Raw genomic sequence first — 288,358 nt, 5'->3', positions numbered from 1 at the left:
AAGTCCAAGATCAAGGTGTCAGCAGGGTTGGTCTCTTCTGATGCCTCTCTCCTTGGCGTGTAGAAAGTATCTTTTTCCTGTGTCCTCACATGGTCGTCCCTCTGTGCATGTCTGTATCCTACTCTTCTTTTCGTATAAGGACACCAGTCCTAGTGGATCAGGGCCACTCTAATGACCTCATTTGGCCTCAGTTAGCTCTTTAAAGACTCTATCTTGAAATGCAGTCACATTCTGGGGTCCTGGGGGTTAGAGCTTTAACATATGGATTTGGGGAGGGCACGGTTCAGCCCATAGCAGTGCTCACAGATTTGACTTGTCTCCAGGGTCTTGGGTAGTCCTTTCTGAGAAGCTGCACCCACCAGATGCTCTAAAGACACATTTCCCAGGAAAGGGAAAGAGGACCCAGATTTGTTGAGCACCCACCACATGTCAGACACTGTGCTGCGTGCTTCATGTACATATCTTTGAGTGGAACCCAGTGTGTTAAGGGATTGTGTGTGTGTGTGTGTGTGTGTGTGTATTTTGTTTCCTTCTGGGAGTGGGGAGCAGAAATTCCACCATGGAGTAGTGGTTTATATGAGCTCTAAGGCCCCTAGAGTTCTGGAAAACTGGGGTTTGTTTACATTTATCCATTCATCCAATAAATTTAAACTGAGTTCCTAAATGGCCAGGCATTGTTTTAGGCAAACAACAAAAAAAAATCTGTCCCCATGGAGATTGCATTCTAGGGGAGGGAGACAGATCATCAGTAGACACAGTGAGTTGTCTAATAAGTTAGGGGAGCAGGTGCCAAGGGGGAAACAGAGGGGCCTCCAAGGGGGCTGGTGGGGGGTGCCTATACTTTCAATATAGGGTAGTCCTGACAGAGGCTGAGCAAGGATTTGAAGGAGGGAAGGGAGTTAGTCATGCAGATGTTCAAAGAGACATATTCCTGGCACAGGGAACAGCCAGTACAAAGGTCCTGTGGCTGGTGTGATACAAACAGCAGCAAGGAGGCCAGTGGAGCTGGACAAAGTCAGCAAAGGGGGGTCAAGGGAGGAGAGGTCAGGTGGCAATGAGGCCCACATCAGGTCAGGCTCGGAAGGCCTTTGCCTTTTTCCTCAGGGAAATGGAAATTATCGGAGGGTGAGAGTTAATGAGAGGAAGAATCAGAGTCAGCGAATTCAGAAAAACAAATGGGATGAAAAAACATGTCAAGAGATTCCCCGTGACCCAGACCAGGTGCTGGCAGATCGCCGAGAGGTAACTGCAGTCAATGTCAGGTCTCTGACCCACTCCTGGGGAAGCCAGGGGCCAATTTCACAGCTTGAACACCAGCATTTCAGATCTCTCCCAATATCAAATAGTATCAACCCTTAAGAGTGGTGGTATTGGTGTGGTTAACACAGAGAATCCTGATAAATAGTTTACTGGGGGGGAAAAAAAGCCACAAAACCGCAGGTGGGAAGCAGTATAATAAGTGGTTTAATGTTGGGGTTCTGGAAGCAGGTTGCAGGGTTTGAATCCCAATGCTGCTGCTTGTTGTGTGTAACCTCAGGCAGACTTCATGCTGTGAAGCTTCATAGGTACGATCTCATTCTTGCTTTAGAAAGGTGGACGTATGTACATCCCTGTGCATAGAACAAAAGGTAAGGAATGATGCTCGCCAGACCACAGAGGCAGGCATCTGGGGTGGAGGATAACAAGGAATATATTGCCCTCGGGCCTCCTCTCTGCTTATGGATTCCAGAGCCTTGGAAGCCCAGATACACCCCACCCCCAACTCCACAGCTGATCCTCTGCAAACAGATAAGCAGACTCCATTCTGCCGATGCTTCCAGGGAGGAGTGGTCAGTAAACTGCTACTTTACAGCAACTTTTCCAGCTACAAGGTCCCTAAGATCCCCAGCAGAACTTTTTCAGATGACCTGAGGCTGTAGAATAATACTGGTGATTAGGTTCCCAGGCCCTGACATGAAGCAGCCCAGTGCAGGAGGCAAGAGGTGGCCTCAATCAAGGCCCCACAAGCATCAGATAAGGACCTGGTGAGAGGGAAGGCAGCCCTCCCGACAGCCCTCCTCACTGACCACACCCAGAGCAGGAACCAGCAAACAGCACCCTCAGCCCACCAGAATTTGACTTTTAGGAGAAAGTGGGAAATTGACAGGAGGATAAGCTCATAAGAACTGATTTTCTGTGTCTGGACCTCAGGACCCAGACAAACATGTTCCCTGGAAGACGTCTCAGACAGGAGCCATAGATCCTGGTGTGTGGCTCGGGCAGGGTTTCCAAAACATGCAAGTTATGGGCTGAATTGTCTCCCCAAAATTCTTATGTGGATGTCCTCACCCTCAATACCTCAATATGTGACAATATTAGAAGATAGGGTGTTTAAAGAAGCATTCAAGGTTAAATGAGGTCACTAGGGTGGGCCCTGATCCAATATGACTTGTGTCTGTATAATAGACCGTTATGACACAGACACGCACAGAGGGCAGACCACGTGAGGACACAGGGAGAAGAAGCTGTCTATACAAGGGGGCCTCAGAAGACGTCAACCCTGCTGACACCTTGATCTTGGACTTCCAGCCCCTGGAACTGTGAGAGAATAAATTTCTGTTGTTTAAGCCACTCATATAGTGGTTAATTTTTTAAAATTGGGAGATTTCAAGCAGAAATCCAAATTTCTATTTTCTCTTTAAAAACTGTGGGCTTCCCTGGTGGCACAGTGGTTGAGAGTCCGCCTGCCGATGCAGGGGACACGGGTTCATGCCCCGGTCCGGGAGGATCCCACATGCGCGGAGCGGCTGGGCCTGTTAGCCATGGTCGCTGAGCCTGCGCATCCGGAGCCTATGCTGCGCAACAGGAGAGGCCACAACAGTGAGAAGCCCGCGTACCGAAAAAAAAAAAAAACAACAACTGTGAGTCGTGGCCTCCGTGGGCTCATTCCCTCCTGGCTGAAGCTGGCAGTAACTGTTCACTTCGGATAGGCATCAGCCCCACCTGGCCTCACTCCCGGACCCTTGTTTTCTGGCCCCAGTTGGCATTTGTGTCTTCAGTTCCTGAATTCAAATCTGCTAATCCCAGACACAGCCTTGGGACAGAGATGTTATTAAACATAGAGGCCCACGGCAGTTTGGCTAGAAAGACATGGGATGTAAAGCCACTGTTTCCTACAGATCCAAGGGAATTGTTATCCTTGACGATAATAATTTCTCTTATTGTTGCTATTAACTGACCATTTGTTATATCCCCACCTGTGTTGTCTTATTTAATGCTCACAACAACCCAACGAAAGCTGAATATTATCCCCATTTTACAGATGAGGAAACTGAGGCCCAGACCCAATAAGTGACATGCCCAGAGTCACACAGCTATGAAGTGGGAGGACAGTCATTCAAGGTCATTTCTGCTTAACTTTTCCACCATGTTCTCATTTGTAAAGAAGAGGTGCCTTCTATCTAAGGAAGTGGTCTGGGTGGGAGAAAGAGACCAGAGGCAGGAGTCAGGAACCCTCATTTCAGGGAAGCCCCAGCTTGGAGTTAACACAGGTGCTCACAAGGTACTCGCTGCCCTGCACCCCATCTCCCCATCCCCCCCGATAAGTGCACACTACTATGACCTTGGGCTTCCCCTTACGTGTCGATTAGGAGGATCAGATACAATCAGATATTTCCAAAAGGAAATGCCTTTCCAAAGGGAAAAGCTTACTAGGGGAGGAGACGTAATTCTACAGCCCCCAAACAGGCAAACCAAAATCAAAAGGAAAAACAAGCTTTTAATGTTAGTTTTTAATACAAAAAATCTGGGAATGCTCAGACTCTTTACGTTGGGGTTTCTGTCTCCACATCACAAGCCAGGCTCCCACCTTCCTCAGGATGTCATCAACTAGCCTCTGCAAATATATGCAAACTCTAGCCTAAGTGGTGGGGGAGGGGCAGAATACCGGAGCCCCAGTGTGACCCAGGTGTGCGCCTCTCTGAGCCTCAGCTTCCTCATCTGTAAAATGGAGCTAGGGGCTTGTGTCTCGCCTGCTGGGAGAAGATTCCTTCTAATTCTGCAAGCTCTGAGGCCCATTCTGAGCCAAGATGCTGTGCTTTTCCTGAGGATTCAAAGGGCCACAAGGGGCGGGGGGTCATTGGAAGCTCGTGAGTGACCAGGTACTGGATACAGCATCCACTCCTGGTCAATGAGCAGGGTTTCCACAGGGAATAGAGAGTACCTTCCTCACCTTTCTAAGAGGGAGGGTCACTCCATGGTCTGGAGGATACCTGTCTCCTGTTCATTCAGACCCAGCATGAGCTCTACCCCGACTGCCTTCCTAAAGTTCCCAGAACCTGCCACTGCTGGCTGATAATAAAGATGGAGACCACTAACATTTAATGAGCACTTACCAGACTGAACCCCCATTTTACAAATCAGGACACGGAAGCACAGCAAGCTTAAGCGATGTGCCCAAGGTCACACAGCTGGTCAGAGACAGGGCCAGGACTTGAACCCAGACACTCTGGCTCCAGTGTCTGCACTGGGGCTCTGACTATAGCACTGCCTTCTGCCTCATCTGCCTGGGGACTCCGTAAGCTCAAGTCCAAGCCCCATCTCCTCTCAGAAGCCTCTCCTGGCCACCTGCTAACCATGGCAAAATGGGACTCCACCCTCTTTGTGCCACTTCTGTAGTCCCCATGCATCCATGCCCACACACCAGGCACTTAATCCCTGATGGCTGTTCACCCCCAACAAGCGTGCAAGGTGGCCATTGTTAACTGCCATTTAACGATGGGGTCCTGAGGCTCAAGTCGTTTAAGTAACTTGACAAGGCTGCATGGCCGATCAGTGCTAAGGCAGGATTTGAACTCAGGTCCTCCTGACTCCAGAACTCCTGAGTGTCCACTGTTATATGCTGCCTGCCTTTCAAATTCAGCAGCCGTCACTTGTCACACTGACGTGCAGTTCTGCCTCTGGGGTGGGGCTCATGCCTGACACATCCCTGATGTCAGGAGCCAAACCCAGGCCTGGACGGAGCCAGCGCTGAGGACCTGGGTACCAGATGCCTATGGCAAGGGCGACGACTGGGAAGATGCCGAGCACCAGTCACATGGCTAGTCCAGCTTCCTTTCTTCCTTCTGTCATTCATTCCATCGGCAAATGTTTATGAATGCCCACTAGGCCAGGCACTGTTCTAGTCACTGGGAAAACAGTAGAGAACAAAACAGAAATGTTCCTGCCCTCATGAAGCTTGTATTCTACTGGGCAGTCAGACACCAAAAAAAAAAAAAAAAAAAAAAAAAAAACTCAGCAGTGTCAGCTGGATGGTCTTGAGTTCTGTGAAGAGAAAGAAAGCAGTGGGGGTGATAGCTACAGGGGTGGGGCTCACTGTTTCATATCAGGTGGTCAGGAAAGGCCTCTGGTCAGATTGTGTCTGAGCAGAGACTTGAAAGAAGTGAGGGGTCGGGGAAATGGGGAATTCCAGGCAGAGAACAGCAATCCTAAAGGCTGAGTGAAAGAAGCATTTAAAGATGGAGCAGGGCTTCCCTGGTGGTGCAGTGGATGGGAGTCCGCCTGCCGATGCAGGGGACACGGGTTCGTGCTCCGGTCCGGGAAGATCCCACATGCCGTGGAGTGGCTGGGCCCATGAGCCATGGCCGCTGAGCCTGCACATCCGGAGCCTGTGCTCCGCAACGGGAGAGGCCGCAGCGGTGAGAGGCCCGCGTACCACAAAAAAAAAAACCAAAAAACGATGGAGCAAATGCTGGCTGCTGAATAATGGAGAAGAGGCCAGAGCCAATTCCCAGTGATGCCCAGTGGTGCAGGGGAAAGAGAAGGCCACAGGAACGAGGTCTAGAAAATGCTGCACCCTGACAAAGTGAGGAGGTTTCTTCACCCAGGGGCCTTTGGGGGTTTTGACTGGCCGCTGCACCTTCTGAAGGCCCAGGTGTGGGAGAGCACACACGGTGCCCCCAAGTGTATCTGACCCCAAAAAGCATCTGCAGGATAAACATTCCTCAGAAAACATGTTGGAACTATGGAGAGTGATTTTCTGCAGGGGCTGTTTTCTGAGCTGGAAGGGAATATGTGGCCTCAACCCCTCAAGATGTGATCCTGGGAAAACAGACCCCATCCTCAGGTAGGTGCATCCCCCTGCCTTCCCCAGCTGCTGCCCTGAGAGGCAGTGAGGTGGGAAAAAATGCCTCTGGGAACGAGGGCAAGTACCTCAACCTCCCCAAACCTCAACTTGATAGCACTTCCTGCACTGGAGTTGTGGGAGAATTAAATGACTCAACTTGTGGGGAAACTATCAGGTCAACCGTAAAGCGCTGAATAATTATAAGTCATCGTCACTCTGAGTCATCATCATGTATCTTAAGAACAGTTTAAGATATTAACTTTCCCAAAGAACACTTGAATGTCGACGGGGAACTTCTTGAAAGGCAAAACCTGAGTCAAAAGAGTGACAGTAAGGACGAAAAGATTGCTCCGTCCCCAAAGGCAAAAATAGTAATAAATAATAAAAATGGCAAAAAACAACAAAAGTGACCCTTCATTTACCACTCATCTTTGCCTGGTGCTTTACCGCTATTAGCACTGACCCTATGGGGCAGACATTAGCATCTTTATTTTACAGATGGGGAAAATAAGCCTCAGAGAGGTTAAGTAACCTGTCCAAGGACACACAGCAGGAGAGGATGCCACTGGGAAGTAATTTATTCACTCATTCATTTACGAAATACCTGTTCCTGCTTCCTCTGTCCTGTTCTCTGGTGTTTCTCTGGTGTTTCCGACACTGAGCTTTGAAAATGAGGACTTCAGAAGGAGAGGAAGAAGGGTGTTTCAGAGCAAGGGATTGCCTTGCTGCCCAGGGGAGAAACTGCAGCCCAGGTGCTTCGAAGCTGTCCTCTGTTCTCAAGCAGGTTCATTGCCAGTGCCTTGGCAGTGAGGGGTCCCCTTGGTAGGATGGGCTTCTTTTTTTCTTGGATAAAAGAACGAGCACTGGACCGGGGTACGGGCTCCAGGTCTGCCACCTTGGGCAACATGACCTTGGGAAAATCGTTCTGAGTCTCAGTTTCCCCAGAGAGGGCATTTTTTGGACAGTGATTTACAAAGTGTGGTCCCTAACCTGGAAGCATCAGCCTCACCTGGGAGCTTATCAGAAACAAACTCTCACCCCCGACCTGTGGAATCAGTAACCCTGAGGGTGGGGTCAGCCAACTGTGTCTTAAACCCTCCAGGGATGCTGATGCCTGGAAGAGGTCTGCTACCCCAAGCGTGGCCCTGGGACCGGCCACACTGGCATCACTGGGGAGCGTGGTAGAAATGCAGAGTCTCAGGCCCCAGCTCAGGCCTACAGAATCAGAATCTTCCTTTCCACAAGATCCGCAAGGGGTTGCCTGCATATTGACTCTTGCAAAGCGAAGTCTGATAACTGGGTGACACCCGGATTCTGAGTGACACCTCCTGGCAGCTGTAAAGCCCTATCAGGCGTTCTTGGGAAAATCACCCAACCTTTTATTTCTCCTTCTGTGAAGACTCCCAGGCAGGAGGGAGGCCCTTTGGGTTCAATCAGGGCTCTGAGTCCCTTTGATCCGTTCCAATCTCTGATAAGAACTGGCGCGAGGAGCACTGAGAGGAGCCCTCTGGCCATAAGGAGAAGGTGCTTTCCTGCAGGAGTCAGGAAACTGAACAGCAGTCTTCTGCCAGCTCGGCCAAGGAATGTCCCCTTACAGATCCTCTGGAATTGGGAAGAAACTCCGTGCAAATTCCTCGGCCATCCCAAGCCAGTGTGAAATCGCAAGAGCTACCCAATGTGGTGTGGCCGGCTCGAAATTGAGTTCAAAACAATTACCAGCCCACATGTGTTTCCTATGAACGGTGCAAGTGTTAAAACGGATTTAATTTTCTTTTGTAAATAAAGAGGCCCATCCAGACCAGCCAGTTTATCTCCCTGGGAGAGATGAAAGTGTTTCATCTGCCAGTAGCCTCTGCCTGCTGAAGAGGTGGGGGGCAGCTATCTGGACCCCATGTGTTCTCTATCTTGTAATACAAAGTCATCTTTCCCATGTAGGACTGTTTGGGCACCATGGGGTCTTGGCTGGAAGTCTTATTTTTAGTTATCTAAAATGGTACTCCCTTTCTTTTCTTTTTTCTTTCTTTTTTTTTTTTTGGTTCTTAAACATATTAGTGATTCATAAACAGTAAAATTAGTCTGCTAGGGGCTAGTGGAGGTATTCATCCTGGTGGCGCCTGCTTTCCTGAGTTAGTAGTTAAAATAAATCATTGCTGTCACAATGGAATTCAGGCCTAAAAATCACCTGTAGGAATCCCCACCCCCTTCCCGTTCCACCTCCCCAGGCCCCCAGAGCATCAAGGATCAAAGTTATCTCCCCCACTCCAGCTGAGGGGGTGAAGGAGGGAGGAGGATGAGGCACAGGAGGAAAACCCCAGAAGTTATACTAAACCAGGAAATTAATGTCTCAGCTCTATTGTCGAAGCTGGAAGCACGAAAGTATGAGGCCAATTTATGATATTAGTGTTTCTAAAGTGGAATATGATTAACCACTTTATTATGTAAAGTTATGTTTCCACTTAACCTCCTTGCGCTGGCATCCAGAACTTGGGGGCGGGGTTTTTTTAATTGCAAATTTAATAAATTCCAACATGCCCAAACTTCCTGACTTCCACTGTCCACCGCTGGTATCTCTAGAAACTTCAATAGTGGGAGATAACTCATACAGTCTGCTGCCTACCTTCTCTGCCGATGCCCTAATCCGGGATCAGGCAAATAAGCTTTCATCTTCGGAGCACTTAAGTTAATTACATGGAGGCCGGCAGAGGCCCCGGAGCCGGTTCTGCGCACAGCCCTCCCGAAGCCAAACATCATAGGATCCAGATGCAAACCCTTGGCAGCTTAAGCCCAACAAATTTCCTTTGTCAAGAAATGCAAACAGCCAAACATTGCCGCATAGGCTACTTCAGTGAGTGGGCCTCCTTCTGGGACGCTGGGCCTGCAGGGTGGAGGCCAGAAGTACAGACCAGAAACCATTAAAAAAGCGCGCGTGGTCAAGGGCCTAGCTGTTTCCCAGGCGTCTGATGGGTTTGTTTTATTTTGGATGGGTTACCAATCAAAATGACTGGCTGCCTCCTTTAATCCAGCCCAAGGCGTTCTGATGATTTAGGAATCCATCCTAGGAGTGGGAATGCAGGGTTGGGGGAGGGGATGCATGGGGGCTGCTCCCACCCCACTGACCCCCTGCAGACTTCCTTCTAAGTTCACTTCTGCACTCCACTCTCTGGTTCCTTTCAATCTGTCCCAGTGTGCATAGTCCCTTTGCTTGGACCCTCTCCGTGGATATCCTGTCTCTGCTCTCTGTCCCCCTGGGACCTGCACTGTTGGGCAATCTTCCTCCCTGACTTTGTGCTCCACGTGCCATCAGAGCAACATGTGTGGCCCTCTCCAGCCCCCTTCTCTGCAGGGTGGCTTGGACTGGGTGGTGAAGCTGCCAGATTCCGGGGGTGGCCAGAGGAAGCTCACTGGAGCAGCATAACTAACACAACGTTCATCAAGCCACAAAGCTGGAATTCTGACTCTGTCCACATGACTTTGGTGACTCAGAGCTCAGGTGGAGAGCCGAGGAGCGTGCTTGATTAGCTTCCTGTTGCAGGTGAAATTGTGTCCCCCCCCACCCCGCCCAAATATAAGTGCAAGTCCTAACCCCCAGTGGCTGTGGATGCAACAGTACCTGTTATTACTTATTATTACTGGGAAATCGGGTCTTTGCGGATGTAATCCAGGTAAAACGAGAGCATACTGGTTCGGGTGGACCAGAATCTGATGGCTGGTATGCCTAGAGGGAGACAAAAATTTGGACACAGAGACACAGAGAGGAGAGAGACAGTCATGCAAAGACAGAGGCAGAAACTAGAGTGATGCCTGTAAGCAAGGAGCCAGGGAGAGGCAGAACGAGCCTTCTCCTGAGCCTTCAGAGGGAAGATTTCAGACTTCCAGCCTCCAGAGCTGTAGAGAATAAATGTCTGTTGTTTTAAACCAGTTCATGGTACTTTGCTTCGAAGCCCCAGGAAACGGATACACCTCCTAAAACCTCAGCACTAACCACCTGTGTTTTCCCACCTGGACCCAAGCATCTGAACCGGATGATGGGGCAGCGACTTCCACGGCTGTGCCTGTCCTCTTGGCTGGCACACAGCACTGAAGTCTGCAAATGCTCAGCTGACTTGTGGGCTACGGCCAAGCCCGGGGCCACCCTGCCAGCCTCTAGGATTCCATCCCTGGCTGCCCAGGCCTCCTCCTCTGTGCCTCAGCTACCCTGGGGCTTTGCAGCTCCCTGACTGGAAGTAGGACTGCCCAGCCGGCCCCCACCCCTTCCCCCAGGCTGTCCTCCCTCCCGGAGCCCACCTTTCCTTTACGCCTGGCCAATTCACCCAGTTCTCAGGACCCAACTCCAGAGTGCCTCATCCAGGCTCCAAGAGCACTTCCCTGACTCCCATCCAGCCTGACTCGGGGCCTCCCTCTGTGACCCCAGAGCCCCTCACACAGCACCTGTCACCTTCTACTGTCATTGTCACTTGCCGGATTCACTACCTTGAGGGAGGCGTCACAGATGGCCCACCTAGAGCGCACACGCAGGCCCGCCATGCTCCGACGTGTGTGGAATGAAAAAGCGACTAATAAATAAGTGGGTGGATCCCAATGCCCTCCCAAGATGGGTCCTCCACACGAAACTCTACATCCCCTCAAGGGTCTTGGCCCCCCATAGGAACAGAAATAGGAAGGGACACCCCAGCAGGACCTGCTGTCCCCTAGAAGGGCAAAGAGAAATAAAGAGAAAAATCCTCTGAATTCCCTAAGTTGGCCCATTTAAGTCAGACCTGAAACACACTGTCTGAACCCTTGTTTTTGGTGTGTTTGTGTAAGAGAATTGTATTTTGTCTGGCTGGAGAACATTTCCTCCCTTGATGGGTTTCCAAACCCACCTTATCAGCCTGTGTCTTTGCCCGTTTGCTTTCTCCTGAGGGAATAGTGTTGCTGGCAAGGATGGAGATCCAATTAATTCCCTGAAGGCAATTAGCTTGGAAGGACCCAGAGGGAACCCACCAGAGAACGTCCTCACATTGATTCTGGGAAGAAAGTTCCAGAGGCAGGTCGGTGTTTCATTTATGGAAAAATATCTTTGAGCCCTGAATCAAGGAAGACTCTTCCTAAAAGTTCAACAGCCAATAACTTAATGTTTCCCCAATGGCCACAACCCACCAGAAGGAGAGTTGGGACAGGCCGTGTTCTCCTGTATAAAAGTCTCATTTTTACACCGCACTTCTTGCTGAGGCTCAAATATGCTGCTTTCTGTTGTCCCCTCCGCCAGAAACTCCATTCCCCACGTGCCTTAGCCCTAACAGCTATTCCTCCTGCCGGGATCAGCCTAAACGTCAGGTGTCCTCAGGGAAGCCTTCAATCCGGTCCAGCTCAGCCCCTCCTGCAGGCCCCATGTGTTTGGGGGTCCCTGGTGAGGTAACTGTCTCTGCCCCGGCCACACTGTACCCCAGCACCCAGCACCTGGCACAGAAGGGACTCTCAATATCCGGAAAGATGAACTGTAGCCGCTTCCCTGCAGCCCTGTTTTGGTGAAAGATACAAATCAGTGTAACCAGCCATTCAGGTTTGGCAGCTCTAACAGAGACCCAGAAAAACAGCAGTTTAACAAGATAGAGACCCATTTCTTTCTTATCAGGGATCCAAACTCCCTCTATCTTCTCCCTTTGCCTTAATAGGAAACTTCTACCTCATGACCAAAATGACACCTTAAGCTCCTGCCCTCTCATCCACACTCCAGCCAGTGAAATGAAAGGGGACCAAGGAAGGTAGGCTCCTGCATTTAAGGATGTGCCCTGGAGGTTGTGTGCCTCACTTCTGCTTGCATCCCACTAGCCAGAGCTTGATCACATGGCCACACCTGGCTGCAAGGGAGTCTGGGCAAGTAGGCATTGGCTGGGCAGTCACATGCCCGGCTAAGAACTCAATTACTGTAGAAAAAGGACAGGATGGATATTAGGGGACAGTGGGCCTACTCTGCCTCCCCCTGGAATCATTCTGAGGCACTCTCACTCTCCGCTCTTCCCAAACATTTCTCTAACCAATCACCACTTCCTTGTCCTTTGATTTTTACCTCAAAAATGTATTTTCGTTCTGCCCCTGCCTCCCCTCACTACTGTGGCCTCAGATCAGCCACCTTCATCCCTTAGCTGGAACCTGCAGTGGTCTCCTGCCATCTCTGGTCCTGCCACCCTGCTCCCCCATCTATCTGCCATATCTGAGTCCATCGGGTCCAACCCTATGGTGGCACTTTACAAATAGCTATCAAAGGGGCAAATTCATAGAGCCTTTGACTGGCAATTCTATATCTGGGAATTTACCCCACCACTGTCTTAGTCCGTTGGGGATGCTATAATAAATTACCATTGACTGGGTGACAGATAAGCAACAGATATTTTTCACAGTCCAAAATCAGGGTGCCAGCAGCTGAAACAGACAGACAGTCAGTGCAAGAAAGTTCAAGGGGGTTCTGGATGTTAGGTGTGCTCAGTTAGTGAAAATGCAGCACACTACACACATGTGCACCTTTCAGTGTTTATTGTAATTAGTTTTCTAAAAATAAAATAAAACCTGCACATATAACATGCTTACAAGTGCTTGAAACCTAAGTATGGACCAGGAGAAGAGGAGGAAAAGGAAATGGATATTACAGGGTAATGATGTCATGGATGCACTGTTTTCCTTTAACATCCTTTTATATCATTCATTTCCTCTTCCCTTCTTCAGTATTTAAGAAATAGCTAAGCTAGAAGGATGAGGAGCAGGGAGGAACTGGCCACCTCCTCTCCCACAGGGTAATGAGGGCAAAGATTCAGAGAAAGAAAATAATTTACCCAAGTTACATAGCAGGTAAGTGAAGCTGTCAGCATTCAAACCCAGGTCTGGGGGCAGTCCTGGGTAGGTGTGTGCTCCTCTAATCCACATCTAGCCCATTCCATCCAGCTCAGCCCATCACAGGCTCCCCTATTCTGTGCAAGGCATACAGAGAAGGGGATGCAACTTCTGGAGGTCACACAAGTCTGCTCGTTAAAGGATGCATCACCCACTCAGAGGGTACAGAGCCAGGAGCCTTCATGTGCTCTTCACCCAATGACAAGTGTTTTTCATTCAGCAAATACTTTTTTAGCATCTGTTCTAGGTGCTGTTGTAGGTGCTGGGGATGCAACATTGCCCTGCCCTAGGGAGGCTGTCATTCTAGTGGAGCGGGATGAACAGTGCACAGGGGAGCAAGGAAAACATGGAGCAAGGGAGACGGGCTCTAATGGGAAATGGAGCAAGGTCAGGAGGGATGAGTGGGGCTACGTCTATGTCTGATGGCCAGGGAAAGCTCCTCTGTAGCCGTGACCTGGAGCAGAGGCCACCATGGCGGGGAGCAGCGTGGGTCTCTGGGAATGATCATTCCAGGCAGCTAGATGAGCATGTGCAAAGGCCCTGAGGCAAGAATGGGTTTGGTGTATTTGATGAAGAGCAAAGAAGCCAAAGCAGCCAGAGCAGAGCTGGAAAAGAGAGGGAGCTGGGGTCTAAACCCATCACCCTGAGGTCATGGTCGGGATCCTGGATTTTATCCACATGAGATGTGAGCCATTGGGTTTTGAGCACAAAAGTGACAAGCACTGAACATTGGCTGAAGGGGAATGTATTAGTCTCCTCGGGCTGCCATAACAAATCACTCCAAACTGGGTGGCTTTAGACAACAGATATTCATCCTCTCCAGTTCTGAAGGCCAGGAGTCCAAAATCAAGATGTCAGCAAGGTTGGTTCCCTCTGGAGGCTCCATGGAGGATCCATTCCAGGCCTCTTTCCTGGTTTCTGGTGGTATCCTTTAATCCTTGGCACCCCTTGGTTTATAGACACATCACTCCAATCTCAGCCACCATCTTCACGTGGCCTTTCTGTGTATCTTCTCCCTTCCCTTCTTTTCTATGGATACTTGTCATTGGCTTTGGAGCCCATCTGGGTCATCCAGGATGATTTCATTTCAAGATCCTTCACTTGCTGCCCTTTTTTGCAAATAAGTTCACATTTGCAGGTTCTGGATAAACATATCTTTTGAGGGCCAGCGTTCAACCCACCGTGGGGTCCAGGGTGGACACAGGGAGACCAGTTAAGAGGCTACTGCTATCACTCAGTGAGTGATGATGGTGGCCTGGACCAGACGGGGGAAAGCTGAGACTCGGCAGGTTTAAGAGGTTATCGGGAGATGGAATCCAAAGGATGTCATGCATGACCAGGTACAGAGAATTGAGGAAGAGGGCACAGTTAAGGATGACTGTCAGGTTTTGGCTTAAACAACTAGGTGGATCATGATTAAAACAAAATAAACAAAACAAAACAAAACAAAACTTTATTTCATCCAATTCTATACCACACAACTTACCCTTCTCACACAACATTGTAAATCAACTATACTCCAGTGTAAAATAAAAATTAAATAAAAAATTAAAAAGAAATAAACTTACCCTTCTCCTCAGAACCAATTTCCCCAGTTCCCAAAAAGAGCACACCCAATCTCTTAAAGTCTGTCTGCTTCCCTGCAGACATTTTTTAAGACTGCAGAGCCCCAGGAAACACAAGACCTTCATGTGATTGCTAAGTAATTGCTTTTCAACTATAAAAGTAATTAAGAAATGGCACCAATTTCCCTAAGTGTAATGTAATTAAATCCACTGGCTTGGAAAATCATTTGCGATAAACTGAAACAGCGAAAGATCAGGGGAATTAGGGAAGTGTCTGACACGAGGGACAGAGTGTTCTCAGGGGCTTTTCCCCTGGAGGGGTGGCCTTGGCAGGTGCAGGAGGTGGCTGGCAAAGGAGGGGAGGGTGGAGGGTGGAGGGTGGAAGGTGGGGAGGGCCAGATCACAGGCTGGAGAGGCCCAGCTGGGGCAGGGTTACCTGCGGGGAGAGGGTGGAGCCCAGGGACCGGGTGGAGTGGAGTAGAACCCTTATCCCAGGAGGTCAAAGGCAGCTTTGACTTTGGTCAAGAAGGTGGCCAAGGAAGCAAGGTGAATGATCAGCACTGAGGAATGAAGCTGGACCACGAACAGAAGCAGGTGAAATCAGGGTCCAGTTGGGCCAAGAAATGCAGACAGGTCAAGACCAAGACTCTGGCCAAAAGGCAGGCCATCAAAGGTCTCTTCTTCAATGGTTCCAGCTGCAGGTACAGAGTCTCATGGCTGAAGGGAGCCAGGAAGGCCAAATAGACAGATTTCCAGTATAGACTGCAACTAGCCCCTTTTGGGGCAGAGTGTGGTAGAGAAATAAGAAAGAAATTTTGCATCAGGCGGAGAGCTCTGGGTTCAGATCCTGACTCACACACCTTGTTATCTTGAGCACTTTGCTAAGCTCTCTGAGAACTGTTTCCTTTTCCATAAGAGCATAACCATCGTTCCTAACAAGCACATTGTTAGGGAAATATGCACACAATGTGCTTTAGAAACTATCAAGGCCCATACAGATGTCCGCTGAGATTACTGAGAAAGAGCCATGCATCCTCTGACCCCTTTGTCCCATCTCTTCTCCCTCCCTGGGAACTCCCTCCAGCTGGGACTTCCTAACACTCCCTTCTCTGCATCAGCACCCCCCTCTCCTCTTGTTCCCTCCCCTTGACCAAGGCCCCTACTCTCTGCCCCTCAGTTTCCTCAAATATAATAAGAAGAAAATTAAAGTCTCTCCCTCACAGGGTATTGTAAGGATTGAAAGAGCTAATGCATGAAAAAATGTGAGGATTAAGCTGGGCCCAGACCTCTGTGAGCCTGCAGGAGAGTGCAGCTATTATTATTATCACTAACAATCTAGAAAACAGTGAGCAAAAAGAAGAAACAAAAATAACCCCCAGATTCCCCCACCTAGCAGGAACTATCGTTAACATTTGGAGAATAACGTCGTTGGCTTTAAAAAAACATGCATAGGGCTTCCCTGGTGGCGCAGTGGTTGAGAGTCCATCTGCCAATGCAGGGGACGCGGGTTCGTGCCCCGGTCCGGGAAGATCCCACATGCCGCGGAGCGGCTGGGCCCGTGAGCCATGGCCGCTGAGCCTGTGCGTCCGGAGCCTGTGCTCCGCAACGGGAGAGGCCACAACAGTGAGAGGCCTGCGTACCGAAGGGAAAAAAAAATGCATAGAGTTAATTTTTTTTTTAATTTTCAGGAACTGATCAGATTCTTACACAGTTTGGGGGACCTATTTTTGTCATATAACAACCTATCATAAGCAACTTTATGTTATCTCACTTTCTTGTACATTGTTATTCTAATGGATGTCAAACTATCTGTAGTATTATCACACCATTGTTTAATCAACTAGCTGTTCCATGGACTGTTGCAAAAGCCGTCTCCATACCTCCTTTCCAACCAATTCCTATGCCCCATTTCTGGTGCAGGCTCACCTCTCTCCACGTCTTCCTACAGATCTCTATGAAGAAAGATACAGTTCCAAACACCTCACTCTTCTACTCAGACACCTTCAGTGGTGCCCCAGTGCTTAACAACTGAAATTGTGTCTCCTCCCCCTGGCGCTGTCTCCAAAATGTTGCTCCAACCCTGTTAGCTCCTAAATCCCCCTGTCATACTCCAGACACTGCCCCAAGGACACTCATCACTCTTGCTGTTCCCAGCACCCTTAAGGAACTTCTTCCCCCATCTCCACATCTTGGTCCTACCCATCTTTCAAAACCCAACCCAGTTCATTTTCTTCCTCAAAATATTTTGTGCTGCCCATTGTATCACTCAGGATCAGATTCAGCTGGGAAGAAACAAGACTCAATATAACAGTGACCTAAACAAGGTAAAATCTCATTCTCTCTTGCATGAGAATGACCTGAGGTAGATGATCCAGGGACTAGTATGGTAGCTCTTCAATCATCTGGCATCCAGACTTCTTCTGGCACTCCTCTGCCATTCCTGGGATGAATACTCAACCTCATGGTCTAATATGGTTGCTAGAGCTCCAGACATTGCATCCACATTCCTGAGAGAAGAGTTTTAAAGAAGATGGGAAGAAGAATGTATGCTCTCTCTTTCAGGAGGCTTTCCAGAAATACCACACAGGACTTCCGTTTGCATCTTATTAGCCAGAACTTGTCCACTTGGTCACCCAGGTGCAAAAGAGGCTGGGAAATGTAGTAATGTGCCCATTACTAAGAAAGAAGGGAGAATGGGTACTGAGAGAGAGCCCAGCATCCCATAACTAGCAATAACAGCCCCTTCCTCTGAGCTCACAATGCATCTCCCATAACACTGGGCTCCTACTCCAGGAGGCAGCAGGGGCTAAGGAAAGACAGAGGCTTTGGAACCCAACAGACCTGGTTTTATTTAGATCCTGGCCAGCTGCTTTCTAGCTAGACAATTTAGGAAAGTTACTTAAACTTTCTCAATCTCTGTGTCTTAAAAAAAAAAAAAAAAAGGAGAAGCAGTCGTGGGGTCATAACATAGTCTTATGTATATAAAGCACCCAGGAAAGTGTCACGGAAGAGCCCAATAAATAATCATTGGCTGCCACACCCTTTCGCATCCTGTCATCTACACCCATGTATTCCATCTTCTACAAGACTGTGAGGGTGGTTGAGCCCAGGCACCTGGCACATGGTAAGGGTTATCAGTAATATTTGCTGCATTCAATTGACCCCGGTTGGCCTATCCCTTCTCCTGGGCTCGTTCTGAGCCTGCCTTAGCCATTGAACTTGTGGCCACTGGGATGCTGGGCATGAAGCTGACTCGGCAGGTTTGGGATGGAGCCTGGAAACCTAAATTTTTCATCTCCCCAGGGTTGAGAATCACGGGTCCAGACATAAAGCCCCTTCCACCTCTGACCCTATAAGCTCTTAGAGAATACAGAGCAGGCAGCGAGTGCTCAGTAAATGTCAGCTCCTATCACCATGGTGGTTGCATTTGCTCTACTACTGCTGCTGAGTTATAAACAAACCCTAAACCGTAGCAGCATCAAACAACCATTTTGTTATACTCATGGTTCTGTGGGTCAGGAACTTGGGCAGGCTTTGTCTCTGTTCCCCAAACTCTGGCCCTCAGCCAGGAGACTCAAATGGATGGCGGCTCGAAGGCTGGAATCATCTTGAGGCATCTTCACTCCCACGTTTGGCGGTTCATGCCACCTGTCAGCTGGGCTGTTGGTTGGGACACATGTGGCCTCTCTCTGTGGGCTAGGTTGGGCTTCCTGACAGCATGGCGGCTGGGTTTCAAGAGACAGTGACCCAAGAGAGCAAGGCAGGCACACGTGGCATTTTTATGATCTAATGAACTAGCCTTGGTAGTCACACAGTGTCACTTCCGCCATAATCAGAAGTCTACCCAGGTTCAAAGGGAGAGAACATAGACCCCACCATTCAGTAGGAGCAGTGTCAATGTCACATTATCAGAAGGACATGTGGAATGGGAGATATTGTGGCAGCCATCTTTAGAAAGTACTGTCTGCCACAATATAATAATAATAATAGAGGAGGAGGAGGAGGAGGAGGAGAAGGGGTCATTGTCATCACGGTCATCATCTATAACTACCCAGGCCAATACCACTCAGTGTGATGGAACCAGCTTTGGAAATGGACAATCTGAGATCTACCACTTACCAGCCTTGTGACCTTGAATAAGACCCTTCTCTGTGCCTTATGTTCTGAATTTATAACATGGGTATCAGAATTCTTCCCTCCCAGGACTGTGGTAAATCTTAAACACATACAGAAAATTCCTAGGGCCTGGTGCTGGCTCCCTCCACGGTGAGATGCAAGTTTTCTGTTCAGGGCTGAATTAGAGCCAGCCTTCTCCACAAATACTTCTACAGCCCTGCAGGGCATTCGGTCAGGGTCAGGGACCATGGGGGCCAGGCCAGCGATGTGTCCAGATCATCTTTTCTAATGGACTCATCATAGGCCTTTTAAACTTCAGCTTCCTGGATGACTATCCTTTGAAGTTACCCTCGGTGGTTTGAGCCTCTTTGGGATCCCCTTGACTTTCCCCCAGTGAGATATTTGGTTGGTGATATGGCTGGAAAGATCCACAGGAGAGACACGCAATATCTTTCTTCCCAAACTTCCCAGTCCTCCAAGGAAAGGACGTGTTTGGTTTGAAAACAGAATGGCTTTATCACCAACCAGAGCCCTGGATGAAATCTCTCCCCCGAAAGCTGAATAAACAGCCCGGGCTCCACTCACACCCTGTTCTTAGCTCTTGAAACCCATTTGGGCTTATCTAGGCCCTGCCTTTCACCCCGGGGCTGCCCAGGCGCCCTCTTCTTGGAGGTGTGCCCTGAGCCCCATAACACCCCACGGGATGGGAGACCCGCCTTGTAGGAGAAAGAGGCGGCTGTATTCAAGCCTCTTCCTACTCTAAGCCTCAGTGTCCTCATCTACAAAGTGGGATGATGTTGCCTCACCAGACTGTGCCAGATTATTTTAACAGGAAACACTGGCATAGTAGGTGTTCAGGGAGCCCTAGTTTGGTCTGAAGAGAATATGGCCGGGTGGGATCCAGGGTCCAGCTTGGCTCAAAACATGCTGTTTATGCACTGGGTGACTTTGGGCAAATTCATTAACCTTCTCAGGTTCAGCTTGTAAATAATCTTGGGATAGTAACATTGCTACAAAAGTTAATACAGTGCTTGAGCATTGCACCTAATTCATAGGCAGTTCATTAATGGTAGTTTATTATTATTATCATTATTATTAATTCATTACATTCCTTTAGGCAAGAACTTATAATTTATTTAATCCCAACACTTTGCATACACAAAATGGAGCTCCTCAACGTGATTGTTGGTAGAATCTTACAATTTTAGTTCATTTCTATTTTTTTTTTTTTTTTTTTTTGCGGTATGCGGGCCTCTCACTGTTGTGGCCTCCCCCGTTGCGGAGCACAGGCTCCGGACGCGCAGGCTCCGGACGCGCAGGCTCAGCGGCCATGGCTCACGGGCCCAGCCGCCCCGCGGCATATGGGATCCTCCCAGACCGGGGCACGAACCCGTATCCCCTGCATCGGCAGGCGGACTCTCAACCACTTGCGCCACCAGGGAGGCCCCATTTCTATTTTTTAATACAATTTTTTATTAAGATCACTGTAGATTCATGTGCAGTTTTTTTTTTTTTTTTTCTTTTTTTCTTTTTCGTCGCACCGCGCAGCTTGTAGGATCTTAGTTCCCCAACCAGGGATTGAACCTGGGCCCTTGGCAATGAAAGCACAGAGTCTTAACCACCGGACCACCAGGGATTTCCTGATTCATGTGCAGTTGTAAGAAATTACACAGAGAGACCCCTTGTACACTTCGCCATGTTAACATTTTACAAAACAATAGTGTTTAACATTTTACAAAATGTTTTTTATATTCACGACCAGGATACTGACTGATACAATCCACCAAGCTTATTCAGATTTTCCAGTTTTATTTGTTCTCATTTGTGTGTGTGTGTGAAGTTGTGAACAATTTTATCACCTGTGCAGATTTGCGTATCCACCACAGTCAAGATAACACCACGAAAGCCCTTTGTGTCGGGATGCTATCATTTTAAAACTAGAAAGGCACCCTAGTTTGATTTTACGCATCAACATAGCATATAGATTAAGAGGGGCTCAGTGACCTGCCCACCTGGGTTCAGATCCCTGCTCTGCAATTACAGCTGTGTGACCCTGGGCAGTGCCTCTTTAGTCTCTTGTTTCCTCATCTGTAAAATGAGAAAATAACAGCTCCCAGCACTCCATAAAGAATCCCATAAATGCAAGCTGTTAGTACAGCTTCCAGAAGTTAGTGATGAAGAAACTGAGGCCCCAGAAGAAAAGATACTTGATCAAAATCACACAGCAAGCTGGAGGCACAGCTGAGGTGGGAGCTCAAGCAGATGGACTGCAGTAATATTCTACTTGACAGGCCAGCATGCATTGGCCATTGATAAACCAGACCTCTTTCCGTGGTTGACCACACAGGCTCTGGAGGCTGCCAGCCTGGGCAAGTATCCCCACTACTGGCATCTGACTGAAACAAGTGGCCTAAGTTTCCCCATGCCTCAACTGCCGCATCTGCAAAATGGGAATGGCAGTTGGGCTGCAGTAAAGATTTGATGATGTCCATTGTAAAGCAATTAACAAACTAAGAGCAGTATGTGTGTAGTTATTATTAATGTTAAGCCAGTTGCTATTACTAGTTAGTGGCATGGTCTTAACTGATTTCTTTAAACTAAAATTATCATGAGGAACCCTGTGGGCTTGGAAAGGTAAGGTGAGCAAACATGTCAAATCACAAAATTGTACAGGCGGTCCTCCGTACCTGTGGATTCGGAACCCGTGGATACCAAGGGCCTACTGTACTACATCATTTTATTCAAGGGCCTTGAACATCCGCGGATTTTGATATCTGAGGGGGTTCTGGAACCACTCCCCGATGGATACCGAGGGAAGGTCGAATAAGGGAATCATGGAACGTTATCACAGAATCCAAGTGTGTTCTGTTAGAACCTTAAATAACTGAGCCAGCAGATCCTCTCCAGTTTACAGGGAAAGCACAGTTTCTCATTCCTCCCAACAGAATTTCCTTCTTTTCTGTGAGCGGATTAACTCTTGAATACAGAAAACTTCTGATACTGTACTTGGAGCCTGCTGTTAAAATGTCATTTCCAAAAAACACAGGTTACAATCTCCTCTCTCTCTCTCTTCTTTTCCCCAAGATCAAAGGAGGCATTTGGGCCTTTAAGATAACATTCATTTGGAGGGAGATGGTAATATATAAGATTAATGAAAATTAACATAATCCCTCTGAATAGAAGAGAGCTTTTGTTCAATCGTTTGTCCTGCTGTTAATTATGCGTTAGGTGGTGATAAATGCTTTAAATCAAGCGATGCCTTGAAAACCATTTAAATGATTTTCACCTAATTAGGTTCCCTGCCTTGTTCTGAGTGTGGGGTATCCCTCCCTGCTGCCCCCCTCCTTCTGAAATGTAACGTGCCGGGGGGGGGGGCGGGGGCGGGGGGTGGAGGGGCGGATCAACAGACCCTGAGCTCCAGAGGGAATATTTCTTGGCTTCCACCGGCTCTGACCCACCCCAGTGGGCACACGGTTGTGATTTATTTTTTCGGAGTGGCTTTGCAGATCAGAGATCAAAAGGAAGTTTATCAGTTTCTGTCTCCCTTCAGCCTATTCCAGCCAGACTTTATGACAAGACCCTATCGGCCTTAAAGTTGAGAAGGCCCGGCACCAAGGGGAACAGAGAGGGGGAAAGGCCCGCGAACTGTCACTGTCAGATCAGGGGCGGAAATTGCTGCGTGGCACCCAGCGGTCCTCAGGAGGGGGTGGAGCAGGGCAGGACAGGGAGGGGTGCTGGTTCGCGCAGCCCCGAGGGGTCACAGTTTCATAAAGGCCCCCCCGCTCGGCCACCCCTTCTAAAGTTGAAACCTCATCTGTGCCTCTTAAAGAAACTGGCTAAAGGTGGATGGAAGCTCTGAAGAGGAAGGGCTTGGTGGGGGTGGGGAGGAATAGCTCCCAATAGCTCATTGGGAATCAAATGAGCTCCTCCTCCTGGGGGGCCTCCAGGATTGCAATCCAGGCCATTCTAGCTCAAGGGGGACCCCATGTACCTTCAGTCGCCACCCTTCTTTCTTGCCAGGAAATGAGGACATTAAAGCCAGTTTATTTGGAGGAAAATCGCCACTATCCTAAGCTGTCAAGTGCGGACCATGGCGTCCTGACACGCCTGACATGACTCTCTGATCCGAATTTGACTTCCAGTCGAGACCTGCTTCCTCCACCTCCATAGATTCCTGGTACCCTTCTGTCTGCAACAGCTGAAACATCACAAGGGCAGCAGCTCCCGTTGGGTTTTAACTTCTTGCCAGCCCCTCTGAAGCCAGAAGATCCAAAAAGAAAAATGAAACAAAAATTAATTCCTTCAATAGACACCTCTCCTAGCTGAAAAAAGAAAAGAAAAGAAAAAAGAGCCAGTTCACATTTGAAGTTGGAATCTTTGTCGGAGCTTTTCCCCTCCTTTCATCCTGAACAATTCTCCCATTTACGATGCAGAGGGTTTCAGAACCCCCTGAAGTTGCAATTATTTGGACATTTTTGGAACATGTCTGTTAATGATTTGTGATCCTAAGGACTTATTTTGAATTAATGCCTCTTTTAAAGGGCAGTTTGGTCTCCCAACAAGGGGCAGACCCTGAATGCCACAGCCTCTGCCTTTGTGCTAAATGAACTTTTTAGAGATTCCAGATGACTCCTGGCACCGGACAGAAGGAAACCAGCCAGAGAGGTCAACGCTCTGGGCCAGCTTCCCGGGAGGATCCCCCCCCCCATCCTCCCATCCCTCTCCCTCCCCCTCCCCAATAACTGGGCAGGAATGGTGCCCCCCAGTCAGGTATTTCAGAAATGCCTTTGAGACAAGAGGCCAGGCCAGCAAGGCCTTGGTGAGTTCTCAGCAGCGGCAAAATGGGAGATGGAGTCCCAAAGCTCCCCAGACACCACCCAGAAGGCCCTTAATCATTCCTCCCCCACTACTGTTTTTTATTGTGGTAAAATATACATAACATAAAATTTATCATTTTAACATAATTAAGTGGCGTTAAGTACATTCACATTGTTGTACAGCTGTCACCAACATCCATCTCCAGGATTAAGTCTTTACCTGTTCCCTCCACCTGGAATGCTCTTCTTTCACCTCATAGCTGGGTTAACTCCTAGTAACTGTCAAGTGTCAATTGAAATGCCACCTCCTCCAGGAAGTCTTCTCTGATAGCCCCCTTAAACACTTAACACCCCATTCTCCCCTCCCCAGTCCCTGGCACCCACCATTCTACTTTCTGTCTCTATGAATTTGACTACTCTAGGCACCTCGTATAACAGTGGAATCAGACACTATTTGTCTTTTTTTGGACTGGTTTATTTCACTCTGCATAATGTCCTCAAGGTCCATCCGTATCGTAGCCTGTATCAGAGTTTCGCTCCTTTTAAAGCCTGAATCATATTCCATTGTGTGCATAGACCACATTTTGTTTATCTGTTCGTCTATCATTGGATATGTGTGCTGCTTCCACCTTTTGCTAATTGTGAACAATGCTGCTGTGAGCTGGGTGTGCAAATATCTGTTCGAGTCCCTGCTTTCAATTCTTGGGGGGTATATACCCAGAAGTAGAATTGCTGGATCATATAGTAATTCTGTTTTTAGTTTTTTGAGGAACTGCCAGACTGTTTTCCATAGCAGCTGAACCATTTTACAACCCCGCCAAAAGCGCACAAGGGTTCCAATTCCTCCACATCCTCCCACCACTTGTTATATCCAGTTTGTTTGATAATGGATGTGAAGCGGTATCTCATTTTGGTTTTGATTTGCATTCTTCTGATGAGTAGTGATATTGAACATCTTTTCCTGTGCTTATTGACAATTTGTATCTTTTCTGGAGAAACGTCTACTCACGTCCTTTGCCCATTTTTTATTGGGTTGTTTGGGTTTTTTTGTTGTTGAGTCATAGTTTTTTATATATTCTGGATATTAACCCATTACCAGATATATGACTTGCAAATACTTTCTTGTATGCATAGGTTGCCTTTTCACTCTGGTGATAATGTCCTTTGACACACAAAAGGTTTTCATTTTGATGTAGTTCAATGTATCTATTTTTTCCTTGGTTGCCTGTTGTCCTTAATCATTCTTGCCTCTAATTCTTCACCAGTTCTCTCCACCTGGAATGCGCTTCCTTCATGTCTTAGCTGGGCTAACTCCTAGTAACTGTCAAGTCTCAATTGAAATGCCACCTCCTCCAGGAAGTCTTCTCTGATAGCCCCAGCATGGAATAGGTGCCCTTCCTCTTGTGTTCCCAGGGATGAGGGGCTTCCTTCAATCAGAATACTTATCCTATTATTTTATAATTGGCCTTCCCACCAATATACACACATGCCCCTGAACTTTGAGTTCCTTCAGGACGGGGTTCTATTTTCTAGTTCAGTAACCAAGTGCAGTGCTTGGCATAGGGAAGGTTCTCAATCAAATTCGTTGACAGAAATAAGCTATTCTGTGGCTCCAGATATTTTTCATTATAAAACCTCTTACATAAGAAAGTATTTCATAAATCCTCCCCTGATAGAAATTATATTTCCATGTTTATGTTAATTGAGAATATCCGTGACAGAAACAGTGAGGTTTTCAAATAAATGTTTCTTCTTAGTTCCAGTAGCATCAAAAGTCATTCCGTCTGCCACCATGCTAGGTTTGCTTGAAGATTCCAAGACTCAGAGTAACTACTCAGTCTCCCCTTCCTAGGATCCACAGTCCACAGATTGGGAACAACCATCTATTTTATTGATGGGAAAATTAAGTCTCAAAAGGTGAAAGAGAATTGCCCCAGTGCTTCCAGCAGTGATTTGTCCTAAAATACCAACTGCAAAATCCTGCCCTGTTCTTGCCAAAAGATGCCTACGTTTGTTGGGCTCTTGTCCAGATATAGGATTTGGGAAAATCTGGTGGCTGTGGCATAAACAAGGCTGTGGGTCCACCACCTCACTTCTTTTTCCCAGACACATCCTGGTCTACATTTCCCAGCCTTCCCTGCAGTTCAGCTAAAGACCATAGGACTGAGTTATGCCCAGTGGAATATGGGCAGGGAGGATGGAAGCCACTCTCAGCTCTGATCCTAAATGCACCCTTTCCCTTCTCCTTCCAAGGTGGCCTTGGCAGCCACGTGTTTAAGATAATGATGTGCTGAGATGGAAGAAGCCAGGATCCCCCAATCACCACTTGCAGGAGAGCACTGGAGTGTGACCCAACTACAGTATACCTTCACTGTGTCAGGCCCCTGAGATTCCTGGTTACCTTGGCACCTGGCACTGCCCACCCTCTCCCAACTAACGTGTCTGCTCTGCAGATGAGTAAACCCACGAATACTGATTACGAAGGTGCCTCACGTGCTGGTGGGGTTTTCCCAGCCTAGTGCCCTTGTGACAAGTGACCTCTCTCAGTTTTATCTCATTGATTTGATGGGACTCAGAGACCAGTGACGTCTCCCCTGGTCCCCAAGCACATCCTAGTCCAACGGGGGAGGCTGACAAGCAAAGCCAAGGTTCAGGCAGGGGACACCGGGGATCCAGAAGTCAGAGTCACAGCTACATGTGTTACAAGGCCAGGGGATTAGCGGGACCCACTGTCTCTACAGGAAAAGTAAGTTACAAGTGACAAACCATGAGAGAAAAAAAATCGCGAAAAATCTTGGGTTCTGGAGTCTGACAAATCTGGGTTCAGTTCTTCCTTTGGCTACCTGAGAAATCATTTCAACTCACTGGGCCTCAGCTTCCTCATTTGTAAAACAATAATTACCAATACAAAATGAATGAATGAATGAATGAATGAATGGATGGATGGATGAATAAACAAACAGATTATTTGCTGGAAGAATTGAATGAACACAAATCTCCCACACAGTGGGCACAGAGCAAACTGCTACTATTATGATCACTATTATAAAAAAAGCTTTGTAAATTTTCAAGTTCTGTATATAATCATCTTAGTCTGTTTGGGTTGCTATAACAGAAAACCATAGACTGGTGGCTTATAAACAACAAATATTTATTTCTCATTGTTCCGGAGGCTGGGAAGTCCAAGATCAAGGCGTTGGTAGATTCAGTGTCTGGTGAGGCCTGCTTCCTGGCTCATAGATGGCCGTCCTCTCCCTGGTCCTCATGTGGAGAAGGGGGCTCTCTACCCCTCACCTGCTTTATTTATCTCTGTAGCACTTATCACCACCTTGTACATTATATGTTGGTTTGGGTTTACTGTCTGTTTCCTTTTCCTCCATTTTGATACAAGCGCCTTCGGAATAGAGATTTTTGGTCTGTTATATTCCCTGCTATTTCCATCATAATGCCTGACATGTGTGGTAGACATGCAGTAAATATTTTTTGGATGAATAAATGAATAAAATAAAGAATGAATGGGCCACTGGAGAAAAACACTTGTCACCTGGCAGGTTCTGAGTTGCCTTCCCGGGTGAGTAATGAGACAGAATTAAAACTAGCCTGTGTCTGAAAGAAAACCGGAAATTCCTCCTCTCTGTGTTGCAAGTGTGTTGGACCTCCTGACTACCTCTGGCTGGTGAGCTTGGTCCTAGGTTCATCTGATGGCTCATGTCCAACTGAGCTGCTTAATGCACATCTCTTACAGCAGGAAAATAACTCCTCCAAAGTGTCCTGAAATCCCATGTCCAAGGACCTTGGTGGCCATTGTGTTTGGACTTTTGAATATGCTAAGGGCATTATGTTATGTTATCTGCAGCACAGAAGGAGAAGAACTAGATGCAGGGATCCCATATTTTCAGAGATCTTATACCAGAGATGCAGCAAGTGATTGGAGGCTGGTGAGTCTACTTACAATGTAAGTGAACAAGTTCTATATCCTACCATAAAGTAGTATTTAATGTGCAAATAAAATATTTAATAACAATGTGCAATGATGCACATGCTTCAAGATGGATGGGTGACATATTCTGAAGATGTTTAGCAGGAATTCTGTATTTAACAGTGATGAAAATCCAGAGTGGAGTTGTAGTTACTGTTTTTCCAAGAAGTTTTTGCTTCATCTCAAAAAACATGGACAAAAGGGCTTCTATAAAATTAAATTTAAACTGACTTTTCCCTTCCTGTCTGGTGAAACTTCCTTTATTTTTAGGGTTCCCTTGGTCATGGAATGTAAACAGCCTCACCTTGCCAGCAAGACACTCTGAAATTACAAAGTGCTCATCAAAATCAAATTCTTCTTTGCAGCAACATGGACAGACCTAGAAATTGTCATACTGAGTGAAGTAAGTCAGACAGAGAAAAACAAATATATGATATCGCTTATATGTGGAATCTGAAATAAATGGTACAAGTGAACTTATTTATAAAGCAGAAATAGAGTCACAGATGTAGAAAACAAATTTATGGTTACCAGGGAGGAAAGGGAAGGGAGGGATAAATTGGGAGATTGGGATTGATATGTACACACTACTGTACATAAAATAGATAACTAGTAAGGACCTACTGTATACCACAGGGAACTCTACTCAATACTCTCTAATGACCTATATGGGAAAAGAATCTTAAAAAGAGTGGATATATATATATATATGTATAACTGATTCTTTATTGTACACCTGAAACTAACACAACATCGTAAATCAACTGTACTCCAATAAAATTTTTTTAAAAAATCAAATTCTTCCGTCCCAGGTTTGTCCAATTAAATTGTGACATCATTTTTTTGTTTGTTTGTTTTTGTTTTTTTCATTTTAACCAAAGCTGAATCAAAATGTTGGTTCTTAATTTCTATTTCTGCCTTTGGGAAGATCATTTTCATGAGTGTTAGACAGTACAAAAAAGTTGGTGCTTAAATAAGCTCAATAAGCCTTTAAATAAAGGTTCTGTTAGCAATGGTGTATTGATATAAACACTCTCTAATGATCTAATTGTAAAATCACCTCCATTTTTGAGGGACTTGACCAATGGCACAGAGCTCTCTGCTGCGGAGCTGCATTTAATCTAAACATGCTGAGAGGTAAACCAGGTAGGAGGGAGCTCTGCCCATTCTGCAATTAATTCAATTCCACTCATACTTACTGGGCACCTACTGTATGTCAGGTCGCTCAAGGAGTTCACCCAGGGTCTAGTCCGGAGGAGATGCATGGACCGTGTTGGCAACATAGTGCCATAGAGAAGAGCCAGTAGCTCAGTTCTTGCTCGAGTAGGCACTTCTCCAATTCTGTACACGTGTCATCTCATTTAGCCCTCAGGACAGATTCGCAAGCTGGATCCTGCCAGGACCATCCCCATTTGGCAGCTGAAAACAAGACACAATGAAGTCACTTGGAGTCACTATTCAAATTCTGGAGGTCAGAGCCGGAGCCCACACTCTTATAGACTGTAGCCACATCTCTGACGCCGGAAGCTTGGGTGATACGGTCTCTGAGAAAGCAGCTACCCCATCCCAGGTGGGGAGGAGGCATCCAGAAAGGCTTCCTGGAAGTGGGAGGGCTGTGCAGAATGGTATGGACAGAGTAGGAGTTAGCTAAGGGTAAGAAGATATTCTGGGCTGAGGGAACAGCCTATACTATAACAGAGAGGAAGGCATCTGTATTAGGGTTCTCCAGAGAAATAGAACAAATATGAATTTTCCTATTTATTTATTTATTTATTTATTTATTTATCGTGGGGGCGGGGGAGAGAGAGAGAGAGAATGAGAAATTGGCTTCGGAGGCCGAGAAGTCCCACTGTTTCCCATCTACAAGCTGGCGCCCCAGGAAAGCCAGTGGTGTAATTCAGTCCGAGTCTGAAGGCTTGAGAACAAGGGACACGATGATGTAAATCCCAGCTCAAGGACGGAAGAGGACCTGAGACGTCCCAGCTCAGTGAGGCCAAATAAAGGGGCAAATTCCTCCTTCCTCCACCTTTTGTTCTGTTCAGGCCCTCAGTGGATTGGATGATGCCCCTGCCTCCTGTGGGGTGGGTGGGTGGGGGGGTCTGCTTTACTGAATCCACCCATTCGAATGTTAATCTCACCTGGAAACAGCCTCACAGACACAGCCGGAAACAACGTTTAAGCTAGGCATCTGGGGGCCCCCTCAAGTCGTCACCCCTTCTGGTGCAACCCCTGATGCTCAGAGGCAGAGAGAGCTGGTAGGATGAGAGTAGGGCCTGTGTCTGTCCATTCGAGTCCTGTCTCAGCTCTCCTAGTGATAGAACTTTGGGTTCATTACTTTGTATTCCTGGACCTCAGTTTCCTCATTAGTCAAATGAGGTAGCTGGTGTACCTATCTCACAGGGATATGACGGGGATCAAGTGATAAAACATGGGTAAAAGCAATTTTTAAACTCCACCAAAAAGTTTTTTTTTTAAATTTATTTATTTATTTATTTTGGCTGCGTTGGGTCTTCGTTGCTGCGCACTGGCTTCTCATTGCGGTGGCTTCTCTTGTTGCGGAGCACAGGCTCTAGGCACGCGGGCTTCAGTAGTTGTGGCTCACGGGCTTAGTTGCTCCGCGGCATGTGGGATCTTCCCAGACCAGGGCTTAAAACCCATGTCCCCTGCATTGAGCAGGAGGATTCTTAACCACTGCGCCACCAGGGAAGTCCCACCAAAAACGTTTTTACAAATGAAAGGGCTCTTGTTATTATCTCCAATTTTCTACTTTTTTTTTTTTTTTTTTTTTTCCTTTTTTTTGCGGTACGCAGGCCTCTCACTGTTGTGGCCTCTCCCGTTGCGGAGCACAGGCTCCGGATGCGCAGGCCCAGCGGCCATGGCTCATGGGCCCAGCCGCTCCGCGGCATATGGGATCCTCCCAGACCGGGGCACGAACCCGTATCCCCTGCATCGGCAGGCGGACTCTCAACCACTGCGCCACCAGGGAGGCCCTCCAATTTTCTACTTTTTGATGCTTTCCCCAAATATTATTTTGTTGTACTCCAGGCAAAGTTGGAATGAATTCATTCACTCAACAGATATTTGCTAGGAGCAAAGGGAAAAGATGAAAATCCAAGACATCTTGGAAGGGGACTTCCCTGGCAGTCCAGTGGTTAAGACTCCAAGCTTCCACTGCCGGGGGCATGGGTTTGATCCCTGGTCAGGAACAAAGATCCTGCATGCCGTGTGGCACAGCCGAAAAAAAAAAAAAAAAGACACCTTGGAAGTGTCAAGCTAGGGAGGCTTAAAATTGACTCATTCTAAAAAATTTATGGAGCAGCTATTATCTATGATACATTTTCAGAAATAACAGCGACCATATAGGTGGGCATAATATTAGCTCCTGTAACAAACATACTCCCCGATTGCAGTGACTTCGTGAAATGTTTCTCACTCCCATAGGAGTCCCACGCAGAGGTACCTGTCTGCTGGGGGCAGGATCCATTCTTTTCTGCAGGATTATTCAGGGGGAAACTGCCATCTCCCACAGTGGCTACCATAGTCATCCTGGGCTTTGACCTCTGGCCGAGAGATGGGAAAAGATGGTGTGAGGACCATGCCAGGAGGTTTGCAGGCCAGGTGTGGAGGTGGCCACATCAGTCCCATTCACATTCCAGTGATGCAGGCGCAGGGCCCCACCCCAGTGCCTGGGGAAAAGGATACCAGGTTTGGTGCACAGCTGGCTGTCTATGCCAACTGACTCTGCCCTCCAGTGGCTCATAATATTACCTGAAAATTCAATTAAGGAAACAATTCCATTTTCAATACCACCAAAAAGAATAGAATACTTAGGAACAAATTTAAGCAAAGAAGTATAGCACTTGTATGCTGAAACTACAAAACATAGTTGAAAGAAATGAAAGAAAACCTAAATAAATAAAAAGAGGTCCTGTATTGGTGGATTAGAAGAATTTATATTGTTTAAAATGGTAATACTCCCCAAATTAATCTACAGATTCAATGCCATCACTATCAATAGCCCAACAGCCATTTTCGCAGAAAAGACAAGTTATTACAAAAATTCATATGGAAATGCAAGGGACCCAGAAGAGCCAGAACAAACTTTAAAAGCACGAAGTTGGAGGATTCACACTTCTTAATTTTTAAAATGACTATAAAACTAGAATAATCAAAACACTATTGTACTGGCATAAGGATAGGCATATAGATCAAAGGAATAGAATTGAGAGTCCAGAAATAAACTGTCACATTTATGATCAATTTACTTTTCAACAAAGGTGTCAAAACCATTCAGTGAGGGAAAGAAAAGAGTCTTGTAAACAAATGGCACTGGAATAACTGGATATCCACAGGCAAACGAATAAAGTTGGATCCCTACCTCATACCAGATACGAAAACTAACTCAAAGTAAATCAAATCAAGGACCTAAATGTAAGAGCTAAAGATAAAACTCTTAGAAGGTAACATAGGTGTAAATCATCATGACCTTGGATTAGGCAATGGTTTCCTAATATGACACCCAAAGCACAAAAAGCCAAAGAAAAGAAGTAGATAAACTGACTTCACCATACTTAAAAACTTTTGTGCATCAAAGGACACTGACAAGAAAGCAAAAAGAGCAAATGGGAAAATATTTGCAAATCATATATCTGGTAAGGGTCTAGTGTCTGGAATACATAAAGAACTCTTACAACTTAACAACAACAAAAAGCCTCAGTTTAAAAATGGGCCAAGGATCTGAATAAACAGTTCTTCAACAGAGAATGGCCAATATACAAATGGCCAATAAGCACAAGAAAAGGTGCTCAACATCACTAATCACTAGGGAAATGCAAATCAAAACCACAATGAGATACCACCTTATACCCACTAGAATGGGTATAAATAACCAAAAAGACAGATAATAACAAATGTTGGTGAGGATGTGGAGAAATCAGAACCCTGTACACAGCTGCTGGGAATGTCAACAGTGCCGCTTTGGCAAACAATTCGGCACTCCTTCAAAGAGTAACCATGTGACCCAGCAATTCCACTCCTAGGCCCATACCCAAGGGAACTGAAAACATACGTCCACACAAAAACTTGTACGTGAATGTTCATTGTACCATTACTCATAGTAGCCAACAAGTGGAAACAACCCAAATGTGCATCAATGGATAAATGGATAAACAAAATGTGATAGATCCATACAATGGAATATTTTTCAGCCAAAAAAGGGACACAATTCTGATTCTACAGCCTGGATGAACCTTGAAAACATATGCTGAGTGAAAGAAACCAGTCACAAGAGGTGACATATTGTATGACTCCATTTATATGAAATGTCCAGAATAAGCAAAACTATAGAGATAGAAAGCAGATTAGTGGTTGCTAGAGGCTGAGGGAGGGGCAACTTTGGGAGGGTCTACTAATAGGTATGGAAGATCTTTGGTGGGTGATGGAAATGTTCTGAATTAGACAGTGGTGATGGTTATACAACAGGTTGACTCTACTAAAAACTACTGATGGTACACTTTCAAATAGTGAAGTTTATGTTATGTGAATTATATCGCAATGAAACTTACTCTAAACTAATATGAGAGACATTGGGTAAACACATGAAATACAATAGAGTGTGATAAGAGCATGGCAGGTCACACAGAGGAAGGGACAATAAACTATAGGAGCATCAAGAAGGCAGGGAACACTTCCTGATAGGGGCTGCCTGGGGTGAATTTTGAAAGATGAGTAGGAGTTTATCACACAGTAGGAACAGCCCAAGCAAAGACATGGCCAGCTGCTCAGCATGGCCGGAGTGGGGAGGGGCATTGGGAGAGCCAGGAGTGAGGCTGGAGAGGGCCCCGGGGCAATACTTCTATTGAATTCTTTGTGTAACTGCAATCAGGGGTCTCCCTACTTGACTGTTGGCTCCAGGAGGACAGCCTATGTGTATGTCTTGTTCTCAACCACTGGCCCAGCGGCCAGCCCAGTGCATACTGAGAGGAAACTTCTGGAACTTATTCTCGTTGTCCACCTAGCTAGCCACCTTTGGGCTCTGCTAGCTGGTCTGCCTCCCTTGGCACCCTGCTCCACAGGTCCAGATACGTCAGACTGTGCATCTCTGAAGCCATTGGCTCCATCAAGGCAGACTCTCATTCCTAAGACCTGCCGGCACGGGGACTCTAATGCAGGAACCCAGCCTCAGATGCCCAGTGCTTCCAAAAGTCGAGGCAGGAAGTAAAATTCAACTGAGATGCAATCACAAGGCAGATGCAGAATTCTCTAATTCAGGCCAACCGCTCCTCCAAGGTCAAAATCCCACTGTACCCAGACTCTGCAGCCATCTCCTATTGAGCCAGTCAGGGAACGAAATACCCCCGACTTGTTCATGCAGAACAAATTTGTCTCCTAAACAAACACCAGTCAGCAAAACAGCCCAGAGTTAAATACACTGACCTCGGGGCTTCCCTGGTGGCGCAGTGGTTGAGAGTCCGCCTGCCGATGCAGGGGACACGGGTTCGTGCCCCGGTCCGGGAAGATCCCACATGCCGCATAGCGGCTGGGCCCGTGAGCCATGGCCGCTGAGCCTGCGCGTCCGGAGCCTGTGCTCTGCAACGGGAGAGGCCACAGCAGTGAGAGGCCCGCGTACCGCAAAAAAAAAAAAAAAAAATACACGGACCTCTCGATAAACTTAAATAAGCTGTTGAGTTTGGACGTGTGGATGGGGGGCTCTCCCCGCGCTGTTCTGGAGGGAGGAGGAGAGAAGCCCAGGAAGATCCCGCCTTGCCTATGCTTTGCCAAGGTCGCTGCCCACCCCCTGAACTTCTGACTGAGGGGTCTGGTGGGCTCCCAGCTCAGGAAGCCCCCGGGAGCTGGGCTTAGCTCAGCAGATCAGAGCATGTTGACCTGCTCCAGCCCTTCCCCTCCTGCACAGGTATCTTTGGGAAAGTGCCCGTGGAGGAGCTGGGATCACGCTGGGCTTGGGTGCGGCAGGCTCAGGACTGATGAGTTAGGGAGTGGGGACAGCTCCTCCGGCCCCATTGCACTCCATGCAGACCTCTCCATCGAATACCAATAACGGTGACAGCTACCAGTTTTGTATGTGTCACCGTTACACACATTTTCTTATTCAATCCTCACATCAACCCTCAAAGTTAGCTGTTATTTTTTTTTTTTTTAAGAAGATGTTGCGGGTAGGAGTTGATTAATTAATTTATTTTTGCTGTGTTGGGTCTTCGTTTCTGTGTGAGGGCTTTCTCTAGTTGCAGCAAGCGGGGGCCGCTCTTCATCGCGGTGCGCGGGCCTCTCACTATCACGGCCTCTCTTGTTGCGGAGCACAGGCTCCAGACGCGCAGGCTCAGTAGTTGTGGCTCACGGGCCTAGTTGCTCCGCGGCATGTGGGATCCTCCCAGAGCAGGGCTCGAACCCGTGTCCCTTGCATCGGCAGGCGGACTCTCAACCACTGCGCCACCAGGGAAGCCCAAAGTTAGCTGTTATTATTCCCACTTTTCAGATGAAGAAACGGAGGCAACTTGTGTACTACACCTAGTAAGTGGCTGAAAGGAGATTCTAATCCAGGTCTGTCTAATTCTATAGTGCACGTATTAACCATTAATATCATGCTGCCTGTCAGTAAACCTGCAGTCCCAGTTTGCATGTGACTAAGGAAATTTCCAGAGCACCAGACTTTCAGGGCTAAAACTGATTGCCCCAGGCAAACTGGGATGGTAGTTTACTTTGATAGACTGAATCACAGCATCTCCCAGCCAAATATGTTCTCATTCTAAGCCCCGGAAACTCTGAATGGCAAAGAGGACTTTGCAGGTGTGATTAAACTGAGGATCTTGAGATGGGGAATTATCCTGGATTACCAGGGTGGGTCTAGTGTCATCACAAGAGTCCTTATAAGTGGGAGGCAAGAGCATGAATTTTTTTAAAAAGGCGATGTAACAACAGAAGCAGAGGTTGGAGTGATGCAATTGCTTGCTTTGAAGGCAAGGATGGGGCTACGAGGCAAGGAAGTCAGGTGACCTCTAGAAGCTGGAAAAAGCAAGGGACTGATTCTCCCCTGGAGCCTCCAGAAGGAACCAGCCCTGCCCAAATCTTGACTTTAGCCCAGTGAGACCCACATGGGACTTCTGACTTCCAGAACTGTAAAACAATAAATTTATGTTGGTATAGCAGCAATGGGAAACCAACACAGACACTCCAGCTGCCTCCAGGCAATGGCCTTGCCACTCTGTCTTACTTTCTTTTTCCAGGAAAAGGAACATACCCTGGGTGAACAACTATGGTGTCAGGCCCTGGAAGAGTCTCACTCATTCTTTCATGCATCATCTCGTGAACTCCTGTGGACAATGGGTATGAATGTGTTTTTATTCCAATTCTCTGTTTACAGATGGAAAGACTAGGCAGGAACTAATGAAGCAGGTTTCGGAGTAGTACGTCCCTGAATCTGACAGCCTGCCCGGGCTCCAGAATTTCACCCCTGAGTCCTGTCCTAGAGCTCAGAGCCCTGCTACTCATAGACCGATCCTGTTCATTCATTCATTCATTCATTCAGTAAACACTGAGCTAGCAACTTCTTGGTGCCAGAACAGCCCCAGACACTGGGGATTCAGTGACGTGCAAGACATAAGTTTTGCCCACAAGAAGCTCACATCCTAAGCGGCTGATGTTCTCCAAAGTGGGGAAAATGCACACCTGGGGCTGTGCACAATGGCACTGGGATGTAAGAAAATGGGTAAGAATTGTTACTTCTGGGCTTCCCTGGTGGCGCAGTGGTTGAGAGTCTGCCTGCCGATGCAGGGGACACGGGTTTGTGCCCCGGTCCAGGAAGATCCCACATGCTGTGGAGCGGCTGGTCCCATGAGCCATGGCCGCTGAGCCTGCACATCCGGAGCCTGTGCTCCGCAACGGGAGAGGCCACATCAGTGAGAGGCCCGCATACCAAAAAAAAAAAAAAAAAAAAAGAATTGTTACTTCTATTTCTTCTTATCTTATAGTTAGCAGGACTTAGGAGATTAAGCTCTGCTGCGTTTAATATGTGGATTGATGCTGGTGCCCAGGAGCCCACCTGTGTCTGGTGGCTCCACGTGAGCATCCCGCAGAAAGAGGGAGAACTAGTCATCACATGGTGGAATATGCCGGGAGTGGAGGGTGCGGATGGGCAGGATTCGTGGTGATCCCAGATCTTCCACTGGCCTGTCCAGTACAGTGTAGTTACCTGCACCAGGTAAAGTAGGTTTGCAACTTCATATTATCTTGCTAATGACATGAAATTTAACAAGCACACCTAGCTGAACAAAATTCCTGCAGAGAATCCACAGATTGCAGACAACACTCAACAGGTAAGCCTGAGTGGGTCAGAAAACAGCAGATCTGACACTGCTCCTCTTCCAAGTACGAGCTCTCTGTCATCCCTTAGGTAGAAACCCTGACATCTCATCAGAGGCAAAGGAAATGGGAGAGAGAGAGATTGAGAGAAATTCATCAGGAAAACAAGCTAAATATGGATCCACAACTGCTATCATTAGCAACAAACTTCTCCGAATGATTATATATTGTGCCTGGAGACATTAACTACAGATTTCACAGAGTAAGGGATGTTTTTTAAAAAGCATCCAAAACATTATTAATAATTTTTGTTTTAGCACTGGGAATGAAGAGAATAAAAATATACTTTTAAGAAATCTTGTTTAGTATTTTTTAAAAATCCATGGTGAAATTTTACTGTAAGATTTATAACATTCATTATACATTTACAGTTATTATACATATATAATTTAGAAATATATATGGAGTGCCTGCTCTTTGCATGTGGAGTGCATGATTTATGGGGTAAACAAATTTTTTAAGTGGAGACAAGAGTGATAGAGATGACAGGCATGTCAACCATGAAGTTGATAAAACATTACAGATGCCAGTTTAGCAACGCCAACTGCCTACTCTCTGTCTGTTTTCTTCTTTACTAAGAGAACCCTGATTTTTCTCTCTAGGTGTCAACGTGCCTGCACATTTCCCAGACTCTTTTGCAGTTAGAGCCTTCTGGCCCCACATGACAGCCTTCTGGCCAATGGCACATGTTCTGATTATCCATTGCAGTGCAGAAAAACCAACCCCAAACCTGGTGACTTAACACAGCAACCGTTATCTATTTCCTTTATGATCTGAATGTGGGCAGGGCTCATCTTTGCTCCAGTGGTATCAGCAGGGGCAGCTCAGCTGGGGCTGGAGGATCCATTTCCAAGATGGTTCGCTCACATGGCTGGCAAGTTGGTGCTGGTTGTGGACTGGGGGCTTCAGTTCCTCTTCACATGGCCTTCCCCATGGGGTGACTTGGGCTTCCTCACAGCATGGTGGCTTGGTACCGAGAGAGAGGATTCCAAGAGCTAGGGAACAGAAGCTGCCACTTCCTTAAACGCTCGACCTGGAAACTAGCTCAACACCACTTCTGCTGTACTCTTGCTCAAGCAGCCCCTGAGCCTGCTCATATTCAAGGCGAGGACACAGAGACCCAATCCCTCACCGAGGGGAGTAGCAAAAAATTCATGGATATCTTTAATCTACCAGTACATGTAAGCAGAGCTTGCTAAGGATTCCTAGGAAAGCTTGTACATCCTTGTCTACTGTCACTTCTTTCTTCCTTTTCCTGGAACTCCAGTGGGAGACTTGGGGTGGAATGCCCATCCTGTAACCAGGAAGTAACCACATTAATGGTTGCCACACACTGGAGATGGTGTGGAGGGAGGAGCCGGGGTCCCTGGGAACAGCAGTCCCTGGGAGCTGCTGCCCCCGCCAGGACGGCCCATATCGAGACTCCTTGTGAAATGAGAGGACACGAAATGCTCCTTGGTTCAGCCCCTCTAGTGACAGGTGGACAAACACCATCCCTAAGCCAGAGCTCAGAGCTGGAGGAGCACAGAGGAGAGAAGGATGAGAAGACTTCGTAGGGAAGTGATGTTGGAGTCAAGGCTTGAGGGCTGAGTAGATGGCAAAAGCTCTCCTGTAGCAAAGGTGCAGAGGGGCACCATCTACTCTCCAGCCACGGGTCCTCCACCTGAGTTGCAGCCCCTGGGTGACAAACACCATCTCCTAGGATCCCTCGCTTCTTCTAGGCCCCCTGAGACCTCCATCTCCCCAACTGCCACCAGGCCCACGCCCCCTGAATCTCCTCACCCCCAAGACCGTTTCAGCAGGATAAAGCACTAGACAAGGAGCCATTTAGAAAAGGGAAAGAACAGGGAACCAGGCACCTTCTGTGAACCAGGTCTTGGGCTCTGTTTCATGCTTGTTATCATCTTGTTTAATTCTTGCAACCACCCTGATAAGGACACATATCCCCACTTCACAGGGGCAGAGGGAACCGAGGCTCAGAGAGGTTAGCGACATAACCAAGGTCACACAGCTACTAAGAGAGGTAGCTCAGTGCAGAGTTCAGGCTGCCTATGTCCCTTCAATGTATGTGTTCATTCTATTTCAGAATGCACCCGATCTGTATCCAGGAGTCTTGGATTCAACTTTTAGCCCAGACTCCCACATTCTATGTGGCTTAAATAACTTATTTCACCTCCTTGAGCTTCAATTTCCTCAACCCTAAAATGAGCGAGTTCTGAGGGCTGAATAGGAGCTCTCAAAGGGGGTTTCTACCTTCAATATCCTTTGATCTTATGCAACTTTGGATAACATCAAGGTTTATAAAAACAAAGTATCATCAAATGAGCTTGTAATAAAATTCCAAAGCAATATGTAGAGGGGAAAAGGGCTATAAATCCACAGGATGTCAATTCCAAGTTGAATACAATTTACAGGAAAATGGTTCAAATATCACAAGGTCAAAACAATTTTGAGCTTTCCAATATTTACAAACATACCTCACTTCATAAACCTTTCCAATCCACGCTGCACAATATATACAGGACCATTTTAAAACGACTCTAGTTAATTTGATGTGGCTTGAAGTGAGGTCTGTTAGAAATGTGCTACTAATTTTGGACTTTTGTGTTTAGGGGAAAATGCGATTGAAGCTTAATCCAATTTTCTAACACCCAAAAACAGCTACAAGGAAATAGACAGGCATGAAGGAGCAATGGCCTCAGAAAAGGCTCAACTCACCACTAACTAGCCCTGCTGGAATGTTCCATACCAATAAAATGTTAGCCTTTCCAGCATGAGGGAAAGTCAAGCCATGAAGGTAGCTCATAATGGGGTAGGGAGCTTAGGGAGGAAAGTCAGCTCAGCTTGTACAGCTGCCCTCAAGAAACTCTTTCTGGAGGACATTTCTGCTCTGACTAGCTGCACAGAGGATTCTCAATATATATCCACCTAGTCTTAGAACTAGATGACCGATGATTGGAACATTTATCATTTGTTGAGCTGCCGCCAATGCAATACTTTGAGTTGCCTAGCTAACTGCAGTTTCCTGTTTTTTCCATATTGGCCAATGCCCTGCCCCATCACCACTCTCACAAATCCAGATAGGTCTGAGCCAAACATGGCGGTCTCATCCTCCTTGTTATTGATTAGTTAATAGGTAAGCATGTGTATTTCGGCAAATTGTACTTTCTGAAAATGGCTGCACCCATATATAATCCATCCCATGGGCTCTTCTGAATATACGACTTTGACACTCCTCCCGTTGACAGGCAGGGGTCTAGGTACCCTCCCTCTGAATTTGGGTGGGATTGCGTCTGGCAGAAAAATGCTATGTGACATCTAAGGCTAAGTCGTAGGTAATATAGTTTCCACCCGGTTCTCTTAGGAGGCTTGTTCTTGGAACACAGCTACCATACTGTGAGGACACCCAAGCAGCCCATGGAGAGGTCCACAATGGAGAGGAATCAAGGTCCCAGGCCCACAGCCCCAGCTGAGCTCCCAGGCAAGAGCCAGCATCAACTTGCCAGCTGTGTGAAGGAGCCACCTTGAAACTGGATTCTCTAGCTTCCAGTGGAGCCACCCTAGCTTAGGCACGGAGCAAAGTCAAGTTGCCCTTCCCAAAATGCAGATTTGTAAGCCAAATAAATGATCGTCATAGTTATGTCACTAAATTTTGGTATGATTTCTTATGCAGCTGTAGGTACCAAGAATAATATGCGATCTGTTCTGACAAATAAAATGTAAGTGGAAGACTGATGGGGGTCATCTGGGAAAGATTTCTTTACCCTTCAGAAGACATGCACAAGGGAAGAAAAAATGTCCTACTTCTGCCTTTGGACATGGGTATGTGAGAATCTGATGTCTGGAGCTGTAGCAGCTATCTTGCAACTATGAGGGGACCTAGTGAAAACGCTGAGGATAGAAAGTGAAGAGGCAAGATGGAGAGAACCCAGTCTTTGTTGACATTGTTTAGCCAACCCTGGAACAACCCTATCCTCAGACTCCCTTTTATGTGAGATAATAAGTTAATTATTGATTAAGCCAGTTGAGGAGGGGTGTTCTTTTACTTGTAGCCAAATGCATCCTAACTCAACATGTAGCCTATCCTTTACATCATTCTATTTATTTGTGACAACAAAACTGAAAGTTAAGTATTAATACCATCAATTTGGGGCTGAAGAAACAGACTTAGTGAAGTTAAGTAGCTTCCCCAAGGTCATTTACCAGAATTGGGGGACCAGAATTCACACCTAGGTCTGTCTGACCCCAAAGTCTGTGCCCTCCATGACACCCTGTAACTCTTTGTCACTGTCTAGTGGAACAAGCATTGACCCGGGAGTCAGGGTCCCCGGGTCGATTTCAGACTCTTCACTAATTCTCCGTAGGGCTTTGAGAAATCACCTCACCTCTAAGAGCCCGTTCCCTTATCCTTAAGCCTTACGGGGGGAATTCTCTGGTGGTTCAGTGGTTAGGACTCTGCAATTTTACTGCTGAGGGCCCGGGTTCCATCCCTGGTAGGGGAACTAAGATCCCCCAAGCCACATGGCACGGCACCGCCCCCACCCCCCAAATAAAAGCCTTACAGGGCTACTGAGAAGCCCAAGTGTTCATTTCATTTACTGTGACATGAATAATATTTGGATATATTATACAAATATATATTTTCATCTCTTCTACCTTACTATAAATCTCATTTTCTGTTAGCCATTCTACTTTAGGGTCCCAGGAAATAGGAGAACAAGAATGCCACCTTGGAATGAAGAGGGATGGACAAAGGGAAGTCCCTACCAGACAGGAAGGAGAGTGAAATAAATCCATCTGGCTCTCGAAGAGGAGAGAGAAGGAGGTGGGACAGAGAAGAGATATGCCCATCACCTTGAGGTAGAAATGTCCACATAATTTGGAGGAACCAGAGAGCCTCAGCTTCACGACCTGCTCGCCCAGGCAGAGCCAGAGGAGGCTGGAAGGCTCTAGGAGAAGCTGCACATTGCATGTGGTCCAACAACCAACATGGTGGTCCAGGGCAATAGGGAAGCATCGACAGAGGACATGTCTGGATACATGACCCTAAGGAGGCACTGCTCATTCTCCATGATCAACAGAGCACCCAGAGGTTCCCAAATGCCTTGGCAAGAGGCGGAAAGGATGAGGGGACCAGGAGAGGCTCAAGTCGGAAGGAAGGAGCCACAGAATGCAGAGATTTTGAGAGCAGAAATAAGTACATAGCCAAGACCGTCAGCAATGAGTGCTCAGAGGCTGCCCCAGAGGCCAGCTGGGCCCAGTTGACCCTCATTAGATCCCACACAGGGGCCCAAGGACCAGATCAGCCCAAACTGGATATGCCACCACAGAGCCAAGAAGACCCAGGGACACCCCAACCAACCTGCCTCCATAGGGTCATGGAAGCTTCACCCTCAACCCTTGCAGATGCCAAGAAAGGAGGAGACACGGAAAGTCTGAGCGTGTACCTGAAAGAGATCTTTTACTAAGGAAACTTGTAACTGTGGAAGAGACTGAGATCCCAGGACTATCAAATTGTGGGTCCCTCTCCCCTTTCTGCTGCTACCCAACAGCACAGGTTAGGTCATTTCTAGAAAATACAGAAGCTGCATTTCCTTTACCTGTGTGAGGGGTGGTGTATAAATCTGCGATTCCACTCTACCTGTTATTGTTATTGGTCCACCATACTGTCTCTGTCCTGTCATAAGTCCTCTCTCGCAAAGGACGACTCCTATGAAAACTCATTTTAAAAAGTGTTTCAAGTGGAGCTGATGCATTGAATTTTCTCCCGAGGCCAGTCGGGACTCGGTGGTGTTTTAAGCAGGGAAACAGCTGAAGAAGTTAGTGGTTTAGGAAAAGCTGGAGGCAGTGAGGAGAAGGGGCAAGATTCGAGGCCCAGAGCCTCGGATGTGAACTGGTCCAGAAGAAAGATGGCAAGGATCCTGGACTCAGGCAGGGGCCACAGAGAAAACAGCTAAGGAGGGCAAGAGTCAAGATATATTCAAACAGCAAGTCTTGCCGCTGTCACTCGTTTAGCCCCTGCCCTTGGGCAGGAACGACCTCCTCTCTGAACCTCAGTCTTTTCTTCCATTAAAAGGAGATAATAATACTGATCCAGCAGAGATGTCAGGAGTGCTCAACGAGATCGCAGCAAAAACACACAGCACGGTGTTTCTCCCGCTACAACTGCTATCCTTACCCCAACCCCACTATGGAAGGATTCGTTTTCAAACAGCGATGAAGATGTCTAAGAGAGGTACACCTGTCTCTACTGCTGTTAGGAAAGCAAACAAAAAGCCTCTGTCTTCCACTTGGAGAAGGAATTATCTTTACAGCGGCAAGCCGGGACCCACAAAGCACAAGAGAATTTCATTACAAGTCTATAAAGAGGCACTCGGAAAGGAAACCCTCCGCACAAGGGGCCTTTGCCAACCACATCCAGATGTGTCGTGAGAACCACGTGCCTCTGAGGGATTAGGTGAGACCAGCATCCTGAACTAGAGTACTCTCTGCTTCTGTTTACTGTGACAGGTCAGGCAGGCTCCTCACTTCTCAGGCCCTCAGTTTCCCCACCTCGAAGGGGAATAAATACCCCTGCTGTTACAGGGTAGCTGTGAGGCCTATGAGGAAGCATGCATAGGTGGAGGGGAGAAATCCCGGGTGTGGAGTCACCTGGATGACCCTGGGGGATAATCAGCCCAAACCTCAGTTTCCTCATCTGTTACGTGGGCATAGCACCCCCTGCCTGTCTCCCAAAGTTCATTTGTTCTCCCAAGTCTGAAGAATGGAACCAGTCTCTGCCAGGTATCAGGCTCAGACTGCATACTAGGAGTGCCACCAAAACACAGCAGATGTAGCCTCTACCGCTGTGGGGCTTAAAAACGCTGGTCAAGGTCATCCCTGAGAATAGCAGACTCCTCGGTACAGAGGCAGTCAGGCAAAGAGCCTCTGGAACACAGCTGCCTGGCTTGGAATTCTCATCCTACAGCTAACTAGCTGAGCCACTTTTGGGAAGTCACTTAACCTTTGCATACCTCAGTTTCCTCATCTGCACAATGGCAATAGTACCAGTTCACTCAATTGTAAGAGCTCACTGAGGTAAAATGGGGAAGGCTGTTAGAAGGGTTATCTGCATATCCTCTCTCCGAGTCTTATTTTTTTATGAAAGGTTCTATGCTACTTGGCCCCAATCCCCTAACAGTCTCATTCCCTAGTATTTTCCTGCCAGGTAATCACCCAGAATCTAGAGACACCAAGCCACTCCCAGCCTCCAATCTTGCCAACACCTTGATCTTGGACATCCAGCCCCCAGAACTATGAGAAAATAAATGTCTCTTGTTTAAGCCCCCAGTCCATGGTGCTTTGTTAAGCAAACTCAGGCAGACTCATACAGATACACACATAGGACTTTTAAATTAACTTTTTATGCCATTGCCCAAGTCACATTACTGGTCAAATTGGAGCTTTTGTTTGGTTTTTACTTAACAATATATCAAGGACGGCACCCCAGATCACTACATAGAAATCTAATTTTTAAAAGGTTGATATTCCAAAAAGATGTATATCATTAACTTCTTCAACCTTTCTAGTCCCGATGGACTTTCCAATTGCTTCCAGGCTTTTGCCACCACAAACAAGCGACAATAAACATCCTGTTCCTATGGCCTTACATTCTAGGGCTCTCGTTTCTGCAGGGGTGATTCCCAGTGTGGGATGGCAGGACCAAAGGAAACGTGTGTTTCTAAACGTTAATAGATTCTTACAGATGACAGTCCTAAGAGGCCTTGCCAGTTCCCAAGGACCCAAACAGCAACTCCTGTTCCCGCCAACAAAATACGGTATGAGAAAAGACTCTCTTTCCCCTGGGAATTCAGCCCCCTGTCTGCAGAGTCTGCCTCCTTAGAGGTCAGCTGGCCACGTTTCCATGTGGCAGGGAAGCAAGCTGACAGCCAGGCCTGGGTCTTGGCTGAAAGTAAAGAGGGAGGTGGCTCAACCTTGGACCAGAAGAGGACCCAAACCTGGCCCAACTCACCTTGCAAGCACTTGGCTGGAGAGAGCAGACACAGAGGGCCACGTGGTACATTGGGGACGATTCTCCCATCCCCTGAGCTGACTTCCCGACCACACTACCCTGGAGGGCAGTGCGGCCCAAGCCCCTTGTGTCCTTCCTCCCTGCTCACTCGGTATATACTGCCCTTCCCCAGGACAGGCCTTTCTAGACCCCCACTTGTTCTTTCTTCCTCCTTTTCCTTCCCATACACACCTCACCGCATCCTTCTGAGGCCTGGTCTGCCATGCTGGGTGTGGGTCTTCATTGACAAATAACAATTGCTCTCCTCCTGGTCACAAGTTTGGCGATTCAACCCCATCAGTTCAGCAAAATAATAATAATAATGGTTAACATTTGCTGAATGCTTGGCACTAAGCGCTTGAACTTGAGGCGTATTAGTTCATTTACTCTTCACAGCAACCACTGTTATCCCATCTTAGAGGTGAGGAAATACAGGCTTAGCAGCAGCACATGGGACCTTGACTTCCTGCTGCCTTGTAATCTTCTGTGAATTCCACAGGACCAGGACCCACCTAGTCCAGGCATCCGTGTGCCTTGGGGAGGAACCTGGACTCACCTTGGTCCTCATGGGGAGGCCCAATATTCCAGGCAACCAAGGGCCCTACCGTGTCTGTCCCAAGGGGTTCCTCTCTGGCACCCAAGTTCCAAGTAAAACGTCTGCAGCAGGTTCAGCCACATCAGATGCCTTCATCAACCCACCCCCGCCATGCTCACTCATTAATTCCGCCCTCACCTGGAGCATCGACTATGTGCCAGGTGCTGGGGAAGCAGAGATGGATTTAAGCCAGTGCCTGCCCCCAAGAGGACCACAATGTGGTGAGAGTTTCATGAGCCCAGAGGGGCCCCCACCCTGCCTGGAAGCAGTCAGGGAAGACTTCCAAGGGAAGTAAAGTTCCAGCGAAGAGGTATCAGGACCACCATTCCTGGAAGAAGGCACAGAAAGAGCAAGGTCTCGGAGGTCATCAGGAGAAGGCCACTTCCAAGTGGCCACCCAGCACTGGATGCACTGCTAATGCCCAAAGTTCTGAGAAGGGTGCCCAGATTCCTTGGTCCTGGACACTTTCCATTCCCAGAGCCCGGAATTAGAATTACAGTCACGGCTGCATCTGACATCTGCTCGAACCAATTCGTTATCATTAGGAAATGAATCCCTAATGAATTTCTGCCACCATTAAGTCTGATTTACAGTAAGGGTAATCACCCTTGGAAGCACACGCTTTATCCTTTTAATTAATAATCCTCGCTTATCAGCAGACCTAATGATCATGGAACAAAAAATGGAAGAAAGCCTCCCAAGTCCAGCACCAGCTTCCGCATCGCACCCTTGGGGACAGGGGAGAAGGGTCAGGTCTCTGGAGAGGGTCCAGGGACCACGTTGTCTGCCTGTGAGGTTAAACAACCCTGATCCTCTAGCTGAAACTTCTGAGCCAGCCAGATGGTTTGGCTCAGACCCCGAGGCCCAAAGGTCACGGCCAACCCCTGCCCTGCCAGGCTCCCCATTTCTCTGCAGGCTCACTCATGCTGGGGCATCTCCACGCTGCAGTCAGGGGTCCCATCTAGACTTTAGCAAATCTGAACAAGCCACTCCCTGCTTAAAACCCTGAAGGGGTGCACTTGTGTCCCAGCTTTCTACACCCCAAAACCACCTGCCTGAACCTTCCTCCTACACAACCAGCAACCCTGCTCATTCTTCTCCTCTTCTCCCAGACACCTGAGGTGCCCTTGTGTGACCTTCCGCCTCATTCTGACAGGACCTTCCTTCTGTCGCCTGACACTCATCCACAGCCCTTCTCCCATCCCTCTGCTGCTACCCTAAGCAGTTTGTACCAAAAGGATCTTCTGTGTATCCGAGAGGCAGGTGGACAAAGTCAGTGAGTAACACGAACGTAACATAAGGAGCCACCATCTGCACGTGTGAGGCACAGAGGGGACCGAGAGGGGAGAGCTTTCAAGATAAGGGGATGCCTGAGCTAGGTACTGAAGAGCCAATTCTATATTAATGTTCCACCCACCGTTACTAACCACTCAGCAGGTGCCGGGCACTTTACCACGGTATCTCACGTAAATGTCATATCAATGCTGAGAGGTAACGTAAATGTCATATCAATGCTGAGAGGTAAGTATTATTACCCCCATTTTACAGGTGAGAAGATTGAGGTCCAGAGACATCAAATATGCCTGGGGTTTTGCAGAGCCTGTGAGTGGCAGAGCTGGATCCCAGTCTCTGAGTGTCTGTCCCAAGATGAACACTTCCAAGGGTACCAGTTTTCATGGGCTTTTAAGAGCACTCTTCATGACAAAGCAGGACTCAATATAGCACTGCCATTATCTTGCCATGGCTCACACACACAGAGCGTATCGGCTGACTTGTTGGGGTCCACCATTGACCCAGAAGCAACACAGCAGGTGTACGTTTCCACCCCCTCTGAGGACAATTAAATTCAATATCTTGGCACACTTGGTCGCAGTCAGCTCAGGCTGCCATAACAGATACCAGAGATTTGGGGGCTTAAACAACAGACCTTTACTTCTCCCAGTTCTGGAGGCTGGAAACCTGATCAGGATGCCAAGGTGATCAGGTTCTTGGTGAGGGTCTTCTTCCTGGCTTGTAGATGGCTTCCTACTCTTTGTGTCCCCACATGGCACAGAGAGAAAGGAAACAAGCTCTCTCGTGTTCTACTTAGAAGGGCATTTACCCCATCATGGGGCCCCACCCTCATGACCTCATTAACCCCAAGCACATTCCAAAGGCCCCATCACATTGGGGGATTAGGGCTTAACACATGAATTTGGGGAGGCACAATTCATCCATAGCACACTTGAAGCCCACTGATGGTGTGGGCTATGCTATGCTAAGGGGAAATCCCATTCATGTCAGAATGATGGAGCCGGAGCCATTTGCTGGATTCAAATCCTGGCTCAACCCCTTACAAGCTCATGATACTGAGGAAACTCCCTGTGCTTCAGATTTCCTCATCTAAGAATGAGAATACCAATAGGACCTACCTCCTAGACTCCTGGTAAGGCTTAAATGAACTGAAACGTAAAACATTTGCAACTGTGCTTGGTGCATAAGAAGCATTCAGAAGTGTTTGTTGATATTACTGTGTCACCAGGAATATCTTGTTCTCAGCAAAAAACTGGTAAGATTCAGACCCTTGGGGCTGAAAGATGAAATGTATACAAATATATCTGAGACAGAAGGATAACAGGTTAGATGGAATTTTGAGATGGTAGCCTGTATTCCCGCCCCCCCCCCCATATACCTTTGTTCTTCCCAATTCTGAAATGAACAGCCAGGTGACATGTCCTGAAACACTCCAGTTATAACAAAGAAACATAATAGGCAGATTTGCGTGCCATTCTCCCTAAAACCCTGGTCCAGGCCTTTCTTCCTCCACATGCAGGAGAACCTCCATGTTCCTCAGGGCAGTGTCCATGCTATTCCTCAAGCTGATCCCTGCTCCACATCTCTGGATTCATCGCTTGATGCTCTGTCTCCTGTGATGCGGCTCCAGCAACACCTGACACACGTGTGTACACACCAGGCTGTTTCCAAGCTCAGGGACTGTGCCTGCTCGTCCCCTCTCTCCTTTGTCAGCCCTAGCTACAAGTCTCTGCAAGTACGCCCCTCCAAGAAGCATTCTCTGGCCCTCCCAGACTGTGCCCTCCCTCCTATGGGCTTCCATAACCCCTGGGCACTGAACTTACCCCACTGAATGGAACCTGTTGGTGGAGGTTGCCCAGGACAGTGGTTAAGAGCATGAATTCTGGACCCCACTGAATGGAACCTGTTGGTGGAGGTTGCCCAGGACAGTGGTTAAGAGCATGAACTCTGGACCCCAACTGCCTGGATGTGAACCCTGACTTTGCACCTGCCGTCTGCATGATGATGGGCAAATCACTTGGGCCTCCCTGTACCCCTAGTGTGCCCTTTGTCAATGGGGTTACAGACATGTGTCTCCCTCACGGGGCCCTGTTAGGATATAAGGGTACATAAGGCCTTTAGAACGGTGTTCAACATGTACCCGGTCAAGAGGCCATTGCTACTTACACAACCGTACCCCTCACTAATGCTGTCTGTACATCCTCACCGCCCAGCCCAGCGCCGGAGACTCAGTAGTTGCTCCATAAATATTTGTTGAGCTGAATTACCCGACAGAATGGAAACAGAGCTTGGCTCACAAAGAGGGCGATCACTCATATTACACATTAGGCGATTTTTCCAGAGTATATCATGCCAAACATTGTACATTCTTTATTACAGTCAGGGCAGTGAGATTCATTAAAGGGTAGCGCCATTTCATTAGAAACCCTTATTTTCGGAATTCTGTAACTCGGCCACAAAAATTCACTCCAGGCAAAAACGCTAAGTTTCGTCTAGAAGTAAATGGGTTTATTTTATAAATTTTTATGCATTTTCCACACATAAACAAATGGCTAGATAAACCATTCTTGAATGGAAGGATTGCAAGCGGAAAACTTGATATTTTGGCATAGGAGACAGAAAGACTCAAAAAGAGGGGCGGGGGCAAGGGGAGGGTGCTTGCTTGGCTGGGAAGTGTGCTTCACTGGGCATTTATACATAATCTTTCCTCAGAGCCTTTTCAAAGGTCTCTTGCATCATAATGACCGCCATTGTGAAGGCTTCATCAGGCCAGCTGCTGTTCTAAGTGATATACATGTATTAACAAATTCCTCAAATTACAAACTACATGTCCTCCTAAAGTATGGGTATAGTGGGTTGAATCATGTCCCCCCAAAATTTATGTCCACCTGGAACCTCAGAATGTGAGCTTAGTTGGAAATAGAGTCTTGGTAGATGTAATCAAGGTAACATAAGGCTTACTAGATAAGGGTGGGCCCTCAATCCAATGCCTGGTGGCTGATAAGAGAAAAAGGAAGGAGATCTGGACGCAGACACACAGAGGTGAGAAGGCCCTGTGATTACAGAGGCAGAAATTAGAGTGACACAGAGACTGCCAAGGAAAGGCAGGGACTGCTTATTGCCACCGGAAGCTGGAGAAAGCAGGAAAGGATTCTGCCTTGGAGACTTCAGAGGGAGCCCATCCTGCTGACACCTTGATTTGGACTTCTGGCCTCCAGAACTATGAGAATACATTTCTGTTGTTTTAAGCCACCCATGTGGTCATATGTCACAGCAGCCCGAGGAAACTAAAGCAAAGCAAGGCCAGGTAACTTACCTGTTTACCTGTTTACTCAGTGAGTAGGCAGAGCTGAGGTTGGAAACACAGGCGGTAGGTTCCAGGGTCCAGAGATGTGCCCACTCGTACCTGCTCATCAGCAGATACATAAACAAACCTTTTGAGCCAGCTCAACAGTAAACAACACACCTGTAGATGACTGCAACTCTTAATCCTTCCCCAGGGTCCCACAGGAAAAAAGGAACAGGCACCCCCAAAATCTTGTTTTCATTTCAGGATTTTAATTCATAATTCAGGGCTCTACCTAATAGCCTAAAAGCTACCTCTCATTGATTTCTACACCGTGGTGAGATCTGATTAGGGCAACAACATAGATCTTTACACACATTCAACGTCTAGAAAAACAAAGTCACAAGGAAAAGCAATTTAATAGTGTCTGGGTCGGGGCAGGAACCCCACCCTCATCCTCAGCCAGGGAAGCCTCTGTCCTTCCCACCTGCCCACTCTAACCTGCATGACCACAGCAGGGGCACGTCCAGGGGAGGGGGTGCCAGCAACGATGCAGCCAATTAAAATGTCCATAGCATAACTGAGTCACTTTGCTGTACACCAGAAATGAACACAACATTGTAAATCAACTATATTTCAATGAAAACAAATAATAAAATGTCCATATCAGCTCATAATGATAGGTGTGGAAAGATGTACACAGTGTTATGAAGTGAAGAAGTAGCTTATAAAATGGTATGTACAGTGCACATCATTCTTAAAAAATGTAAATACAGGGAGTTCCCTGGTGGCCTAGTGGTTAGGATTCTGTGCTTTCACTGCCATGACCTGTGTTCAATTCCTGGTCAGAGAACTGAGATCCCTCAAGCCGAGTGGCGAGTGGTGCAGCCAAACAAATAAATAAATAAAATAAAATGTAAATCAAACATATAAACAAAGAAAAAGGGTGTGTGTGTAACTGTCCATAAACACATAAGTAAGAATGGAGAAGAGTTGACACAATGTTAATAATGGTTCAGTAGGAAGATATTAAGGGTCATTTTTGCCATGTTATACTTTTACTTATTGTCTGAATTGTTTTCAATGAATATGCATTTATTTTATAATTAAAAAAAGATAACAAAACTCTTTACACTCAGGGAGGGCCAGGAAGCCTGCAAACTGCGGTGAATTGTCTGCGACCTCTCCTGCAGGACGGGCACCAGAAAGCCCCCAGGTCACAGGGTCTCACCCAGCAGTGCCCCAGTGGAAGAAAGGCTTCGTTGAGTCAGCAGCCCAGAAGGATTGGATTTCAGCTCCCCTGTCAGCTCCCCCTGCAGCCATCCCACGTAAGCCGGCCTTTCTTATCTAAAATGCAAATGAATTCCTCAGAGTTAATCTGAACCTCCTGGCCCAGTAAGCAACAGGGAAATGAAAAAATAAGAGGGCCTACCAAAGCCCAACGGGGCCTGAGCATTTACAGTTAAGGGGACAGGTACATCAGAGGGGATTCGAGTGTTCCAGAAAGAGGAGCAGTGCCAGGCAATCAGCCTTGAGAGGCAGAAAGACCCAGTGGCTGCTTATTCAAGACAGACTGTGTTAGTTTCCTGGGGCTGCCAAAACAAATTACCATAAACCAGGTGGATTAAAACAACAGACATTTATTATCTCACAGTTTAGATGGCCAGAAGTACAAAATCAAAGTGTCTCAAAGCCATGCTCCCTTCAAAGGCTCAAGGGGAGAATCCTTCCCTGCCTCTTCCAACTTCTGGTGGCTCCTGGCATTCCAGTGGCTGCATCGCTCCAGCCTCTGTCTCCGGATTCACATGGGCTTCTTCTTTCTGCATATCTGTGCATCTTCTTCTTACAAGGACTGTTGTTGGATTTAGACCCACCCTAACCCAGTATGATCTTAATTTAATTAACTCTGCCAAGATCCTATTTCCAAATAAGGCCACATCCTTAGGTCTGGGAGGACATGAATTTTTAGGGCACACTATTCAAATCAGTACAGAGACAGACCAGCTCCTGGGACCAGGTCTACCCCCAGCCTACCCTGAGGTTGTCTGTCCCCAAACCCACATCCTAACTGTATCTGGTGACTGATACAACTGCCCCTTGGAGCAACTGGTCATGCATCCAACAGTCAACAGCTATTTACTCAGCAACAGAAGAAGGACCCAGACACATTAGGGTTAGACATTTGCATGCACATTTGCTCACTGTGATGGTTGATTTTTCGTGTCAACTTGACTGGGTCACAGGTGCCCAGTTAAACATTATTTCTGGGTGTATCGGGTCAGGGGGGTGGTGTTCCTGGATGAGCTTAAACTCAAATGTAGACCGAGTAAAGCACATTCCCTCCCCAATGTGGGTGGGCCTCGTCCGATCAGTTGAAGGCCTAACTAGACTAAAAAGCTGAGAAACAAAAAATTCTTTCTCTCTGTCTGTCTTCAGGCTGGGACATCAGTTTTCTCTTGCCTTCAGACTTGAACTGGAACCAATGGCTCTCCTGCCTCTCAGACATTCACACTTGGACTGGAATGACACCATCGGCTCTTTTGGGTCTGGACTTAGCCTCCATAATCATGTGAGCCAATTCCTTATAACCAATCAACCATATTGGTTTTATTCCTCTGGAGAACCCAGGCTAATACACTCCAACATGAGGCAGATAGCCACAGACCACCATCAAGGAACAACAGTGTAAGGAGGATTTAAAATAGAAGAGAAGGGGAAAAAAAAAACAACTATGAAACTCTGAGAATGGGCAGTCTTGTTTATACACTTTTAGCATAAACTAATAGGCTGGTTCCTAACCAAGAAGTCAGTCCTGGCAACCTGGGCCTAAGCAGACAGACTAGGGGTACACAGAAAACCAGTTCAGCTGTTTTGTGGATCCTCCAGAAAACCCTGGCAACTGGGCTGTGAAGCACAGGAGACGGACTGTCCTGCGTGAGGCTTCCTGCTCCTTCCTTCCACTTCCCATGGGCGGAGTCACCTTATGCATGTGTCCCAGCCTCACTCCACGACAGGCCATGAGCTCAGATACCGGGACAAGCAACACAGCACAGCCCCGGCCTCAGTGTGTTTTAATTTTCTCATGTCGTAATGACTCTCACCTTTACCACTTAAAGAATTGAGTCTTGTCCCAAGTTAGCAATAAGGAGTGAAGGAGACTCAGCCCTCATCCCTGACATTCTCCTTCCACACTTTCTTTGATGCAAAGCAGCCTGGGCCCCCGCACCAGCCTGAGCTGGCTTTGAACCCCCGTCTTAGGAGGGTTCCCTAGATGCAGCCTCAGGTGGGATCTAGCACACAAAGGTCACCAGCTCATCCCAGCTAGACATCCTCGGTTTCAACACTGAAGGTCCTGTGTCCCCAGGAAAGCTGTCAGTCCAGGCTTATGACAGAGGGAAGGGAGGGAGTCAGGATCAGATTGCGGGGGGAGGGGAGTGAGAAGTTATAGGCAATACAACCCCGACCCCCAAGGGCTGCTTCTGGAGCTGGGCTGGCCCTTCAGCACGGACACCCTGATCAGTCAGAGGCAGGCTGCCCTCAGAAGGGCTGTCACCATAGACGAGGTGGCCCCCTTCTCTGGAGGGGCTGACAGAGGGCTGACAGCAGGTGGGACCCCAGGCCTCTGCTGAGTTGGAGGAGGGTCTGGGTGGCACATTCCATCCTGCTTTAAGAGCTGTGGATCTCGGGCAGGTTACCGCACCGCTCTGAGCCCAGTCTCCTCAAACAACATCGTTTTTCCTACCTGAAAAGGGTGTGGGGAGGAGAAATCTAAAAAATATAAGGAAAGTGACTAGAACATAATAGGACCTCACCAATGGGGTTGTTTCCCTCACTTCCACCTGGCTTTAGGACCTGAAATGAAGGTGATAATGAACACAGTTGTACTAGTTTATCATAGTAATGATAATAATAGCAATAGCCAGTCTTTATGGGGCCCTTACCTTGCATGCTTGGTATTATTCTAAGCACTTTGCATGTATGAGCTCATTTGATCTTCAAAACGACCCTGGGAAGCAGGTACTATTATTATCCCCATTTCATAGATAAGGAAACTGAGGCTCAGAGGCACTCAGTAAGTCGTTGACGTTTGCAAGAGTAAGAGGGAAAGGGATAGTATTTACGTTGAGTATTCCTTTTTCTTTCAAGTGACGGAACTTAGGCTAAAGCACATTTGACTTAGAAGAATAAAAGTTAGGCAGCATCCAGGATATATAAAGAATTCTTACAACTCAATAACAAAAAGACACACAACCCAATTTATAAATAAGCAAATGACTTGAGTAGATATTTCTCCAAAGAAGATATAGAAATGGCCAAGAAGCACATGAAAATATGTCATCAGGGAAATGCAAATCAAAACCACAGTGAGAGTTGGTGGGAATGTAAATTGGTGCAGCCACTATGGAAAACAGTATAGAGGTTCCGCAAAAAACTAAAAATAGAGTTGCCATATGATCCAGCAATCCCACTCCTGGGCATATACCCAGCCAAAACTGTAATTCTAAAAGATACATGCACCCTATGTTCATAGCACCACTATTCAGAATAGCCAAGACATGGAAACAACCTAAATGTCCATCGACAGAGGAACAGATAAAGAAGATGTGGTACGAGCTTCCCTGGTGGCGCAGTGGTTGAGAGTCTGCCTGCTAATGCAGGGGACATGGGTTCGTGCCCCCCCGGTCCAGGAAGATCCCACATGCCGCGGAGCAGCTAGGCCTGTGAGCCATGACCTCTGAGCCTGCGCGTCTGGAGCCTGTGCTCTGCAACGGGAGAGGCCACAACAGTGAGAGGCCCGCGTACCGCAAAAAAAGAAGATGTGGTACACATATGCAATGGAATATGACTCAGCCATAAAAAAGAATGAAATAATGTCATTTGTAGCAACATGGATGGACCTACGGATTATCATACTAAGTGAAGCAAGTCAGACAGAGAAAGACAAATATCATATGATATCACTTATATGTGGAATCTAAAATATGACACAAATTAGCTTACCTACAAAACAAAAACAGACTCACAGACATAGAGAACAGATTTATAGTTGCCAAGGGGGCAGGTGGCAGAGGGATGGATTGGAAGTTTGGGATTAGCAGATGTAAACTATTATATATAGAATAGATAACAATGTCCCACTGTATAGCACAGGGAAATATATTAAATATCCTGTGATAAACCATAATGAAAAAGAGTGTGTATATATATGTATAACTGAATCACTCTGTTGTAGAAATTAACACAACATTGTAAATCAACTATACTTCAGTAAAATTTAAAAAAATAAAGTGTACAATCCAATGGTTTTTAGTATTTTCACCACAATCCATTTTAGAACATTCCTATCCTCCCTGCAAAGAAACCCAGTACCTTTTGCCTATTACCCCTGATTCCCCACCTTTCCCAACCCAAGGCAACCACTAATCTACTTTTTGTATCTATAGATTTCCCATAGATAGAATCATACAATACGTGGCCCTTTGTGATTGGCTTCTTTCACTCAGCATGTTTTCACGGTTCATCCATGTTGTAGAATAAATCAGTGCTTCACTCTTTTTATAGCTGAATAATATTCCATTGTATGGATGGACCACATTTTGTTTATCCTTTCATCAGCCATGGATGTTTGGGTTGTTTCCACTTTTTGCTATTATGAAAAATGCTGCTATGAGCATTCGTGTGTAAGTTTTTGTGTAGACATCTTTTCTCCACCCTTTTGGGTAGATAGGAGTGGAATTGTTGGGTCCTGTGATAATTCTATGTTTCACTTTCTGAGGAGCTTTTGGACTGTTTTCCAAAGTGGCCACACCATTTTGCATTGCCAGCAGCCGTGTAGGAGGGTCCCAACTTCTCTACATCTTCACCAACGCTTGTCATTATCTGTCTTTTTCTTTTCTTTTTTTTTTTTTTTTTTTTTGCGGTACGCGGGCCTCTCACTGTTGTGGCCTCTCCCGTTGCAGAGCACAGGCTCCTGATGCACAGGCCCAGCGGCCATAGCTCACGGGCCTTGCCACTCTGCGGCATGTGGGATCTTCCCGGACCGGGGCACGAACCCGCGTCCCCTGCATTAGCAGGCAGACTCTCAACCACTGCGCCACCAGGGAAGCCCTATCTGTCTTTTTGATTCTACTCATCCTAGTGGATGGGAAATTGCACCATTTTTTAAAATACCCTTTACTGAACACTTAGAAAACACCAGCGACTCTGCCAGGAATTTTCCATGCACCATGTCATTTGTCCCTTTCAACAGTTCTATGAAGCAATTACTTTTATTCTCCCTCTTTTACAACAAATACTAAGACTGAGAGAGTGAACAGGTGTGTCCATGATCACTCATCTTAAGCACACAGGTCAATTGCTACAGCTGTCTGCCTCCCAGTTACCAGCTGTAAAATGGGTGTAATAAAGAACAATAGCCACTCAGTGTGATGTGAAAATGGGATAAAATAATATGCGTAAGTGCCTGGTGTTCCCTCACTCACTCATGCATTATGCATCCAACAAGCATTTCTTGAACATCTGCTATGAGGCAGGTGGTGTATTGGGCACTGTATAAACTAGAAATGTATTCCTCAAAGTGTGGTCTGCAGACCAGCAGTATCAGCAGCATCAGGACACTTGTTAGAAACACAGCATCCTCCCTCCTGAATCAGAGCCTGCATTTTGCCAAGGTCTCAAGGTAATTCGTCTGTTCACTTAAGTTTGAAAAGCACTTCATGACAGCAGTGGGTCTCAACCCAGGCTGCTGCCCATCCACATCACTTGTACAATTTTTATTTTTTATTTAATTTAATTTTTATTTTATATTGGAGTATAGTAGATTTACAATGTTGTGTTCGTCTCGGGTGTACAGCAAGGAGATTCAGTTATACATATACATATATCCATTATTTTTCAGATTCTTTTCCCATATAAGTTATTATAGAATATTGAGTAGAGTTCCATGTGCTATACAGTAGGTCCTTGTTGATTATCTATTTTAAATATATTGAAAGTAGTGTGTATATGTTAATCCCAACCTCCTAATTTATCCCTCCCCGACCTTTCCCCTTTGGTAACCATAAGTTTGTGCAACTTTTAAAACTAGAAATGCCAGTCTCTCTTCCCCTCACACTCCGCTCTCAGATTCTGATTCAGCTGATCCAACCTTCCTCTCCTGGTGCAGGGATCCAGCTGTGTGTCAGAGTCGGGAACCTGCGCTGGAGACTAGGTCATGCATGGCTCCTCCTCTCAGAGCCTTCTGTACGTGAGCAACCTGGCTTTGTACCTGGAAAAGTGGGGGTCAGGAGACTGGTGAAATAATCTGAGCAAGAGTAATGGGGTCTGGATGGAAAAGAAACAACGGACCCCAGAAATGTCTAGGAGACGACCCCGGCAGAACCTCACCAAGGGGCAGTGACGACAATGATGGTGACCGGGTGACTGAGGAGGAGCTGGTGGTACCGTTCCAGGAAGGGGGCAGTGGTCACGAAGATAAAGAATATGGCATATGGACAAGCAGAGTTGGAGCGGCCTTTGGAATAGCCAAGGGGTGATGTGTTACAGGTAACAGGATAGGCAGGTCTGATGCTCAGCAAAGAGCTGAGGGATAGAGATATGAACTTGGCGTGTGAGGACAAGACCTTTCAGACCAGGCAATGATAGCCCTTTTTTTTTTAGGATGTTGGGATGCCACATTAGGCTATGTTCTGCAGATGGACCTGTAAGGGTGTACTCTTACCCTTGTGTGGGCCACAACTCATCTGGTTTCCTGGAGAAGCAATACATTTCTCAATCAAAACCTTGGACCTAGGCAGGAATGCCTGAAGAAGGGAGATAAGAAGACATCCTTTCTCTCTGGTCTAGAGTCTGGGAGAGTAAAGGGTGCCCTGGAGAGCTACCTGCTCACATGTAGTCACATTAAATATATATATGCACACACACACACACACACACACACACACACACACACACACACACACATATATATATATATATATATAAACCAGGGACCTTCACCTGGGTAGAGACCCCAGGGAAATTCTCACTCAGGACTGAAAGGAAAAGGGTTTCTTTGAAGCATCTTTTGTGGTGGAGGGGTTGGAGGTGATCTGGGTGTCCATCCCTCACCAGCAGGATGGATAAATGAAATGTGGCAGAAACCCACCTCTGAGGACATAGGTTCTAAGTGAACCAAATGACTTACAGAGCAAATTCTTCCATCTAATAACATCCATGGAGATTAAAAATCCATGACCAGACAAAACACTGCCTATTTTCCAAGTATGCATAAAAATACAAGGATACCCATTGTTATAGACTAAATATTTATGTGCTCCCCAAATTCATATGTTGAAATCCTAACTCCCAGTGTGATGGTATTTGGAGGTGGGTCCTTTGGGAAGTAACTAGGTTTAGATGAGGTCCTGAGGGTGAGGTCCCATGATGGGATTAGCATCCTTACAAGATGAGGAAGAGAAACCAGCCTCTCTCACTCTCCACCATGTACGGACACAGTGAAAAAGTAGCCATTTTTAAGCCAGGAAGAAGGCCCTCACCAAGGTCTAAAACTTGGTCTTGGACTTCCCAACCTCCAGAACTGTAAGAAAGAAATGTCTATTGTTTAAGCCACTAGTCCATGGCATTTTGTGATAGCAGCCCAACCAGACTAAGACATTCATCAAACATTTTAAAGTGATTGCCTGTGGTGGTCATGAGGAAGGGGCATAGAGGAGAGAGTGCAAGTGTGAAATGGAGATAAAAAGAGAATAAATAAATAAAGCAAAAAAGCAGCCTCCCATAGAACAATGATGAAAGTATACCATGAATTGTGGAGTAGGATTAATTAAATTCTCCACTTTTGATGTCTAAAGATAAAACTGGAAGAGGGGTGGCCTTGCATGTTCTTGCCCAATTGGTGCTTGATCTGTGAAAATGGGTGAAGCCAAAAAGTGAAGGCACCTAAAACCCTCTCTTCATAGGGATCCTCATGGCATGGGACGGTCCCACAGATGCTGGAGAACAAGTTGGTTCTTGTGGTAGCCAGCTTCCAAGATGGTCCCCAGTGATCCATGGCTCCTGGCATTCATGTCCCTGTGTACTCATCCCCCATACTGAATCAGGGCTGGCCCTTTGTGACCAATAGAATATTAAGGAATTGGACGTGTGTGACTTCTGAGGTTAGATAAGAGGCATTAAAGTTCCTGCAATGACCACTTGCTCTAGGGAAAGCCAGCAACCATGCCATGAGGACACTCAGGCAGCCCTATGGAGACACTCACCAGCAGAGAAGCAAGAGGTCCCCCAAACAATAGTCAGAAAAAGCTTGCCAGCCATGTGAGTGATCCACTTTGGAAGTGGATCCTCCAGCCCCAGCCAAGCCTTCAGATGATGCAGCTCCAGCTGATATGTGAGTGCAACCACAGGAGAGCTCTCAAGTGAGACTGTCCATGAGATGTCTTTCTCTATTCCCACCCAACGGAAACCAGGAATATAATAAATGATGGTGTCACGTCACTACATCTTGAGTTGATTTGTTACCTAGCATTAGATAACTCACACAGCTCTGTTGGTTCAGACCTTGTAAGCCAAGCTGTTTAACTTCTTTGGTCTTGCTTTGCTTATTCCCCTTGAGTTTTTCCTTTGTATGTAGCCACATATTAAGAAAGCTTCTCTTGTCAACTGTGCTGTAGGAAAGCCAAGGGGAAGGGATTGTTCACTCTTAGGTCAGAGATTTGCAGGAAAGCAGGCCCTTCCTGACATGCCCCAGAGGAGGGGTGAGCAAGAATTCCAAAGAAAAGAAAACTCAGACAGGGACCAGGTGGCTAGATACCCCTTTCCGTCAGAAAATTTTCCTCTCGACAAAAGACTTGTATGCAGAAAACTATAAGACACTGATGAAAGAAATTAAAGATGATACAAACAGATGGAGAGATATACCATGTTCTTGTACTAGAAGAATCAACATTGTGAAAATGACTATACTACCCGAAGCAATCTACAGATTCAGTGCAATCCCTATCAAACTACCAATGGCATTTTTCATAGAACTAGAACAAAAAATTCCACAATTTGTATGGAAACACAAAAGACCCCCAATAGCCAAAGCAATCTTGAGAAAGAAAAACGGACCTGGAGGAATCAGGCTCCCTGACTTCAGAGTATACTACAAAGCTACAGTAATCAAGACAGTATGGTACTGACACAAAAACAGAAATATATATCAATAGAACAGGATAGAAAGCCCAGAGATAAACCCACGCACGTATGGTCACCTTATCTTTGATAAAGGAGGCAAGAATATACAATAGAGAAAAGACAGCCTCTTCAATAAGTGGTGCTGGGAAAACTGGACAGCTACATGTAAAAGAATGAAATTAGAACACACCCTAACACCATACACAAAAATAAACTCAAAATGGATTAAAGACCTAAATGTAAGGCCACACACTATAAAACTCTTAGAGGAAAACATAGGCACAACATTCTATGTGACATAAATCACAGCAAGATCCTTTTTGACCCATCTCCTAGAGAAATGGAAATAAAAACAAAAATAAACAAATGGGACCTAATGAAACTTAAAAGCTTTTGCACAGCAAAGGAAACCATAAACAAGATGAAAAGACAACCCTCAGAATGGGAGAAAATATTTTCAAAGAAAGCAAATGACAAAGGATTAATCTCCAAAATATACAAACAGCTCATGAAGCTCAATATCAAAAAACAAACAACCCAATCCCAAAATGGGCAGAAGATCTAAATAGACATTTCTCCAAAGAAGATATACAGATTGCCAACAAACACATGAAAGGATGCTCAACATCATTAATCATCAGAGAAATGCAAATCAAAACGACAATGAAGTATCACCTCACACCAGTCACAATGGCCATCATCAAAAAAATCTACAAACAGTAAATGCTGGAGAGGGTGTGGAGAAAAGGGAACCCTCTTGCACTGTCGGTGGGAATGTAAATTAATACAGCCACTATGGAGAAAAGAATGGAGGTTCCCTTAAAAAACTAAAAATAGAACTACCATATGACCCAGCAATCCCACTACTGGGCATATAGTCTGAGAAAACCATCATTCAAAAAGAGTCAGGTACCACAATGTTCACTGCAGCACTCTTTACAATAGCCACAACATGGAAGCAACCTAAGTGTCCATCAACAGATGAATGGGTAAAGAAGATGTGGCACATAGATACAATGCAATATTAGTCAGCCATAAAAAGAAACAAAATTGAGTTACTTGTAATGAGGTGGATGGACCTAGAGTCTGTAATACAGAGTGAAATAAGTCAGAAAAAAAAAACAAATACCATATGCTAACACATATATATGGAATCTAAAAAAAAAAATGATTCTGAAGAACCTAGGGGCAGGACAGGAATAAAGATGCAGATGTAGAGAATGGACTTGAGGACATGGGGAGAGGGAAGGAGAAGCTGGGATGAAGCGAGAGAGTGGCATTGACATATATACACTACCAAATGTAAAATAGATAGCTAGTGGGAAGCAGCTGCATAGCACAGGAAGGTCAGCTCTGTGCTTCGTGATCACCTAGCGGGTGGGATAGGGAGGGTGGGAGGGAGACGCAAGAGGAAGGAGATATGGGGATATATGTATACGTATAGCTGATTCACTTTGTTATACAGCAGAAACTAACACAACATTGTAAAGCAATTATACTCCAATAAAGACGTTAAAAAAAAAAGAGAGAGAATTCTCCTCTCAGGGCTAATCTGGGAGATTCTGGGTTTTACCTTATTAAGGCAGGTAACATTGCCTTTCTGGTAACTCTAGGCTTAAAGTAACCATTTAAAACACGGGGCTGGATGAACTAACTCTGGGAAGGGAATGTTTCCAGTGAGTAGAAGCAGAGACCTGAGCCCTGGGGAAAAGCAACATTCAAGGAATTACCTTTGGAAGAGGAGGCAGGGAAGGGAATAGGAGAGGATGAAAGGTAGGATCAGAGCTAGGGCTCCAGAGGGTCTTGGAAGCAAAGGGAAAAGATCTTTAAAAAGGGACATTTCTGTAACAAACAGACAAACAAGAGGAATGGATCTTATTTGCTTAAAAAAGAAAGGAAAAAGGCTTGAGATGAAGACAGCTCTGCAGTCGTCCGGAAGGAAGGTTAGAGGCTTCAAGGATCCAATAAATGTGATCCTTGCCAGTCATGCTTCTCAGAGTTCCTCCTCTGGACCCAAATGACCCGGACAGTCACCACGACCCATCATCACACAAGCATCTACTACCTTTCAAGAAGGTGACGTCATTTCCCCATGTCTGTTTCTCGTCTTCAGACAAGGCACAACTCTAGAAATTGCTGAATGCACAGTTTTAGCAGAAAGATGGGCTCTGTCTTCAGCCCCTATTTTCCCAGTTGCTGTTCTCTTTTGTTTCTGTGCACCCTGTCTCTGTGTGAACACTGAGATCTCACTGAGCATCCCCAAAAGAGGGATTGCACTCGACGTGCTGATCCGTCCCTGGAGGAATACACAATCATCTTCAGTGAGCGGAGGACAATAAGGAGGTGTCCTGTTACATAATTGAGGAGACAATGTCTTTTAGACTCAGTCTGGTTCACTTTTCACACTAAATTAATCTTAATAAGCATCTGCTTTGAGTAAAGGAAGTTTTGTGATAATTCAACCGTGACCTCTGTAAAAGTCCAAATGATTTCACTTTAGTCTCCCAGCCCCGAGTATCCTATTGAAATGGTCGTCTTTATTTCATGATCATCAGCATGTTAACATGAGCTGATTAATCCCATCAACCTAACTACACAGATCGGATGCAGCCCAGGGCTATGACATCATTAGCTTTGGGATGCGAGCACAGAGAATGGCAGACGGGGCCAGTCAGCTGGTCCCACAGGTCATTTGATCCAGGCTCCTTGTTTCTAAGAATTAAAAGCAGATTCTCCCTCCAGCTTGTTCTCTGGCTCCAAGATCCAGGTAAAATTGTCCCTACAAGGGCATCACTGGGACATATGTAACAGGGGTCCACTGAGCCTTCATTCTCTCATGGGACCATTTGTGACCAAGCAACTGAACACTCAGCCAGGACTTAGGACCCAGCACCCCGTGGGTCTCAGTGGCCAGCATGATCTCTGCCAGCCTCTCTTTATCCTCCTCCATCATTTCTGAGCACGCCTTCCTCATGACTGCATCACATACTCTCTCCAAAGCAGGAGCCCCTAACAACCTAGACATTCGTGTCCCTGCCACCTGGAGGCCATTGCTCCCAGCTTCTGCATCCTAATGATCTTTCAGGAAGTTTCCCTTCCCACCATATATAGACTGGGTGAGAACGTCTGTCAAGGAGTTCTGCCTCCTCTCAGCTTGAAGCGTGATTCTGGGACGAGCAGCATCAGCATCACCTGGGAATTTGTAACACGTGCACATTCTCAGGGCCCTCCCCAAACCTGCTGAGTCAGAAAGTCTGGGACTGGGGCCCAGCAAGCTGTAAGCCCCGGCAGTGGCTCCATCGTATGCCGTTGCCAGAGGTAGGCACGTGAGCCAAATTACTCTGTTGGCCATAAGTCCATAGTTTACATTAGGGTCCCTCTCCGTGTTGCACATTCTATGGGTTTTGACAAGTGTATAATGACACGTATCCACCACTACAGTATCATACAGAAGAGTTTCTCTGCCCTAAAATCCTCTGTGCTCCACCTATTCATCCCTCCATGTGCTCTGATTTAAGCCACTTGTTTGTGATAATTTGTTACAGCAGCTACTTTCTCCCTCCCCTGGACTTTGGTCTGGAACAGAGTGAGGTAACTTGGAAGAGGGCTGGGGCCAGTTGCCCAGCATTGGCTTGGCCTCACCTTCTGTTGCTCACATGCCCTGCACCCTCACAGGTGCCCTGATTCCTGTCCTTCCAGAGCCTGCCTTGGCCTTTTTGTGGATTCCAAGAGCTATGATGATCGATCATCCCAGAGGCGGCCTTTCTGCTTAAGTGAACCAGAGTTGGTGCTCGTTGCTTATAACCATAGGGCTTGTCTCCAAAGCGCAGATTTGAACGACAGTAGAAGTAGTGCCCATAGCTTACACTGAATTCAGTGCTTAGAATGTTAAGAAAAACCTATTTCTGTTTCTAGGATAGAGTTTAAAACAACACTGCCACAAAGCTAACAACTTTCCGTGGAAGGGAGCAGATCTCTAAATGGTGGTTCAAGTTGCTGAGCAAGTTTCCTGAGACTTCTGGGTCGGGCTGAGAACACACCAAGCACCGTCAGAGCTTCATTTACTCACTCCTCATGGCAATCCTCTAGAGTGGACACTATTATGGTTCCCTTTACAAAGAGGAAACAGGTACAGAGAGGTTGGCTGACTTGCTCAAGGTCACACAGCCCTGCTTACTCAAAGAATGCAAAGAGCACCATGCAGTCTAAAGTGCTGGTATTGTTTTCCAGCTTTGTCACTCACAGCTGAGTGCCTTTCTGTATCTGCTTCCTTTCCTATTAAATGGGGGTCACAATACTCACATGACAGGTGGGCACAGAGATGATGTGCTGGATTGAAAAGAGGGGCTTCCCAACAAATGGTAATCTTTCCACATGAACAAACCAGTGCAGATGAGAAAACCACAGCCCAGACAGGACAAGTGACATGCCAAATGCCAGCAAGTCAGTGGGTAGCAAGATCAGAAAAGGCATTCTTAGCCGGCCCCGGAAGGTTCCGGAAGCTTTCTCAGCAACTTTCACCAGCAGTTTTCCACGGAAAGTTCTTAGCTCCGTGGCAGTATTGTTTTAAACTCTACCCTGGAAACTGAAATCATTTTTTCTTAACATTTTAAGGAACATTTCACTTTCATTTACTATTTTAAATTATAACTTGGAATGAAGACATGACCTAGTTTGGCCTGCTTTTCAATTGGGATTTGGGGCTGGAACACTTTAGTGTTAGATATACGGACCCAGTCCAACTCTTTCAAGATTTCTGCACACACACAGACACACACACAGATGCACACACCAGTATCACAAAATGAAGTCAGGGCTGGAGGTAGGAAAATCAGGAAGCCAAGCAAACCAGGCCTCCCCCGTGTGACCTGTCTCGAGGCCTCAGCCCACTACCTACCCAGCCCTTTCAGAGCCCGTGCACACACATGGCTTAGATTTCTCTTCCTTGGCCTGGCATAGAGATTTAAACACAAATATCCTGTGAGAGGAAAGAGTCGGTGCCAACTCCCTGACTCACAGATCTGCTCCCTTTTCTCCGATTTTAGCAAGGACTGCAGGAGTGGAAGAGGCCTACCCTGGGTAGGCACTGAGTTGGAGGCAGGACACCTGGGCGCTAGCCCATCCTCTGCTACTAACTCACTGTGTGGTTGTGGGTCAACCATCTACTCTCTCTGGGCTAGTTTTTACATTAGGAAAGGGAAAAATGATATCTTGTACCAAGAAGAGTTCCCACTTAGAACCCCTAGGTTCACTCAGTTCCATAAAATACTCGCTGAGCAGCTATTATGTGAGGCACAGAAGCCATAAATATGAGAAGACACATCCTTCTGATGAGAAGAAGCTCATCGCTGGGGATCAGGGAGGTACCAGGGGATGTCCGATCTTCAGCCTCTGTTCTACCACTAACCATAATTTGGATAGCCCTGATCTTACAGACTGAAGTATCCGTCCCCCGCAAATTCACATGTTGAAGTCCTAATACCCAGAACCTCAGAACGTGACTGTATGTGGAGATAGGGTCTTTAAGGAGATAATTAAGGTTAAATGAGGTTCTAAGGGTGAGGCCCTAATCTGATAGAAATCATGTCCTTAGAAGAAGAAGAAGAGATACCAAAGAGTTTGCTCTCTCTCTCCAAGCCCTTAGAGGGAAGGCCACATGAGGACACAGTGAGAAGGCAGCCATCTGCAAGCTGGGAAGAGAGGCCTCGCCAGAAATCAACCTTAATCGCACTTTGATCTTGGATTTCCAGCTTCCAGAACTTTGAGAAAATATATTTCTGTCCCGTAAGCCACCCAGTCCATAATATTTTGTTATGGTAGCCGGAGCAGACTAATACACCTCTTCTCAGGCTGCCTCGGTCCTCCAATTAGGTTACTGGATCTTTGCCTTTTTTATCCCCAGGACCCTTTAGGAACCTGATGAAAGCACATATGCTCGAAAACACCATTTCAGAGGTCTCTCCCGCCCACTAAAGAACATCCACGAGAGGGTCTTGAACCCCAGCTGGTCTCTGTAGTTCCTGCCAGTCTCAAGCTTCCCCACCTGGTCTTATGCACTGGTACAGGACAGAGAGACTGTCCCTTCTTCACGCTCAAATGTGGACCTCCTTTCAGTGCAATTAGAACAACCGCATGTCCTGAATAAGCAAAGAACACTGGGGTTTCTCCCTCACTGTCCAGACAAACCACTAACCTTTTTTTCATTAGGGAAGAGAACCCACACTGAGTTAGCAACTTTCTTTATGCAAATCCTACACAAAACTTAATTCAAACTTCCTCTGCTTCTGGCTATACACAAGTAGCTACACAAAAGTATTCGGAGTAAACTTCTCACTGAGAACAATTATAAAGGCTGAATTTTTTTTTAAAGAAAGAGTTGTTTGAAGTCATCCAAAAATATCCCAGTCAGGTCAGACTAGAGGGATCAAGACCCCACAAAAACACACTGAAATAAGTGTTACATCCTCTGCTGGTTAGCTCTTGGGGTATTTTTCACAATGTGGGTCATAGAGGCTGAATCAAAAGCAGTGATCCAGAACATAAGGCAGCATCTTACTGAGATTAGAAGGATAAAGAAAAAATTAGATACCAGGGGTAACAAGCACCTGGTGAAGGGGACAAGATACCAGAGGATGGAGAGCCATGAAGAACTGAGTGCTGTAATCTACACTCCATTTCTCTGCAAGAAATGTACCAAATCCTAAACTATGCTGTCACAGGAAGAGAGACACAGAGAACCCAACTAGAAAGTATCTGCTAGGAGGCTAAGCACAGAATTTGGCAGTCTCATGGGCTTGGGGAAACAAAATTTGGAGTTCAGGGTAAATCAAGAGTAAGCGTTCCTAATAAACACCTGAGGCTTTCAGTTGAAACCCTAAAGGGCTACACTCTAAGAATATGATAAATGGGACATAGGCCAGATGTGACTGGATGAGGATGACATAGCCATACTTTATGCATCAATAAGAAGAAAATTAAACCTTTTCTGAAAGAATATGATATCATCCAAAAGCTCTACAATTTTTCATACACAATTTCCAGCATGCAGGTGGGATAGAAACAGGGTTGAATACCAACAGTAAAGAGAAAAACAGAGTGAAAACAGGTTACAGAGGAACCAGATATTGGAGTTTTCAGATATAAACTTTAAAATAAGTATGGTTAATATGCCTAAGAAAATAGAAGAAATGATGGAGAAAATCACCAGAAACTGGCATCTATTAAAAAAGAATCAAAGTCTGCTAGTTTGCCCTACAAATTTTGGACTTGCCAACCCTCACAATCACATGAGTTAATTCCTTTAAAACATCCCTCTAAATAAATCTGTATCTATAGATATCCATAGATATATATCTATATATAGAGAATGTATATATATAGTGTACATATCTTATTGGTTCTGTTTCTCTGTAGAACCCTAGTGCAGGCAAGGTCAGTCATTGAAGAGAAAATGGCTCAGCGTTTTTCCAAGTTTTATTAGAGATATCAACCCACAGATTCAAGAAACTTTACAAATGCCAAGCAGGATAAACACAAAGAAAAGAGATTAAGAGAGCCCAGAAAAAAAGACTGGCTTCAGTTTTTATGGTGATTAGAGGACAGAGCTGGGATTTGGCTTCCCATGCAAGGTTCAGACTTGTGTGGTTCAAATTTCCCACTGGCACAAAGGGAAGATGCACCCAGGCTTTCTGAGCTTGCCCAGATGTGGGACAAAGGGGGAAGAGGGAGAGGTGGGCTTGAAGGCTGTCACTGTCAAACATCAAATGAAAGAGTCAGGCTTTCTGACAGCAAATTATAGTCAAACTACTGAAAACTAACAGCAAAGAGAATAATCTTTAAAAGATACTTTATCTTAAAAAGAGCAACAATAAGACTGACAATAGACTTCTCAACAGAAATGATGGAAGACAGCCAATGGAATGGCATCTTTTGAGCAGCCAAGTAGAATTCCATACCCAGTGAAAATATCACTTTGTAAATGGAGGTAAAATAAAGATATTTTAGACAAATAAAAACTTAGAAAGTTCACTGTCAGAAAAGCAGCACTAAAAGAATATATTAAAGGAAAATAATCTGAAATAGAAGCACAAATAAGGTAGAAAGAAATGAGAAGCAATGGGAATGGTAAATATATTGGTAAATATAAGTAAATACTGACTACTTAAAACAAAAATAACAATGTATTTGGGGAATTAATATATATGTAGAACTAAATACATGACAGTATAGCACAAAAGGCAGAAAGGATAAATAATCTGAAAGTATTGTCAGGCCCTTGCCTTATGTAGGAAATACAAATACAAAAGTATTATCTAGGAAATGGTAACATCCAAAAGTAGATGCAATAGGTCAAGGGTGGGTGTTTTATTCTGAGGTAACCAGTACAGGAATAATAACAGAATGTATAACTAACAAGTTAGCAGAGCAGAGAAAACGGATAAATTTAAAAATTTTTATATTAATGCAAAAATTGTCAGATAGCTACAAAAGCACAACTCGATTGTATTGTGACTATAAGAAAAAGGTACCTTAAATATAAGGAGTCTGAAAAGTTAAAATTAGAAGGATAGGAAAAGCTGATTATGTTAACAGTATAGTTATTGCTATTAACCATAGTAACATATAGACATAGAGATAGCTACATGTCTTTAACAACATATAGTTAAAAAGATAATGTATTCTTTAAAGCAAGATTTATTTATTATTATTATTATTATTATTTTTTTGCAGTATGCAGGCCTCTCACTGCTGTGGCCTCTCCCATTGCGGAGCATAGGCTCCGGACGCGCACGGGCCCAGCCGCTCTGTGGCATGTGGGATCTTCCCTGACCGGGGCACGAGCCCGTGTCCCCTGCATCGGCAGGCGGACTCTCAACCACTGCGCCACCAGGGAAGCCCCAAAGCAAGATTTATTACTAGAGATATTTCATAATATTAAAGAGCCAATTTAGCAAAACAATATAAAAATTTTATATCTGTACACAGCTAATAACATAGCCTCAAGATAATAAAACATAAACTGAGAAAAAAAAAGAGAAATAATCAAATCCATACTCATAGTGGAAAATATAACATACCTCTTTCAGTTACTGAAAGAAAAAACAGGCAAAAATTCAGTAGATATAAAAGACCTGAACAACATAATTAATGAACTTGAGCCAACAAAAATATATAGAGCACTGTAACCAACAACTTCCGGGTACATATTCTTTTCAAGAGCACAAGGAATGATTACAGAAATAAACCACGTGCTGTGCAATAAAGCAAGTCTCAACAAATTTGAAAGGACTATCATTGTACAGATATATTCTTTGACCATGATGAAATAAGCTAGAAATCGATAACAACATAACTAAGAAATCAGCTAAATGTTTAGAAATCAAGATATAGCTTTCTAAAACTATGCTTGGTTACTAATCATTGCTCCTGGGAGATCATGTGGGGCCTCCTTTGGTTCCCTCTTGTGATACCAGAAATGTTAATAGATAAACTGAGACATATTAAACATTTTAAGAGGTTATTTGAGCAGAAATCGATTTGAATCAGGTAGCACCAAACGAGGAGTGTTTAGGAGTGCTCCTGGTATCAGGTGTTATGTTTAAGTCTTTAATCCACTTCGAGTTAATTTTTGTGAGCTGTGTAAGATAGGACCTAATTAAAAAAAAAAAAAAAGATATAGCTTTCTAAATAATTCATGGGACAAAAAAAGGAAATTTAAAAATATTTTTAGCTGAATGATAATTTTAAAATGACATATTAAAAATGTGTAGGATGCAATGAACTGCAATGAACACAGTTTATAGGAAAATATAAACTTAAATATAAATATTAAAAAGAAAAAAATATCACTTATGTAAACCAGGAGTTAGCAAACTACAGTCCATCAGCCAAATCTAACCCACCATCTGTTTTTATAAATAAAGTTTTATTGGCACAGAGCCACTACAACTTGTTACTATATTAACCATGGCTGCTTTTTACTATAACACAAGAACTGAATAATTGTAACAGAGATTGTAGAGCCTGTAAAGCCTAAAAGATTTACTGTCTGGTAAATATTTCATTGACCTCTGATCGAAGTTTTCAGTCTCAAAACCTGGAAAAGGAACAGAAAACTAAACCCAAAGAAAGTAAAAGAAAGAAAACAATAAAGATAGGAGTAGAAACCAGTGAAATAAAAAATAAACTTTCAGAAGAAATCAACAAAGTCCAAAGGCAATTTTTTTAAGATTAATAATACTGATAGGGACTTCCCTGGTGGCACAGTGGTTAAGAATCCGCCTGCCAATGCAGGGGACACGGGTTCGATCCCTGGTCTGGGAAGATCGCACATGCCGTGGAGCAACTAAGCCCGTTCACCACAACTACTGAGCTTGCGCTCCACAGCCCGCGAGCCACAACTACTGAAGCCCGCCTGCCTAGAGCCTGTGCTCCACAACAAGAGAAGCCATCACAATGAGAAGCCCACGCACCGCAACGAAGAGTAACCCCTGTTCTCCGTCACTAGAGAAAGTCTGCAGGCAGCGGCAAAGACCCAACACGGCCAAAAATAAATTAATTAATTTAAAAATAATAATAATAATACTGATAAACTTCTGACAGGATTGTTGTGGAAACTGACAAGTTCTAAAACTCATATGGAACTGCAATCAACCGGTAACAGTGAAGATAATCTTAAAAAGTAAGTACAAAATTGGGTGATTTACACTATCAGATAGCAAGTCTTTTTGTTACTGTAATTAAAACATTTTGGTAATTATGTGACGATAAAGAAATAAACAGACAGAGTCCAGAAATCGGCCCACATATATCGGGGCCAATATAATGCTGCTGGCAAAAATAAAAAAGTCTTTCAATAATGGTACTGATGAACTGAAAAGCCATAGGAAAAAAAATTAACTTTGACCCCTACCTCACATCATGTGCAAAATTTCATTGCAGGTGGATCATAGACCAAAACAGGAAAACCAAAACAATAAAGCTTTTAGAACATAGAAAGAAAAGGATTTTTATGAACTTGGGATAGGTAATAATTTATCAATAGTACACAGAAAACACTAACCATACAGGAAGAGATTGATAAATTAAACTTCATCAAAAACTTCTATTAATCAAAAGACACCATTATAAGAGTACAAGGCTAACCACAGAATGGTAAAACATATTTTTTACATATACCCACAAAATATTCATCTTCAAAATATATAAAGAACTCTTATAAATCATTTAGGAAAAGACAGATAGCTCCATTTCTTTTAAATTGGGAAAAGACTTGAATAGGCATTTAAGAAGTCATCCAAATGGCCAGTATATAAATGCTGCAGAGGGTGAGGAGAAAAAGGAACCCTCCTACGCTGTTGGTGGGAATGTAAATTGGTACAACCACTATGGAGAACAGTATGGAGCTTCCTTTAAAAACTACAAATAGAGCTACCATATGATCCAGCAATCCCACTCCTGGGCATATATATGGAGAAAACCATAATTTGAAAAGATACATGCACCCCAGTGTTCACTGCAGCACTAGTTACAATAGCCAGGACAGGGGAGCAACCTGAATGTCCACTTACAACCTGTGTGTCCTTAGACTATTTAGCCTCTCTGCACCTCAGTTTCCTTATCTGTAAAATAGGGATCATACTAAGTCTAAGGTTGTTTTGAGGACTCATAAGTTGATTCATGCAAACTTTTTACAGTAGTGCCAAATATGTAGTAAAATCTCACTAATTGTTTTTTTTTTTTTTTTGGTTGGTTTTATTATCTTTGCATTCAACCTGGAGAGCCACAAAAGTTGGGGTAAAAAGCAAAGACCTTACACTCTCAGGCAATCGTCCCACAAAAATGAAAACTTGTGTTCACACCAACATCTGTACACAAACGTTCATTGCAGCTTTATTCACAATAGACAGGAACTGGAAACCCAAACGTCCTTCAGCAGGTGAATGGTTCCATACCATGGAACACCACTCAGCAGGGAGAAGGAATGAAGCATTAGTCCATGAAACAACTTGGGTGGGTCTCAAGGGAATGATGCTGGGTGAAAAAAGTCAACCCTAAAATCATATAAATGTATGCTTCCATTTATAAAACATTCTTGAAATCACAAAATTATAGATCTGGAGGACAGATTTAGTGGTTGCAGGGTTAGGGATTCAGGGTTAGGGAAGAGAAGTAGGTATGGTTATATATCGGCACCACGAAGAGTCCTTGTGGTGATGGGGTTGTTCTGTGTCTTGACTGTAGTGGTAAATGCATGGACCTACAACTACGCTAAAATTGCACAGAACTAAATATATATGTGTGTGTATATAGACACACACACATAAGTACATGTAAAACTGAGGAAATCTAAGTTTGGTGGGTTCCATCAATATCAATATCTTGATTGATATCCCAGGATAGCTTTGCAAGATGTTTCCACTAGGGAAGACTGCACAGAGGTTGCACTAGCTCTCTCAGTATGATTTCTTACAACTGAATGTGAATCTACAGTGATCTTTGATGTCAATCAAAGATCAATAGACAGAAATGGTTTGATGGTTTGATGTCCTGACTCCATCACTGACCAGCTGGTGACTTTGGGCCGGTAAACTCCCTAAATCCTCAGTTTCCCCACCCAGTAAGTGGAGACAGTCATAGTTCCTACTCCCCAGGGTTATGGTAAGGATGGAGTCACTGAGCACAGTGTCAACAAATGCCACTTGAAGGAAAATTACCATTGTTACAAATAAGAAGAGGGACATCAAGGAGGTGAAAGGATTTGCCCCAGGTTGCTCAGAAATGAGCCAAGATTCCAATCCCTGAGGCTGGGTTCTACTTGCTCAGAGGGGAGAGAGGATCAAAAGTGGGAAATCTGGGGGTGGATGCACTGATTTTCTCCCCCTGACATTGTGTATGAGTATGTTGGGGGAGGGGAGAATTAGGAACCGGGAAGAGGTGCATTAGGAAACAAAGGAAGAAGGGGTCAGAGAGCAGACACCAAAAAAATGCTAAGAAAATCAAAGGGCCGAGGGGAAACAATAGTTTAGGGGGCTATTGTGCTCTTGCCCAGATCCTCTGGCTAGGTCTGAATAGAGTCTCGAGCCATGTCCTCCTCTCCCACCAGGGTGCATGCAGAGGTCAGCTGGGTTCAAGGGTGTGACAGCTGCTCTGGACAGCGAAATGTGCTGCACAAATGTTTGTTGTTGTTGATGATGATGATGATGATAATGACAATGATGATTTTTGTAACTGTTGGTTGAAAGGACCCTTGGCATCATTTCACATTTTTTACTGCCCTCGCTGGCCCAAATCCGGGCAACTGTTCGTCAGTCTCCATGTGCCTGACGCCAAGGCTCAAAGTCAGAGCCAGAAGTGGCATCATCACCAGGGAGTTTGTTAGAAAAGCCCCACCCCAGACCACCAGAATCAGACTGCATTTTAACAACATCCTCAGATGATGTGCTTGAGCAGCACAGCTCTAGTCCAGCCTATTGGTTTATTGCCAAGGAAACAAAGGTGCAGAGAGGGTGAGGGACTGCTCTGAATCTCAAAGCATTTTTGCACCAGAGCCAGAGTCAGCGCCAGAACCCGGGCTCCGAGGCTCCCAGACAGCTGCCTTTAGCCAGAAGCCTCTGGTTAAGATGGTTAGAGGAGGGCTTCCCTGGTGGCTCAGTGGTTGGGAACCCGCCTGCCAGTGCAGGGGACAAGGGTTCGAGCCCTGGTCAGGGAAGATCCCACATGCCACGGAGCAACTAAGCCTGTGCACCACAGCTGCTGAGCCTGCGCTCTATGGTCTGCGAGCCATGGCTGCTGGGCTCGCGTGCCACAGCTACTGAGGCCCACACACCTAGAGCCAATGCTCCACAACGGGAGAGGCCACTGCAGTGAGAAGCCCACGGACCGCAGCGAAGAGTAGCCCCCACTTGCCGCAACCAGAGAAGGCCCGCGCACAGCAACGAAGACCCAATGCAACCCAAAGTGAATAATACATAAATTAATTAATAAAATAAAAGATGGTTAGAGGAGGAATGGGGCTGAGCTTCCTAAGTGAGGAAAGTTCTCTGTCTTCTCTCCTGAAAGCTGTCCTGGTAGGAAAACAATGCCCCTCGGTGAGCTCACTCAGCTTGTGCTTTGGGTGCAGGTAACAAAGTCCACCAGTTTGCAAACATATAAAATTCTCCTCTTCCAGGGAAGGTTGTGCAGAAACGTCACAGGAGCTGGATTGTTTTCGAGGCAGACCACTTCCTCTCTTTGTACCTTGGTTTCCTCATCTGGAAAAGGTGCTCTTCCCTGACAAGCATGATTAAGCACCTGAACGCATCAGGCCTGGTGCCGGGCCCTCGGTAAAGATGCATGCGTGCTTACAGCCTGGTGGTCACAGACACAGGAAGGTCATTTGGTATCTGCTAAGGATACAAAGAAAAGTGGGAGGCAGCGGGGAGACTGCACCCAGAAAAAATGCAGAGAATCACAAGCCACCACTGTTGGAAACATTTATTTGACCCCACTTGCCAAAGGCAACCTTGGCGTCTTCCCTTCCCATAATGCTCATTTGGGTGAAACCAAACTGTCTCCTCCATGAACTATATCAGTTGGAGAATGGTAGCACTGAAAGAAGCATCATATTAGAAATCTCCTGGTCCATCTTCATGTCCCAGAAGGGGAAACTGAGACCCAGCGAGGGGGAGAGGCATCCCTGGGGACACCGAGCATTAGTGGCAGCACCAGGACTCTCCGCCCCTTTTCTGGAACACTTTCTATCTCACATCCTGCCCCCCACTTCCATGATAAAGTCACAATTCAATCAATATTGACAAGCGTCCTCCCTCTATCGGCGGTAGGAGGGTCGTTGACACTTGGTTACAGTTAGTTCCTGCCCTGGGTAAACTCATTGCTTAGCAGTTGGTTAGCCAGAGGAGACCCTGCCTACTTAGAAGTTGCAACACTGGAAGGATGGGAAGCGTCCCCCAGAGTGCTGGGAGGGGCCTGGCGTGGGCGGGACCATTCTAGGGGGTGGGTACCCTAGGGAAGAGCCTGCAACTCACAAGCTATGAGGAGGGCTTTCCAACAAAAATGTTGGAGACCTGGGTAAGTAATTTTTGGCTCCACCACGATAAAAGCAAGCTGCAAAGTCAAAACTAATAAATGTTTAATTAAAGGTCTACAGAAGTTAGCACCGTGTCAACATCATTAAGTTGCTAAATTAATTATTCCTAAAAGTTTCATTACATGTGAAAACGATTTAGATTTTCTCACTTTGCAAGAACTTCCCAGTTCGCCCAGTCAATCCTAAGAAATTGCAGCCATTATAAACAAGTAAAGCAAAATTAAAATCATTTAAAAATCCTTTCAAAAATTTGATCATAAAGTTCTATGTAATGTGTGGGGTGTTGCTCTTTTTAAGAGTTTGCTATGATGAGAGCTGGGACCTCCAAAACAGAGGTACCTAAGGGCCTGCAAGTTACCATAACTTGGTATGCTAACTAGCTCAGGGCTGGTGGCTGACTAGCCTGCCAGAAATCCTTGGGCAAGTCACTTACCAGCTCTGAGCTTCGGTTTTTCCCTTTCTGAAATATCCAGGGGAGTCAGTAACCCCAACTGCGGGAGCTTGCTGTGAGAATCCATGCCAGGCAGTAGAGGGGAGTGGATACCACCCGGGTAGTACTTCCCTCACTTGTCTGCAAGGCAAAATTTAATGGGCGCCAAAAAAACTGGGTATCCAAGATCACATTTTAATGCAATATATTTTTTAAAAGCAAAATTAATGCACACACCAAAAAAGGCAGATGAGCAAAATACCAAATATGAAAATACGATCTGTCGGGGACTCTGAGGCCAACCAGTCTGGCGGCACCACTTCTATCTCTGCAGACCGGTGGCGCAGTTCCTTCGTGCCTCGTTTCCTTTATCTGTAGAACGGAGCTAACCATCCTCCCAACTCGAGGAGTTTGGAGGAGGAGGAAATGGGTTAATAAACGCTAAAGGATTTAGAAGAGTGCCTGGCAGGTAGGCGCTTTAAGTCTTTACTATTACGGTGAAAAGAAAGCACTGCACTCAGTGGGAATTTCACACGCCGTAAGAGAAACCGAAGGTCACACCGTCACCAAAATTTGGTTCGGGCCAGGTCTGGGTAGAGGCGAGTCGTGGCTGCGGTTGGAGCGGCCGGCGCTGCAGCTCCCGCCCCCGGGAGGCGCCTGGGGGAACTCGGGGACGGTGAACGGGCGCCGGGGAGCCGGGCGGGGGCGCGCGGGGCAGGCGCGGCCACCCGCTGGCCCCTGCCGCGTGCTCGTCTCCACCTTTGTCCCGCTCCGCGCCGCGAGGCAGCCGAGCGCCCTTTGTCCGCCCAGCTGCGTCTCGCGGCGGCGCTGACACTTGATCCCGCGGCCCAGCAAGCCCTTCATTAGGCCCGGCCGCACTTCAAAGTGTGCGCAACCGTCCAGCTCCGAAGGCGATCCCCGCGGGGCCGCGCCCGTCGAGCTACAGGGCCAGACTGTCCGACAGGGCGCGGTGGCCATCCCTGCCCCGCCGCGCCCGGGACACCGAGGGGGCGCGGGTGTCGGGGCTCGCAGTGAACATCAGCTCCTTCGGTGGGAGGTGGGAGGACGCCTTACCCCAAGGGGGCCAATAATGAAACGCTTTTTGTCCATTTCAGAGTCAAGTAGAGTGCGTAATTATCTTCAAGATTTTCTTTTTGTAAATAAAACAGCCCCCCGCCCTCCCACACACACACCCTTTGGCCATTTCTGAGACCAAAGGAATCCTTGGGGCTGCCCAGAAGAATTACACGCTGGGGGTAAATTAGCGCACTGGGCCTCGCTGGATGGGCAGGGATGCGCACAGTTTCAGGACAGCTGGTGTGTGTGTGTGTTTGTGTGTGTTGGGGGCCTGGGGAGGTGGTCACTCTCAAACGGAGACGTGGTGGGGACGGGGAGACCAAGCCAGCACTCACACACTTCACCTACTTCAGTCTTTTCCCACCCACTGACCTTCTCCCGGCTCCTTGGTCTTTTCCATCAACCCACGTGCTGTTCCTTGTCCTTGGAAGGCTCTTTTCTCCATTTTCTACTTAATGAACTCCCCCACCCCACCCCCCACCCCGAGGCCCTGCTCAACTCACCCTCATGAGAAGTCTTTTCCCTTGCCTTCAGAGTTTTCTTGGTTTAGCGCAGGAGTTCTGGAACAAGAGGGTGGCTGCTTGGAATCCTGACTGGACCACATATCTCCCCCTGTGAGAGAGGCAGGAGGGAGTATAAGTATTGGGTAGGCGAATCCTGGACCAGGTTTCCCAGATGCTGACCTTGAGGTGAGAATTAGTGGTCAAGGGATTTATTAAGGAAGTGCTCCTAGGAAAAAGCAGTAGGGGAGTGGGGGAAGCAGAACAGGGCAGGGAGAGGGCAAACAAGGGTGCCAGGTTAGGCAAAGTCCCAGTCTTACTTAATCTTGCAGGGAGCTCCTGAGGATTAATTCCACCTCCATAAACTCCTTGACATCGGTTTTGGTGATGATTTTTTGAATCTGACACCAAAAGCAACAAAAGCAAAAGTAAACAATTGGGACTACATCAAACTAAAAAGCACTTGCACAACAAAAAGCTGAATGGGAGAAATGTTTGCAAATCATATCTGATAATGGATTAATATCCAAAATATACAAAGAACTCATACAAGTCAATAGCAAAAAATCAAACAATCCAATTAAAAAATGGGTAGATGTTCTGAATAGACATTTTTCCAAAGAACACAGACAAATGGCCAATGGGTACATGAAAAGATGCTCCACATCACTAATCATTAGGGACATGCAAATCAAAACCACAATAAGATGTCACCTCACACCTGTCAGAATGGTTATTATCAAAAAGACAAGCAGTAACAAGTGTTGGTGAGGATGCGAGAAAAGGGAGCACTCATGCATTATTGGTGGAGATGTAAATTGGTGCAGCCACTGTGGAAAACAGTAGGGAGATTTCTCAAAATATTAAAAATAGGATTATTATACAATCCAGCAATTCCATTCCTGGGTATTTATCTGAAGAAAATGAAAACACTAATTCGAAAAGATATATGCACTCCCATGTTCATTGCAGCACAATCACAATAGCCAAGACAACCTAAATGCCCATTAATGAATGCATGGATAAAGAAGATACAGTACATACATAACAATGGAACGTTATTCAGCCATAAAAAGAATGAAATATGACATTTATGACAACATGGATGGACCTCCAGAGCATTATGCTAAGTGAAATAAGTCAGACAGAGACAGACAAATACTCTATGGTCTCACTTATATGTGAAATCTAAGATAAGTAAATAAACAAAGCTCGTAAAAAAAATAGTTAAATAAATAAACAAATTACACTTCCCAATTTATTCTGCCTGCAAAGCAAGGAACATGGACTCTCCTACCTGTCAGTCTTTGGCTACTGGGGGCTGGGGGGAGGCAGGGCTCGGAGAGACACACTTACAGGAACTGTTTGTTGGCCATCGCTGCCAGTGCAGAAGACGCTTCTAGCATCCCAGGGGAGTTCCTTGAAGAAGGCTGCAGGTGTCAGTCTTTAAGAGCAGAGCACACAGAAGCTTGGGGGATGGGCAGGCAGAGCCAGTAAAGGGCATCTGTGTTGTCTGGGGGCTCAAGGTATAGGGGGTCTCTGGGAAAAGCGCTCACAGCATTGGCTACAGTGGCTCACAGTGGGGTGCCACGTCCTGGCCCAGAAGACACTCTATTGTTCTTCTCACTTATGTGTCTGCCCCACCCAGTAAACAACCAGCTCCTTAGGGCAACAACAAACCCAGATGAGATATGTTCTATAAAATGTCTGGCCTGTAATCTTCAAAACAGTAAAGGTCATGAAGATCAAGGGAAGACTGAAGAACAATCCAGACTGAAAGAGACGAAAAGGGGCTGGACATCTAAAGGTAAGGTGTGACTCTAAATGGGATCCTTTTTTTAATTATTTATTATTATTTTTTTTTGTGGTACGCGGGCCTCTCACTGTTGTGGCCTCTCCCGTTGCGGAGCACAGGCTCCGGACGCACAGGCCCAGCGGCCATGGCTCACGGGCCTAGCCGCTCCGCGGCATGTGGGATCTTCCCGGACCGGGGCACGAACCCATGTCCCCTGCACCGGCAGGCGGACTCTCAACCACTGCGCCACCAGGGAAGCCCTAAATGGGATCCTTTTGCCATAAAGGACATTTTTGGGACAAAGGGTGAAACTTGAGTGTGGTCTGAGGACTAGATGCAGAAATGCATGATATGAACTTCATGAATCTGGTGGTTGGTCTCTGGAAATACACACTGAAGTATTCAGGGGTGACCAGGGATCATACTGGCAACTTTCAGATGGTTGAGGAAAAAAAATTCTTCGTACTATACTTTCAACTTTTCTGTAAACTTGAGAATTCTTTTGTGTGCATGTATATATACATGTGTATGTGTGTGTGTGAGCATGTGTGTGTGTAATGTATCAGGTCGTATCACTTCACTGCTCAGACCATTTATTGCTTCCATATCACCTTTGGAAAAAACAAAGTCCTGACCCTGGTCTGTGAGTCCTACACAGCCTTTACCCATGTCCTCATGCCTCACTGTGTTTCAGCCACACTGGCTTCCTGGATGTTTCTACAGTGTGCCAAGGACTCTCCTGCCTCTGGGCCTTTGCACTAGCTGTTCCCTTTGCTTGGAGTGTGGCTCTCCAGATTTCCACACAGCCCTCTCCTCACCGTATCCAAGGTCTCTGCTCACAGGTGCCCCATCCAAGAGACCTATGAAAATAGCTCCTCATTCGGGTCAGTCACCTGTATCCCTTTACCTGGTTATCTTTTTTCACAGTACTTTTCACTACTTGACATTTTAACATGGGTTTCCCTGTCTATGGCTCATTTCCTCACTAACACATAAGCTCCCTGTGGGCGAGGACTCTTTTGTTTTTCCTTCTACCCCCAAGGCCTAGAAAAGACCTGGCACAATGTTGTTGGTCAGTGTGGAGCGCTCTGTAAGTCCCTAGCACGGTGTGTGGCCACAGTTAGTACCCGGGAAGATAAACAAAAAATACAACACTGACCAAGTTATGAAGTTGTTCGCTCAAGTCTTGGAACTGGAGATTTCAAGAGGTGAAAGATCAGGAACACAGGCTCTGCCTGAAGCCTGGAGAGGTAAGCCCCTGAGGACAGAGGCTGGATTCCAAATCGTTTCCTCTTTGCTCTGGGTACAGGTCGCTTTAGTGCTTTGTATCTGGGATTTCTGTCCACCTCTGGGGACCGGGCCACGCCCACAGGGGTGGGACTTCTCTCTCGCGCTTGGGCTCAGCCTTTGCTTCAAATGCCTTCCTGGAGACAGGTTTCTCATTTGGCCAAGGCGGCCAGTTCCACCTGAGTATGATCCGGTCCACAGGCCGTTTGCTCAAGGCTGAGAAACAGTCTTGAAATGCGACATTTCCAGATTTGCTTTTGCTCGTTTATAAATGTATACTGTAAGCAAGTTTCTGTCCCTGTCGATCTAATCCCCCCTTTGGCACTGAATTACCTTCAGAGCACCAACATCAACATCGAGAGGATGCCCTTTCCCCAGCCCCAGAGCAACTGGAAACACTGGATATCCTTTTAGCCATTAAGGATGGATAGGATGGGAAGTTTATAAAATAAGTACCTATCACACTTTTGATAATCTTTGTGTCTTGCTAGGAAATAGAATTCTATTTTGCCAGGTCCTGCCAAGTTACCACTCATTCATTCAACAAATATTCATTGAGCTCTTCCTCTATGGCAGGCAGAACTCTAGATACTTGGGACATACATCAGTGGACACATCAGACAATGATCCTGACAAAGACACCTTTGTACAGGTGTGATATACCTGATACACACATTTTTTCTCGCTTTACCTGGTGAATTTCTACTTACCCTTCAAGATTCTGTTCAAACCAAATCCACCTCCTCTGGAAAGGTTTCTCAGTGTGCCCTGGGAAAGTTAATTACTGCTTTCTCTATGCTATCACAATAATTTTTTCCTGCCTGCACTGATTTTCCCCTATTAGTACATTTTGCATTAGTGTGGTACATTTTTTATAATTGATTACTATGTGAGGAAAATAACTCCCCTTCCTATTTAAACTGCTATTAGGAGGATTTGGGGTATTGTGTTCTGTATTAGCTTTCCAAAGTAATACAATACCTACAAACACTTACTACAAGCCTGGCACTGTGCTAAGCCTTTTATAGCCATTATGCCATTTAATCTTTGTACTAATCCTATGAGAAAGTGGTACTATTACCACATAAGAATTTTTTCCAAAGCTGGATCTGCTAAGGCTCTGCTTCTCCAATTCTACCCAGACTCCTGAGAAGCAAACCCCAGTCAATCTGCACTTACCCCAACACAGTAAGTTGGAGTTTTACTTACCCAGGTGTGGTCTTGGCAAGAAATTGCTTTGAGAAACAGAGATTTGAGCCAAAGTCTGCCACCCCCATCCAGTAACAACAGAGAAATTTGTGAGTTGAGGCTGGAAAAAGATATGAGAATCTTAGGGTTCTGGGGTCACCACAGCATTTCTGAACTCAATGCAGTTTACTGGTGGACAATGGGGATGAACAGAATGCACGCTGAGGATTCTCTGAACATTTCTGGATCCTGGGGGTAGCCAGCCTCCTTTTCTAGAAGCTGCAACAGAGGAGAGGGTTGAGTGGTACACGGAAAGTTCCCCATCACAGTTAGCCGAATGATACAATTTAAAACAAACCTCCACTTGCTCCTGATATTACCGTCTGCTTTTTCACCAGTAAGGTTTGCATTTGGGTTAACAAGCAAACACCCTGGGTGGTGAAGAAGAGGGTGAACTATCAACCATTTACTTCTTAGTATGGATTACTTTGCTTACATTTTCTCGGTAATACCTAGGCAAAAAAGTTCTCAAAGAACAGAAGTTTCACTAGGGGATGTTGAATAAATGTGGCAGAATGAAAAATTTGTGTATGAATGAGCTGCATTCATAAAGGGGTGTTCAGAAACTCACAGGTGGTCTCCTCAGAGCTGAACCCTAGTGTGTATATGCACACATACACACACACTCTAACAGGAGATGCAGAGCTTTTGAGGTCTTCTTGGGTAACAGGAACAAGATTCGAAAGTTCAAGAAGCTACAACAAGGGTACTAATGTAATAAGACTAAGTTTAACAAGGGCAGGTGTTCAGAATTGCCCCACACAGTGGGGAGATGGGGAAGGCAAGGCTTAATAGCCTAGAGGACAAACATGAGGGTGGGGATGGGGGATGGGGGAGGGAGAGCGAGTGGGGAGGGCTGGTAGCCAGCAGCTCCTGTGAATCAGCTGTAGGAGCTGGCTGCCAAAACATTAATGAGCTTCGGAGCCACTCTAATACAAGCACAGTTTTCAGAACGGGAGACAACAGAGGCATGAGAGTCAGACCACACCTGAAGTCTAGGGCTCAATTCTGGGAAGAAACATGGGCAAATGGTGACCGAAGGAAAAGCCACATGACAGGAGAGCGAACGGGGAAAGCAGGGCAGAAGAAGTGGCCTCAAAAAAGCAGGAAGGGGGCTTCCCTGGTGGTGCAGTGGTTAAGAATCCGCCTGCCAATGCAGGGGACACGGGTTCGAGCCCTAGTCTGGGAAGATCCCACATGCCGCGGAGCAACTAAGCCCGTGCGCCACAGGTACTGAGCTACTGAGCCTGCCCTCTAGAGCCCGCAAGCCACAACTACTGAGCCCACGTGCCACAACTACTGAAGCCCGCGGGCCTAGAGCCCGTGCTCTGCAACAAGAAAAGCCACCACAATGAGAAGCCTGCGCACCGCAGCAACTAGAGAAAAACCCGCACACAGCAACGAAGACCCAACACAGCCAAAAATAAAAATTAAATTTAAAAAAAAAGCAGGAAGGATGGGGGCGCTGGAGAGCAGGGATTGTGTCTGATTCACTTTGATGTTCCCAGTGCCTGTTGCCGAGCCGGGCAAATACGTTTGCGGCTCCGTAAATATTTGCCAAATGAACAAATTGGAGCAAAACAGAAAGAGCTTTCCCGTAGAGTTCCCCATCCATGAGAGTATTTTAATGCAAAATAGATGGCCCCTTGCTGGAGTTTTCCGGGAGAGATCCAAGCATCCAATGAAGGCTTGGGAATAGATGCTAACATCGATGTCCTGAGAATCTTATTCTCTAAGTCTAGGTAATAAAGCCCTCACCATCTCCACCTCTCAGACTTAATTTCTCTTTCATCAGTGATTCCCCAAGAGAAGGGAAGAGTGGCCAGTGTAAGGGCTGTTCGCTCCAGGAAGTTGTACTCCTCTCTCCTGACGCCCAAGAAGAAACACCATGCCACCCCCGTGTCCCCACTCCCCGTGCACCACTTCATTAAGAGCATTCATTGTGCTGTGTTTTTCCTGTCTCTGCCTGGTGCATGTGTAACAGCCTCTCTTCCCTGAAGCCTGGCTTCATTTGTTTCGTGCCATTTTGCCCCGAACACTCACACAGTATTGGTTGAATAGTACCTGTTAATAAACATTTGTCTAAGGAATGAGTGAATGAATCCTGCACTCTTTAGACTTTGTTAGGAACGTGTTTTCTACTCTGGCCTTTCTTTCATACAATATTCTTAAGTAAAGTTTGTGTATATTATTCCACTGGAGGAAAAAGGAAGGCAGACGGGGGTAGGGGGTAGGGAGACATTCTGGAGAAGTAAAAACTACCCTCTGTGGGTTTCAGAAATGTCTGGGATATTATGCCTGAAGCTGAAACATCAGGTTGTATTTACTTTTGCTGTTCTATAAACAGCTGTAAGTTTCCTAAAAAACAAACAACAAATAGCAAAACCTCTTGTTACTTTTTTGTAAAGAAATCACGTGAGCATGTGTCTCTCAGATTCTGGGTCTTGGTACTCTTTCTTTTACTTGATTTGTTCTCCAAGGTTTAGAAAAATTATGTATTGATCTTATGCCTTGTGTAAGGGTTTTTAATGAGCAAAAGGCAAAAAAGTACTTGAAGAAATTTCAATGAGAGCGGGGCTATCCATCCCCTATCATAGTTCCTGCAGCTAAAGCAGTGCCTGACCCATAGTAGGTGCTCAGTAAATACTCAGAGAATGAGTCAAATAGTTGCTGCCTCAATGACAGGTATTACATAAGGAGCACATTATTAACAGCACTAGTTCATCTACCAACATCCCAATGGTTAAGTATGATTCTGATGTTCAAAAACAAAGAAATAAGATGAAGGAACTAGTCAGTGATGGTAACTGAATGAGTTAGGATTCAAAACCAGCCGTGCCTGACTCCAAAGCCACCGATCTCTTGTGTCACAAGCTACTCAGGGGACAGTGGCCTTTGGTCCGAGCGAAGCTCATCTTGGGCTTTACCTGCTACCTGCCCAACCCCTTCTTCCCCTAGTTGTTCTTGGGTCCAGATCTCTGGCTACCTTTTTCAAATGCTTTTGAAAACAAGGTAGGATATAAGTATTAAGTGGGTGGATGGTTAGAGAGTGAGCTAAATGATGGATAGTGAGTGAAATTGATGGGTCAATAGTTAGTTGCACACATAGGCTCCTTCTCTGTCTGTACCTACTGGTATCAGCCTGGCAATTTCAGTCTGGCAACACATCCTAACAAAACAAATTGGTCTCTATAACTCTTCCCTGCCAGTTCCATATCAGCTGCCTGCCCCACCCGGGATGGTAAACCCCGAAGTCTTGAAAGTGGAGCACACTTCTGCACTACAGTTTTTGCCAGACCTCATTAATTCAGGAAGATGATACTTCAGTCAGTGGAAACACTTTGAATGCGTGCAAAAACTTCTTAATTGTGGGTTTCCTTTTGCTGTCTGCTCCCTTAATAAATTTGGAAACTATTTCATGTAAATTATACTCTTTGAATGGGGCCCTCATGCTTTCCAGCTCCATGAGCTGGAGCAGAGATGGGGCAGAGCAGGATAGAGGAAAACAACCGCCTGGTGAAAACGCTCCTTCCCAAGGAGATGGCTATTGTCACTACATCTGCTTTTTAACTCTAAATCAAATTCCTCTTAGGGATGCTGTATGTAAATGTGAACTTTGGGGATGCCGATGTGAAAGGGAGCCAGAAGATTGATGTGTAGGCAACAGAGTAACGGTGCAGCAGAACACTTGGCATCCGTAGTAACTCCAAGGGCAGGAAATATACGCTAAGCCTGGAGATGCCTGGGGTGGGATTGGGTGGCTTAATAAGAAGGATGCATGGGCGAGAGTCAGTGAAATGGAGAAAAGAGAGGATGTTGGTCCAGCCAGCAAGGCAGAGCTGGAAGGGCGGCCCAGTGGGGAGATCTGGCCAGGCCAGGAGCCCAGAGGTAGAGATGGCCCCTAAATCTGTTTGAGTCCACCTCTGGTCTCAAAGCCAGAGTTCCTGCAGCTACTCTGCACTTCCGCCTGTCTGGACCACAAGCACTTCTGACATGACTGATCTCTCCATGGGAGGCATTTCAGACTTCGGAGCTGGGCTGCTTGGGTTCCACTTCTGCTCTGTACTTACTAGCTGTGTGACTTTAGGCAAGTGTCTTAACCATTCTGTACCTTGGTTTTTCATATCTATAAAATGGGAATGATAAGATGACCTCCCTCATAGGATTGTGTGACTTATTGCCCATAAAACACTTAAAATAGTGCTTGTAAGTAAGTAAGCTAGTAAGTGGTACGTAAGGATTTACCATCATCGCCGCCATCCTCCTCCTCCTCTATCTCTATTAATGGCAATGAGTCACCCAAGCCAGAAATTTCCATTCATCTACTTGTGGGGAATGGATGTCCATCTTCATGCCCATCCTGCATTTCCTGGAACCTACACTCCCCAAGGCTAAGACAAATGAAGGGACTACAACTCAAGGTGGAGGAGGAGGAAGACATGACGTAGAGAAAGAGGTGGCAGAGCTCACACCGGAAGCACGAATGAAACATCTGACCACTGTTTACACCATCCCCCCAGTGGGGCAGAGGAGACCTCCCTTAAGTCCTTGCATGAGCCCCACTCGCAAAGATGAATGACAGCCCAAGAAAAGGGAGGAGCCAAGGGGACCTCCAGGGCTTCAATAGACCAAGGAGTCAGGGAGGGCAGGACAGAAAGAAGGTCTGAGGGGAGGAGGTCTCTCTGCAGACCCAGGAGGGTGGCCATCGGGCTGCCATAGAAATGAGAGCTAAGGTCCGGCTGGCTACGGGGGCTGGGCCGGCCATGGGTAGAGCAGCTGCCTCTGCCTTTCCTCCCTTTGTCGGTCATGTATGGGTAAGCACCTGAAGTAGAGGACGATGAGAATATTTTTCTAGTCTGTTCAGTTATGGAAACCATGACTCCTCCTTCGAAAACAGGGGAGGGGGGGCCAGCCTGGGCTCCTTCGTAACCAACAGAGTCCTGTGGGTCTGACAGGAGGCATCCAACACGTGAAAGTCCTTTGGTTACAATTAGGGACTTTGTAAATTAAATTAGTGGATTATTATAATGAATTCGACATTTCCAACAAAACACTTTGGGGGAGTGTTAACTACTGAATGATTGAATGATACAGGTTGTTTCTTAAAAACCTCTTCCAGATTATAGCCACTCAACTTTAAATCACTTAAAACACAAACCTAACCCATCAAGGCCTACTTCTGGGGGGAAATAACTCAAAATTATTCCAACACTGAAGCTCACAGTGAGACTTTTATGTTCAAATTTTAACTTAGAGCTGTAGTTTGCCAGCCTTTTTTTTTTTTTTCCCGGTATGCAGGCCTCTCACTATTGTGGCCTCTCCCGTTGCGGAGCACAGGCTCCAGACACGCAGGCTCAGCGGCCATGGCTCACGGGCCCAGCCGCTCCGCGGCATGTGGGATCCTCCCGGACCAGGGCACGAACCCGTGTCCCCTGCATCGGCAGGCGGACTCTCAACCACTGTGCCACCAGGGAAGCCCCCTTGCCTGCCTTTTTGATGAACTATTATTAAAACCGGTGTCTGGCTTAAAGTCTTCCTAAATTAATAGTGAGAAACTTGGCTTTCATGGGAGGGTTGGGGAGAACTCCAGCAGTGTGGTCAATTCCTGGTTATTGATAACTTTTGGAATCCTGCTGGGCTGGCCTGCCTTATGCCTACAAGCAAGGCAAAGAAAGGTGAAGACAAGTGATAATGGAGACCTAAAAATACATCAACAGGAGTAAATGTGTTGTGAGGAAATTCTAAGCTTTATTAAACGTACTTTTGTTGAAAGAAGCCCTACAGAGAATTTCTTAATAAATTTCAGAGAGGGGAGGTGTTTGGTCACTGGAGTAGCCTACATAAGCAATCGTGGTATTTGTGGAATGTCGAACGGCAGATTGCTGGAGGTTAGTAGCACAACTGTTTCTTACAACAGGCCAAGGTCTAGGACAGTGGTTTGGGGTTGGCTGAGACTCGCGTTCTCCTGTTAAAGGATTCTGTGAGTGACATGGGCCCCTCAGTTTGGAAAGAGCTTGAGAGTGTAGCCATCCCTATGTGTAGCCAATGCTCCCACACGTAAAGGTCAGTGGCCCAAAGAGACATTGTCCTGATATTAAACTCCTTTTGGTAAATCATTCCCAAGTCCAATGACACCCACATCCAGGAAATACTTCTTGATATTTAGCCTCAATCTCTCCTGCTTCACTGTAAGCTCATTTCCTCTCATTCTGTCCAAAACAGAAATAGGGAACAGCTGGTCTCCATCCACTGGTTCATATACTCGAGGACCTTTATTTCATCCATCCCTTAAGTCTTCTCTTTTCCAGAATAAATACTCCAACTCTCAGTAACATTCTCTGAGACTGACCCGAACCACCGTGTCCAATTACTTTCTAAGTGCTTCCTTTAACCCCTCCGCTGATCCAAGGTACCGTCTCAGCCTTTATTCGCCCTTGCACAACACACATTAGTTGGGTGATGCAGAGACCAGAAAGTGAACCAAGTCTCCTTCCGATACTTGAAGAAGACTCTCCACGACCTCCAGTTGCCCCGACACCACCAGCCATGAAGCTTAATCCTCAATGGCCTATTGCCACAATGGCTGTACTTTCATTATTAGCTCTGTGCCAGATGCTGCCTTATACACTTTATATAGATCAGCTCATCTCACACTTCCAAAGCCCTGTTGGATAGGTATTTTTTATGTTTAATTCACACTGGGATTTGAATGTAAGACTGTCAGACTCAGAGCCCAGGCTGTTGCCACAATAACAGGCTAAGACCTCATTCCAGCTTTGTACAGTCCCATCAAGACTGGGATGACTGAAATGGCAGAAAGGACCACCAGAACATACTCTCTACAGTTCTATTCCTGTAGTTGTGTCCCCTTTCTCATTCATGCTGATCTTTTCCTATCCCTGGAGAGTGGGCTAGTGATACATAAAGCTTTTTAAAATTTTCACTCTTCAGAGATGTCATTTTAAAAAAAAACAAACTCTGTTATTGTGCTTAACTGTCTATATATACACGTATCTGCCCCATTAGTTTTTGACCTTTTCCAAGGTGGGGATTTCACCTTTGTTTTTATCTTTTCAGCACCTAGCACAGTGCCACTTATTGAGTAGACACTGAAAATGTGTTTGGAATCTACCTGCCTGGATGGATGGATGGATGGATGGATGGATATAACACACACGAATCCACACTTACTAGTCAGCCCAATTTTCTAATCAAAAGTTCTTATATGATACATATAAATATAGAAACACATGGGTCCCTTTGTATAAATGCCTCTCCCCCACTCCCACCTCCACCTCCACTCCCACCAAAAAGCTGGTCTGGGGGGGCACTGAACAGTTTAGGGATAAAGAATAAAATCTCATTTCTTCCCACTAACTCAGTGTGTGATCTTGGACAAGTCACTTGTTTTCTCACCTGAAATACAAGGGGAATGTCCTGGATGATATTTGAGAATCTTTCCCGTCCTAAATTTCCATAATTCTATGACTATCTACCTACCTTAATCAGACTTTTCTAAATAATCACAAAAAACACCACTTCATGCTGGAGAAACACAGTCATAAGAAACTAAGCAAAACCAAATACCCTTCAATATCCTGTTGTGAACTATAAAATGTCCCCTAAAATCACACTTTCCCCTTGAAACAGGATGTAAGAAAATATTTTCCTATTAAATCCTTTTAAAGTGCAAGGGAAAGTATTTATTCTATGATTTGCCGTCCAACTCAATAAAAAGTGGAGGATTCGGCCACGTTCATTACAGAAGATACTGTCAGAAAAGCAAAGGTGGTGGAAATTCAGGTTGGAAACCAAGATGCCATGCCAACAAAATGAAGCACGAGATTTCTGGAGGAAGCTTCCAAGTGTGTACCGAGCAGTTTATTTCTACCATTACATTGGGGAAACCAGTAAATGAATTTTTATGAAGTGATTTACCAAATGCCTGGGGTGGATGGAGTGAGTGCTGGGAGGAAGTGGCACCAACCTTGCAAAGCTGTGGGGTGAGGGGAGAGAGAGGACTTGAACTTTGGTAACTGTTGATTACATTGTTGCAAGTTGAGTCCTCTGAAATGGGTTCAACAAAGTAGGATACTTTCTTCAAGAGAGGTGGAAGCAGCTAGAAGATTTCAGAGGAAATCTTGGTACTTTGGATATCTGAAAGCCTCCTGCTAGATTAAATCCTTTAAGGGCAGAGATTCTGTTTTCCGTATTTCTCTAGACCTTTGGAATGTTTCAGGGAGCAGGGCTGGAAACATTGTTTGAGAAATGGAAAAAGAATAGGTGGATCTCTCTGTTCACCCAGGAAGACAAGGCAAGAGGTGTCTGCCCAGCTCATAATCAGTCCTCCTTTCTGTTGGAGCTACCCCGCTCGGGTAGGCAGAATAATAGCCCCCCAAAGATGTCCAAGCCTTAATCCCCGGAAAGTGTGAATATGTTACTTGGCAAGGGGGAACTGAGGTTGCAGATGAAATTAAAGCTGTCCTCCAGGGATTATCCCAGACTACCCGGGTGAGCCCAGTATAATCACAAGGGTCCTTAAATGTGGAAGAGGGAGGAGCAGAGTTGATGTCAGAGTGATAGGTTGTAAGAAGATTTTTATTTGTAGGCAGACTGTTGTACAGCTGGTCTCAAAAACCTATTTATCTTGTGTAACTGAAATTATATACCTTTTAATTAGCAACTCGCCACTTCCCCCTCCCCCAGCCCCTGGCAACCACTATTCTTTTCTCTCCTTCTATGAGTTTTGACTATTTTAGATATTTCATATAAGTGGAATCATGCAGTATTTATCCTTCTGTGAATGGCCTCTTTCACTTAGCATAATGTCCTCATGTTTAATCTGTGTTGTTGTATATTGCAGGATTTCATTCAAAAAAAAAAAAGAAGGCTGAATAATATTCCACTCTATGTATGCGCTACTTTTTTTTTTTTTATCTGTTCATCCATCAATGTACATTTAGGATGTTTCTATGTCTGCACTCTTGTGAATACTGCTATTATGAACATGGAAGTTTAACTATCTCTTTGAGATCCCAATTTTGATTCTTTTGGATAAATACCCAGAAGCAGAATTGTTGGATTATGTGGTAGTTCTATCTCTAATTTTGTGAGGAAACTCCATAGTGTTTTCCATAGTGACTGCGCCATTCTGCATGTCAACCAACAGTGTACAAGGGTTTCAATTTCTCCATCACCCTAATTTCTTTAGCTAGGTTCCTCCTTAGGAACAAGTTTATTCTTTGAGTTTCCCATCCCTAGAGTCATGGTCCTTTTTAGAACCCCTGAGAAAAAAATTTTTTTGATGAATTTCTTTAGGTCCACTTTCTAAAGTGAAAACACATGTTCTCCAAGTCCTCTCCTCTTGCATTGTGAATTCTACCATGGCATGGCCAGCCTTCCAGGGTTTCTGTCACTCTAACACTCCTAACCAGGTCTTTTCTATTGGTTAGATCTAGGTGTAATCTAGTGGTTCCTTCCTCTCTGTCCTTTACCTACTGAGAGATAACACTGTAATGTTGGTAATTGATGAATGTACCCAATAGTCTGTTTTGGCAGACTTCTGGATATGTGGTGTATCAGTCAGGATAGGATAATTATGCTGCAGTAACAAACAACTCCAAATCTCCATGGACAAGTAGAGTGAAGGTTTACTTCTCACTGCCAGCACATGTCCTTAGTTGGCTGTGCTCCGTGTCATCTTTACTCAGGTTCCCAGGTTGATGACCCAATGGAACATTACAGGTTGCCATGGCAGAGGGAGAAGAGAGCACAGTAAACCACGTTAGCCCTTAAATTTGCTGCCCAGAGCCAACACGTCACTTTTCACGGCTAAAAGGAATCACCTGGTTAAGTAGCTGTCAATAGGTCAAGGAACTATAATCCTCCCCTAGGAGAAGCCATGAATATGAGTGAACAATGAAACAGACCACCAAGGAGGGTCTCCAGTTACTATATTATTGTGGCAAGTCCATGATTTCATGAACCGAGAAAACTGGTCTCCCCATTCTCCCATGCTTCCCTGCAGGAATTCACACTTCCAGGCATTGGGTACCCTCCTCCATAGAGCAAATGCCAGCTTACACCAACTTTCCCCAGGTAGTCGGGCTAGAAAGCCAACGTCTCTAAAGGATGCAACGATAACAAAACCTCGGTGGCTGACAACTACATGTCTATTTCTAACTGACAGCACAGTTCTGTCATGACTTGGGCACCTGGTTGGGCAATATACCCTCTATTTGGCGGAGGCTGCATTTAATGACTTCCATGAGACTCCCCAAATGATTCTAAGCTGCCTACATCTATCCTGATTGTAAGGAGGGTGTTGTTATAGGGAACTCTATTTGGTAATTCCAATATGCCCTACTGTTTTTCAAGAGTAGAGAGCCTAGCCTAATGAATGAAACATTGTTACTAATGAAATATAGTTTATGTACCACTTCAAACTTGGAAGTTTGTAATACAGTCCCACCATGCTTCTATTCTTCCTTTTTATCCACATCCCCTCTCAGCTTTCTGGGGTTTCCTGTTAGTCCATGGTCAACTGAAGTGACCTTGCTCTTTGAGGTTAGAAGAGTAAAATAAAATAATAAAAATGCAACAGCTCATATCCCATGGTCTGTGGGACATCCAAGGGCCTCCTCAAGATCTTTGTAACTTTTCTAGGAGTTTTAGGTGCTTGTGGTCACTTGTCGTTTTAGAGCCTGATGTTTTGAGCTCACATGGGTCTCATCTCCATAATCTTCTTTGCTCTTTGCAGAAGCAGACAGAAAATTTAGACCTTTCTCCCAAACTTTTTACCCAAAAAACCCAACCGCACCAAACACACTACTCACTGAAGCTTTGGTGTAACTCAGCCCCCTCCCACTCAAAAACCCTACCCAGTGAGCTACTATCTCCTTTCCTGGCCCCTTCCCTGGGTTCTGGTTCCTCCCTCTTACCCTTAATTCAGTCCCGTTCATTTTATTATGCAGGGTGATTTAACTGTCCTTCTACTCTGCCCCAGACTTACCTTCGCATAAGCTAAAGACTCATTAATGTCTTGATAAGACAAAGGGCCACTTATGCAAGGCAGAATCATTGGCAGAGATTTAGTAATTTCTGTCTCATTCTCTCTCCCTTACTCTGTTGATGGAAGAAAGCTTATGAAAATTTATTTTCCTCATAAGGGAAGGCTGAAGTGGCTACAGTGTGGGTTTTAAATACCATTTTCCTTCTTCCTTCCAGGTACCTATGTACTTTCTTAACATCTATTTCTGATAAACCTACTTAACACAGCAGGCGTCAAATTTTTGGTCTCAGAACTCCCTTACACTCTTAAAAATTATTGAGGGCCCTAAAACAGCTTTCGTTTATATGGGTTTTAGCTATGGATATTTACTGTATTAAAAAATGAAAAAATTTTTTAAAATTTAAAATATTCATTCAGTTAAAAGTAAAGATAAACCCATTACATATTAACATAAGTGGTATATTTTTGTGAAAAAAAGCATTTCCAAAACAACTTAGTGAGAATGGCACTGTTTTACATTTTTGCAAATCTTTTTAAAGTTTGACCTAATAGAAGGCAGCTGTTTTGCATTCAGTGTTTTGCAATATCACAAGTCACCCAGCCTCTGGGAAACCCAATTGTGCACAACTTATGAGAGAATAAGAGTGAAAAGATAAGTAACATCTTGATATGAAAATAATTTTTTATTTTGCCTACCACTCTTTGACAACCACATTTTAATACATATTCTAGTTGTGCATCCTCTTTAGAAAAAAAAAAAAGATGAAATCAAAGAGATCTTGAATTAGATCTGAACCTCGAACCAAAATGTAGAAAGAATTCACTGGCTAACTTTCAGTCGACTTAAATAACTATGACTTAAGATGGTATATTTAAAAACCATACACGAGGAAGAACAGAAACCAGTGAAACTCTTCCGTCCTTGTCTCGATCTGATAAATTCCTAGTGTTTCTTCAAATCTGCCTTCTCTACAGTGTGATGCCTTCTCTATAGAGCTTTCCCCACCATAATGAATAACAAGAATGTTAACAATAATGTTATTATTAACAACGGTAACTAACTTTCATTGGTCTCTAGGAGCCAAGCAACGCCAAAACACTTCGCACGTGTTATCTCGCTTAACTATCACAGTAACACTGAGGAAGGTGCTGGCCTCATTCTACAGATCAGGTGGGTGACGGTTGGAAAAGAAAGGCCTCTGGCCTCTAGCTCTGTGCCGTGCACACCTGCTCTGCCCTAGCACTTACTGCACCCAGGTGGTAACCGCCCACGTGCTTCGGTCCCGCACAAGGTGGGTTCATGAGGTCTGAGTCAGGCTGGGTCGCTTCCTGTCCCCTCGCAACCCGCGCAACAGGGAGCCAAGAGAATGGAGCCAGCCTTCCGGCTTCCCGATCCCCTCGGTCCCGGGGTCTACACGCCCTAAGCGAGCTCGCGAGGGCTCGGGACTCCGGGACCTCCCCGCGCGGCCAAGCCCGCCAAAGTTTGCCGGGAGGAGAAACGGGCGCGGGGGTGAGCGTCGCTGGGTCCGGGTCGCCGAGGGAATGGGCACGCGCGCCGGCGGAGGCCGGAACCTTTCTCCTCTCGCCGCGGTAGCCCCGGGCGGGCCGGAACCTTTCTTCTCGTGTCGTCGTTGGTGGGCGGAGGCGTGCGGAAACGGAACGGTCCTCCAGCTGCCCAGGTCGCGCCGCGGTCGCCGGCTGCTGACGTGGGCGGGCCTGGTGGGGGCCGTGGGTGTGGGTCGCCATGGCGGTGGACATCACACTGCTGTTCCGGGCCAGCGTCAAGACCGTGAAGACGCGCAACAAAGCCCTGGGAGTGGCGGTGGGCGGCGGGGTCGAGGGCAGCCGCGACGAGCTGTTCCGCCGGAGCCCCCGGCCTAAGGGCGACTTCTCCAGCCGGGCGCGCGAAGTGGTGAGCTGGTTGCTATGGAAACGGCGGGCTGGTGAGGGGGGCGGACCCGCGTCAGGGACCCCAGACCCCAAACCGGACTCTGTCCCGTAAGCAGTGGGTGAGGGAAGCGCCTGGAGAAGGTGGTGTCAAGGGGGGGCAGGAGAGTTGGTCCCAGAGAGCCGACGGCTGTCTTTGGAAAGGAACAGCCTTAGGTCGAGGAATGGGGACGCATGTTGGGGAGCTCGGAACTATGTCTGCAACGTACATGGGCTGCTTTGTGAGGTAATGAGCTTGCCGTCACTGCAGACCTGAACGCAGGCGAAGCTTCCCCCACCGTCCTTTGCTTTCCTGTCGCAGCACTGACTACAGTCACAGTGTATTTATCTCTTCTGTTTACTTGTTTCAGCCCCCTCCCCTCCCCCGCCCCGCACTGAGATCCAAGATCGCATTCTGCCGACCTGTCCCTTCTCCTTGCCTCCTGAATTAGGTCAGGGTTCATGCCAGGGACCGGTCTGTCTTGAGACTGGTTTAGGATAATCTTTCACAACCACTCTCTATTACAGCCATCTAAACTACTTTCTGCCCTTGAACACAGCAGGCTTTCGTTCGGGAGAGCAGGGACCTACTCCTTCAAGGCAGTAACAGTGTTGGCTTCACTTCAGAATCCCCGAAGCTTGACTCATAGCATTGCTTAGTAAATGTTTGTTGGATCAATGAATGAACAAATGGTTGTCTCCTTCCCCACTACACAGGAAACTCTGTAAGGGGAGAGATAAAGTTTGCCAGGTTCACTTTTGGATCCTTGGCACCAGGGTGGATCTAGTTTTTGTGGAGCTTGAAGCTTATACAGTTCTGTCTGTCCTCTTTAAGAAATAAAAATACAAAGTCACAAATAAAAAGGTTCAGAGCTTTGGAGGGGTGCAAGGGAGGGGCCCTGATGCTCAAACGTCATGGTAAATCCACTTCTGCTTGATACACAGTGCAGTGCCTGGTACTTTTTAGACACTCAGTTATTTTTTAATATATGTATGCATGAATTAGTGAGTGGCAGTTTGCAGAGGATATTCAAGCCTCGGAAGGGAAACTGGTCCAGATGAATATATTTAGTCCATCAATAAGCATACATTAAGCGCCTACCTTCTGACCGGCATTGTGTTAGAATAACGCGATTTAAAAGGAATGGTGGGGGAGACAGACATATTACCAAAAGAAGTGCCACAACGCCTTGAAAATGTTGTGTGGGACACAAAGGAGAGGGTGTTCAATTATGCGTCAGGGCCAAGAAAGGCTTTACAGGGGCGATGATGCCTGAAACACATCTTGAAAGAAGAGTAGTTGGTTCCAGTGCAGATAGGGTGGAGAAGGGCATCTCAGGTTAAGAGAAGAGTATGCACAAAGGTGTGGAGATGGGTAACTTTATGCTCAGTTTATTTATACTCAATGCGTGTCTACCCGTTAAATTACAAACAAATTAGTAATGGCATTTCAGATTTGGGGCGGGGGGGAGGAACTTTTCATAGCTGAACAACTCCTAACAGTGATAACTATGCCAGTTTGCAATGGGAGCTTGATTAGTTAACTCATTTGGGCTGTGGGATTAATGGGGACCTTGGGAGTAGAAACTGGGTCTTGGATTTAGAAGACTTAGATTTCAACCTGGGTTCTGCTTCTTAGATGTGGGTGACTTGGGTAAGTCCTGTTACCCGAGTCTCATTTCCCTTTTCTATAAAATGGGCATGATAATACCCTACTTGACTGGTAAGCTGATTATTAGGATCTTATGAGACTTTGTATATATCGTAAACAGCCATAATGATTATTATTGTTCCCCTTCACCCTCCTACCCTAACCCTGTGTAGGCCATTTAGATGTATTTTCATCAGTGGCACAAAACTTTATTCCCTACACCGCTTTGCTTTCTTGTACTTTCATTCTTTCCTTGCAAAGGGGAGCCAAGTAAGTTCATGAGGCAAATCTGAAAGTCCAGTGTAGGTACCAATAGCACCGGTACTGGAGGCAGTGACACTCCTCTGTCAGGGTGAAGCTATCAGCGATGGCGTATGTGTGGCAAGCATGCAGCTATTCCTCTTCCTCCCTCCCTGGGGCCATGGAAGCCATTGTTAATTTCCCAGTACATCTGTGTTGCTCAGAATCCTTTGCAACTTTGTGCCCCAGGCAACCATTACCTATTGTTGGACCTGACATTCAAGTTGAAATTTGCTGCTATCCTACATAACATATAGTAAAAATAGAGTCTGTATGCCTGAAGCAGAACCATGGACTTTTTTCTTTTAGTACTTAAAAGGATCTTAAGTTCATGTTGTTCAGTCTTTTCATTTTATAGGTGGGAAAACTAACACTCAGGTAAGTGAAATGTCTTGCCCAGAGTCATAATAGATGAGGTCAAAGGACAGAGCCAGAGGAAGAAGCCAGGTCCTTTGACTCCAGTTTAATGTTGCTTATTTCCCACCCTGCCCCATACATACATTTCCACTATAATTTTAAACCCAAAATTCTTCAGCTGAGTTTCTTCTTCCTGAGTTAATACTGAATTCATAATTGCATACTGAATAAGATTTGGAGCATAAAGACCTGAATTTGAATGCCTTTTACTTACTGCATGAACTTGGGCAAGTTACTTAACCTCAGTTTCCTCACTCCTAAAATAGAGTGAATAATAGCAACCTTATAAGGTGGTTATGCAGATGAAATGAGAAAAGGTGTGCAAGTGCTTGCATGAGTGTGAATTCTTTTGATTGCTAGGAAGGGTAACCTAATTTAAACTAACCTGAGCAAAATAGGAATGTGTTGGCTTGTATAACTGGGAAACAGGAAGGAGCTTCTTTCTCTAGGTCTTATCCATAAAACCCCAGGAAAGGACTCTAGTTGGTTCTGCTTGGGTCCTGAGCCTTCGTTATGGCCTCAGAGGGATAAGGTTCTTCACATGGCCAGGTCAGATGTCCACTCCAATAGGTGGGTTGGGTGCTGTGATTGCTGCCCCACCAGAACCTTGGAAAAGGGAGTGCTGTGTCTGACACTAGGGAGTAAGGGATGCTGGGCAGGCAAAACCGACAAAAATGTTCCTTCTATTCCCTAGCACAGTGCCTGACTTGTCTTCACTTTACCTGCCTGGTGGTCTTCAACTCTGTGAGGAATAAAAAACTAGAATTGTGGGAGTTTGTATGACAGGCTTTGGTGTGGGAATGTGTCTGGAGGTGCCTCATAGGGGCAGCTCTTTCATTTTCTTACTAATTTATAAAGGTTACAGAGTCCAGGAGAAGCAATACACAGTAAACCAAGACCCCTCTAAGTAGCCAAACTGAGTATGCAGGGGCAACAGGAGCCAGTGAACAGAACATCAGGGAACCTGTGCTCTAGACCAAGTTCAGCCATGAAGTGGACAGACCACCTAATCTTTCTGCACCTCAGTGTCCACATTGGTAAAACCGACAGCTTAGACTATAACTGTAGCGATTTCTTGTAAAACAAAGATGTCTCGTTTATAAGATAAACAGCGACTCTGTGTTGTTGGGAATTCTATTTTCAGATTAGGCATGCAGATGAATTTTTCTTTGTTTATTATACATTGCTTTTATGAAAGCCAAGTGTCATTTACTTTTTTTTTTTTAATGAGTTAATTATCTTTAGTTCCTGGCTTAAATTCAGACTTCTTACAGCAACCCAAAGCCAGATGGTCTGGTCCCTGCTGCCTTCCTTGAGCTCCCCTCCTCTCACCTTCCTCTTACTCTACTCCAGCTGCCCTAGCCTCCTTACTTTCCTCACATGCACCAGGCACATTCCTACCTCAGGACCTTTGCGCTTGTTGTTACCTCGACCTGGAACACTTTTCTCCCAGATTCCATGTGGTTTGATCTTTAGGCCTCTGCTCATTGTTGTTTCAGTGAGCCCTTCCTCCACTGCCCTGTATAAAGTAGCATCCTTTTTCTGTTCTTTACTCCGCTTTATTCCTGTCATTATCTAACATATCATGTATCCATTGACTTGTTGTTTATCCACTAGACTATATACTTCATGAAAACAAAGACTGTTTAGGTTCTAGAATGCAGGATAGGTTCTCAGTAAACGTTTCTTGAATTAAAGAATGAGTGTTATCTACTGTGTCACTTTGCTTCTAATTTTGGAGCTGGTTGATCTCTGTCCAAGCCTCCTTCCAATTCTAGAAATGTGTGATCCTAACATGATTCCTTAATATTATACAGTATATATGTACACTTAATCCAGTATCTGGAATAAACCTTGAATAAATAGTAGCTTTTATTTTATTAGTAAGATTTAGGAGTTTATAGTCAAGTGGAGAAGCAGACCCATAAATAATACAACAACTCAGGTAGAAGTGACAACCGTAATGCTTAGCATTGATTCCCCAGGTCCTCCTCGATTTTCTTCTGAGTTGTAGTGTTGAACTTGTGTGCCAATGTTTGGAGCCAAAGGTTAAGCTGGGACCACCTGGATTATTATCCATAGTAGCTGGAAATAGACTTTATCCAAGGATTGAGTATAATTCTACTTAAACTGGGTTTCAGTTGAGGGAGCGTGGTTCAAAGAAGCAGTATCAGGCAACAGGGGCCAAGGGTCAGTGAGAAGCTGGAGACAGGCCCACACAGACAGGAATAGATCAGGAAACAGTGTAGGTTTAGGATGTAGGATTCAAACAGAGCATGGGTCTGTTGAATCATATAGATTAAAAAAAAAATTTAATGGAGAGTTCTTTTTGCAAATGAAATAAGGAGCAGCTTTTGCTAAGGCTGGGATGAGGGGGCTGGGAAGAGAGAGTTTCATTAGCCAGCTTGCCCCTCTACCGCCATTCCCCCTTCTCCTTGAGAAGCCCCTTTGGAACCAGCCATAGGGCTCAGAGAGACACAGTTTCTCAGGCCATTAATGTTCTCCAAGTCTTCTTTTAACTTCATGGTGCTGTATTTTTATGGATCATAATAACCGAGTGTGTACTGTAAGCAGAACTCAGTGCTAGTGACTTTCCATGATATAAATAGTGAGCCCTTTGTATGGACTGCACTCCTGAAATTTTCCAGATTTATGAAGACTGTAGCTTTTGAAATTATATTTATTCAGTACTAATTGATTTATTCCACGTCCTGTAAGCATTGGACTCTTGATAGGTGTCAGTCATTGTGAGGACACAAAAAACTATGAGACAAATGTCCCGGCTCTTTGAAAACAGAAATAAAGGATAGCTAAAGCTCCATGAGGGAGAATCAGTAGAAAATCAAACTGGACCTTGAAGGATGAGAACCAGACAAAGGAAGGGAGTTAAATCGCATTCCTGGCAGAGGGAGAAGAATTAGCAAAGGCACCGGTGTACAACAGCAGGTTGACTGGCGGGGAGCAGAGGCAAGGCTGGAGTGATTGGAGCCCTTTTCTGGAGGAGGCCTGGGTGAGGGGCAAAGAGGCGGGAGATGAGGCTGTGCTGGATTAGGTTAGAGCAGGGGTCAGCCAACTTTGGCCCATAGGCCAAATCCAGCCGCTGCCAATTTTTGTAAATGAGGTTTCAGTGGAATGCGACCACGGTCATTTGTTTCCATGTAGGCTATGGATGCTTTTGTGCTATAGTGGTAGAGTTGTAACTGGCAAAGGCTGGCGAAGTCTGAAGTATTTCCTGTTTGGCTCTTTAGAGGAGAAGTTGACCAGACCTTGGGTGAGAGCATTGTCAGTAGTGCTGAGGAGTTTGGACTTTATGCTCTAAGCTATGTGAGCAGAGGCCTGAAAAGTTCATATTTGTCTTTTAAAATAATCAATATTGCAGATGGGTTTGGAGTGTAACACGACTGACATAGAGGAGCTAATTGGGAGGCTATTGCAGTAATCCAGGTGAGAGCTGATGAGCTAGTGACAGAGGAGTGGATGGATGAAGTAGATATTTAGGAGGTGGATTTTTAAAAAATGTAGCCATTGGTGGGGTTAGAAAGAGGGAGAGGTAGAATAATTCCCAGCTTTCTAGTTGGCAAGTTTCATGGTGATAGATATCACAATAACATTTTCTTCAAAGTTTGAGTAGGATGCCAATTAATCATGCCTTCCCTTTCTCAGTTCTAAACAGTGGAGAATAGATTCACGGGGCCCAACAGACATTAGACTTTTATTAAGACAGCAAGTGGTGGGTAACTCCCCAATGGCAGCGCTTCTTGGTAAATCTGGATTGGAGAGCATAGCTGGAACCCAGTGGGGTCCTCTAGGTTTGTCATATTTAGATCTTGGAGATGATTGAGTCTTTAAAATAGACACGTAGTTCATATACCCAGCCAACCACCTCACAAATCCAGCGAACACTGGGCTGGGCCTTATTATGATGAGAGCTACAAGGCAAGTCATCCACACCAGACTGCAGATGGGGATACTCAGTAGGGCCATTTAGACACCAGGTTCTTATACAGACTTTTATTCTCAATTGTGCATTCTTTATTCTTGAAAGAAAGTCATCTTGGTGGTAATGATTGTATCACATACTGTAGAAGCATGGTTCTCAGGGATAGTCAATTGACTTTCTCCTTCATTCCAAGAAAAATCTGGAATGGGTCAAAGAGTTCCCTCTTTTCTCAGTTTCTAGTTGGCAGGTAGCCAATAGTTCAGTGTATCACCTACTAAGGATAGGGCTGCCAAAACAGGTCCTCTCAGGATGACATTTTTAATGAACTCTTCCTGTCCATCGTCTGACACTATCTTGCAGGCTTGAGAACCAGGTTTGTCAACATACCAGGAATAGAACCATCTATCAGGGCGATATCAACTGAGCTCACACCAACTCGTGTACAAGTTAGAATACCAGATTATTTTCTTTCAGTGCCATAACTAATACTCAGGAGGATCTAAATTTTGGAAAGTCAGTTATTTTTGAGCTTCTGCTATAGGTCAGGAACTCTGTTGAGGGCTTTACATACCTGATCTCAATTAATTTTTCTCTATTTTGGGGGATAGAAATATAATATTATCAAGTGATTTTACAATATTGATTATATTATGAATAATATGATTCTAGAATTCATACAGACTTGATGTTTGAGGTTTCTTGTTATGTGAAAATCTATATGGGCTCCCTCTGGTGGGCAAAGTATCAGTGACGTTTACAATGGTTAATTATGGCTTGTGTTATGAAAAACTTGTTGTGCTTAAAACATATTAAGTTTAAAATTGACTTAAAAAGAGGCCCCTTCCTAACCCTCTAAGAGAAAGTGAATAAACCAGAGAAGTGAAAAGTATGATGTGTTGAATGAACTCATATATGATATAACTCACATATGAAAAGTTTGCAGCACAGTTGTAATTTTAAACTCGGTAGTACTTTTTTCTTCCTGACTTTCAGGTTCTCAAAGTCTGTAAATACTAGAATTTGCCTTCTCCTACTTGTTAGAGTCTAACATAATGCCTATTTGTCAAAATTTCTTATGGAGCTCAGAAGCTATATTTAATCAAGAGAAGTGAGTCTTTTCATTTTACAATATCGTATACATTCCTGTTCACTTTTTGGACAGATGATAAGAAAACCGTAGTAAAATCAACATTTGTCTTTTATAGTCTAAGTAGAAATGACAGACCGCAGCATATCTTGACTGGGAGAAATTGAGAAAGGAATTAAAAAGCATAAGTTTTGAATTATAAATACTTTTGGACTATGCCAATAATAAACTGTATGATCTTGGAGAACTCACCTAACCTCTGTTTTTGTTTTTCGTTTGCTTTTTTTTTTTTTCATTTTTCTTGTTTAATGAGGAGCTTTGACTAGATAATCGTTAAGGACCTTTTCAACAGGGTGGTTCCTTGATTCAGTACTCTTTTTTCTGAAAGTCTCAGAATATATTTTAAAATGCTTTTTGCAGTAGTAACTGCCCCAGCGCCTTATGATACTTCCCCCGAGTTCCTATGTACTCAGAATTTTTCACCTAGATAAAAAAAAATGATTTTGTTTTTCAAAGTTGTTGTTCGGTATGTTTCCACAAGTATATTTGATTTAATAGTGATTATGTACTCTTATAATAGGCTGTTATCAGTGGGGCATGTTTTTGAAGTTGACTAATTTTAAAATCTGATTATAAAAACAGTAATTGCTCATTAAACAGAATAAAAAAGAAAGTGAAGTTCACATATAGGACTACTGGCCAGAAATAGCCACTGTTTTAATTTTTGTATATATTTTTTCAGACATTTTTCCTATTAAAAACAATTTTTCTACAATGCTGTTTTCTAGCCCCTCTTTTTTTTTTGTCTTGTCTTGGCTTTTTCACTTAATAACATATTGTGAACATTTTTCTATATCAATACGTATTCTTGTCATCAATTTATTTGGCTGCATAACCATTAAAAATAATATTACAGAATAAAAATCTCTTACCTAAAAAATACATATATTACATAACTTATTCACCTGAACCTCTGTTGAAAGATATTTAGGCTGCTTTCAGTTTATCACTATTTTAAACAAACAGTACATTTTTTACCAAATTTGTTTCAGATTTATAATCTCTTAAGATAAAAGGCAAAATGTATATAAATTCACTTTACTTGCTTTCTGTTGAATCTTTTCGCAAATATAAAAAATTGGATGCCCTAATTTGATAAAAAGAAAATTATTCCTAACTTTGGGGAAAGTGTTAAATGTACGAGAACTTATTTCGGTGCTGCAGGAGAATAGAAAGGGGTAGGTGATAATTGGGAGCAGGCTAGTCAGGAAAACTTTTACGTGGGAGCAGAGCCTTGAAGAGGAAGTAAAATTGGGTAGGTGGCGAGCCTGAGCAGGATGTATTTCAGTGACAGTAAGGAAACTGGCTGACTCGGCCAGTGGGTTCTTCTTTGTCAGTGGCGTGAAACAAACTTGGGAGGTACTTTATGGTCTGCAGATTATAGAAAGCCTCCTGAGCTTTTGTACAAAATAAGAGTACAAAAATCAGTGGCCATCCAAATCTAATTAATGACCACTTAAAATCTAATGAAATCATTACAGTAGTATCAAAAAACATTTCTAGAAATAACCTTAATAAGAAATGTAAATGCCTCATTTGAAGAAGACTTCCCAGTTTTGTAGAGAGATATAGAAAACTTGAATAAATAGAAATACATATTGTGTATGTGGAAGGGAAGAAGTGTTAGAAAGACATCAGTTATTCCTAAATTAATTTGTAGATTTAGTGCAGCTTTATTCCAAATTCCGGCAGAAAGTAGTTCTGAAATTTATCTAGAAAAGAAGATGAGTGAAAATAGCTAATTAATTTTTGAAGAAAAGTGGAAGGGTGTGTGTGTTGGGGTGGGTGTACTAGCCTTACCAAATATTAAAACATTTTAAAGCCAAAAAATAATATATGCATATATGGATCAATCAGTGAAGTCTGTTAGGCCAGGTGTGTATGTGTGTGTAACTCTTGTTTAGGGAGGTATTGTAAATCAGTAAGAAAAAGAAGGTTTATTCAGTGATTTGGGGATAATTGGTTAGCACTTTGGAAAAAAAGGCTTTTTTTTTTTTTTTAGGTCCTTGTCTTTTACTGTACACACATTAAAGTAAATTTTTACATGGACTAAAGATTTAATTGTAAAAGCAAAACTGAAGAAAATGAAAATGTATGTGAAATATTGACCTATCTTCTGGAAGTGGGAGGTCTTTCTGAGTTTAAAAATTAGCAGCAGTAATCTTAATGGTGTTGATTTTGATGATAGCAGCTATCACAAGTACTTTACATAGAGACACTATAGCATTATTCCCAAGTACAAGAAATTATTAGGTAAATATGGCATACTGAAGAGTTTGTCATGACATGAGAAGAATTGCTCATATTAAAAAATACTACCGGGCTTCCCTGGTGGCTCAGTGGTTGGGAGTCCGCCTGCCGATGCAGGGGATGTGGCTTCGTGCCCCAGTCCGGGAGGATCCCACATGCGGCTGGGCCCGTGGGCCATGGCCGCTGGGCCTGCGCATCCGGAGCCCGTGCTCTGCAGCGGGAGAGGCCAAAGCGGTGAGAGACCCGCGTACCGCAATCCAATCAATCAATCAATCAATAAGTAAGTAAGTAAGTAAATAAATAAATAAAAATACTACCAAAACCAGATACAGTTAAAACTGTATATACAAAATCAAAAAACTCTAGGCATGGACATAATGATTAGAAGGAAACTGGCTGACTAGGCCAGTGGGTTCTGGCCTACATTTTAGTGTATGTAAAATGCTAACAATGGCTATTTCTGGCTGATGAGACTATGGGTGATTTATTTTTCTGCTTCTATCTTCCTGAATTTCTCTAATGAACACATATTACTCTTGAAATGAGAAGCAAAACAGAATAAGTAAAACTCTAGGCAGATGAGTTTTTATTTGCTGTGGGAGGAATGGAAAAGAATTAATATCTTTTGATTGGAAAAATGTCATGAATAAGCAGTATCTAATTATATATTAAATGTACAATGGAGGGGGCCCCTCTTTAAAGGAAGTCTGTGGTAAATCTTTTGTAAAGGGAGTAATTTTCCTGTAACTCAGCTGGATTTTCAATTCAGACTTTCTTAACCTGTACAAGAAAATCATCCACAAATGTTTCATTGATGTCTTAGCTTTCTGGTTGTCATTCTAAAAAATAATAAACGATAATAATAGCTACCACTCGTAGAGCACCTACTCTACCTGGCACTCTGCTAAAAGCTTTGTAATTTGGTTGACTATCCTTGCAAGTTAGGTTCCTTTACTCATGAAGAAACTAAGGTGCCCTGCCCAAGATGATGTAACATTGATGAGCTTGTGCCGTATTCCTGGGATCACCTGCCACCTCTCCAGCTTCTGTGGATGCAGGGGTATGTGCATGCTGAGTGCTGTCCTGGGACTTTGGATCTGGACTTCACTTTGTATGGCACAGGTCAGATCTCTGGTGATTTTCTCCTTGGCATGTTGTCATATTATCTACTGTCTTTAGGAGCATATTTTGCTACATAAATCACAGGTATTTGAAAATGCCTGACTAGCTTTTGGGGAAATACAGCTGCCTCCAAATCAAACTCTTTTTTTAGTCAACAATTACTAGTAACTGTGTATTTTTTAGAGGTAGTGTTGAGGTATGTTTTTGGGAAAATGGAACAAGGGTTGTAGTTTTAGTAAAATCATTGAGAAGGAAGGAGACCCAATTTATACATTATATCCATATGAAAAAGTATAATTCCCTTTTCTGTCATTGGGACACTAGTTTGTTATTTACTTGTTCATTCAACAGTTCAGTCCCATGGAGAACTCGAGCTGAGATGATTTTTCAGAATTGCTCAGGTGAGGCAAGGGGCCAGGCCTTTAAAAACATTGGTCAGTCATCAGAAGAGGGCTTCACCAGGGAAAGGCCTTCGAGTTGGGTGACATAGCTTCCTTCTGCTGAGGACAGTGCCTGAGAGAGACTCAGCTGTGAGCCATCAGCAGGCAATTCTTCTGGATGTTGGGGGAGTGAGGGCCTTCATCCTGAAGGCACAGCTCTGCCGTACTACCCTTTAGGGTTGTTGTGAGGACTGAATGAGATATTTCATGTAAAGCTGCCAGCATCGTATCTGGTACATTAGAGATACTCATTAAATGGCAACTACTTTATTATCAGCTTATATTTTTTGAGTATCTGCCCATAAGTATAAGGAAGGCACTTAGATTGCTCTTTGGGCTGGAAAGATGAATGAGACTTTCATTTTGGTCATTAATATGCTAACAATCTAGAAGAAGGCATTCATTCATTCAACAAATATTTATTGAGCATCTGCTATATGCTATGTACTGTTTTTGACCCTGGGGATAGAGCAAAGGTAAGACAGACCAAAATCTCTGCTTTCATGGAGAGTATATTCTAATGGGAAACTTACAGTAAACAAGTAAACAGATTCAAAAATACTTGTGTCAGGTAGTGATAAGTAAACTCATAAGACATAGTCATAATTATAGAAGTTTTCACAAGAGGAACTTTGATAATTTAGATAGCAGAGAGATTACTTCGGGGTAAGGTTGAGGGGAGGCTTCATGGAAGAGGTGACATTTAGGTGGGCCTCCCAGATTTTCCACATGTGGAATGGAAAGAGGAGATGCAGGACTGAACACATGGCAGAGGCTCTAGGAGTGGGAAAGCACAGGATGGTAAAATCTGAGGAAAGCTCAGTTTAACTGGAAGGAGTGTGAAAAGTAGGTAATGGGGTGTGCCAGGTATGACCCCTTGGCCCCTACAGATCTACTCGCTATCCTTTCCACTCTGCTCCTGCGTCAGGTGGCCGATCTTTATGGAGTGCGTGACTGGGTGTCCTTGTTCTCTGGCTTCTGATTGGGTGCAGCCAGTTTGAGGCTCCAGCAGGAGACTGGAGGGCTGGAAGAGGCAGGAGTTGGTTTGGGAACTGGGTAAAGGCTTTGCATCCACAATCTATTACTTAGATTACATGTCTTCCCACCAGCCCTAGAAGTTTTTACCTGTGTATGTCAGGCATCCCATGGGTTAGGATGGCTTTAGCCAACAGGCTGGTACCAGCCATCAATAGACAGGATTGTACTGTAGCCCCACTCAGGGGTGACCCTGAAAGATAGTGACAAAGGGAATTCCTCCCCGTGGGTAGCACTTTGGACAATTCATCTTTGCCTTTTTATTTAAGGTGGCTTTTAAAGGTGATATGTTTCTCTCTGTCTCTCCCTCAACTTTACAATAGGGAAATGTCAAGAATTTTAGGCTCAAACAGATTTTCTGTTAGTGATGTGGAAGTTCATACTTTTCTTCCAAATATGACCTGAAGGGTTAGAGGTGGTAAATGGTCTTGTGGCATTTTGACTATAAATCTGAACTGGAACGGAATCTGTAACCCATTATCAGATTCTGAGTCAGGCTGCCTTGTCTTTCTCCTGTTTTTGTTTCAGTGAAAATGTGTGTTTTTATTCTGTCAGTGGATGGTTTACATACCTAATATACCTAATATTAAAAGGGAATTATATAATGAATACTTGATGTGAAAGGGACTAGTTAAATACTTCAACTCCAAAGGATTCCATTAAAGTAATAAGGAAATTACATTTAATTTTAAATGGTAGAAAGATTTTTTTAATGTTATTGCTATTAAGCATGTATTACACACACTCAAGCCATTTTTTGCAAATGAATTCCCAAAGCACAATTCATCTTTTTACAGGTGGAGAGGAAATATTCTTGCAAAATATAGTTTGATGTTGTCTTCGTAACTGCGGAGAGAAGCATACTTTTCCAAAGAATAGAATGTGATGGTTGATTGGAAACTTTTGGAGTTACGGGCTTTTAGCTCTACCTCTTGAAATAAGAAAATATATATAAATGGGTCCCCAGATGAAGGCGTGGTGAGGTACTTTATAGCCCTAATTGACTCCAGACATAGAGACCGTGATTTGCAAGCAAGCAGTGACAAGAGGAAGGTAAATCAAAATTAAATTAAGGGAAGGAAGAAAAAAAGAGAGATATCAAGGAAAGGTGATGAATTTTCTGAAGGCTTCTAGATACTTATCTGTAGGTAAGTGAGAAATCTGTGAATATATCTCAGTTATGTCAAAGGATGAAACCTGGAAACATTTCAGTCCTGAAAAAGACCTTCTCTCTTTTATAAAGTCTTTTTTGTATTCATTGCTTGGTACAATTCAGTCAGTACAGGCATATTTGCTTCTATACTTTTCCATGACTCAACTGGCAGTAAAAATCAGCATCTTCCATGATACACATCAGGTGATACTTTGGGAGGATTGGTTTTTCTGTTTATATTTTGACTATTTGATTTTGTTCAGCTCATGTAAATACAATTCTGGGAATCAGAGCCTACCGGCCACTCAGCCACGCTGACCACCATTTCTGCACTTGTCTCAGTTTCCCTTTTGCTGGCCTCCCCTGTCCAGTGAGTTCTCAGGCCCAAGAGAACAGGGACTGTGTCCCACTCCCCATCACAGCACAGACGAAGTACAGAGTTCAGCACGTATTTGTGAAATTAATCTGTGCCCTGTGCTCCTCTCTCTCTCATCCGGCCCACTGCTACCATGTGGGCTCATCCCTCACCATCTTGAGCCTGAGTTGATGAAACAGCACTGAGCACTCCCCGCCCCCACCCCTGCTCAGAGCCAAGCCACTGTGCCAAAAATGCTGCTTTCCTTATGTTCCTTTGCTCAGAAATATTCAGCACTGCCCATTCCTCACACAGTGAATTCTGTTATTTGGCTGGTCTTCAATGGTCTTTATAAAGCTAGCCCTACCCACTTTTCCAGTATTACATCCCACACTTCCCTGGATCATCCTACCAGCTTTAACCAAGCTGCTCTTTTCACAAACCTCCTCTGCTTTCTTGTCTCCTTGTTTGGCTCTTGCTATTTCTCTTGCCTGGACAGCTTGCTCCCCTTCACTTACTCAAATTCTACCCATCCTTAAAGGGTGGAAGTTTAATCTCTTCTGAATTCAAAGCATTTGCTGTCTGTATTACTCATTAAGCCAGCAACTGTGTGTGGCTTATGACAGCCTTTGCATTATTGTTTGGTGGTGTTATTATTATTACTTTTTGAAGATCTGATTGGCTTTGTTCAGTGATTTATGAATCAAGCAGTATCCCATCTAACAAAGAGATAGGCACTCACATGTTGTTATTTAATGATTGTATTGTTGCTTAGCTTTCCAAGTGCTGTTGTCTTCCAAACTATATTATTTATCTTTGAGCATGGGAGATAGAAAAGGAAAGGGTGAGAGTGATTTGATGTTTTTTAAATATTTCCCTCACTGGCTTTGGTAGCTAGTGCTGCAGCCGTTAGACAGGACAGTCACCACGTCTTACTCATGTTTCCCTTCCCAGTGCCCAGCCCCGCGCCTGGTCCATAGTGGCGATTCAGTACATGGTCTGTGACTAAATAAACAGAAGGCATTCTCAAATATTTGTTTACTAGTTTGACCCAAAGCTAAAAGAATCAACATGGGTGATTTTCCAACTTCTAAAAGCCATAAAAATCCAGTTTCTCATTTAGCTTTTTTTCACCATTAACAGTTCTCCCTCGAGCACTTCTTCCTTTTGCCTGCCTTCAGCTTCATACTGAAATATAAATCAATTTCCTCTTATTCTTTTCCCTGTGAAATTGGAGAACAGCTGTTTAGTCACCTCCTTATAAATAACCCTTCAACAAGTTAAATTGCCTCTAGGACTTGCTTTCTCCAGATTAAATTATCCCAAAGCCCTTTCTTTTTCTCATAAAGGCCTTTTCAGAAAGAAGTGTTAGTTATTTTTTAAATTTCTTTTTCTAGCTCTTTATAAAACTTTATTCTTTTCACAAATGTACCATAGAATACCCCTATAAAGGCCTGATTAATGCTGTCTGGAAAGGAAGGCATCTTGAATCTCCTTCTCATTTGTGTTTTGGAGTATCCTGTTAACCTTTTTTACCTGTTGCCTGTCGGATTTAACTTGTGGTCTACTCTCACCCTCTCCTTGTTTTGTTTCCTTTTTCTGTGCATTTCTTCAAATGAGTAGCTTGATGTTCTTCCCACAGAACACTAACTTGCTGTATCAGGAGTCTTACAATTACAAGTTACAGAAACCCAATGTAAATTAGCGTAAATGATTAAGGGAATTTATTGATTTATGTCACTGAAAAGTCTAGTAATAGGACTTTAACCTCCAGCACGGCTGGACCCAGGGGACAAAACAGTGTCACCAAAAGCCTTTTTTCTCACTCCCTATGATCTGCCTTCGTGGTATTAGCATCTCCCTTAAGGTACCTCCAAGCTCTGCTTCGTGGTAGCTGTAGAGCTGCAGCACGTGCAGACCTTACTTTCCATACTACCCCATCCAGAGGAAGAGAGAGGTGCTTTCCTCGGAGTACCCACCGGCATCTTGGAACTGAGGCAAATGCCTCTCCTTAAACCCGTCTCCAGAGGTCTGCTTGGGACCCAGCTCTGCAAATAGAGCAGTGTCACACATGGCTGAGAATAGGGAATGATTTCCAAAGGAAATTTGGGGAGCTGTTCCCAGGAGGAGGGCAATGGATGTGGGTGGCCAACAATAGATGTACGTTACACTCAAAATTGTGCTTCTTCATTCTGCCTTAGACAGATTATTGATATTGCTTTGGACTGAGGGTATCTCTGCAAATGAATCCTTCACTCAGTCACTCACTCACTCATTCTTCATGGAAGACTCTGGATAGAGTATGCCAGGCATGCAACTAGGTATTGGGTGTACAAACATGAGTGAGCAGTATCCCTGACCAGGAGAAACTCATAGTCTAGTGAAAAGACAGACTAATAGGCAGATAGTTAAAGCATGTTGTAATAAGTGCTGTTATCAAAGTATATATGGACACAGAGGTAGAAGTGAAGAACTCAGTGGGAGGGGCTTGAAGCAGGGAGGGCTTCACAGGAGAGCTAAGCCTTGAAGAGTAGAAGGGATTTCCCTAGATTGGGGAAGGAAGGTCATTATCCTCAAAGCCATGGTGAACCATAAAACGTTTTCAGCAGGGAACTGGCAGGATCAGGTATGGATTTTAGAAAGATCATTCTGCTGGCCATTGGTAAACTCAATGGAGGTGAGAAGGACTGGCAGTGAGGAGGAGGATCCATTGACTGTTGCAGTAATGAAGTCTGAGTGAAGATCCAGTGAACTGAGCCAGGGACCATAGAGACAGAGGACAGATTTAAGATATATTGACAGGATTTGGGACTTGTTAGATGTAGGAGATGAAAATCAATTGTTCTAGATGAATTCAAGGTTTCAGTTGTGGGTGACTAGATGAGTCTGGTTCAGTTCAAGATGAGTTCATCTTTGTGGTTATTTGAGGTGCCTGTTGAACACCCACCCAAGGGATTCATGTTTATCAGGCCGTGGTAGATACAGAAGTAGACCTCAGGAAAGGTTTCTGAGCCAGAGACATAGATAGGGAGACATCGGAGTATAGGTGGAGGTTGAAGCCTTGAGGAAGGAGTGAGGTTACCCAAGGGGAATTTCAAATGAGAAGAAAAGAGGGCCTGGGAATGGGGAATGGCAACATTTGAGAGGCTGGTAGAGGAGAAGGAGAAGGAGGCTGTGGAGGAGTTAGGCATCTGGGTCCCTCCAGATAATAGACCTCTTCTCATCTTGATAAAGGCAGTGTCACCTGGGAGGTTGGTGGCATGGTGGTTAATTAAGAGCATGGACTCTGGGCTTTACTACCTACTGGTGTGTGACTTGTGGGCAAATTACTTAACTTCATTTCCTGATCTATAGGATGGGAATTAAGTAGTACCTAAGTTTGGAGGATTAAATGAGCAAAGCGCTTTGAAAGTGCTTGGCACATAGGAAATGTTATAAAGTGTTCGATAAATAAACATGGAAACCAGTAAATGCATGTGCCCTGCATTTGTGTGTCTGTCTGTCTCTCCCAGCTTACATATCCACTGGCCAGTTAATCTGAAATCCAAAATTAGTTTGTTTGGACTTAAATAATTTATTCTTCTGAAAACTCTGGTGATTCCAGTGTAACAGTTTAAGTGTCTGACTTCCTGAAGATTTTCTGGATTATTTATTGGATTATTTTTTCTACTGGCTATTAATTTTACCTCTGACTTTGATGTACTTTTCTTTGTTTCTTCCATACTTCATATATTTTAAAATTGTTCTTAATAACCTCACAGCATACAGCTTTCTCTTCTCTCTCTTTTTTTTTTTTTTTTTTTAAGATTTTCTTCCCCAGAATCATTCTTAAAGTTCTGGAATGCTCTGTCAGTTGCTCCCCCACATTTTGGTCAGTTTCTGGCATGTTACTTTTAATCAGGCTACTTTTTTCATCCATCTGTAGGAATTGGCAATATTTTCAATTCCTCTCCATTATGGTCAGGAATATGAACTTGCTGTCTTTTCTTCTTCCTTTTGCATTTTCCCAAGTATGTGTCTTGAACCACTGATTAGATCTACATGCCCACAATAACATAAGCAGGCACAAAGCTTAAATCTGATTTAAAGGAGTATTGTACAGTTTGTTCCTCCATTAAAGTCTAGATTAAAAAATAGAACAGTATTCAGGGTGTGAGTTTGTCATGGAAGCTCTAACACTCGTTGAATCAGACATCGTGTGTGTTCGTTTTTAAATAACTGGGTGGGTCACTTTTTTATTTATTATGAACACAAACACTGATGCTAACAACTGACATGTGAAAGGAAAACAGGGAATAGTGATGAAAACCATTTAATGATTAGTGAGGAAACAAATATTGTTTAATGAAAATAAAAACCATGTCTAAAGGGCCTAATGCTGACTTTTGGAAATATAACCATGTTGCGGTCTGTTGTGTACCCTCTGTCCTGTACAGTAGATATTGTTTAAAATTGCTTGGGAACTGGAGCTTGCAATTGTGAGCCTGGAATGTCCTGCAGATAATTAAGTTGTGGTCAGGCTTTGGAAAAATAAAAAGTTCTCGAACTATGATTTTATAAACATGCTACAATAACATTTCTTTATATTTAACAGTTTCTTATAGAAAGCTGATACTCTCATGAGGCATTGATTAAAGGTAAAACATCAAGAAAGAAAAAATATTAAATTAAAACTTCACTTAGGATGTTGACAGTTGGCTTGTAATATTAAACAGATGTGTATGTTTCTGGGGATATTCTTCTTTCTGAACTGAATTGCTAAGTTGTATTTTTTTAAATGACAACTACAAATTTTTGATCAGTTAATAATTTTAAATGCCCTTTCTACAATCTTCTGTATTCTAACTTCATCTGCAGTTTGAGCCTCTCAATGATATAATGATTGGTGAAACCTTTGCTGCCTCTTCTAAAGTCTTTCATTTTCTTTCTTTCTTCATCTTTCCCCACCCCCCCGGTCTTAAAGCTTAACTGGGCTCTTCTGATTTCATGATGCATTCTTGGAGATTGATTCCTTGAAATAATTTTAGGATCACTGAGTGGAATTCTACCCTTTTAGATTTATGTCTGTAGTTTACTTCTGTATAAGTTTCACGTTGGCATCTCAGTGCACAAGTTGACCTACATTGTGGTATTGTGTTTGTGTGGTCAATTGTAAAAGCTTCATGATATGTGTGTAGAGCCAGCCATGCAGATCGGCCCATACCCCCGTGCTGTGGGCCCAAAGAAACGTCAGTGAGGGACCTCAAGGAAAGAGATTCAGTAAACTCTTCTTTTTGCTTACAGGGTTTGCCATATTAGGCAAATAACATAGAGTCCAGTAAGGGCAGTGGAAGGGGTGAATGGGGTGGGTGGGTAGCCTTTGGTAAATGGAGGAGGAGTCAGGTCAGCTTTTGTAGGATGAGGTGAAGATATTTTGCATCTTCAAAGATTCTTCGTATCTATTCGCAAGACTAGATAAATTGTTCATTGCGTTTGGGCTGATGAAATTTTTTAGTTCTGAAGATCATTTTAACTGTAAGTCTGACATGTGGACATCTTAAGTTTTCTGAGAGATATATTTTATGAGGCAGGAGTCTCTGATTAACCTGGAAGAACAGTTTAGTTGGTTTGGGTAGATTTATTTATCTTGGAAGTGTGTATTGTTTGCACAGTCTTCTTTTTGGAATCAGTGTTTTTTCTCTGCAGATTCCATTTGGGAAGCTCTGATTTGGGGCCTAGTATTTGGAAGGCATTTCCAATAAACACAAACAAAGACCCGCTAGACTGTCTGAACAAATACAATGACATACTTTAGCATACAAAGCTTTATTTAACCTCAAGAGTAATGAATTTAGTTTTAATAGCAAACTATTTAAACATTACTATTTGTTCTTTATATCTAATATTGTAAATCGTTTTTAAATGTCCTCTTTCTTTTTTTTTTTTTTTTTTTTTTTGCGGTACGTGGGCCTCTCACTGCTGTGGCCTCTCCCGTTGCGGAGCCCAGGCTCTGGACGCACAGGCCCAGTGGCCATGGCTCACGGGCCCAGCTGCTCCGCGGCATGTGGGATCCTCCCGGACCGGGGCACGAACACGTGTCCCCTGCACCGGCAGGCGGACCCTCAACCACTGCGCCACCAGGGAAGCCCTAAATGTCCTCTTTCTTAAAGTTTGATTTAGAAGCCAAAAATTTTCTTCTTATAAAAAAGTGCTTTTATATGAAAGAATTTGACAAGTATGCATTTCAGGTGTTCAACTTTTGTTCTCCAGCTCGCTGTTTTAGAATTATTATATTACATTTTGTGTGTGGGAGGAAGGAGAGCAAATTTCTGTGTTCGATGTCTTAGCAGATTTAATTGAATCATTGCCATATTCTCCAAGAAGTTTGCAATGCTAATTAACAGTACTCTTTCGGAAGGAGTTGGGAACTCTGAGCTACGTGCAAAAATACTATATAAGTTTAGCATAATTTGTTACTCTAGAAAGAGCCATCCATTTTAGCGTAAGATTCTGAAAAGCAGTAGAACATGTCTGTTAAGGTTTCTATCAGTTAGCTTGTTTCAGAGCTTTGTATTATTTCATTCCAATTCTCTTCCAATATTTTGCTGTGAAGGAGTGTTGTAAATATTTTGAATAGTTCTCTCTGACCAGAATTAATAATACCAGATATAAGCAGAAAATGCTGTTTCATTTTACCATTCTTACTGCATCATAAGCTAACTCTCTGTAAATGATATTCTTGTATAGATATTTTGGCCTGGCTCACTGATCCTAATTTCAGTATTATGCCTGACTTAGCAATAAGCTGCTGTGATCAGCAACAGTAAATTGTATTAGGCAGGCTTTATTTTCTGTGGCAGTGTGGTATTGTAGTTTCTCCCACCCCTGAGGTAGAAAACCATGGTCTTAGTATTGTTTTTCAGTTTTAATGTTTAATAACTCTGTCTTGGGGAAAGGGAAAGTGGGAAGTTTTTCAAAGTAGATGATGATTAAAGAGTTATACCATTTGAATTACTTTCATCTTTTAAAAATTTCATTTGATCATCCTTTTTTCTCTGTACAGTGTTTGGATCTTCTCAGCTGTTTCACAGATAATGAATTTGGTTCTGTTCGGGAGAAGGGAGTACATTGCTAGTGTTTGCAACGTTCATTCTCTTAACCGTGAAGTTACTGATTTGGGAATGGAAGACACTCGTTGGTCCCTAGTGGTCTGAAATGGAAAATGCATCTCCAGAAAATTTCGTTTGAACTTTCCATAAAGTTTAACATTTGATTAGAAACAAAAATGTGAATAATTTTAGGTAGGTTGATTGGCTTATTTATAGTGTTCTTTGAGCTACAGTTGTAGTTACTTATTTTCTTAATCTCTTATTGAAAGTAGATGAACTACATATAAAAACTTGGGAACTAGATTAGCACCTGTATTTCAAGCCACTTAGGAAATGGAGGAAAATTCTGTAAATGCTTGTGTAAGTGCTAAGTAGACTGAGAAAAATCTGTCAGAAGTTTTCTCTTTGTCATTTCTTTGTTAGCTTTATCATGCTTAATTTTCATGAAAATAATGTGTTTGTTACTGTGGTCACACCGTGATTTAGCTTTGGTTTGTGTATGATATTTTATTGTTCCTGTCCTGGAAAATTATAGCAGTTTTTATGAGGAGTGGTTTGTGGGTTCACACAACCCACTTGGAGTGCCATTTACCATAATTCTCTTCTAAAAGGACCATAAAACATCATGTAAATTGTTTAAAAAGGGAAAGGCCTTCTTTGAGAAAGGCTAAGAAGAAATCTTTCCAGGCTTTCTTTTGTTTCTTATAGTTTCATGATTTTAAGCTCTATTTAAAGTATTAATGTTAAAGAAATAAAGTGCACATGTATGTGAGTAAAGATTGTTGTGAGCCAGAGCTGGGCTAAAACCGGGTATTGATGCAGAATAATATGTATCAAATTCATTATAATATTTTAAAATGTGTTTCCTGTGACTTTGGAAATGAAATTAAGGAAGAAAGGAAGAGAGAGAGGGAGGAAGGAAGGACGGAAGGAGGGAAGGAAGGATGGAATTAATTCATAGCATGTATATCTTTTTAAGAAAACCCTTGTGTTCTCTTAAGTAGTTGTTGTGTGTCTGTAGTCGACATTAAGGCACAATTTTTGGTAAGCAGTCTTGTGAAATGCATATTTAATTTCACAAACAGATTTACCTAGAGAAACTTCCCTCTTTGGCCGTTTTACCATTTCGGTTGGCTTGTGGCACTCAGTTTATACACACCCTCACGAAGAAAGCATAGAATAGCACAGTAACAAGGCCAAAGTTCTGTCATGGTTTTCTGTACATATGCTTTATTCCGATATTATCTTGGTTTTGTGCATGAGCTCGATGGAGAGCAAGGACGGAAATTGTTAATAATTTTCTACAGCATTTACGTGGTACTCTGAGCTTCTAGTCACTTAGTACAGATATATCTTATGTTTAGGAAATTTTAATAAGAAAATCCATACATATGCAAAATATAAAATAGAGGCCCCTGTTCGTTTTGCATAAAGATATAACAAATATATAATAGATTTAATTTAAAAAACCACTTCCTTAGTACATGTGAGGCTATTATAGTTGGAACAACATTTATGGGAACACTTACAAATGAAATGATGATAGCTCTGTTCATGTAAATAGTGATATAAACATTTTGTCTCTGCAAAATTTTCTCTTCTATTCAAATTAGTGTGTTTTAAAAAACCCAAGATTATCTGTGTGGTTTAGAAACTCCTTGGTTTTGTGACAAGAGGAGGTTATAAGTAGATTATATTTATGCATCTTGAAGAGAGTGTCAGTAAAATTGCTAAATTTTCTTGAACATGGCTGTAAATCTTTGTCTATAAATACTTCCTATTTGCATGTGTAATTTCATGAAGAATATCAACTTAGGTTTTATTAGGTGACTGTAAATTCTCCTTTTCCATGTGTGTTAAAAAGCACACAAAACCAACTTCCTAAAACATATCAAAACTTTTTAGAATTATTTCTTACTCTACACTCTTTTTTTTTTCTCCTGTTGAGGTGTTTCTATACTATCAGGATCACAGAGTAGCCAACTGAAGTGAACTTGGGGAATAGAAAATGAAGGAGATTTTAAAAAGAAACAGGCGAGTCTAATGTGACATTGTGAAAGGTGGGAACGAGGTGAAGTCTGTCCTGCTGGGCCTGGAGCCTCTGTGCCGCTGGTACAGAACCGCCCTTGGCCTGAACCAGTTCTTCTCGGGGCTCGTTTGGTGGAGTTGGGAGCCCCTTTGACCAAGTCTTTAGCCTGAGAATCTACTTTCTGTGGTTAAGTGTACTAAGCAGAGAAGACTTTTTGTGGTATTTTAACTGAAGCTATTGGTTATGCCACAAATTCTGTAATTAAAAATTTTGTGTCTAGCTCTATTGACTAAATTGTTTTAACATGAGATGTTTGGAAATAAGATAGGCAGGACACTGAAGGGACCAAATACCAAATTCTCCAAGTTAGGTATTATTTTCCACCATGAATTTATAATATGCTGCTATATAATGACATCATTATTATTGTAAGTGATATAGAATGCTATGTTTAGGGGTTTTCTTTTTTTAGATTAGGAAATAATTTTTCATTTTTTGTGTTTACACAGATAACGTACTTCCTAGTCATTTACAGTTATTAAATAAAAATGCATAAGGTGAGTCAAGTGTGTGTTATCTTGTTTTATAAATTACTCAGTTGGAAGGAATCTAAACTTACTTTGCTTACAGCTTTTGCCCCAAATGTTGATGTTTCCTTGTTTCTGTTTTTCACTTGAGTCAGAAAATATTTTTCATGGACTTTAGATGACAGTAAGTCATTTGTTATTAAATAGCTATATTTTTTCTCTTATGTGAAAATCCTCATCAATATGACCAATTCCTGTCGGAGAAGGGGCACAATTTTTCAATTTTTCCCCCCAAAACTGCAACTTCAGAAAATATGTAAGAGATGTAGCAATTAACCTACATGCACATTTATAATACTAGAAAATAGGCAGCTAGTTACATTCAAAGACAGGATCTGATAGACCCAAATTGCTTAAAACATCACAGTTATTGAAGATCTACCCCAGGGAATTTGAGAAACCATTTAACAGATGAAAGTACATTTTGAAAAGTCTGACCTTACAGGCAATCATAAAATGAATCAAAACAGTGCTTTTTTCCCCCTGAAATGTACAGAGCCCATCTGTGTCTAATCCAGTAATTATAGACTGTGTTCAATTACCTTTTCAAACTTGGAGCAGACTGGAGACTAGGCAGTGAACAAACATAGGGTTTTGTCTAGACCTCAATTGACCACAGTCTAAAACTTGAATTTATATCTAATTTTATTTTTTGTTTGGTTTGATAGTTCTTAAAGGATTCATTTTTGCTACTTGGTGTTTTCCCTTCTTAGATTTGAGATATTGCCTTTTCTCGTCACAAAAGCTTTTGTGTCATTGATAGCTTATGTTATAATCAGATGTGTGTTTTCTGAATACTTTTGTCTGCAAATCAATAATTTGCACCGGAGAAAAGACTGCATGGGGTGGGGGAGGGGATTATACCTGTGAGTAGTATTTTTTTAAAGTAGCCTTTAAAATGTTGCTGCTGACTATAACTCTTTTTTATGTGCTAGGAAAAAATAATTTATTTGCCCTTAAACTTAGAAAACTATAGTTAAGGTAATTTTCAGTTGCTTTGTACACTTAATAAGATGTTTTTAAAAATACATGTAAACTGCTAAAACAAATCTGTCTCTTTTATCAAATATATTTTACAGTTGTTTTTCTCTTTACACAATTTTTATTGCATTTGCTCATCAGGCTGGTATCCATTATAAGATACAGTGTATAGTGTTCAAAATCCACTTCAAACCATTTCTCTTCAAGTCAGTTTATGATTTGATGAATCTTTGTGTGAGAATTAACCACCGCTCTGGCGGTTCAAAATATTTAAATTTTATCCAGGAATCTTGGAACTTCAAGTTTTTCTTAAAACACAAGACAAACAAAAGATGACTACAGTTTTTTTTTTTTTTTTTTTTTTTTTTTTTGCGGTACACGGGCCTCTCACTGTTGTGGCCTCTCCCGTTGCGGAGCACAGGCTCCATCCAGTTCCGGGCACGAACCCGTGTCCCCTGCATCGGCAGGCGGACTCTCAACCACTGCGCCACCAGGGAAGCCCCAATGACTACAGTTTTTAGAATGCTTATGCCATAGTCAAAGCTCTTTTTTCCCCATTATTTAGTATTCATGTCATTCACATTTCTAATTAGCATTGGAAACCAATGTTTTGAGGTATTTATTGGATGTCATCATTGCATATTGGACCATGAATTTTTCTAGAAACTTTATGACCATACCCAGGATGGTGTTTTGGGGTTTTTTTTTTGTTGTTTGTTTGTTTTATTTTAAGTTCATTTAGGTCTCACCATTCTAGGGAAGTTTTAAAGTTTCTGTCATAGGGGAGGGAAGTAGTTGTATTTGGTTGCATGAATGAACTTTCTGAGGGTTATATGGGGAAAATGAAACCTAAAGAGAGTTACAAATACCTTATGCTTAATATTTCCATGAGACATTTGCTCAGTTAGACTAGAATAGTATGATATCTTTACCTCTTTCCTGTCCCCATGCTTCTTAGGATCTTCACAGAGAAGGTGAAAGATTAGTCTTTCTAAGTAGGAACTTGAGAGACCTTTTGGATCCTGTCTCATTCCCTCCCTTATCTAATCCATTTAAAATGTTCTTGTTTCTATCTCCACCCAGTTTTTCCTAGACCAGCACTCCCCCCTAGTTCCCACTTCATTATGTGATGTTTGGGCCACTGAAGCTACTTCCTTCATGGCACTTAGCCTGGTTTGGATTTTTATATTTGTTTATTAACCTGTTTAATGCCACTCCCACTGGACTGTAAGCTCTTTCAGATCAAAGGCTGGATGTGTGCTATGTTCTGTTGTATTCCACCATCAAACACAATGTTGCTTGTGGCAGGCATTCGCTCCTTGTTGGCTGAATGATGGATGAATGCACTGTCTGCCTTACTTTCATCCCATTCTCCCTGGGTTAGTCACCATATCCATATTCTTTCTCAGATCATCCAAGCCCCTCTTAACCCAGTGCTAGTCTTTCTCTCCTTTTCTTTTTGTGCCATTTCCTCATATAGATCTTATTTCTCTCACCAAATGACTCTGGCCATGCTGGTACCCTGCCCTGAATACCCCCCACCATTTTCCTTTTAGCCAGCCAATTACTCTTCTCTTTACAAAGTGAGACACTCCTCAGAAACACTGTTGCTCTAAGCTACATCTCCTCTTGTATACTTGTACTTACCCGATATTTGCACTTAATTGAACATAACCTTGGAAAAGTTGTTTTTATGGTTGAGGACATTGCTTTATGATCTGTTGATATAGAGCAGTTAGTCTTTTAGGCTGTGTTGTTATAGGGCTCACATGAGGTCTAAGTGTGTGAATGATAGCTAGTATTTCTTTAAAGCGTTCCAGTCTGCCAGTCGTTTTCACTCAATTCTCACAATCCTTTTAGGAAGGCCTCCCTGTTTTAGAGATAAGAGACAGTGAGCTTCAGAGAACCCAAGTTGACTTGACTGAGTCATGAACCCCAAAGCAGCAGGCCAAGAATTCAGATCAGGGTTTTGTCACTCTAAACTCTTATGTTCTTTCTGGCACGTCAAAATTGTTTGAAAATATAAGTTTTATCTTTACAGACATTCTGGACACATAGAAAACTATTGGTTTGTTCATTGATTAAAACGATGCAGCCCATAGTTTTGTTATATCACTTATTGGACTCACTGCAGCTGTTGGCTGTTTGTCTTCCCCATTTTTGCTTCTTAAAGGCACTGGCCACATCCTGTTTGATTTTCAGTCCACAGTGTGTGGTCATAGTAGAGATGCAAAAAACATTTGTTGAATGAATATAGTGAATCAAATGAAAGATATAAAAGAAATGCAATCAAAGATAAATCCTTAACTGACATAGATAATATCTAAAACATTGGGCTGATATAAAGGCAGTGCGGTGTGGTGGTTAAGACCAGAGAGGCTGGAATCCAGTCTGCCCAGGTTTTAAGCCCCAGCTGTGGCACTTTCTAGCTGTGCGACCAAGCAAGTTACTTTACCTCTGTGTGGATCAGTTTTCTCATCTGTGAAATGGGGATTATAATCGTACCTGTCTCATAGGGTTGTCTGTGTGTGTGTGTGTGTGTGTGTGTAAAAACTTAGAATAGCGTCTGGCTCATAATGCTCAGTAAATATTAGCTTTTATTAAATAGACCACATAGGGCCACTGGGCCATAAAGATAGGCATTCGTAAACAAATATAAATATACTTGATTGTGTGTTATCAGTAAAAATAATGGAAAGTATTAAGGAGTTGCTGGAGTAATTTGTGTGGCTCACGCTGTGTGAGGGCAGCATGAGAACACCAAGTGGAGGAGGGAACACTGAGCATTGAGTGTGGGAGAAGAACGTTCACTCTGCAAAACACATTCAACATTTCCTGCATACTCTGCCGTATATGTATATGTATATGTATATGTATATTCCACAGGTCAAGTTCAGAGGAGAAAGGTGCTACGAGGTGCTCCTTTAGTCGGGAGCTAAGGATAATTTCTGAGACGTGCCCTCAGAGAGTAGAGGATACAGCTTGGAATAGCCTGGATCCCAAGGAAGAGAGAATTTTGATTAAATAAATAATTGGTTAAGTATCATGCAACAGAGGAAAACCAGGAGGTTTGACCATGTTAATTGGTTATCATGTAGAGAATAATTTCATTGAAGAGTTAGTTAAGAGAAGCCAGGTTGGAAGGGCTTAAGATTAAATATATGAATGTCTTGAAAAATCGGGACAAAGTGGACCATCCATTCAGGGTTCTTAGTATTGAAAGACAGGAGTGAAAGATCTTTAAAAGGGAGTAGAAATCACATCTAAATAACATTGAAGCTCTATCTTTCTGCCATAACCAAATAGCTGAAAGAACTTTATTTCTCACTCTAAATTTTTTAAAATGAGAACACTGATAGAATGAATTTCATTCATGAGATCTCTGTTTTCCATTCACGCTGCACTGTCTGTCGCTGTGCTTGACAAATTGATTGCTTTACTTATGATAATATTTATGCAACTGCTTTCCCCATCTGCAGCGAAAAGATTGAGAAACATTTCTTTGATTTGTATATCTACAAGTCTTCCTGATTTATAGAGAAGCCTTGCAGCAATGACCACTCAGTAAACAGTTTTTGAGCACTTTCAAGGTGCTGCTTGATGCAGAGACATCATAACGTACAAGTCCTGGCCTCGTGGGTTTTGAAGGGTGAGGGTTGATCATCATGCCTCCTTTAGGCTGGATTCTCTCCCTCAGTGGAAGCTGGAATCGTACAGTTCTTCCTTCAGTAGTGACTCATGCATGGGTTTCTCCCAGATCCTCAATGTCTTTATCACAGCCCTGCCCTCAGGTTGAAATGAAAAGAAATTATGGCATTTATAAAAGCAATGATTGAACATCAGTCTTTTATAAGAAAAGATAGAAGTTTTTGCTTGTCTAATCGCAGCCAGCTAGCACGTTATTACTGCATTAGCACAGAGACACCACAGACCTCTGGCTTTGCAGTGAGGATGTGAGTGCTGGGGTACTTTTTCCTCATCAGAGGATTAAGAATCTCATTGGTTATTCCTTTTTGTTGGATGTCTGTTTAAAATGTAGAAATGTGATTTTTATTAAGCTTGGAATTTTAGATTTCCAAGGTGTCATATTTAAGTAATCTACTGATGAACTTTGAAAATATTAGTATTCCTGTGTGTTGCTGGTGAATGTAGCCCCTAAAACTGACTCTAACACGGTAAGATTCAAGAACAGAGGGGAGAGGCCCCAACTCCCGTGATGCTGACGGAGATGACTCTGCAGGTTGAAACCCCCTACACTTTCCTCTACTGCTTCAAGCCTTTTTCTCTGTCCTTCCCTTGATTATGACTGGCTCCTGGCTCTGTAAAGGGGTGCTTCTTCTGGGATAAGTTGCAGTCAGGTGTTTGAGCCTACTTGTGTCAGATAACAGATGCATGGAAATCCTGAGAGCTCTGGTGTGCCTAAAGCTGAGATTTGGGAGCTAGGCTCTTTCTGATCTTACTCTCAAGGAGCAGGTGCTTCTAAATTAACATGGAATATAATTTCTGGGATTTACTAATGGGAGAACCAGGGAAAGATTTCCTGTCTCCTGTCTCCTCTTAGTCTTTGGGAAAATTTATAAAAATTTAAAACTTAGACTGCTTCCTTCCTTAAATTTTGAATTGAATGCATTCATGCCCATTTGATGTGTATATTATCATATTCCTGGATTTTATTCTTGAACCCAGTTGGAAAGTTTCAAGGCAAACATTTGGTTTTCTGTTAGCCCACAAATTGGGCAATGGTTCTTCAATTATTGTCTTCCGCTGACTTAGGCAGAGTCACATGTTAAAAGTATATTTTGCTAGTAGCCCACAAAGCATACCAACTGTCAGTCCTTTGTCATGTCTGCCTGTGGACAGTAATATTACAGTAATAGTAATATTCCAAAATTTCATCTGTGGATTACTTAAATGTATCATCCAGAAATTCACTTTAAAATACATCAGTGACAAAACAGCCAAGCATAGATGTTATGTACTCTGCCTGCCCACTTACCTAAAAATTATAATGGTCTCTCAGTGGACTCAGATGCTGCCCAGGATACCTAACTCACAGACGTGCCTCAAATGTAGAAAAGCAAGTTCAATATTATGAAGAAATATTATTTTCCTGACTATTTGCTCTGTGTTATGCTTATTATTCCATATTAAATGGTTGTGGTGGGTGCCTATTATATTTTTTGTCCCAAACCACCCTTCTATCAACAATAAGCACCTTCCTCCTTTTGGGAACTGATACCGTCTCTGACTTCAAACTAGTATTTTCAGCAGAAGCTGCTGTGTTTCCATGTAACATCCTCCAGGTCACACACAAAGGGTAGGTATCAGACTCAAATCAGGACAATAAGAATCCTTCCCTAAGATTTCTTAAAAATTGCAATTTGAGCAAAGAGTCATTCTTTGTCCAGAGGCCTGGATTTTAACAAATAAAAGGAACTGTTGGTGGCCATGTTCCCATTGCTGAGCTGCAGTGAGAGAATTAAAGCTGAACATCAGAGAAGAAAAAGGATTTGAAATCAAGGGAGCTCTATAATTTAAAAATTAATTTATTTATTTTAAATTCAAGTATAGTTTACTTATAATATTAGTTTCAGGTATACAGCACAGTGATTTGATACCGTTAGAGATTTCACACCATACAAAGTTATTATAATATTATTGACTGTATTCCCTGTGTTGTACATTATATCCCCGTGACTTCTTTATTTTATAACCAGTAGTTTGTACCTCTTAATTCCCTTCACCTATTTCACCCCTCCCGCCACCTTCCTGCCCTCTGGCAACCACTAGTTTGTTCTCTGTATCTGTCAGTTTATTTCTGTTTTGTTATATTTGCTCATTTGTTTTGTTTTTTAGATTCCACATGTAAGTGAAAACATACAGTATTTGTTTTTCTCTGTTTGACTTATTTCACTTAGCATGAGATACCCTTTAGGTCTATCTATGTTGTCGCAGATGGCAAGATTTCTTTCTCTTTTACAACTGAGTAACATTCTGTTGTGTGTGTGAGTGTGTGTGTGTGAGAATCACATCTTTATCCATTCATCTGTCGATGGGCACTTAGGTTGTTTCCATGTCTTAGCTATTATAAATAATGCTGCAGTGAACATTGGGGTGCATGTATCTTTTGTTTTTGCATATATCTTTTTGATTTAGTGTTTTTGGTTTTTTGGATAAATACCCAGAAGTGAAATTGCTGGATCACATGGTAGTTCTATTTTTAATGTTTTGAGGAACCACCATACTGTTTTCCACGGTGGCTGCACCAGTTTACATCCCTACCAGTAGTGCATGAGGCTCCCTTTTCTCCACATCCTTACAGACACTTGTTATTTCCTATCTTTTTGATGATAGTCATTCTGACAGGTATGAGGTGACATCTGATTGGGGTTTTGATTTGCATTTCCCTGATGGTGAGCATCATTCCATCCCCAAACAGAAGACTACCCATTCTTTTCAAGTGCATGTGAAACACTCCCCAGGATAGATCACATGTTAGGCCACAAAAAACAAGTCTTAACAAATTTAAGAAGAATGAAATCATATCAAGCATGTTTCTGACCACAACGATATAAAACTAGAAATCAATTACAGGAAGAAAATTGGAATAAACACAAATACATGGAGACTAAACAACATGCTACTAAAAAACCAATGAGGCAATGAAGAAATCAAAGAGGAAATCAAAGAACAGCTTGAGACACATGAAAATAGAAACACAGCTTTCCAAAATCTATGGGATGCAGCAAAAGCAGTTCTAAGAGGGAAGTTTATAGCGATACAGGCCTACTTCAAGAAACAAGAAAGGGCTTCCCTGGTGGCTCAGTGGTTGGGAGTCTGCCTGCCAATGCAGGGGACACGGGTTTGAGCCCTGATCTGGGAAGATCCCACATGCCGCGGAGCAACTGGGACCGTGAGCCGCAACAAGAGAGGCCGCGATAGTGAGAAGAGGCCCGTGCACCGCGATGAAGAGGGGCCCCCGCTTGCCACAACTAGAGAAAGCCCTCACACAGAAACGAAGACCCAACACAGCCATAAATAAATAAGTAAGTAAGTAAATAAATAAATAAATAAAATTGAAAAAGAAACAAGAAAAATCTCAAATGAACAACCTAACTTTACAACTAAAGGAACTAGAAAAAGAACAGAATAAGCCCTGAGTCAGCAGACGGAAGGAAAAAATAAAGATCAGAGAGGAAGTAAAGGAAATAGAGACAAAAACAAACAATAGAAAAGATGGATGAAACTATGAGCTGGTTTTCTGAAAAGATAAACAAAATTGATAAACCTTTAGGCAGACTCACGGGAGTTTTAAATACCCACTCCCAATTGTTTCAGAGGTCTAGCTGGATCTTTGCCCTTCCCATGTTTTGGCATTAAACCCGTGGCTCTCAACTGGTGGCAATTTTGCCTCCAGGGGATTTTGGTAATGTCTGGAGACCTTTTTGCTTGTCACTGCTAGGGTCTGCTCTGGCATCTAGTAGGTAGGGGCCAGGGATGCTGCTAAGCCATCCTGCAATGTACAGGACAGCTCCCGTTCCCAGAATAATTCCCCTACAACAAAGAGTTGTCTGGCTCAAAATTTCAATAGGGCTTAGGGTGATAAACCCTGAATTTTAACCCCTCTTTCAAACTTGTTGGATAACCTTAGTATCCCCTTTTTTGGAATGCTAGCTAGAAGCAGTTGCTGTTCAAGAGAACCTTAACTAATCTAGGGGTGTACATGAACTAATTGTGAGTGTTGTTTGGTTATTGGTACACATTTTAGTTCCATATTTAAGATTTTTCAGCACAAAGCTGACCTAATGAACAGGTATCCCATCACTCAGGTTGAGAGGGACTATTGATTCACCTACCACACCTACACACATTGTTCAGATGGCCCTTTGGAGCCTTTCTTGGGTACCTAAGCAACATATATTCTGAGCTTGAAAACTTTTGAAGCAAAATCTATTCATAAATTGATACTAGGATTGCATCAAAATTATGCTGTCCTCCCCAAGATTTCTTTTGAGATTTATATTCAGCTCATACATAAGGATGAAATATCCATTTTTAGGAATAACTATGTGGAATAACACACTGTCTTACAATGGCCTTGATCAAGCATGGCTACCACAAGGAACTGCCAGCATTTGTGTTAACATGGACTGGGCAAGCAAAATTCCTCTTTGAAACTATCAGAAAGCAAGGTACCTCTGATTCATCTTCAGACTCATATACATGAATTTCTCAATGAAAAATTGATGAAAAGAATGTTAGTGATGACTTAACAACGAGAATCTGAGGTGTTGAGCACGGGCCTGCAGTTAATCTCCTAGATTAAGAATCAAATTTAATGTTTCTTACATTTTTCACTAAATCTTTTTTTTTTTTTTTGTAACTTTCTTTGACTAATGTTTTTTAAAAACTGTGACGGGGAATTCTCTCTCAGTTTCTTTCCCCCTGGCCTCCCCCATTGCTCTGGTTAAAACTACAGATGAACTGCAGAGCATTTTGTGAGGCTAAGTTTCTCTCGCTCCTCTGTTTAGTCTCTCTCTCTCTCTCTCTTTTCCACTCTCCCTGGCCTGGTTGACACATAGGCACTCATGAAGTGTTTGTTCAAAGAACAATGAATGGTTGTCTCATCCAACTGTACAGCTCTATTTGAATTCCTTTAACTCCTAAATTTTTATTTCTAGTTCCAACTTCTCTTTCAAACTCTACGTTGGATTACCTAGCTGACATCTGTGCTCAGAGGTCCAGTAGACCTTTGGTGTCCTTGCTTTTCATCACATAGGCTAGGTCTACTTCTGTCTTGGTGCCTTTGTACTTGTTCCCTGTACTTGCAATGCTTTCCCCCAGATACCTGTCTGGATGAATCTTACCTCCGCTCCTTTAAGCATGTCCTTATGTGTCATCTTCTCAATAAGGCCATCCTGACCACTCTATTTAAAATTATAATTCATCTCTTCCCCCACATTCTACCTAGATTTCCCTTCCCTTACTCTACTTTTTCTTTTTTTCCCCCATAACATTTATCACCGTCTAATATACTTTATTAACAGACTTACTACTGTTTATTATTATATGTTTTTAACATATTTAATATATTTATTGTTTATCTGTCTAGAATCTGACTAGATTGTAAGCAGAGCCAGGATCATTCAAATTGGGGTCTTTTGACTCCCAGGTTTAATTCAGTTTTTGTTACAAACCAGCTTCTTGTTGACTTCAGAATGGCCCTGGTATTTTGGGATCTACTACTTCTGGTCTCCTGAAGCGTTGGGCTCAGTCTTTGCTTCAAAATAACAAATTTCATATGTATAACCTACATATTTAAAGTGATGTTTCTTTCTGTTTCTGACTGCAACACCAAAACTTCTTGGATTTTCACCAAATTCAGAGCTTATGTTTGGGATGACATAAGTAAAATATAGGCTACATAGCATAAATGAGAGATGAGAAAGGGCAGTCAAAAGAGGCAGTTTTCTTCTGGAGCAGCTTCAACAGGGAATGGAGAGGCCCAAATGACAGGCTCTTAAGACACCATGAGCACACAAAAAACAAAAACAAAACAACAGTGGTTTGGGATATGAGCCCCAAGTTAAAAGTCCTAAAAGCAGGTGTTTTACACCTGGGCATTTCTATAATGCATCTTATGCTCTAGAAGGAGTGTCAGCCATGATACATTTATTTGATGATAATTCATAATTCTCCTAAGCAGTCGTGGGAGGCCAGCTAGTATTTAAATTAAAAGACACCCTATATTTGGACATTTTCATCTGTGTTAGGATGGCCAAAGTCATTTGTTCTGTGGTCAGCTCTCTGGCAAGTAGCTGATAGACGATAAGCACGCAGTAAATACGGAATGCTTACTTTCCAGGCTGGAGCATAAGGTGCTAGGAGAATCAGTGTATATCTTTCTAGTTGGCTTCTTTTTTTTCTTAATTTTAATTAAAAAATAACATACAATAAAATTGACCTTTCTGCTGTACAGTTCTATGAATTGTAATACATATATGTATATATATATATACGCCAACATATATGTATATATACATATATATATTCTCTTTTGGTATAACCATTTTACAGTCAGGATACAGAACAGTTACATCACCTATGAAATCCCTCTCATGTTATCCTTTTGTAGCCACCCCCCACCCGCCTCCCCCCACACAACTGGTTCTTCCTGGCTATAGTTTTGTTTTTTTGAGAATTTTATGTAAATGGAATCATGTAGTATGTAACCCTTTGAAACTGACTTCTTTTAGTGAATATAATGCCCTTGAGATTCATTTAAGATGTGTGTTTATTAATAGTTCCTTCCTTCTTTGTTGCTGAGTAGTAGTTTATTATATGGAGGTACCATGCTTATCTGTCACTTGTTGAAGGACATTTGGGTTATTTCCAGTTTTTGACAATTATGAAAAGAGCTGCTACAAATATTTGTGTACAGGTTTTTGTGTGAGCATAAAGTTTCATTTCTCTAGGGCAGATAGCCAGGAGTGGGATTGCTAGGTCATATGGTAACTATATGTTTAATGTTATTTAAAAAAACTGCCTGTGCACAAATGTTCTTAGCAGCATTATTCATAATGATCAAAAAGTGAAAATATGGCTTCCCTGGTGGCGCAGTGGCTGGGAGTCCGCCTGCCAATGCAGGGGACACAGGTTCGTGCCCCGGTCCGGGAAGATCCCACATGCCGTGGAGCGGCTGGGCCCGTGAGCCATGGCCACTGAGCCTGCGCGTCCGGAGCCTGTGCTCCGCAACGCGAGAGGCCACAACAGTGAGAGGCCCGCATACCGCAAAAAAAAAAAAAAAAAAAAAAAAAAAAGTGAAAATAATCCAAACGTCCATCAACTTGAGGAATGGGTAAATAAAATATGATATATCTATACAGTGGATATTATTTGGCAATAAAAAGTAATGCAGTACTGATACTTATTACAACATGGATAAGCCTTGAGAACATGCTAAATGAAAGAAGCCAGTCACAAAAGGCCACGTATTGTATGATTCTATTTGTATGAAATGTCCAGAAGAGAGAAATCTGTAGAGACAGAAAGTAGGTTGGTTGCCTAGGGCTGGGAGGGTTGGGGAGATACAGGAAGTGACTGCCAATGATTATGGGATCTTTGGGGTGATGAAAATATTCTAAAATTGATTGAAGTGATGGTTGCACAACTTGTGAATATACTAGAAACCACTGAATAGCACACTCTAAATGAGTGAATTGTATGCTATATGAATTATATCTCAATAAGGCTGTTTAAAAAAAACAACAACTGCTAACTTGTTTTTCACAGTGACTGTACATTTTGTATTCTCACCAGCAATACGTGAGAGGTCTAGGTGCTCCACATCCTCACCAGCACTTGGTATTGTCAGTATTTTTTATTTTAGCTATTTTAGCTAATGGGTTTGTGTGTAGTGATATTTCATTATTAATTTGTATTTCCCTAATGGCTAATGATGTAGAACAGCTTTCATGTGTCTGTTTGCCTTCTTTAGTGAGGAGTCTGTACAAGTCTTTAGCCCATTTTAAAATTGAGTTGTTTGTTTTCTTAGCGTGAAGTTTGAGAGCTCTTGACATGTTCTGAATACAAGTCCTTTGTCAGATGTGTGATTTACAAGTATTTTCTCTTAGTCTCCCAGTTAGTTTGTCTTTTCACTCTCTTAAATACTTCTTGATGGGTTACAGGTTCTCAGGGTTTCATTGTTTGATTACTCCTGTACCCTCAGTGCCTAATATAGTACCTGGCATAAAACAGATAATCAATTAATATTTGATGGATGGATGAATGAGTTCCCTCTTCTTACTGATTAGCAGCAGGTTTTTGTTTTTGTTTCTGAGAGATAATATATTAAAAGTAAACCTAATTAGGTCACTTCCCTGATTAAAATATTTCCTTCCAGTTACCTCTTTAGGAAAAAAAAATCTCTAATATAGATTGTAAAGCCTGGAATAATACAGCTTGGTTCCTTGAACATACCATGTTCTCCTCTGCCTCATAGTCTTTATACATGCTGTTCCCTCTGTCTGAAACACTTTTCCTCCCACTCTCTTTCAGGCTAATTTATTTATTTCTTAGTTCAAGCATCACCTTCGCTCATTCATTCTAGACTCTGGGAATATAAGAATGAATAAGACAGACACAATCCTTATCTTCTTGAGGCTTACCTTTCATGGCAGAAACCCTCTCTGCCCCTCACCCCAGAGTAGGTTGGGTGCCTCTATTTTATGCTTTTATAGTATCCCTATGTTTTTACTTCACAGAACTTTGTTTAATTATTTACAGTTATGTATGTTCAGTGTTTTTCACCCTACCAGCCCATAAACAAGTGACCTTTAAATATTTTTGTTTACTTGTCCTTTAAAAGAATTTTGAAAAAAACTAAGTAACCTCATACATATATTTCAAGCTGACATCTATAATTTTTCATTATAAGTTTAAATAGTTTCAAAGGATATAATTTCCAGCATACTATAAAACTTGACATTTTAAAGTTAAACTTTTGATCATTCTTTTAGATGTATCCCATGGAATCTAAATACTATATTTGATACCATCATTTGTTGAAAAAAAAACCTTAAAAAATATTTTTTATAGTCATAAATTTTACAATCTTTCTTTTTCTCCGTAAACTCCATTTCACTTCCCCCACATATTATCCTATCCCTCATTATTGTTGAAAATCTTTTATTGCTCATTCTCTTATACTTCTTTGCAACAAAAATAGGTATGCAAGTAAAAATTTAATTTTTAAGGTATTTCCAGTGATGACCAAAAGGCTCTAATTGTTCTCTGTTGAACTATTGTGTTGAATTATTCTGTGTTGAGTTACCTTTGCAATTATTACCAATATACATGGATTAAAACAAAAAATATGCTATTTGACGTGAAAAGTCTCTTAAGGCAACAGATTTTTTTAACTAGATCGTGTGCAAGTGGATGAGTGTTACTTTTTTCTAGATTATGACAGTGTTCAGTATCAACTACATTCTTTTTTTTTTTTTTTTTTTTGCGGTACGCGGGCCTCTCACTGTTGTGGCCTATCCCATTGCAGAACACAGGCTCCGGACGCACAGGCTCAGCGGCCATGGCTCACGGGCCTAGCCGCTCCGCGGCATGTGGGGTCTTCCCGGACCGGGGCACGAACCTGTGTCCCCTGCATCGGCAGGCGGACTCTCAGCCACTGCGCCACCAGGGAAGCCCTCAACTACGTTCTTAATTTTCATTTCTTATGACGTAAGAGCCAAGAAACCTTGGAAACCTTGTGTGCATACATAAGCGGACAAGAGTGGAAGGAGTTTTGTTATAGCGCTGGCGCTCCGCTCTGTTCTTTGAACTTCCTCTGAGTTAGGTGCCCAAACTGTCATCAAAACTTTTTAAAGTGATCTGTCAGCTGACAACTCAGATCCTCCATTAATTGTGTTGAGTGGAAAAAATTGGAACCACCCCCCCCACCAGACTTGTGAAAGGGTTTGTTGCCCAGTCATTAGAGTCATTCCCAGAATTTATAATTGTCCCTTTGTTAGAGGTTTTTATGTCCAGGACAGTGCACCATAGGAAGATTCAGGTATGGTGGAGTTCTGACTTTCTTTAAGAAGTGAGAGAGGGGTGCTTGTGAAGGGCTTGTGAGAAAGTAGAACCAGCAGGATGTGGGTCACAGCAGATTCACAGGCAGATCTGCTTCAGAAAAGAGTATATGCATAGATGTTGAGGCTCTAGAAATAGACTTCCTTAAAACTGTGTGCCAGATACGCCACAGCAGTCCCTCCTGTGCTTCCAGGGATACCCATCCCTTCGTTGTGTGGACTACTGCTTCAGGACACAGGAGGGTAAAGAGCTGTGATTTTTTTTTTTTTTTTCCAACCACAGTTTCCTCAACTCAGGACGTCTAGTAAGAACTCAATAAATATTTTTTCACTGATGCAGGAAAAAAATTTTTCATGTAAAATTTGACTTCAAATCTATTAACCCTTTCAGTTTTCTTTGAAAAGATATAAAAGGGAAAATGTTTTTATTCCAGAGTAGTGTTGTATGCTATGAAGTTCATTTTTAATTTTCAAGAATAAAATGTTCTTTTACAAGTAAATTTTTTAACTCAGTAGCTTATAATAATGCCACTTTCCTTAAATCCTTTTTCTTTGTTTTCCCAATTACAGTGTTTAAGGTAACTTTTACTGTTTTTCAAGTAACAAGGTTCTGCTTGAATTCTCCACTGAAATAATGTTTTTTTTGGTACTTTTTATCCTAATGTAATTTTCAAAGATTTAAAAAAATAGTTGTCATTTGTTTTCTTTTTACCTGAAAGTGGTTTTGAGGTATCTGGCAGGTACTTTTAGGCATATTACACCTATAGGGTAATAAAGGCCTGTGTGCGTGCATCACATAAATAGGTTATATTGCTGCTAAGAAATATGAACTGCAGATTGGCAGCTTCATCTTTCTGTTAATGTGCAGATTCTTAATGCTTAATATCCTGGAGTTTTCTGTTTTTCTGCAGAAAATCTAATACAGATTTTCTGTTGCCTCTTAAAATGCTGCACTTCTCCAGGAAACCTTATCTTCAATATAGCATCTGGTTTTCTGTGAAGTCAAAATTCTGAATCAGAATTTCCAGCTGTTGCATCTAGTTTTATGGAGCCTGAATTGAAAATCAAAAACTAGGTTATGTACTTAAATACCAGAAGTGAATATTATCTTTCTTTTTATAAAACAGTATGGCAATTGTATTTAAGTATTTCCAATTTGCAGAGTTATTGTTCATGATTTGCTCCAAGAGAAACAAGATTGAATAACAGCTGAACAGCTTTAAGTGAATAGGTTATGTTTTATTCTCCTATCAGTGTCCTGTGAACCTACACATATGGTGTCTGCACAAGGACAGATAAGAATTGTAAAATGTTAGTACTCACAAGCGCCTTACAGACCATTTAGTCTGACTCTCCTCATTTTCTAGATGAGGAAACTGAAGCCTTATTTTGCCCTGTATATAGAAAATGATCACTAACTTGAGGCAGAAGAAATCGGGTTTAATGGTATTAAGATAATTGTGTTGTTTACTGTTCTAAAAAGCAGTCATTCTGAACAGGCAAAAAAAGGGAGGGGAGTCTTGGCAGTACTGCTCATGGACTGCCGCTGTGTGCCTGGGACTGGGATGCCATATGAGGCAAATAGTTCCTTTCCTGTCTGGGAAACCATGTGGCAATATATGTCAAGATTTAAACATGTTTGTAACTTTTTAGCTTGTAATTCCTCTTTGAAGACTTTGTCTTAAGGAATTACAAAATCAGATAAAGGTTTAGTATACAAAAATACTCTGGTATGGTTTAGCACAAAGATGTTCATTACAGCATAATGTATCCTGTGGAAAATCAGAAGAAACAACTTAGTTATCCAGCGGTAGGAAAATAGTCAAATTATGGTAAGTTTAAACAATGAAATGTTATATAGCCATCAAAGTAGTTTTTTAGAAGATTTTTTAATTATGTGAGAAAGTGCTCATTATGGTATCAGTTAAAATAAGTAGAATATAAAATTGTACATATAATATGATTCCAATTATATAAAGGATATATATACATAAAATGGAAAATACATCAAAGTGGTAAAAGAGTTTATTTCTAGGTGATCTTATGGGTTGACTTTATTTTCTTTATATTTTGCTTATTTCACAAATTCTCCATGATTAGTAGATAATAAGGTTATTAAAAAAGAAATTTAAAATGTAGTTGAAGAGGCAAAATTTTTTCTAATACCAAGTGATGGAAAACCCACTTTAAAATCCCACTGAGGACAGGCTCATTGATACACAGTCTCTGATGCTTGTGCTCTGTTAAGTATCACACAGCTGCCCTACCTTCACCCCCATGGCTGGGATCCTAACGGTGGGAGTAGTGACCCATCTGGACTGTGGGCAGTGGGGTGGTATACACGAGTAACTGCTGTATTAATCAGCAGTCATTTTATTTGGCAGAAAATAAATTTGAAAAGCCATTTCCCCCTGTTGAATGAACATTCCTTTATTCTTTCATTTAGCAAACGTTTTTGGTGCCTACTAGTTAATTCTTCTGACTTGAAGGTAACATTCTGCTACTAGTGATTCTTTGCCCAGTGATTGTTGAAATTTTCATAAATCTGCTTGCCAGAGTGTTCTGGTACACAGGTAGCTCGACACAGTTCCTGTTCTCACCTGGTTCAGGTTTAATAATTAAATTGGGTTAGCAATTAAATAATGAATGTTTGTGTACAAGCCAGTCAGTGTAATATCTGTGAACCTGAAAATACAACTTTATAATCAGTGCAGGGCTTGGTGGGATCCATGTGGCTGTGGCTTTGTAGTGCAACATGGTCGAGCAGCTGGGCAAATTAAATGCTGTTTTTCTAAAAGGTAAGCTTTTCAGAGCATGATATGGTTTTCTTTGCTTTCAAAATTCTTTGAAAAATCTGTGAATATCTTGAAGTCCTCAATTCCGCTTTATAATTTAAAATTAATAACTTCTTACTACTGTAATTTCATATGTTTTATGCTAACCCCCTAGGAAAAAAAAAAGTATTTACTTACTTCACATTTCTTATATTGATTTCAGTTGCTCTCATTCCACATTACAATTACGGCTTTCCAGTCCACAAGGTATGGCTTAGAGTTGTGTTTCAAATTTGAAATGGGTTGTGCATTAATAAAGCTACTGTTTTTAGTTTAAAAGAAAAGATCTTCGAAGAAAGCTTGTTAGGCACTGGGATACATTTTTTAAATGTTTGTTATATGTAAGTTCATGATAGCCTCAAATTGTTATCCCCCTGCTAAGAAGTGGCACCTTTTTTCTTCATTTGCCTGTTCGGCCTAGTTGTCCATTTTGTCTCATAGGCTATAGCCAAGGAATTCTAGAGCTGGAAAATGCTGCCTAGGTGAGCTGCCTTCTTGCAAAAATAACCTGTAGCCCTGTGATGAGTATCTTATTCTTAAAGGCCTTCAGAGAAGGCCACAGTCTTTCCAGTGCTTAGCATTTCTCATTGACCACATCTTTTTCTCTTTTTTAAAAAAAATCTGATATGAAACCTAGATCTTTTTCTTAAAATTTAAGATGTTTTGCTATTTGCCTAATATTTTGGAGTACTAAGTTATACCCTTATGGATATAAACTAATTGTTCTTATCCTTCCTAAATGTTCTGACTGCTTATATATTACCTGATTGTTTTGTCCTAACAATAGTGTTATGTACCAGTGAACTGGTATCACAAAAATGTGTTTCTTAGAAAGATTATGAAGTCTTTGATATTGGATTAGGCCAGTGATTTAAATAGTCCAAACACATGTACTTAGGTTTATTTAGCAATTCAATAGATGTTTATGGGATACCGGGACTATGTGCCAGTCATTGTATTGAGGATTTAAGATACCAAAAAAAAAAAAAAAAAAAAAAGGATGAGATTAAGTGTTTCAAAGTACAGCAAGTCTAGTAGGGAGACCTTTCTGATATATTGGCAGTAATATTATAGTTATTTGGGGTTTATTATTGTTAATGGGTTTATTATCCAGTATTATTTTGCAGAGAAGTAGAAAAGTGACTTCAAATCTGTTTTCTTTTTGCTTCCCCCACCGACCCCAGTCCCCGCCGCCCCGGGAGTGTTTCCCTCCAGAGGAAAATTGTTCTAAAAAGAAAAATAAAACTTCCAAATTTAGGGAAGACATATTTAAACGAGTTGTAAATTTATGTGGTGAAAACAATATGCATTGAGCTTCTGTGGAACAAGAAATCCCCTTTTATAGAAAAGAGTGAAAAAGTTTGATTTTCCCAGTTAGTATTGTTACAAAAGTTTTATGTGACTAATTTTAATGAGTAGAAAAATACAACATCTGTTCATTTACAGTAACTAGTAATCATACCTCTCTTTGACACATACCATATACCCTCAGATGTAAACATGCAGGAGTACATTATCTCTGACCATAGCATATTGTCTCCTTATAGTCTTGTGTCTTAGAAGATAAAGTTAATCTTTGTTTAACTCAGCAGGTGCAATACACATTTTGTTCTAGGCCTAGTAGATGTATCTCAGGAAGATATGACAGGGTGATTCTGAGGACCAGTGAACACATTTTTAATTTACAGATCTTATAAATTCTATCACAATAGGCAGTCTAGACATTAGTTAAGAGCAGAGATTCTGGAGCAACATTAACTGGGTTTTAATCTAGTTATGCTCTGCATTAGCTGAGTGACAGTGGGCACAGTATGTAACCTTTCTGTGCCTCAACTTCCTCATATGTTAAATCGGGATAATAGTACTATTCACCTCATAGATTAAGGAGAATTAAGTGAGTTAGTATTTGTAAGACAGAATAAAACTGTGCCTGGTGCAGAGTGTTATATGGCCGCTAGTGAGTGTGTGAATAGATGTTTTGTGTATCTGTTGATGTTTTTGGTATTAATCACAGAATAATAAGGTGCCATTTGTAGTTCTGGGGCCTGCTCAGGGGTTGATGCTGAACAAGTTGAATGATGATATAGCTTTTTCTAGTTTTCCTTAGTTCCCCCCCGCCGCCACCTCCCAGTTTTTCTGCAACTCATGGTTCATCATAAACATCTTAGAAATTGGAAGTCTGTGATCTTTATTGGCATATTGTGCAGTAATCCTGAGAATTCAGCCTGAGCCCCTGAGAACTAAATCAGAGGTCATGCTCTCCTAAAGCCATACCAAACAGGCCTTCTGGTACGGATACTGGGGGGCAGGGGTTGGAGGAGTCTTGTGGTCTTCACATCTCCCTTTGCACTGTGGAGCCTGAGGGGGAGTCTGGGTGATGGTACACTTGCATGTCTGTGATCATCCGCTCCCATCGCCAACCTAGGTCCTGGATCTGGGATGGCAGACCCAACCACAGTCCTCAGAAACCAATACAGTCCTTCACTGGTTCAAATGCTGTTTTTATGGAATTCATTTCTGTGTAGAACATTAAGAAGCCAATTCTTCCACTGGCTATTAAGTCTTCTCAGATCCAGGCTAATTTGCCTTGGCAGTATGAAGGAATCTTCTCCCTGCCTCCCACAAAAGGCATGTAAGTCACTGCTTCCCACACCCTTCATCTACCTCTTTCAAACAGCTGTTCTTTGCACACCCTAAGTGCTAAGACTTAACAGAATTTGAGTCTCCTGCATGACACCATGGTTTAATGTGGCTGGTGGTAGGTTTTTTTCCTTTTCTTTTTTTTAACTCCAAACCTGTGGTACTATAGTTATTTAACATGGAAAGGGTTATAGGTTAAATGTCAGTCTTTCTACCCACAGTTGTGTAGGCAGCTTCAGTATGGTGAGGCTTTTAATGACACTCCAAAGCTGCTGCTTTTAAACAGCACAGGTAACCCAGGCCTCAGCTCCTCCCCCCATTACTGTGGCTTGGACCAGCTGGGTGGGTGGGGTGGGAGTGTGGGTGGTGGATCAGAGAGCGGAGAGCCTGCAGAGTAGGGACAGCAGTGAGGCATCTCCACGGTTAAGGCTGATGGGTGAGCAGAAGGGGGTGGATTCAGGAGCCATTTCAGACATAGAGTCTGTAGGGCTCACTGATGGATTGGCCGGAGTAGTTCAGTGGGAGGCAGTGATCAGCTGTGAGGGCTCTGCCTAAGAGGACACTGACATTCTCGTAATCTCATAACTGACTTAGAGCATAGTAGCTGACACAGGACCTGCGGCCACGGTCCTGTGATGGGGGTTATCAGGATGTGAGAGGCCTCACAGCTCTTGGATGCTGTTTCATTTTGCTGCCCAGGCCTCTCCTTTCCCCCTTACCTCACCACTGGGGTTGCTATTTAAGAAATCAGAGTTTGGGACTCCCCTGGTGGTGCATTGGTTAAGAATCCACCTGCCAGTGCAGGGGACACGGGTTCAAACCCTGGTCCGGGAAGATCCCACGTGCCGTGGAGCAACTAAGCCCGTGCGCCACAACTACTGAAGCCCGCACACCTAGAGACCATGCTCCGCAACAAGAGAGGCCACCGCAGTGAGGAGCCCGCACATCGCAACGAAAAGTAGCCCCCGCTCACTGCAACTAGAGAAAAGCCTGCACGCAGCAACAAAGACCCAACGCAGCCAAAAATAAATAAATTAATTAATTAAAAAAAAAAACCAAACTCATCATTAGATGTTTAAAAAGAAATCAGAGTTTATGTCACTTAATGGTGGTGTTGGGCAGTCCTCTGACTCGGTTTCTTCATCTTGATATTGAAGATCTTATATTACTTGCTTTACCTTTCTCTTGGGAATGTAAAGAACAAATGAAAAAAAAGAGAGAAATCTTGGTTTTCAAAGTGTATGTGACAAAGAGATCTTGATGAAGGTACACTTATTTAATGAAATATAATTCAACTATAGGATAAAAATATCACATGACCTGATAATCATAGATGTTCTCATTTACCATCCCAATATTTCAGACGTGGACAGTTTTTAGAGCCCGTAGTGTGTAGTTGACAGGCCCACTGTACTATGTCATTTTGTTTTAACTCTCATATCCATTTTAACTTGTTCCATTTCCTTATACTAGGATACTGTGAGATCCTCCTTTTTAAAAAAATATTGTTACAGTTAACTCAACAGATTACTTTACCTGAAAATGAATGTTATTATGTGTTTTTATTTTCCTGTTTAAAAATTCAGACATGGGGTTGGGGAGCTGGACCTGGACCTGGACTAACATAAGGCTACCATTTATTTTTTGTATTTAAACGTACAATTTTAATATGAAAGAAAAGAGAGAGAAAGAAAGAAAACTGTCTTCTTCTGTCAGCACCATCTGTAAAAGAACACTTAACACTGCTGGCTTACAGAAATTCCTTCACTGGGCATTCAAGGCCTTCCAGTCTTTGCATAGTATTTGTTGCATGCCAGGTATTTTTCTGAGCAGAAAATAACCCCTTTCACCCTCATACATGTGTGGTATGTACCCATTTTTACAAAAGAAGAAACTGAGGCAAAGATAGGTTAAGTAATCTGGGCACACCCACACAGCTAGTGACTATCAGAGCCTGTGTTGGATCCAGGCAGTCTGAGTGCAGAGTCCGCTTCACTGTCCCCCACCCTGCCCCTATCAGTGGTTCTCAGCCTGCTTGTCCATTAGACCCATCTGGAGAGCTTGCCAAGAGTGCCAAGGGATAAAGAGAGATGTTTTACCTGGTCCTACTTGAAACCAATCAAATCTTCCTTCTTCTCCCCTTTCAAGGTCACTGTCTCTCTGTTTTTCTAGTCCACCAGACCCTTTTCTTTCCCTGATTTCATGACATATGTAGGGTTTTTAATGGCCTTTTGCAATTAATGGCATACAGCTTTATGGGTTGGCTCTCTAAGGCAGGGCCCTTGGGGACAGGGACATCCTTCCTCCCTGTGTGTAGCCTTCCCTGTGCCCAGCACAGCATTGTACTCATACACAGCACGTGATTGTTAATCCCTCCGTGGAGGCTTCAATGTACTGTTGTCACTTTGAATCAGGGGAGATCCCATGATGTATGGAAAGAGCATGGATAGTTAATTGGGCAGATCTAATTTGACCAACTCTAGCATATCTGAGCCTCAATTTTCTTACCTGTAAAATTGTAAAGGTGATAATATTAGAGGATTAATGTGAAGATTAAATGAGATATGTGAAAATATGGGCTATGCTCTGTCCTGTGTAGGTAATCAAAAATAAACGCTGAATTCTTTCTTTGTAAAGTAAGCACAGTTTTGAATGTGAAAAATCGCTCGAAAATGCACTGTTCAGCTTTCAGTCAAATGCAAGAAGTCATGGAATTTTTGGAGCTCAAATAGACCTTCAGGATCAGCGAACGCAGTCCCTTCATTTTGCAAGCGAGGAAATTGAAGCATAAAGAAGCGACTTGACCAAGGGCACGCTGTGAGCCCAGATGCAGTCTCTGTGTGGATTACTCATTCTGTACTGGTGTACGGATAGGTGGTTAATAAATGCTTTCTTACTACTGTGATTATTGTTACCTTCTGCTTCATAGCGTTTGCACTGTCACCTCAGTGTACTCTTATATGCGTTATGGAACTCTCAAAGGAACTTTGCAGGCCTCCAGTGTCTGACCCCAGTGTAAAGCTTTGCCTGTTGGATACAGTCCTAAAGGAGCCACCATCGGATACGGAGTTAAGGAGGTACAAGGAAAGAGTATATATTTACCTTGATTTTTTTGCACAAGAGGGAGAAGAGTTAAAAATATACAATGAGGTTGAAAGCCCATGAAGCTCTTTCCAGTTCCTGTGTTTTCTGTGAAAACGGGGCTCTTTTATCTTTATAAGTTCTTGCATGTATAAGGTTAAAAGCAGACGGGAAATGAAGTTATTCCAACTTTGCTTCTAATGGAACATTGATATTTTGTTTTTACTAAACATCATATTGTAGAAGCTTCAAAATAGCATCATGCGTTGAGATTGTTTAAACCATTATAAACATCATTTTCTATTGATGCTTTAGAATAGATTTTTTAGATTTCTATTAATGTTGATTATTATAATTTGAAATAAAAGTGAAAAACAATTCATAGACACATAATATGTATTATTTATTTGGAGGCCTAATTGCTAGGGAAGTGTGCATCCAGTAGTGAAGATAGGAAGATAGGAAGATGTGTCATTTTCTGATCTCTGAACCCAAATTCTTGACTCCTGTCATCTCCCCTTCACCCCCTGCAGAAACCCTTTTTTTTTCCTAGTGGGATAGTTTTTGGAACAACCAAGGTGAACACGCTCTGGTGTTAAATCATTTACAGTTCCTCATCATTTTCTGTCCCATTTTGCAGCTTACTACATATGCTAAGATGTCTTGATTCTCTTAAATGCTTGGGAAGATTTTCCTTTGTAGGACTGTGAAATTAGCCGTGAACAGTGGGGGGAGGAAATGCCTGTGTCTTTTCCAAAAAGTGGGTTTGCTTAGAGAAGATGATGATAAATGTTTAGCATTCTTAGCAGCGCCTAAAGTCATGCGGAGAAATACCTATTTCAGGCCTCTCCAAGGAATTTGTCTAAAAGCAGAAACATTTGTAGTTTGGACTTTACTTGGGGTTTACAATATACTGTATGAGCACGTTACAAATATTTAACATTTATTTTTTGACATGATCATTGGTATCTTTGTTTCCTGATTCTACACTAAGCTCTTAACCTTTTTTTGTTTTTATCTTTTTCAGAAAAGTCTAAATGGGTGGGTTTTTAAAAATATAATGGAAACAGAATGTGGCTTAACTTCTAAAATTATTCATTATGCAGAGAAAAACCTGAAGCTATAAAATTTAAATCTCATGAAAGTTAATCAAATTTGGTAGTGCACAGATTTCATCAAAACCTGAATTTCATAAGCCTTGAAAACTTTGATGTTTTAAAAATGTTTGAGGAGTTTGTCTTTACCATTCCTCAAATACACACATTCTTTCAGACCACTCGGGAAGAAAGTGCACAGAAGAGTGTTGCCGACTCCCTGAGGCGTCCCCAACTGGTTTCTAAAGCTGAAAGAAACTTCTTAGTCATATGGTGATAAGCAGAATTCAGAACATGTCTCTATTTTATTTTAGCACGTGTGAAATAGAAAGTGATAGTGATCACAAGAATGAAATTTGAGTTATGACATGTTGATGGATCTTCATATTAAGGCACTGTAAATGATATTTTCGGTTTCCTTATGAAAACAAAATGAGTTCTGCTCTGAGTGATTCTCCTAATTGTTATTGTTAAGTTCTTTGCTCTCTCTTTTTCTGCTCACGCTTAGATAATCTAGAAATACGGTTTGGATCCTGTGTGTTTCACTTTCTTTTCTTAACTAAAAGTTTTCAGTGGGTGTACTCCCTGAGCAAATCTTTTTCTTTCCAACAAAGTATTTAGCTTTCTATGCACACAAATTCACGAGTCAGTTAAACGTGTTCGATTAATTTATCACAAAGAGTGCCACCTTGAGTAAAAACAACTCTACTCTGTGGAAAGTTCTTTCTTTTTTAAAAGAGGGTCCTTATTTCTAAGAGCAGAGCTCTGATTTTAATTAAAGAGCATTTTATGCAATTTTTTTCTAAAGCTTAAGATTAATTTCTATGGTTACTAGGGGTATAAATCTCTAGATTGCTTTAAAACAGAGATTTTTGTTCAGGAGAGAGTTGACAGCTCCCTTTAAGAGAAGCAATTACTTAATTTTACTTTCCTAAGTTTAAACACATAAAAATATTTGTAATGATACCCCAAAGGCATCATAAAAATGTAAAATAATTGTACTCTAAAATATCTAAAATTACAGGAAATAGACCTCGTTTTAAAAAAAGAACTGGGATTCATGGCTGGGGAACTGGGGTGTGACATACTTCAAAATCAGAATCTCTTGTCTGGAGCCTTTTATTTAATGGTAAAAAAAAAAAAATCTTTTCTATTGCCAATCATACAGACTTTAAAATATGTTCATTCTATTAGGAAATATTTCTTTATAGTTTCATTACCTTTAACATGTATTACTTTATGAATGTCTTAGATCCCCCTTGAGAGACAAACTGCTGTCTCTAGAATTAAATGGCATCAGTTGGCTGGTGGATTAACTGTATCGCAGTTACCCTTTAGGCTCTTTTTAATGATTATTTTTAAACCTACATAGCCCAGTTTTCTAAGCAGCTTTGAACAAAGGCAGTATAAATAGTTTCCAGTGTTTTACTTATCCAAAGTATACTTCCTTTTTCAGTAGATAATGTTAACTGGTAAATTGTTCCCAGGTTAAAGGTTTGTCATATTTTAATAAATATAGTGCAAGATCTATAGTAGGGACGCTTAAAGAAAACCCCCCCACCTTTCCAAGTAAATGAATTAATACTTATCTTCTTTCCCACTTTGCTATTGTAGTATCAGTTCTTTTGCTATTTTCAGTTACTAAAATTTTAAGTGGGTCTTATATAGTAAAATGTCGTCATTTTATTAGGAAAAGTGAAATTAGATAGTTTTGAAAGAAAGGGTGTTTCTTATGTAATATGAATGCTGTTGGGACTAGATATGCTTTTAGTTTAAAACGTGCCTGATTCAGGAATGCTTTGCATTAAATGAGTTTATATTTTGAGAGCAAAATGGGGGGAAAGAAAACTACTTTCCCTCCCTTTTTTTTTAAAGAGACAAAAAAATTAAGTTGAATGCAGATATTGAAAGTGCTGTGAGCTGAATGTTTGAGCAACAAAAGTAAACACTGATTATTGCAAATGTACATTTGGACCAATTTACTTTTATCTTTCAAGCGAAACATTTCCCACGGTTTTTGTGGGCTTTTATTTAAGTTGGGAAAGCTTTGGAAGTTTGTGTGAAAGTATAAATAAGTTTGGGAAAGTCATGATTAGAGTTTGATAATAAACATGCAAAAGCAAATTGAGAAACTCTATTAAAGTCAGATGTAATATTTAATAATGTTTTCTCTAAAAACTCATTTTTAGGGAGAAGAATGGTGATTTATGTGGCTCTGGAATAAAGACTTTGGCTGTGATTGAAAATAAGGGCTAAATATGAATTCTTCAACATGTATGAAATTTTGCTTTTTTTTTTTTTTTTTTTTTTTTTAAAGAACCTTAATGATTGTTTGGGAGTTCCCAAAATGTCCCTCTCCAAATGGGCACAAAAACTACATATGGATTTCCATTTAAAAAACAAAATACATACTTAGTTGCTAGGAAAATTTAAACTACTTTTTACGAAAGAAGCCTTAAATTTTAATGTATAGGGAGATTCCTAATTTTTCAGGGCAGAAAAAAATTTTAGTTCATTTAATTATTGAAATATATCATAATATAGAGTATAAATAAAAATAAGATTTAAAAACCTTAGTAGTCTAAAATTTGTTTTAAACCTCGTTGTCATTACATCAACCTCACAATTGCAAATCGGCATTTTATTTTTAGTTGTTTATACAAATTCTTGGGGAAATTTGTCCATTTTTTACTGTAATGATACCATAAGTGTAAAATGATATTACTTTAGCAGTTATTACATTTAGGTACTTTTGAAATAGTAGTCATGCCAACATTTGATCAGATACAGAATTTTTGAAGGCTTTCTTGAACATTATAAAGTTTTACTTTCCTTTCTTTGATACACTACTTACTGTATATGTCCCTGAAAAGTGTATGTGTTTGGGATGGGGGGGGCAGTTAGTGTTACATTTTGATGACAGTTTTATTGCTTACAAATTGATATGGGATTTTAACTGAAACTTGTTGCTAGGATAAGAATGGAAAATTTTATATGCATGATGTTTCAGATGCTTTACCTAATGATCTGAAAAACTGTTAAAAGGAATTTAAATTATATACACTGGTTTTGATTTTAAAGCTTTCAACTGAGTTCTCAATATAAAATTCAAATATAGGACTTAAGATATTTAGGTGTCTAAGTATAAAACAGTAAATCTTAAAAGTAGGCTGAAAAGATATAATTTGATTCTCAAAATCAAGATCTATATATACAGCTCAGGATCTAACCATTATTTTTCTAGTTATTATTACACACAGATTGAAAAATGTATTAGGAACTGATTATTTTCTGCTATTTTGAACACTTAAGTAAGAATCAGTTTTTATCAGGTTAGTCCCCATTTTATAAAAACTAGCAGTTAGCAATTTTCTACAGTTTCTTTAAATCCTAGAAACTACTAAATTTTATTTTCATTTTTTTCAAGCAAAGAGATTGTTAGAATGTTTTGTAACTTATTCCTTGAAATAGTATTTTTGCCTTATTTTCACTTTCAGTTTTATGCCTTATTTACTCCAAAGAAGACCACAATGAGGGAGAGGAATCTATATTTTTTAGAGGACAGGGAATGATGAAACAAGGCCCGGATTTTGCTTGGAATTTGAACATTTGTATTATTGTTTGAGCCTGGCATGCTCTGCATTTTATTCCCGCTCACTCAGTTGAAAGATGACTTCAGAGGCAAGGCTGTGTATCTTGTTACCAAGCCCTCTTTCTCAGAGCTTCATGATAAAACGCACATTGGTTCCTTTGCTTTTGTTTTCACTGATAAAGAAAAAATATATGTTTTAATAGAGCAAAGCACTTACACTTTGGGGGTTCGAATGTTATCTGAGCGTTTTCTGTTGAATGTAAATTATTGGCATCTATCAAGCAGTATGGAAGTTGAATGTATGTTTTCCCTTTGTACCACCCTCAGTTGATTTCGCTCTTCTCTTTGCTGATGTGAAGCAGAAACTGGACAAGGTAACAGTTTTGATGATGAGATTAGAGGTAGCCAGGCTGACTGTCTCCTGGCTTTTAGAGAACCTTATAAGCTCAGGGCCACCCCTTCCCCTTGTTTAGATATTACTTGCTCTTTTGAGTTTCAGATTACAGGAGCAATTGATCTGCATGACCTATCTTAAGAACTTTAACTTTGCAGTGGAAACTTAAACCAAATGTATATCCTCAAGAGACAAATCATCTTAAAACCAGGCTGTTGTCATTTTGATATACTGTACTGTTCTCGGAGGGACAATGTGGTAGAGGGCAGCACCTAGTGGACGGGACGTGCACTTGCTGCTCTTGGGTACAAGGTTTAGAGAGCCAGTCTATATTGATGTGACTCTTGCCCTTCCTTGGCTTGCAAATAGGTGAGGTTTTATGTTGTTCCCAACTCATGATTTCTACCCAGGGCTAGGATCCCAGGAGAATGAGATTGGGAGAACTTGTGACATGTTAGTTTTATTTGTGGCTTTCCCACTTGCGTAGGTGTGTGTGTTGGTCCTTGCCATCTTCACAAACATATTCTCCTCATAGTTGATATTATAATTAAAACAAAAAGATCATTTTTTAAATAATTTTAACACTCCTTTTTTAAAATTTTATTTATTTTTTTGGCTGTGTTGGGTCTTTGTTGCTGCGTGCAGGCTTTCTCTAGTTGCGGCGAGCGGGGGCTACTCTTCATTGTGGTGTGCAGGCTTCTCATCGCGGTGGCTTCTATTGTTGCAGACCACGAGCCCTAGAGCGTGTGGGCTTCAGTAGATGCGGCACACGGGCCCTAGGGTGTGCGGGTTCAGTAGTTGTGGCTCACGGGCTCTAGAGCGCAGGCTCAGTAGTTGTGGCACACGGGCTTAGTTGCTCCGCGGCATGTGGGATCTTCCCAGACCAGGGATCAAACCTGTGTCCCCTGCATTGGCAGGCAGATTCTTAACCACTGTGCCACCGGAGAAGCCCCCCAAAAGGTCATTTTTTAAAATGTCAATAGGGCAACATTCAGTCTTTGGGGATTTTATGTTTTTGAGTGTATGTGTTTAACCTTAGTAATAAGAGACTACCTTTGGATAGAACTGCTTGTTGCCACAGCCTTTATACCCTGTTGCTAATCTGTTCTCTTTATGAGAAGAGAAGTTGCTGCTGATTTATCAACTGGATCATAAATTGTTGGCTGCCCGTTAACAGAGAGTTGTGTGCCTTTGGAGTAAACTAACAAATTTGCAAAAACAGTGTGAGAAAATTCCATATTAAAAAAAACTTTTAATGTATCACAACCACCAGTTTTAGGTATAGCTATTCCTTAATGTTTATTTTAGAATGAGAGATTCTTAATAAAATGTATCACTCTTTCAACAGACACTTATTGAGTTAGGAACCTTGCCAGATTTGGGAAGCTGAAGTGAATGTGACATAGTTCTTTTTTGGACATGCCATTTTTTTTAAGTCTTTTAATTCTTTACCTCAAATAGAGTGAACATATTCCTGAGAAGTGGAATGTACTACAGTGGGGTATAAATGTGTTTATTTGCATGGTGTTTTCTGCCACAACTGGAAGAATTTAGAAGACATTTAGCAAGTACTTTTGGAGGAACTGATAAATAAAATTGATGGCTTTTTAAAGTGAGTTTGGTGTGTGGGAAGTTGTAGAAGCCTGCATGATAACTCTTCCTCAGTTGGGTTCTTCAGCTCGAGTTTTATGCTGAAAGAGCCCAAGCTTGGAAATGCAGTGTGAAGAATTTAAGAGCACAGGCTCTGGAATCTGTTTTGAGTATGGACCTTGGCTTTTCAACTTGCTAGCTGTGTGACCTTGGGCAAGTTACTTAACAGCTCTGCGCTTCAGTTTCCATTTTCTCATTTGTTATGAGAATTAAATGAGATCATCTATGCAGTGGCATCGTCAACGCTAAACATTGACGATGATGATGATGGTGACGACGCTCGGTTAGTGCTTCTCTTCCATCTCCCCTTTTCTCCATGCTGTAAGGCAGGAGTGTGAGTAGTTGTGACAGTGTGCTCAGTCTTTCCCCCACACCTGCAGGCCTCGCACCCCTGCTGCCTCCACCTCTCCCTGGTTACTGTTACCGCTGTGCAGATAGACTCTGCCGATGGACGGCCAGCAGCTGCTTCCAGGTGCTGAGCTGGAAGTGCTTCCTTAGGCACATGAGGTTTACAAAAAAGTTGTGCTCTCCTGTGTTTGTCTATTTGTTTGCTTGTTGAATTGTATTTTGTGATCAGAGGGTCTTAACCTGAACTCCAGTGAGCCAAGAGCCTCTGAAGCTCAGAATGGTGGACAGGAAGTTTTTTGTATCTTTGGGAATATTCATTTTCTTAAAGGAATAGATCAGACACGTAGCTTTGGTTAGTGTCTCAAAGGATCTGTGCCCCCTAAAAGGGTCAAGAACTGTACCTTTGAAGTTCACAGTTCTTTCTGGAAAGCCACTCATGAAATTAAAGGTACCATAACCCCCCCCCCAGAAAACAAAACTCAAATTTGACTTTTACACTATTTGTTTCGTAAGATATACAGGCATAATTTTAAGGGTAGAGTTGAGAAGTTAATTTAATTTGAGAAACTCAAATATAAATGGAACATTTTTCCTCTTACCCCTCTTGTCAGAGTTCTGAAGAGCAAGGAAAAGTCAGGAATACAGGCTCTGGAGTAGACCCCCTGGTTTCAAATCCAGCTCTGTCACTTGCTAGTGAGACCTTGAGCCAGTAATTTAGCCTCTCCCACTGTAAAGGGGGAATAATGACGGTACCTACCTCATAGGATTGTACCAAGGGTGAAATGGGGTCATCTGGACAAAGCCCTTGTGGCTCTTCTTGGTGTGTAGTAAGTACTGTGTGTTTGCCGTTATCATTTTGTTGCACATTTTTGTTTACCCAACAACATTTGTAATATGTACAAATTTGTTGCCTATTACAAATGGTCTTTGTCTATTTTGTGTGAACGTTTACAAATATTTCTAATTTCTTTCTTCTGACCAGACTTTCCAAGGTTCTATAGCTGAGTTGCCTAAGTCAGAAAAACCTTAATAAAGGAGGATCCCAAGTACTTGGATCTTTAAAATCACGCTTGAAACTTTGGAGAGCATAAAAGGAGTGAAAAGAAACCAGTAGGGTTTGGTCAGAAGGCACGTTCTAATGGATTGAACGCCAAAAATTATCTTGGAATTTCTGAGTCGAAAGGACCTCTGCGGCCTGCATGTGAGGAGTCCGGGCCCAGAGCAGAGAGTCTGCGGCCCTAGGGCCGGCTCGGGTCCCGGTGCGCCCATGGGAGGGCCTCTCCCTGCCTGGAGCTGGCCGCCCACCATACCTCCTGCTCGAAGCGCGGTGTGAGAGCAGGGTGGATGCGGCGGGCTAGCGGCGGAGTGCCAGTGTGAGCGGTGGTCCTCAGAGAGGGGGCGCTAAATGCAGAGACTGCCTGGGAGGAGAGCACCTGCGCTGAGAGAAAGGAAGTCCTTGTGAACCGAGAAAGATACGGAGGAGGGGGACGGGGTGGGGGGAGCCAGCCGCACCCTTGAGACGTACCTCACAGACACTGAGCCGGCAGGGGTCAGCTGCTCCGCGTGCTTCGCCAGGGCCCCTTGTTGTCCAGTCCACACATGCGGCCCGGGTGAGGGTGGGATGGAGCTTGGGCGCTGCTGTGCCTTCCTCGGTTGTTTGCCTAAGGCGTCTTCCGGTAAGAGTACCTTGCCTCACTGCCTGTGAGTCTAGCATCTAAGAATAAGCATTTTTGCTCTCACTGTGGCTCTTAAAACTCAAACCAGCCACCCCTTCTGATGCACAACTGAAGAAATGGCAACCGTTCCAGCTCTGGGAGAGCGTGAGCTGTCTTGGACTTACCTAGGAGCATAAGTCAGAATCCAGAGCAGCCTGTGTAAGCTCCGGCTGGGTCCTGTGCCTGGAAGTTAGCCTGACGGTGAGGGGCGGCTCCGCTGTGGAAGCAGCCCGAGGACAGCAGGCTGCAGAGCTCTCGTCCAGCCAGCTCTTTTCAGGAGCTGGTCGTGCCCACGTGAGTTGTTCCCAAGCTGCTTTCAAGAAGGGCTTTTCCAGGTGCCCCGCCACCGTGGCGTTGAGCCTGCATTAGGGCGCCTCTGCCCCTCCTACCTCTGCTCTTTGCGCCTGACCTTGGTACCCGCGGGGGCCACCCGTTGCCGCTGAGGCAGTTAAAGTTGGACTCCGCAGCCAAACCCTCTGGGGCCAAGCTGTGGTAAGTCGCGGACTCGCTGTGGGGCCTTGGGCAGTGTGTTAACCTCTCTGGGCTTCAGCTTCCTTCTCTTCCATGGGGTAGTAACAGTGCCTATCTCATAGGGTTGTCATGAGAGTTAAATAAGTTAAATATACGTAAAGCTCCTAGAATAGTGCCTGGCCTGGAGTAAGCAGTCAATAAATGTTAGCTACTAGTGTTAACCACCACCTGTCCTCCACTTGTGCTGGATTTGTGCCAAATCCAGTTTCTTTCCTTCCCCTGACTCCATAGCTCTCTGTTCCCCTCAGTGCTACGACTTTGTGAATGACCTTCTAGGTCACAGCTCTTTCACATGACCTGGGTCCCTCCACCTTCCTCTGCATCTGCTGCCCCAGGGCAGCCCCCACCCCTGTCCAGGCAGACCTGGCCTCATGGGTAAGGCCCAGACAGAGACGAGAAGGCGGCAGAGGGAACCTTAATAAGCTTGAGCACCTGCTTTGTACCAGACACAGTACCGACATTTTCACTGACAGCTTGTAGTCACCTTCAGTTACCGTCTCCAGTTTACACATCAGAGGTTAAAGCTCAAAGAAGTTAAATATCAATAAGTTGCAGAAGGCACTATCACTAGTCAGTGGCGGAGCTGGGATCTGAACCCAGGTCTGTGTGACTCTGGAGTTTATGCTTTGCATTACCCAGAGTGGACAGAGAGCAAGATATGTGCGCACTCTGCACACACTCTACACACAGCCTCCGGACCAGACAGGATTTGGATTGGGCCTGAAAAGCGATGTGAAGCCATGTCAGCCCTGGGTTGGAACTCCCTGTCTGTCCTCCCTCCTCCCTTCCTCTCTTCTGCCTTATTATCTCCCTCCTTAATGTGCTTGCCCCATACTGGGTCTTAATCTGTTTGTCAAGAGAACAAATAAAAGGAAGGGGTTTTTTTTGCACACAGAAAAGAAAGTTATGATTATTAACCAGCATACATTTGCAAAGCACGAGCCCTGTCCCCCCAGCCTCATTGTGCACTTTTGGATGACGTTGTAGGTGAGGAGAAGATCTGATTTCAGGGTGCGGTTAGCAGATCTCGCCGTGATATTTTTGTGGAGGAAACATTTTTTTTTTGTGGACTGAATATTTGGATTTCAAGGGTGTCTGTGGTTCGTTGAGCTGGCTGTCCACCGGGAGGGGTCTATAACTCCATGCTTCTTTTTCAGCCCTGTTTTCATTCCAGTTTTTTAAATGATCATTTTTACTTAGAGATGTCTTTAGCGGCAGAATGATCAGAATGGCAAATGACAAGGAGCCAGGGGAAAATATGGATATAGTGAAGACATAGTTCTTCGTGGAAAAAGTGATTTTAGTTGATGGAAAAAATAATTTTAGTTGATGTTAAGTCAGCTTGACTCTGACTTGACAGTGAACATCCTCTTAGGCGGCATTAGTAGAAGCACAGAGGCTGGAACAGGGAGGTAATGGTCCTGCCTCCTCTCCACCTCCTGTTGACACAGAGTATTGAGTCCATTCTCGGAACCACATTTGACTTTTGAGGCCAATAAATTCCTGCATTCAGAGACTAATAAGTAAGACCAGCAGCCACAAGTGTATTTCACGTAAAGAATTCCTTAAGGGATTGAGAACGTGTAGCTTACAGAAGAGAGAAGACTTGCGTGGGGGGCACACAATAGCTGAACTCATTCAGAGTGAGAAAGAACTGTGAGCTGTGGTGGAGCGGATGGCCCGGAAGAAGCAGGGGCTCCCTGCACGCAAGCAGAGCAGGGTGTTACTTCCTGGAGTTATACTCTGTATGTCAGCTAGCAAATTGCAGGTTCAGATAGGCCAGGAGTGGACCGAGCTTTGCAAGTGGAGGGTATGTGCCAGCAATGCCAAACCCATGCAGTTTGGGGAGCCAGTAGAATGGGAATTAAAATGTTTAACGAGATTAAAGTGTGAACCTGAAGACAATGAGATGTAAAGAGAAAGCTGGGGCAGAAGGACTGAGGAGGAAAAGGTTGAGAACACGATATGCTTTTACTTTTTCTTGAGGTTAAGAGTCCTAGACCTGTTTTAAAATGGAATTGCATTGAGCTTCATGGATCATTAAGCCCTATGGTGCTACTCAGCTTTTAAAAATTGTCACGAGTTCGTTCATTATGTCATTAGCACTAAGAATCTAAGATTTTACTTTTTTCATTTCTTAAAAGGAGATAGGGACTTAGTATTAGAAAATAATACCTTTCAGGTTGCTTGAAGGTTAGTTGCTAATATCAGAAATTAGACCACTAAATTCATCTCAACTCCTGTTAATTGTCCTTGTCCCCTCCGTGTGACCATCCCTATAGTCTGCTCCTCAGGCTCTATGAAGCTGGCGTAGAAGGCTGGAACTAGAAGAATCGCTCTCTCTCCTCTTTCACGTACACATTTCACTCTCTCTCTCTCTCTCTCTCTCTCTCTATTAGAAAACATACGCTGAATTCTGGAAACTACAAACCAGTAAGGTTGGCACTGGTTCTCAGCAAAATTCCAGAACAGGTTATTTAACCACTGATGCAGTTTCCTTAGATCAAGAATGTCTGTGTCTTTTTTTCTAGTGAGGTTTCCAGACTGATGGGATACAGCACTTTATATATTCAACTAACGTTTATGTTATATATGTGTACACATATATGTGCATGTATGTATGTAATGTGTATAACATATATACATGCAGCTAACATGTATGACATTCTGCTAACAGACACTTACAGCATGCCTCCCGAAGGCATCATACAGAGAAAGTGGGAAGTGAACCCAGAATGCCATATTTTAAAACCTCCTAGGGCCCAGCACATTTGAGTGCTTGGTGGATGAGAAATAAGATGTTCCAGGCAAAACAGCAGTGCCAAGGGGCAGAGCCGGAAAGAGGAGGCTGGATCAAGGAAGGGCTCTGAGGCTCTGGGGTGGGTGTGGGAAAGCAGGCAGAGAAGCTGGTTTGTGGGTGCCCATTCCTTTGGCAGATTTTCAGCCAGTGGTGTGGACAGGCCTGGCTGACCAGTTTACTTTGTGGGGTGAAAAAGAGGGAAGAGTCAAAATGTCCTGAGATTTTCTAACTTGGGGAATCTAGAGAGAGAGGCTCTTTCTCTTTGTGGGGACAGGGAGGGACTGAGAGTAAGTCAGGAGGATCAAGCGTGAGTGGTTGGATGACTAAGGCTTTGGGACATGTAGCTTTTGAGGCACCAGTGGGACACACAGTAGACGGTTGAATACGCTCCTGGAACACAGGAGCGAGGCAGGGGCTGGGTGGGCATTTTCTGTAGATGGTAACTTAAGCTATGGATGGAAGGGGCGGGTTTAGCAAGAATGTGTCAGTGCTGAGCTTCATTAAGTTTCTGAGGTGTGCAAAGGCGGAAGAGGCAAGGAAAGAAGGTGAAGCAAAGTTGTCAGAGGTTTAGGAAGAGAACCTGGGGACAGTGGGGTCCTGGAAGCCGAGGGAGTATGGTGCTTCAGGAGGGGCTTGTGCGAGGACTGGGAGAGTGGCTCACCCCTCCAGGGCCCTGTACGCGCTGAAGGGTGGCCTCTTGCAGTAGAAATTAGGGCGGAAGTGATAGGAGGAGACTCAGACTCCTTGCTTATTACTTGCTTATTACTAAACAATTGCTGAAAGGAAAGAAGTGAGAAAGAACAGTTCATACATGTAATCCCTTAACACACTCACTACTGTGACCCCAGCACTGAAGGAATGTCTGTGGCCATGCCAGACTCTTTTGTGGGTGACTAGTCACTGAGAGCTTCTCTAGCACGGGGATGGGGACAGGACTCAGACAACCCTCACTGTGACTTCAGCAGAGTCGTCGCGCTCCAGAGCTGTGACGGTTCTGAACTTTTAGCTATAATTGGTATTGATGCATTTTTCAATTATGACTGAAGGGAGGTGGATTTGGAATTTAGTTAGCGGGCCTCCAGATTAGACTTGGGAACATGATCCTTGTGAAAAGTCGTTTTAGCTTATCAGTAGTTGGCAAACATTTATACAACAGTGGTGGTTCTGACTGTCTTTTGGCTGCCTACTAAACTGGACAGCAAGCTGTGTCCACCGATTGAATGAAAAAAGCAACGATTTTGTGTTACAGGGAACTTTTTACAATATGCCAGAGGGCCATACCGGAGTCTCTTTAATCTTTAACAATGGCTGTCTCTTGCAGAGGCAAATTATGCAAATCAGTACTTAGTGTTTCATAATCAATCAGGGCTTTGTTGGAAGTGTTATGAAAGCCAGAACAGAATTCCTGTGGCGGGGGAGAGTAGTAGGGGACGTTGCAAGTCAGGCCACTGCTGTGATCTGCAGAGGACACTGGTGGCTGCTTTGAACCCCCCTGCAGTGAAAATGCAGTCGTCCTTTGAGAAGCATCCCTCCGTTTTGTAGCAGGGTTTTTGTTTTACAGTTTATCTTGCTTTGGGTAATTTACAAAACACCCACGAAGGAGCAGCTAGCAGGTCTGTGCTGTGGATGACACACATAAACAAAGCTGGGCCCGCCGCCTGGGACGGCAGATGGCAGCCATGCTCCGGAGCTGCCTTTGTGTTGAACCTGCCAGGAGTGCAGTGTTTTAAAACCTTGGGCTCATCCAAGTGCACGTGTCTATTTCAAAACAATGTCATTTCAGCTTCAGCCTGCACAGCACAATTAACCTTTAATAATCCTTTGATTCTAGATCAAAAATACAGAACCAGAGAAAATTTTAAAGCCCTTGGGAAAAAATTGGTGATGTTTTTGAGAGTTCCTGTTACTACTCCTGCTATAATACATGCGTTGCCATCTAGTGGATAATGTAAAGTATATATCAGACTTACTATGTTTGGAGTTTATTTTACCCTGCTAGTAATTCTTGAAGCGGATAGAAAATCAGTTCAGTTCGGAGCATTAAATCATTTTTGGAGAGCCGCTTTGGGCTAGGCATATGCCTGAGCAGCTTATGTCCAACAGACATGAAAACATTTCAAAACAATATGGTGACATCCCCAAAAAAGAGATGCTTGCGAGGGGTCCTTAACCTGGCCTGGAAATGGCAGAGAAGACTTCCGGGAGGTGTATCCCCTGAGCAGAGTAAGGAGTAAGTCAGAGGACTGGGATTGGGAGATGGGGGAGGGCTCTGAACCGTGAGAAGTCAGCAGGGCCAGGAACACTAGGGGGTCCCAGGCTCAAGGAATTGGATTTGACCCTGCGGGGCCTGGGGAGTCAGTATACACTCTTAGTTAGGCGAGATTTACCTTTTTGTTTAAAAACATTTTTTGTCTCGTTGCAAAGATTACACATACGAAGTGTGGAAAAATTTTAAGGTACGAAAAGGTATTAGGAAAAAGCAAAGTCTCCAAATCTTAACCACCCAGACAACCATCAGTGTTTTGATGAGCAGTCTTTTAGATTCCTCTCTCTCTCTGTGGATTCAGCTTCAGGTCTGTATTTCATATAATTTACCTAAGTACATGCTGTGCGCAACCTTGGTTTTCCCCCCATTCAGCAGCATGCTTGTGGGCAACCATCCATGGGGTTGAGTCCCTGGGGCTGAGTCCATGTCAGCAGTGCATATTTACCTGCGGGAGCAGATCTCATGGCTGCACACATTGGGATGTTTTTGTTTGGTCTCTCCTAGTAAAAGCTTTATGTGTAACAACAGGTAATGTGAGAATCTGTTTTTCCCTGTCAAATGCATCTAATATAGGGACCACTGCTACTGTTTTTTATAATCAGTCTGCTTATACTGTAGATGTGTTTTGTGGAGAAGTCCAGTGTCTTGATGATTTTTGAAATTAGCCTTATTAAAATACAGTCACTTAAAAGTGAACTTGATTTATCTTCAGAGAAAGAAAAGGGTGAGTCACATGAATGCCTGTCATTTTAGAATGGAGTTTAAACAATTGTTTAGTTGAGTATCACCTTCGTGGAGAAGCCAGATCCTGGCTGACCCTGGAGTGTGGCTCTTGGCTTTGCGCTGACCCATAGCTGTTGACATTGCATTTGACCTGAACAAGGCATCTCAGCTTTGGGTACTTTTGATCTTAAAACGTTCTGTGTGCACTGTGGTGAAAGCAGCCCTCAGAGACCCACTGCGCTCGGATGGGACAGTAGGTTTGTCTTCGTGGGCAGACTTGCAGAGGCTGAAAGCACACAGGCACTTGGTTTGGGAGTCACGGTCCCCTGTTTATTTTGAACCATTTATATGAAATGTGTTACTTCAGTGTCTTCTTATCTGTAAAGTGGGATTATCGTGGAACCTATCCCACAGGGTTATTAGGAGAAGTAAATGAGCTAATTGATGCACAGTGTTTAGACTGGTGCCTGCCACACAGCATGTGCTCGATAAAAGTTAGCTATTAACTCGTGCTATTTCTATTTTTAAAGAATCATTTTTACTGCCCTCCCTTTGTAGTGAAGCTCAGGGAGATTAAACAACTTGCTCAAAATTTCAGTTGGCAAAGGTTAAGAGTTTAGGAAGTTTATTAAAAGCACCTCTTTTTTCCCAGCACAATTTTGGAACTACCTGAAAGAAATACAGGAGTCAGAACGTGAAAAAGCCAAACGGAGACCCTGGCTTTAGATTTGTGGCCAGATATGGGTGGAGCGCTGGCCAGAACAGACCCTCTCTGCTGCCTGGTGCCGAGCGTGCTCACTGCTGTCTCCAAACCCTACACCAGTAAGTCCTCTTCCCTCCGATGCGTGAGTGAAGCGTTGGGAGACAGAAGAGGAAGCTTGTCCAGCTGGGGTCCCTCCACGTGAAGCCTGAAGGTGGGGAGGAATCAAGGTCTCCTTCAGAGTAAGTGGTGGAGATTGAGCAGAGATTAGAACCGAGAAGCTCAGCCAACTCCCTGGATTCCGCACCCATTTCTCTCTTGTCTGCCCTGCTCCACCCAAACCCCACAGTCTTTTGCCTGGAGTCTGCTCCTCTGCTCATACCCCGCCTCACACTAGGCGTGGAGGTAGAGGAACTCAGACACAGGGAAGAGACCCAGTCCTGGAAGTTGCCTTCGTTACTTGTTTAAACTGTGTTTTGAGGCAGTTTGATGCTCGATACTCAGGGTGAACGGGTCACCATTGCACCGCCAGTCTTTCTGACCATCCTGGTTCCTTGCTCACAGCTGTGGGCCTTCCTCCCAGCATCCCTATGGTACTTGCGAATTCCAAGCCTCCCGTGTCACAGACTCAAGGAATAACAGCCGAGCTTGGAGGAGGAGACTTCAGTGGTAAAAACAGGCACTTTGGATATGGGCATGTTCCTACTTTGAGTGACTTATAAAACGAGCGCTCTACGTGGAAACATTCAAAAAACCTTCCTTTCAGGTCTTTCTGTATCCACTGTAGTTGAAAACATTTTAAAAATCAATATATACAAATGCTGTCACATGAAACCCAGTTTATATTTCTGTGAAGAAAAGCCTCAAACTTAAATAAGCTAAATAGTAATAGTTTCTTAGTCTTTTGACCATATAATGTAGAATAAATAACTTAGCCTTTGAGTCATACAGACCCGTGATCCATGCCACTTCTTCCCCTTATTATCCTGTGACTGACCTCATGTGGGCCTCAGTTTCCATGTTTATCAAACGGGAATGGGGGTAACGTCTAACTCATCTGATGGTTATAGGGGAGCCGATGACAGCACATAGTGAGCAATTCACACACTTCCTGGCACACACATGCCTGGTGTGTCACTCTTGGGTAACATCAGGTGTGTAGTGCACTGTTGAATACAGATACAAGAAAAAACAGCTTGCTGTTGCTCACTGGATGCTTTTCTCGGTTCCCAGTCATCCCTCTTTGTGATTACTATACTGGGAAACTGCACTTGCCACCTGCCAAGAATCTGTGCTTAAATTTGGGCATTAAGAACTCAAGCCTGATACTTAGAATGCTGGGTTCCATTCAGGCTTCACCCCATGTGTTCCTGAGCAAATTACTTACCCTGTCTCTGACTTAGTTTCCTCATCTGTAAAATAGGTGTGATGATGTTACCCATCTTGTGCGTGTAGCTGGGAGAATTTGATGAGCTAATGTGTGGGGAGATCTTGGAACAGAGCCTGGCACATAGTAAACTCTCAATGCAGGTTTTGTTGGTGGTGGTTTTTTTGAAATGGCATTCATCCTCTTAAATGGAACTTTAAGCAAGGCTTGCAAGTGCTTAGAAATAAAATAGCTAGAGATTTTGGGTGGGGTTGAGTTGTTGGTTCAAATGTGGGCTATTACTAGTTTGGCAGCAGAAAACCTGTACTTCAGAATCACCAAACATGTTAAAAGAGAGTGCAAAATGGGAGATTTTTAAAAAAATAATGTTTTGTTAAGAAAAAATGTCAAGTATATACTGAAGTAGACCGAGAGTGTAAGGAGCCTGCCTGTGCGCATGTGCCCATCTTCAGCTGTCAGCTCAGGACTAATCCTCTTCCATGTGTTCCTCCCCACCTCCATATTATTTTGAAGCAAATCTCAGGTATCATGTCATAAGAAATTGGGATCACATTTGTTGTACTTTAAGGGAAACTTCTTGTAAGGATGTTTTCTGAGATGCCTGTGGGGCCTTCTTGTTCCTGGCACTTATCCCCTTGCACCATTCGACCCTGGTGGACTGGAATTAGCTAAAGCTGGAGGGTGGAGCCGCAGTAAGGGGAGGGCTGCTGGGTCTAGCCTACATAGTAGATTCCTTTGGGCCTGTTCAAACTTTTTATTGAAAACCTTGACTCCTTTTTTTAAAAAATAACTGTTTTGGATAAGGCTTTAAACAGGTATGCTATGACTGAATAGTTGTGTCACCCCAGAATTCATATGTTGAAACCCTCATACCCAATGGGATGGTATTTAGTGGTGAGGCCTTTGGGACCTAATTAGGTCATGAGGGTGGAGCCCTCGTGAATGGGATCGGTACCCTTAGAGGAAGAGACACGAGACCACCATGTGAGGATTCAGCAAGAAGGGAACTCTCTACAAATCAGGAAGAGGGCCCTCACCAGGCACCAGATATGCTGGCACCTTGACCAGGACTTTCCAGCCTCCTGAACTGTGAGAAATAAGTGTTTGTTGTTAAAGTCACCCAGCCTGTGGTATTTTGTTATAGCACCCCAAACTGAGACAAAGTGTATTAGTTTCTTATTGCTGCTGTAACAAATTACGACAAGTTTAGTGGCTTAAAACAACAAAAACTTACTATCTTCTAGTTCTGTAGGTCAGAAGTCTAAAATGGGACCCCCTAGACTGAAATCAAGGTGTTGGCAGAGCTCTGTTCTTTTCTGGAGATGCTAGGGGAGAATCCATTACTTTGCCTTTTCAAGCTTCCAGACGTTGTCTTCATCCTCTGGCTCCCTTCCTCCATCTTGAAAGCCAGCAATGTTGGATTGAGCCTTTCTCCCGTTGTATCACTCTGACTCTCTCTTCTGCCTCCCTGTTCTCCTTTTAAGTACCCTGTGATTACATAGGGGCCTACCTACCTGGATACTCCAGTATTAATCCAGGGTATTCTCCCTATTTTAAGGTCAACTGATGAGCACCGTAATTCCATCTGTCACAATAATTCCCCTTTGTCATGTAACATAATATAGTCACAGGTTCCAGGGGTTAGGACTTGTACATCTTTGGGCAGAGGTAATGGCATTACCCTGTCTACCACAGTAGGTATAATCCTTCGGGGATTATTCAGTACCCACTATCTATTCAACATTTAGTAAAAGTTTCTGAGGCTCTGCTTTGCACCAGGAACTGTGCCTGACAGGTTCTGGGGAAAGAGAGAGGACCCTTTAACCTCTAGGAGCTTGCACTCTGGTGGAGGGAAACCAGTCGGTAACGAGTCGTTGTGGTCTTTGTGGTCTGTGGGGAGCGCGGCAGGACTGAGGCCACTCAGGACTTTTGGAGCTGAATTGTGAAGGGCCTTGAGTGCTGCATTTGGGGTTTGGACTCAATCCCATTGGTTAGGCCCAGAGATGACAATTAGCTGCCCTTTGGCAAGTCGGCCGGTTGGACTCAATCCCGTTGGTTAGGCCCAGAGATGACAATTAGCTGCCCTTTGGCAAGTCGGCCGGCAGAGATGCTTCCTTTGGCTGCAGTGTGTTTTAAAACCAGAATTCATCCCTGCCCAATGCACTGCACCCTCCATTCCTCTTGCTTTACTCCCTCACACTGCTTACCTGGCCCCTTGCAGGCAGGGGTTGGGGAAGGGAATGGAAACCACTGAAATGTATTAAACTTAACTTGATTACATCTTGTATGTGGTCCAGTAAATACCTTGTTTGCACATCTCTTAAATTTTTTTCCCAACAATCTTAAAAGTCAGATTTTAAAATGCAGCGTCAGTGGAAAACAGGAGTAAGAGTGTGAGGAAGGCAGCTGTGGCTTAGTGGAAGACGGGCCAGATTTGAACTCAGAGAGTCCCAGGCTTGCCTCTGAGCCCCACCAGGCACTAACCCTGTGACTGGGGACGAGTCCCTTAGCTTCTGCAAGATTCACTTTCCCAACCTGGTTAATGAGCGTGGTGACGTCAGTGCCCACAATGGGCTGCTGGGAAAGAACAAGGTCATGTGTGGGGAAGTTCCTCACGGAGCCAGGGATGCTGGACAGACTCTGGCTGTCTCAGTTGTTGTTTGTAATCTGGTAAATAAATGAATATTGTGGCCATAGTTCAGTTTTTCTTCGATTCATGCTCTTATAGATGCCTAAGGGTGCTTTTCTGAACCATATTTGCTTTTAGTCTAGACTCTGTGAGAAATTTAACTGAACCCTTACTGACCTGTCTCCAGACAAATGCTGAATGTTTCTTTAGTGGTAAATACTATTTTTGCCTTTAAACATTTACTCATCCCACAAATACTGACTGACACCTTCTGGGCTTCACGTTGTGCTTAGAGCCATGCGGGAAGCTGTGCAGCCCCTCCTCACGTGGTTCCTAACCCCCAAGAAAGAGGCGTGCCTGCAAAAGTGAAGCCAGAGGACGGGGCTGTGTGTAGCTGAGTGCCCAGTGGGTGGGATGCAGCAGTGCTTTTAAGTTCAGAGCAAAGCGAAAATTAGCCTGAGTTGGCCTTGACAGAAAAACTTTCATGAAAAAGATGAAAGTTCAGCACATCCTTCAAGGCTGGGGCTACGTATGTTTGGAATAAGTACAAAGGACATTAGGAGGAAACTAGTGTGAGCTGTGGTCAAAGGACAGAGCAGGCCACCGACTTAGTTAATCATTCTCTCCTTCTGGAAACACTTTTGTCCATGTTGACCATGATCCTAGGTTTCTTCCTACCTCTTTTTATTTTATTTGTTTCTTAGTCCCTCATTCCACACACATTACCTGACACATGCTTTAGTACTAGAAATGAGCCATCACAAATTCCGTCCTCTGTACTTTTGTGTCTGTTTTGTTCATCCGTGGAAGTAGGGGAACTGCAGACTTTCTGTGTAGGGATAAGTTGTTGCTCCTGCATCTTTTCTTTAATTCTGCTGCTCTTCATGGGCCCTATTTATACACTTGATGGCTCCAGCCTTAGAATCCATCCCCTAGAACACTTGGAAGAAGGAATATTTGTCTATAAAATTTTGGATATAAGACACATAAGGAAGGGAATTGGCCTTTATTGAGCACACGCTGTGTAGTTACTAGACATGTACTATCTCATTGAATCTGAAGTTCCTTAGAGATCATCTCTTCGTTAGTCACAGATCACAACAATTACAGGAAGAAGGAACCATTGGTAAGAGACCAAGACCCAGGAATGTGGGTGACTTTCCCAAAGCCACCCAACGAGTCAGTGATTATACAGGAGTCTAAAACCAGAGATATCCAGTTAGTAGCTTCAAAATCTTTTTACTACCTGCATTCCATTCTCTACTAATTTAAAATTTGTTGCATATGAGCGTAACATATTTATCCATATAAATTATTTGCTTTCTTTTCATTATAGATTTCACACATTGGCAAACTGAGAGATTTTCTTCTCGAACACAGGAAAGATTATATTAATGCTTATAGGTAAGTGTCTATTTTTTACCATGATTTTAGTGACTGTTCTTTTCCATACCTATATTCCTTTTGAGCTTTTTGTCCTCACTTTTTACTAACTTAGGGTTGTAATGGGGAAGGTCAGTTTGGCAGTGGAAGAATATCTGCAGAGCAAAAAGGGGCTCCCCCCAGCCAAGGTAAGCTCAGCCATACCCCATGTCCTCAAAGTCACCATATCCTCACAGCAATGTCCCCTATTCTGATGTTCCCATGTGTCTGTAGCTCTGTGTGTGCCATATATGTTGTGAAACATGCAGAGAGAAATGGGGCAGTTTCTCACTGAATGCATATTGCTGAGCACATGAAGAGATAATGCAAGTCATGTAAAAATGCCATTTGGAAAGACAAGAGCTCTTGCCTCTAGTGAAGAAACTTTTGGTTAGGTTGATTTTTAAAAAGAAAAAGCATTTTGATCGAGCCTTCCAAAATGGCTTCTGGAATAGACTCCAGCTCTCAGTAGACACAGGAACACCGCAGTACAGATATCATGCCTCCTGCTCTTCCCTGACCTACATTTTAACCTGGCTTTAGTGTGGCGTTTCTAACCATAGGAGTCAGCTTCAAGTGTATTACCTAAATTAACGGAAAAGTTGGATTAGACATACGAAGTGACATCATTAGAAGCATCTTTTTAGGATTTCATCATTATAAAACAAGGGATTTTGCCCTTCAGAAGGCTTTCTATCACAGTTAGAAAATACAGAAAAAATCTGATTTTTAAAAAAACTTTGTCAATATATGCAAAAATGAAAATGTTTCATATAAATTCTTTAACAGAGAAAATAATTATGCCCCAGGTGAATTTTAAATAATCTCTACCAGTTTGCCTACTTTATACTTTTAACTGTATTTCATTTGCATAATTTTGGAATATACTAAATTATTCTAATGCTTAGTACCAAGAAAACCTTAAAGTTCTCAGTTAAAATAGTTGGTCACCACTAGATGGCAGTGTAAATTTTATTTCTAAAGGTGTATGTACATCAGATGCTAATTTTATAGTGCATAAAAATGGAAGCGACAGTCATTTTGGAAAGCTTAATAAAACTGGTATAAGCCTATCAGTTCCAGCTCCTTTCTTTAGTACTTTACAATTTAGGTTAAATAAGTGGTTGTAGAGATCTCTCATGGAAATCCATTATTAACTCCCCTTTGCCTTGAAAAGGCATCCAGCCAGGTGAATGCTTTAAAGGTTGGTTTAGTTCAGGCCACCCTGTCCCCTTATTAACCGTGCAAACCTGAGAAAGTCACTTAATCTGTAAAATGCAGTGTCTTCCTCTAAACCAGGGGTCAGCAAACCACAGCCTGTAGGCCAAGTCCAGTCCGCTGCCTATTTTTGTACAGCCTGTGAGCTGATAATAGTTCTTATATTTTTAAATGGCTGGAGGGAAAATAATAACAATAGGGACTTCCCTGGTGGCTCTGGTTAAGACTCCTCCCTCCCAATGCAGGGAGCCCGAGGTCGATCCCTGGTCAGGGAACTAGATCCCACATGCATGCCGCAACTAAGACCTGGTGTGACCAAAATAAAGAAAGAAAGAAAGATTAAAATCAAAAAAAGAAGATGAAATTAAGGGAAGATGCTGGGCCAGTGCCCCACCTCCTCTTCCCTGGTTAATCAAATACACTGTCCCTCCTAACAGTATACTTGTAATACATAAGAAATAAAACCAGTTTTTAAAAATAATAATAATTATTATAATAATATTTTACCACATAAGAAAATTATATGAAATTAAATTTTCAGTGTCTATAAATAAAGCTTATTGGAACAGCGCCACGCCCATTCATTTGAATGTTATCAATGGCAGCTTTTACACTACGACAACAGAGCTGAGTGGCTGTGACAGGCTATATGGCCCTCAAAGTCTAATATGTATACTATGTGGCCCTTTTCAGAAAAGGTTTAAGGAGCCCTGCTCTAAATAATGAGAGTGATGATCACTTGCCACTTGTTTGGAGATTCAAACAAGACAGTACAATTGAAATGCAGTGCAAAAAGAAAAAAACAATGAGGGGACTTCCCTGGTGGCGCAGTGGTTAAGAATCCGCCTGCCAGTGCAGGGGACACAGGTTCGAGCCCCGGTCCGGGAAGATCCCACATGCCACAGAGCAACTAAGCCCATGCGCCACAACTACTGAGCCTGCACGCCACAACTACTGAAGCCCGCGCGCCTAGAGCCCGTGCTCCACAGCAAGAGAAGCCACCACAGTGAGCAGCACACATACCGCAACAAAGAGTAGCCCCCCACTCGCCGCAACCAGAGAAAGCCCATGCACAGCAACGAAGACCCAGCGCAGCCAAAAATAAATAAATAAAATAAATAAATTTTTAAAAAAGCAATGGATTTATAAAAAGATTATAAGGCTGCTATTCTGTAACTTTGCAATAGTTTTAAACTTTTGATTATAATGGTGGGATTAAGGCATTTCTCCTTGAACAGCACAGCTCAGCTCCACACAGTGTGTCAGTGTTTCCAGAGCAGGTGTGGACTTAACTCCGAGTCCTCATGCCCCTGCTCAGGACAGTGAGCTGCTGGCCTCGGCCTCTCCCTTTCCCGGCTACCATGGCAGCACACTCTGGGGCGGAGGACCAGGGTCCCTGGAGCCCATCTCACCCTGCCACTTACTGGTTGTGTGGCTGCAGCGTCAGCAGAACTAGAGCTCCTGAGGCTTTCTTAGTCTTGACCAGTCATTACCCCATTATAGAAACTCAGTCTTTAATTCCTTTTCCCAGTTGCAGTTCATAGCCAGCCAGTGCAGTATGAGTTTCACTCCTACCCCTGTTTTGGTCCCTTTGAAAGATCAGGGACTTTGAGGGTCAATCACACCTAGGTTCTAGTCCCAGTTCTGCCACGTATTAATCATGTAAGTGTATACAGCTCACTTCATATCTTTGTGCTTGCTTTTTTTGTTTGTTTTTAAATAAAGTGTGGATAATGTTCTTGTGAGGATTAAAAGAGATGTGTGAGAGTTCCTGGCACATGGAAGTCCCTTGGTGAATGGTACCTGAATTGGAATCCCATTTGACCTGTGATGAGGTTGGGGCAGTGGTCAGTTGATAAAGAAAGCACCTCTAATTTCCTGCCAGAGGTGGGAGGGAGGGAGAGAAAGAGAGAGAGAGGATGCCAGAGTCAAGTCAACCTGACAGAGATGGATGTGTTCTCAGCGTGATCACTAGTGAAACCTAGGGTGGCGGCAGAGGTTAGGTCTGCAGGAGGGTGACCTTGCTGAAGGCTCCTGAATTAGACGCACTCAGCCATTTGTGCCACTGAACGGTCACAGCCCCGGAGCACAGAGGCCCCTGATAGCATATGAGAGAGAGGGCAGGCAGATCCCAGAGGAGAGGGGAGAGAGGAGCCGTGGCTCGATGAGTGTTCACGCCCATGCCCAGGTCCTTCTGCCAGGCTGCCAATCAGAGAAGTCCCTGCCCCCAAGGGAGGGGCAGGAGGGAGGAGGCTGAGGTTAGGTGTCACGCTAAGAGTGGATTCATGTAGAAACATGAGGACCAGGGAATAAGCATTCCCCTCCACGCCCTACATTCTCTCCAGATGGAGAAAGGCCATCCTTACCTTCTCGCATCAAGCTCCCCCTCCCAAAGGTGGTAGACTTTAAAGCCTTTCTTTTTTTACTACTCTGCCTCCCAGTGCAATGTGCTGGCCTTGGCTTGTTCCTGAGAAGATTTTGGATGAAGTGTGACCATGGAATGGAGAGAAATATTACCTTCAGACCCATAAGGCTATGTTAGCTTGGCATAATTAAGAAGCTGTAATCTTTTCCACAATGTAGAGCTCAGACTTTATTGACCCACTTAATTTTTTTAAAATAATGACATTTTACTAGAGCAGAACAGCATGCAACCTAGGTAGCCTCTGGCTGGATCTCTTGAATGATTTTAATTAAAACTAATTCCTCCACTTCTGGTAGATGTACATTTTCCTCAATATCTTGGCAACAAAACAATACCACCTGGGGGAGAAACTTTCTTGGTTTTTGTTGTTGTTACTAATAGAATAACCGTACTGTCAATTTCCAGTTTAAAAGGTTAATATATAATGTCTCCTAAAGGAACATCACCTTTTAATTGAGTAATCAGTTTTATCAAATTAACCTTTAGACCTTTTTAATTTCACTGAGCTGAGTTTCCATTAAGTCAAAATAGAGTAGGAGGATGTTAATCTAATGTTCTTGGAATTAGTCGTTTATAGGTCTGCTCCATCCACAGGGTACATAGCCACTTGGAAGTGGGTACCTGTCTTATTTATTTGTTCCTGACCCCGTTAGCCTCCGTTTCCGGAGAGATGGTTTCTATTAGGGGCGGCACAGGACTCGCCACCCCTCTGCTCACTGCTCTCACTCCGCCCGCCTTGACCTGACTGGGGAGTTGGGAGGAGGGTGGAGCGTGCTTGCCCAGCCCCTTCCCCTCTCTCTTGGGTCTTCTGCCTCAGGTAGGGTACATTCTGTCAGGGTTACCGTGTTAAGCCAGACTAGTTAAGAAAACAAAATATTGGGGAGGGTTGGGATAGGGAAATAGGTCTCTGTTGCTTTTCAGGTTCTGCTGAGGGGAGGACCCTCCATTCCCCAGGAACCTGTGGGCTTCCTTCTCTCCTTCCAACGACCCCCCGCCCCCAAAAATGTGGACCCTGGGCTTGGGGCGTGGGAAGGTGCCGCACTGAGGGAGGAGGGGAGCCTGGCCTCCTGGTTGGCCCTAGGAAGAGCCTCAGGCTTACTCCTCCCTCTTCTCTTGGGGTCCTGTCATCAGGATGGACACATTCCCTGCCCCTCTGTGCCTCCACTTTTCCAGGGAAGGCTCTGGAAGCGGGGTACCTGCAGGTCTTGGGTGGGAGTGAAGTAAATCCGGGAGGGACCTATTAAGGAGCACAGTTGTGTAGCTGTGTGTCAGGCCTCTTCAGGTCGGCCTCATGCATTAAGTTAGGTCATTCAGAAAGTATTTGGCTCTTGCGATATTGATTTATCAGCCTACTAAATCCTAGGTATTGCTCGTGATGATGGGATGCAGCAATGAACAGACAGACAAATGTCCCTGCCTTTATGGAACTTATATTTTGGAGAGGAAGATAGACAAGAAACAAAATAAATGAGTAAAACATAATAGTGTTAGAGCAGGATAAATGCTTTTGGGGGAGGGGAGAAAGGAAAATAGAAAATGTCAGGGAGGGTACAAGTTTATAACGTAGCTTAAGGAAGGACTTTTTAAGATGGGGGGGACATTGAGTAAACACCTAAAAGAAGTAAGTAGTCAGTTTATATAGTTATCATCCAGGGAAAGGACATTCCAGAAGGAGAAGATGGCAGCAAGTGTAAGGTCCTAATGCAGGAGTATGTCTGGAGGGTTCAAGGAACAGCAGGGAGGCCAGGGTGGCTGGAGCAGGAGGGACTGAGGAGTGTGTGGGGTTGAAGATGAGCTCAGAGGGGGCAGCAGCCAGATCTCGTGAGCTGTCTTACGGCTCATGTAGCTCTTGTGAGGACCTCGGCTTTTACTCTTAGGGGGGAAGCACTAGAAGATCTGTACAGAGGGTTGATAGGGTCTGCCTAACTTTCTAACGGGATCAATAAAGCTAGTGTGTTAGAATAATCTGTGGAGGGACACGACAGAAGCAGCAGACCAGCTGGGAGGCTACGGTTAGTCCAGGTGAGAGATGCCGATGGCATGGCCCAGAGGGGTTAGCAGTGGGTGTGATAACGAGGTCACATTCTGGAGTTATTTTGAAGGTAGAGCCAATGAGATTTGTTAATGGATTAGCTGTGAGCTGGGAGAGAAAAAGAGGTGCAAGGGTGACTTCAGGTTTGGGGCCTGAGCAACCAGAAGGAATGGAATTGCCATCAACCCAGATGGGGGAGCATGTTTGAAGGGAGCGGGCAGGAGCTCAGTTTGGGGTATATTTGCAACACAGGTTAAACATCTGAATAGAGATGTTGAGCCGGCAGTTAGATATACGTGTCTCAGGTTCAAGGAGAGGTTCAACCTGAAGACATAAATTTGGACTTGTCATTGTAGAGCTGGTATATACGCTGACAAAAAAAAAGCCACAAGCCTAGCTGAACTCACCAAGGGAGCAACGTAGACAGTGGAGAGAATGAGGGACTGAGGGTAAAAGGTATCAACAAAAAGCCTGAAAACGAGCAGCCGGGGAGATAGGAGGGGAGATAGGAGGGAAACGGGAGAGTGTATTGCTGTGGAAGACAGAGGAGAAAGCAAATCAGGGGGAGGGGACCCATTAGCTCCATCCAATCTGTAGAAAGTAACCAAGGGGAGGGATGACCCAGCGGTGACCTTGGGCAGTGAGGACCACAGTGTGGGGATGAGGGCAAAAGGCCCTTTGGATGGGGTCGAGAGAGAATAGTCAGGAAGATGGGGGCAGGGTTGTAAGCGTCTCAGAGGAGTTTTACTGAAAAAAGCCTGGAAATTGGACAGTAACTGGTAGGAGACATGGATTTGAGAGATTTTTTTTTTTTTTTGCGGTACGCGGGCCTCTCACCGTTGTGGCCTCTCCCGCTGCGGAGCACAGGCTCCGGACGCGCAGGCCCAGCAGCCATGGCTCACAGGCCCAGCCGCTCCGCGGCATGTGGGATCCTCCTGGACCGGGGCATGAACCTGTGTCCCCTGCGTCGGCAGGCGGACTCTCAACCACTGTGCCACCTGGGAAGCCCTTTTCTTTTGTTTTTTAAGTTGGGAGAAATAACAGCATGTTTGTATGTGGCTAGGAAAGATCCGGTAGATGGGGAAAATTGATTTTATTAGGAACTAACACATGTAGTGTGCACTGTGTGCCAGACACTGCCTAAGCACCGTGTCTGCGCAGTAATTCTTTTACGGTTGATGGTGCACGAGAGAGAAAGGAGAATCACTGGGGCCAACCTGGTGCCCAGGTGGAGGGGCAGAGCTAGGAGATGGACACCTCATCCTTAGTAGCTGGGGATAAGGCACAGTGTGCCGGCCCATGGGAAGCGAGGTGGGGAGAGCTTGGAGGAGCTCTCAGAAACCAGGAAGCACAGTTACTACTGATGCTGCAGATGGGGACGGAGGTGTTGGAGGTTTGAGCTGTGAGGAGAAGATAGGAAACAGGCACCTGGGAGAGTGGGAAAGCAGACACAGTGAGGACATAGCGCATAATTGCCAGGCACCATTAGGGGGCCATGTGTGGTTAGTAATCATATAAAGCCAATATTTTGATCTCTGTCTGATTCCCACTTGCTCCTAAATTCAGCTGCTGGTGAGCTAGTAACTCTCCATTCTCTGTACAGCGCTGGTCTCCGGACTCTTAACTCCAGATGGCCCTTCTCTCATTGCTTCCCACTCCTGGCATTCTTCCAGGAGCCAGACTTTTCCTATAGCCCTCAGAAGTTTAGGATGGAAAGAGTCAGATCAATTAAACAAAATCCAGGCAACCAAATATTTTTTGAGTGTCCATCATGTGAAAGCAGTCTGTTATTAGTTTGTGGACTGCACCAGTGTTCTGTTCTGTTTATCAGGCCGCGGTGAACGTCAGTAACCTCAGCCGTGTGTCAGCTTTGTGGCCACTGTGCTGTATGCCACAGTGACTTTTCTCTTTCTCCTTCATAAATTGTAGAACTTCAGAACTTTACTTTGTCTAGATTTTATCACAAAGTGTTTAGAAGACCATTTGCCCTGGTTTCACTTTTGAAAACAAAGTATCAATCGTGGAGCATCTAGTCTCAAGAGCATTACTTCTGTCCTTTTGAGTTGAATTATAGGGACAAGTGTTAGTAGCAGCTTCTTGCTTTCATATTTCCAATTCTTCCTCCTCTTCCTTCTGTGCTCTTTGTTTCTACTACTGTCTCTTGCTCACCCAAGCCCCAGATCTCAGGGTCTGCTGATGCTTTGCCTCCAACACCTACTCTGTTCCTGACGATTTTTACATCTCAGATCCATCACCTCTTTTCAGTCTTGCCACCCATGCTCTACCATTGCTCCTGTCTTCAGTTCGACAGAAATTTACTAGCCCCTACCTCTTCTAGGGATATAAAGATGAATAAGGCAGGATTCTCTGCCTGATTTCCATAACCCATCACCTGATCTTCCCCCTCTCTTCCAGCTAATGTGGAATTGTCAAATTTATCTTCATCAAGCTCTGCCTTTCCACTGGCTACAGAATAAAACTCCTCAAGTCATACTAGAGGCCCACCAAGAACTCATTGCTTCTACCTAGCCTGTGCTCCAACCAAACTGAACCACTGACTGTTCTCCAGACAGGCTCCCTCTCTCCCGATTCCGTTCTGTTGCTCAGAGTGTCTGCTCTTGTCTCCCACGGCTACATCCTGCCTTTCAAGATTTAGTTCATAGATCACCTTCCTTCTGATTAGCTAATAGGGAATAAGCATCCCCTCTTCTGAATTCTTCTACCTTTTTTTTTTTTTTTTTTTTTTGCGGTACGCGGGCCTCTCCCACTGCGGAGCACAAGCTCCGAACGTGCAGGCTCAGCGGCCATGGCTCATGGGCCCAGCCGCTCCGCGGCATGTGGGATCTTCCCAGACTGGGGCACGAACCCGTGTCCCCTGCATCGGCAGGCAGACTCTCAACCATTGCGCCACCAGGGAAGCCCTCTTCTACCTTTAATGACTCAAGAAGTGCCTTGAGCCATGGGTAAGAGTATGGAGCCAGGATGCCTTGGTTCAAATCCCAACTCTGCTAATTCCTAGCTGTGTGACCTTGGCAAGTTACTTAACCTCTCTGTGCCTCAGTTGCTTCATGCGTAAAATGGGAATTATAATAGTACCCACCTCATAGAATTTTGATAATTAAGTGGGTAAATATATGTGAAGTGCTTAGAACAGTGAATTAGTGTTAGTGTTAATGCATGGAGAGTGTTATATGGCTATTAACCTTTGTTTATGATGTATAGTTGTGTACATAAGCCTGTGGACATTACCTATTGTGATATAGTTTATTGAGAGCAGGGTCTGTATTTTGTTCATGTCTGTAGCCCAGATATTAACAGTTTCATTTCATAATGTATATTGGGCATATACTATGGGCAAGGTACTGCACTTGCTCATATTTAATATTTATAGCAAAAATGAGATTGTGGTCTTTAACTTTTGTCCAAACCTTTTCAGTAACCTTTGGAACAGAGTCTAAAATAACTTACATTATTCTCTCTTCTTCTCTGTCTTCAGGAAGTATCTAATTGCATATTAAATTAATAGGCAGAATGTCAGTGGTATTTTGTAATTTTGAACTTGCCCTTTCTTAACGTAGTAATCAACCAGATAATTTTTAAAAGCCTATTCCTTTAAATTTCTGAACCAGCGAATAAACTTACTCCTCTGGTTTTTTCCTTGTTTTTCCCTGAAATAAATTGACTAATCCAAACCTATACCTAACATAATCTCCTTAAACTGAATCTAATATTTAGATAAATTGAAGTCTGTAATAAAATTATTCCTCTGCACATCATAAAGGAAATAAAATCAAAGTTTGAAAAAGTTATGTGTGCATGTCCTGTGAGAATATATCTTTTGGAATTATTTGCCAGATGGTTAACCTTTTCCAAATAGTAGTAATTTTGTTATGGTGATACTTAATTTGGGGCTCTGTCACTGGCAAGCGTTCGTTACTTTTGATGAGTGTTTCAAATGCCGATTATATATCTAGTGCTGTTCTTAAAACATCACAGAAGAATCAGAGTTTGAGCCCTTTCTCAAGTTGCTCCATCTCCTCATCTGTCATGTCCTAAACTTTCCGTGCCGTCTTTGGCCCCGCACTTTACCATCTTTCCTTCCACACCTGTGCTTTCTTCTGTGCTCTGTGTCCTAGGTGTCTCCTTATTTACCTCCACACCCAGTCAGCCCAGTCTTGTAGACCCAGTCTATGAGATCTCTGTCAGATCTGTTATGCTTCCTTTCCCCCACTGACATGGCCTTGCCCAGGCTCTGTTCGTCTCTTCCTGGATGCTCAGTGCCCTCTTAACTGGGGTCTGATTTCATCCACCTCCAGGCCAACAACCACAGAAGACCCCATGCAAAATGCAGATTCCTCTGTTTAAAATCCTCCAATGACTACACTAGCCGGCAGTCCCCACCTTCTGTACCGCAGGGACTCCTTTCCAGTTGATAGTGGCATATTTGTATTTTGTATGATTGTTGTATTTGGGGGAACCTCTTGATACTGAAGAAGCAGCTAATGCAGATTTGGTAACTTTAAATAAATGTGGACTTACCATAATCCCGTCTGCATTCCTTTGGAAAATTGTGTAGACATATGCTAAACACATTCAGCATGGAGTCACTGACCAGGTGCATGTGATGTGCTGCCCCTTGAAATAAATTAGGGGGTCCCAGAGGTCCATAGCTGGGATGCTTCGTTTACAGGGACCACCTGGTATACTTCTGTTTTCCCTTTCATTCTCAGACGTGTCCTGTTGTAGATCATATGTTATGTGGTCATTCCAACCATGACCCACAGGCTGGGGATTTGGAGCAGGTCTTCTCCCGCTGTCCCCTGTGTGGAGACTCTTCCTCTCCACGTGCCCAGCACCTCCCCTGCATGAACTGACCACTCCCCGCATGGGTCCCACTGTCCACTTCCAGACCAGTGCCATCCACCACAGTTCCTGTGCCCCCCGTGTCTGTGCCAGTCTCCCCTGTGGTGTGGTACCCTCTGTGGGAGTCAGAGATGAGCCTTACTTAATTAACTTTGAACCTCCAGCCCCGCCACAGTGCCTGACATATGGGGGGCTAGTATACAAGTGAGTGAATGAATGAATTGCAAGGATTAATAAGTAAATAAAATACATGTTAGGCACCGAGAATAGTGTCTGGCGTATCCTAAGTGCTCAGCCAATGTTAGCACACTTACTGCGTGGGGGATAGCATTTTTAGGTATTGGGGAAACAGAAGTAAACGAGACAAAGTCCCTGCTTTCATGAAGCTTGCATTCCCCTGGGAGGAGATGGACATTACTATTTCAGAGTGCTGTAAAGGAAAACAAGCCAGGTAAGGAACGTATCGTCAGAGAGGAGTAGTGTGATTTGGGGAGCCGCAGCCCTCACATCACAAAGCAGAGTGTGGGAGGGCAGCTTTGGAGCTGAGAGACAGTGACTTAATAACCAGCACAGACTATTTACAACAGCTGAGACATGGAAGCAGCCTAAATGCCCATCAACAGATGAATGGATAAAGAGGATGTGGTGTATATATATATATATATATATATATAATGGAATGTTACTCAACCATAAATTAGAATGAAATAATGCCATTTGAAGCCACGTAGATGGACCTAGAGGTTATCATACTAAGTATAGTAGGTCAGAAAGAGAAAGACAAATACCATATGATGTCACTTATATGTGGAATCTAAAAAATTGATACAAATAAACTTATTTACTAAACAGAAGCAGACTTAGAAAACAAAGGGCTTATCAAAGGGGAAAGGGGTAGGGGGGGATAAATTAGGAGTTTGGAGATTAGCAGATACATACTGCTATATATAAAATAAACAACAGGGCTTCCCTGGTGGCTCAGTGGTTGAGGGTCCGCCTACCGATGCAGGGGACACGGGTTCGTGCCCCGGTCCAGGAAGATCCCACATGCCACGGAGCGGCTGGGCCCATGAGCCATGGCTGCTGAGTCTGCACGTCTGGAGCCTGTGCTCCACAATGGGAGAGGCCACAGCAGTGAGAGGCCTGCGTACCGCAAAAATAAATAAATAAATAAATAAACAAATAAATAAATAAATAAAAATAAACAACAAGTACCTACTGTACAACACAGGGAGCTATATTCAACATCTTGCAGTAATCAATAATGGAAAAGAATCTGTATAACTGAAGAATCTGTATAACTGAATCACTTTGCTGTACACCTCAAACTAACAGAACATTATAAATCAACTATACTTCAATTTAAAACAAAAGAATTAGGGAGACTAAAAAAAATAAAAACTAAAAATAACCAACACAGGCAGTGACCACCACTGAGGGCGAGTGCCGGGTGCGGCACAGGGGGTGGTCGGTGGGGCTGGCTCCGGTCAGGCCGTGTGAGCAGAGATGCGAGGACAGAGAGAGGGCAGGCGTCTGCTGGGAGAGAGCCCAGGCTGCCGAAGGTTGTGTGTCTGATTGGGGGATAGCAAGGAGGCCAGTGTGACTGGAGCGAAGTGAATGGGGGCGAGAGGCAGGAAGTATATGGTCACAGGTGGAGGTTGGGAATATCAGGACTTTGTATTTTATTCTCAGTGAGGATGGGAACGGGGGCTAGTGCGGCTGGTGGGTGGAAGTGGAGTGATTATCTAAGGTCCCTTTTAACTTGACATTTTGTGATTCTGAATTTCAGCTGTAGTGTCCATGTTGTCTCATCACTGTTCATAATAATGCTGCAGCACCCACCCATGTCTTCCAGAAATGAGCACAGAGATATAACTACAACAGCTTCAGGGTGCAGCATTACTGAAAGTGGGCACCCTTACTTGTTCAGTAACTTTAGAGTTTTAACTGATTATCAGGGAATGTGAAATGGTTCTAAAGCTCTTTCATTGTGAGTTTTGAAGACCGCTTGTCAACACGGGAGAAATGCCAGCCCGAAACAGCTCTTCACAAATGGTGTCCCCGCAGCGCTCTCCATGCAGCCCCCAGGGGTTCCTCTGGGGGACTCCGACTCTGTCAGTGTGCTTTGTGACAGCCATCAGTAGCTGCCCCGCTGTTCTCAAAGTCAAAGCCCACACTCTTAACAAGGCCTGTGTGCTCCGGCCCCTGATTCCACTCCAGGCCCGCCACACTCTCTCGCTGGCGTGGCCTGCTCCAGTTTGGTCTGCAGGAAGCTTTTCCTACCTGACGGCCTTCGTAAGTGTCGGTTCTACTGTCTAGAGTGTTCTCCCACCTCTCAGCCTGGCCAGTTGCTGCTCATCCTTCAAGTCTCAGCTTAAATGTCACTGCAACAGGGAACTTTCTTCTTCCTTTCACACCCCGTGACTCCATGTGTGGTCATTTGCTGCTGCCCTTTAATTTTGTCCCTCTCTCTCTCTTTGTTAGCCATGTCATGTCTGAATATGGGAGAATGACGGACACAGAACGAGACCAGATAGACCAGGATGCTCAGACATTCATGAGGACCTGCTCAGAAGCGATCCAGCAACTGAGAACACAAGGTGCCGTGCCCCAAAAGATGCAGCCAGCCAGCTGTGACTCAATTAAGTACTTACACGATGCATATGGCACAGCCGTGTGAAGCTCTCTTTTGTGTTCTTATTTCGATTTAGGTTTCAGAACTTTAAAGTTCTTTTTTCCTGATTAGTGTTTTAACCTAAGCTGTTAAAAATAATGAACAGGCCATGAATTCAAGATGGGAAGAGGGAGGCAGAAAGGACCTCTCCAGACAGAACCAAAAATTTACCAAGGGGCCAGGTTCAGAGAAGATGAACCATGTGTGGAGGTGTGTGCATGTGTGCCTGTGTTCTGGGTGGCACTGAGAGGGGAAGCAGTTGATGGCATGTGGACAAGGATGCAAGGTCTCTAAACTCTCTACTCAGAGTATTAAAGTAAACTGTAGTATCAGACTCTCATGGTTAAGAGGAAGGCTCTGGAGCTTTGGCTGCTTATGTGCCCACCCCAGCTCCACCATGTTCTGGCCATATGGCCTTTGGCAAGTCAATTAATTGCCCTGAGTCTCAGTTTCTTCATCTATAAAATGGAGATATTCCTTAGCATATATTTCTTAGGTACTTTTCTTAGGGTTTTTATGAGAATTCTCATGGCATCCTTAGAACAATAGCTAGCATTAGGGTTACTATTATCATCTCACTTTCACTGATGTTTAATTCTTACTGAGGGACTGAGATGGCTTCCTTGATTCTTTTTTAATTTCCTTAGGCAGATACAGATTACATTAACATAGCATAGAGTTCAAGTGGCCAGATGCTATTGTGCTTGACACAGACTTTTGTTTGGGAAGCTTCCATGGACAACATGGAGAGTCTGTTGGAAGCTATAGACATTCCTGCCAGAAAAAAATACACATATGCACAAAATTTTGTGTATAATTTCATGGATCAGCTAAATTCCTCATGTGAATCTCAGATTACGCAGCTCTGTGGTAGAAACAGATCATGCCCCCTACCCTTAAGGACATTCATTGAGATAACGTAGTAAATACATGAACATTAATAAAATGAGGAATTAAGTGACCTTGGCCTCCTTATGGACTCTGAACCTTAGTTTCTTCATGTGTAAAACAGGCATAATTATAATTGCCTTTTGGATTGTTTGGATCATTAGCAGTGATTTATGTAAAGTACTAACAGGGTGCCTGCACATGGTAGGTACTCAGTCTCTCATAAACTGGAGCTGGCCTAGCAAAGTAACTGGCACAGACTCTAAGAAGAAGTGATGGTTCACAGAAGAAAGGCATCCTTGTGGCTCAGAGAATCAAGGTTTCCTGGAGAAGGAAAGTTTGACTCGGTGTCTAAAGGAAATGTGAATGGCTGAGGGGAGAGGACGGAGCATTCCAAGCTGAAAAACAGGCAGGCAGAGGGGGCGTGTGTGCTCTGAGTTTGATTTAAACATGTCACTTGAAGGTCAGCTTGAGCGTTGGATGCTGTTAATGCGAACAGGGTCAGCACTCAAGATGAGGGCTGTGTCAAATGCCATCCCTACGTGCTGTAATAAACCATAAATTATTTGACTAGTTTTTCTGCAGGTTGAATCTTTTACTCTCACAAAGCCTAATAAATCTTACTCTTTTAAAAATGTAATGTCACTTGACACAAGACTTGTTTTATAGCTGTATTTTTAAGAATACTTCTAATAAAGAAACTGTTGTGAGGAAGCTGATGAATTGTTCTTCTGTATAATTGAATACAGAGCCCTGAATATTGTCCTTTTCTGTTACAGCCCACAAGGAGATACATTCCCAGCAAGTGAAGGAGCATAGGAGTGCTGTTTTGGATTTCATTGAAGATTACTTAAAAAGTATTTCATTTTATCTTAAAGGTCAAATGTGGCATTTCACAATAGATGGGATGCAACATTTAGCTTTGTTAGCTGAAGACTGTCCTGTCTCATTGTATTTAATGATACCTTTGCCTGAGAAGCAGTTTTAAGTGGTCTCTGCTATTTTCCCCTAAACAGGAGTATGTAAACTTTACTCAGAACAGAGAGCCATCCGAGTTAAGCGAGTGGTGGACAAGAAAAGATTGTAAGTATTGTCTCCATTGGTGTTCTTTAATTAATAATAGGGATGCTAATAATAGCAAATAAAGTTTGTAGAGCACTGTGCTTTAGAGTCAGACTGGGTTGCTATATAAACGTGAAAAATAAGCTAACGTAATCAGGATATGTCATAATTAGTGAGATCAGTAGCAAGTTCAGGGTGGGGACTGGTACCATTGAGTAGCAAAGCCTAGGACCTAAGAGTTCCAGCTTGCAGGCAGGCATCCTGTGTTTAAATCCTGGCTTTGCTGTGTGACTGTGGGAAGATTGCTTAACTTCTCTGTGCCTTAGTTTCCTCACTTGTAAAATGGAAAGATTTATAATATCTACCTTGTTGGGTTGTTGTGAGAACAAAATGAGTTGATATAGGTAAAACACTTGCCGTTGAGTGGTTAATATATGTTAACTTATACTATTATCTGCTCTTAAGCACTTACCATGTGTCAGGCACTATGTTTATTTCCTTTAGTCCTCACAGCCACTCTATTAAAAAAGTATTAGTACCCCATATTATAGAGGAAGTTGAGGCTCAGGGAATTTGGGTTACTTGCCCAGTGTCACATAGCTGAACTCAGATTTGAACGTCAGGTTAACCAGGGCAGATTTCTCAAACAATGGGCTTTGTGTTGGATGCTGAAAGAAAATAATCTGGGTAAGGGATTAGAGAGGAAGAAAGCAGTCCAGGCTCAGGCAGGAGGGCAGGCAGAGTATTTGCCCAAAGCAAGTCCTCGAGGAGAAGTTAGGGCCTTGATGGTGTGAGGAGAAGTTAGGGCCTTGATGGTGTGTGATTCGTGGTCACTGGGTCTCACACCCGCCAGAGCAAGAGATGCCAATTCTGCTTCCTTATCTCAGGCGGACCTTGACACTTGAGACTTAACAGGTACCTTGAGTAAAGTGAGAAGGGGCTTTTGCAGCTGCCTCCTCAGTTCCTGGTTCTCAGCAGAGGTTTGGACGAATTAAGATCAGATGGGAATTGTTCTCATTTAGGCAGTGAAGTTCATCCTCGTCTCCTGTCAGATAGCTGCCCTGTGCCAATTACTTTGAGCAGAGGGCCTTGAGGGAAATAACTGTGTGACCCTTCACAATGTAGTCCAGCCCCCCCTTCTAGTTCTTTCCTCACCTTACCCCAGAAGGCATCCGCCTAAAACATACATATACTTTTATCACTCCCTTGCTCCAGTGTCTTTACAAAGCTAAGCTTCACAGCATGACATTCCAGGCCCATAACGATTTGTTTCTTAGTTGGTCTCCATGGATTTATGCTCTGACTCCACCTGACTGCTTTGTGTTCTAAAGAGGCCTTGTTCTTTGAAATTTTTATGCCTTAATCCTTGCTGATGTCTCTGCCCAGAATGCCCTTCACATATATATTTATATTCTCTGCCCCCGTCCCCTATATTCATGTGGCAAGCCAATTCCTATTTATACTTCCAGCCCCAGTTAGATGTTGCTTGCTCTTTAAGGACTTTGGCAGTTCCCATGGGCCATAGTAGTGGCTCCTTCCTATGTAGGTTCCCTGCGCGTTGTCATGGTCAGGTATGACACTTCCACTCTTAGAAAGCTGCTAGTGCGCCCCCTTAGCCCAGCGTGCAGCATGATGCCTGTCCCAGTCTAGGGAAGCCACTCAGTAAGGACTGTGGAATGAATGAATGAATGAACTGAATTATCTTCAGTTTCCTGAAGATAATTTGGCTGTAAGTAGAGTTGTTTTCATTGTCAAGTTGGATTGGTGGGTTCTTTGTTTTTGTATTATTTTGTTTTCATTGGTGATGGTTATTGTTAAAAATCATTCTTATAAAATAGATTTGAGAAAACCAAGTTCTCATGTTTTATGGCATTGTTGCTACTCTCGTGTTTGTTTTTTTCTTGGTGAAAGAAAAACGTATTTGTTAGTAAAGGGGCAGTCTGATAGTTTTGTATTTTAAACCTTTCACAGTATAAGAGAAAAGTTATTCTCTGATGGTGTTTATTTTCATAGAATGGTAATATCACACTAATCTCTCACACCAAAGGGCTCTTATTCCAAACGGGGTGAAAATGTTTTGCCCGTAAAGGCAGACATAGTCTCAGCCGAGCTTTCTGGGGTTTTCCCTCCATGCCTGCTCCATTTCTTAGAAGGATGCACCATGGTCAAGTGTAGCTCTCTTCATCCATCCCTAGGCACTGTGCTACCTGAGCTGACAGTTTCACCTGCTGTTAGTTGCCTTAAGCTGAGCAATGCAGATGGTGATAACTCTTGCTGGGGTCTCACCTCTGTTCTTCCTCCTGCTATGAGACTGAGAGTCCTTTGAAGACAGGGACCATTGTGTCTTTTCTCTCTGTGGTCCCAGTGCCTTAATCAGAGCCTAGCACAATGTAGGTGCTCAGTTAAGGGTTCTTGAGTGAAGGAAGGAATGGGGCACAGGCACTCATTACAGGATCCTCAGGTCTATGTATTGAGAGCTTATAAAATGGAAAGGTTGTGGGCACAGCAGTGGCACAGGTGACCTTGTCATCCCCAAAGGGTTTGATGTACACTCATATCCTCCTGATCACCTGAAAGCACTAATATTTTGGTTAAGATTTAAGTTGAAATATCTATGGCCTGTAAGCCAAATCTAGCCTGTTTTTGTACAGCCCTCAAGGTGAACATGGTTTTTATATTTTTAGATGTTCGTAAAACAAGAAGCAAAAGAAAAAAAGAATAATATGGGGATAGAGACCATATATGTTCTTTCACAAAGCCTATAGTATTTCTCATCTGGCCCTTTACAGGAAAAGCATGCTGACCCCTGGCTTAGACCAAAGTCTCTGAGGTGAAGGAACACATTTTTGTTGTTTGTTCTTTGCAGTCCATCATGGACTGATGTGTCAAGTTCCACTGCGCAGGTCAAGTTCATAGCTTATGCTGCTGGTGAGCCACCACAGTAGTTTGATAACACCTGAAGTGGTCTATACCCTGTTCAGAGACAGGAGTCCCCTGATTAAATGGCAGTATCAAATTGCTATAAATGTTTCTAAATGCTTATTCTTCATTTTTGTACTTATTCATAGCAGACCAGTAACAAACAGTTCATAGTCTCATACTGGTCTGCAGACCATACTTTGAGTAGCACTGGCCTGAAAATCACCCAGTATGGAGTAGATGCCCAGTAAATATCTGTAAGTGTGAAGATGGCTTAAGGTAGTGTGAGATATTCCTGCTCTGTGGGAGTACAGGGTACCTGTGCCACAGTGGGTACCTTAGACTGAAAGCCATCTTTGAAATGAGAGTGCTATAATATTAGGTATCAAAAATATCTCCTTTCTACCCAGAGTCTTTGTTGGGGGCATAAAAGAAGTATAAGAGCTATGTCTGACTCTGGAATATTAATCATTTTTCTCTAATATTTGTACAGGGCTTTATTTAAGGTTTGCAAACAACTTCTTCCACATATTTTCTTGTTTTAAAACTGGAAAATCTGTTTCTCTCCCTCTCTTCTATCTCTTCCTGTTCTTAAATTTTAAATAAAATCCCAAAGTCTTTCAAATAAGGGACCTGGAAACAGGTGTTGGCCAGGTGGAAACTGTTTTGATTGCTGTTATGAAATGCTCAGCTTTCAGTTCGAGAACTCAGTTTAAGTAAATCATGGAGCATAAACTGATCTTTCCGATGACTTTTTAAAAATTGCTTTTTTCAAATTGCCTTCAACTAGTTAATCTGTAATTTCCCTGAGGACCTCAGTAGACATTCTGTATATAATTAGATCTGTTTTTATCACTTAAAAAAAAAAAAAAGCACTCAACTTCATCTACGTCTGCTGCATTGCAGTCTTTTATTCGTTTTAAATTAAAAACTAGCACATTAGCATACCCTGGACACAAAGGGCGACAGACATTAATGGAACCCTTTATTTAAAAGTCAGTGAAGCCCCTCTCCTTCCTGAACAATTCAGTCCCGCAGCCATGGAGTGGGGCAGCGTAAGGCGCGTGTCTGCAGCTTCGGGGAGCTGTCATTTCCCAGGGTAGGTCAGAGTCTGAACAAGCTGAGGAAGGGTGGCTCAGCATGGGCAGTGAGAGCCCGAGCAAGGACAGGGGCGTGTCCACATGGGGGAGGAGTGGCAGTGGAGGTGGCAAGTTGGTGATATACAAGGGGGACTGATCAAATAATAAGTATATACGGATAATGGGAGCCAGGTTTCACACTCTCAGGGGAGTGAAAGGGAAATTGGATTGGAATGAAAAGTACTGGTGTGAACTCATGGTTTTCATTTTACATAGGTAGATATGGAAATGAAATATGGTTGTAAATGTGTATGCGTGTCTAGGTCTGCAAACACATACACATATTTTCTGGTTCTGTCCACTGAGAGGGTCTGGACGCACCGACATCCCAGTAGCAATAAGAATACTTAGCACTCAGACCTTGGCTTCTTAATAGCAATTTCAGCTTCCAGGAACCAGCGCTCCTTGGAGAAATGGCTGATTCTGGGGCTGGGTCAGGGAAAGTATAAAATGAGCCTGGAACATTTTGTTGTGCCAGATAGCAAGGAATGAACGGCTCAGAGAGTAATGGGGACATGCAAAAAGGACACAAGCCAGTTTGAAGGGGCTTCCGCTGACCAAATTAGAGACAATTGGAGCGTCAAAATACATGGTAGCAGATTATAACCCATTGAATAAAGTAGGGCATCATGAGCCCATCTAGAGAGGAATAAATAAATGAGTAAATTGAAAGTTTGACATTGGTAATTGCATAGTATCTAAGCAGTCCCTCCCCCAGGACTTATTCATTACAAAGAGGAAAAGAGTAACTTTACGGTTACAGCCACTACCTTTATCAGGTGATCAAAGTGAAATCATGTACAGCCTACAGCCTGATAGGATGAAATGAGAAGTATGGAAATAGAATATCACTTCTATCATATCATATTGTTTTTACACCAGAGATTCATAACCTGAATCCAACCGCGAGGAAAGGTCAGACAAACTCAAATTGAGGGATGTCTTACAGAATAACTGGCACATTATTGTGTATCGAGGATTTGAAACTCAACGAAAGGCTAAGATCTGTTCAATCCAAAGGAGACTAAAGAGAAACGACAACTAGATGCAGTCAGTGTGTGACTCTGAACTGAATTTTTTTCTTATAAAGGATATTATTGAAATCTGGTCAAATTAGAATGGGGTCTAAGGAGAGGATGGGAGAAATGTATCAATGGGAATTTCCTGATACGGATGGTTGTATTCTGACTGTATCAAAGAATACTCTTGTTTTTAGGAAATACTAAAATATTCAGAGGTGAAGGGGCATCAGGTTGGCAACTTACTCTCCAATAGTTCAGGAAAAAACATTCTTCGTTCTACAGACTTCTCTGCATGTGATTATTTCACAATAAAATAAAACCCCACAAGATCCCATTTCACACATGTTAGAATGGCTAAAATAAAAGTGATAAATGTTAGGGAGGATATGCAGCAACTGGAACTCTCATTTATTGCTGGTTAATAATTGGAACTCTGATTTATGGCTACTTACTTCTAATAAAGTAACTCTTTATTAGAACCATCCAGGGACTTCCCTGGTGGTGCAGTGGTAAGACTCCACGCTCCCAATGCAGGGGGCCCGGGTTCGATCCCTAGTCAGGGAACTAGATCCCACATGCCAAAACTAAGGAGCTGGCGAGCCGCAACTAAGGAGCCCACCTACCGCAACTAAGACCCGGCACAACCAAATAAATAAAAAGAAATTTAAGAAAAAGAAAAGAAAAGTGTGTATTAACAACCAATTTATAAAAAAAACAAACAAAAAAGAACCAGCCAAATAGTTCTCCAAAGTTAAATGACCACCCAATGACCCAGCAATTCCACACCTAGGTTCTTTATGCCTAGAACGTCCTTTCTGCTTTTCTGTGCCTGGCAAAACTTTACTCCTCTTTCAAGAGTTTGCCTAAGTGACACTTCCCCTGAGAAGCCCCCAGTTATTTCTACTCTCTGAATTAGTAGCAGTAAGAATTTATAAAGTACTTACCTTTTCCATAGTACTTTTTTTTTAGTCTGCTGTGTTATTTAGTCTTTGCAATGACTTTGAGTGTTAATATTGGAAGGATACCAGAAGCCAGGTTTCTCATTATCAAAGAAGTGAAACGGAAAAAGGCAGAAGGAACCTTGTTTTATTGGTTGGAACAGAAGATACATGAAGCTGCTCTACAGATATGGAAACTGAGGCCCAGTGTTTACAAGGTGAGCCAGGGCAGCACCTACTACTCGCCAACCTCTGTGCTAGGGCCCTTGTCACGGGTGATCTCATTCAATGTTTACAAGAACCTTTTTAGAAAAGCGCTATTTAATTCATTTTGCAGATGAAGAAAACTCAGACAAAGAGGATTTAAGAAAACAAAACAAAAAACCTGTCACATTGCAGATAAGTGGCAGACTAGAGGCTACTCTGCAGATAAGCTGCAGACTAGGATCCAAGCCCACTTTTGTCTCCAAACATATTTCTAAACATATTTATCTTTCTCAGGCAGTCAATCAGCCAATGGTTTAAGGACCCAGTCTCCAACCACCATGGATGTGTGGAACTACTGGAGTAACCTGTCAGCCAAGACAGTCTAGGAGGACATCAGGCCAGTCCTACTGAGGAACAGGGCTGAGGACAAGGCTGTGCACACTCAAGCAGCTTGTGGCTGCCCCCCCCCCGAGACCTCTCCCCTGCTGATCTACCAAGACTCCTCAACTCCTTCCCTTTCCACAGCACCAACCCAGAAGATGAGCACTAGTTGGCCCCTAATTGGAAGACCCTGCTGAGTCCCTTGCACTGATTACAGCAGTGTCTCTCTTCTCTGAATTTTTTTATTTTTTTATTTTTTTTAGATCTTTGGCCACACCACACAGCATGTGGGATCTTAGTTCCCAAACCAGGGATCAAACCCGTGCCCCTTGCAGTGGAAGCATGGGGTCTTAACCACTGGACCACCAGGGAAGTCCCTGAATTTTTTGAATTACTAATGGATTTTGTCAGCTGTTTTCTTCTGTTCCTCCATTGGTCTGCATCTTGTCAGAATAAAAAAATGTATATTTCTTTAGGATTTCACAAGACTATCCAGCCCCTCTGCCTTTTCTTATTACCCAGTGATAGTAGCAGCAGTAGTAAGAGTGGTAGTAATAGCTAATTTTTTCAGCTCTTGCTCTAGACTGTGGTCTAGAGCACCTTTTCCTCTGCTTATTGACCATTCGTATATTTTCTTCTTTGAGATATCTGTTCAAGTCTTTAACCCATTTCTTTACCGGATTGTTTGTCTTTTTATTGTTGACTTGTAATGGAGTTATTTTTGTATAGCCTGCATACAAGTTCCTTGCTGGATATGTGCTACAAATATGTTTCCCTGTCCTGTGGCTTGTCTATTCGTTTTCTTAAAGGTGTCCTTTGATGAGCAGAAACTCTTAATTTTGAGGAAGTCCAATTTATCTGTTTTTATATTGTCTACCAGGCTATTCTTTCATGTTTTCTTCTAGGATCTTTGTGATTCTAGGTTTTATGTTTAGGCCCATCATCTATCTCAGATTAATTTTTTGATATAGTGAGATGAGGTTGAGGTTCATTTTATTCCATATAAATATCCACTTATTCCAGCAATATTTCAACTTTCTTTTCCTCATTGAATTGACCTGGCACCTTTGTCAAAAATCAATTGACCATACATATATATCTGTTTCTGGACTCTTTATTCAGTGTTATTAATCAGATTTTCCTTATTCTGGTACCTCACTATCTTGATTACTGTGGCTTTATAGTAAATCTTGAAGTCAGCTGATGTTAGTCCTCCAAATTTCTGCTTTTTCAATATTGTTTTTGCTATTCTAGATCCTTTGTATATTTCCATAGAAAGTTTAGAATCAGCTTGTCAGCTTCTTCAGAAAACCTGCTGGGATTTTTATAGGGATCATATCGAACCTATATATAAATTTAGGGAGAATGGATATCTTAATATCTGTCCACAAGCATGGTATATCTTTTCATTTATTTCTATCTTTATATTTAAATTTCTTTTTCTCAGCAATATTTTGTCATTTTCAGTGTAGTAGAGGTGTTACTCATCTTTTGTTAAATTTATTCCTAGGTTTTTTGAAGCTCTTGTAAGTGGTATTGTTTTATTAATTTTCCTTTTCAATTTCTCATCGCTAGTATATAGAAAATACAATTAATTTTTGTATCTGCAAAATACTTTCTGTCCTGCAAACTTAATTAGTTCACATATTAGTTCTAGCAGCTTTTTTGTAAATTCTGTGTAATTTTCTGCATAAACAATGATGCCATATATAAATAATGTAATCTTTATGCCTTTTATTTCTTTTTCTTGCTTTATTGCACTGCCTAGCATGTGGGCCTCCAGTGCCATGTTGAATAGAAGTGGTTAGAATGGAAATCCTTGCCTTGTTCCTGATTATGGGGCAAGGATTTATTGCTTCACATTAAGTGTGATGTTAGTTATAGGTATTCTGTAGCTCTTCATCAGGTTAGGAAATTCACTTCTTTGTCAGGGGTTCCCAAGACTGCCCTCAGGTTTAATGATTTGCTAGAAGGACTCACAGGACCCAGAAAATCTGTTATACTCATGGTTTAGTATTACAGTGAAAAGAAACAGATTAAGATCAGCAAAGGTAAAAGGCACGTAAGGCGGGCTTCCCTGGTGGCGCAGTGGTTGAGAGTCTGCCTGCCGATGCAGAGAATGCGTGTTCGTGCCCCGGTCTGGGAAGATCCCACATGCCGCGGAGCGGCTGGGCCCGTGAGCCATGGCCGCTGAGCCTGCGTGTCTGGAGCCTGTGCTCCGCAACGGGAGAGGCCACAACAGTGAGAGGCCCACGTACCACAAAAAAAAAAAAAAAAAAAGGCACGTAAGGCAAAGTCCAGGAGCCACCAGATGCAAGCTTCTTGTCCTCCCAATGGAATAGTGCAGACAGTGCTTAATTCTCCCAGCAATGAGAATGTGTGATGTGGGACAACATGTACACAGTATTTGTCAACCAGGGAAGCCCACAGGATTTCATTGCAAATCAGTCATGTATGCATGGAGCACCCAAGCCTCTGACTTTAGTTATTCAGTCTCTAGTCCCTCCAGAGGTCAAACTCATACAGCTTGGTCCAAGACCCCAACATTAATCACATTGTTAGTGTAAACTGTCTGGTGTGGTCCAAGGCCCCAGGGGTACAAAAACAGTCTTTATCAGGCAGGATGTTCTAAGAGCTTGGTGGTTATCTCCCAGGAACTGGTCCAGGGCCAGTTTCTTTGTAATGTGTAGAGTTGGAACACCCAAACCTGCTGCGTCAACCCTTTCCTACACACTCTCTAGTACTAGTTCGGTGAAACATTTTATTATGAAGGTATCTTGAATTTTTCAAATGCTTTTTCTGCATCTAATGAGATGATCATGTGCTTTTCTTCTTTTCTGTTAATGTGTATTACACTGATTGATTTTAAGATGTTAAACCAACTCTGCATTCCTGTGATAAACCCCACTTGGCCATGATGCATTGCTGTTTTTATACATTGTTAAATTCAGTTTGCTTATATTTTGTTAAGGATGTTTGCATTTATGTTCATGAAGGTATTTGTCTAATTTTCCTTTCTTGTCATATCTTTGTTAGATTTCCATATCAGGGTAATGCTGGCCTCATAAAATGATTTGTAATTGTTCTCTCTCCTCTCTTGTTGCCCAGGTATACTACATCCCTACCTTCTTTCTCATCTTAGGGAAAAACATTTAGCCTTTCACCATAAGGTATGATGTTAGCTGTAGATTTTTTGTAGATGTCTTTTATCAGATTAAGGAAGTTCCCTCCTATACACACTTCTCTTCACCTTGTTTGATTTGCTCCATAGCAGTATATAAAGGTATTCTTCATTCCTTACAGCTCCATAGTACTCCAGAGTTTATTAAGCCAGTTTCAGGTTGATGGACATATGGTTAGTTTCCAGGATTTTGCTGTATTAAAATTGAATTACAAAATTGCTACAATGAATAGCCTTGCACCTACTTTTTCATATTATTGCTGTATCTTTGGGATAGAGTCATAGAAGTCACATTGCTGGGTTAGAAAGTAAATATAATTTTGCTAAATATTACCAAATTTCCCTCCATAGGCGTTAACACCATTTGGCTTTTTTCTATGCATTTCAAAATAAATTGCAAACATCAGTACACTTATCCTTAAATACTTCAGCATGTATATCATTAACTAGAGTTCAATATTTATTTGCAGTTTTTCTGACTATTCTTGCATGTTTCCAAATGAATTTTATAATTGACTTGTCTGACTTCAAGATGGCGGCAGGGGGAACCTGGTGATATTTTTATTGGGATCGCATTATATTTTTAAATTAGGGAGAACTAACAGCTTTATGATATTTCTTTTTTCAATCCAAGAACATGATACATCTTTTCATTTGTTACAGTATATTTTTTTTATCTTTCAAGAACATCTGTGAGTTTTGGGCTTTTCTTGCTAAGTTTACGCTGCAATTTTTGTTGTTATTGTTAGTTTTTAAATCTTTTTTGTTTTGGCTATTGCAAATGGAGTCTTCTCTTTCATTGTATCTTCCAACTCTAAACCAGGTACTTTTTGATGAACATCTAAGTCATTTTTTGTTATTATAAGCAGTGCTGAATATCCTTGAAACTACATCTTTGTGCATATCTGTGATACTTAGAATAGCAGATGTGTTTTTCAAAGATGGCTGCACCCAAACATATCCCATGCCACATGGTCTTATTAAAATGTGATTTTGTTACTGCTTCATTGAGCGTGAGATATGAGGTCTGTATTCTCTCTCCTTGAACCTGAGTGGACCATTGCAACTGCCTGGGCAGTGGAATATGACAGAAATGACAGTTTGTTATAAACTGAGGCTGAGGCTGTTATAAAAGGCCTTGAAGCTTTTACCATAGTCTCTGAAACTGCTTTCTTTGGGGGAAGCCAGCTGCCATGCCAGGTAACACATTGACATGGCCCCACGAGGAAGAGATGAGGCTCCTCCCAGCACCAACACACAGCTGTGTGAATGAGCTTCCCGGGAAGTGAACCCTCCAGCCCCAGTCAAGCATTCAGATGGTGGGGCCCCACTGCCCTATAACGGTACCGTCATGAGTCAGAACCACCCAGCCAAGCTGCTCCCAAATTCCTGACCCCAGAAACATCGATAGATGGTAAATGAGTAATATTGTTTCAAGGCACTAAATTTTAGAGTGGTCTGTTACTCAGCCGTAGTAACTGGAACACTTAACATGATTGATGTTATAATTACTTTTGAAATGTCTATTGTTAATGTTGTAGAGGAGCATTTCCAAAACAGCCTTTCTTAGAACACTAGTCTGTTGTGTTTTGGGTTCCCTAAGGTCACATCCCAGCCCAGCCATTTACTAACTGTGTGACCTGGGGAAGTTTCCTAACTTCCCTATACCTCAGTTTCCTCCTCTGTAAAAAGGCCATTAATACTAGTAACTACTTCATAGGGATGTATGACATTAAATAAATTTATGCATATACAGTGCTTAGAAAAGTGCCCAATACCTGATAAGCCCTCAATAAATGTTAGTTGGCATTAATTACATCATCCTTATATGCATTTACATTGTTCTTTTTATTTTTAGTCCTTCTGCCTAGTAACATGGAAATTATCTTAGATCTTTTTAGCAGTCTTCCTAGAATTTTCATAGTGCTGTATGAATTCCAATACAAGGCCCGTTGTTTCATAACTGGGTTGTTTTTCCTCATATTAGCCATTTATTGACAATTATAAAGTATCCGTTCATTCAACCTATATTTATTAAATACTAAATGGCACACACTCATCTAGAACCTAGGGCCACACAGCAACCATGACTTATAAAGTCAGGTACCCTGCTCTCAGAGCATGCACTGCAGTGGAGTGAGACAGACAGTAAAGAAATGAACAAGCAGGATGATTCCAGACTGCAGTGACTGCTGGGGAGAAGACAGACAGGCACTGGGGCACAGAGTAACAGGAGGAGGCCGTTTTTAGGTAGGAGAGTCAGAGGAGGCCTCTGTGAGCGCATGAGGTTGCACCTGGCCCTGAGGGTAGAAGAGAATACACGGTGGGAGGAGCCCAGGGCCAGTGCCAAGTGCTGAGGCTTAGGGACCTGAGTCAAGGCCTTGCCCCCCAGTGGATATTTAAAGACTTGTGCTTTTATGGTTCAGTAATTTTCAGATATTACTTATATATCATATTTGTTGTATAACACGTGCATGTGTGTAGTCAGCAACACTTTTGCATTGGTGTAAGACAACCAGCTTCTTGGGTTTGTTGAACTTAGAGCAGTCGGCCTTCGCTGCCCACGTGTAGAGTGTGGGTTCAGGAGGTCGGGCTGTTCCGGTGTCCTTTTCTTCGGCGCGTCCTGATGGCACTCATCCTGCTGCGTACTATGGCTGGGGGTGTGCGGTCTGCCGGGTAGTAAGTGCCCCACTAGAGCTGTGTGGGGATGGCCGCTGGGCCCAGGGCAACGGCTCTGCTTTCCCCCAGAGGGCACAGAGCAAGTGTGAGGGCCACGTGTGACTCCTCTCTGCTTTCAGGCAGAATCCTGTTGTGTAAGTAAATGATATGACTGCTAATTTTTTTTATCTTTAGATCTAAGCTGCAACCAGAACCAAATACAAAGACAAGACAATCCATGTCTTCTGAGAAAGTTTCACAGAATCCTTCAAAAGACTCTGAAGAAAGACCTGTCACTGAAGAATTTCCAGGTATGAATTAAAATCAGAATCTTGCCTTGCGCCTCTTCCTTGTGACACATTGGCCAAAATACAAAGCAGAAAAAGAAGGAACGCAGCCCCAGACATCATGTGGTGTTAGTATTTGCATAAAGCAAAGGAAACATGGAAGTGTCAGTCTTTTTTGGTCACAGTTGGATCTTAATGCCGCCGCAGGGGCGGGGTGGGAGGATCCCCCAGTCACCTGGCAGCCGCCAAGGTCCAGAGAAAGGGCCTGAGTTGCTGCGCACCAGTGGGGTGGGGACTGGAGACTTAGAACCTGGAAGAATCATGGGGATCTCTGCCTGTCAGTCTCAGGAACGGTGGGGCGCTGCCTCCCCTGCACCCATGCCATGCGCTGTCAGCACTGACCTTGCCTGGACCTGACCATCCTGCCTTGGGGCGGAGCCTGTGGTGTCAGGCGCCTTTGTCAGCCAATTGAGCCAATAGGACAAAATGCAAGTCTGGGTTTATACACTTCCTGTCTTCATGTTTGCTAGCCGGCCCATAACTTAGAACAGTTCCTAACACATGGTGGATGCTGGATAAATACAGTGTCTCTATAAAGTCTGGAAACATAGGGGAATATATATATAATGCTGTCAGGGACACCTTCAATCCATGTGTCTGGCCAGGGTGGCCACCCTGTGTAGGGGATGCATGCTTAGTTTGCTGTACCTCAGAGGCACATGAGATTTTGCTTTGTGTGAATCCCAGGATGCTGAGGCCTGAGAGTCTTCCTGGCCTCCTCTTCTGTACTCTCACAATGGCTGTCATTTACTGCATGCCTCCCAGGTACTAGGCACTGCCCTGAATCTTCACAGACATCACCACCATCCTTGTAGCAGCCCTCTGGGATGGATTTTATGACCTTTTTTTTTTTTTTTTTTTTTTTTAGGATGAGCCTTCTTAAAGGCTCTGAGCAGCTGGGAAACTTGTCCAAGTTAAAAGTTCATAAATGGTGGACCTGGCATTTACATGTGCATCTGTGCTGCCCTTCCGTCTAATTTATTCCCTACATATTACAAGTGAGGGAATTCAGAGTGCATTTGGGGCTTTGTGAGCCTGAAGGATGCCAGAGGCCTTTCTGTAGTTGAAAACAGCTTCTGTGGGAAGGGCAAGGAGACTGGCGTTCAGTGACCCCCCCTTCATTGTGCTGGGCACCCACTGGGGGTGTCAACAAGTCAAGTCTCATTGAGTCTTTTGAGGTGTTATTGTCATCATTTTATGTGTGAGGAAACAGAGCTTTGAAGAAATTATATGACCTATCAAAAGTCAAATAACAAGATAAGAGCGGCACTGGGATTCCAGGTGTGGGTCACTCTTTGTCGAGCCTGAGCCCATCCTCTCTGGAGGCTGCCTTGTGCCATAGGCCAGAGGCCTCGCACACACCCTCCCATCCCCATCTCCACTTGTTCCTAACGAGGGAAAACCCCAGCATCAGTCACAAAGTGATGGGGCCCTGCTTTTCGTAAACAATACAGAGGGGTATCATATCTAAATTTACTCCTGCCAGACACAGCTGCTCGACCCTCTATCCATCCATTCATTCATTCAGGAACTATTGTCAGGGCTGCTGAGAGTGGGGAGAAGCCAGTCTAGAGTCTTGGGGCCGAGGTGAGGGTAAATCTCATGTGAAGAAAGTCTGCCCTTGCTGGTTCCCTCGCTCACACTGAGAATTGTTATGCCAGGCACTGCACTAGGTGTTGGGGATACAGGAGCGAGTAGAAAATAGGCACATGTGCTTGCAGTCCAGAGGGGAACAGATGGTAATGGAATGTTCCACAACTGGGTACACAGTCAGTCTGTGCTATAAGAGAGAGGGTCCTGGTAATAGAGATATGGCCCACTGGAGAGGTCGGAGTCCTTGAGGTTTCAGTAAAGACCCAAGGGCAGTGAGGAGTGAGCCATGTGGCTCTTTGTGGGAAGAGAGTCACAGGCAAAGGAAGCAGAAGTGCCTGGTGTGCTAATGAGCAGCCGGGAGGCTGCAGAGTAAGGGAAGAGCAGAGGGACAGGAAGCAAGCAAGTACCAGGGCACCAAGGTCATGGGGCCTTCCGGGCCACGGGAGAGCTGTTTACTCTGAGTGAGGTGGGAGGCCACCAGGATGCTTGCACAGAGGACTGTCACACAGAGGACTACACTTGAGCAGGGTCCCTCTGGCTGCTCTGTTGAAATAGATTGTTTAGGGGATCAAGAAGCAAAATAGGGACAGTTAGGAGGCTGCTAAAGTCTCCTAGAAACAAGGTGGTGGTGCACCACACCAAGCATGGTAGCAGGGACGTGGAGAAGGGGTAGAATTCTGGATTTATTTTGAAAGTTGAGCCACAGAATGTGCTTCCTGGCTGTGGGGCCTGAGGAGGAGATGGGGCAAGGAAGGCTGCAGTGGTTGTGGCAGTGGGAGGAAGGTGGCTGCCCTTCACGGGGATGTGGGAGGCTGAGGAGGGGCAGGCTGCGGGCTGCAGGTCAGCTCAGTGGGGAGTATGTTAATGTAGAGATGCCTGGCACAGAGGTCAAGCAGGAAGTTGGGTTTATGAGTCTAGAGGTCAGGGGACAGGTCTTTAGATCACGTCAATCCCATGAGACGGGCTGGGATCCCTGAGGAATGAGGGTCAGTAGAAAGAAGAGGACGCACTAAGCCTCCCGATCTGGTCTTCTCTGTTTTGTCTTTCTCCCCGGCACTTGTCACTGCCCTTCTATATGTTTGACTCATTTATATCCTTTATGCTCCGTCTCCCCTACTAAAACATAAGTTCCACGAGGACAGGAATTTCTGTATGTGCTTTGTTCAGTGCTGTAACACTGGCACCCAGAACAATACCTGGCACACAGGAGGTGCTCATTAAATCTTTGTTGAAAAAAATGAATGAATGAAGACTCTGTTTGGAGCACTGATTGCTTTTAGTTGCTGTGGAAATATTTCCTGAAGCAAAAGGGACTTAATGCCTCTCGGTGGTAGAAAACAAATGGTCAGTGAAAGAATGCTGTTCCTCACGGTTTATATTTTTATCTTAAAGTCAGTATTTGGATGCTTTATAATCACGAAGTTATCTCCTGACTAAGCCAGCCCACCAAAATGTTGAGAGAACCCTCCAGTTTAGCTCCTGATCAACGTGTAGGAACAGAATGGTGCGAAGGGTGTCTCTCTGGAGGCCGTCAAGGGCGCAGCTGCAGCATTTAGTGGCACTTCCGAGAACCATTTCCCCCATTTTGTAAATACGTCTCAGGACTCCTCCCGCCCCATCTTGGTCCTCTCTTGCTTTTTCCCCTGCATCCTGGCCCGTGCTGCCACTCCCGGCTCCACTTCACTGTCCCCACAGCTCCACCAGGCAGCTCTTTCCTCCATGGTCATTTGGTGATGCTTATTTCTGAGCCATCTCTTCCTTGGTTATGTGGAGTCCCAAAGGGTAATAAAATCTTAACTAGTGCTTGTTAAAAATGTGCACACTTTATGTACAAATTCCTGCATGTATAACAGGCTTTTTCTACTTCATTTTGTTTGTTTTTCCCAAAAGAAAGCTATTACCGTTGCTGTACCCCACCTTTATCTATTTTCTGTTCATGGAGATGGGCCGTCCTTTCCTCTGAGTGGGAGGGAAGGGAAAGCACAGTGGTTGCAGTGTGATGTCATGGAAGGGTCGTGAACCATGGTTTCACAGTCTGGCCTCTGTCCTGCACCGTGACCTTGGACAAGTTATTTGAACTCTGGGCCTCAACATTCTTATAGTATCATGTGGCTGTGGTTTATTGTGAGCATTTCAGGAGCTAGTGTAAAGGGCCAGGCAGTGTCTGGCACGTGCAGTAGGGCTCCACGAAGAGCACATTTTACGTTAGTTCGTAGAGCAGCTATGACGAGATCCATTGCTTGACACTAAGGATTGGGCAGGATTATTTTTCAAATGAGTACTGGAAGTCCATTAGTAGGCTGGCCAAGATAGCAAAGGCAATTAAGAAGGCAAAGGAAATGAAAGTCTAGATTAGGAAGGAAGTTTTTTCTATTTACAAACTGCCTGGTATTGTGTACAGAAAATTTTAAGGAATCCACCAATAAAAGAAAAGTAGTAAATGAGTTCAGCCAGGTTGCAGGATACAAAACCATTATACAGGGATTTCATTTCTGTATACTTTCAATGAACAATCCAAAAATGGAATTTAAAAAGCAACAATTCCTTTATGATAGCATCAAAAAGAATAAATTCAACAAAAATGTAAAACATACTTTGAAGGCTGCAAATCGTTGTTGAAAGAAATTTAAAATGATCCAAATAAATTGAAAACTATCCCAAGATCATGAATCAGAAGAATTAGTGTTGTTAAGATGGCAGTACACGCCCAAATGATCTACAGTTTCAATGCATTCCTCTTCAGAATCCCAGCTGATTTCTTTGTGAAAATTGACAAGTTGATTGTGAAATCCATGAGGAAGTGCAGGGAACTCAGGATAACCAAAAACAGTCTTGGAAAAGAACAAAGTAGGAGGACTCACACTTCCCAATTTCGAAACTTACTACAAAGCAACAGTAATCAAGACAGTGTGGTACTGGCACAAGGACAGACATATGGATCAATGGGACAGAATTGAGAATCCAGAATTAAAACTGTGTGGCTGTGGTCAACTGAGTTCCAACAAGGGGATCAAGATCATTCAAGGGGGCAAGAACGGTCTCTTCAACAAATGGTGCTGGGAAAATTGGATATCCACATGCAAAAGAACAGAGTTTGACATTTAAGTCACACCATTTATAAAAAAGTAACTCAAATAGACCAAAGGCCTACACAGAGCTAAAACCCTAAAACTCTTATAAGAAAGCTAAATCTTCCTGACCTCCGATTTGACAAAAGATTAACAAGGATATGACACCAAAACACAAGCAACAAAAGGAAACATTAGATAAACTGGCCTTCACCAAAATTAAAAGCTTTTGTGCTTTAAAGGTTAAAAAAAAAGAAAGTGAAAAAAGCCCAGAGAACGGGAGAAAATGTTTGAAAATCATATATCTGATAAGGGGTCTATATCTAGAACATGGAAAGAACTTTTACAAGTCACTAAGAAAATGATAACTCAATTTTAAAATGGGCAAAGGGTCTGAATAGAAATCTCTCCGAAGAAGAAATACAAATGGCCAAAAAGCACACGAAAAGATGCACAACATCATTAGTAATCAGGGAAATGCAAATCAAAAGCACAATGAGATTCCACTTCACACCTGCCAGGATGGCTAGAATGAAAAAGGCAGATGATAAGTGCGTTTGCAGGATGTGGAGAAATCAGAACCCTCCTGCAGGTAAAAGTTCTCCAGGCAGAGGGACCAGCCAGTGAAAAGATCAAGGAGGGAGAAATGAGCTGGCATATTTCCACATATGTGTACACACATGTACACGCACACACACTCACACTCACAAGAGGGAGGCACCAGTGAGAACGGTACAAGAAGGGGTGAGAGACGGAGGCAGAGGCCTGATCACACAGGGCCCTACAGGCCGTGGGAAAGGTTCAGCTCTGCGTCTGTGTGTAGTGAGGAGCCCTGGAGGTTGTTAAGCTGAGCGTGACAAGGCCTGGGTCACATTTAAAACCTCCCCAACTACCGTGTGGAGCTGGAGCGGAGTGAGAAAAAGAGGAACTAAGTGGCCTTGTTGGGAGTCTATTGCAGGAGGCCACACGCCGGCGGGTTGAGGTGTCACCTGAGGGACGTGGTGGTGGAGACGGAGATGGTCGCGGAGACAAGCGCTCAAACTCCGCTCACACTTGGGAACTGAAGGTTAGCCAGTAGGTAGGACGCAAGAGGTGAGGGACAGAGAGCCATCAAGGGCAACTTCTAGGTTTGGGCTGGACCGACCAAGATGAGGAAGGCGTGAGGAAGATGAGGCTGGACAGTGAGGCCCGGGGGAGTGGGAGGGAGCAGAATCATATTCTGGCCACACGTGTGAGGTCTGAGATGCCTGCTGAATTTTCAGGTGGAAATAGTGAGTCCGTTGTTGGAGTGAGCCTAGAGATCAGGGAAGAACTCGGGGCTGGAGGTCTTTGGGAGTCATAAGACATGGGCAGTTCAGAGCCGCGGGCCTGGATGCATCACCTAAGGGGAATGTGTGGGGAGGGGAGGAGCCTGCGCAGACCTCCGTGCTGCTGCCGGTTTTCCGGGGCCTTTGACATTTCATCTCCATCCCCACCTCGATGCTGGCAGGTAAATCTCGTCCCCCACACCCAGCTGGTTCCCCTTAGGGGTCGTATATCTGCCCTTTTCTCTGTGCCATTGGAAGACAGCTTCCTGTCTGTGGACATTTTGCTAAGGTTATCTACAGTTAGCAGAAGGATTTTTAAAATCTGGGCTATGTGGTGTCTTTTTGCTTATCTTTTCAGGTTTTTCATTTTGCTTCGGAAACATGAGATGTAACTTAGAAAAAATACTTTAGTGTAGGACTAGGCAGTACAGTTCTAGGCAGAGGGTGGTTTCTTGCTGGTCATACTCCTGTTTCTTAAAAAAGGCACTAGTCTTGTTACTTTTTGATTTAGGCAGCACAGTAAAGCACCTCTGTGGTCACAGCTGACCTTCTGTGCATATCTGAGGTTTAGGTTTTTTTCCTTCCATATTCTTACTCAGCCAGGATGAGATCTTTGTGGACCCATTTATAATTTGTTTCCTGACATTGGTTTCCGCTAAGATGGGTACGGTTATTTGTGAATACTTCTTGCCCTTCTTCTCCAGTCAGTCACGGGTCCTGCCCTCAGCTAACAGGGAAGCTCAGATTCCAGCCCCTGAGAAAGTGAGTAGTGCCAAAAGAGAGGGCACAGGTGGGAAGGACATAGTCCACTCAGAGGGCCAGGGAACTTCAGGAGGAGGTGGTCCGGAGAAATGAGTCAGAACCTGAAAAAGGGGAAGCTTAGAATGTTCTAGGCAGAGGCAACAGCATGAGTAAATACTCAGAGGCCGGAAAGCGTGGGAGAGGTATGGAATGTAGTCAGTAAAGAAACCACTTCTGGGGCTTCCCTGGTGGTGCAGTGGTTAAGAGTCCGCATGCCGATGCAGGGGACGTGGGTTCACGCCCCGGTCCAGGAAGATCCCACATGCCGCAGAGCGGCTGGGCCCGTGAGCCATGGCCGCTGAGCCTGCGCTCCGCAACGGGAGAGGCCGCAACAGTGAGAGGCTGGCGTACCGCAAAAAAAAAAAAAAAAAAAAGAAACCACTTCTGGGTCAGCAAAACTCACAGAAAGGGGAGGAGGAGTGGGCCTTAAGTACTGGACCAAGGAGTCTGGACTTGAGTGCCTTGGCATCGGGGTGCATGGAGGTCTGGGCAGAGCATTCGCGTGGGGTGTGCCGTGCTTCAGGCTGATTCTTACAGCTGCAGGTCAGGGTGGCTCCAGGTGGCTGCAAAGGCTCTTAACAAACTTTCCATTCTAGCTCAGAGCTGACTGATGCTTCGTTCTGATGTGAATGATGTTTCTGTGTGTCTAAATTTGATGTTCTTATCCTTCAAACACATAAAGGTGAAAGCTTGAGATGGATACAATAATGAGGTCAGGTAGGAGATAGAGGGCTCTGGGGTGGGGGTAGGATGAGTGACAAGTACAGGTGTTCCACCCCAAGAATGTGGTCTCAGAAAAACACCTCCTCAGCTTCTAAAGATGTTTTCAACCTTTTATAAATATCTTTTATATAAAAATTATGTATTATATTTATAGGTCCTCTATTATATCTAAGTTATACATGTGTCTTTTATAAATATGATGACAGTTCTGGCAAAAACAGCCCATTTTTTAAAACTTGCACAAGGTCGCAGATGATATGGAGTTTTTTTGTGATGACATATCCAGAATAATAACCATACCTTGTACATAGGTCTGCCTAATCTTCTTTCTCTAAATTGGTGCTATCATTATGTTCTTTTCCCTTATCAGTCTCAAAACAAAAGCTCTGGACTTTTGCCCATCTCATGGGGCTGAGAGCAGCTATGGGAAATTTACTGAGATTGGGGAAGAAAAGAAAAAGAAGCAGTATTTGCCTTTAAGTACTTGGCAACCCACTGACAAGCCCAGAGGCACTGCTGAGACACCCGGCACAAAGTCACCTATACAAAAAAAAAGACCCCATTACAGCCTCCGCCCAGGAGTGACGCTCCACCTCCCCCCTCCCCATCCCCACCTTGCTCCCAGCCCACCCCTGGATGAGCTGCATAGGCCTCTCTATCAGGGTCCCGGGTGGGGCAGCCCCTTCTGGGAGCTGTGCTGTTGTTCTGCTCTGTCAGAGATCTGGCCCATGTTTATGGGATCCCGGTCAAAGTGTTCTCTAGATTAAAAGTAAAATTACCGCCAGTCAGCAGTCCATGCCCAGGTTCCCGTCTGGAGTACATCAAAATGCACCAAAGCATGGACTGGCACACGTACCATTGTACTAGCAGAAAACCCAAAGTAACCAAAGGTTTATCAGTGGAGTTACAGTTACACAGAAAATTCCTTATGGTGGAATGTTATGCGGCAATTAAAAGAACAAGGTAGGGCTTCCCTGGTGGCGCAGTGGTTGAGATGCAGATGCAGGGGACACGGGTTTGTGCCCTGGTCTGGGAGCATCCCACATGTCGCAGAGCGGCTGGGCCCGTGAGCCATGGCCGCTGAGCCTGCGCGTCCGGAGCCTGTGCTCCGCAACGGGAGAGGCCACAACAGTGAGAGGCCCGCGTACCGCAAAAAAAAAAAGAACAAGGTAGATCTATGTGGAGTGACATTGGATAATCACCCAGATGCATTGTTAAGTTATTAAAAGCAAGTCTTAGAACAATGTGTTACCACTGATATCTTTGTGAAAAGCACACTACCACACACACAGAACTATAAATTATCTCTAGGCTGCGGAGGAGGCAGGGAATTGTGTACCTGTGTGTGTGTGAGCGTGCTGGATAGAGCCTGCGAGACTCCATCAAAGCACTGACAAACAGTGGTTACTTCTGGGAGGGGAATGGGATTGGCGTGGTATGTCATTTCCTCTATTATATATATATATATATATTTTTTTTTTAAATGAAATTACCCATACATTTTGCAGTCTTTAAAAAGTAGAGGGAGGGGTATAAGCGTACGAGTATGTGTTTTGAAGTCAAGTCCACTTGAAAACTGGTCCTGAAGAATGTCGATTTGGTTTGTGACCATTACTGAGATCAGGGCAATACTGAAACTCTGCATGGATCCCCTTTATCCATACACACACACACACACAGATCTTTACATTGTAAAGAGTCATGCTGCAGTGCTTGAATATTAACCAACAGATAATTGAATGTGGACAAAGCTCTATGATTTCCTTCCATCTCATGTTTTTAAATATGCCTGCATCCTAAGACAACCTATTCTAAAGTGAATATTTTGCCTTCTGCCTACTTTCAATTTTTTTTTTTTTTAACAGAAAAGATTCCGGCCGAAGCACAACCTGAATTGGGAACCTGGGGAGATGGGAAAGGTGACGATGAATTATCCCCAGAAGAAATACAAATGGTAATGCTATTCTCTGCCTAATCATGTACTTTTAACTAGTTTTAGTAAGAATATTTCATTGAGTAGTAGGTCATCCTAAATGCCCTTGCCCTAATTTTTATACTGAGTTTTAAAAATTATAAATAAATACTTTAGATCAATTTTCCACTTGATTTCCAAATTCTTAGTATGCTTTTCATATGTTTTAAATTTGCAGTAGCATTAAAGAAGAAATTGCCTTGGAATAATTTTATTAATATTAGATGTCTTTTCAGTGGCAGTAAAATAGTCTTCTATTCTAAATGGGTCTTTTAGCATCGCCGCTATGGTGCTTTTTAATTGTCTGAATTACTGGTGCATGGTAATGTGAAGAAAGCATAAGTAATGGCTGAAGAATGAAAAGAGTAACACCTTAACTGCGAATATCACCTCCTTTTATTTACCTGTCCCCTAGTTGCCAATTGTAGTTTGTTATCTCTGGGTGAGTTTCAAAAGAAAAGGGACAGATTTGGCCAGAGCCCCTACCTGTTCGTTTACAGCCGGGTCTATGCACACCTGTCTGGACATCGGTGTGACAGAGTCACATGGAGTACGTGTACCTGGGGTTGGGAACGGATGTGTCCTAGAGCTGCCCTGGTGGGATGCTGGCCTTGCCCAAAGAGCTGAGAAGCCGGTTCCCACATAGTCCCCCTCCAGTGGCTGTGCCTGGCAAATGACACCTTAATTTGCAGCTGTTTACGGTGGACAGAACTTTTTAGTACTTGTTTTATCCGTGATACTCTCAGTAATCACACTAAGAGGTGTTGGGGCATTACTGTCTTCTTGTAACTTCGGCAAAAAGCAGTCGGCTCTCTTGTCCATGGGCCCCTCATTAGTAAGTGGTTGAGCCTATCTGCAGTCAGCGGTCTCCTGATGTCTCCTGAAGAAGATGAGAGGTAGAGCTTCGAGCCACGGCTGTCGAGTGAGAGAGGCACCCATCTCCTCCCCACCTCACACAGAGGCATTCGTGTCACCAAGCTCTTCACTCTTGTCTTCACTCTTGTCTCAGATGTTATGTCCTCAGAGAGTCCTTCCCCGACCACCCGGCCTGAAGTGACCCCAGCCACTATGTCTGTGTGCCCACATCCTGCCCTCATCCCTCCACTAGAATACAAGTGTCCCGAGGGTGGAAATCTGTCTGCTTTCACTGCTGTGTTCCCAGAGCCTAGAGCAGGGGTGGGAACTGTTTGTTGAATGGATGAGTGACTTTGATGAATATAATATAAAAGCTCTAGGTTGTTTTAAATGGTAAAGCAGGATCATCAGTAAGAACTACTAGAATATTCTAAGTTATTATTGTTATTATTTATATTTATGAACACCTTCTATGCGCCAGGCCTTGTTTGTTTAATCTCATAACAGTCTAGTGAAGTAGGAACAATCTCTCTTGTATAGTTGACGAAAATGGGGCACGAAACTTCCAAAGCCCGTGCAAGGTCACAGAGCCGAGCATCCGAGCCATGCTCCATGCCCCGAGCCCTGGCTCCAAACCCTGAGCTTTTTTCCTGCATCACAGCTCATGTGAGTGCCCGCTGGGATCTGGTGGTCTAGGTGAGTGTAGCCTGCACAGGAGCACTGGCAGGCTGACCTGGGCGGCCTGACAGAGGCCTCACCAGCCCCAGCAAGGGGGCCAGGGCTGCTCTCTTGAGCGCTGGCTGCCGAGAGCATAGAGCTGGCTCGGAATCCTCTTGCTCTCGAGGCTTCCTGTTTCTTCCCCATGCCTGATTATGGGATTGAAACACCGGTGGCCCCTCATGGTGGGCTAATGACTGAGTGAGCTGACCCAAGAGGTTGCCAGGCATACAGAAGGCACTCATAATTGAGTTCCCTCGGCCTCTCCCCTTCAGAGTGGCAGGTGTGCACAGAGGCAGGACAGCCCTGGCCTGCACAGGGTCGGGGGGGCCTGGGCAGTGCTCACATGTGTGGGGAAGGGCTGTGGTGTGTGTGCTGCCCTCAGGGCAGGATCAAAGGGCCACGCAGGGTGGCAGCTGCCGCTCCATGGAGTCTTCATACATATTTCATACTCAGGACTGTTTCACAAACATTCATTCACCCAGATGAGCAGTTTCCCCTTTAAGATCATCACCTTAGAAGCGTGACACTGATTCCAGTGATGACACCATTAGCCATGACTTTCCTGGGACTTGCAATGGGGGTGCTCCCTCAGAGGCTGTGGGACTTTCTTTGGAACAAGAAGCAGAGCTATCTGTGCCCTCGATAGATAAAAATAATTCTGAGCTAAGGAAGTAACTCAAACACCTTAAAGTGGCCTGCCAGGCCCCTGCCTTCCTTCCACACCTCTGACTTGGAGTACGTGCTCAGTGCCCCCCAGCAGCAGGCAGGTGACCCGGAGGCCTCGCAGTGTAGACTGCGGCACGACTCCAGGCAGCAGCTGTGGCTGCCCAGTCAAGTAGAGACTGAAGACGATGGCCGGGGAGTGGAAGTGAGAGCGGAGATGAGAGAGCTGCTGCGAGAAGTGGACTGGACCTGGTGATCCACTGGAGGGCAGCAGGGCGTGTGAGAGAGTGAGGCAGGAGAAAGAGCCTGGAGCTTTGTGACCTGAGGAAGCAGGATGCCGGCAGTCAGGAAATGACGACCTGGTCACGGACAGGTGTGAGTCCGTGGGAGGTGTCTGGTGGGCGCTGGGATCCTGGGCTTGGGGCTTGGGCTGGAGACGTGACTGTGGGATACACCTGAGGGCTGGTGTTTGAAACAGTGCCTACAGGGGAGAGAAAGGCACAGCACATCACCCCGGGACACAATGCCGGAGGGCAGGCCCAGGCGGAGAAGCCAGCAGGCTAAAGGGCAATTTGGTCATGCTCCCTGATAGCCAAATGATGGCCAGAGTTTCTTAAAAGCTCATAGTTTTTCTTCAGTTTACACAAAATAACTTTATTATTGAAAATGATGTCACATTCTCCCTAGAGATGAAAATATGTATAGTACTAACCCTTCATTAAGAAAGAACACATTTGTATTTAGGCAGACCTTAGCTTCCATTTAGGGCTTTTTTAAAAATACACTGCACCGCTTCATAAAGGAAGTAGCTAGAAGAATGGCAGTCAGTCGTTTGCCAGAGGACTTGCCTTCCCCACAGGCAGCGGTGAGCAGCAGCAGCTTGTTAACCTGCACAGACGCGTGCTTAGAAGCTGCAAGATGCACGGGGGCTGAACCAGTCAGTGAAAGACTGGCAGCAAGGATATCTGTGATCAGCTGATGCTTGGCCCCAGTGAGAGATGGCCCCACTCAAGGGCTTTGGGACTTGACAGAGTTGGTTTTTAACCCTCTTTATGTCACTTACTGCCTGTGTAATTTGGGGGCAAGAAAATAAGCCTCACTGAACTTTCAGCTTGGTAAGTTGACAGGAGTGTCAGGAATACAGTCATGTATGTATGAGTGCCCAGGAAAGTGCAGGGCACATAGCAGCTGCTCAGAGAATGTTCCCTCACAAACAGTGAGAGATCGTTGCTGGCCCCGTGTGGTCCTGGGTTCCCTGCACGTGTTCCGAGTGTGATGTATGTAGCTGTTGCATATGAGAAACACATGTTCATATCATAAGGCTCGTCTTTCCATAATGATGGTTGGTGCACCATGCTTTGTCCAGGCATTGTCCAAATGAATGAAGCATTGTCCAGAAACATGCCAGGGATCATTCCCAATAATGCTAGTTATTTCGGCGTCATGATATCAGTGACCTAAGCAATCAGAACCAGCAGGACCTCCCTAATTTTTATCGCATAATTGCAAGAGGTTGGGGCAGAAGCCTGTACTGTTCAGTACTTTTATGACAAGCTGTTTAATGTTCAGTTCACTTCTTTCTTAATTGGGGCTCATAGCCAAGTACCATATCTTACAGTCTGACTGACCTGAACCTTATTTAAGAGGCTCAACCCTGAAAATGAAGAGAAAGAAATGCCACACTATTGGTTTTAAATTGGAAAGTGTTACAGCAAATTGTGGTCATAAGTCATAATCACTGTTCCTCAGGGTAAAATAATGAATTAAGCCCTATAATAGCAGTTTAATTCATTATTTCACCCATAGGAGCTGTTGTTACTTGTTCCAGAATGGCTGCGGAGCATTGTATGATTCGCACAATACGTTTCCATTCATCACTCATGATGCAGGGATATTAATGCCTTTGAGTTAATATAAGGAGATGTTTTGTGGTCAGGTTGAGTGGAACCAAATTGTTTTCTGATGTTACCCAGAGAAAATACCTCCTTTCTAAGCCCACATTCATTTTACTTGCCTCCAGTGAAACCACTGCACTTAGTGATATATTTCTTGGAGTAATTTTTAAAGACATGAATGTGACTTCTGTTCTTCAGATCACATGAAAAGTGTCCCTAGCCCCTGTCCCCGGAGGTGGGCCCTTGGAAGCACCAGGTGGCTGGCTGGCAGGGCTTGTGGTCTGTGGCCAAGCTTGGCTTACACATTGAGAACAGGAGAATTGTTGATAGAATTTGAGCGCCACACAGGTGAAAGCTGGGGCACAGACCCTGGGGAGGTTCACAGGGGCACAGGTGGGGGTCACGGTGAGGGTCACAGAGCCACAAGTGTGAAGGTGTTTGGCACAGATAAAGCACAACTAGAAAGCCTAGAGTGGGCCTGGGCGGTGGGCTCCTGAGCCAAGGGGGGCAGACTGCCTTCTAGGCCAAGCCCCCTGTGGGTTCATAGTGTTGCTTCAGTGAACTGCTCGTAGGTCTTTGCAATGCAGATCCTTCTCCTGGTCTCATCTGACACTCAAAGGCCTTGGTAGGAATGATTTTCTTTTTAAAACTACAGTAAAGAGGATTAGATTAAAAAAGGATTTCTGTAACAATGTATTCACAATGTGGGTCTGTATCCTTTAAAGCAGATTATAAACCCTTTTGGGGGGCCCTACTTGAAAGTCTGATTGAGTTCTGAATGGAATAAAGCAGTTAAATGATACTGCCTGACGTGCATGTAACACACACACACACACCGTCTCAGACCTGTACCGTATGAGCGCTTGAGCATTTATTAATTTATGCTGCCCCATGTGGTAGGGACTGTTGCTGGGCCCCCAAGTCCTAGACTCTTAACCATGATGCCTACCACTGCTGTTGGGCGTCTGCACTGAGGGAAAGCACTGTGTTTTGCTGTGAGACCTAAACAGTGTAGAGTGCAATGGCCCAGAAGGACAGGCTGGCTGCTGTCATGCTTGCCGGGCCCTGCCTGCCCACCTCCTCCATCATCCAGGCCTCTCATCTCCCTTTTCCGGGACTCATGGAGATGGAGGACATGGCAAGTGTGTCGTCCCAGGGCCTGTAGGTCCCCCTGCCCTTGGTGCTGATCGTGGAGCTGAGGCTGCATTCCGCACTGCACCTCGTGAAGCCCCTGCCTGTGCGGGCTGCCAGTGAGCCCCAGGGAGCTCTGTGCCTGTGCTTCTCAGGCCTGAGAGGGTAGGAGACCAGTAGTGGCCCTCTAGAATTTGAAACCAGGGAGGGGGAAGGGGCCATCAAAGCATTTAATGACTCATTTTGCATATCCAGGATCTGACTCCTGAAGAGATTGAATAATAGTAATTAACATTTATCGAGGTGAAGTTGGTAAGCAGCTTCCACGGATTAGCACATATCTTCCTCCTAACAACTCTATTGAGTACTACAATTATCCCCAGTTTAGTGATGAAGGCAGAGACACAGAGACACAGAGAGGTTAAGTTACCTGCCCAAGGGCATACAGTTTAGAAGATAAAGGAGCTGTCCCTCCCCACCCTCAGGATCAGGCAGGAAAGGATAAGAATAACCAACCACATCTGTTCACAAAGAGAAACTGACAGGCCACACAGAAGGCCAGTGACTGGGGCCAGGTCACCCAGGAAGTTCCCGTGAGGCCACAGGAACTGGGCCATCAAAGCCCCTGGCATATCCCCTACCTCCTCCCGCAGCCTGGCATTTGGTGGCTCCCTGCCTTACTCAGCGGATGAGAGGTGAGGTGTACAGGTTTGCGACCCAGACAGTCTCGGAAACCTCCCTGCAGCCTGTGCGAGTGAATGCGGTCAGTATCCTGGCCGCTGCCTAACCTACCAGAGCGCAGCCAGATCTCGTTAAATGGCTCCCTGTGGGAAACAGGTTTTGTTGGGTTTTTTAAATGCAGTTTCATTGTTACTCCCAACCCCTGAATGGAAGCTGCTCTCCATAAATGTGGTGCCGCAAACCTCTCTCCTCAGCCCTTAACCACTGCTTGATCCCTTGAGGCATTTGTTTCTCTCACTTCCTCCAGGAATGGGGAATTTCTCAGGTAGCATCAAGAACCCATGGGTTGGAAGGAAATCACAGCCAGAATCTGATCCCACTCCTGACCGCTGCTAACAGGAGCCCTTCAGAAGTAGCAATTACCAACCAAAAAAAAAAAAAAAAAGAAGTAACAATTACCAAGAGGCTTAAAAGAAAGCCAGGTGCCCTTAAATTGGGGAGGAAACAAACAGAAAGCTTGGTTCCCAAGGACATTTCCAGTAATAAACCACCTCAAACCCCTAGTTAATTTTGTTTAGGAACAGTTTAAAAGCATGAAAGGGCTGTAGATTTAAAAGGGTAGGGCCATATTATTGTTAGGAAAAATTCAGAGAAAATGCCCCCTGCCAACCCCCCCTAAAACCTGAGTAAAGTACCTGAGAGAATTAGTCAAATTAGCACCCACATGCTGAAGTAATTGTATTTTTTCATATATATCAGACTCTTAAGTAACTGTTGACAGTTAACAGAGCGGATTCTTTCAGACTCAAAAGTGACGCTTTTATTCCCTTAAATAGCTTTTTTGACACATAATTAGAAGGGCCGTGGCAGTGCCCTGGCAGCGGCCAGCAAGGCAGCCTGCCGGTTTCCCCGGCCCTGCAGGAGGCTCCCCACCGCTCCTGGCCTCCTGGAGCCTCACCAACCCCGGCCTCTGAGGTGGCCTGGGGTGGAGTGGAGGCCTCTGTGCTTTGATGAGCAGCTGGTGCTGGGAACCCGCGCCCTGTTGTGTTTCGGGCCCTGTGCTGGGCTCAGGGTCCAGAGGAGAAAGACCACCCCACCCAGGAGGGGAGCCAGACCCCGAACAAGGGTGGGAGTGCAGTGATGGAGGCGAGAGCAGAGAAGCTTTAAAGAGAGGGGGATGGTAGAACATGATAAAACCTGATCTGCTGCGTCTGACGACTAAGGTGCCTATGCTGGGTTTCTAGGGACCAGTTGGAGTTGCCCAGCCAGAGGATAAATCCACCTTAGGCTGAGAGCTAGCCTGTGCAGAGATGAGGCGGGGGATGGCAGGAGATGCCCTCGGAGAGGCCTGGGGAGAGGCCTGGGGGGTGGCCGGCTCGTGGACCTGGCGTCAGACCTGACCTGCAGGGTGCAGGGGCAGGGCCGGCATGTGACTGACGGGGTGGAGGGCAGACCGAAGAAGACTATGAGAGATGAGGGCAGAACTTAGATAGCAGGGAAGGAACGAATACAGCAAGTGTGCCAAGTAAAACTGGCAGAGTAGGAAGGGAGGTTGCCAGCAGAGAGCCTCGCGGAGGGGCTGGAGGGAGAGGAAAAGGACTTGACGTTGAGGAGGCCCCGCTAGAGGAAGCCTCCCTGAGTGACGGGGCGCGGGAGTGAGCAAGGCGGAGGTAAGGGGTGCGGAGGGGCCAGCAGCTGTAACAAGGTTGCTGCGCGGGCAGGTGCGGAGGTGAGAGCACAGCCCCCCTCCCTGGTGGACCAAGCCCCAGAGTGTGGACAGCGGCCTTTTCCAATGTGTGTGGGTCCAATACGGTTCCCACCTGAGCGGCTCACAGTCGTGCAGACAGTTTGAGACATGCACAACTCAGTACAAGGCAGAAGATGGCTAATATTCTAAGGGATTTTGAGAAGATACCAGGCCACGGTTAGAAAAATGAGAAATAACCTTGAGCTCCAAGGCCCAGGACGGTATCATGGAGAAGGTGGCATGTGAGCTGGGAACACGTGGGACCCGTCGGGGAAGATATGGAGGAGTGGACACATGAGGCCTGAGTCATCATCGTGGACGACAAGCTCCTCCTGGTCCCACACCATGGCGGCGCTTCAGATGCGCGCCGTCCTCGCATTTGATAGTATCGAGCTGGCAGGATGGCTGGAAGAGCAGCTGTCCACCCTGCAGAGTTAGCTCAGCTCTGATGAACTCCCCGGGTGCTGGGGTGGCGTCCTTACCCAGACTGAGCCCCAAAGCCTGGTGCTATCCCAAGCACCGGGAATGCAGCTTCTCCAGCTCCTGGGCCTCTGTCCCTGTTGTGGCGACTGACCAAGGCCAGGCTCTGCAATCAGACTGAGTCCCAGAGCGGTCCTGCCACTACCCTGATTCAGCACGGCCGCGCAGCCTCACCGCTCCATTTAAAGAGGACGATATCAGGAGGTCGTGAGGGCCCAGAGGGAGAGCAGGGCGGCCAGCCTAACGGGGCTGACCCACAGGCCTCCACGCTCCCAATCAGAGTCGGCTTGCATGCTTGCGGTTCAAATGAGTGAGATGGAAAGTCCAGCCACAGGCAGCCCCGCTGCACCACGGGGTTTCATTTTCTTCCTACGGCCTGGCTATCCTCACACGAACACTCAGGGTCTTCCAGCAATGCCGCCACGATCCATGCTGGAAAGGGGCTCCGGAGTGATTCTTGGAGGGCGGGTCAAAGGTTTCTGCACAGACACGCCTTGCTCGACACTTGCCTTTGGCTGCGTTCTCTAGTCAGTTTGTGGTCATCCTTAACGTGTTTGTTTCCTTTACAGTTCGAGCAAGAAAATCAGCGCCTGATTGGTGAAATGAACAGCCTGTTTGATGAAGTGAGGTATGTGTGTGGTTCCTTTGTGAGCCGATGGCCTAGTTTACAACTTTCCCCCAAACTAGGAACTTTATTAATTTACTCTGGTGCCCAGGCATCCACATGTGGCCCTTGGGCCAAATGTAGCCCGCCTCCCGCCATTTAGGGGGTCAAGGAAACTGCCTGAATTCACTGACTCCCCTCGACTTGTGGGCCTGTGAGATAACCCCACGGGCTGCTACGAGGCTCCCAGGTGCTGCTGCCCTGTCCAAGAGGATCGGCTCATGATGGCAGATGACACCAAACGTAATGACCACTGCCACGGGGGGGCTGGTTACACTTCATTACTCTAAGATGAAAGGGAGACCTCGTGAGGGACGGCTGACAGAGGGAAGCCCTGCAGGTGGCTCCACTGGGATCCAGCTGCTCCCTCACCAGAGGGATCAGCCACGCAGAAGGCCCGGGGCTGTGGCCCACACAGGTACGGTTACCAGCCCTCCGGTGAAGGCACTCAGGCCTCTTGCCCTGGGAATGCCGGGAGCATTCTGAAAGGATGTGCCAAAACTCTTGTTGCACTGTGGTCACTTCCCAAAAGAAGATGCATCCTGATGTTGCACTTGTGCAGCCCTGGAGACTGAGTGCAGGTTTTTCCCTCTGGCCGCTGCCCCCGGCTCTTCCGCTGTCTCTACCTTCGCAGGCGGGTCTCCCAGTCCTTCCTCAGAGATGGCGTTCTCCCCGCCCTCACCCCTCCTTACTCTTCTCCCAAGTCTCCTCTCCTTCCCTCACCTGGTCTAGGGGGACTCGAGGCCCGAGCGACACAGCTAGGGCTCATCTCCCCATCGAACATTTCCGCTTCCTCCTGGGCTGGGAGCTCAGCCGCTGCCTGTGCTAAAGCCGCTGTCAGCTCAGCCTCTAGACATACACCCCCCGGCCCGCCCCAGGGTCACCCTTGCTGCCCATGAAACGGGGAGAAGCCCGCACACTTAGTTGCTGATATCCCAGTGTGGGATGTTTTCAGCCAGAAGCAGGTTTCCTTTCAACAGGGAGTTGGGTTGAGCGGTGAATGCACTCTTGCCCCTGACCTACTGAGAGGTAACAAAGTTACCTTCTGACGTTTTCTTTTGAATCCCCTCCATGTGTCACTGTGTTGCTAGGACAGGGCTCGGCATTAAAGGAGATTTTGCTTTGTGTGACTGGGCGCAGCCGCGTGGCCCAGACACCGGCTCAGGAGGCTGGGCCCCAGAGCCAGCTTATGCAGGGGGGCGGAGTGGGTTTCCAAAGAGTCCAGTATGCCCCAGTAAGCTGAGGGATGTTAAAGGGGAACCAGTAAGGAGAGTGAATCTTCCTCTGCCCATGTTCTCCTTCCCTGAGCCCGACGCAGCGTCCCCTCCCTCTCTCATGCCTTCACTTAGAAGAGACGACTTCTTTAGAAATGTGTGGCACTGCTGTTAAGATCACCAAGTACTAATAGGTAATGTGTAATCTATTTTTTTTATGAAGGCAAATCGAAGGGAAAGTGGTTGAAATTTCCAGACTCCAAGAGATATTCACAGAGAAGGTTTTACAACAAGTAAGAAAAAAAATGGTGGTTTTAAGATTTAGCTTAAAACGGGGATAAACTAAGAACTCGGGACATTTCTTCTGAGGTTGTTGGGCCTCTGCAGCTGTGTGCCCAGAGCCTCCCCTTCCCCGGGAGCAGCCTCTGCAGTCCGGGGCAGCTCTCCACACGCCCCAGCCCTGTGCAGCGGAGCACGTGGGGGAGGGAGGCAGCTCGATGTTGGTTCTGGATGCCCTCTGGGAAGCTGGGGAGCCTCTCTGAACTACAGTTTTTTCATCTGTAAAATAAGAGTGGCCCTTGCATGGTTGTCGTAAAGCTCCCAGATAACCCATGGAAAGCACCCAGCACAATGCATGAGTAGTAGCTTTTCAGTCGGCGGTGTTACAAGCTCAGACTTGGCCCTGTCAAATGCCGGGTCCCCGCCACCTCAGGGGTCCCGTCCTCACAGGAAATGTGATTGTCCTCATACGTGGATTTTCATGTCATTTCTACCTGCCTACAGTTCTGAAATTCTTCCAGCGGCCACTCACTGGCAAAATTTTCAGACACCTGATAAATTCTCCCTGTTGTTTTTAGTATCCACAGACTGGAAGGGTCTGAAAAACAAAATTATTTTTCTCCACTGTGTTAGACTGGGCTACTTGGCTTAAGATACTCCACTCACAAAATGCCCCCTAAATCACACAGCCAGAGTCCAATCATTGCACATTGGGTACACAAGGTGGTTCATAGGAGTTGCCTTTTTCACTAGCATGTTGCAGGAACTATTCTAATATGTATCTGCTAAGCCTTCACTTGGAAGCCTGATGGCCTGATGGTTCAGCCTCCGGACACAGAAAACAGCTCAGTCAGATGTCTCCCGCTCAGAGCACCCACTTGTCCTTAGAGGCAGCTCGGCGTGGCGGGAGGAGCTCAGAGCCCAGATGGAGTCAGACAGACGGCCCCCACCCGGTTCCCGTCACGCATCATGTGATGTGAGCCCTTTCCCCCTCAGCAAAGCGGGGCTAAGGTCACCTGCGTCACTCTCTGGTGGCGAATGGGATCCGGGCCCCCTCAGGCTCTCAGTCCTGGAACCAGGAGCCGTTGTTGTTTGTGGGCATGGCTGTGGCAGACCTGGGTAATGCACTGTTTACTAGCGCGGCCAGAGCCACGGGCCAGGGGCCTTCACTACAGCAGGGCTGCTTACATGCAGCAAAGTACTCTGAGGTCCTGGGGCCCAAGTGCACTAAAAGCCCTTACTTTTCACGACCATTGCTTCTGCTCCTACACTCAGCCCAGCCACCGAGGAGCACTGATTGCCCTTCACATTTGATTCCCAGTTGGGGGCTGGTTCTCGGTTAGGAAGCAGCAGTCCCAGGGTTCTGGACATGTGCCCCAGGGGGTGGCAGAGAGCCACTCAGGGCCCCACCCTGTGTCACCCCCAGGGCTCTGGGCCTCGACCTGGGAGGGATTTGCAGGGATTTGTCCTTTGCCTCTAAGGACAAGTGGGTGCTCAGCCAGGCTGAGCCCTGCCTGGCTCCCTCGGGGTTTCTAAGACCTGAGAAGAGCTGAGTCTGTCTGGGCTTCCTCATCTATGTTGCAAGGTGGTTCTTAGCCATCCTCTCATGGGAACAGTGGCCGTGGTCAGCCAGCTCCCACTTGGAGATTCTCTAAAAAAGCGAGATTTTGGAGCAAAGCAGTCCTTGGCCCTCAGGTCCTTAGACTATGTGGCATTCACTGCTGGGAATCGGATGGCTGAAGGTCGATTTCCTCTCTGCGGTACTGTATCAGTCAGGTTTCCCTAAAACCCACACTCGTCTATATTCCCTCCCCACCGCCTAGAGGGAGAGATAGGCCTGCTCCTTAGACCTCAGTGTGGTTCACAGCCGGTGCAGGGGTGCAATGGTGGGTGATGAGCCAGCCACTCCTGTGTAAGCCCAGGATCCCATGTTTAAGCTTTCCAAGTATTTGGAGTAAAATTTTTGCAAACATCCTGCATACCATTTTGATTTTTAAGTTTTAGCTTTTTTTTTTTTTTAAGAGAGAGAGAAAATGGTGATATACAAAGTGCCATTTTGAAGCTAGCATGTATGTTTTAGAGCCACATGTGCTTTGAAGCCCCTGGCATGTGGTAGCCACCCTGCGATTGAACTCTTCCTGTCCAGTGAGTGGAGGAAGGTGGCCAGCCAGGGTGGAGGGAGCACAGGCACCGGGTCCAGTCCCAGTCCTGCAACTTGGGTGCTGTGTGACTTTGGGCTTCTCTATGCTTTAAGTTTCCCTCTTGTAAATGAGAGTGTTGCCTACCTGTCGGGTGCTATGAGGACCCATGGGTTCATGGTGTGTAAAGCCCCAGCACTTAGTAAGTGTCAGCTACTGTTACTATCATGACGTACACTCGGGGAAGGAGGTGGCGGTTGTATTTATCTGCTCTTCTCCCCCGACAGGAAGCTGAGATTGACAATATTCACCAATTAGTAGTAGGAGCAACTGAGAATATCAAGGAGGGCAATGAAGACATCAGAGAGGTGGGTACTCTTGGGGCACCATGTCTGATTTGGAGGGGCGCTGAGTCCAGGCCGTAGTGTCCACCCGGTCAGGGCCACGTGCACAGGGCTGGTCTCAGGACTGTGCGCTGGATGGGCCTGTTCCACCCTGCCAAGCCCAGGACCCCACTCACTCCCCTGCAGAGCAGCCAGCTGGGGCACAGGGGTCCCTCCCTGAGTCCGGGTTGGGCCCCACAGGAGAGGCCTGTGGGACACCCTCCAAGGACCCAGAGCCCTGGTCGCTGTTTACAGGGCTACCACAGTAGACTCTGTTGAGTGGACTTTATTTTCTGAGTGCAGCCTTCAGGTTTGGGTTGACGTGGGACCGTTCTTAGACCACCACTGCCATCGCACTACTAGGAAACACACGTCAGGGTAGTGGACACACGCTCTCATCCTGTCTGTGTGGGTTTAACCCTGGGGTGGACATGAGCCATTTTTCCTGGGAGAATCGTGCATGATCTCCACATGATGGCTAACCAGAGAGGGAGATGCAGCCCATTTGTCTAACAGACTTTAAACCCACGTTTTGGTTTTGCTTAATAATTAAGCCATCTGTGCAAGGTAAGCATAGGCTTGAGCAGTCCACACAGTTAGAGCCCCGCAGGGAGGGCACGTGCACACGCGGCAGCTGAGAGCCTTTCAAGCCTAACCCCCCCCTGCCCCGCCCCCAGGCCATCAAGAACAACGCCGGCTTCCGCGTGTGGGTGCTCTTCTTCCTGGTGATGTGCTCCTTCTCCCTGCTCTTCCTCGACTGGTACGACAGCTAGGCAGCCACACCCGGGAGACGACGGGCTGGGCGCGCTGTCGTGGTCCCTGGCGTTGGAGCCATCGGTGGGGAGGGGGCACTGAGATATGTACTCACAAAAGGGACACCCGACTTGTGGTTTTAAGCCCATTTAGTAGCTGAAAAAGAAAACAACACAACTAAAAGTGGTCTGCGTCGCAATCCTGCGGCCAGAGGGAAGGAACCGGGAGGGTGATTATTCCTGCACCTGACGGGGCCTCCCCGGGGAGCGGGGCACGCGGGCCTCCTGCTCCACAGACGTCTCAGGCTTGGAGGAGGCGCCGGCCTTTCCCTCCCGGTGGCAGCAGGAAGAGCGCTGGCCAGTAGCTCCTCACAGCAGATGATGGATTGTTTCCTGTGGCTTCTTGTCTGCCTCAGCCAACTGATGATACACAGACTCATCGTGTGGTAGAAAAGATATCACCTTCGCCCTGGGAGTCTAGTGAATACAACTACAGCCATTTAATGTATTGTTGGTGGGTCCAAGGTTAGAAAGTCAGTGCGGGCCCACCTGCCTCCTGTCTGGGAAGAAGTGTGGGGACGGGACCTGGCTCCCCCCAGAACTGCTGTCCCCAACACTCTCCTGATGGAGATGGCAGGGGGTGGGGAAGGCCCGACTTCCGGCCACTGGGGCCCACGGAGCTTCGTCCAGAGAAGGACTTGGGCCTCTCCACCCAGCCGAGCCCCAGGAATCAGGAACGCCCGCTTGTACTCAGGCACAAGGCATCTGCGGCCACATCTGTGCAGAAAGCGCCCGGTGCGCTTGGGCCCCCAGGGTGTGGGTTCGAGGGCTCTGCACAGACAGTCCGGGGAGCATCACAGGGATCCTGTGTTCTTTATTTGCACAGAGTGAAAATGTCAAAAGTTACATGTGAATGAGCTTACAGTCAATAAAATACATGTCTCCTAGAAAATACAAACAGGGTTGCCTTGACATTGCATTGACATGGGCTGGAATTTGCTGATAGATGATATCTCTACACAGAAGAAGTTCTGGCATGTAGTTATTGCTCTTATGCGTCAGCACAGCTTCACAACATCCATGACTCTACGCCCACCCACTGCTCCGAGGTCATGGTCATTGTTGCCAAACAACACCCTTGATGATAAAATATACTGTATGTTTTGGAAGCACATTTCAGGAAACAGTAATGGAGTCGGCCATGACCACCATGCTTGTTCGCAACAGATCTTGCACTATTTGTCATTTATTTTTGATCTAAAAAAACAGTGAAACTTTTGACATGTCCACCAGAAACAACACATTTAAATAACATGGAAGAAAATGTCCATGAACATCTTTTTTTCTATTTAATCATCTTACACATTTAGTTTATCTAACTGGCAATTTTGTAAACATATACTTTAATGTCAAGATTCAGGTTGAAACGTAATTGTCTTACAAAGATTGTGAATGAAAATGTCATAATTGGACTTGCAAGGTGCGACGCCAGCCCCCCTCCCAGCCTTTCCTGCCTGTTTCTTACATCAAAGGAGTTACATCTGCCCCACAAAATAAAAATTAAAGTAGCCTTGGCTTACCAGCAATTACACTTTCACTTTTCTCACCCAGCTAATTGTTTTAAAACTAAGTAGCTAATACGGCTGTCGGTGCAAACTTATTCATAATAGATGTGAACAAAAGGGCCTGTAGGTTTCATTCCTACTCAGCCCATCACAGAGCAGACGGACTAGCTACAGGGTGACGGGTTCTGCAGCCTGTGGCCCAGGGTCCCCTCTTCCCAGAGTCCCCACCTCACATGCTCTGACCCAGTCCACATGCACTGAGGGAAACACGGCTCCCCTGCCCAGCAGGCGCCCTCTGTACCGAGAGGCAGCGTTCTGCCTGCAGCAGTGACCCCTGCCCGAGCCGACCTGCTGCAGTGCCTGCGCACTCAGAAGTGAGCACGGGGCAGGTGAGGGCACAACTGCGGCCTGATGGCATCTTTCCTTCCTTCCCTCTGACGCTCACTATGGTGCATCTTGACCACTGGCACTATTGCCATTGGCGGGGGGGTGGGAAGAAACGTGCAGTACAGCTTGCTCTTGGCAAAGCAAGGGATCACTCTAGATATGGCTATGGTGTAAGGTTTGCAAATGGCAAGGTGGTTTAAAAAAAAATCAATCCCACAAAATGCATCATTTATCTGAAGTCCGATCCCCTTGCATATCCAGTGTAAATTTATTTTTTGACAGCATCCAAGAAATCCCAGTAAAGTTGCTAAATTAAGATTCTTTACCATGGAAGGTGGTGTCAGAGCTCTTTTAGCAATGCTGATATGCACTTGATTTTATGCCCGTGGGTGGTCTGCAGCAAGCTGTATTTGCAGAGCAGCATTAGCAAACAGAAGCAGTTGCACCATACATGAGTAACCTCTAAATTATCAGTAATTATATCTAATGAAATGTCCCTCAAAGTCCCTTTGTTACCTTCAAGTGACACTGTAAGGAATCTGCCCATCTCGCTAAGCGGACTTCTCAGCAGCCTCAGTCTCCTGCTCTGAGAGCTTCTCTTCTGACAGAACTGACATCCACGGCGAGACCGAGCGGGTGATGCTCTGCTTGGCCAGGTTGTAGTGGTTGATGACGGTGTAAAATTTCTCCCGGGCGTTGGAGTCTTGCTCCGCATAGTAGCTCTCCAAGCCTTCTGGGATGCACTGGGTGTTCTGAAAGACAAGCATGCACCGATGCAGGAGGGAGGCCCGTGAGTCTCCAGGTAGCACCCAACCCGTGGTCACTGAGCACCTCCCTGGGCTTGGAGGAAACTCAGATGAGCTGACTGCCTGACACTGATTGCATGGTAACGGGATGGATGTCTGTACAAGGCCGTGGTGACGGGACTTACACAGCAGGCCTTCTTGCTTCTTTAAAGATCTTACACTCATTGCCATTTATTTTAAATCTCCTAGAAAACAATGGAACTTTTTTTTTTTTTTTTTTTTTTTTTGCGGTACGCAGGCCTCTCCCTGCTGTGGCCTCTCCCGTTGCGGAGCACAGGCTCTGGACGCGCAGGCTCAGCGGCCATGGCTCACGGGCCCAGCCGCTCCGCGGCATGTGGGATCTTCCCGGACCAGGGCACGAACCCATGTCCCCTGCATCAGCAGGCAGACTCTCAACCACTGTGCCACCAGGGAAGCCCAACAATGGAACTTTTGACATGTCCACCAGAAGCAACATATTCAAACAGCGAAGGAAGGGAGTCAGAAAGGCTCCTGGGGGCAGGGGTTGGGGGCACTTGACCCAAAGGAGCTGGTCCTCGGGGCAGGAGGATGGGGACGCAGGCTGCAGAGAGGCCCGCGGCAGGAGCAGAGGGTGCGGAGCCGCAGGGCACAAACGCTGGGGAGAAGGCAAGGGTTGGGGGGTCAGGACACACCACCTGCAAGGGCCTGGTAGGGAGCTGTGAGTGTGACTTGGAGATCCAGAGAGCCCAGGAAGCCACGAGGACCCCATGAGGGCACTTGAGGTTGGGGGGCTCTCAGGGGGCAGCTGTCCGCTAAGGGAGAGGCACTTCCCTAAAACCCGTGGAACCCTGGGGAGGCCGGGGGTGGGGAGGTCAGTCCCTAGCTCTCATCCGCTCACCGGGGGTCTAGGGCCCCCAAAAAGGCTGCCTTCCCTTGTCCATCCAGCAGCCGGGCTAAGCCGCCGCCCACCCCGTCTCCACACGTTGCTCGCCAGGCCCTGAGGAAGGGGTCACGGGCAGCACTCTGCCTCCCCCCACCCTTCTCCCAGTGGCAGGCGGGCGCGTGGGGCCCAGCTCGCGACACGCTTCTCAGCCCTCCCGGCAGCCAGTAGAAGCCATGGGGCTACCTTCTGGTCAACGGGGTGTGCGGGGCTGTGACAGGAGCAGGTTCTGGGGGGCTCCACAGGGAAGCTGCCTGCCCTCCACCGCTCCCTTCTCAGCGGCTTTGATCTCCTGGACTAAACTGCCTGGAGAGGGATAACACCCTGGGGGCTGGCAGCGCAACACAACAGCATCGGGGCTCCAGGAGGACCTCAGGGAGCCCCACTGCCTGCCAGCTGCGGCTTTAATGAGAGAGAGAGAGAGAGAGAAACCTTCCATCTGGCGGAAGGCACGTTACATGTGTCTCTAAGCAACCAAAGCATTACAGGAACGCCAAGGTCTCCCTGTCACACAGTGAAGGGAGACTGCAGGAACAAGGGTCCTGGGCCTTGGCTACCTTCACAGTCACCAGGGAGACTTTTGAACCCCCCCAATTCCCAGCACCGCCCGCAGGGTCCGGCTAGCACCCCCGAGCAGCATCTCAGCCAAGGCTACCTCGCTGGCAAGAGCGCAGCCAGGATTCTACCAACTCCTGGGGCCCAGCAGGACACCCCGCTGCTCGACGCACTCCTCTGCCTCTCTGCGTGAGCCCAGCACGGAGACCGTGACAGAGTCTCTGATGGTCACCAGGATGGCCGGTGGTGGCTACTACCCTGTGGACGTGGGCACCAGCCTGGGATGCATGGGGGGACCTCCTCTGGGAGCCCTGTCCCTGCCCGACCCGGGTTTCTTCAGCCTCCAGAAGCTAAAGGCAGGTTAGTTCTGTCTCCCTGTTAAGGGGCTGCTCCTTGGGGTCTTTCTGCAGACCCAAGGCCCGTCTCCACATCCCAGCCCTGCCACCATACCGGTTCCTTCTGACAGGTGGCCAAGTGCCTTCCGGGCACGATGTCTCCCTGTGAGCTGTTAGTCCCATTTCAGTCAAAGCAAGTGAGATGCAGAGAGGGGAAGGGACCACAGGGCAGTGTGGGAACCGAGCTCCAACCCGGGCCTCTGCTCAGTGCACTCCAGACGTCACCCCGCCACCCGCAAAGCTGCCGATGGTGACTGCTCAGCCCAAAGGCAGAACAGTGAGAAGGCAGCGAGGTCCCCCCAGGGTGCCGGAGCAGGACTGTACGCCCTGGCAGCTTCAAGTTCAGCCAGCGTTCGTCAGGCCCCAGCCCGGCACACCCGGTCCCGCCTGGGCTCTCAGCATCCTCAGAGGTGGGTGTGGCGGAGCTCTGTCCGCAGGGCTCAGGGGGCTGGGCTGGAAGGGGGAGGTGCTGCCCGGGAGGAGCTGCTGAGGCCAGGACCAGGGGAACCCAGTGAACGCCAGAGCCTTCGTCAGGCCCTCTTCGGGCACCAGGCGGCACGTCACCCACTGGACCGGGAGGCCTCCCCACTGTGCGGGTCCATTTGCCTGGTATCGGGAGCAGCCACTCAGGGCCGAACAGATGATTTGTGGACGAGAGAAGGGACCACGTCTCGGTCTTAGAAAAGCTCGCATTTGAGCCAATGTAGAGGCCTGACCGAGTGTGACCCAGGGCCTCCTGTTCCACCTGTAAGTGAGCGAGCTCCCTCTCCGTCCGGATGCTTCTTGCAGGGGTCACCCAGCCCTGTGTCTGCGAAAAGGAGTGTCAGCCTGAGGTTAACAGGCTCTCCCACAGGTGGGCTGCCCATCGGGGGCAGAGCCGCTCACGCCAGTTCTGGGCCAGGCCCTGGGGATACCACAGGCCCTGCAGCCCCGTGCCCACCCTGTGGCCTCCAATCAGGATCCAGCTCTGCTGCTCACACTAGGAAGGGGCAGGTGTGGCCACTCGGCAGAGGGAGGGCAGCGCTACCTGGCGTGGTTACTGGCCGATGTGATGGCGTCATGCCTGGTCCAGCCCTAGCCCACCTGGCTACTATTTCATCACTCACGGGTCTGGGAGGATGGCAGGTGGTGAAGGAAGGGATGTGGTTTGGGGGCAGGGGCGTTTAGACAGCTCTGGGATCTCGCAGAGGTTTATAAATAAGTTGAATTTGACAGCAAATCCATCCATCCGCCTCTGTTCCCTGAGCCAGGGCCTCTCAGAGATGCATGGCTCACGGACACTGGTTTAGTGAAGATGGAAGGGAAAATAATAAACGCATGCTTTCCCCACAGCCCTGATACCGCCCTGCCCCACGGAGAACTGGTCTCCTTACCAGGTCATTGACCCTGAAATATAGACTAGAAACACCTGCCAGCTAGCTACTTCCAGGAGAGAAGTGACAAAGGGACGCAGTGTGTTTACGGCCCGGCACTGCGCTATGCAGCGTTTCTGTGGGCTGAGGCCAGCAGGAGCAGGAGGTCACGTTACAGGCCGAGTCCACGTTCTGCCTGAGCCTCAGTTCCCTCGTCTATAGAAAGGGGCTGATGAGTCACCGCCCGGGCTGCTGTGAGGACTGCAGCCAGCGCAGCACAGTGGACAGCAAAGATTAAAAGCCCACAGGGGCACCGCTGAGGTCATGCATGCCCTTCTGTCATCGGCGTCCTGACACGCCTGGGCACTGGGGAGCCTGGCCACTCTGCAGGGGCAAACCGTCTGTTCAGCCCAGGGCCGGCCCTGCAGGTGAACTGGCCCCTGTCCAGCAGGCCAGCGGCCACCCTCCTCCCCCACCTGCACTGCCACCTCCCCTTCACTCTGTCCTTGCCACCAGCACAGGGTCTGGCAAGACATTCTGAGGCCACCAACACCTGCTGAGGCCACCAACACCTGCTGGGCAGTGAGTGACTCTGCTCCAGGCTAGGGCAGGCCTCCAGACGGGATGGGGCATCCCTGCCCTCCAGGCATCCAGGACAGACGGTCCCGCTGCCACCCACACAGCGAGGCTGTAAGACGGGGGTGCTGGGGCGGCACTGCGGGGGGCGTGCTGGCGGCAGGCAAGACCCCGGGGGAAGACGGCTTCCAGGGGTGTCCGGGAGCCACGCGGGAGTAGGATGGGGTGGGAGCTCTGGGGAAGCTGTGACCTGCCCCCTTTGGCTGGAGAGACCCCAGCAGAAACACATGTCAGCCGTGGGTGAGCTCAGGGAGGTCACAGAGCTTCTAACATGAAACGATAACTGGATGGGTGAGGGACCCCAGTAAAGTGTCCCAACGGCCCTGGCCCTCGGTCCAGGAGGCCTAGCTATGAAACCTCACGTGCAAGCTCCCCAAAAGCCAGTCAGTCTACGAGGAGCGCCCAACTGTAAACACCTTGTAGGGTCTGGGGCAGTTTCCTCCCATTATGTTTAAGACCTTCCTGTAACACTCATCCAGTGACTTCATGGTTTTTAAAAAAAAAAAAAAAAAAAAACAGAAACCTAGGATCCTCTCCAGCCCACATCTGCCTTTTTAAATCCCCGCATCTACCCCACAGGGTTTCTGGGGGCATCAGAGATCTTAGTTAAAAGCCCCTTGTAAACTGTCGGGTGGTGGCATGTGATGCACATGTATGAACACGCAGAAAGGAGGGAGGAAGGGGACACACACTCTCACACCTTCCCTTCTCCAGCCTTAGCCCGAGGACCGTGGGATACAGGGCAGCAGCTCCCCAGCCCTCCCAGTGACATTCTCCAGGAAGGACACCACCCATTAGATGCCAGTGGAAAATGCCAAGTCCCCAGAGGCAGAACAGTCTCTCAGGGGCTCTAAATCCCCAAGGCTGGCTGTGCACTGGAACCACCTGAAGAGCCTTTTAAACATACACACACCTGCTGTCCAACGCTGCTGTGAGCCCGAGGACTGGGCCTCATCTCCCTGGCTCCACCTGGACCAGGTTACCTAGCAGAACCTGGCCTTGCAGGACGGGGAAGGCAGTTTGGGCACACTCCTGCCTCCGTCTCAGGCACAGAGAGAACGAGCCCGGAAGGAAGCCCTGCATCCTCCTGGTGGGGCTGTGGCCGCACCGCAGGTATGGGAGCCGTCTGCCTGGACGAGGACTCCAGTCCCCAGGGAAGTGGTCCTCCGTGCACCCGGCTTCCATCAGGGCGTGGCTCCTGCGTCACCTTGGCTCCTCCCCCTTGACCTCAGGTCTTCCCCCCTGCCACGCCCCAGCCTCCCAGAGTCACTCCTGCTCCATCCGCAGCACCCAGACCGGTCTAGACCCCCATCTCTTCCCCGGTCGCCTGCAGCAGCCTCCTGTCACTTCCTTCCGATCGGCAGCCTCCCCAGCCAACTGAGTGGCCATCCCATCACCTCCCTCTCCTCCAGGGGCCTCTGGCCGGCACTCCAGTCTGGCCACAGCCGGCTCTTCCCCAACAAGGACCACGTACGGACCGGCCCAGCCAGCACCTGTGCGCTGCTCCTCCCCTCGCCCACCTGGCTCAGCCCTGCCGTCCTCCAGCATCAGCTCATGTGCTGCTTTCCTCGAAGTCCCAGCCCTCTGGATCAGCCTCCTTTAAACCATGGTGTCTCCTGAGCCTCCCAACAGATCATAACTCCTCCAGCCCCAGCCCGGGGTGTGCACGGGCTGGTGGAAGGGGCGGGGGGCTACCCCCTGCCCAGATGCCCTTCCCCAGGTCCCTGCACGGGGCCCCCACGGGCCTCTTACGTGGTGGGCACAAAACGCACACTCGCCGAGCGCAGAAGGGCTCAAGTGTCAGAAGCCTTGAAGCTGTGGAAGGGGGAACCCATACAAGGGCCTGTGTCCCTCACATCAGCAGCACCCAAACCGCAGCCGCCCAGTGGCAGCGGGCGACCGGGCTTGTTCTCGTGCCCAGTAGCACACAGGACCGGGTTCTGCTTTCATTCCAGCGGCACCAAATCCTGGGACTGATCATGTTTTCCTCTTCGCACTGGCTCTGGGAAGTTCAGAACCAAAAGGGGGCCCGGGTGCTGAGTGTATGGGACACGGGAGCAAGTCCATGGCCCGTGCGTTTCACACCTGCTTCCTCCACCCCGCCCCCTCCCTTATTTTTCTCCCCTTAATCCTGCGGCCCCATGTGTCTGCTTCTCTGCCACTTGGAGCCTTTGGGGAAGGAGGCATCATCACATCAGCAAAGCGAGCATCTAGCGTGGAGAGCCCAGTGGCATGGCAGGCAGACCAGGTTCTGCGGTCAGGGGGGCTGGGGTCGCCCGGCCCTGCTCCCAAACCCCCGAGTGGTGGTGCAGGTCTTCCTCTCCCAGGACCTCTGATTCCTGGCATGTCCCCTCATCACTCACTGCCCCCCCAGGGGATGTGCTGGGCCTGCAGACAGGAGCCTCCCTTTCACAGGCCCCGCCGTGACCCCGCTTCCCTGCCTGCAGGGTCCCCATGAGGAGCTCCCGCCAGGCCCCCTCACCGCCCCTGCCGCTCTGTCGTGAGTCATGTGGGAGGACAAGGCGCAAAGGCATCGGGGGCCCAGGGGATGGGGGGAGCTTACCTTGAGGACGAAGCCGTCAGGGCAGGCACGGTCATACTTGTACACCTTGTAGACGACCAGGAAGACGACACAGGTGAGGAAGGCCAGGGCAAAGAGCACCAGCACGGAGACCTGTGGGCGGGGGCGGGGCCATCAGCACGGCTGAGGGGGCAGCCACGCAGACATACCCACACACAGATGCACACAGACACACATACAGGCCCGCAGGCCACTGTACACGGGCACCGTCTCCTGAAGGAGGCACGGAACACAGAACCGGGAGGCCTCTGGTGATAAGCGGTCAGCAGAGTCACTTTACACTGGACAACTTTTTGTACCATTTTCACTTTTTCACCACAAGCATGCATCACCTTCATTTTAAGTTAGCCATTTCTAGTATTCCAGGCCTTGCATAGAGAGCTTGGGGTACAGATAACGATCAGGCCTCATGGACGTCGGACACACCATCGAGCCATGGGCGTGGGCTGCCCTTCTGATGCTGCGGGTCACCACAGTGACGCATCAGCCAATGGCTAATCAGCTGTTCCAGAGACACCCCTGAGCCCTGGACACCAGCCCTGCCCTTGACCTGGGGCCACCTGAGCAGGACAGACAGACCCTCCCGGGCCCCCATCACCTCCACTCTGGACAGTTTCCTGCGTGTTCAGGTAGAGCCTATCCTCCCCACCCTGGAGGGCGGTCCCCATTAGCATGGGGACTCGGCGTGCTGCACCGTGGCTGGACCACGGGACATGCTCAGTAATGTCGGCAGACGATGCATGACAGCCCATGAGCAGAGTGGGCCAGCGATGGGAGACCTCCGCACTGCAGGGCCTGGGGCACGGGGGACGAAATGATGCTGCATCTGGCCTTGAAGGTGCTCCCTGGCTGACGGGAGCCGCTGGGCAGGGGCGAGAGCGTGTCCTGGGCTGAAAGGGCGTGCAGAGGCCCCGCGGGTCAGGTCGGAAGGTGTGACCAGGAACAGCAGCACCCAGGCCCCCAGCCCAGCCCCATTACTCCCTCTTTTCTCCCCACACGGCCACCCTGGCCACTGCTGCCTGGGTTACGAGTCCCCACCTCCAACCACCCAGCTCACGCTCACTGCAGCCTGGGCGACACCCATCCCCTTTGTGGCCCCCACTCAGGGAACAGCCCCTCAGACCCCCAAGCAAGCAAGGAGTCTCTGTGTCACCCCCCAGGAGGCCCTTCCTGCCCATCTCTGCAGTCCGTCCCCGTCAACATCTCTGTCCCCTCCCCCCTGTTCTTCCCGTGTCACCCTCTCTAGCCACTCCAGCCTGTCTGGACAACCCGCCTGCACGAGGAGCCTGCGTCTGACAAGGGGACACAGGGTGGCATCACGGCTGCCTCGAGGCCCAAAGCACCCCCAGGGAAGGTGCCATCTGGGTTCTGGTGGCCGCTATAGCACATGGGCAAGGACAAGACCACCCGGCCCGGGTGGGCAGCCCAGGGAGACCGCAGAGGCGGCTGAGCGTGGAGCTGGGTGACAAAGGAGGCTGAACCTGAGGAAGAGGAGGGGGCGGTGGCCCTGGGGACACACGGCGGCAGAGAGAGCAGCAGAGCATGTGCGGGGCTTTCCGACAGGGGTGGCAACCCTGCCGGTGCCCGGCACCCGGGGGGGCAGCCAGATTCTGGGTAGGTCACCGAACTCCTCCAGGCCCAGGCTCCTGCCAGCCAATGGCAGTGAGAGGCCCAGCTCCCGGGGCTGGTGGGAGGGTGGAGGGCTCAATGCCGTGCTGCGGAGGACAGCTCCTAGGCACAGTGGATGCTCTGGAAGGAAGCGTTTGCCTGTCACCACAGCCATTCCCTTGCTCACTCGGGTCACACAGCTGGCAGACACAGAGCTGGACTCTCAGCCCAGGCCACACAGCCTCCCCCAGGCCCGCCACCCTATCCTACCTGAGCCCCTCCCCACATTCACCTGACTACTGCTCACTCAAATTTGCCCTGACCCGGACCCAGCTACCCACTGGCGGCCCCTGGGGGCAGCAAGGGCCACTTCAGCAGCTCTTTCCACAGTCTAGAATAGCAGGTTGTCCATAGGGAGAGCTGTATTTAAAATAACTGAACTGGGCTTCCCTGGTGGCGCAGTGGTTGAGAGTCCGCCTGCTGATACAGGGGACACGGGTTCGTGCCCCGGTCTGGGAAGATCCCACATGCCGCGGAGCGGCTGGGCCCGTGAGCCATGGCCGCTGAGCCTGTGCGTCCGGAGCCTGTGCTCCGCAACGGGAGAGGCCACAGCAGTGAGGGGCCCGTGTACCGCAAAATAAAATAAAATAAAATAAAATAACTGAACTCCTTCGTAACCCTCTATATTCTATTTTGGGCATTTGAAAACATTACTCCAAGAAGAGGTCCATGGCACACAACAGGTTAAGAAGCCCTGTTAGAATATGTCCTCCTCAATAAAATATTAGCGAACTGAATTCACCTACATGTTAAATACATGCACCATGATCAAGTAGGATTCATTCCATGGTTGCAAGGATGGTTCCAACAGCCACAAAATCTATGTGACATATCACAGTAACAAAATGAAGGATAAAAATCATATGACCATCTCAACAGATGCAGAAAAAGCATGTGACAAAATTCAACATGCATTTATGATAAAAACTCTCAACAAGTGGGTATAGAGGGAATGTACATAATAAAGGCCATATATGACAAGCCCACAGCTAACAGCATACTCAATGGTGAAAAGCTGAAAGCTTTTCCTCTAAGATCAGGAACAAGAAAGGGATGGCCACTCTTGCCAGTTTTAATTAACATAGTACTACAAATCCTAGCCAGGACAATTAGGCAAGAAAAAGAAATAAAAGGCATCCAAATTAGAAAGGAAGAAGTAAAACTGTTAAAATTTGCAAATGACAAAGTATCTATAGAAAACCCTAAAGACCACCAAATAACTGTTAGAACTAATCAACAAAGTTGCAGGATACAAAATCAACATACAAAAATCTATTGCATTTCTATACACTAATAAGTGAACTATTGGAAGAGTAATTAAGAAAACAATCCCACTTACAACTGCATCCCAAAGAATAAAATATCTAGGAATAAGTTTAACCAAGGAGGTAAAAGACCTGTACACTGAAAACTATTGATAAGACAGTGATGAAAAGAACTGAAGAAGACACAAAAAAGTGGAAAGATATTCTGTGCTCATGCATTGGAAGAATTAATATTGTTAAAATGTCCACACTACCACTACCCAAAGCAATCTACAGATTCAATGCAATCCCTATCAAAATTACATATTCATTTTTCACAGAAATAGAACAAACTATCTTCCAATTTGTGTCAACCATAAAATAGCCAAAGCAATCTTAAGAAGAAGAAAACTGGAGGCATCATGCTCCTTGATTTCAAACTATATCACAAAGGTATTCAAAACAGTATGGTAGTGGTATAAAAACAGACACATAGACTATGGAACAGAGAAGAGAGCCCATAAATAAACCCACATGTGTACGGTCAATTAGTTTATGACAAAGGAGTCAAGAATATAAAATGGGGAAAAACGGTCTCTTCAATAAATGGTGCTGGGAAAACTGGAGAGCCTCATGTAAAAGAATAAAACTCAACCACTAACACCATATACAAATATTAACCCAAGACGGATTAAAGACTTGAACGTAGGACCTGAAACCATAAAACTCCTAGAAAAAAACACAGGTGATAAGCTCCTTGACATTGGTCTTGGCAATGATTTCTATTTGACCCCAAAAGCAAAAGCAACAAAAACAAAACTAAACAAGCAGGACTACATCAAGCTAAAAAGCTTCTGCACGGCAAAGGAAATCATCAACAAAATTAAAAAGCAACCTACTGAATGGGAAGGAATATCTGTAAATCATATACCTGATAAGGGGTTAATATAAAAATATATAAAGAACTCATAGAACTCTAGAGCAAAACCCAAAGAATCCAACTAAAAAATGGGCAGAGGAACTGCATAGGCACTTTTTTCCAGAGAAGACGTACAGATGGCCAACAGGTACAGGAAAAGGTGCTCAACATCCCTAACCATCAGAGAACTGCAAATCAAAACCATAATGAGATATCACCTCACATCTATCAGAATGGCTATTTTCAAAAAGAAACAGTAACGGTCGGAAAGGACACAGAGAAAAGGAAACTCTCGTGCAATATTGGTGGGAGTGTCAATTGGTGCAGCCACTATGGAAAACAATTCGGAGGTTCCTCAAAAAACTAAAAATAGAACTACCAGGACTTCCCTGGTGGCACCGTGGTTAAGAATCCGCCTGCCAATGCAGGGGACACAGGTTCGAGCCCTGGTCCAGGAAGATCCCATATGCCACGGAGCAACTGAGCCCGTGCGCCACAACTACTGAGCCTGCGCTCTAGAGCCCACAAGCCACAACTACTGAGCCCATGTGCCACAACAACTGAAGCCCACGCACCTAGAGCCTGTGCTCCGCAACAAGAGAAGCCACCACAATGAGAAGCCCGCGCACCGCAATGAAGACCCAACACAGCCAAAAATAAATAAATAAATAAATTTATAAAATAAAAAAAAAAGAACTACCATGTGATCCAACAATCCCACTTCTGGGTATTTATCTGAAGGAAATGAAAAAACTAACTTGAAAAGATGTCTGCACCCCCATGTTTACTGCATTATTATTTACAGTGGCCAAGATACAGAAGCAACCTAAGTGTCCATCAATGGATGAATGGATAAAGATGTGGTATATATATTCAACAGACTATTATTCAGTCATAAAAAGAAGGAAATCCGGCCATTTGTAACAACATGGGTGGACCCTGAAGGCATTATACTAAGTGAGATAAGTCAGACCAAGTAAAACAAATACTGTTCAAGCTCACTTATATGTGGAATCTTAAAAAAAATAAAAATAAAAACTGAGCTCATAAATACAGAGATCAAATTGGTGGTACCAGAGGCGGCGGGGGGGGGGGGGCGGGAAATGGGTGAAGGGGGTCAAAAGGTACACACTTCCAATTAAAGATAAATAAGTCCTGGGGATGTAGTGTACAGCATGGTGACTACAGTTACTAAAACTGTGCTGTGTATCTGAAAGTATCTAAGAAACTAGCTCTTAAAAGGTCTCATCACAAGAAAAAATATTCTAACTGTGTGGTGACAGATGTTAACTAGACTTACAGTGTGATCATTTCTCAATACACACAAATATTGAATCATTCTGTTGCACAGCTGAAACTAAAATATTGCTATATGTCAACTACATTTCAATTTTTTAAAAAAGAGTATAGGGACTTCCCTGGAGGCGCAGTGGTTAAGGATCCGCCTGCCAATGCAGGGGACACGGGTTTGAGCCCTGGTCCAGGAAGATCCCACATGCCGCAGAGCAACTAAGCCTGTGCGCCACAACTACTGAGCCTGCGCTCTAGAGCCCAGGAGCCACAACTACTGAGTCCGCGTGCCACAACTACTGAAGCCCACGCGCTTAGAGCCCGTGCTCCGCAACAAGGGAAGCCACCACAATGAGAAGCCCGCGCACCACAACAAAGAGTAGCCCCCGCTCACCGCAACTAGAGAAAGCCCACGTGCAGCAACAAAGACCCAACGCAGCCAAAAATAAATAAATAAATAAATAAAATATATTTTTTAAATTTAATTTAATTTAAAAAAATTAAAAAGAGTATAATCTCAAGTCTTGGAGAGACGTGCATCCTTAAACCTATCCTTTGAATCAGAAGCCACGTGGGGTTTGGTTCACAGCACCCCATCTGTTTAGGTATAAAAAGAACCCCCCCTCTCTCCACAGGACCGTGGGGAACCACCTCCTCGGGGCCGTCCTCCTGGAACCTGGCCTGGGCCTTCCATCCAGGATTCCTGGGCCCGATGGCCAAGGAGCTCACAGAACTGAGAAATGAGAACACGACAGTCCCCCAAGCAGCCAAGGGAGAAGGCAAAGGAATAGATCCCCGGAGAGTCAGCAGGAGGAACGGGGCATGGCAAACCCCAGCCCCCAACGGTGGGCTGTCCCACTCTCCCCTCCACGCCTTGGTGAACCCCAGGCCTCTCCTGGGCCCCAGAGTCTGCTCGGAGCTGGAAAGCACCCTGTGAGGAGTGGGGAGAGAAATGTGGGTTCACATTTCCCGGCATGGCATGGTGTCCCCTGCAGTCACCACAGCCTGAGAAGCGAGCCGCAGGCCTTTCCAGGAAGATCCCCAGCTGGCTCCAAACTGGATCCTGGCTCTGCCACCTGCCACCTGTGTGACGAGCAGGTCACCTGCGCATCTGGTCTCTGAAGAAGGGACAAGGCCTCACACTCTTACACGTTTATCAAGAGAATGAAAAGCTATCAAGGGCTCGAGAGCATGTTGCCAGCCCCACGTGCTGCACCCCGGTCAAGGCTGAATTGTGCCCCGACACCCCCAAAAAAGTGGAAGCCCTAAGCCTGGCACCTGTGAATGTGACCTTATTTAGAAATAGGGTCCTTGCAGGTGTGATTCAATTAACTGAGGTCATTCGGGTGAGCCCTAATCCAGTATGACTGTGTCATGAAAAGGGGACATCTGGACACAGAGGTGCACGCACATGGCCACGTGAAGACGGAGGATGGAGTGATGCACCTTCAAGCCACAGAAAGCCAGGGACTGCCGGCAACGCCCTGCCCCGCCCCAGGAGCCAGGAGGAGGCACGGAAGGGTTCTCCCCCGGAGGCTTCAGAGGGCACCTGCTGGCACCTCAGTCTTGGACCTCTGGCCTCCAGAACTCAGAGACAATACATCTCTGCTGTTGGAGTCCCCCAGTCGACGTACTTTGTCCCGGCAGCCCTAGCAAACTAACACAGCCCCTAACACCAAGGCTGTTTTAGGCCCTGAGTGGTCGGCACTGGCTCACCTCCCCTGGAGGTCACCCTTGTCCCTTCCCCAGCATGGCCAGGCTGGTGGCCTTCCCTCCTCCTCACCAAAGCCCTGGCCAGGCCCACTGCCTCCTGGAGGGCTCTGGAACATGCCAGCCTCTCTGGACACCGAGAGCACACGTGTCCCCCATTACCCAGTATCTACCATTTCCTGAGTCAAGTGACATGAAACCCTGTCCCAGTTTGGAGAGTTTCATGAACCTCCCTCACCTCCCACCCCCATGAGACAACTAAGAATATCCCAGAACAGAATGTGAAATCACTTAGCCAGACATACCTGTTTCCTCCAGGCCCTGGGAGTACCCTCTGGCTTTCTCTACATGGACACACCATGGCTGTAAGCACCGTGGAGAGCCCCGATCACCCGAAGCTCCGTCTTTCAGCCAATTCTGAAATACTCTGGCCAAGAGACAAGCCACCCATCCACTGCCCATTGTGTGTCAAGGGCCCTGGGTTCTAGGCCTGCTCGGCCAACATACGCAGTGACTCTGGAAAGGGCATCTGTCCCCTGACCCTCGGTCCCCTCTCAGCCGTGAAGGGGGAGCCCCCACATTTACAGTGGGGAGTCCAGGAGACCCGGGCAGAGCAGCCCCTCACTGAACAACATAAGCCCCACTCCCCCAGGGCTGCGGCCTCAGAGCAAGGAAGATGCCTGGAGACCATCAAATCCAGCACCTTCCTGTACATGTGACAGAGGCCCAGCCACTGAAAAGGCAGCACCTTCAACGGGAACAACGGGACACCCAGGTGGCCGAAGAGCCCAGGGCTCACACAAGAGGAGGGGCAGCCATCACCTCAGTGACCCGACCTGAGCACAGAAAAGGCTCCAACAGCGCTGTGTACTAGAATCACAGAAGCCTCCAAGGATCCCAATACCCGGACCCCAGACCGGGAGACCCTGATACCCGGACCCCAGACCGGGAAACCCTAGACCGGGAGATCCCCATACCCGGACCCCAGACCGGGAGACCCCGATACCCGGACCCCAGACCGGGAGACCCCGATACCTGGACCCCAGACCGGGAGACCCCAATACCCGGACCCCAGACCGGGAGCAACACCCAGGCATCAGTATGTGAGCCCACCCCCCACCCCCGAACACCTCCTGTGTTCTCAGCCTTGCTGAGAACCGTGGGAGTGAACAGAGGATCCCACTTCTGTGTCAAACTCCTGTAGCCAGGGGGCTCCTGAGCTCCCACCCAAGCTTTGCCCTGTTGCACCAAAACACCATATTGATGGCAGCTCCAGAAACTTCATTGCCTCTGCACTACATACGGTAGGCGGTTTAAATAAAGCTTGTACACTCCTACGACAGCACCTGCAAGGCCACGTTACTGACTGCATCTTACCAACGGGGCAACGGAGGCTCAGACGTGTAAACGACTAGGCCAAGGGAAGCCAGCTGATACCCTACAGGTATCCAGGTCCTAATCCCTGGAACCTGCATATGCCACTTTATACAGTAAAAGGGACTCGGCAGGTATGATCAAGTCAAGGATCTTGAGATGGAAGATTATCCTGGATTATCCTTATAAGAGGGAGGCAGAGGGTGAATTTGCCACAGAGGAGACGAGCAGAGAGAGACTGGAGATGCTGTGCTGCAGGCTTTGCAGATGGAGGGAGGAGCTGCAAGCCAAGGAATGCGAGCAGCACACCTCCAGAGGCTGCAAGAGGAAGCACAGCCAGTGAGACTGATTTAGGAGCTCTGGCCTCCAGGACTGTCAGAGAATGAATGCGTGTGGTTTTGAGCCACTCAGCTGCCCCAGGAAACTAATTCACCTCCTTGCAAGCCCATCTCCCCACAGACCGAGCCCCTGCGGGCAGGGCTGAAACCGCACAACAGGCAGAGGGAGAGGAGTGAATGAGTCAGTGGGGTGGATGCAGCTGGCAGGGAGCCCATCCCCCAGTGAGGACTTACAGGGCAGCCCTTGGGTGCCAGGAGCCAACCCGGAGCATCTACACACCAAGTGGAACATAAATTCAGTTTGCTGGGTTTTATTAAGGAAATGATCATGCACAGGAAGGGGGCAGGACCCTGGGCAGCTCTGCCCTTCAGGGGCCCCTGGAGGCCGGGACCCAGGTGAACGGGCAGTACCCAAACCTGCCGCTGTCCTCTCCAGGTGGGGCTGTGGGCCTGTGGGCCAGGGATGAAGGCCATGGAGGCCCTTGGTTGGCGGAAGGGTGTTTCCTTAGAGGCAGGACCTTTGTTTCAGGGCCGACAGCTCTATCAGGCACACAAAACCCAGTGCTGGGGCCCGCGATGCTTTTAGTGACCCCAGGAAATGGTTTTAACTTTTGCTTCAAAACCAGAAAAAAAATAATAATGAATCCAGCCTGGATTATATTCATCTTTAGTCCAAGACAATCATAAGACATTCTTTTTTTTTTTTTTAAGGAGGAAAGGGCCCACAAAGGCAAAAGCGCCTTGGGCCCACAAAGGCAAAAGCGCCTTGGGCCCCAAGGCCCTGCCTTCCTCCATCGACGGAATTCCCAGTGCCTGGTGGATGTTCCCGGCCACCGTGGAGTGACCTTGGCTGGCAGGGTCGGCCCTGGTCTCTGCTGAGTGGTGTTAACTCATCACAGCACAGAGTGAGAACTGGGAGGGGAAGGTGGGAGCAGAGGCCGACCCCCCTCATGCGGGGAAGCGGTCCAGGAGGGGGTGTCTGGTCTTGAAGGATGGGGAGTGCTCCACAGAAGCTCGGGAAAGTGTGTTGTAGTCAGAGGGAGAGAGAGGTTGTGCCAAAGCCCCAGGCATCCAGGACACAGTGTGTTCAGCCAGGGCAGCTGGAGCATCACACGTCCTGCAGGAGAGCGGCACGGGCAGGTGACAAAGGACCCCATGTGCCACACCAAGAGGTGGGAGCCCAGACAGTTCCTGGGTGCTGCGGGATTCCAGAAGGCGGCTGCCCCTCTATTATGTCCCAAATTAGCATTTCTCACAGCGCTGGGAGGTGTCGCCAGCTGCCTGAAGGACAGATGTTTGCCACTAATTTACGTGTGTGTGTTAGAGCAGATACTACATGGTCCCTAAATTGACATCACTTTTGCGCAGCTGTCAATAAAAGCTCTAAAGCAGGACACAGTGGGGTGAAATTACAGCTACTGTACAGGGATTTGTACTCATCACCCCATGTCCTCTGGTGGGTGCCCCATGGTGACCCTCACCCCACTGCTGTGGGCAGTGGGCTTTAAGGAACAGTGTGTGGGAGCAGCGGGGGTCGGGGGAGAGCCTGGTGCAGGGTTTCCACCATGTTTGTGCCACTGACCTCTGGCAGCCACGTGAAGCCTATAAATCCTTCTCAGAATCATGCTTAAAATGCATAAGACACAACACACAGGGAAAAAAAACCCAATTATATTGAAATCCTATTATCAAAATATTGCAAAAATGTACATTTGTGATATATTATGCATGTGCTTCCTTATTAACACACCAAAAAAACAAGATCTTATAAGACTGTGATTTCAAAGGAATGATGAGACTAAACACTTTCCCCAAAATCTTGGCAACACCTGCAGTGTGATACAAAGAACACTTGTGATTTGCATTGGTGACAGTCACAGGATTTACTTCTACTACCGTAGTTGATCGCCTACAGTAAAAAGTGAAAGAATGTGTACACTGCAGACTATAACACGTTGCTGAAAGAAAGTAAAGAAGACCCAAATAAATGAAAAACACCATGGATTGGAAGACTTAATAATGTTAAGATGGGAATACTTCCCACACTGATCTACAGATTCAATGCAATCCCTATCAAAATCCCAACAGCCTTTTCTGTAGAAATGGAAATTGCAAGGTATAGTGAATAGCCAAAGCAATCTTGAAAACGAAGAATAAGCTAGAGGACTCACGCTTCCCAATTTCAAAGCTTACAGTTTCAAAACTTACAGTTACAGGGCTTCCCAGGTGGCGCAGTGGTTGGGAGTCCGCCTGCCGATCCAGGGGACACGGGTTCGTGTCCCGGTCCGGGAGGGTCCCACATGCTGCAGAGCGGCTGGGCCTGTGAGCCATGGCCACTGAGCCTGCGCATCCGGAGCCTATGCTCCGCAATGGGAGAGGCCACAGCAGTGAGAGGCCCGTGTACCGCAAAAAAAAAAAAAAAAAAAAAAACTTACAGCTACAGTAATCAAAACAGTGTGGGACTGGCATAAGAACAGCCATATAAATCAATGAAATAGAAGGGAGAGTTCAGAAATAAAACCATGTGTTCATGGTCGACTGATTTTTTCGCTAAGTGTGCCAAGACCATTCAATGGGGCAAGAACGGTCTCTTCAATAAATGGTGTTGGAACAACTAGAAAAGAATCAGGTTGGACCCTGACCTCACACCATATAAAAAAATTAACTCAAAATGGAATAAAGACCTAAATATAAAAGCTACAGCCATAAAACTCTTAGAAGAAAACATAGAGATGTAAATCTTCGTGACCTTGGATTTGGCAACGGTGTCTTAGATGTGACACCAAAAGCACAAGCAACAAAAATAAACTGTACTTCACCAAAATTTTAAAATTTTGTGCATTAATGAACACTAGCAAGAAAGTGAAAAGACAACCCACAAAAGGGTAGAAAATATCTGCAAATAATACATCTGATAAGGATCTAGTATCCAGAGCATATAAGGAACTCCTACAACTCAACAACAGGAAGACAAACAACCCAATTAAGAATGTGAAAGGACTTGAATAGACATTGCTCCAAAGAAGATAAACAAATGGCCAACACAGGAAAAGACGCTCAACATCATTAGCCATTACGAAATGCAAATTAGGGCCTCCCTGGTGGCGCAAGTGGTTGAGAGTCCGCCTGCCGATGCAGGGGATACGGGTTCGTGCCCCGGTCTGGGAGGATCCCATATGCCGCGGAGCGGCTGGGCCCGTGAGCCATGGCCGCTGAGCCTGCGCGTCCAGAGCCTGCGCGTCCGGAGCCTGTGCTCCGCAACGGGGGAGGCCACAACAGTGAGAGGCCCGCATACCGCAAAAAAAAAAAAAAAAAGAAATGCAAATTAAAGCTGCAATGAGATACCACTTCACCCCCACTAGAATGGCTATAATAAAAAAAATAAACAAGTAACAAGTGTTGGTGAGGATATGGAAAAAGTGAAAACCTGGTACATTGCTGGTGGGAATATAAAATGGTGCAGCTGCTGTGGAAAACAGCAGTTCCTTAGTATGTTAAAAATAAAATCACCACACGAACCAGCAATTCCATTCCTGGTTACATACTCAAGAGAACTCAAAACAGGTGGTCACAGAGAAACTTGTACATGAATATTCACTCCAGCACTATTCACACTTAACCAAAAGGTAGAAACAATGCAAATGTCCATCAATGGATGACTGGATAAACAAAATGTAGTCTTACCCATTCAATGGAACATTACTCAGCCATAAACAGGAATAATGTACTGATACATGCTGTAACATGGATGAACCATGAAAACATTATCCTAAGTGAAAGAAGCAGTCATACAGGACCATATATTGTATGATTCCACTTATATGCAGTGTCCAGAATAGGGAAATCCATAGAGACAGAAAAGAGATTAGTGGTTGCTTAGGGCTAAGGGCAGGGGGAAATGGGGAGTGACTGCCAATGGGTATGGGGTCTCCTCTGGGGGTGATTGAAAATGTTCTGAAAATAGATAATGGTGATGGTTGGGCAACACCACGAATGTAGTAAATGGCACTGAACACTTTAAAATGGTAAATTTTATATTATGTATATTTCACTACCAAAAAAAAAAAAGGGCCAGAAGCAGGAGGCCGGTGCAGGGGTCTGGAAGAGATGATGAGCCCAAGCCAGAGCAGCCCTGCCCCAGAGGCAAGAGGGGTCCAAGGGGTGTTTTCTGGAAAGAACAGCCAGGAATGGACAGCAAATAGGATATGGACCTCGGGGTGAACTTTATAAGGAGGGGACCATGTGCCCAAGATGCTTAGGACAGTCCTGGCTGACAGTTACTGCCCCGGCATCCCAAATGCACAGGGTCCACCATCACTCTCCAAAGTGTCCTGGTCTGGGCCATAAATTACACAGCCACTCGACTTACAAGGCCCTGGCCCTTATACCTGTTCTCCAAATATTCACCATGAGTTGGGAATTAGCAGTCACCCCGTCTCATAGACGAGGAGCTCGATGGGCACTTGAATTTGCTGTGTTCCCATCTGCTCTTTCTGGCCTGGGGTCTCCTCTCCTGCCGGGGGGCCTCCCGGGGGTCACTGCCCAGCTGGGATGGGAACTAGGGCATCTGCAGCAGGGGAGAGTCACCCTGCAGGCCCCATGCGGCTGTGGGTATGGAAAGCAGAGCTTGGCGGGCTCAGTGTCAGATGGATGTGGGTCCGAATCCTACGGCTATCCCCAGTTAGTTGGCTGACCTTGGGCCGGTTCCTCTCTGACCTTAATTCCCCACCTCCAAAATTAGGACAGTAAGATCAACCTTCAAGACTGTTACAAAGAGCCCAGGCAGGCAGCACTGGGTCGATGGCGGCTGGGTCATCCTTACCCTGCTCTCTCTGCCCTCCCACCCTCAGGAGGGAGGTGGGGAAAATGTGCTTTTCTGCTGAGTAATGCAGTTAAAAAAAAAAAAATCTTGGAAAAATAAGATGAATCCTGACATCTCCAAGCATTTACAGCACTAAGTATTTTCGGTAACCCACACAAAATGAACATACAGACACACCCCCCAGATGACTCAACCCACTTAATTATTCCATTCTAGATGAAGCTCCCACTCTCTAGCTGGGCCAGGAAACCGCAAAATGGGGCAGCTGAACCCTGCATGACGCTCTGCTGAAGGTGACAGAGTGTTGAGATGCATTTCTAGGATCCCCAGTGCCACCTTGCAAAGACCACGCCCACTGCTGAGTGCCAAGGCAACGGTGCCGCCGTTCATAAATATTTAACAAATGCATCTTGAAACACACCAGGGGATTATTGCAGAGGGTGGAAAACAGATGGACACCTAGGAAGCTCAAGGTCATTAAGGATGTGAGAAAAGATACAAACCACCCACAGATTCATTTGTTGACCGAAGGCAAAGGGACCCCCAATGCAGCACACAGACACTATTCAAACAAACCCGGTCTCCCCTTCCAGGACATTCTCCCAGCCCTGCACCAACTGTGTAATGCCGACCTTGGAATCTCTGAAAGCCCCGAAGGCAACATGGCACCAAGGGAGGGGGCGCGGCTTGTTCGCCCGAACCCTGAACTCACAAGGAGACGGTGTGTAGATGACGGAGGCGTCAGCAGCCCTCCATCATGGCAGTCACAAGCATAAACTTTCCTTTAATCTGCCTAAGTATGGCCCCTCCATCCTCGGAGCGTTAAGCAGCAGCCTCAGCAGCACTGCGACACGCCGGTCTGCATGGGTGAGGGGGACTCTGCAATTAAAACACTGTTTAGGTTTAGTTAATTTGAGAAACATCTCAGGCCTGTGTTTATTCTCGGCATAGATACACCTCCAATTAATTCAACAACTGCTTTCCTCGTTGACACTAACCTCTTCGGAAGCCTAGACTTCGGGCCACCTCTGGGTGACTCATCCAGCAATCCCTGCGTGGCAGAGCCTCAGAAAACCCTCTCCCCAGCCAGCAGTTACCTAGCAACCAGCCTAGCAACCACGTACGTAGCCAAGAGATTAATCCCCGGGTGATAATCATAAAGCAACATCCAAAAAGACATCTCATCGCGAGGATGCCCTCCGAAGGTATATGAAGATGAGGGGCAGAGCAGCGGCACGTCGCTCCTGAACTACACAAACCGCAGACAAAAGGGGGACACGTTATTTACTTGTTGCTTCAACAGCTGAAAGGCACGATTTCATTTCTGCGGTTCACACACGGAGCCGAAAAGAACGAGGAGACAGGTGGGCTGGGGAGCCACATGGAAGCTGCCCTATCACCAGCAGGATGAGGAAGATGTTCTGTTCCAGCCACAGCTGTGACTGACCCTCAAGTGGGATGGGGGGCAGGGGTGTAGGTTCTCCTCTCCGTTGCCCACACGCATCCCAGTTTTCCAGAAGAGAGCCCCCAGCCTTCAGCCAGCTGACGTCTCCCACCAGGGAAGCATGCCTCACTGTGTGCGTGCATTCAGAGATGACAGAAACACAACTGGGGAGTAAAAGGCCGAGAGAACATTCCAGAAAGGCCAGCACCCTTAGCATTTCCAAAAGGCACCAGCCCTCCTGAGCCTGCCCTGTCCTGGTGCCGGAACGCAGCCCACCCATAAAGGGTCACGAACTCAGTAGGATCATCTGGAGAGCTTGTTACAATGCACGTCCCCAGGGGCTGGGTCTCTCTGTTAAAATCGAACCTCAGGTGATTCCAACACAGGTGGCCCCAGACCACACCTGCAGGCCACCTCCTGGGCACAGACCCCACGGCCCGCACGCAGGCAGCCCGGTAAACCAGCTTCCTGTTCAGCAGGGCCCTGGAGCAAAGGCAGGAGGTGTGCAGGATGCGGGTCATTCACCTGAGCGACTCAGGCCCACAGGCATCTGGGTCAAGCTGGCCAGGTCCCCTCGCACTGACTGTGGGACCCTGGGCAGGTCACCTGCTGAATGTGTGATCACCTGTAAAGGGCTCACACCCACTCATGGCCCAGAAAGGGCTCCCTCAGGAGCTGCCATCAAACTTACCCAACAAGAGAAGGTCCCTGGAAATCTCACCAAGTCCCCATCACTGGGGGCCAACAGCCCAGTCAGTCATCCTCTGACTTACGGAGCTGTCACTGTACATGTGTCCAACACCAGAGGGGAGGCATCAGGGAGCTCCTTCCTCTCTTGCCCGACACAGAGGGCCTGGAAAGTTCTGTCTGCACCCAGAGCCCCGCACCTGCACTCTGCCTGACGGAGCCTCGGGCGCTATGCTCTGGCTCTCCCCCAGGTCACGAACTCAGGTCAGGGGGCCTTTGCTTACCAGGGCCACCCCACTGGACACTCATCCCACTCACAAGGACACCAGGTCACAGGCCTCACACCCAGAGAAACATGAGCCCGGGAAAGGGGTCTGGTCACTGTGACATAAAAGGAAAGGAAGGCAGAAAAATGATGCTTCCACAGGGGAGGACTCGGGGTACGTGGGCCCCCCCATATCCGAAGGCTGCTGGGAAGGAGAGCGACTTGTGTTCGGATCGAGGCCACAAGACAGCAGTCACTGGGGAGTGTTCTGAATCAACAAAGGAAAAGGCTTCTTAGAAGCAGAACAATCAAGAAGCACAATAGGTTGCCTGGGGCTGAAAGCATCCCATGCAAATGTGTCCTCCAGAAGCCATGTGGACCTCAGGTGTTGCAGCCAAGAGCAGGCTGCTTGGGTTCAAGATCTCTGCCTCGGTCTTCCCTCAGCTGTAAAATGGGGATAATAATGGTGCCTGCCTCATGAGGTTTCTGAGTATAAAATGCGGTCATAAGCGTAACGAGCTTGACCCAGAGTCTGGCTCGTGGGAGCACTCCACTACTGTTAGACGCTGTTACTGCCCCGTTACAAAGGGCGGTGGAAACAGCAGGAGAATGAGGTCAATCCCAGGAGGCTTCATGGCAGAGGTGATATCTGAGCTGGCACTGGAAGGTGATGGAAGGGGAACGGGGTCTGGGACTTGGAAGTTGGGGCCCATAGGGAGGTGTGTATGGCAGGAGATGTGAGGAAGGGTGCTGGCCTCAGAGGTAGAGTCATGGGGAGTACCCCGGCAGCCCCCGGTAACCACCTGGGACTCAACAGCCTCATCTGCAAAAGAGGCAATGACGTCCCCTTCAGGGTGGCTGTGAATCACAGGGAGGCCACAGATCTAAGGTGTATAGACGTGCCGGGTTTATGTATAGAACTGGGGAAATGGCCGCTGCACTGCAATAATCCACTGAACACCAACTGCATATACCACCTTCTTAGACATTCTTAGACATCCCAGGACGTGGGAGCAGAGAAGGCAGGTCTTCTGCCGCCACAGCCCGCTCCACTGGGGCAGGCACGGATCTTCTGGGTCCTCAGGTTCCGGGCGACCGGAGCCAGGGAACCACACAAAGGCCCAGCTGTGGCTGCTGAGAGCCCTGATGGCCCATGTGCGTCACCCATGCCTTGAACAAGGGACCTGGGGACCTGCATCAGGTGAGCGTTCATGAAAAGCACCAACAAAGGACCCCAGAGGTGGGGACAGAGCCTGGCATGCAACCAACAGACGAAGGGATAGCTGTTCAAGTGCCCCACTGCACCCTGCTTCGTGCACACACAAAATGCCGGGGCGAGGAGAGGCAGAGTTCAAGTCAGGGATGACAAACCCAGACACGCCCAGATATCCAGATGGTGCCTGCCATCGGGATGATGGCTATCACGACCTTAAAACTCAGGTCACCTCTGCCTCAGCCAGGGGTCGATCCCCGGGTGTGGACAGGGCAGGTCATGCAAGTGGCAGCAGATGAGGCACAAAAGACGACAACTCTGATGGCACCTGCTGGCTTGGCCGGCCCCTGTATGGTTTTCCTCCACCTGCTGGCTTGGCCGGCCCCTGTATGGTTTTCCTCCACCTGCTGGCTTGGCCGGCCCCTGTATGGTTTTCCTCCACCTGCTGGCTTGGCCGGCCCCTGTATGGTTTTCCTCCAGGCCGGGGAGGCAGCACGGAGTGATGGGAAGGATTTAAAGTCACATTATGCCCTGGCATCCCCAATCACCCCGCAAGGCCACCTCACTCCTTGGGCTTCACTTTCATCTCCTAAACCAGTTCACAGGTTTGTCATGGAGATCAAACAGGATGCAGTATGCAAAGGGGCTTTGGAAACTGCAGGGCACGGAGGTGGGCAGGTGCCCATGCACCCAGCATAAAGACGTGGCTCACACATCCACGTGGGTGGCAACCAGGGAGCCAGCCAAGGCCACCCTTTAAGGCCTGGGTGACCTACTTATGTCTCCCACATCACCCTTCTGAATCTAGGTGAGGGCCTCTATTTTACCATCTCTCATATTTCCCAAAGAACAAGTTTCCAGAAGATCAATATCCTAACTTGTTCCTCAAGCAACACAGCTGCTTCCATCCTCAGAGGCCACCCAGACTCGAGGAGAAGGCTCTGTCCCCAGGCCTGGCTGCAATCCCGCCCCTTTCAGCAGTTGTTCTTCCCTGAAGAACGGTCCAGAGCAAGGTTTCCCTCCCCCAAGTGAGCACTTCCAGCAACCCATGTACAGGGCCAGCCGGGCCCCACCTCTCCACATCCTGTCAGATGGAGTGTGAACACAAGGGCTCTGCAGTGGACCACCTCTGACTCCTGGTCCTACCACGCAGAGCTGTGACCACCCTGTGCCTCAACTTCCCCATCTGCAAAATAGGTTACACGGATAGTACTGACCTCCTGGGGAGGGACGCTTAGCTGAGCCTGCATGTGCCAAGGCTCAGATTGGGTCTTGGCACTAAGTAAGTGCGATGGGTTGCCCTTTTGTTATTGTCTGCTCTCCTCCCGGAACTGAAGGGATTTTAATGTTTGGTAAGTGATCTGTCGTATGTTTATAACCTTTGCCTAAAAGAAAGTTTAGGGATGGGTCTTCCCCGTTATTAAAACTAAGTAATATTGATCATTTTGGAAGGTAAAGGAAAGAAACAAGAAATTTTAAAAACCACAAGGTCAATTTTGCACATCTGGGGTCAGCCCATATCGGTGTCTCGTCCTGTTCCCATCACTCCACAGGTCATCTCTGCAGCTCAGTGGACCCCTCCTGGGGGCAAAAGCAGCATCTCATCCGCTTCCAGGGCCACTCACCTTGAACCTCTCGGTAACACCCTCGGTGATGCTGACGGTGAACTCAGCTATCTTGGGAGGACGTGCTTTGCCTTTCTTGCGGTCAGGTTCATATTCAGTCTTAGTTTTCACGACCACCTTGTCCAGGAAAGAGAAGCAAACAGTCAGTAGTACAGCCAGATACATTCAGACACACCTGTCCAAAGAGGACAGGTGGGGAAACCCTCGTTCAAAGTCACCATTTCACCAGGAAGTATTTCACAGAAAGAATGAGAACAGCCACCACTTATTAGAAAAACTCCTCTGTGCCGAGACTTTCAGAGAAATTACCCATTAATAATCCTGATAGCAGCCCCAGGAGGGAAAAATGATAACGGAGGGGCAGAGAAGTTAAGTACATCGGTCAAGGCCACGTAGCTAGTAGGCGGCAGGGCTAAGAGTAGTCAGCAGGGCTCCTGACTCCTCATTTCGGGCTCCTTTCACTGCCCAGAGCTTCATTGGCCCAGGTGGTGGGAAGGATGCGTTGATTTTTTCGCTGGTCTTCATATGCCGCCACGGGTAAAACAAGAAGAGTCAAGGGCACTATTTCCCTCCAGCACTAGGAAGGAGCAGGCAGCCAGCCTTCAAGCAAATCGACCTTGGGGAGTCTGTCGCTACCCCACCATCCTCCTCTCTCCCTTGTCTTGGCAACAGCCCTTAAAGGGTCTCCCTGCTCTGTGCCCCCTCCACTCTCCATTGTGAAGCGGGAGATGTTTTCCCAACCACGAAATCTGCTCTGCCTCTGCCCCGGGCAAACCCTTTCCCTACATCCCCCCCACCCAGCTTCAGCTGCGCCCTCACCCACCCCTCGAGCCTCCACCCTCGGATGCTCACAGCCTCTCCGCACCATCACTGCCCCCATCACACCCCGTTGCCGGGGCTGTTTCCTTCTCTGTCCCCACTGGACGGGGAGGCGAGGTGTCCGGGAGCAGTGTCCAGGGGCCATGTGTGTCTAGTCCCCAAATGCCCACCCCCCAGAGCAGAAGCCAGGAAGTTGGACTGGAGAGAGACAGCCCCCCAGCCTCTTCCTCACCCAAGTGACAACGCCCTTCGCTGGGTGAACCACAGCGTGGGGACACACTGCCCTCCGTGATGGTGGGACCCAGGGCAGAACAAGCACTCAGGACACTGTGGGCGCTCCCAGACTGAGCCGCGACACCAGAGCCAGCCTCAGGAAGAAAGTGGCCCACGCCATGCGACACTGAAAAGTGATCCAAGGGCCGCACCCCTTTAAAGCACACTCTTGCCTCCCTCCTCCCTTCTGTTACATGCAGCTCTCCCTGTGCTCAGTGCGACAGCCTGCGTGCCCACCCCGGGGGCACCCATCTCTGGGGCAGCACCTGGGCCTCACCCTGCCATCCTCGAACCCCAACTGTACCTGAGTAGCTGTGGGACCCTGAGCACACCCTTGGCTACTTGGAACCTCAGTTTCCCGGCCTGTGATATGGGTGCAAGGCTATCTGGTAGGGCTACTGTGAGGAGGAGGGAATCCATGGGACCCTGAGTCCAGTGGGGACCCGGTCAGGATCCCATCAGCCTGGATTCCATCTGCCTCTGCCACTAACAAGCTAGGGGACTACGGGCAAGTTCCTTAAACTCTCTGTGTCTCCATTTCCACATCTGTAAAATGGGGTAACAGCGGTAGTTACCTCCTAACATCCGCGTGTTAAAGTAATTGAAAGCCATAAAGCATGCAAACCAGTGCCTGGTGAGTAATAAGCATTGAAACACTTCAGCTGAGACTGGCCCTGACGCTGCTATGTGCTCTGTGACTACTGGCACTGTTGCACCTCAGAACCTCGGCGCTCAGCACACATTCTATTTACAACCTTAACTGTGTTATCTGCCCTCGGACATGTGTCCCCTGGGACAGGTGACATCACCTCCCTGAACCCTAGCTGGGAGCCACACGTTGCCACTGTTCGGGTTAAGAGATGTCTCGTGAGAGTGCGGTCTGGCTCCAAGCGGGGCAGAGCAAGGGGTCCCACCAGAGCTTCCGCATTCTGGAGGATGGTAGCCTTCAGCCGAGTGACCTTGCACACGTCCTATAAACTCCTGGAGACTCGGTTTCCTCATCTGTGACCTCAGAAATCTGGCCCAACCATCACTCCCTGCTAGAATGCCCATCTCTGGAGCATCTCAGGGATGGGAGACTCATCACCTTCAGAGCTGCTTAGGTTATCCTGGATGGCCTGATTGGTTGGCCAAAATTTCATACCTGCCTGAAACCTCCTCCCCGTTATAAGCCAACTATGTGCCAGACGGTTCTGGAATGGCACAGACTGAGGATGAAAGAGGAGGTTGAGTGGAGGCAATCACCCGACAGAGGTGCTTCCTGGGGATGCGGTGTCCCTGGCACAGGCTGAGGCAGGAGGGGAAGGTGGGCATGGTGGAGCCAGGCTGGGCTAACTGGGCAAGTCTGACACCTAGACAGGGAAGGGGGAGGCGGAAGCCGAGTCCTCAGGCAGCCCTGCCCCTCCCACAAAGCTTCTTTTGGACCATCGACGCCCCAGAGTGGCCCCACGTGACCCAGGTGCACAGGTGTGACCAGCTGATCCTCTTTTCTTGAAGTAAAACACCTGTTCCAGCATCGCTCTGGCCCCTGCTCCCTGCTCTCCTACCCAAACACAGACAACAGAGTTGGGGGAATCAAAACCACTTTGGGGAGCTGAGCACGGCTATCAAAAGGCCCACCATGGGAATAGTGGAATCCTGCAGAAAGGAAGCACCCATGGCAGGGATAGTCTCTCATCCCCACCCCTGCCCCACGGCCAGTAATCACCAACATGCCCCAAATAAACAACAAGCCCTGAGTCAGAACCTCCCTGCCAGGCATTAAATGAAACAATTAATGATGCCAGCACACTTGGGGGAACAGAGTGAGCTTCCTCGTGGCTGGGATGATTTTGAAAAGCTGCAAGGTGGTCAGAATGGATGTGTGTGGATAATTTTAGGTTTGAGTTTTACAATATAATTGTCTAGACTTTTAAGCGTTTTTAATGTTAACTCTTGAAAATATTGCTCTTAATGGACACAGAAACTACTTGATTGCAGGCGGTATTCAAGAAAGAGGGGATTCCTTAAATTCAACAAAAAGAAAAAAAAAATCCCACTTTAAGGAGAGGATGATGAATGGCTGTCCCCAGTTACTTTAATACTGAGGAGCACGAGTGCTTATTTGGAGATTTCACAAAAGGAACAAAGAGAGGAAGGAGGCGGTGTAGGAGCGCGCACCCTGCCGCATCTACCGCCGATGTGGGAGGGGTGGGCGCAGAGGGTAAGGAGGGGGATTCAGCCCCTAGGGAGGACCCATCTGGCCAAGGAGAGGGGCCTCTCCACCCCAAAGGGGCAAATCGGGCTGAAACTGCATCATCCGGGAAGGCACGAGGGGCAGCCGCACCACTCCTGGGCTCACCCCAGAACCAGAGCTCCTGGTACCCCGGGGCAGGGACAAGCGGGGCTGGGTTGTAGGTGGAGGGGCCAGGGGCCTCTCTCGGACAAGAGTCCCACGAAAATCAAGAAGGGACCCTACCCCGACCGCGTTCCATTGTCAGGAAGAAGCTGTCATCTAAGGCGGGGCGGGGGTGGGGGGGGGCAGATCACCCGATCCAGAATCCCGCGCGGGTACGTGGTCCTCCGAGGGGCGTCCTCCACCCCGCCCGAGCCCGCCCCCAGTTCGCGTCCCCAGCGCACGCGGCGCGTTTCTTTTGTTGCGGCCGCCACCCGAGATTTGGGGGTGCGCACCCGGCGGTCCTGGGTACCGGGGGCCTCTCACCTTATCCGGGGGCGGGAACTGCAGTTGATTGACATCAAGGGGCGTCATCAGGGGGATGGTGTCGAAACCATCTTCCAGCAGCGGCTGCTTGGTGCCCTTCTCCGCGAAATTGTTCCCCAACTTCACCATGGTTCCGGGAGACCCGAGGCTGCCGCCTGCGGAGCGAGGGCCAGGCGGGGGTCACCGCGAGCAGGACCCACCCGCTGTCCCGGGCGTCGGCGAGCTCTCCGGCCCCCGCCTCGTCTCCGAGGAGGGGTCGTGAGGACGCAGAGGTCGCGGCCCGAGGGCTGGGGGGTGGGTGCTGTATATTTATGGACTCACCCGCTGGGCAAAAGCGCCGAGCTCAGGGACGCCTAGCAGCCAGGGAGGGGGCGCCGCCCCTGCCCGCGGGTCTAGACGCGTCCCCGGTCCTGGCGACGCCTCGCCGGTGACTTGCCCAGGGACCCCTGTCCCTCCCACCTGGGGAGATGCGCGGCCCTGTACCCGGCTCCCCGGCGGAAGGGTCCAACCCGGGCGCCCCGCGGCCCCGCCTGCCGGCCAGCACTCACCCCACGCCCGGCTCCGGCAGGTCTGGACTCCGACCGCACTCCGAGCCTCTGCGTCGCCCGCTCCCGCTCACAGCAATGGCAGAGGCGGCGCCGCGCGGGGCCGGGGCGGGGGAGCCGAGCGATTGGGCTCCCTCCCACCGCTCGCCACCTCCCTTCCTGCCGCTCCCGGGGGTTAAATGCGCGCGGTGAGTGCGTGCGTGTGGCGGCGGCGGCAGCCTTGACGCAGCGCGCGCGCGCCGGCCGCACAAAGAAGCGCGGGGCGGGCGCAGGGGGGCGCTCCCCGTGGACCCCGCGGTCCCCGGGACCTCGGCGGGGGTGGGGGGGCAGATAAGGAGGATGGGATCGCGCCCCGGATGGAAGGCTCGGAGGGCGCCACAGGGCTGGAGGCCGGGGATAGAGGGAAAGAGAGGTGCGGGCTGCGCAACCCCGGGGCGGCGGCCGGGGCGCAAGGCCATTCGAAGCGAGAGAGGGGCGGGGGGATCCTAGGGATAGAGCGATCCCCCAAACTGGGGGAAAAGGTGCCCCCCTTGCAGCCGAGCCGATCTGGGAGTCCTGAAGGATAGGGAAGGGTCCTGCGGGGGAGGGTTCCAGGAGGCGGTGGGCGGTGGCAGAGACCAGAGCGTGGTCTGGTTAGTGCGTGGCTGGCTTGGGGAGAGGGCGACAAAAAGAGGGCGTGTCCCTGGTGAAAGGAGGCTCGGATGGGAATGGAGGGGGAAGTTTTTCGGTGGTACAGGATGTGGAGGGAGCGCTCTCCAGAGCTGGGGACGGTGTCCGGACGTGGGGGGACGCCCAGGGTAGCGGGAGGGAAGGAATCCAGGGCAAAGAGAGCGCTTCGCGTGACGCATTGGAGCGTTTCTCTGGTCTGGTCGGAAGGTAAAGCTGGGGTCCGCTCCCGGCAGCCGCAGCCTCGATCATCCAGGGCGCAGAGAAGGGGCGTCCTGGAACGAAGAAGGGGGTTTCTAACCCGATCCTTTGGCCCTTTCTCCCCCCATCGGGGCCACTGTCGCAGCTGCCCAGATTAGGGCCCCATTTTATAGACTTCCAACCAGCCCTAGCCTAGGACTCCCCGGATGAGAAACTGCGGGGTTTCGGGGAACAAGACCAGGTGCGGGAGGAAGGCTGCTGCTGGAAAAAGGGCACCTCCCAGGCCCCTCTGTCCTGCTGGGACACAGAGTAGGTGTCCCCCAAAGTCTTACTTTGACACCCTTTGCCTGATTCTGTTTTGCGTGGCTGATGGCCTGAGACCCAGCGTTTTCCATCTGCCGCCTGAGAACCGTGAGAGAAGCACCCCGGCAGAACCTCCTCTCCATGTAGCTAGAGAACAGGAACACTATTCTCTCACTGCCTGCTGAGCCTTGAGCCAACAGCTCAGTCTAGGAACCTGGCCATGGGCACCTTGATTTCAAAATCCCCGAGAGGGCACAAGCAGATGAGGCGCCTGGATTTCTCTTAACTGGGCCCAAGTCCTCAGCAGGGTCCACGTGAGCCTTTGACAACAGGGCAGCCTGGCAGGACCCAGGCTCTTGGCACTACCCCTGGCCAGCCCAGGAAGGGCTGGTGTCCCAGACGCAGGCCCTTGGGGCCTGGCATCAGCATCCTTCTGGCAAAGGCCCTTTGAACGCAGGACTGGTACAGTGATAAGGCATCTGTGTGTGGTCCAGGTTCTTACAGGGGACCAGGGGGGGCCTCCTCCCTGACGCTTCGTTACTTCCTGCAGCAGTTGAAGAAGAGCAGCTAGAATCTGCTCAGGTGCTGGTTTAGGTGCGTCCCTGGCCAGACTAAGCTTACAGATCACAAGAAACCTTGTGGGCTTCATTCACCGAGGGAATAGCTTTGTCCCCATCTTAGGCCCCAACACGCACACACACAAACACTGCAGTCAGAATCCCACACAGGGAGCTGCAGGGTGGGCCTCCTGGGCCCTGTGTGGACCCCTCTCCCCCTCAAAGGCTCTGTCAGTTGAGGAGGACAGAGACAAGGATGGCCCATGTTTGTCCCAGAGACAGCAGGGGACAGTCGCCAGTTGCTTTTTCATGCTGTCCTGGGTTTTGACTGGTGCCGGTCACCGGGACTCTGCAGCTTCGTTCTGTGTGGGATTTTTGTGGGTGCCTAGGCCGCACCAGACCCTGTGAAGGGCACACATGTGGACGATGCAATTCACAAGACACGCAGCGCCCCCCATCAGCAGCTGATGGACACGGGAAATGAAATGGCACCGCTTCCAAAGGAGCAGAGGGCCCGCCAGTGGGAGCGACCTCGTCCACTGCTGGGGGAGAAGGCAGGAGGCTGTGGGCAAAGGATGAGATCCTCCAGGGGGGCCCGAGGGAGAGCAGCGAGGGCGGAAGGTCTCCCAGGCGGGGATGCATGTGTAGGCAAATGTCAGTTTCCCAGGCCTGCTGTAACAAATTACCCCAAACTGGAAGGCTTAAAACCACAAATGTATCATCTCACAGCTCTGGAGGCCAGAGTCCGAGATCAAGGGGTCAGCCAGGCCACACTCCCTACAGAGACTGCAGGGGAGAATCTGTTCCTGCCTCTACCAGCTTCCGGTGGCGCCAGGCATTGCTAGGCTTGTGGCCACATCCCTCCAGTCTCTGCCTCCATGATCGCCCTGCCCTCTCCTCTCCTCTGTGTCTCCTATAAGGGCACTTGTCATTGGATTTGGGGACCACTGGGATGATCCAAGGTAACGTGCTCTCAAAATCTGTAATCACGGGGCTTCCCTGGTGGCGCAGTGGTTAAGAATCCACTTGCCAATGCAGGGGACACGGGTTCGAGCCCTGGTCTGGTAAGATCCCCCATGCCGCGGAGCAACTAAGCCCGTGTACCACAACTACTGAGCCTGCGCTCTAGAGCCCACGATCCACAACTACTGAGCCCCTGTGCCACAACGACTGAAGCCCGCGTGCGTAAAACCCGTGCTCTGCAACAAGAGAAGCCACCGCAATGAGAAGCCCGCACACCGCAACGAAGAGTAGCCCCTAGCTCACTGCAACTAGAGAAAGCCTGCATGCAGCAACGAAGACCCAACACAGCCAAAAATAAATAAATAAATAGATACATTAAAGAAATAAAAAATGTTTAAGAAAAAAATCTGTAATCACATCATTTGCCCTATAAGGCAATATTCACAGATTCCGAGGGTTAGATTTGGATGTCTTTGGGGGGGCCACCACTGAGCTCACCACAAGTGTCAAACCTGCAAGGGTGCAGTGATTTGGGGAACTCGGGGTTGTAGATGGTTCTGGGAGAGGCAGGGTAGGGTCTTGGCTAGAGATGAGGTTGAAGAGGCCAGTCACAGAACTGGGGACCAGTGAAGCTGTGTTGTGGGACAAACTGATTTAAGGTGTTTTTACAGTGTCCACAGAGTGAAATCTGTGTGAAATACACTATGCTCTTCCCTCAGACCCCAGTTTCATCCTAGCACCAGCAATCTGTGACTCCTAGTGATTCACAGGATTTTTGACATGGATTTGGTTTTTCTAGATGACTCTTTTAGGGACATTTCTAGGGTTATGATCCCTTTCTAGGGACAGATCCATCACTGTGCAGATGAGTACAGTATAACCGCCGCCCCATCCACCTTCCACCGGGCAGGGCAGCCAACTGCTGCTCCCCAGCACTCAAGACCCTGTCATTTGCACTTCCTAGCCTCTCGGCGACCTTCTTTGTCCCACTGGTCGGAGCCCAGGCTGCCACGGCAGGAGGCAGTGTGACACAGTCTGATTTCCAATCCTCTCTCCAGCTTCTAGCTGTGTGACTTTGGACAAGTTGCTTATCTTCTCTGTGCCTCAGTTTCCCCATCTATAAAATGGAAATAATAATAATAATACCTCCATCACAGTGTTGCGAGACTCAAATGAGCTATTATGATGTTAAAAACAAAACAACACAGTGCCTGCTTTGGCTCTTATGATGGCTTTGACCTCTAATTAGGTACCCTGCAGTGTCTTCTTGGTAGTGATGCTGAGGCCAGGAGGAGGTGGTAGAGGCATGTCACGAGTGTAGTGTTAGTGCTCAGAGTGACTAAGGAGATCCTCCCCAGGTCCTGAGGAGCTTCTTTGTAGCTCAAGGAAGTAAATTCCTAGTCCCAGGCCACACAGTGCCGGGCAGAGGCGGGCCAGGCTCTGGGCTCACCCGGCAGGCTTCCCCATAACCAGCCTGATCCCCAGCACAGGAGCAAATTCTGGCAAAAGAAATATTTTTCATTTCTCCATCCCCCGTGCCTAGAACAGGGCCTAGTGCACAGTGAGTACACAGGAACTGTATGTTAAATGGAGTAGGCATCCACTCATCTTACATTCACAGTAGATTCAGACATTGAAATGTCAGGTTTGTAAAGCCAAGTTCAAGTGTGTAGTGAGAAAATTCATGGTCTAATTCAAGCTGAAGGCAAGGTGGCCCATAGCATCACTGAGACATTCTCCTTCCTAGGTTTAACACTGCTGCAAATGCTCGTTTCTGGAAAATGCCAAACCTTATTTTTAAATGTATGATGTGTAGACAAAATCATAAATACAGTGATTTTTATGATTTTACTGTTTCATTTACCTTTGTAGTCCCTAACCCTCTGCACACATTAGGGACTCAGTAAATGGTTAAGAAATGAATGAGCGATATTTTTATTCCTTTCTTTGTACTTGTAGAAACTAAATAAATAGGATTATGGGGCTCCAAGTCATTTGGTGAGCTCTTACATTTTTAAACAGAACTGTATGTGTATTGGGGGTTTTAGGAGTCTTGGGGGGGCAGTTGGGGGGTGGGTTGTTTGTTGCTGCCTGTAGAGTCTTAATGAACCACTCAGCGGTTCCTAATTTTCCCCAAATGTTTCTAAGATCAACCTCGCTTTGGCTGTGAGGCCCTTGACCTTGGCGGGGTTGTGGGGGTCAGGGGTTGTGAGCAAGAAAGACACGGGGCTCCGGAGAGTGGCTCTCTCGGGACCTCCGTTTTCTAGTCTACAAAATGACGGGAGTGATCACAAAGGTTTCCTTTTCTCAGCTCCAAGATTTGGGATATAAGAAAAGATGATTTTTTTTTTTTTTTGCGGTACACGGGCCTCTCACTGTTGTGGCCTCTCCCGTTGCGGAGCACAGGCTCCGGACGCACAGGCCCAGCGGCCATGGCTCACGGGCCCAGCTGCTCCGCGGCACGTGGGATCCTCCAGGACCGGGGCACGAACCCGTGTCCCCTGCATCGGCAGGTGGACTCCCAACCACTGCGCCACCAGGGAAGCCCAGAAAAGATGATTTTTAAAATCCTTCCCATTGGAGTCCCATTTTTGGATTTGCGGTCAGAGCATTGCCATTCTGGGCGATCGATGCACGTAAAGTCAGTAGACGTTGAATTTTGTGGTTGGGTGATCGTCTCCAAGATGCTGGTAGCTCCAAATTCCTATGGTTTGCACAACGCAGGCTGCTTTCAAACATTCAAACCTGTCCAACTCTAAAATCAAGGACGGTAGAGTAGAAAAATATTCAGGACAAGGAACGTCATTGTCCGGGGGAAGGAACCTAAAAGAATATTTCTTGACCCCAAGGTTTTCCATGTCAGCAGGGAGGGAGGGGGAGGGAGGAGTGACACCACCTCCCTCAACCCCGACAGAAGAGGCTGAGGGCAGGGGAGCAGCACATGCAGTTCCAAGGAGAACATCCAATAGTTTCTCTTTATTGGGGGTGGGGGCGGGGGGGAGGAGGGTTCAAGTTCAGAAGATACATCTCCACGGTCCTGCCTGGGGAGGAAATGCAGATCAAATGACCACGCATCTTGGGATCAAGGGTTTTCCAGAGGTTGAATAATCCTCTAGTTCCACACCCTCGTTTTACATTTTACATCCAGGGAAGCTGAGGCCAGCCAGGAGTAGGGTGTAGAACCTGTCCCTGGGGCTTTCGGAGGATCAGCCCCCAAGGGAGCCATGGCGGTGAACTCACAGACCAGGTGAGCTCCCACCCCTCTCACTTCGCCTCCCAGGCACCCCGTCTGCGCTGGGGGCACCAACGGTGCCGTGCTGGACCCCCTGCAGACCCACTCCCGCTGCCCCACTCTCTGTCTGGACCTGCAGAGACCATGGCTTACTTCAGTGCCCTCTGCCCAATAGGGTCCCGCGTCCCAGCCCCCTCAGGCTGGCCCTGAAGAAGGTGGGCCACGTACCTGAAGTGTCCCTTGAAGAAGGTCACTCAGGAGGAGCCCAGGGCCCTCTGCCTGCCTCCCCGCTGACCCAGGAATAGTCACAGCTCCCCCAGTGCTCAGTCCGGCTACAGAACCACATCTTCTGGGCCCCTGGTCACATCCCTCCTCAAACGATCCCATTTTAGCGGGCCACCTGCTACCTCTTGGCATCTTGACCAATACAAATGCCGAGGGAGAACATTTTTCGCTCCTGCCTGGACCCTCTCTGGAGCCTCCAGGAAGACCCCTACCTCCTGCCCTGCCCCTCCTCCTGGGTGAAGAACTAGATGAGGAGGAGGATGAAATACTTTCTCTGCCATTATCTTTTTTCTTTCTCTTTTTAGCTTCACAAAAATTCCGAAGTGGTAGGGGGCGGGCATCGTTATACCCATTTTACAGATAAAGGAACCATAATAATAGGTAGAAAGACTGTACCAACAACACCTAATGGGCAGTGAATGCTGATAAGTGCTCTCTAGGCACTGACTATCAATCCCCTCTAACCACTGTGTGAAGTCCTATTATTCCATCTCTCAGAGGACACCACTGAGGCTGAGATGAGATATGCCCCTTAAGACAATGCTCAGAAGGTATGTTGGTAGAAGAACATCAGGACATATCAAGAACCTAGTCAAAGTGTAGATTCCCGATCAAAACTGCAGCTCCCTCCCTCCCTCTGCTCCAAGCCCTGGCCAGATGCTCTTGCCCTCTGATGGGAGAACCCGGCTGCCTCTGCTTTCCCCTGCCTCCCTTCCTTCCAAGTTCCACTTAGGACAAGAAACGGGGGAGGGGGAATACCCTAAATCTGAATACCATAAACTCTGGTCCTGAGTTTATGCCACCCGTTGGAGTCATACTAGCAACATGGCCTTAGGCAAAGCACCAACCCACCTGGGCCTCAGTTTCCCTTTACATAAAATGAGGGGGTTGGGCTAGAACCATAACTTAATTCCCCTCCAGCTTCAAAGCCACACCCACCCCCATTTGGTTCACTCTCCCATGACAAGAATGGCCCGGGATGGGGCTTCCCTGGTGGCGCAGTGATTAAGAATCCGCCTGCCAATGCACGGGACACCGGTTCAAACCCTGGTCCAGGAAGATCTCACCTGCCGCGGAGCAACTAAGCCCGTGCGCCACAACTACTGAGCCTGTGCTCTAGAGCCCACGAGCCACAACTATTGAGCCTGTGTGCCACAACTACTGAAGCCCACGAGCCTAGAGGCCGTGCTCCGCAGGTGCTCCGCAGCAAGAGAAGCCACCGCACACCGCAACGACCCCTGCTGGCTGCAACCAGAGAAAGTCCGCGCGCAGCAACGAAGACCCAACGCAGCCAAAAAAAAAAAAAGAATGGCCCAGGATGAATCAGAACCCAAGTTACGGAGAACATGTTGAGGTCTAGCAAGGTACTGCACACGACCTGGGGAATAAATTACCAGGGCCATCTAATTCCATCCAGCTTTTACCCTGCTCGGTTCAGAAGCATTTTCATATCACCCAGCACCAGCTAAGAACCAGGTTTCCAGCCTGTAACAATAACTCGTGTTAAATTATTTAGCTGGTAAATGACTATAAAAGCCTTTTGCCAAAGTAAAGAACCAGAGAAAGGCCAAATCCTAATAACAGTAATAGCATCGTATGGTGGAATTAATTATTGAATTTTTTAAAAGCCCACAGATGGATGAGTGCAATACATTCCACGCTCTGTGGAGCCAGGGTCCCTGGGAGAGTGTCTAAAATTCACAGCATCTCAGGAGTGTGCTGGAGACTACACAGCACAAGGCTCAACTGCATTGCAGGCAGCTCAGCTATGACCTAATGGAGCTGTTCTATCCGGAATGTATCCTTTCCTGAGGCTGGGGCTGGGATTTGGTTAGTTGAAGCCCAGCGAAATTAGCACATGGCTGATCCACAGGCTCTGAGCTGAGCTAGGACTCCTGGCCATGGCATGATTTTTTTTTCTTACATCCATAACTTATAACCTTTTCTCTGTCGGGCAGGCTCCCCTGTGTCTCTGGTCCAGCAGGGGAATGGGGGTGGGTTTACCCAAAGATTGAAATTTTCCTCATTTTGGACCACAGTTATTCTAACGTGTAAGGTATGTTGCCCTGTCTTCCAAAACAAAGGATGTTGAAAAGAATCTTACCCTTTCTTGAAGAATGGGGTCAGCTTTCTGCACGAGCTGGACAGGGAGCACAGGGCCGGGAGCCCTCCCACACTGAGTGTCCCCAGGCTCCCGGGGCTTGGTTAGTGCTTATTTATTGACATCTCTGTGGCCTCCATCCCCTCAGGGGGCTGCCGGTAACCATCCTCACCAGTCACCCCATTACCTCCTTCCAACTTGCTGTGAGCAAAATATCCAAATTGCCAGATTTATTAGACTAAATCAAAAAAAGGAGAAAGGGGGCTGCAGTGGGTTTAACGGTGTTCCCTAAAAATTCATGTCCACCTGGAACCTCAGAATGTGACCCTTCTTGGAAATGGGGTCTTTGCAGATATAATTGGTTGAGGCTTGGGATGAAATCACCCTGGATATAGGATGGGCCCTAAATCCAATGACCTGTGTCCTTATAAGAAGAGGAGGGGACATAGAGAGACATACAGAAGAAAAGGCCAGATAATGACAGAGGCCACAGCGCAGAGAGATGTAGCTACAAGCTACAATGCTGAGGATTGCCCCTAGCCCTTGGAAATTAGGAGAGAGGCATGCAGCAGATCCTCCCCTGGCGCCTTCAGAGGGAGCACGCCCTGCTGACACCTTGATTTTGAACTTCCTGCCTCCAGAACTGGGAGAGAGTACATTTCTATTGTTTTAAGCCCCCCCCCCGCCCCAGTTTTTGGTCATTTGTTACAACAGCCCTGGGAAACTAACACAGAAACTCTTCAGCCCAAACAACTTCCTTAATGTTTTTACATTTTTTAAATCTTAAACCAGTGCATATTTTGACATCATACGCGTTTCTTTAAATACCCCTTTAGAGTTTTCAGAGCATTTCACAAGCATGAATTTCCACGATTAAAGCTTGGTAGAGTGGAGGGTACCTGCTCCGTGCTGCCATCTTAGCTGGGTGGTCATCACAGGAGCTTGCTAACTCCTGTCCAGAGCCCTATTCACGACGTGGTGCTTCCTCCCCTCGAGAGGAGAGCCTGCACTCTGGGGTCTAGAATCACAAACCTGCATTTCAGAGCTGGGATGGAACTTGGTGTTAGTCCAGGGCTGTGATTCTCAAGGTGGGGCTCCCAGACCAGCGGCAGCAGTCTTACCTGGGAACTGGTTAGACGTGCACATTCTCAGGCTCCACCCCGGACCTGCTGGATCAAAGACTGGTTTAACAAGCCCTACAGGTGATTCCCATGCACACACAGGTTTCAGAATCATTGCTTCCAGGTTTGCAAACTGGAATTCTGTAGGCTGGGCTAGGATAGATACACAGAAATGTTTTGCTTGTTTGCACTTTAAAATAAATTGCTTGCATTGGAAATATTGAAAAACCAGGAGATTGCACAAAACATCCAGATTTCCTGCCTTCTTTTGAAAAATTGGGGGATCTAAGAATAGAGGTATTCCTGTGTGGCAAAAATCAGCTGCATAGGGATAATGGCTGCCCACCCCCCCATCCGCCTTACACCTGTGCTACCTTGCCTGCTTGGCCCCTGTAGGCACTTGAGTTTGATATGCTAATCTAATCCAATACCTCATTTTACAGTTGGGGAAACTGAGGGACAGATAAGGGAATGAGCACTTTCCAACATGTTTGCCGGGTGACGGGCAGCTCAGAAGCCTTTGCAGGTACTTGGGCAAACACAGAGGTTCATCATGGGGCACCTGGGAAAACTGCGATCCTGAGGCAGTCAGCCCTGAAATTAGAAACCCTCAGTGGTACCATGGGCCACGCAGAAGGTGAAGGAGGAATGGGCACGAGGTCATGGAGAAGGAGAGGAGGGAGAGACACAGAGATGGTTGGGGGATGGATATAACAACAACAAGAGACAATAATTAGTGTCTACAAGGATGTGAAGAAATTGGAACCCTCCTACACTGTTGATGGGAATGTAAAAGGATGCAGCTACCGTGGAAAACAGCATGGCGGTTCCTCCAAAAGTCAAACGTAGAATGAACGTAGGGCCCAGCAATTCCACTCGTAGGAATGCACCCAACACATGTTCACACAAAAATGAGTACACAAATGTTCATTCCGACATGAATCATAAAAGCCGAAAAGTGGGCTCAACTGATGAAAGGATAAACAAAATGAGGTCTCTCCATACAATGGACTATTACTCATTAAAAGGAATGATGCACTGGGAATTCCTTGGCGGTCCAGTGTTTAGGACTTCAGGCTTTCACTGCTGAGGGCCAGGGTTCAATCCCTGGTCAGGGAACCAAGATCCCACAAGCCGGGTGGCATGGCCAAAAAAAAAAAAAAAAAAAAGGAATGACATACTGATGTGTGCTACAGCATGGATGAACCTTGAATACATTATGCGGAGTGAAAGAAATAGGTCACAAAAGACTGCATATTGTATGACCCCATTGGTATGGAATGTCCAGAATAGGCAAATTCACACAGATAGAAAGTAGATTAGTGGTTGCTGGGGGATGGGGGAGTGGGGGAGAGGAAACGGAAGGTGACTGCTAACAGAATAGGGTTTCTTTTTTGCCATGATAAGAATATTCTAGAATTAGATAGTGGTAATAGTTGCACCACTCTGTGGATATTCTGAAAACCAGTGAATTGTATGCTTTAAAATGGTGAACCTTATGGTACGTGAATTACATCACAAAAAAAGGGGGTAGTGATGATCGGGTCACAAAATGGTTGGTGCATTGGCAGTTCGGGTGGGGACAGAATGATTCTGAGGCATAACGATCTTAATTGCTAACTCTGTTATAGCATTTACACGACAGGCACTGTATCAAGACTTTACATACATCGACTTATTTAAATACCATACTTGCAGGCTTCCCTGGTGGAGCAGTGGTTGAGAGTCCACCTGCCGATGCAGAGGACACGGGTTCGTGCCCTGGTCCGGGAGGATCCCACATGCCGCGGAGCAGCTGGGCCCATGAGCCATGGCCGCTGGGCCTGCATGTCCGGAGCCTGTGCTCCTCAGTGGGAGAGGCCACAACAGTGAGAGGCCCGCGTACAGCAAAAAATAAATAAATAAATAAATACCATACTTGCAGTGAACGTATGTGTAGGTACTGTGGTTAGAGCCCTTTTGCAGATGGGGAACCGAGACCTGTTCAAGGCGTGGCAGGGCTGAGACTCAAACCCAAGGCGTCACCCACTCTACCACTGTGTCAGCCGGCTCGTGACACTTCGGCTGTGTGTGCGTGGGTATTGTGCGTGCAGAAGCCCATCTGTGTATATGTGTGTGTGTGTGAATTGCGCATGTGTGCATACATGTGTGTTCACGTGTGCATATGCATGTGTGTTTGTGCATGTGTGTGCACGCATGTGTATGTCTGTGTGCATGTGTGTTTTTTTTGTGTGTCTTGCCCACCCATGAGAAGAGACTGAGGGCCTGTTAGGGAGCCTCTCTGTCTCCTGGTTGGGTCGTTCCCAAGGGTGGGATGGAGAGCTGGGTTGAGAGAAGAAAAGCTCCCGAGGAGGTCAGGCTGTGCCTAAGGGCAAGATGGACTGAGAAAGACACTGGGATTTGGGACCAGAAGCAGCCCTGCCTTTGCAGGTCCCTCCTAACCAACTTCAAGACCTGCCCGCCCGACATGCAGATCCTCTCAGACCTCACCCCCTCCCTAGGTTGAAACTCACTTCCTCAGTTCCCCTGAACACAACAAGGCACCACAGATATGGGGACATATGTATATGTATAGCTGATTCACTTTGTTATAAAGCACACCACTGTAAAGCAATTATACTCCAATAAAGATGTTAAAAAAAAAACAAACAAAAAACAAAGCACCACGGCCTGGGGGCTTAAACAACAGATACTATGTTCTCATCCTGGAAGCCGAAGTCTGGGATCAAGTTGTGGGTGCAGATGATTTCTCCCGAGGCCTCTCTCCTTGGTTTGTGGATGCCCACCTGCTCCCTGCGTCTTCACAGGGTCGTCCCACTGTGTGTCTGTGTCCTAATCTCCTCTTCTTATAAGGACCCCAGTCAGATTGGATCAGGGCCCGCCCTAGTTACCCGTTTTACCTTAATCACCTCCTTAAAGGCTTTTTCTCCAATGCAGGCAATTCTGAGGTGCTGGGGGTTAGGACTCCAACATACGAAATGCGGGGGACAGACTTCAGCTCACAATGAAGCTCAACTTCATTACTCATCATAGAGTAATGTTTCAGAAAATAGCTTGGGCTTCAAAGCCAGATGGGCTGGGGCTGAAACCTAGATTTGGTCACTTTCCAGCTGTAAGTCATTTCCCCCCTCGGAGCCCCAGTTCCCTCCCCTGGACCATGAGGGGCATCATGAGAGTCTAATACGATGCCCTCAGGTTTCTGCAGATAACAGTGCCTGGCACATAGCGTGCGCTCAATAAATAACACTCCCTACCATGGCAGCCACCCCGGCTTCTGGTCGCTGAGGCTGCTGTAGGCCAGGCCTGGGTGGGGGCTCTGCAGATGTCCATCTGATCCTCCCCAGGCCATGAGAGGAGGGAGGCACCTGTAAGGAAACCGAGGCTCGTCGAGCTGAAGTACCTGCTCAGGGTCGCATGGCTGGGGCAGGGAGCTCGGGGTGGGTTTGCGTCTCCTGTGAGCCCTGAGAGGGCAGAATCGGGGGCTCATCCGTTCGGCACCCCCATGCCTGGCATGGGCCCCTTGCGGAATACATTCTCCATAAATGGAGTTTCGATCACATCGAAGTGACTTGAAACAGGCAAGAGACAGGGTGTGGGAGATGGAGGGCCATGACGTTGATTTTGTTCTCTGGGTCCTCTTGGCTTCTGAAGATTGCTTTGAAACCTCTAACAAGGCCCCTGGAATGTGAAATGAAAACATTTTTCCCAGAAGAAGATGCATCCATCCATGTGAAAGGGGAGGCTAGGCTGTGAACAGCTCAGGCTATGCTGCTCCCCGCTTCACCCTGTGAGGACGGAGATGATATTTATAAATGATACAGCTAATTGTGTTTTTCTACAAGATTAATTTTATTGTCCCATTATCTGCTCCTTCTGAATCCATTCAGGGGTGGATTATGTCTTAGCTTTCAACACTGGAGCTTTCATTAATAATTAGGTCACCTTTTAGCCAGGAGCCCTGGATGGCCAGGCCAGGGAGACTTCCACTGGAACGGAACCCCTTAACATGTTACAGTGTTCTCACTGTTACTGTCAGGATGCCCCGGGGCCTGGGAACAGCGTGCTTCCTCCAACATCTGATGCCAGGAGCAGGGGACCGGCACTGGTTTGGGGTTTACTAGATCGCAGACACTGTACCTGGGGCACTTTTCTTGTGAAACCTCACAACAGCCTGGGAGGTCAGCGCCATTCCCCATGATACAGACGAGGGGCTGAAGGTCACCCCCGCAGGACGGTAGAGCCTGTTCAGCTAACACAGATTTCAACCAAGTACAGCTTGCCTCAAAACTGGTACAGCTTGCCACCCCTACCCTGCCAAATGGGTCCTCCCATGTGTGCGCCCGCATCTCTTAGCCAAGATGGATTCTAGTGAAAAGGCCTATGGGTAGGTTGACATCACCTACTACATGGTGTCACCTCCTCCCTTTTTGACCTTCAAGGAGCCTTTCTGCGCATGTGTAGTCAGGAAGGTCTCCTTGACTTCGAGAATGAAGAATACGTGGTCTTTTATCTCTTATCTGGGCAGGGCTCTGGAGTATCTGTCCACAGAGGACAGACTCCAGCTGCTCGGCCTGGGGCCCATCTACCTCCTGCTGCAAAGCCACCCAGTTTATAGTATTTTATTACAGCAGCCCAAGCAGACTAATACTCTAACCAACTAATCCGTTCGGTAACTGGCTGGTGGTCACGAGGTTGGTAGGAAGGACAAAGGTGAGATTCCAGCCTGGTTCTCATTCCAAAGCCCATGCCCCCAGTGGCCAGCCTCTGACTGCAGTCAGGCTGTGGAGCAGGTAGCATCCTGATAAATGCTGAGGCCTGGGCTCTGCTCTGTTGTTTCAGAGATTCAGTTGCAATGTTGTATTGTCAAAGACAGGTAGATGAACCCTGCAGCGGGTAGAATTTAATAACAGGGGGTCTGAGGAATGAGAGTTTCCCTCCATCATTATGAAGAACTACACTGAACACCTTAAAATCCATAAAGTGATGCCCACTGTGTATCAAGTCAGCTGAGGTCAAGCCACGCTGCAGTAACAAGCAACCCTAAGATTCCAGCAGCATCAGCAGGGATGCTCCTATTCAGGTCCACTGTAGGTCTCTGTGGTCCTGCCGTGCAGCCTCCTTATTCCAGAGCACGAAAGCAGCAGCAACCCCGCTCAGGGACCTGCTGATCTAGGAGCAGAGAGAAAAGAGAGCTGCCCAGACCATGTGATGGGCCTTAAAGTTCCTCCTCAGGAGGGGCACATGTCACTGTAGTCACATTTCATCGGCAAAGCACATTCTATGATGGGGAAGTGGAGTCCCCTCCAGAGCTGTGAGAAAATACACTTCTATGGTTTAAGGCCCCGACTCTGTGGTACTTTGTTAGGGCAGCCAATATTGGGAAACCAATATCCTAGGCTTTGAAAGAGTATTGGTAGTTATAACTTGGTAGAAATAATGTAAGCTTTTATGTTTCTAAGAGTTGGATAACTGCAGTTATACAGAAAATAGGATTTTGATTTGAAAGTCTATGATCTCCCATCACATACCCTGGGGGGTATTTGGGAAGTGTAATGGGGATCAGTCAGGCCTGAACTCAATTCCAGCTGGACCACTCACTTGCCTTCTGATGGGAGACAGGTTGCTTAACCTCTCTGAGTGTTAGTTTTTCCATCTGTAAAATGGGACTAATGTTCCCAGTGATGGATTGTTGTGAAGGCTGGCTCAGCATTCAGCAGGCTTAGAGAAAATGTTGTTAATCAGACCTCTCAGTATTCATGATCCACACCTCTAACCCAATCACTGTACATAGCCCTCATTTATTTGTTCATTCATTTAACAAATCTACCATATGATCCAGCAATCTCATGCCTGGGCATATATCCAGAGAAAACTCTAATTTGAAAATATAATGCACCCCAATGTTCATTGTAGCACTATTCACAATAGCCAACATAAGGAAGTAACCTAAATGTCCACCGACAGATGAATGGATAAAGATGTGGAATGCACACACACACACACACACACACACACAGACAATGGAATATTACTCAGCCATAAAAAAGAATGAAATAATGCCATTTGCAGCAACATGGATGGATCTAGAGATTATCATGCTAAGTGAAATAAGTCTGACAGAGAAAGACAAATATCATATGACACCACTTATATGTGGAAGCTAAAAAAATGATACAAATGAACTTATTTACAAAACAGAAATAGATTCACAGACATAAAGAACAAACTTATGGTTACCAAAGGGGAAAGGGGTGGAGAAGAATAAATTAGGAGTTTAGGATTAGCAGATACACACTACTATATACAAAATAGAAAAACAACAAGGACCTACTACTGTATAGCACAGGGAACTATAGTCAATATCCTGTAATAGCCTTTAATGGAAAAGAATCTGAAAAAGAGTATGTATATACCTATGTATATTTCAATAAAAATTAAAAACAAACAAAACTTCGACAACAACCAAAACCTAACTGAGGGTGTCCTGCTATGAGCCAGTCACACATGTGGTGTCAGGAGCACAGAGATGAGTAGATGCAGCCTTTGCTCCCCAAGTGCTGTCACAGAAATCCAGCTTCCCTCTCCAGGGGCTGGCTAGTCTTTCCCACGGAGACATGTGGAAAGATCTCAGGCTTCCAAGCTGGAGCCCTGCTCAGCTGCCTCCCGCCCGACCGTGGGGCTGAGAGCTCTGCTCCCTCACCCACGAATCAGAGACCTCACTGTTGTTTGATCTGCCTTCATGGGCTTGCTGCTCAGCGGGAATGAAATGATATCTAACTCAGCACTTTGCAAACTCGAAAGCACCGTGTCCGCTGGAGGGAGCATTATTTTTTTCTGGACATTAATCGTATGTCTTAGCCTTTATTGAGCACTGATCGTGGGTCAGGTCCTGTCCTTGGCGCTTCACTTGGATTCTCCTGATTTTTACCGCATCTTATGAGGCGATGACTATGAGTGTCTCTAATTTACAGATGAGGATACTGAGGTCCACAGAGGTTCCCTGCAGTCCCGTGCCAGCCCTCAATGACTTCAAGGAACAGGTTTTTCAAGTCAAGGGGTTAATGGTTGATAATGGCTCAATCCAGTGTCAGGGGGAATGACAGGGTCAGAGAGGGGACACACCCTGAACTACAGCCACAACCTTGGGGGTGGGAAGGAGGATTTGGATTCTACACTAAGGAAGCAGTTTTTCAGGCTATAAGATTAAAAAATGATTAATGATGTTGAGCGTTCTTTCATGTGTTTGTTGGCAGTCTGTATATCTTCTTTGAAGAAATGTCTATTTAAGTCTTCTGCCCATTTTTGGATTGGGTTGTTTGTTTTTTTGCTATTGAGCTGCATGAGCTGTTTATAAATTTTGGAGATTAATCCTTTGTCAGTTGCTTCATTTGCAAATATGTTCTCCCATTCTGAGGGTTGTCTTTTGGTCTTGTTTATGGTTTCCTTTGCTGTGCAAAAGCTTTGAAGTTTCATTAGGTCCCATTTGTTTATCTTTGTTTTTATTTCCATTTCCCTAGGAGGTGGGTCCAAAAGGATCTTGCTGTGATTTATGTCATAGAGTGTTCTGCCTATGTTTTCCTCTAAGAGTTTGATAGTTTCTGGCCTTACATTTAGGTCTTTAATCCATTTTGAGCTTATTTTTGTGTATGGTGTTAGGGAATGATCTAATCTCATCCTTTTACATGTCCCTGTCCAGTTTTCCCAGCACCACTTATTGAAGAGGCTGTCCTTTCTCCACTGTACATTCCTGCCTCCTTTATCAAAGATAAGGTGACCATATGTGCGTGGGTTTATCTCTGGGCTTTGTATCCTGTTCCATTGATCTATCTTTCTGTTTTTGTGCCAGTACCACACTGTCTTGATTACTGTAGCTTTGTAGTATAGTCTGAAGTCAGGGAGCCTGATTTCTCCAGGTACAGCCACTATGGAGAACAGTATGGAGGTTCCTTAAAAAACTAAAAATAGAACTACCATATGACCCAGCAATCCCACTACTAGGCATATACCCTGAGAAAACCATAATTCAAAAAGAGACATGTACCAAAATGTTCATTGCAGCTCTATTCACAATAGCCCAGAGATGGAAACAACCTAAGTGTCCATCATCGGATGAATGGATAAAGAAGATGGGACACATATATACAATGGAATATTACTCAGCCATAAAAAGAAACGAAACTGAGCTATTTGTAATGAGGTGGATAGACCTAGAGTCTGTCATACAGACTGAAGTAAGTCAGAAAGAGAAGGACAAATACCGTATGCTAACACATATATATGGAATTAAAAAAATATATATCATGAAGAACCTAGGGGTAAAACAGGAATAAACACACAGACCTACTTGAGAATGGACTTGAGGATATGGGGAGGGGGAAGGGTAAGCTGTGACAAAGCGAAAGAGAGGCATGGACATATATACAGTACCAAACGTAAGGTAGATAGATAGTGGCAAGCAGCTGCAGAGCACAGGGAGATCAGCTCGGTACTCTGTGACCGCCTTGAGGGGTGGGATGGGGAGGGTGGGAGGGAGGGAGATGCAGGAGGGAAGGGATGTGGGAACAGATGTATATGTATGACTGATTCACTTTGTTATAAAGCAGAAACTAAAAAAAAAAAAAAAAAAAAAGATTAAAAAAAAGAGGACTCCCCCAGATGCACTCTAAGCCAGTGAGCAAGCATGGATGACCAATCTATGAGTTCCCAAACTGTCAAGAAGACAGACATTTACAGTAATTCATCAGGAGGTTAGGGGAAGCAAGGGATGCCATGTGGCTTCTCCAGATCAATTCGGAGGAAGACACCTACCAATCTCTTGGAAGTGCTTAACAAGCCCAGAGATATTTATTGCTCATGAAGCATTGTTTCAATGCTCATGGCTGACTCTGAGCATAGGCCATAGCTTCTAGGTGGGATCCAGTGTTCACTAATAAAACAGCATCTACCAGAACCAACCTAACCTAATGACACCGGGGCTGCCACTGGAGCCTGGCTGCTTCCCAGGGTGGCCCTAGTGACCTGGAGAATCCCACTAAGCTCTCTGGGACTCCTGCATCAGCAGCAAACACCACCAAACTGACTTCTACTCACAAAGATGAAAAGCCATGGTCCAATCGACTAACAAGTACCACGGTGGTGCAAGGCCGATGAATGGGCCAGAGGAAATACAACACAGAATCTACTGGGCAACTTATGCCAATTGCTGTGTTGAGCTGTTCAATGTACATTATTATCTCATGATGACATCATGAAAGAGATGTCATTATCCTCATTTTATTTATTTATTTATTTATTTATTTATTTATTTATTTATTTTATTATTTTTTTGTGTGTGTGGTACGCGGGCCTCTCGCTGTTGTGGCCTCTCCCATTGTGGAGTACAGGCTCCAGACGCGCAGGCTCAGTGGCCATGGCTCACGGGCCCAGCCGCTCCACAGCATGTGGGATCCTCCCGGACTGGGGCACGAACCCGCATCCCCTGCATCGGCAGGCAGACTCTCAACCACTGCGCCACCAGGGAAGCCCCTATCCTCATTTTATACCAAAGAAAATTTTGGTTCAGAGAGCTTAGGTGACTTGCCGAAGGTCATGCTGTCAACAAGAGGTAAAGCTGGGATCTGAGCTGAGGTGTTCTTTTCCCCAGCCCTGCCCTCGATGCTGTAGAAGATCTTGGAGGGGCCTTGTGGCTCTAACATTCTACTGAACAATTGCGCCGATGAGGCAAAGGTACATTTTGGGAGAATTTCAGAAGCCTTGTGTATTAGTGTTCTGTAGCTGCTGTAACAAATTACCTCAGACAGTGTGGCTTAAAACAACAGAAATTTATTCTCTCACAGCTCTGGAGGCTGGAAGTCTGGAAGCAAGGTGGCAGCTCCCTAAAAAGGTTCTAGGGGAGGGCTTCCCTGGTGGCACAGTGGTTGAGAGTCTGCCTGCCGATGCAGGGGACAGAGGTCCGTGCCCCGGTCCGGGAAGATCCCACATGCCGCGGAGCGGCTGGGCCCATGAACCATGGCCACTGAGCCTGCGCGTCCGGAGCCTGTGCTCCGCAACGGCAGAGGCCACAACAGTGAGAGGCCCACGTACCACCAAAAAAAAAAAAAAAAAAAAAAGGTTCTAGGGGAGAATCCCTCCTTACCTCCTATTATATCGCAGATTGTGATTGCATTTGGAAATAGAGGTCATTTAAATTGAAAGAAGTTAATTAGGGTTAAATGTCACTAGAGTGGGCCCTCATTCAGTATGACTGGTGTCCTTATAAAAGAGATTCAAACACAGACACATGCAGAAGGACAACCATGTGAGGGCACAGGGAGAAGATGGTCATCTACAAGCCAAGGGGAGAGGCCTCAGAAGAAACCTAGCCCGCTGACACGTTGACCTTGGACTTCCAACCTCCAGAGCTGTGAGAAAATAAATGTCTGTTGTGGAAGCCACCCGGTCTGTGGCACTTCGTTACGGTGGCCCTAGGAGACTAATACAATCAGTTAGATGCACTTGCATGAGTCTTGGGCTTGGAATGGAATTAGGTGGAGAGGGAGGTGGTAGCACAAGAGCCTTCATGCTGCAAGGCAGTGCGTGCCTGCAGCCGAGAGCAGGACAAGGCTCTTCCACCACCACCTTCCTGACCGTGGCTCACAGCGGTTTTCTTGATGACCCAGTTCAGTGCGATTGCCCTGGAAGTCACTCCTTCTCCTTCAGCTGTGTATGAGTCTGATTCCCTGATGAAATCGCTCTCTGCCCAAAGCAGCAGGAGGATTTTTGTCCCTCACCTGAGTACTGACTGATACACGGCTCCTCCCCCAATCTTCTCCACCAAGGCAGATGCACAGCGATACCTAGGAATCATCACCGATTCCGCTCCTTTCCTCACCAGTCCCCGTCCAGTCCGTCAGCAAATCTTGTCACTCCTACCTCCAGACACAGCCCTAGTCTGACCGCATCTCCCCGCCTCCCTGGCTACCCCCGAGCCTCACCATCACCGCCTCTGCCTGGTGACCAACCTGCTCCAACTCTTAGACCCTGTAGTCCATTCTCCAAACAGTAGCCAGAGGGTTCTTCTTCTTTTTTGTGATATAAAGCACACTTTTTGGTTCTTTTAAAATTTATACACAGGGACTTCTCTGGCGGTCCAGTGGTTAAGACTCTGTGCTTCCACAGCAGGGGGCACCGGTTCAATCCCTGGTCAGGGAACTAAGATTCCGTATGCCATAAAAAAAAAAAAAAAAAAATTAAAACTTGTACAGAGAAAACTTTTTTTTTTTTTCTTTTTGCCGTACGCGGGCCTGTCACTGTTGTGGCCTCTCCCGTTGTGGAGCACAGGCTCCGGACGCGCAGGCTCAGTGGCCATGGCTCACGGGCCCAGCTGCTCCGCGGCATGTGGGATCTTCCCGGACTGGGGCAGGAACCCGTGTCCCCTGCATCAGCAGGCGGACTCTCAACCACTGCACCACCGGGGAAGCCCGAAAACTTTGCTTTTTAACGGGGTACAGTTCTATGAGCTGTGTAATCACCATCACTCTCAGAGCACAGAGAATAGTTCCATCATCCCCCCAAATTCCCTCTATTTGTCCCTTTGTAGCGAAATCCTCCCATCTCTAACCCCTTGGCGACTACTCTCTGATCTCCATCCCCACAGCTTTGCTTTTTCCAGAAGGTCGTATAAATGGAATCATAGAGTGTCGTCATCAGCTTGGGCTGCCATAGCAAGAATACCATAGACTGAGGGGATTAAACAACAAAATTGTATTTTCTCACAGTTCTGGAAGCTAGAGTTCAAGATCAAGTTTCCAGCTGTGTGACCTTGTGGAAGTTACTGAAACTCTCTGTGCCCCAGCTTCCTCATCTACAAAATGGACCTGATGAGAGTTTCTCCCTTGTGGAGATGTTTCGAGGGTTAAGTTAGAATCGTTGCATGGCAGGGATGTAGTAAGAGCCCAGTCGATGTCAGCTCTAAGTGTTCACTGTACTGACCCGTGAGAAGGTGCACTTCCTCTGCCCCTGACGTGTCTCTGTTCCGGGCATTCTCAGCATCCCCGACTGCTCTCACCTGACCTGTCCCTTTCTGCAAGGTTGAATGCAGGTCCCACCTGGACACATGCTTGTTTGTGATGTGACCCTCCCATGGTGAGGCCAGAACTGGCCTGGGATTCCAATGCTGCCAGAAAAGGGGTACAGATGCGCTACTCTGGGGGCACCGGGAGAGGGCAGCTAAGGAAGTGCCCCGGGGTGTCACTCTGAGGTCTCCAGACAGAGGAACCCGGTGCAGGGGCAGAGAGAGCATTCCAGAAGAAGCAGGTCCTTGGCATGTCTGAGCAGGGATTGGCGGAGCAGGTGAGAAGGTGAGGAGTTGATGCTGCTGAGGGAGGTGAGCAGAGGCCAAACCGGAGGGGCCTTTAATGCCAGCTGGGCCAGCTGAACAACGGCCCCCAGGGGCATCCGGGTCCTAATCCCTGGAACCTCTGCATGTCGCTTTATATGGCAAAGGGACTTTGCAAATTTGATTACATTGACGATCTTGAGATGGGGAGATTATCCTCAGTTATACAGGCGGACCCTAAACGCAATCACAGGTGTCCTTTGAAGAGGGAGGCTGAGGGAGATTTGACACATAAGAAGGCCATGTAGCAAGGAAGTAAGATGCTACGTTGCTGGCTTTGAAGATGGGGGAAGGGGCCACCAGCCAAAAAAATGCAAGGAATGCCAGCTCTGGAAGCTGGAAAAGTCAAGGAAACCTCTAGCTGGGATGTGGCCCTGCCGACACCTTGATTTTGGCCCAGTGAGACTGATTTTGGACTTCTGACCTCCAGAATTGTAAGAAAATTAATTTCTGTTATTTTAAGCCACGCAGTTTGGGGTATTTTGTTTCAGCAGCCACAGGAATCTCCTACATGGGCTAAAGAGATTTTAGCTTTCTTCCCCAGGGTCGCATACGCCAGTGAAGAGTGACACATTCAAGTGTCTTGGGAAAATCATGCCATTACAGGATGGAGGAGATTCCCCTTTGGTGGCTGGGTAGGCATGGAGGGTTCTGTATTCAGTAGGTGTTTACATCACCCCTGCACCCCCTCCCCAGGGAAGCTCCCCCAGTCCCCTACCATCACCTACCAAAGCCAACTTTTCCGGCCCTGACCCATTCCTTGAGGTGTTCCCCCAGCCCCCAGCATCCCCATTTTCTGCCACACAAGCTCCTACACATCCCTCAGAGCCCAGTATGAATGCCACTCCACCCCAAGCTATCAGTCCCATTTGAGGAGTCATCTCTCCTGGCCCTAGGACCGTGTCTCCATATTTGCTGCACACTTACTGCGGGCCAGTTGCTATTCTAAGTGCTTTGCATAGATCACTGGGTTGACTCAAATGAAACTGCCAATATCCAATTATTTCTGACTTGCAAAAACGTCACTTTAACACGATTCAACCTAAATACTTTGGGTAATCCTTTACAAACTGTATAAATTAGGTGCTATTTGCAAGTGAGGAAGCTGAACTTAGAAGATGAATTCCTGCAAAATCACGAAGCTCACGTATTCGTTTCCTAAGGCTGCCGGAACATATACAGCAAACTGGGTGGTTTCACACAGCAGAATTTATTCTCTCTGGAGAATAAATTCTGGAGGCCAGAGGTCCAAAATCGGGGTGTTGGCAGGCTGGGCTCCCTCCAAAGGCCTTAGGAGAGAGCTCTTCCCGCCTCTTCCAGCTTGTGGGGCGTCAGCAGCCCTCGGCTTCCTCGGCTTGTGGCTTCATCACTCCAGTCTCTGCTTCATCCTCACATGGCTTCTACTTCTGTCTCAAATCTCCCTCCTATAAGGACACTTGTGGGATTTAGGCTCCACCTGGTAATCTGGGACTCTCATATCTGGAGAGCCTTAACTTAATCACACCTACAAGGCCCTTTGGCCAAATAAGGTAGCATTCAGAGGTTCCAGGGATTAAGACATGTTTTCGGGGCCACCATTCAGCCCACGACGTGCTCACAAGTGGTGTCATCGGGCTCGGGATGCCTGTACCTGCGCTCCCAGCCATGACACTGGTGCTGGATTAGAACCCGCTCTGGCACCAGTTCCCACCGGCTCCAGCTGTGCCCACGGAACACGCCCCCCCCAGCCCCTCTGTGTGGCTTGGCTGTGGTCCTAGACACAGACTCGCATCATCTGACAGCCACCCGCCACTCTGCTGAGTGTCTCTCCTCCGGCTCCCTCCACGGGGCACCAGGCACTTCGGAGGTTTTTCTTACTCCTGTCATTTTTCAAAAACAAACCAAAAGATAAAAACATTCATGGCTTCTTGTCGAAGAATTCTAAACACCAGGTGTGGGAGGATACACGTTGACAGGTGTGTGAGTCTCTTGGCGGCACATACTTGAGGCAAGCAGCTCCCGGGCACAGATGGGTGAGTGGGATATGAAGGGGAGGCCACTGAATCCTGACGTGGGGACCTCCCTTGTGAGTCAGGGTGCACGGCTCCCACGAAATCAGCCTCGATCTGAGGCAGACGTGGCCAGCTCAGCGAGAGAGACAGAGGTTCGAGGCGGCAAACCAGAGAAAGGACCAGCGCTGTTTCCTTCCTGACCTCAATGAATTCCCTCGGTGCTCCTCTGCAGAAAGTATTATGTATTATCTCCACTTTAAGGAAGAAGGAAGTTGTCCAGAGAAGGTAAGCAACTTGGTCAAGGTCACACAGCAGCAAGCAGTGAAAGTGGTTTCTGAACCCATATCCCTTTGACTCTTTTCTCTATGTTGGGGGGATCGCAAGAGGAGTGGACAGAGGTCTGGAAAAACTGGCATGGAGAAGGTGACAACTGTACAGAGCTAGAAGATTCAGACTGCTTGGGGCATGTGGGCTGGGGTGCAGCCCGTATTAGGAGTTTACCTCGAACCGGCTCAACATCCACACTCTGGGAGGAGGATCCTGTGAATTCTGCATGGTGGGCTGGCCTGGCTGAGGCTGGGGTCTCTCATCAGCTTCAAGTCCTGCGGTCCCCACCCTCCACCCTGTGTGGTACCCACGGTGTTAAGGCCTCGTGGACAGTAAAGGATACCTTAGCCGTAAAATCGGCATCTGGACTTCAGCTGCGACACAAAGGTCCTCCGTTATGGGTAACTTAGGTCTTTCCCCCCTTGCAGAGGGAAAGGCAGAGCCGGGTAGACAATTCCAAACCCTGGACAAGAAAGGACCAGGAAGGAAGGGTGTGGGTGAGGCAGGTACAGCAGGCAGCACAGGGGGTGGCCTCCTGCTAGTTTATTTGACACCACTCTGATGGCTCTTCCTTCAGCAAGGCGCTGTCCTGTGTGCTTTACAAAACTTAGCTCATTTGATCCTGTCAGGAGGGACCATTATCAACCCATTTTACTGAGAAGAAACTGAGGCAGGCAAAGAGAAGTTATTTGCCTAAGATTATAAGTGGCCACACAGGGACCCAGGCAGCCTGGCCTCAGGGTCCCTGCTCTAAACTTTTGCTAAACTGCCTCCTCATTTTGTGACTTTTTTTTTCCTGGAGGCAGAGAAAGGTGGCATTACAAAATGGTCTCTCTGTGCAATGGAATAGTGTTTGGCCTTAAAAAAGAAGGAAAATCGGGACTTCCCTGGTGGCACAGTGGTTAAGAATCCTCCTGCCAGTGCAGGGGACACGGGTTCGAGCCCTGGTCCGGGAAGATCCCACATGCCATGGAGCAACTAAGCCCGTGCGCCACAGCTACTGAGTCTGCGCTCTAGAGCCCGCGAGCCACTACTGAAGCCCACAAGCCACAACTACTGAAGCTTGCACACCTAGAGCCTGTGCTCTGCAACAAGAGAAGCCACTGCAATGAGAAGCCCGCGCACTGCAACAAAGAGTAGCCCCTGTTCAACGCCACTAGAGAAAGTCTGCGCGCAGCAGCAAAAACCCAACACAGCCAAAAATAAATAAATAAATTTATTTTTTTTTTAAAAAAGAAGGAAAATCGGACACAAGCTACAAAATTGATGAGCCTTAAAGATGTTTTGTGAAATAAAAGAAGCCAGTCACAAAGGACAAATCTTGTATGATTCCACTTATATGAGGTCCCTGGAGGAGACAAGTTCACAGAGACAGAAAAGCAGAATGGTGGTCCCCGGGCCTGGGGAAGGGGGCGTGGAGAGTGAGTGTTTAATGGGGACTGAGTTTCAGTTTCGGAAGATGAAAAAATGCTGGAGATGGATGGCAGTGATGATTGTACAACAATGTGAATGTACTTCACGCCACTTAAAATGGCAAATTCGACGTTGTATATATTTTATCTCAATTTTAAAAACCAGTGGAGTAAAAGTAACTACTCTCCCCATTTTACAGATGAGCAAGTGGAGGCCCAGAAGGGAAGGGGCAGAGTCAGAGCACAGCGCCCTGCAGAGCACACCCATCCTGGTTAGAAAGACCCCTGCAGGTCTGAGGAGGAGGAGGAGCCTGGGGAAGGAGGGGGAGTGGGGGGAGGGTCAGAGTCAAAAGGCAGAGAGAGTGGGAGACAGAGGTCCTGCTTCCCAGCAACTCAGTGCAGTCTCGCCAACCGAGACCCAGGAGCTCAGGGTAGATCGGAATGTGTGGGAGGGAGGGGCCGAAGGAACTTGGCTCTTGTGGAAAGGACCCAACGTACACGCAGGGAACGTGTTTAGGATTCGCCCAAAGGCAGGGAGGGATATTTATGTGTTTGCCCTTCATGTCATCGGATTGTCTTTTCTGATTCACAAAGCTCGGGGAGGGAGGGCTGGTGGGGGAAGAATGGAGGAGACCTTCACAATAGCTCAAGTATTAAAGAAGGCCATTGGGGGCAGGCGTTTATCGCCCCCCCATTTCACCCCTCCCGCCCCACCTCCCATCCTTTAATAAGATGGTAGGGGCTGGGTGGCCAGTTTTCTTTATTGTAAAGAAGGAGCCCAGGGTCACCCGGCATCATATTCCTGGGGAGGCCCCAAGGATGTCACCAAACAGCCAGAGCCAAGGGCATCTGTTAGGTCAAGAGAAAGGAAAGCCGAGCCCCGCAGAGCACTGGGGCCCAGGGAGCTCTCAGAGGGTGAGGATGGGAGGGGTTGGCCAGGACATCTGAGGCCCTGGGGAGGATACATCCAGTTCACAGAGTCCAGCTCCCCCAGTCCTGGGGCCCCTCCATGACCAGGGCTGGCCCACGTCTCCAGCCTGTTGCCTGGCATTGCTCCCAGCATCCTCTACTGCAGGCTGGCTGGAAAAGCCCCCCTTGACCCCCACCCACTCCAGGGCTGACCGTCCCAGGTCCCTCATGATGCTGTGCTTTTGACAGGCTGGTCCCTTGGCTGTTCCTGAATAACCACCCAAGTGGGCTCAAGTGTTTCCTTTTCTGGCAACCCCACCCCAGGCCTACACGGGAAGAGTTACACCCCAACTATTCACCCCTTCATTGGAGTGGGGACCCTTTATGAGGAGGGGCCCACATCCTTCATCTCTGGAATTTGTCAGGCCTGGTCCGTGGCAGCTGTACAACCAACATCGACTGGATTGAAATGAAACCCACTGAATAGAAATGAAACTAATTAAAACAGGACATAAATACACTCATAGGTTGTATGTGATTAGTGAAAGTTGACTCCCCCTCCCCAAATTTCCACGTCCCAACTAACCCCCAGAACTTGAGAACGTGACTTTATCTGGGAAAAGGGTCTTTGCAGATGGAATTATCTGGGTGGGTCCTAAATCCAATGACAGTGTCCTTATAAGAGACACTCAGAGCAGAGACAGAGGCGAACCCATGCGGATGGTGGCAGAGACTGGAGTGATGCAGCCACAAGCCAAGAAGCACCTGAGCCTTTGGAGGGAGCTTGGCCTTGCTGACACCTTGACTTTGGACTCCTGGTCTCTGAAACTGTGAGAGAACAAATTGTGGTTGTTTTAAGCCACCCGGTTTGTGGTACTTTGTTATGGCAGCCCCAGGAACACTAATACAGGTGTGGTAGACAGAAGACGAGATGTTTGGATCCAGACAACACCTGCTCTGCCTCTTGCTGTCCTGGCCAGGTTCCTGAAGCCCTGTAAGTCTTAGTTTCCCTGTGTATTAAATCAGGATCCTAATTCCTATTTCTGACAGTCATTTCAATGAGTAAATTCATGGAACTTCTTGGTCAGCCATGACATGTAATCACTATTCAACAAACGTTCAATGGGTTTTTGTTTTTGTTTTTTTAATTTATTTATTTTTGGCTGCGTTGGGTCTTCATTGTGGTGCGCGGGCTTCTCATTGCGGTGGCTTCTCCTGTTGCAGAGCCCGGGCTCTAAGCCTGTGGGCTTCAGTAGTTGTGGCTCGCGGGTTCTAGAGTGCAGGCTCACTAATTGTGGTGCACAGGATTAGTTGCTCCACGGCATGTGGGATCTTCCTGGACCAGGGCTCGAACCCGTGTCCCCTGCATTGGCAGGCAGATTCTTAACCACTACGCCACCAGCGAAGCCCGTTCGCTGGGTTTTTATTGTGGGCTGGCTCCAATACTGGGCTCTGAAGATTCTAGGTGAAGAAGTGGCCTTGCCCTTCAGGAATTCACAGCCTGGAGAAGGAGGCAGGATGCCAAATAAATCATTACAGTGTAAGAGCAGGTGAGAGCTGGGATGGGGATGGGGGGCATAAGAGATTGTGGGGGCAGAGGAGGGAAACTCCACCTCACTTGGGGACAGTCAGAGAAAAGATCAGAGAGGAGGTGGTAACTGATTTGGGTTTTGGAGGATGTGTAGGAGTTTACTAGGAGGAAATGAAAAAGAAGTGGATTTGGGGTAGAGGGAAGAGCATGAGCAAAGGCACAGAGGAATGGAAGAGCATGGCTTATGGTTGGAGGCAAAAAGGGTGAGGCTGGGGAGACAGGTGAGCTGACTGGGAAGCACCTGGTCTTCCAACTTGGGCCTGGATTTATCCTGTCGTCAGTGGGGAGCTATTGAAGGGTTTGTGGCATGGGAGTGAGATGACCGGCTTTGTGTTTTGGAAAATCAATCTGCCTGCGGGGTGGAAGATGGAGGGAAGTGACGGGGCAGACCAGGAGACCAGTGGGGAAGGGAGGTGGGGGCCAGTGTGGCCACGGTACCTGCCCGAAACACATCAAAACCTCACATCCATCCATGCGCTCCTCGTCTTGGGGGATAATTTTTAGGCTGTGGCCTCCCACCCACTACCCCAGGTCCCACCTCTGTCCCAGAGACAGTCCCCTTGCCAACTTGGGTTTTTTTTCTCTTCCAGGGAGATGTAGTCTCCCTGAAGAGGTTCATTATCACAGCACATCAAATCCTTTCTTTCTGCACAATTTTGTACACATTTGCGGTCCTGCTGGATATACAATTCTGTATCCTCTTTCACTTAGCATCGCATTCTTCCAAGTTAGTACAAACTCTGTAAACATTTTTCTGTCAAGCTGATATGCCATTGTTTACTCAATCAATCCCCTATGGCTAGACATTTAAGCTATCTCCAATTTATTTTTTACCATGATTTTTTTAAATGCTGTAATAACATCTTTGAACAAAAAATTTGACCACTTCTCTGATTATTTCCTTAGGAGGGATGTTTAGAAGTTGAATCACTGAATGGAAGGCATGCGTCTTTTGGCAGCTCTTGGGAAATAGTATCACATTACTTTCCAAAAGGGGCCATAAGCATTGTATGAAAGTGACTGTTTCAAAATCATTGCCAGCATTGACGATTACCATTAAAAAACAAAACCAAAAATCTTTCACTAATTTCAAGGGCAAGAAACAGTATACTGTGTCTGTTTGTATTTGTTTGACCACCGGAGGGATGAACACATTTCCAGGCTTGTCCTCCTCTGGGTGACATTTCCCCCGCCGTTGCCTGTTCATACTCTTTGCTTCTGACCTCTTATAAGCACAGCAGCAGCCTGGCAGCTCCCAACCACAGGCAGGGGCAAAAGGCCTGGAGGGGAAATTCTAGAAAGGACAATGAACCAAACCAGAGCAAAAGTCCCTGTTTTGTTAGGATGGAATTGCACAGCTGGCCCCATATGTGACAGAGCTCTGGGCACTGTGGGGACTGCCCGTGGCTCCCCCAGCCTCTCCTGTCTTCTTGTTCTGTGCTACAGCCTGGGGTCAAGAACAGATGGTGGGCTTGTACTGGATTGAGTAGCATCCCCCCAAATTCCCATCTACCCGGATCCTCAGAATGTGACCTTATTTGGAAATAGGGTCTTTGCGATGTCATTAGTTAGGATGAGATGATGCTGAGTAGGATGGGCCCTAATCCCTTACCTTATAAAAGGAGAAGAGACATAGACTCAGACACAGAGGAGAAGCCATGTGATGATGGAGGCGGGATTCGAGTGACACAGCCACAGCCAAGGAGCCACCGGAAGCTGGAAGAGACCCTGCAACACCTTGACCTCAGACTTCTGACATCCAGGACTGTAAGAGAATACAGCTCTGTTGTTTCAAGACAGCCAGTGGTGGTAATTTTGTTCCAGCAGCTGCAGGAAAGTAGCACAGGGCTTATGGCGGGACAGGGACAGCTGGCAGGGTGACAGGAGGGCCGTGGGCCAGCCAGCTCTGTGCTCTGCTCCGAGGCTGCGCCCAGATGGATGGCCGGAGAGGTCCCAGCGTGGACGTCAGGGAGCTGGGCTCAGTGCCAGCCCTGCCACTCGGCGTTGACTAACTCTGGGCTGCTTACGGAGCCACTCCGCTGCTCAGTTTCCTCTTCTGTAAATTGAGGATACTCACAAGTCCACCGCAGGACTATTGTAAGGATTAGAGGCGATGATGAACTAAACAACACCGGCCTGACACACGCAGTTGCCCAGAAAATGTTATCCCTTTTCCTCCTTTGCTGCTTTAAGCCTTGGTCTTGGCATCAGACCGCCTGGGTTCAGACTCCAGCTCTCCACATCCTCAGCTCCATGACTTGGCAAGTCCCTAACTTCCCACACCTCAGTTTCCTCATCTGTAAAAGGGGGCTATTACTAGATCAAACGAGGGGTTGCATGCAAAGCCCTTAGCATGTTCCCGGGCTCCCAGGAAGGGCTCCGCAGGAAGCAGCTGTCATTCATGCATCAGAAGGGCTATATGGTGAAGCACTATAGTCCGGTAACTCCTCTCTCCTCAATGCTGGTCCAAGTTCCAGCGGTATGGGCACCATCGGGGAGCTGGTTAGAAAGGCAGACTCTGGCCCTCCCCAAGCTGCTGCTGAACCAGAATTTCATTTAACCAGCCCCTCTCTCCAGCCCCAGGGAGCTGCCTGCACAGCAAAGTTTGAGAAGCTTGACTGAAACGCAGTGTTTCCCAAACTTGCACCCCAGAAATGGGCTGTGACTGCACGTTCCCAGACCCTCATCCTGGACCAGGGGATTCCGACTCTCGCAGGGGCGGACCTGGGAAACACCTTGCAACTAACCTTTCCTGGCGATGGGGGGGGCCCCACCTGAGCAGGTGGGGGTCTCCTGCGGAGAGAGCTGGACAGCCTGACTCGGGAAGGGGAGGCAGGCATTTGCTGAGCCCACTCGTCCTGGGGTTGCTGAGCCCAGTGGCCTGGGGTGAGGCCTACGAAGCTCGAATGAGGGGACAGGTGGCAAAATGCGTAGCACACAGTTGGAGCAAGGAGTGTTCAAAAGATAACTGTTAGGTGAATGAATGAATGAATGAATGAACAGGTAGCACCAACACACTGGAAAAGAAAGGAAACCACTGAGGAGTTTTGCAAGAGTGTTCCAGGGTCCCTGGGCAAGGCTGCACTTTGTCCTCCTGCCTGCATTTCATACCTGAATTTCAGTTCACATGTACTTGAGGACCCAACACACACACGGACTCAGTAGTGGGGAAACCTCGCACCTCATTCAAGCACCTTCCTCCCCACACGGCCCTCTCCAGGGTGGGTAATGGGCCAGCCCGTTGTATGACCTTCGTAGCATTTACCGTTCTCTGCAAGCACCTTGCTAGCTGTTTGCCTACTTGCCTCCTTCCACTACAACGTAACCTCCAGGAGGTCCACGTCCTGGTCACCAGGCTGGGTCTGCAGTGTCTGGCCACTTCAAATCTCTCTTTGGTTCTGCCGTCACGTCGCTTCCTTCTTTTGTGTCAAATCTCCCTCTGCCTCCCTCTTTTTTTTTTTTTTTTTTTTTTTTTAGGAGTTTATTAACTAATTTATTTATTTTTGCTGTGTTGGGTCTTCGTTTCTGTGCGAGGGCTTTCTCTAGTTGTGGCAAGCGGGGGCCACTCTTCATCGTGGTGCTCAGGCCTCTCACTATCGCGGCCTCTCTTGTTGCAGAGCACAGGCTCCAGACGCACAGGCTCAGTAGCTGTGGCTCACAGGCCTAGTTGCTCCGCGGCATATGGGATCCTCCCAGACCAGGACTCGAATCCGTGTCCTCTGCATTAGCAGGCAGATTCTCAACCACTACGCCACCAGGGAAGCCCAGCCTCCTTCTTATAAAGACCCTTGTGATGATGCTTAGGACCCAGCCAGATAATACAGGATAACCTCCCCATCTCAAGATCCATGACTTTAATCACACCTTCAAAGTCCCTTCTGCTGTAAAACGTGGCATTTACAGGTTCTGGGGGTGAGGACCTGGACATCTTGGGGGCATGGCTGAGCCGACCCCAGGGCCTCGCAGAAGGCATCTGTGCAGGGGGGCCTTCTGGAAGCCAGGGCCCGACAGGGTGTTGTCAGCAGCTATCAGCTCCAGTGACTCGGGCAGTGGGGATGGGCAGGCTCTAAAGAAGCCACACAAGTGGGCCCAGAATGACTGCAGGCCTGTGTCTGCCATGGCCAAGGTCATTTCACAGCTGAGAGTGAGCTCCAGCTCCACCAGCTACGGGAGACTGTCCTGCCTTCTCTGCAGCAGCCCCGACACACGTGCTGGGGGAGCCGGACACAGCTCCCAGGACGCAGAAGCCTGCAAGAGGGGAGAGGAACGGTGGGAGAGCCGGGGGTGGGCACGGCTCCGCACCCGAGAACCTGGGCAGAGAATCTGTAAATTAGATGTCAGATTGAAGCCTTGAGAGCCGACGGGACTGGTGCTTTAACAGCTGGATAATGGCACATGGCGCATCCTCCAAGAGTGACTGGGGAAACTGCGGGATCTGCCAGGATCTCTTCTGGGGACCAGGCTGAAAGGGGCAGACACGAGAAAGCAAACACTCTTCCGCTTCCATTGCCCTTCGCGGAGCCTCTTGTTCAATAAACTAGTTTCGCTGTCATCCTCCCTCCTGGGAGGGCTCAGGTGGCCTCGCTTTAAGAAAACCAAGCCCCATACAGGAGTGAGAAATCCTGAGGAATCTTCCTTTCCAGCCTAGGCTTCCACTACAAGCAAGCTGTGCTTTGAAAATCTGCTCTAATGCACGACAGCAGCAAGGGGACTGATCCTCACAGCGTTTATCACAATGAGTCTTACACACAGGAGGGTCTACTTGCACCACTGGCAATGAAAGTGCTGCTCAGACAGCTGGACCTTGGGCGAATGTGTCCTTTTCTAGAAGGCTCTTGGTATTTTGACCTAGAAGCTTGGGCCTCTGCTGGAGGTCTTTCTAGACCCCAACCACCCTTTTCACACTGCCTGTGTGCAAGATGTCAGGGAATCAGAGACTAATTTCCTCTGCCGGCCACATTCTGGAGCCCACGTGTCCTGGCACATTCATATCCATCACCGTGAACAGGGATGAACAGGTGCCAGACATGGAGCCAAGGGCAGCTGTAACAGTGGACGGTTGCAGCCCCTGCTCTAGTGGGTGAGACAGGCACGAAACCCAGGGAGCACGGCCCCTGATGCAGGGAAGGGCGCCAGGAGTGATAACAGCACAACTGCATACCTGGATCAGGTGAGCTTGTGAATGACCATCCCACACCCGCTTTGTACCAGCCCCATGAGGTGGGTGTATCACGTACCCAGGGTACGAACGAGGTAACTGAAGCCGGGAGGAACTTGCCTCTGACCACCCAGCGAGGATGGAGGTGACTGGGATATGGACTTGAGTGGACGAGTGGTCACACCCATAACTGCTGTACTGAGCAGTCTCATAGGCAACTGTCCGCTGGGTAGGGATGGGGAAGGTTTATTGCAGGAGCTAAACTGTGGGGTAGGAGCTGAGGGGAAGCAGAGAGGAGGGGAGGAAGGCAGGGATGCCTGGGCAGGAGGCGACGGTGATGGTATTGTCATGTGAGAGTATGGGTGGCCCACGGGTGGCCCACGGGTGGCCCATGAGCAGTTGAGAAGTGCTGGGATTGTCTGTGTGGAGGGAGCTGGGTGTGGGGAGCCAGGTGGAGCCCAGCATAGGTGTAGTGGAGTCTGAGTGACGAGCTTCTGCTTCCTGTTCAGTCACCTGCTACCATCTTGGACCTTGGGGTGATGTGGGAACGCCCTGTGTGCATCCTGAGCCTCCTTTGATCCCCCATCCATCACCTTGACCAGCTGAGAGGCCAGGGCCCTGTTCTGAGACCTGAGCATTGCCTCAGCCACTACCACTGTCTCCAGGAAGGGCCCAGTGTCTCTGGCTGGCCCCAGGTCACCACCTCCATCCCTCAAGCCCTGAAAGTAGCCAGGCCAGTGAGGGGAGCAGGTCCCTGATGGGTGCAGCTGGATTGGAGCTCAGCTTCCCTTGATCTTGTTTGTACATGTGGGAGGTCTGTTTGGAAAGCTTGGGTTCCATCAGCGTCTCCTCTGGGGGATTCACAGGGCATACAAGGAGGCCACTGGAGGGCTCCAGACAATGGCAAGCAGAGGGGACCTCTGGCTGCGACTGGCAGAGATTGGGACTTGGCCTTTGTATTCAGGGAGATTGAGCCCCAGAGCCTCATGGCAACCAAGGCTGGAAAATCAGGGTGGGAAAGAGAAAAAGGGTTCTAGAAGAGTTTGGAGCAGGGCCGGACATTCGCTCCTCCGGCTTTGTAAGCAGTCAATTCCTTGTCTTTTCTGCTTGAAATAACTAGAGAGGTTTCTGTTTTCCTGACGGAACTGCCTAGGGCCTCATGTATAATATATAATGAACAATGGTTTTGCCTTCCTGTCTCTTGCAACTGCTTTGTTGCTGTGATCCTCAAGGGGACCCATCTCCTGTGCATCCATCACACCCACTTCAGATCCCGCCTTCTCTGGGAAGCCTCCCTCTGACCACCGCAGCCCATAGTGCTTGCTCCCTTCTGCCAACTCATTCATTCATTCATTCACTCATTCGTTCATGAGTGTCTACTGAGGGTCTGCTCTGTGCCAGAAAAACAGGTCCTCCCCAGCACTAATCACTTCCATCCTACTCAAATCGACGATGCTGAATTTTACCTGCCCCTGGAAAACAGCGAAGATTTAGACACCCTCTCACCCTTTTGTGTTCTGCAAAGACGGCTCACTGCAAAGCACCAACCTTCCCCAGGTGACTCGGTTGCAACTCACAGATCCTTCCCCCCCACCGCCCCGTTTACCTGTGACAAGGTCAGACCCTCCAAATTACCATCCTTTGCTCATGAAAGATTAGCTGAGGAATTCTCTGGTGGTCCAGTGGTTAGGACTCTGCACTTCCACTGCAGGGGGCACGGGTTTGATCCCTGGTCAGGGAGCTAAGATCCCACATGCCGCGTGGCATGGCCAAAAAAATAAAAAATAAAAAGATTAGCTGAACTGTTTGTTCCCACTGACCAACCTGGACAGGTCCATGTTTGGTCATCTGACTACACCAAACCTTCATGAAGCTTCTCCCCTCCCCCAAGGCTCCTGAAGTCTGGCTGCTCTTGGCCTGGGCCAGCATACTACACCTCTTAACGGCCTCCCAAGGACACTCGGCTGATGGCAGGAAAGACGTCCTCTGATCTACTGCCCATCACTCCACCTCCACCCCGTCCACCAGGCTCTTCATTGGCATGTTGGCACCTCCCTGGGGAGGAAGGGCCCTTCCCCTGCCTGACCCTGGGAGGCTTGCTCAGCTCGTGATCCCAGCCTTTACCCTAATGTGATTGTCCCTCTCCACTCTTGCAAAGATCCTGTCTGGAAAAGTCTCTCCTTACCTAAGTCCAGATTGGTTTTGTCTTTTTTTGTTTTGTTTTGTTTTTTGCGGTACGCGGGCCTCTCACTGTTGTGGCCTCTCCTGTTGCGGAGCACAGGCTCCGGACGCACAGGCTCAGCGGCCATGGCTCACGGGCCCAGCCGCTCCGCGGCATGTGGGATCTTCCCGGACCGGGGCATGAACCCACGTCCCCTGCATCAGCAGGCGGACTCTCAACCATTGCACCACCAGGGAAGCCCTGTTTGTTTGTTTGTTTGTTTGTTTTATTTTTTATTTTTTTTTATTTTTTGCTTTATAACAAATTTAATCAGTTATACATATACATATGTTCCCATATCCCCTCCCTTTTGCGTCTCCCTCCCACCCTCCCTATCCCACCCATCCAGGCAGTCACAAAGCACCGAGCTGATCTCCCTGTGCTATGCGGCTGCTTCCCACTAGCTATCTACCTTACGTTTGGTAGTATACATATGTCCATGACGCTCTTTCACTTTGTCACAGCTTACCCTTCCCCCTCCCCATATCCTCAAGTCCATTCTCTAGTAGGTCTGTGTCTTTATTCCTGTCTTACCCCTATGTTCTTCATGACATTTTTTTTTCTTAAATTCCATATATATGTGTCAGCATACAGTATTTGTCTTTCTCTTTCTGACTTACTTCACTCTGTATGACAGACTCTAGGTCCATCCACCTCATTACAAATAGCTCAATTTCATTTCTTTTTATGGCTGAGTAATATTCCATTGTATATATGTGCCACATCTTCTTTACCCATTCATCCGATGATGGACACTTAGGTTGTTTCCATCTCCGGGCTATTGTAAATAGAGCTGCAATGGTACATGACTTTTTTTGAATTATGGTTTTCTCAGGGTATATGCCCAGTAGTGGGATTGCTGGGTCATATGGTAGTTCTATTTATAGTTTTTTAAGGAACCTCCATATTGTTCTCCATAGTGGCTGTACCAATTCACATTCCCACCAGCAGTGCAAGAGTGTTCCCTTTTTCCCACACCCTCTCCAGCATTTATTGTTTCTAGATTTTTTGATGATGGCCATTCTGACTGGTGTGAGATGATATCTCATTGTAGTTTTGATTTGCATTTCTCTAATGAGTAAAGATGTTGAGCATCCTTTCATGTGTTTGTTGGCAGTCTGTATATCTTCTGTGGAGAAATGTCTATTTAGGTCTTCTGCCCATTTTTGGATTGGGTTGTTTGTTTTTTTGCTATTGAGCTGCATGAGCTGCTTATAAATTTTGGAGATTAATCCTTTGTCAGTTGCTTCATTTGCAAATATTTTCTCCCATTCTGAGGGTTGTCTTTTGGTCTTGTTTATGGTTTCCTTTGCTGTGCAAAAGCTTTGAAGTTTCATTAGGTCCCATTTGTTTATCTTTGTTTTTATTTCCATTTCTCTAGGAGGTGGGTCCAAAAGGATCTTGCTGTGATTTATGTCATAGAGTGTTCTGCCTATGTTTTCCTCTAAGAGTTTGATAGTTTCTGGCCTTACATTTAGGTCTTTAATCCATTTTGAGCTTATTTTTGTGTATGGTGTTAGGGAGTGATCTAATCTCATACTTTTACATCTCCCTGTCCAGTTTTCCCAGCACCACTTACTGAAGAGGCTGTCCTTTCTCCACTGTACATTCCTGCCTCCTTTATCAAAGATAAGGTGACCATATGTGCATGGGTTTATCTCTGGGCTTTCTATCCTGTTCCATTGATCTATCTTTCTGGTTTTGTGCCAGTACCATACTGTCTTGATTACTGTAGCTTTGTAGTATAGTCTGAAGTCAGGGAGCCTGATTCCTCCAGCTCCATTTTTCGTTCTCAAGATTGCTTTGGCTATTCGGGGTCTTTTGTGTTTCCATACAAATTGTGAAATTTTTTGTTCTAGTTCTGTGAAAAATGCCATTGGTAGTTTGATAGGGATTGCATTGAATCTGTAGATTGCTTTGGGTAGTAGAGTCATTTTCACAATGTTGATTCTTCCAATCCAAGAACATGGTACATCTCTCCATCTATTTGTATCATCTTTAATTTCTTTCATCAGTGTCTTATAATTTTCTACATACAGGTCTTTTGTCTCCTTAGGTAGGTTTATTCCTAGATATTTTATTCTTTTTGTTGCAATGGTAAATGGGAGTGTTTCCTTGATTTCACTTTCAGATTTTTCATCATTAGTATATAGGAATGCCAGAGATTTCTGTGCATTAATTTTGTATCCTGCTACTTTACCAAATTCATTGATTAGCTCTAGTAGTGTTCTGGTAACATCTTTAGGATTCTCTATGTATAGTATCATGTCATCTGCAAACAGTGACAGCTTTACTTCTTCATTTCCGATTTGGATTCCTTTTATTTCCTTTTCTTCTCTGATTGCTGTGGCTAAAACGTCCAAAACTATGTTGAATAAGAGTGGTGAGAGTGGGCAACCTTGTCTTGTTCCTGATCTTAGTGGAAATGCTTTCAGTTTTTCACCATTGAGGACGATGCTGGCTGTGGGTTTGTCATATATGGCCTTTATTATGTTGAGGAAAGGTCCCTCTATGCCTACTTTCTGCAGTGTTTTTATCATAAATGGGTGTTGAATTCTGTCGAAAGCTTTCTCTGCATCTATTGAGATGATCATATGGTTTTTCTCCTTCAATTTGTTAATATGGTGTATCACGTTGATTGATTTGCGTATATTGAAGAATCCTTGCATTCCTGGAATAAACCCCACTTGATCATGGTGTCTGATCCTTTTAATGTGCTGTTGGATTCTGTTTGCTAGTATTTTGTTGAGGATTTTTGCATCTATGTTCATCAGTGATATTGGCCTGTAGTTTTCTTTCTTTGTGACATCCTTGTCTGGTTTTGGTATCAAGGTCCTGTTTGTTTTTTATATGTGCTTGTCTCCTTTTTTTTTCAGTTGTAGTAAAAACACGTAACATAAAATTTACCATCTTCACCCTTTTTAAGTGTACGGTCCAGTTGTGTTCATTGTTACGCTACCTCAGCCACCATCCATCTCCAGAACATTTTCATCTTGCAAAACTGAAACTCTGTCCTCATTAAACCACTTCCCATCCTTCCCTCCCTCAGCCCCTGATAACCACCATTCCACCATTCTACTTTCTGTCTCTATGAACTTGTCTCCTCTAAGTACCCATATTAGTGGAAGTCTACAGTATTTGTCCTTTGTGCTGGCTTATTTCACTGGGCATAATGTCCTCAAACGTCCATCCATGTTGTAGCATGTACCAGGATTTCCTTCCTTTTTTAGGGCTGAATAATATTCCATTGAATAGACACAGCTAGACCACATTTTGTTGATTCATTCTTCTGTTGATGGACACTTGGGTTGTTTCCACCTCTTAGCCCTTGTGAATAATGCTTCTGTGAATGTGGATGTGCAAATATTTTGTCTACTTTCAATTCTTTTGGATATATGCCCACAAGTGGGTTTGCTGGGTCCATTTTTAATTTTTAAAAAATTAATTTTAAAAATTTAATTTAAAACATTTTAATGTTTTAATTTAAATTAAAAAAATTTTTGAGGAGCCTCTGTGTTGTTTTCTATAGTGGTTGCCCCATTTTACATTCCCACCCACACTGCACAAGGGTTTCAATTTTTTCACATCCTTACCAACATTTGTTATTTTTTTTTTTTGATAGTAGCTATCCTAATGGATATACGGTCAGATTTGTTTTCTACGTGACAAAATCAAGCAACTTACTATGATCCAAGTGCCAGGGGATGCACTCGGGTGGCTGGAGGATGAGAAGGTGAACACTGCACTGGGTGTCACTGCGAAGGTCTGTGCCCTGCAGAGGCCTCAGCGGGTGACTGATGGTGTCAGGAGCTGTGAGGCACCCCTACATGTCCACCCCAAGGAGGGCATGAACTAGCGAGAGATGGACACTCAGACCAACTCAAAGACCCTCCAGACTGTGAGAATGAAAGCATAAAGGCTAAAGAAGCATGGTCTGGAGGCCCATGACACAGATGATGGAATTCTAGACCATTCACTCTGAAGGGGCTTTGGGGATTATTTCATCCTTCCCCTTTGGTGCAGCTGGTCTGGTTGGCTCTGTTTGCCTGGAGCACAGTGCTGGGGGAACCCTGAAGTCGGTGTGAGCTCGGTGAGAAAATGCTGGGATCTGTCCACCAGTGCAGATGCAGGCAGGCAAGCAGCTACAAACGTGCTATCATGGCCCCCTGGCACACTCCTGGGAACAGGGCTCCTCCCTGCCAGCACCTGGCTGGCCCAGCCCTGTGGTTTGGCCCGAGCCCACAGCCCTCGGATTCCCATACCAGCTCCCCCTCTGAAATGAAAACCATCAGCAGCCCCTGCAAGAGGACTGTAAGATCTTAAAACCACAGAGCTGGGGGGAAACTTAGATTTTAGTCTGCCATTTCCCAAAGTGATGATTTCATAGAAATCAGTGGCTAAAAAATTAAAAATAAGAAAAATTTTTTAAAAATGCCAGGTAACATTTATTTTTGAGCACTGCCTGGGTGCCAGGCACTGTGCTGGGCACCCTGGACCCAGCACTTCTCTTGAGGTGGCCAGCTTAGCCCACAAGAAATGCTGAGATTCCAATAACAGATTCCCTCTTTCCTTTGGCCACCAGGAATCTCATGGCTGAAGGCGATTCTCACGTGTGTAAATTGGCAGGACTGTATGTGTATTGAGAGTTTGCTAGGGCTACCATAACAAAGTACCACCACCAAGGAGCTTAACAGACATTTGTTGCCTCAAAAGTCTGGAGGCTAGAGTCAAAATCAAGGTGATGGCAGGACTATGGCCCATCTGAAGGTGCTAAGGAAGAATCTGGTCCACATCTCTCTCCTAGTTTCTTGGTTGTGGCAGCAGAACTGTAATCGTCACATGGCATTCTTCCTGTGTGTCTGTGTCCAAATTTCTCCTTTTATAAGGATACCAGTCATATTGGATTAGGGCCCACCCTACTCCAGGATGATCTAATTTAACTTGACTGATTACATCTGAATGACCCCATTTCCAAATAGGATCATGTTCTAAGATCCTGGGGGTTAGGACTTCAGCATAAGAATTTTGGCAGGATGTGGCTGTCTTCTTGCTATGGCCTTACATGGCCTTTCCATGGAGAGAGAAATCTCTGGTGTCTCTTCTCATGAGGATATTAATCCTATTGGATCAGGGCCCCTCCCTGGTGACCTTACTTAACCTTAATCATCTCATTAGAGGCCCCATACCCCAATACAGCCATACTGGGGGTCAGGGCTTTGCCATATGAATTGGGGAGGGGGACATGAACATTCAGTCCATAACACCCCTGAACAGTGTACATTGTATGTTATATACACACCCCCGTTTCACCTTACCCCTGCCTCTGTGTTCTCTTTGTCTCAGTCTCCTTGTATACTTTAGAAATATAAAAGTTTATTTATATTTCTATAGTCTTCTTGGAGCAAGGCAAGTCTTAATAAAGAACAAAATAATGGAACCGTGCAGGGGCTGGGTGGCAGGAAATGCGGTGACACTCCCAGCAGTAACCCCAAGGCCAGCAGTTTGCACACTGTTCTCCTTGGAGTCCCCGGGGGGCCTCATAGAGCCTCCTCGGGGTCAAGGCTGGTGGGCAATAGAGGGATGAGGGGCCGTGCACACAAGCCTCTGGCCCCATCCTCTGTGAATCGGTTTCTTCTGCTCTGTGGGTTGGGCTTTCACCTGCCATGAGACAGATTAAAAATCCTATGGCCAGGATTGCTTGGGAAACCCTGAGGCCAAACCAGCCCCAACAGGTCAGCTGGCAGGAAGCAGACTCTATTCTCAAAGCCGATGGTCCATTCTCTTTTTTCCTACAGTTGAAGGGTCAGGCTGTCTACAGCCAAGGGCCCTGATAAAATCACTTGGTAATTGGAGAATCTCAGGGACCAAAAGTAAAATGACCAAGTTCCTTTAGCAGTCAGACTTGTCTGTCACTGGCCTTGCTGCTGTGGTCTCTCAGAATCATAGGCAGATTCATGAACTGGGTAACTCAGCACACTTCTGGTGGCAGCCCCTGGGGGCACGGGCACAGCTGCCTCTGCCAGGTCACCCAGCAGGATTCCTGGCCACCCCTCCATGCCATGGACTCCAGTCCGTCCTGTTTCTTGTGCTATGTTATGGGCTGAATTATGATCTGCCCCCCACCAAATTCATATGTTGAAGTCCTAACCTCTAGGACCTCAGAATGTGACTACTTGGATAGAGTCTTTAAAGAGGTCATTAAGGCAGAATGAGGTCATATGGGTGGGCCCTGATCCAATAGGACTGGTGTCCTTAGGAGAAGAGATTAGGAGACAGACACACACAGGGGGCGACCTTGTGATGACACAGGGAAAAGATGGCGGTCTACAAGCCAAGGAGACAGGCCTCAGAAGGAACCAACCCTACCAAGACCTTGATCTCAGTCTTCTAGCCTCCAGAACTGGAAGAAAATTAATTTCTGTTGTTTCAGCCGCCCAGTCTGCGGTACTTTGTTTTGGCAGCCCAGGCAAACTAATATGCTTTATGTTTGGAAATCTACCAAATACAGGCATAAACTAAACAATAAACAGGAGAAAATTTTGTCTATTCTGGATCAACCTTCACTTTCAGAAGTCTGTTAGAAATAATTTTCAAAAAAAAAAAAGAGGAAAAAATCATGTCTCTCACATAGATATAAAAATGAGTATGTGTTGTAGATTTTATTTAACATGTTAATCAGGGAGGGAACTGGGCACATGTTCTAGCTGGTTCAACAGAGACTCCAAAGAACTGACACATTTTCAGGTCAGGAATATTGAAATGATATGAAATGGAGGCAGGGCTATTTTCTTACATCAGGGGAGAAGCCAGCTGAACCTCTGCTGGACAGGACAGGGTCTGCCTGTCCATAGACAAGAATTATTCTGCATTGCTATTGGCCCCAGGCTGAATCACGTTTATGCTTTTGCATTATGTATGTTTAACTCTAAAGGGTACTGCTTGGAAAATTATTCAGTTTGTTTCTCTTTTGCTTCTGAGAACTTCCTCCTTGATGATCAAAAACATCTATCTGCCTTGGGTGGAGGTGGGGTCAGGAAGATCACAGAGGAAGCAGAGAGAAAGCTCCAGGTCCTATTCTGATTCTGGCATGCAGAACAAATACTGCAGCAAGACAACAGATTGGAAAGCCAGGGTTCTGCGAGAGAGACAGGGTTTTCACAATTCCTTTCTCTCCTCTGTCTGCACATCATGGGCCAGGCCCAGCTGGTTTAGAGGGTTCTCAGGAGATGGTGAGACCAGCTCTGGGGCGCAGGACACAGGATACTTTTGTCCTGAAGCCAGAGGGAGGAGAGCAGACCCATCCTGATTCACCCCTCCAGGCATCCTGTGGGTGAACTC

General features: G+C 46.1%; 2 protein-coding genes across 2 annotated transcripts; one reads left to right on the top strand and one right to left on the bottom strand.

The window, feature by feature from the left end:
* Positions 1-94,323: 94,323 nt before the first annotated feature.
* On the top strand, positions 94,324-214,808 carry STX18 (syntaxin 18). The gene is made up of 11 exons (XM_060104214.1): positions 94,324-94,570; positions 162,386-162,453; positions 175,494-175,609; positions 177,351-177,428; positions 177,588-177,654; positions 190,274-190,389; positions 199,783-199,871; positions 208,631-208,689; positions 210,163-210,232; positions 212,644-212,724; positions 213,417-214,808. Exons 1-11 carry the CDS (start codon positions 94,403-94,405, stop codon positions 213,510-213,512), a joined length of 1,008 nt encoding a protein of 335 aa, XP_059960197.1. The 5' UTR covers positions 94,324-94,402; the 3' UTR covers positions 213,513-214,808.
* Positions 214,706-245,782, bottom strand: NSG1 (neuronal vesicle trafficking associated 1). Its single transcript, XM_060104227.1, has 5 exons — positions 245,610-245,782; positions 245,062-245,216; positions 241,269-241,385; positions 222,652-222,762; positions 214,706-216,195 (listed from the first exon to the last, which is right to left on the bottom strand). The coding sequence occupies exons 2-5, from the start codon at positions 245,188-245,190 to the stop codon at positions 215,995-215,997; spliced, it is 558 nt and encodes a 185-aa protein (XP_059960210.1). The 5' UTR covers positions 245,191-245,216; positions 245,610-245,782; the 3' UTR covers positions 214,706-215,994.
* Positions 245,783-288,358: the final 42,576 nt, after the last annotated feature.

This window comes from Mesoplodon densirostris, chromosome 1 (assembly GCF_025265405.1).
Source record: "Mesoplodon densirostris isolate mMesDen1 chromosome 1, mMesDen1 primary haplotype, whole genome shotgun sequence".
Lineage (NCBI taxonomy): Eukaryota > Metazoa > Chordata > Mammalia > Artiodactyla > Ziphiidae > Mesoplodon > Mesoplodon densirostris.
This window is presented reverse-complemented; position numbering and strand designations above follow the sequence as displayed.

What these genes read in the sequence shown, in the direction of transcription:
- STX18 (XM_060104214.1), top strand. Translation starts at nt 94,403, where the DNA reads ATGGCGGTGGACATCACACTGCTGTTCCGGGCCAGCGTCAAGACCGTG. An exon ending in GTGGTGGACAAGAAAAGATT is followed by an intron (nt 177,655 to 190,273) that starts GTAAGTATTGTC and finishes TTTTATCTTTAG; the next exon opens with ATCTAAGCTGCAACCAGAAC. An exon ending in GCAATGAAGACATCAGAGAG is followed by an intron (nt 212,725 to 213,416) that starts GTGGGTACTCTT and finishes CCCCGCCCCCAG; the next exon opens with GCCATCAAGAACAACGCCGG.
- NSG1 (XM_060104227.1), bottom strand. Translation starts at nt 245,190, where the DNA reads ATGGTGAAGTTGGGGAACAATTTCGCGGAGAAGGGCACCAAGCAGCCG. An exon ending in GTGTTACCGAGAGGTTCAAG is followed by an intron (nt 222,763 to 241,268) that starts GTGAGTGGCCCT and finishes CCCCGCCCACAG; the next exon opens with GTCTCCGTGCTGGTGCTCTT. An exon ending in CTGACGGCTTCGTCCTCAAG is followed by an intron (nt 216,196 to 222,651) that starts GTAAGCTCCCCC and finishes CTTGTCTTTCAG; the next exon opens with AACACCCAGTGCATCCCAGA.